Below are 288,358 nucleotides of genomic sequence, written 5' to 3' on the forward strand. Positions count from 1 at the left end.
CACCCACTGCTTTCTGTAACTTGAATTGGAGTTTTTCCATCTTAAAGTGTATGAATTCAAGTGCATATAAACTTCTGCCCTGAAATCCTATCTTAAAATCACATCAGCAATGGTATGCTTTATTTAAAGCTCTGTCACCAGCACTTTGCAAAGCCTCTGCATCCTCCTCCCCCATGTCTACCTCTTCCTCTTCCACTGTTCCCAGTGTGGTCCAGCCCACCCCCCGTCCACCCAGCCTCTTGCTGGTAGAACATGCTTGCAGACTTCTTTCTGTTTCCTGCCATATGGAGGAGCCTCTTCTACCTTGTTCACTGTGTTGCTCCACATCCTGGGGGAATATGCTCTGAAATTGTTTTTCTCCTTCAACCTTTGTACTGCTAAGCTGATGGAATGATTTTTAAACATGTAAATACATACATGAAGATATGTATTCTTTAGCAAATTATAAAAAATATCTGAAGTCCTAGTGTTATTTTACTTGGAGAAAGCTTGAATGAATTACTAACAACATTTAAATGGGGAAGGGGCAGGATTGTTGGGGCCTAGATAATCGTTGTTACAGATTAAGAGGAAATTTGCTCTGATTTACATAAAAGCTCTCAGTGACCTCTGAGAGAGAATTATTAAATAATGCTAAAGAGCAAAACTTATTAAATAATAGGATGGTTTACTAAAGTCGGTTAGCCCTATCTTTCTGTGGGAGCCAAATACCATAGCTACTTATGTGCTTCAAATGTAATATTCATGCTCCCTGAGGGAAAAAGTAAGGAAGCAGTGAAAATTACACAGGCATAGACAGAAACATACAGTATTGGAGGGTAAGTCACAAAATGGAGTGTCGTTTATTAAACAATACTCTTTTAACCCAGTAATGTTGTATTCTGGAGCAAATAAGTATTTTTAAAATGGTGTTTTTGGAGAAGGGTGCTTTCTACTTTTGTATTTCCATACCTCATTGTAAAACATTTACTGTAAAGCAGAATACCAAAACAGAATTTAGATTTAATATAAAATTTGCCAAGTGGTATTTGTGGAAAAATTTAAAGTTATATATTATTCACCATGCCAATGGAGATGAGTCAAATGTCATAAATGTTGGGGAACTTTAAAATTTTATAAATAATACCTCATTTTATTCTAGAAGAATTGCTGGCAGATTTTAATTTTTTTTTTTTTAGTACAAATGCTTAATGAAGATCAAGACAAAGTTTTTGTTAAATGCTTGCTTTATGTGACACCAAGTGCAAAGTGAGAAATTTCATAGAAACTTTTATCTTTAAAAAGTTTATAATTCTTTTGGGCTGGAGAGATGGCTTAGTGGTTAAGCACTTGCCTATGAAGCCTACGGACCCCGGTTTGAGGCTCATTTCCCCAGGACCCATGTTAGCCAGATGCACAAGGGGGCACACACATCTGGAGTTTGTTTGCAGCGGCTGGAGACCCTGGCATGCTCATTCTCTGTCTCTCTCTCAAATAAATAAATAAAAATAAAAATATTTTTTAAAAAACCAAAAAGTTTATAATTCTTTTACAGAGTCTATTATATAAAAATACTAGTTGTAGGCTTTTCAACTTTTTTTGTGTGAACTTTCTGAGTCCAAACCTATTGAGAGCTTTTCAAACTAACATTTTATTTTTGAGGTATGGGAAGAATAAAAAGAGAGATATGGATGCCCTTATATGCAAAAGAATAGCTGTGGAAAAATGCATGCATCATTGCTTTGAGAACAAAAAATAGGATTTCTAAATAAGACTTTTCCTTCTATCTGATATGCATAGACTCTGCACACATGTGCACAATAAGTGACTTAATGAACGAGTTAATTGATGGTGGATTTCAAAACTGTGTTTTATATTAAAGAAACGTTTGGAAGTAGGTTTTCTTCTTCTTTTCTCTCTCTTACTTTTTTCTTTTCTAACATTTGAAAAACTTTGTAAGTTTCAATTGAACATCCAGAGCTAAAAAGCAATTTGGATGAAAAGAAGTCTTAGTTTTTGTTGGGACACTCTCTCTCTGTTTTAAAAACAGCACATTGATAGTAATTAGTTCAAAGGCAAGGGGTACAACTATTTCAAGTTAATATTTCAAGAAGAATTTAAAAACATAGTCAAAATGAGAAGAAGCTGACTTTCTTAAACACCTTAAGTTTTAGTAGTGTACCTAGGAGGAAGCTCCCACGGCTTTCATATGGAAAGCATACATAAGACAATCATACCAGCTTCCATGTGTAGCATAGCATCCACAAGGTCTGCATAGAAAACTTTACCCCAATGTTACATTCCATGCCATAATTTGGTTAATTTTTCTTCATAAACATCTACTAGTAAGAATCAGGCCAATCAATATACACATTTCAGAATGAGAAAATCTCAATTAGAATTTCTAGTTCTTATATTCTGTTTCTCTGAAGAAATTCACAATGGTGAATTTTCAAATAATCTTACAATTATTTGAAGAACATAAAAGTTAGGTTAAAATACCACCAAACATACAAAGAAATACAAAGGGGCATATAAATATCTTTTTAAGCCTAATCAACTAGAAGCAGGATATGTTGCCCATCACAGTAAGAATTTAAAATTACATGTCTTAAAACTGTGAACATTTTCAGAATTTGAGGATAGCTATGCCAATAAATAGCAGTTACTTGATAGCTAGGTGACAATAGGACCAATCATAGTAACCTCTCGTTTTTTATTTTATTGAGTTACAAAAGGCAATTTGACATCCCATCATTCCAAAGGGTTTGAAGAGGCTTTTCCCTCTTCTTGCATGCGTGATGACTCCTAGATGTGTGCAGGGAATCACACCACTGCGCTGTGGCAGCGCAGCCCAAGGCAGTAGCAGCCTTTCCCACTAGGTAGGAAGGCAGCCAGGATACAGGCTGGAGGAAACAACCTGGAAAACCACAATAAGGCTTCTTAGTCCTTTCCTCACAAATTACTTTCTAAAACTAGACCCATAAATGCAGCTGATTACCTAAGACTTTCAAGGACAATCTTTTGTTAAGGATTAACAAAAGAATGACTATTCCAATTCTCTTTAAAATACCAACCTTAAAAAAAAATTAAACTCTCAAGTCGCTTTGGAAAGTGCTTAAATCATCTGGACATAAATATCACTTAGTGTCCTTGTTTTCCAACAAATGGCTTTTTCCATTGTTTCCATTAATTTCACCCATATTCGTTTTTTAAATAACAAGGCCCCTATCCTCATCAGCAAAACACACATATATGATTTAGCATATGAAGCTGGTAATTATATTCTGATTTACGGAAGATTTTTTTTTTCGCTTTTCGTCAGTTTTCAAGAAGTCTTCCCGTGATTTAACTGTAAACAGGAATGGTTTACACCTCAAATTAGAAGCCATTAATTAGCATGACGAAGTCAACTGCAAGATACCCAGATAATTTAAATTATTTAATCGCTAATCACCTTGGTGATTAAACTAAACTGTGGTATATTCTTTCAATAACCTTCGGTAGGTTATCGATCTGTCAGTAATTTACCTCAGATCAGCTAGAGATAAATATTAGCGTCTTTTTTTTCCCCCCTTAGCTTTACACGATCCCTTCTTGTAAACACTCAAAAAAGCTTTAAGGTTCTTTAATTCCAAATCCCTAATGAGTCACCGCTAGCCTTTTTGTAATCAGGGGAAAAAAAAAAAAAAAAAAGGTGAGCCAAAGTACAAATCCGGAGTTCGTCTTGTCCGTTTAACAATACAGAAACATCTTTTTTTTTAAACGTATGCTTCAGGCAGCGGCAGTCATAAAAGAAATATGCATAGGTGGCTTCAGGAAATAACGGGTTTGCAAAACCCAAGTGCTTAACAAAAAAAAAAAAGGCAGCCCGAATCTCTATACGGCAATATACAGCCCTCCAATAAATTACACAACAGTTGCATAGGCTGCAGAAATCGCGCAGGACAAGACTTACAGGGATGCCAATCCGCAGCATTTATAACACATGCACATGGCAAGAGACAGAGAGCAACACTAGCATTGAATAAGCCGGGAGGGCAGCGCCTCGCCACGCCGAGGGCTCCCCAAGCGCGCGTGTGTGTGTGCTGTGCGCGCGTGAGCCCCATCCTCCGGCATCTCCCCTCTTTTGGGGCAGTTTTGCTTCATTTGTTTCCTATTTCTGCTACATAGAAAGTAACTTCCATCTCAGCCGAGCCAGCGCCGCTGAATAGAGCCAGTGCTGCGGCTCTGTGTGCGTCAGATCCCTCCGCGCAGCCCGCGGCCTCCTCCCTCCTCCCCCTCCCCCGTCGGCCTCCACAGAGAAAGCGCCTGCCAGCCAACCCGCCGCCTCGGCTGCGACGTCTTCTCGGCTGGAAATAAAAAAATAAACAAATCTCTGCGGGCCGGGCCGGCCGGGGTGCGGGGGCCCGGGGCTCCCGTTCCCGACGCGCGGCGCGGCGCGGCGCGAGCGGGCGGGCGGGCAGGGCGGGTGCGCGGGCCAGGCCCCGAGCCCGGAGCGGGCGGCGGAGGCGCGGACTCGTTCCTGCGGCGGAGGGATCCGCGGCGGAGGCGGCCGCGGCCGGGGCCCGCTGCCTGAGAGTTGTTGTTTCCTCCTCCTCCTCCTCCGCCTCCGCCGCCGTTGCTTGAATGGTGGAGCCGAGGCTCGGCTCGTGAACGCACACTGACAGCTATAGGGCGGGCGGCGGCACCGTCCCCGCGTCCCCTCGGCGGCCGGGCGACTCGCCCGAGGCCCGCAAGTGACCCGTAAACATGTCTCGTGAGAGGAAAGGCCTCTCGGAGCTGCGATCCGGTAAGTCGGGGGCTGCCGGGGCCGCCGCACCGTGCGGGATCGCCGCGGGCCCCCGCCCCCCGCCGCCGCCGGCCGCTCAGCCCGTGTCTTTCCCCCGTCCCTCTCTCCCGCGCAGAGCTCTACTTCCTCATCGCCCGGTTCCTGGAAGATGGACCCTGTCAGCAAGCGGCTCAGGTACGGCGGCGCGGGCCGGGCCGGCGCTCGCGGCCGGCGGCCCACGGGCGTGGGGGGAGGAGGGCGGCGGCGGCGGGCCGGCGGGGCGGCGGGCCGGGGCGCGGGGCTCAGCTCGCCCCGCTTTGTTGTTGCAGGTGCTGATCCGCGAGGTGGCCGAGAAGGAGGTAAGGGCGGCGCAGGCCCGGCGCGTCCCCCCGCCTCGCGGCCGCCTCGGGGCCGCCGCCGGGGCGCGGGGCTCGGGGCTGGGGGAGGGTCCCCGGCGGGGCGCGGGCGGGCGGCGGGCGGGGGAGGGGAGCGGCCGGGGCCGGGGCCGTGGGGACCGGGCTCACGGGGCGTGCTCTCCCCGCAGCTGCTGCCCCGGCGCACCGACTGGACCGGGAAGGAGCATCCCCGGACCTACCAGAATCTGGTGAGACATTCGCGGCGCACGGCAAAGAAACTTTTCCCCGAGTCGAATAAAAATTGAATTTCCCGCAATTTTTTTTTTTACGGAGACAAAAACTTGGCCCGGGATCGTGCGGGCTCCAAAGGCCACGGGCAGGGTTGGAAGGTCGGAGCGAGGGCTTCGAGGACTGGGGCCGGGGGATGGCGGTACCCCCGGGGGCCGCAGGGGCCGTGGACAATGTATTTGTGATATTTTGTTAATGTGCTAGAAATAAAGATACGTCATGAGTGTTGTGCAGTGCAAGGCCCGAGGAGGAGGGGCCGGCGCGCGCGTCCGTGCGGCCGCGGGGGCGCGCGCGGGGAGCGGGGAGCGCGCCCGCCGGCTCCTCGCTAGCGCTGCCCGCGCGGCTGGCTCGGCTGGGCTCGGCGTTCTCCAGCGCCACACAATAGCTGCTGGCTGACTGCTCCAAGTGGCCTGAGCACCAAACTCGGAGGCGACCCAGCCGCGGCCGAACCTCCGCTACAGTGATTATTTTTTAAGTTCAATTTTTAACCTCTCCTTTTTGATTTCTTTAAATTCAGACCTTGGGTTTTTTATATTTTATTTGGAGGCGTTCAGATGGATGCATGTTAGCAAGCTGCTGCAGTTTTGCATTTACAAAATCATGCATTTGTAGAAGTGTGAAATTGGAAGTTTTAACAGCTATGGTCTAATTTTTATAATTATTGTTCAGTTAAAAACTATTAATGGAGGCCGCTGGGGAGTTTTGATTTTGACCCACATATTGACTGTGGGGTGGAACTTGGCTAATAAATTTTTTTTCCTTTTTTTTTTTTTGAGTTTACATGGAGATATATTTTGCTTATGGCTTGAAAAATAACCTTTTTTTTTTTTTTTGCCTAATTGTGGGTTTTCCAAGAGAATGTTTTAATAGTGTCTGAAGTTGCATTCTGAAAGTGGAACTATTACTACTTTGGCGAATGGCAAGGTAAAGTTGTTTCTGTGAAGTTGTTATTCAAGGAGCTGTAACTTGCCCAGCATTGGCTTGACCTAAACTGATTGAGGTTGTTTGCATGAATATTTATGTTGAGTAGTTGAAGTAGTCATACCAGGACACACCAAGCCTTTGAAATGTGTGCCGGGCACTCCTTTTTTAGACATGTAACTGTGCTTTTGTACTGAACAGTGCTACGTGGTCGGGGCTGAATGCCTAGGAGTTTCATGTAGTTGAGAATAAAGGTTTGTGAGCTGAAGGCGTGTAATAGTGGACATGGCTTGTTGCATTCTGAATGTAGTACGTCTAGCTTTTGTCTTAGGCTTCAATGTAAATTGTTGGTGACCAAGCAGCTGTTACTCAAGCAGTGGTCCTTAGATTTAAAATCTAGTGGAGATTTAGTGTTTTCAGGTAGTGACTTAGGGTAGTTTCTTTGAGTCAGTACTTGGGCCAAAGAGGATGGAATTTGAAGTAAACATTTGACGTTAATTTTAGGTTTTATAACATTTGACAAAAATCTTTGTTTCCATATCTGTATGACTACTTGAGGACACTGTCATCAAGGTTAAACTACTGCATTGTGAGGATGGGATAAGTTTTACAAAACCCATTTTACACATCTCTTAATCCACACATCCATCTAACCCATTGAGGATTACTGTTTTCATGAAGGCTGGTAATGATGTTTGCTGTTTTGTTTTGTTTTCTTCTGAATGAAGCAACTAATGATGCCTAGCAAAATTTTAGGTGTGCCAGCTCCTGTAGAAGTAGCTGTTTTATCTAGATAAAACAGTAGTGCCAATTTAGATTTAGGTTTAATTTGATTGGGAGAGGGAGTCTCATCCTAATAAAAGAATTTATATTCCTAGCCTACTTTCCACATTTAATATGTCTCTGTTAGTGTTATTTGTCAAATCTGCCTGTTTTGCATGAAAATAGTTTTTCAGGCTTCCAGACTGTTTACCTTACCTTACCTTAGCACACATATTCATGTTTGCTTTGCTTTACCATTCAAATTCTTACTAAAACTTGAGTTCTTTGATTCGTTTTCTCTTTTTTATTCATTCACATTAAAGTACCAGGTAGAAGGCACCATTTGAGGTGCTTGCATATCCATCAAATTATATATGTTAACCCACACATCTAGACATAAAGGTTTCTATGCACTTTAGTGTACCTTGAAGTTTTATGCCTAGGTAAGCACATACAAAATCTCAGATATATTTCTCTTAATTTATTCTTGTTACTTAAAAAGTTTTATGTGTTTATCAAATTGAATTTTGAACATTGCTTTTATTAGGCTATTTAAGATGTATTTTCTGTTTATACCTGGAAATGATTTGTTGATGCAGTATGTCAAATTGCCGTTTCTAGAAAATCTCAAGTTAGAGTTGTTTAGGATGGGGATGTGTATTCTTATTTTAATGAGTTTTAAAGTGAGTATTGGTTAGTATCTAGTCAGCTTACAGATAGAATTACAGTGATTGAATTTTGGACAAGAAGAAAATGAAGTTTTAAGGGCAGTTTGAATACTTAAAAGTTAAAAAATAAAATTAGTGCATTTATTTTACTTGTGATTAAAAAAGGAAATGCTTCTGAGAATTCTGCCTTTGATATTAATGTCATGATAAATTACTAACATCTGTGTTAACATTCAAAACATTTAAATAGCGAATGGAATTTGATAGGATATTAAAATTGTTTGAAAAGCAAAAGAATTTTTTTTTCAAATATTCATCAGAATTCTTTTAAATGAAGCCATAGTATTTAGGCAAACTTTTTATAGACTAAGAAAATCTAACTATATTTTGGGATTTAGTATTTTGAGGCAGTGTCTATTTCAGGCTGATTTGAAACCTGCTTTCTAACCCAGATTAGTCTGGAACCACATCTTGCCTTAGTTTCCTAAATGCTGAGATTAAAGCATGAACCGCCGGATTTTAGTTTATTTCTTTATTTGAGCACTTGGCTTATTCTACTTCCTAATTATCCCCTTAGATTACATTTTTTTTTAGGATGTCTTGCTACATGTTGAAATAATGTAATTTTTACTTTTTAAAAGTAATATATTTGCTCAAAATGCTTCCACTTTGTTAGCACCTCTCCCCTCCTCTCCCTTCCCCAATTGAAGAGCTTGGGAGTCAGGAGATATGCACTGGTTCTTCAGTCCTGATAACAGCTTGCAGGTCATCTGGGCAAACCCTAGAATTGCTGTTGCCTTAGTCCTCTCATTTCTAAAAGTGGATTTTAAATTTCTAACTTGAAAACCAGTGAGTTCGAACTTCTAGTTTAACAGCAATGCATTGTTTCTAAGTACTCAACTATATTTCATTTTTTTTTCCCAAAATGTAAATGTTGATTCAGAACAATAAGTCCTTTTCATAGTGTCATTTTGGGGGTGGTAAAACCATTTCTTCATGTAAAGATGAAGATGATTGATATACCAGCCATTGCTGATTACCTTTCCCTTGCTATGTAATAACTGTTTTCTACCATGATTTAGGTATTAGTTTTCATAGATTATTTATAGTCTCAAATTCAGATATCAGTAGAACCCATGATATGCCCTACTGAAGTATGTATTGACATTGGTATGTATACATTTATTCAAAGCATGCTGACTAATGGGAAAATGAAGGTAGAAATCCTAGGAGGGGAGTTTTAGGAAAATAGTATGTTTTTTGAATCAGAATTTGTATTCTATTATTAAGGTGTTTTCTAGACTTCAGTATGAGTCTTCTGGGAGGAGAGAGACATATGAGGAGGCAAATGTGTACCAGTAAAGTTGCTATTTTTTTTTTTTAAGTAAAGTGTTAGTAAAATAGTAAACTTAGCTTGACAACTCAAAAAGTAGGGCTTTATTTAGTATCTTAAAATTATTATAATGGGAAATGTATGTTAGTATGAAGGAAATAGCAATGTATGCTGAGGGGATGAAGGATCCAAAATTACCTTTTTTTACACAATTATTGGGCCTTGCATCATTTTTAATAATTTGAAGCACTTATAAAATTTTTTAAAAATGAAATCAGTCCATGTTAGAGTCCTAATACTTAAATTGCAAAGTGACATGAACACAAAAAGTGAATTGTTTCTTTCCTGACCACATGGCGATTAATAGGATTATTGAGTGGCAGAAAAGTATTGAAAGTATCTCTTTCTCATTGTGTAAGATGGGTTAATTGTCTGCCTTAAGAGGTGTTATGAGTAATAACTAGTGAGACACATAGAATATGTAAGCATTGGGTATGTTGTTATTAGCATTTGCAATGATAGTAAAGGTTGTTCCAAATGGAGCTTTGAGGTGTTGTAGTTGTGTTTAAGGCAAATATTTATATGTGAAAAGTACATATAACTTTGTAAACATACCCACAATTTATTAGAAAGACTACTTTAAAACTTTAGAAATTGCTACTAATACATACTTCATAGACTCAATGATGAAATGACCAAGCCTAAGAAATGAACAAAATTTAGTAAATGTAAAAAATAAATAAATAAATAAATTGCTTAAACATTGTGTGGATAGAAAAGTTGTTTGCTAATTTTGCTATGAATTCTTGTGTAATAACAAACCATAAGAAATGTCTGGGTAGTTGTTCTGAATTAAAGACAAGAGGAGTTTCGTAGTTGTTCTTTGGTTTTGCTTGTAATGATTATTAGGAGCATTGTAATGATTATTGGGCATCTAGGAGTTCATTAAGAGGGACTGGGTGTTAAATTGGCCTCCTGCTAGAAATTAGGAATTTTAAGTCATGGTGGCTTGTGCTCTTTTTGGAAATTGCAAGATATGTTTTGGTTTTTGTTAACCTTTTCCAAAATATTTTCTAAATAGAATTTAATATTTTCTTGTCCTTTTAGATTACTTTTAGATTAAATAAATTCTATCAAGTGGGCTTAAAAAATTTCTCAGTTGGCCTGGAGAGATGGTTTAGCAGTTAAGCACTTGTCTGTGAATTCTAAGGACCCCCATTTGAGGTTCGATTCCCCAGGACCCATGTTAGCCAGATGCACAAGGGGGCGCATGCCTCTGGAGTTCCTTTGCAGTGGCTGGAAGCCCAGGCACACCCATTCTCTCTCTCTGTCACTCTCAAATGAATAAATATAAAATAAAAATATTAAAAAAAAATTCTCAGTGGTTAAAGGCATGTGATTGCGAAGCTTGACTTTCCGGGTTTGATTCGCCAGTGCCCATGTAAAACCAGATGCACAAAGTGTCACATGTACCCAGAGTTTGTTTGCTGAGGCAGTCCCTGGTGCACATATACCCCCGCTCACAATCAATCAATCATCTATCTCAAATAAATAACTTGATAAGATTTAATTTTTTTATCATTCAGAGTTACTTTATAAAACAGGCTACACGTTTTTGTTTTTGTAGATTTAATGTGGAGCCTCTTCACCTGCAGGCATTCTTTTTATTGCCAAATTTTCTGTTGTCTACCATATCCTTCTGGAATTGCAACAGATAAAGTTGAGTCCTACGCAGTTTATTCTATATGGTATCAAATAGGTTGATTAAATTGATTAAATAGGTTTCTCAAATTTTAGGATTTACAGAAAAAAATATCTTTACTATTAATCCACTTGGTTTTAAATAGTAGGCAATACTGAACAGTCATTTAAAGTAATTTTCAGATTTAAGTTTTTTGATTTCAGGAAAATAAGGCATTACTTGAGTACTTGACACATTTTAAAAAACTAGGTAGTAAGGATTTTAAGTTGTTACTATTTTATTGAAGGATAAGAAAGGCTATTAATAGTTAAATTGAAGTTTTTAGGAATAAATTTGAAATATTTGAAGGTTTTCAGTTTTCATTAGTTTGCTTGTGAGAAGCTGTTTTATTGACATGACTATTTTGTGAAAGTCAATAAATTTCATTGGAATATTTTATGAAAAGCTATTTTGAAAAGATAACTGAAAATAAGTTACTTTGAATTGGTAAAAGTCTTGAATATATGAAACTTGAGAATGTAGGGTGCTGAAAAACAAAAAGCAGCTATATTCAACAGATGCATATCAATTTGAGAATATTTGGTCACTATGTCATCAACCCATAGTTATTTACTACAAATGTATGAACTAACATGAACTTGGCCAGGCCAGATAAAGGGAAGATAAGTTTGGAATATTAAAAAAATTGAAGTGGCAACATAGTCTGGTCTATCTTTTCCTTAGATTAAAATTAAATTGTAATGAGATTTATTAGATAAGCTGCTGGTTGTTATTTGGCATTACAAATGAGGCAGTACCAAAAAGTCCATGAATTCTGGACTCCTGCTGTGTTGGCCTCTGGTCTTGGTGACAGGATCTATTTGCTCTCTTGTTTTGGGTGCAAAATAGGTATATAGCATATCGTGCTCAAGGTTAAAATATAAGAATGCAAGAAATTACCACTTTTATTTGTATCAGTTGATTCTGGTTTAGTTTGAGGAAGTACTAAGTTGTAGGCAGCTTGGTGAAACATGCATTATTGAAACTTCACTGACATTGTATGAGTAGTATTAGTTGTCTTGATTGAAAAACTTCACTGATACTGTATATGAAGTAATAGTTATCCTGAGTACAGAAAGCTGAAGCATAACTAAAAATGAAACCGGTTGTTAGTACTATTTGCATTGACATTGTAGGGTAAGCAGTTTAAGGATTTTTCCTTCTTTTGGCTAGTAGACAATAACCTATACCAGATTCATAAATTTGAGTTTTAAATTATATACTTGTTAAAGAGATATAGTCTCTTACTGAGATTCTCTGTTAGTGAACAAACTTCACTTAGCAAATATTACTTGATTTAAAATCCTAGAAATGTATTATTTTAAGGACCTAACTTGTTCTTTATGATTTACAAAAAAAAAAAAAAAAAGCTACTTTACTAGAGTATTCCTACTCTGTATGGAAGTATGGAAGCTTTAATTCTGAATAGAGGATTTTTTTTTTTTTGCTTTATTTCATTCTTGTTTGTTTTTTTTTTTAAATAAGACATCAGGTTGTGATGAATAACATTAGCAGTATTCTGTATTGCATTTTCTTTGACAGGTTGATATTGAGAATTGTATTGAAATACAAACTAAATTATCTAGATGAGTTCTTAATGGTTGGCTAAATTCTTTAAATAAGATTGTCTTTCAAGTTGTATTTCAATTGCTTACTCACAATTAGAAGAAATAACCCTCCAGAGTAATTTGGATACGTGATAAGGTTGTATACTGTTAGGCTTCTAATTATACGGAAGTCATAAACATAGAAAGTTCTCAAATTAGTTAGCTCAAGAGAATTTGGCATGTATGTATATATGTAGGTTTTGCTAAGTTATTTTTTTTTTGCCCACAAGGTAGGGTCTCATTCTAACCCATGTTGACCTGCAACTCACTCCTGTAGCCGCAGGCTGCCCTTGAACTCACAATCCTACCACTGTCTAAGTGCTGGAATTAAAGGTGTGCACCACCACAACTGTTAGGTTTTAGTGACCAAGCTTGTGTGATGATGGGGAAAAACTACTTAGTTCCGAGAAGGAAACAGTAATACAATTTTTTAAAGCACTGTAGAGGTTGGGTTTGGAGGCAGAGATAGGAGTGGCCAGCCTGGGAATTGAGAGTGATTATCAGGTCAGCTTGGACTAGAACAAGACCTTACCCACAGTAGATTTGGAATCAGGAGACTTAGGTTTGGTTAGTTTTTTCTTTTTTCTGATGGTATATCATTCGAAAAATGGACTTGAGTTCTTTACCTATGAGATAGGAAATCCTTAATTTGTTTGCTTATAAAGAACAAAAGTTTTCAGATACACTTGCACGAAATTTATTTTCCTGTGGAGATGTTAGACATCTGATTAGAAAGTGCATACTAGCTTTAAAAGGTGATAGATAAAATTGAACTTGTACATTTTTTTTGTAAATTTGGTCATTTTGAGAATTTTAATAACCAAGATTTTTAGTAATAAATCTTAGAGTAACTTTTTTTAAAATTTGAAATCTCTTATTTAATAGTCATAGAAATAAAAACAGGCTTTTTAGAGTGTAAAATATGATAGAGAACAGTAGTAAATAGCCTTTTGGATTTGACAGAATTTACTGGACCAGTCAGATATTGAAAGCATGTAGATGAAGTGAATAGTGTAGTCAACATAGATTATTTTGGGGGCAAACTTAAGTGAATCTCATTTTCAAAAAGATTCAGTTATATGCTACAGGAACAAATAGCATTTGTAAATCAACACAGGCATACCAAGTAATTAGCATGAATGTATTGATCTTTGAAAAGCTCATTGAAAACATGATTAATAAATACAAAACAGTCATGCAAGTAAGGGATAAAAGTAAAAATGAAACTGCCTGGGGAAACAAAAGAATAATAGGAGGGGCAGGGATGAGAGGAGAGGAGTATGCTCAATATAGAATACATACTTGTATGTAGACTTCTAAAAACCAGAACTTATACCCTTGTTTAGTTAGTTTTCCCCTAACATAGTAAATATAAAGTTTGTAATTGGGAATGTAAATACAATAAGTCAACTCATGTCAAATGCTGTGCTAAGAACATGATGATTTAAATAATAATTTATGATGCCCTTGAGTGGTGGTTACTTGAAATCCTAATCGTAGAAGTGTTTTTTTTCCGTGCTCACTGTAAGCAAGTGCAACCCAGGTTGTTTGAATATGGATAGTTCTTTTTTTGTTTTGTTTTGTTTTGTTTTTCGAGGTAGGGTCTCACTCTAGTCCTGGCTGACCTGGAATTCACTATGTAGTCTCAGGGTGGCCTTGAATTTTCATGGTGATCCTGCTACCTCTGCCTCCAAAGTGCTGGGATTAAAGGTGTGAGTCACAATGCCCAGCAAGGATAGTTCTTAATGATAGTAAGTTTGGTAGCTTCTAGTGTCTTACTCTGCTGGTAACACCTTTTAATACTGTCTTCTGATAATGGCAAAATTTGTTGGCTAGAAAGGATGATTGCTTGTGTGCCACCCTCAAAGAAGCTATGAACTCAAGGATGCAGGGTTGTAAACTAGCCAGCTCAGTTTTATCCCTTTACCCTTTTGTACTGTAAATTCTCAGATAATTGTGTCACTCAAGTTGCAATGACTCTAGAAATATTAGTTATATGTGATCTGAGAAAGGTATGATATAACTGATTTTTGACCTCAGTGGAAAAGAAATACAAAGAGTTGCCTTAGTTTCCCAGAATTCTCTTGTTGCTGATGTTGGAACCTTGATATTCATGTCAGTAAGTAAAGTAAATTGTGCAAGAAACATGTTTCTAAAGGCCTCTGAGCTAAGGATGGTTATTAAAAATTGTGAGGTAAGTTTAGTTATAAATTTCATATTAACTAAATCAAGATTTTAAATTCTTGGTATACAGTGTAATCTCAAGAATGTTGAGAAAAGTAGAACTGTTCACATTGATTTCCTGTAGCCATTTTGGATGAGTATTTAGTATTGTCACTGTGTCATTGTAGCTTTATCTGCTACTTTTATCCTTAGGGTTTTGAAAATTGTTCCCTGTGGCTTGTAAGGATGAGTTGATGAGATGTGCGTTTTGGGAAGAGCATTCTAATTGCAGTACAGAGAGTAGGTTGGGATTATTTGGAAGGCATGAGTATGGGGAAGACAGGAATTAATTGCAAAGATGATTTGACTTGTGTGGGCTGTTAGGGAGTTAACATAGGTTTAAGAATAGAAAGGCAAAAAACTGGGTGATTGGATATTGGTGATGGGGTGGGAGGAAGGAATAAGTAGTTAAGAAATGATTCTTGGATTCTGGCCTTTAAAGTTTGGATAGATAGATAGTGTTGACATTTTACCAGTCTTCAGAATATTTTGTGTGGAGTATTGACATGAGGATACTTGAGTTCACTTTTGCAAGTGCATATTTGAAGCTTTATTAGGATTCCAGGTTTCCTAAGAAAGTTGAATATGCAAGTATGAAAATCCATGCATATTTGGTTGTTGGCATAAGACTTGTCCAAGGAAAGAAAGAATACACAGTGTGAGCAAAAATAAAGTATGGCTTTGGGATTTCACAATGAGGACCTCAAGGAACTTCATTTGAATGGCTAAGGAGAAGAGGATAAGCTTATAAAGAAGAGAAGGAAAGGTTAAAGAGATAAGAGAAAAGCCAGGGGATGCCTCAGAAGTTAAGAGGAAATTGAGAAAGTATTCAACAGCATGAGATAATACCAAAACATTAAGACATGGATTAAAGGATGAATAACTAGGTGAACTTCTTTTTTAAGTTATAGGGTTGAAAGCTATTTTACAGTAGAAATGAGAAAATTGGAGGATTCTGAAATGAGACAGACTTAAACAAAAACATGTCTCAGAAGAAAAAGGGAATATGGTAGCTGGATCATTAAAATTCAGAGGGTTGGATAACAGATCAGGTAGGATTTTTGGCTTTTCCTAAGGTAGAAGCAACATGAGGATGTTTAAATTCAGGAATGAATAGGAATGCACTTAGTATGAAGGTAAGGAGAACTAGTTACTAGTTTTGGATTACTGAGAAGTTAGAATTCAAAGCATAGATAGAGGGATTAGATTTTAGACATTAAGAGGCACACTGTGCTCGGTGTGGTGGCATATGCCTTTTTAATCCCATGCAGAGGTAGGAGAATTGCAGTGAGTTCAAGGCCACCTTGAGACTACTGAGAGAATTTCAGGTCAGTCTGGGCTAGAGTGAGACCCTACCTCGAAAAACAAAGAAACCAAAAAAAAAAAGGTACAATGTTAGTAAGAAACAGGATAGGTACAGGTGTAGCTTTATAAGTTTAATGAAGAGGAAACAGCAGGCTTCATACCCTCACCTCCATCAAGTATGCTATTATAAATTGAGGAGTGTGGACGAGGGCTTAGCAGATTTTATGTTCTGGAAAAAGACAACATAAACGTTGTTAGTCTACACCTTTTGGTGGTAGCATTTCTTGGACTAAGAAAGCATTGACATAGGTGCACCCTGGTGCCACTTACATAAGAGTACTTTTACTGTATATGCACTTATACCTGTTTAGTCTAGGTTATGGTTTGGAGAATGTTCTGTGCCTTTGAAAAATAATCAAAACCATCACAATAAAATTGCATAAATTAAAAGTGTTTTTTTGTTTCCTCTATTTTTTTTTTTTTCTCACAAGGTAGGGTCTTATTCTAACCCAGGGTGACCTGGAACTCACTCTATAGTTCCAGGTTGGCCTCAAATTCACAGCAATCCTCCTACCTCTGCCTCCTGAGTGCTGGGATTAAAGGTGTGAGCCACCACGATCAGCCCCCTTTGCTCTATTTTTATGTACTTGGATAGGTGCTAACAAAATGTTTTGGGTTTTTTTTTGGGGGGGGGAGTAGAGGTCAGTAATATCTGCATTTGCCAAGTTTAATCATTTGTTGAACATATTACTTCATTAGGTATTGTGTAGGCAGAGTTAAAGAAGTTTTAATCGTGTTACACAGGACTTGGACAAATTAGTCAGCAGTTTCAGTATAGTGCCAAAGGTCTTTATGATGGCCCTGATGGGGGGGGAGGGGTAGGACCTATGTGGGTATTTCTTTGTGATGAGGATCAGAGTTCCCACTAGATTCCTACTGATGTTTTCAGTATTGGAAGATATGTAAGACAGTTACTATAGATGCCACAAAATAGCTAAGGGAGATGAAGGGAACCATAAAAAGGAATGTCCTGTGAGGACACAAAGAATGTACAGAAAGAAGAGAATGAGGTGGTGTGCATAGGCCTTGGAAGGAAGGCAGTGAGGAACTGAGTAAGACATGAGGAGAATGAGGTGTGGACATGGCTGGCTTAGAAAACTGCCAGCAGAAAATCAGTTTCTATATTTAAGTTGCGAGAGAAAGAAAGAGTTTAAAAACTGACAGCTTCTCTTCTAACTGGAAAATAAAAATTGATTATAAAAAAATTGGAATATTCTGTCAAAGAAAGCTTTGGTCAAAGTGGATTCCTACTATTTTATTCAAAAGTAGAATTTGATTTTATAATTAATTGAAAAGTACAATTCTATAGTAAGGATTTTTAGGCTTATTACTTAATAGTTATTTTGCCAACAAATGCTAAAACAAGATAATAACAAAACTGAAGTAATGAACTTAATTTTGTTAAAGTAAAACTGCTAAAAGGAATTTTGAGCAGTTTTAGAAGTCACATTAAAATAATCATCATACATAAGTTTACAACTGAAAGGAACTTAATAAATGTTCAAAACCTAAAAATTAACTTTCGGCCAGGCGTGGTGGCGCACACCTTCAGTCCCAGCACTCAAGAAGGCAGAGGTAGGAGGATCACCATGAGTTCAAGGCCACCCTGAGACTACATGGTGAATTCCAGGTCAGCCTGAACTAGAGTGAGACCCTACCTCGAAAAACAAAACAAAAAAAAGTTACTTTCATGTAACATACATGTAAACCAATCTCTTGCTGTTGGAAAATAACACCCATTAGGCTTTACATGGGTGGCTGGGAAATTGAATCTGGGCCAACATGCTTTGCAAGCAAGCACATTTAACCACTGAGCTTTCTCTCCAACACCTAAGCTTTTTCATTTAAATTTCATTTTCCTTTTTATAATAAAATTCTGTTTTCCAAGATTAATTTTTATGTATTTGAGATAGAGGGAGATAGTGAGAATGGGCACACCATGGCCTATAGCCACTGCAAACTCCAGATGCATGTGCCACCATGTGCATCTGGCTTATGTGGGACTTGGAGAATTGATCCTGGGTCCTTAGGCTTTGTAAGCATGTGTCTTGACCTCTAAGCCATCTCTCCAGCCCTAAAATTTTGTTTTTAATTGCCACCCAATAATTCTACATGTTTATGTGTGATATAATACATGCATGTATTGTATGGTTACCAGTTAAGCATATTAGTATACTATAACTTCATGCATTTCTCATGGTAAAAATATTTTGTTATATTTTCTTTTTTTAAAATACTTTTAGTTATTTACAAGGAGTATGGGGAAGAGAACAAGTGAGGGGAAATGGGTGTACCTCCTGGCTTCTACTGCAAATGAATTCCAGGTGTATGTATCAGTGATTCTCCTGTCTCTACCCTCAGAGGACTGGTTACAGGTCTATATGGCCATGCTTAACTTGTTTACATGGATGCTGGGCATTGAATGCAAGCTGTTTCAGGCCCTCATGCTTGTGGGGCAAATGCTCTTTTCCTGTGAGCCATTTCCCCAGCCCTTTAGTAGTTAACTTAAAAAAATATATATGTCTGTTATTCCGCAGCTAAGAGAATAAGGGCTGGGGTTGTAGCTAAATGTTAGAGTGCTTGTATGGCATGCTCAGAGCTCCGAGTTCTAGCTTCAGTCCTGAGGAAGAAAAAATGTGTAACAGATGAACAAAATAGAAGGAAATGATTTAACAAGCACCTATTTCCCCATCAGCCTTGCTTTAGGGAATTGATACAAAGATTTCCATTATTCTTATAATCTCGATTAATATTCAAACTTGGTCTCAAGACCATTTTTCACTAGTAAAAATTAGGTATTTTTGTTAATGTGTATTTATTATAGAAACTTAATAACACATTAGAAAGCTATTAAATACTGCTATGTAATCCTAGTTCATGTTAGTACAAGTAACATTTTTATAACTATTTTCTAAAACAAACTGGTGAGATGAGTAGACTGCTATACAATTTTGTGAATCTAATATCTGATTCATTAGATGACTGTTAAAGAACTTGAATGTCCTTCATTCAATCTGTTTGATATCATGTCATGTGTGGGACCTCTGGCCACTGCCACCATATATACCCATGAGTGAAAAAGATGAATTCTTAGTATTACAGATTTGACCGGCAGAATCTCCAGGTGGTCACAGAGCATGATTCGAAAATGACTCACTGAATTAGGTTCTGCAACGGGAAATATTTTTGTTGTTTAATAAACACAGAAAGATAAAATAACATTTTTGTTCTAAGTTAGTTGCTATTTAGGTCATATGCTTACTAAAAATAAGCAATTCATATCATGACTTAAAATCCTGGCAGAGATTAGTAAGTTTTTTGGAGTTGTCCCTAAAATATTCTATTTTTTTAAATAATACTTTCATTTATTTGCAAGCAGGGAGTGGGGAGAGGAGGGGAAGAGAGGGAGAGAAGAAAGGGGAGAGATAAAGAATATGAGAATGAGAATATTATTGCATATTAACTCCAGGTGCATGTGCCACTCTGTGCATTTGGCTTTCTGGCTTTACTTTGGTACTGGTGAATTGAACCCAGGCTGTCATGTTTGCAAGCAAGCATCTGAACCACTGAACCATCTCCCCAGCCCATGGTCTTTTTATTTTTATAGTTGTATCTTGCTTAAAGCAACAATTAGAATTTTGCCTTTAGTTCTTTCTTTTTTTTTTTTTCTGGAACCTTGCTTTATGTCAAATTCTCAAAACATTTATTTTATAGTTGGGTGATACAAGTTTTGCATAAAATTTTTTGAAGATCAAAATGATAAATTGAAATATATCTTGCTATAAATGTCATACTGGACATTATATAGCAAATATCTGTGTTCATCTTTGACATTATAGGTGAAGTATTACAGACATCTTGCACCAGATCACCTACTGCAAATATGCCATCGACTAGGACCACTTCTTGAGCAAGAAATTCCTCAGAGTGTTCCTGGAGTTCAAACTTTGTTAGGAGCTGGAAGACAGTCTTTGCTGCGCACAAATAAAAGTATGCACACTTCCTAGCATTCTCATATTTCAAGTAGTCTTATTTTTGTCATATTTGTGTATGGATAAAAATATTTCTGTCTGATAGGCTGCAAGCATGTTGTGTGGAAAGGATCTGCCCTGGCTGCATTGCATTGCGGAAGACCACCAGAGTCACCAATTAACTATGGTAGCCCACCCAGCATTGGTGAGTTTGAGTTCACTATGGAGTTGATATCCACTTGGTAAAGAATTCTTAAAAATAAAGAATTTTTATTTACTGGGACATCAGAAAACTTCATATTAATGTACATCAGCACTCAGAGATTGTGGATTATATACATTGTTTCTTATGTAGTCTAATTGGTCTCTTTGTGTTTTACTTTGACAAAAAATATATGTGTGTGTGTATATATATGTATATATAATTTTCATTTGTTTTTCCAAGGTAGTACCTCACTCTGGCCCAGGTTGACCTAGAATTAACTATGTTGTCTCAGGGTGGCCTCGAACTCATGGCTACCTCTGACTCCTGACTGCTGGGATTAAAGTCCTGTGCCACCACATCCAGTGACAAAAACATTTTTTTTACTAAAATTGTATTATTAGGTAGAGCTGGTAGGCATTGTTATCATAGTTCAAATTATCATTTTTCATAAGTAATGTATTTTTCTTTAATAAGCATGGCACATATTTTTGCCTATAAGGTTCCAAAGAAGGAAAAACTTGAGATTAGTCTTCCTAGGTCTACCTTTTCATCCTTGTTACTAACAGACATTGCTTCCTTGGATTCGTGGAGCATACTTCTATACTCAGCATCTTCCAGTATGCTAACACTGTAATAGTAATTTTGTTCAGTGCTGCTTTTGCTCTTCCGCTTAAAGGAATATAAATAGTGATATTTTAGAGATGTTATATTTCATCTATCATGTCAACCTTTGACTTTCAGAGGTCTTTGCGTATAAATTATAGCCTTTTCCCTCACTTTTACTCTGTTGCCTAACTGGGAATGTTATTTTTTTCTTCCATCTAATGAAATCTTATTTCTTCCTTTTCTGGATACTTACTATATGTTTTTGTTAGGGTTTTTTATACTTTTATTTAACCCATTGATTTTCTGTTTCAGTTTTATGTATGTTTTTATATTTCTGTATTTTTTTATTTTTATTTTTTGAGGTAGGTTCTCATTCTAGCCCAGGCTGACCTGGAATTCACTCTGTAGTCTCAGGGTGGCCTCGAACTCACAGCGATCCTCCTGTCTCTGCCTCCTAAGTGGGGGGATGAATTGCGTGCGCCCCTATGCCCGGCTATTTCTGTATCTTTTTAAAATAGTACTTTTAAAAAGCCATGTAATAATCTTTGTGTTTTATGTGAAGCCTAATAGTCCTTTACATACAATTGTTGATATCTTTGTGTTTAAATCTATTATAATTATTATTTTGAAAGTGACCTCTTTTATTCTGATTGCTTCAAGGTTTTTCTCTTCCTCTTTGATTTTTCTGTGGTTTGACTATGATGTCTTATTTTTCTTGTTTTGGCTTTTTTGGTGTTTTGAATCTGTAAGATGTGTTGAAGCTGCAAAATTCTCATTTTTTTTGTTTTTGTTGTTGTTGAATTTATTATTTGCAAGCATAAAGAGAGAGAGGAGAGACAGACAATAGGTATGCCAAGGTCTCTGGCCACTTCAAACAGACTCTAGATGCATATACCATATTGTGCATCTGGCTTTACATGGGTGCTGGGAAATTGAACCCAGGTCGTTAAGCTTTGGTGGCAATTGCATTAACTGCTGAGCTGTCTCGCCCTTTTTTTTTCTTTCCCTCCCTTCTTCCCTCCCTCCCTCCTGTTTTTGGTTTTTCAAGGTAAGGTCTCACTCTGTTCTAGGCTGACCTGGAATTTAGTATGTAGTCTCAGGGTGACCTTGAACTCACAGTCATCTTCCTACCCCCAAGTGCTGGAATAAAAGGCCTGCACCACTGTGCCTGGCTCATTTGATTTTTTTAATGATTGCCATCCTGACTGGAATGAGTTGGAATTTCATAGTTGTTTTATTTTGCATTTCCCTGATGGTCAAGGATGGTGAACATTTTTAGAGTACTGGCCATTTGAGTTCATTTTTTAAGAATTCTCTTATTTAGTTCTCTAGCCCATTTTTTGAGTGGGTTTATTTCCTATTGCTTGTTTCTTTTTTTTTTTTTTTTTTTTGTACATTCTTGATCTTAGGCCTCTGTCAGTGGTATAGCTGGCCAAGATTTTCTCCCATTATGTTGGTAGTCTGTTAGCTCTGTTTGTGGTATGTTTATCTGTACAAAAGCTTTTCAGCTTCATGAAATCCCATTGTTTGAGTGATTTTTTTTTTTCTGATTAATTTTGGTCTGAAGTCTGTTTTGTTAGAATAGTGACACAAGTGGGCTTGCAGGGGGCATTACTAGGGTTCAGTGAATCATCAGGTTTCTTGGCCCCACAACCTTGTGCTATTGCTGTCTTAAACATTGTCTTTTTTTTTTTAAAAAAAAATTATTTATTCACTTGACAGAGAGAGAGAGAGAGAGAATAAGGCATGTCAGGGCCTCCAGCCACTGCAAACGAACTCCAGACACATGCACCCCCTTGTGCATGTGGCTAAAATGGGTCCTGGGGAATCGAACCTGGGTCTCCTTTGGTTTTGCAGGCAAATGCCTTAACTGCTAAGTCATCCCTCCAGCCCTTAAACATTGTCTTAATCCCATCAATTTTTGTTAAATTCATTTCATTTATCTGAAGATTTCCATTGCTAGCATGTATACTGGATTTTGCTCCTCTCCCCCCCCCCCTTTCATTCTTGTCATTGATTATTTTATTCATGTATTTCTTTATTATTTTGTCCTTTAGTTTTCTGAGGTAGGGTCTCACTTTAGCCCAGGAACTCACTCTGTAATCCCAGGCTGGCCTCAAACTCACAATGATCCTCCTACCCCTGCCTCCCCAGTGCTAGTATTAAAGGTGTGCACTACCACATTCAGCTCCCAATCTCTCTCTTTTTATTAAAATTTTTTTCTCTATATTTATTTGTTTGAGAGTGACAGACAGAGAAAGAGGCAGATATAGAAAGAGAATGGGCGCGCCAGGGCCTCCAGCCACTACAAACAAACATTGTAGTCTCAGGATGGCAAGCAAACTCCAGATGTGTGTGCCCCTTATGCATCTGGCTAACGTGGGTCCTTGGGAATCGAGCCTCGAACTAGGGTCCTTAGACTTCACAGGCAAGCGCTTAACCGCTAAGCCATCTCTCCAGCCCTCTCCGTCTCTTTTTAAATTATTTATTTATTTGAGAGAGAAAGAGAGAATGGTCATGCCAGAGCCTGCAGCCACTGCAAACAAACTCCAGATGCATGTACCACTTAGTGCATCTGGCTTTACATGGGTACTGGAGAATGGAACCTGAGTCCTTAGACTTTGCAGGAAAGTGCCTTAACCACCAAGGCATCTCTCCTGTCCCCAGAGTCATTTTAATTAAAGCAGTTTGTACAGACAAGTTGTCAGTGGACCTAGAATGTTAGCTAGATTGTTCAAACAACTTTATTCTTACCCATTTTGGAGTAAAATTCTTAACAGCAAAAAGGGAGAGAATTAAACGAAGTAATAGAATCAAAATCTTCAAATCTATATAGTAAGAAAGGATCATAGCATGTTTTGCCAGTGAAAATGACTGGATTTACAATCTTTTTTTCTTTTTTTTTTATTAGCTTTCCGAGGTAGGGTCTCTCTCTAGCTCAGGCTGACCTAGAGTAGTGGTCTTGATCTCATGGCAACCCTCCTGCCTCTCTGCCTCTGGAATGCTGGGGTTAAAGGTGGGTGCCACTGCACCTTGCTAAAATAAATTTTGATGAAAACTCTTTTATTTTTGGTTTTTCAAGGTAGGGTCTCAGTCTAGCCCAGGCTGACCTGAATTCATGATGTAATCTCAGGATGGCGTCGAATTTACGGTGATCCTCCTACCTCTGCCTCCCAAGTGCTGGGATTAAAGGCCTGCACCACCATGTCCAGCGAAAACACTTTCTATTAAGTAGAAGTAAGTTGCATTTTTCAGTCCGAAGCTGTTGTGGCACCAGCCTTTGCTTCCCGCTCCACAGGCTTCAGGTGCTACTGTACAACTAACTTCCCAGTGCTCGCTAGGCAAGTGGTAGACATGTTTCTTCTGTGGGAAGTCCTTGTGGCTTGATTCTTACCAAGTGTTTAACCACGTTCAGTTTTGCATTTACTGAAGGAATACTCTGTGAATTTGAAGTGTATGTGCTTTTTTAGTCTAAGCATCTTTATTGTATCCTTTTCCCAGTATAGACACCCTTTTGTACATCTTATTCTGGTACCAACATGCAGTTTATGAGGGTGCTAGGGATCTCCACATTTTCATGATCTTCACAAGTAGGTTGAAACACTATATCTGGAATTCTTGATTTGATAAGTTTGTGATAGATCCAATTTGTACCAAGGAGTCTACCTGGGGATGTCTGTACCACTGAGTGCAAAAATCCATGCTATTGGGCTGGAGAGATGGCTTAGAGGGGAAGGCGTGTGTCTGCAAAGCCAAAGGACCTCTGTTCGATTCTCCAGGACCCACATAAGCCAGATGCACAAGGGGGCGCATGCATCTGCAGTTTGTTTGCAGTGGCTGGATGGCTTGATGTGCTCATTCTCTCTCTCTCTCTCTCTGTGCCTCTTTCTGTCTCTCAAATAAGTAAATAAATAAATAAATACATTTTTTAAAAATCCCTGCTATTATATAGTAATTTTCCTCTTTAAAGTCGGTCTCTGCCAAAAGTCTAGCCTAGTCTGAAGTTCTGATTGAGAAAGGCTAAAACAGTGGTGCCTCACTTTTTAAAAAGATAACCTTTCTGCTTTGTTATTTTTCCTCTCCTCTAGTACTTGAGTTAAACAAATAAGACTTTTTTGTTATCACTTCTTTCATGTTTATATCTTTTTGTCTTTCTGTCATATGATCTCTGGGGCATTTCCTATGACCTGGTTTCTAAAATTAACTTGCGATGTTTGCATGGCAGATAATCATAGTCAATTGTTTTTTACCTACTACTATCCTCCTTAAATAGTGACTCCAATGTATAATCTTACTGTAGTACACAGCTATTAAAACAGTAAAGGATTTGACTTCAGGTGTATTTGCACTTAGAAAATTACCTTAAGGAGTTAAGTAGTTTTAATGAAAAAAGGGTAGGTGGAATACTTTAGGAGCTTTCCCATGTGAATAAAAAGCTGCAGAGCTACATATTAAGGTGAATATGTTGTGCATGCCTTTTTAATACAGTGTCAGGCAGCCCTGTAGTTAGACAATGAAAGTGTAAGAATGATTGAAGAGAAATAATATTCCTCTAGCCTTTGCTTTGTGAATAATTATCATGTGCCAGGCACTATTGTTAGGTTTTTCATGTATTTTCTTTTTTAAATGTTAAATGGTCTGTAGGTAGGGTCTCTTATTCTTATTTTAGTAGGAGGAAGGAAATTGAATTCTGGAAAGATTTGGTAATTTGACCCAAGATTACACTAGATGCCAAGTCAGAGTTCAGTCTAGCCTGTGTGCTCCATTATGCTATGCTGTGTCCCCAACTTTTTTTTTTAACAGGAGTTCATTTATTCTGGCTTATCATTTTAGAGGGTAGTGTCTAGCATAGTGGGGAAAGTATGTCAGGAACAGGGAGCCTGTGTCACGTCGTCATAGAGGCAGGGTGGAAGCAGAGCCAACTACACCTTCTAGTAACACTTGCTACTCAGGGAGGTTGACATGAAAGATAACATCTGTAACAGAACCTTTTAGCACAGGTTCTTTTTGGTTTTTCTAGGTAGGGTCTCACTCTAGCCCAGGCTGACATGGAATTCACTGTGGAGTCTCAGAGTGGCCTCGAACTCATGGCGATTCTCCTACCTCTGCCTCCCGAGTGCTGGGATAAAAGGAGAGCACCACCAGGCCCAGTTTAGGCCAGATTCTTTTTTTTTTTTGTTTGTTTTGTTTTGTTTTGTTTTTCGTGGTAGGGTCTCACTCTGGTCCATGTTGACCTGGAATTAACTCTGTCATCTCAGGCTGGCCTTGAACTCATGGCAGTCCTCCTACCTCTGCCTCCTGAGTGCTGGGATTAAAGGCATACACCACCATGCCCGGCTAGGCCAGATTCTTGATGGTTGATTAGATGAGTATTAAATACTGCTGATATGGTTGTAAAGTATATCATATAAAAATGTTCCTTCTCTTAACTCCTTGTCCACTTCTGCCTATTTGGAGATATAATTTATTTTGTATTTGTCTATAATATGCAAATCCTATTTGAATGAATTTATGTAGAGAGAGGAAGACAACAAAGAATAGATTCCAACCTAGAACAGTTTTTAAGGTATTGTCTATATATTCATTTAATGTATGTTTAATTTATGGCAAAGGTTGCAATATACTAAGTAAAGGAAGTCTTTGGCTGATTACTATTTGCATTTTTCTTATATTTTGTCACATTAGCAAATTTAACTTTTATATCTAGAATTTTTATCTTGTGTTTTTACCTCAGTGAATATATGCCTTTATCATCACCTCATACACCTCCGTTGTTTTGCTTCGTGCTTCTGTGGAAGGCTGCTGTTAGGTTCCATAGTTTTAGTATTTCTTAGAAATACTTATGTATAATGAAACAATTTTGCCGGGACAGCCAATTTTTTTACCCATACACCCATTTACATTGTTGAGAATCTCTAAGAAAAATAGTTAGAACCGAGGCAGTGATTTTTTGCGATGTGAGATTTTGCCATATTTCTAATATTTGAACTGTGCTGTGGTTGGTAATTTCACATATATTTAATGAAAATTTTTCCCTAGATTTATTTTTGCTCATATTTCTCACATAGATTATAGGTTACTTTATGTGATTATTAATATATGCATTAACATAATTTCAATATTAACATGTTAAATAATTTACTAAATTACAAAGTTCTGTGGTTTTCCTAGTAGCCATTTTTCTTTCAGAATTCATTTTCTTCTGCTTTTCTAGCCGAAATTTTAGTGTAACCCTTTAAAATTTATGTTTAATCTTTCCTGGCTTACTTAAATTCTTTCTGTTGTTCTTTTTCTCTAAATACTCTGCATATTTCTATTTGACACAGTTTTAGTTTGGTAGATATTCTCCCAGTTGCCTTTTAGAAGACCTCAAATGTCATGTGGTCTCTCTCTCTCTCTCATTTACTCACTCATATGTTCCCCTTATTTCTGTTAAAAATAAAAACAAGGTTAGCTGACATGAAACTTGGCACATTGTATTTGCAGTTTTACTTTCTGGTAATTTTTGCTTTTGTGTTTGCTTTTAAAAATAATGTTCTTTATTCCAAAGTACTATATATACTTTTTTTTACTTTGCTTAATTACCTTTCAAATTACTGTTGAAAAAACAGAGGGTGAACTTAGAAGAATGAGTTTCCATAGGGGGTTGAAATTAGTGCTTTTGCAATTGTTTAAAGTTTCTTTTGTAAATAATGGGACCAAATTCTTTTACATTATGGACATGAGGATTATCTTCTGTGCCATGATGTAGCTGGCAGGCTGTTCAAGCACTACTTAGAAAGCAGTCTCCATTTCTCCTTTCAGTTTGTATCATGGATTTTCCTAGAAATGATTGAGTTTTCATATCTTTGTAAATGAAGCAGTTTATAATTATTTTTTCATAATTAATGTCTCTTGGCTTTTTATTTTCATTTTCTCCCATCCTTTCAATTATGACTTGAACATTTTCCTACTAAAATCTTTGGAAACTAGAAATTCATGATAAGACTAAGTAGAAATTACCATAATAACTTGTTTACCTCCTCAAGGAAGCTACTGGGGAAAATGGTACCCACAAAAGTTCATAAAGGAATTTACTTTTATAATGCATGAGGACAGCCAGTGTAAATATTGATATAAAATACTTTTGAGTTTGCAAAGCATTTAGTCTCACTTGTTTTCATAGCAACTTTATAGGCTATTTCCATTTATCAATGAGGAAACCAATGCTTAGGAAGGAAGTTAAGTTCAATCTTTCTCTCTGGTAACTTCAGTTTAGAGCTGCTGCATTTGGTGTTATATTACATATATAAAGCAACTTTCTGCCTTTTCTGTAAAAGTGTATGTGTTAATACTATGCCAGCTATGTCTGTTTCTGGATTTGTGTATAGCAGTGTTTTAAGTTGTGTCTCAGTATAGGATCTCCAGAAACCAGAAAACGTGATATTCTTTCAGATATTGCCAGATTGATGTGAAAGCAGATACTCAACTCCATGAGAACATTACAGGATCCTGGCAGCAAACTGATAACAGTTTTTCTAAAATGATTTTTTGTTTGTTTGAATCAGGGTCTTACCCCAGGCTGTCAACTCATTTTGTATCTAAAATGACTTCGAACTTCTCTTCTGCCTGTCCTTAGTCCCCAGTTCCGGGATTATATACATGTGCCACCACACCAGATTTATGTGGTCATGGGGACTTAACCCAGGCCTTCATATGAGTTATTCAAGCACTTCAAGCACTTCTCTAGCAACTGAGTTGTATTCCTGGCCTGAAATTTTGCTTTTTGAACTGTTTGACTTCTTTTGCTAAATCAGCTTTTGCTTTCGGTAATTTCCTTTTTATTAGTTCATTGTTGTGCCCAGGGGAGAAAGTTACAATAAATTATTGTGAAGCACACATTCTGTTCTACTTTCTTCTTCAAATCCTTTCACCTTACTGTTCACTGAAATAGTCAAAATGCATCTCCTCCCACCTCTCAGTCTTCTTTCTTGCACTTGCCCTTCTGTGTGGCACTCATATATTACTTGTGTATGTTTTGTGAGTATCTGCAAGCATATGGAGGTAGAGAACAACTTTAAGCATTGGTCCTCACCTTCCATGTTGTTGGACTTGTTGTGTATAGCTCTTTTTGTTCAGCTAGCTGACCATGAGCTCCTGGGCAGTTCTCCTGTGTACACCTACCTCCCTCCTGTTCTAAGTATGCTGAGATTACAAACGCTTGGCATTACAACATCTGCCCCCCCCCACCTCAACATGCATGTGCCCCTTTGTGCATCTGGCTTGGGAAATCGAACTCTGTTCGTTAGGCTCTGCAGATAAGTACTTAAATGGCTGAGCCATCTCTCCAGACCCATAACTTTTATTTTTTATTTATTTGAGAATGACAAAGAGGAAGGGGGGGGAGAGAATGGACACGTCAGAGCCTTCAACCACGCAAACTAACTTCAGATGTGTGCACCCCCTTACACATCTGGCTAATGTGGGTCCTGGGAAATTTAGCCTTGAACCTGGGTCCTTAGGCTTCACAGGCAAGAGCTTAACTGCTAAGCCATCTCTCCAGCCCCCATAACCTTATTTTTAATTTAAAAGAAAAATGAGGACAAAGAGTAGAATGCATGTTTAGCATACATGTGAAGACCTAAGTTTGATCATCAGCATCATTCCCCCCAAAATATGAAAATACAATTTTAAAATAGGATCTTTATTAAGATAACTAAAAAATTTGCCAATACCTAAAACTAAAAGTGCACACCATGGATAAATTTTCTAGTTGAAATTACATTCATTTTAAATCTAGGCATGTATGCAGGGGAAGAGTAAATCCCATTTCTAGCAATTCTTAGAGTAGCTATTTTTTTTAATTACTTACATACTTAGTTCATCATAATTTTTGCTTTATTCTTAGGATCATCATTTCTTCCCACATTAAGTTTCAGTGAATGTTTAGCTTCTCATTTTTAGATATTACTCATCTTTTATGGTATCTGCTACATCTTAAAAATATGGTGATGTTTCAAGGAGGGCATACAACCTAAGTACTAAACATGAATATGTGAAGATTTGGAGAGTAGCACCTCTATATATTATTTATATTAGTACTAGGAAGAGAAAAATCCAGGTTTGTTTGATCCCCAGTTGATTATGATTATTTCCATCTTTTATTCTTCACTACCTTTTGTCATCTTCTTTATTTTTTTTTTCTTAAAAAGCTATGGGGGAGTCGGTGAGGTGATTGCTCAGTGCTAAGGGCATTTGTTCTAGAAGCCTTCCAGCTAGAGTTTGGATCTTCAGCACCTATGTAAAGTCAGATGCAAAGTGGTGTACCAGAATCTCAGTGAGCTGATAGTATTGGAAGGCTGAATCTGGATAATCCTGAATCTTGCATGCCAGTTAGCTTGGCCTTCTCAGCAGCAAAACAAGAGAGACCCTGACTTGTACAAGATCGAAGGAAAGGATCAGCCCCCAAGGTTGTCCTCTGACCTCCATATGCACATAGTAGCACATGTGCACACGCGCGCGCGCGCGCGCGCACACACACACACACACACACACAGTAATAAAAAATAAAATAAACTTTATGGAATTACCTTTCTAATACTGCAGTTGTCTCTTAATTTTACTAAAGTTGGAGCCATTGTTCCTTAGAGTTAGTACTATAGTGATTTATCATAATTTGATCCTGATGGTGCTATGGTGCTGTAGAAAAAAAAAAGTCTATGCTAAAATATTTTCCACATTATTCTTGGCCCCAAAATTAATATACTAAGTCTGTATGTATTAGCTCATCATGGTGAGGAAGGCTCAGCCTGAAATAGCTGCTCCTGTTGGGTCTGCAGTCAGGAAGTAGACAACCATGAGTTCAAGTATTCTTCATCTAGCTTTCTTTAAACCCGCCCAGGATTCTAGCATGTGGAATTGCTGGCCCACAGTAAGGTAACCTAATCATTCTCAAAGGAATACCCAAGAGGTTTGTTTCCTAGGAGATTCCAGGTCCTGTCACATTTACAATATAAATCATCACACTTCTCAGTCCATTGTCAAATTGGCACTGACATTTTCTGCTCATGTACTTTAGTGTACTCAGTTTCTTTTGCTTTCTTTTTTGGTTAAAATACACTTTTATTGCATCTTTGTCCCTAAATCTATTTTTATAAATATTTGGCTTTAAATTAATCTCTGTAGACATTTTAGATTGCTTTTTTAATTTCCTTGAAGTAGACTAATACTTATTTAATTAAAAAGGTGTGTGTCCAATGGAGAAAGTATAGGAAAGTGCTCTAGCCTCAATGGTTATCTTTAGTCTTTTTCCCCCAGAATGTAATCTATATGTTACATGTAGTACTCAAGAATACACTGTAACCCCATTCTACTGGCATTAAACCTTGGTTTCACCTAGGGAACATTACATTTTGTCTTTCAGTTTCCTTATTGGTAAGGAACAGTTCCTTACTAAGGACAGTAGCCCTGTAGCCCTCATCTCAAAAGATAGATGAGGATTAAATACGAATATATGCAAATTTATTTATTGTCTGGCACACAGTAAAACACTTAAGTGAATAATGGCCAGTATTTCCAAATCTGCTACATCTCATACATGTACTTTGACATTTGTCTGTATTGTTAACTACATTTGATAGGTCTTTTAATCTTTTAAATTCTTGAAGTCCTACTTTGAGCCCTTTCTAAGTCCAAGTCATGGTGACTTTCCTCTTTCTTCATAGTCAGTGTTTCAAGATATTTAATGCCTGCCTTTAGCATCAGGACTCTGTTAGGGAATTAGGATTATTTGCATGCTTTATTGTTATTTAACCATTGTTGTCAGTTATTTAACCATTGTTGTCATATATCTTTTTTTTTTTTTTTTTTTTTGGTTTTTCGAGGTAGGGTCACACTTTAGCTCAGGCTGACCTGGAATTCACTATGTAGTCTCAGGGTGGCCTCGAACTCACGGCAATCCTCCTACCTCTGCCTACTGAGTGCTGAGATTAAAGGTGTGTGCTACTACACCCAGCTCATATCTCCTTTTTTAAATTAAAGCACCTTGATTGTCCTTTTAAATAAATAACATTTTCATGTAGTTTTATGCTTTGTGAAATACTTTATACCGCCCTGTATATCTATGTGATAGAAATTCTGAAGTTGCCATTACCCTATAAAGATAACTATTTGTATTTACAGTAGACTTGAAGTCACTGGGAAATTGCTTTTGAGTTGTTTGGTTATGAATACAAGAATATTCATTGGGAAATCTAATTGCTATCTAAAGTTGAACATGGCATACATGAGAAATAACCTTGTAATTTGTTTTTATGTGCTCTCAAGTTTTGATCACTTTTTGTGATTCACTCAAATTTAGTTTTATAGATTTATAAGTTTTACAGTAATAGATTATTAGTTTATATTTAGTAAGTCTTTATTTTGTGGGTAATAAAATGCAACACAGCTCCTCATTATCTAGAATTCAATCATTTGTGTTTTAATTTAGGAACATTTTTTTAAAATTTTTTTTTAAATTTATTTGAGAGTGACAGACACAGAGAGAAGGACAGATAGAGGGACAGAGAGAGAATGGGCGTGCCAGGGCTTCAGGCCTCTGCAAACAAACTCCAGACGCGTGCGCCCCCTTGTGTATCTGGCTAACGTGGGACCTGGGGAACCGAGCCTTGAACCGGGGTCCTTAGGCTTCACAGGAAAGCGTTTAACCGCTAAGCCATCTCTCCAGCCCTTAATTTAGGAACATTTTTGATGTTTGTTAATTATAAATTCTAATTTACTATTTAGCCCCAAAATGCCAGGGAGTTTCCAAAGTGTTTTCCTTAACCAAATCACTAGATTATTCAAAACAGAGTAACTAAATGAATTTACTAAGTATTATTTCAAGTAGCCTTCTAGTGAAATGTCCTCATTGTATTTCTTATCTAAGTACTCTTCTTTCTTATCATGAAAGGGCCCAAGTTGTACTGAGATAACTTCTGAGTTCTCTCATATTCTGCCTTAATCTTATCTCTTCATTTAATCAAGTCACAAAAATTGTTTCTTCAGGTTTGGAAGTATAGTCTTTCCCTTGCATTCATTCAGTGACCACAGGCTGTGTGAATGAGTTGGTAGAAGTCAGTAGTTTTGTGGGCTCCACTTTCAATTGCTAAGAGGGAAGTTTTTCTATAGTAGAATACATGTTATATAGCATGTTAGGTTCTTTTTAAGTACAAACTAGGAATAGAAAACTGTGACCTACATTCTTGTTAATTTATAGTCATTTAAAGTTTTTCCAGAAATCTGGGAAATTATTACTTGTCTCTTACTTGTCTCTTTACTAGATGCTTTACAAAGGGAGAAAAAGTCTATAAATATTTTGTAGGGAGATAGCATTTCTGATTTATTACTTAGCTGCTATCCCCCCACCTGCCCCCCAGGTAGGGTCTTACTCTAGCTCAGGCTGACCTAGGAATTCACTATGTAGTCTCAGGGTGACCTCAAACTCATAGTGATCCTCATAACCTCTGCCTCCGAGTGTTGGGATTAAAGATGTGCCCCACCATGCCCAGCTTACTTGCTGTTTTTTCTCTTGTGTCTTTGTGCTATTTTTAAAATGTAGTTACTAAGGTTATTGTAGATGCTCTTATGGCAGCTACATTTTTTTTATGAGCCTGGTACAAATAATAACTTGTATAGTTTATTTTTTCTAAAATCATCTGTATTGAAAACTTGGTTTCAGCAATGAAAACTGGATAAAAAGATGTCATTTCATGGTGGTGCTGAGATTTCAAGAAAATATTTTTAGGGTCTCGGGAGATGGCTTAGTGATTAAGACACATTTGCTTGCAAAGCCAAAGGATCCCAGTTCGATTCTCCAGGACCTATATAAGACAGATGTACAAGGGGGCACATGCGTCTGAGGTTCGTTTGTAGTGGCTAGAGGCCTTGGTGCACCCATTCTCTCTCTCTCTTTGTCTCTCTCAAACAAAATATATTAAAAATATATTTAAATTTTTTAAAAATAATTGATACATTTTCATATATACTGATTATGAAGAGGAATGCCAAGATAAATGCCAAAGTTTCAATAAAGTTAAAAATTTTTGGTATTAACATAGATTAGCCAGTTACAAATTACAGAAAAGACAAGGATTAGTAAAATGAAAAGCTAGATGTAGTGGTTAGTTATTTGGGTAAGAAAAACATCTTTAGATACCACTTCGTAATGAGAAATGTAAACTATAAGAGTTAATGTCAGTGGGTGTTTGTTTTCTTAGTAAGGAGGAGTCTTCATGTTGAAGCAGAATAGATCAAGAAATGAAAACCACCAGTAGAAGTGATGATGTGATATTTGATTAATTGTGAAATGTTAAAGAACCTTGTAAGTGTAAAGCCAGTGGAAATGTATGCCCAGTAATATTGGAGAAATTGAAGGTGACAAACAGTACCTCAAAACAGAAAGCTTGTTATGCTTAAAGCTTGTTTTAATCCATTGAACTGTATATAGGGAAACTTAAAATGTTGCTTATGAGGAAAACTTTTGCAAAACATATGTAGTGACTACTGTGGGTAGATATTTACGCTTTTAAATTCTTTCATTAGTTTTATTGCCTAAATTGTGTATTATGGCTAGAGAAATTAGTTCTTGAGAAATAACGAGAAGAGGACTAGTAAGAGCTTGTTGGGATATAGTTTGATCCTGGCACATGGAGTAAATATATTTACTTCTGCTCTCATTCACAAATTAAGTCAGTTTATCAGAGTAGTTAAAATGAAGTACTATTTAGAGATATATTGGATCTTTTTACTTACTAGAAAAAGAAATCCTGTTTTTTTTTTCATTTATAAACCTAGTTATTGTTAATACACTAAATATACATTGATCTTAAGAGCTATCCATATCTCTGAAGCTAGTCAAAATACAAAACCAACAAAATATCCTGATATGTATGGAATTAAGTTGTCTGTTACAGAAGGAGTAGGAAATAAGTAAATGTGTCATGTCAAACTGTAAACAACAAAGAGTAATTACATAGCTACACAAACCAAAAGGACTTATTCCGTCTAGAAGGGTATGGGTTGCTGTTTTTAATGGATGGATCAATTGTGTTCTCATTGAAAAAGGTAGCAGAATTTGAGAAAAGATGTAAAAGCGTTAGCATTATAGGCAGAAGGCATTACACATGCCAGTGACCGTAAGTGCCTGTCTGATGTGTTGGAAGAATAGGGGAGATTAGAGTGACTGGACTAGACCAAGGGGGAAAGTATGTGTGATGAAAGAGGTAATGGGAGACAGTTTTGTGTAAGATCATAATAGTTTGATGTCTAAGGTAGTTGGTGTTTATTCTGAATGCAATGAAGAATCTATGGTTTTGAGCAGAGGATTGGTGTTCACTTGCATGGTTAGGATGCATTTGAAATGACCGTATTCACTTCCCAGAGGAGCTGTCATCTTGGCCCTGGAGGACAAGAAAGATTTGCTAATAAAAGAGGAGTTAGTGTTGCTTTGGTAGGCTTTAGGACTTTCCCCTATCACCATACTTACAAAAATTACTGTACTTTTAAACCCAAGGGTAAAACTATAAATAAAGTCATGTAAAGGAACTATACTTTTGTATCCTCTTATGTCTGTTTAACCATGCTTAGTTTAAGAATTGATGTTCTAGTGTAACAAAATTTAAATTCCTGTAATCTGAGACATTTTCCTTTTTACTCAAACAACCATTTAACCTATTATTATCAGGATGTGAATAATTGCTACTTGCCTTTCACCATAAAACTGTAAATTATGATTAAGATTATATTCCTTTTTGTTTAAAAGGCTCTGCATTTGGTTGTGATTAAAACACAAGGCAATTTATCTTCTTCAGTGTAATAGTTTTCTAGGGCAGATAGGTGGTATACTGATGGTATAACAACATATGGATAAATCCTAGATAATTCCCCTCTTTATCTTTGTAAACACTGTCTGTTTGATGTGGTCAGACTTTCCTCAAATTCAGCCTTTTTGATTGTACTAAAATTGAAACATACATAATTTTCTTCTTTATATAAAATTTGAATCACCAACTTATTACCTGGGATCTCTACATATTATTTTCTTAGTATGTCTTAATTTTTAGTGCTGTTGCAAAAGTTTGTGAACTGATTCAAAACAAGATACCTGTTCCTTTCAGATAGTCATAGTACACAGAAATTCATTAGGTAATTGGTAGCTGAACATTAGGAAGGATAGTATGAAATAGTTTTAATATAGTATGTTTCAGTTTTTTCATGTTTCTGAGAAGCAAGAGGTTTTGAGAAAAGGCATTTCTTTCAGTTGACTCCCACATATTCAAGTTTACCACAAAGATTCAGTAACCTTGTGTTAGCATGGAAATTTTCTTATGTGTAAAATATTACCTAAACAATACATTAGTTCTAATTTTAAAAAATAAATTTTATTATTATTATTATTATTGTTATTGGTTTTTTTCAAGGTAGGGTTTCAGTATAGCCCAGGCTGACCTGGAATTAACTATGTAGTTTCATGGTGGTCTTGAACTCACGGCTATTCTCCAACCTCTGGTTCCCGAGTGCTGGGATTAAAGGCATGCACCAACATGGCTGGCCCTAAAAATAAATTTATAACAGATTCATCTAAAATTGTTCTGGCATATATAGTGCTTGATTGTCATTGTGAAATAATAGTTTTAATATTTTGATTATTTCCAACAATTATATTTTCATACCTAAACAGTGTTACATATTTTCTTAAAATTTGACATTTTGAGACTTTTGTAACTTTTGGAGAGGAGGAATAAAAGTATATCTTGACAGTGCATTTGTGTGATATGTCATTAGCTGACAGATAAGTCTGATATGTTATTAGTCTGTGGTATTTGAATAAGATAGAGTTTGCATTTGGTGGACACCTGATAACTGGTTTTGTGTGCACAAAGTAAGTTTGGAACCAGTGTATTAGATGGTAACTATTACCATGTCATTTCTGTGTATTAAGAAAAAGTGTCTGGGGCTAACTTGTGATGACTTACTGAGTCTAAATTATTGTATAACCAACTTAAACCTATATGTGCTAATTCATAGCTGTCAAACCTAGTTGTAGACACACCCAGGTGTTAGAATAGTTTATTGTATAAATTTGTATGGTAACAGACTTAAGAATATAAGATACTTGCTTTAGTAAGAAAATATGTAAGAATAATATAATCTTTATTTGATGTATTGTTGCTTTAGAATCTGTAACTCATCCATTTTCATAACTTCACATAAGTACCCAAGCAAATGTAGGATGAGCTAGACATTTACTGTATGTGAAAAAATACTGAGGGCTGGAGAGATGGCTTAGCAGTTAAGGCTCTTGCCTATGAACCCTAAGGACCCAGGTTCCATTCCCCAGGACCCATGTAAGCCAGATGGTGGCGCTTGCATCTGGAGTTAGTTTGCAGTGGCTAGAGGCCATGGCATGCCCACTCCCTCTATTTAGCTGCTCTTTCTCTCATAAGTAAATAATAGGTTTTTAATTTTTTTTTTCACAATATACCTGAGGTATTTTTTGTTGTTGTTGTTTTTGTTTTTTGAGATAGGATTTCACTGTAACCCAGACTGACCTGGTATTCACTATGTAGTCTCAGGGTGTCCTTGAACTCTTGGTGATCCTCTTGCCTCTGCCTCCAGAGTGCTGGGATTAAAGGTGTGCATCACTATGTCCAGCTTACCTGAAGTATTTGTTTTATCGACTCTATGACATAATTTCTATACTGTAAGCCTGGGTTAAACTGCATGTGTGTATGTGTGTGTAGATAGGTAGGTAGGTAGTGAGAAACTGTAGTACTAACTCCACAATGTAGATAGAGTCTCCATTGGTGAAAATAGCTTTCTGTTAAGATGATAGGGTAATGATAAAGTCTGAGACTAGTCAAAATATGTTTGAGCACCTAGCCCATCTATAAGTTATATGGGAAAATAACTATGGTAGCAGTTTACTTAAAAGAGCATTTTGGGTTGGAGTAAGCATCTGAAGTTTGAAAGCAAATCAGCTTCAGTAGGCTCTTAGAATGGGAATGAATGGATTCTAGAGAAGGAATCCTTACAGGTGTTTGGGAAGATCCTTCGTTTAATTACGTATCTAGTAGTACAAATGGCAGCTTACTTGTCACTCTCGCAAAGATTTTTAAAAATTCTGAGTCATATTTAGGACATTCAAGTATTTGTGGTTGAAAATAAAAGTCATTGGAATCCAAATTTTAGCTGCATTTGGGAGGAAAACTATTTCCTAGAGGACTTTTTAAAGAAGTAATATTTAGACTACTTTTCTTTTTGTGAAGCACCCTGGCCAAAGAGTAAAGAAGTTTGGGGTTAATCCTAGCTTTGTGCCTTGTTTTTTGATTTTGGGTGAAAATGAGAATAGTGAGGATTTATAGTTTTTCTAGTGAAATGTTTTATATTGTCTATTTTGAAAACTAACTAGAAGCCATATATATATTAGAAAGCATCTTTACTAGCATGTGACAAAATATGAAACATTTATTAAAATCTGGTAATTTTAAGAAAATGTTGTTTGTAGGTTACATTTATGTTCCCTCATTTTCTTGGTAGCGGATACTCTGTTTTCAAGGAAGCTGAATGGCAAATACAGACTTGAGCGACTTGTTCCAACTGCAGTTTATCAGCACATGAAGATGCATAAGCGAATTCTTGGACACTTGTCATCGGTGTACTGTGTAACTTTTGATCGAACTGGCAGACGGATATTTACTGTAAGTTGTTTCTAAAGTATTTACTCAGATGGAATTGAAGAAACATTGCTTATAGGAGAACTTGAAGTAACAATTTACTATTTGTTTGAGAGAGAGAAGAGGCAGGTAGAGAGAGAATGGGTGCTCCAGGTCCTCTATCCATATGTGCCACTTTGTGCATCTGGCTTACCTGGGTCCTGGGGAATTGAAAGTGGATCATTTGGTTTTACAGGCAGGCACCTTAACTGCTAAGCCATTTCTCCAGCCCAATTTATTGTTCTTTTAATGGGAAATTTGAAGTCCAGGTATTCCTTTTTTAAAAAAACATACTTTAGCAAGATTTTATCTAAATTTGGATTTATCCAAGTTTATAAGTTTCCCAAAAGACATGAGGGACAGTTAGTTATATTGTAGGATTATATTATGAATAAGTATAGTTCTTAACATTGTATCACATGCTTATTTGCCTTTTATAAAATATTTTGTTATTTTAATTCTAAATCAAAGACATGTTTCAAGTAAATTACTAAGCAAATTGTAGGGAGAATATTAACTACCATTTTACATTTTACATTTTACATTTTTCTGTGGAAAATCAATTGCTATCCTGAGCAATTTCCTTTTAAATAGTGATAGGAAAATAGTAGAAAAATTCTGAGCATATCTTATCTATAACCATAGAAGGTATAATAAATACTATCTTTACTGAATATAACTGTTGAGGCACCTCAAAATAAATTGAAATACACCTCAAGGTAACTTTCTTGCTTAAAGCTGGAAAACTATTCTTCCCTCTTCCTCCTACCCCTGTTAAACAGGATAAAAAGAAATAGCATATAACCTCAAAGGTCTTTTAAAACCCTCAGATATCTTAAAGAATGAGATGCGAAACATCACAAAGTCCTATGTAGTTCATTAGAGAATGCTCAGAATTTTTTCTATGATTTTCCTATCACTTTGGTCAGTAGCCTTGCAAGCCAGTACCTTTAAACTGCTGAGCCATATCCTCAGCCCATATCTCCCATTTTTTTTTTTTTTTTTAATGAAACAAAAGTAAAATTTTCTGACAGGTTGTTTTATCCAAATGAAGATGTTGGCTTATGTTTACAGTTAGCAATTTTCACTTAAATAGTAAATGGATACTTAACCACTTGAATTTCATAAACTAAATGTTTAACTCTATCTAAAACAAATTTGGCATTTATAATGTCTGGAAGGAATCCTTCAAAAGCAGTAATGAACCAAAGTAAGCAGCAAGAAGCACTGTATTGTGTTTGCACTTAATCTTGACTACAACGTTATTTCTTTATCACTGAGATAGTTTCTTCAGTATTTGTGTTAGTAAAGTGCCTTATGAAAATTCTTGTTTAGAAAAATATGAATTGTAAACATCATATTATGTAGGGTTGTCTGATTTGATAGCAATTTGATACCTAATCTGTAGTGTTTTGTTTTTTTTTTTTTTGAAGGGAACCACAATGAAACATTGTGCCTATTGCTGTCTTACAAGTTTAGTAGAATAGTAGATATGATGTTTGAAGAGTGTTTTGAACCAAGGATAAACAAAATACTGCCTGTGGGTCAATCTCTTCCACTACCTGTTTCTGTATTTAAAATTTTAATTGAGGGCTGGAGAGATGGCTTAGCGGTTAAGCGCTTGCCTGTGAAGCCTAAGGACCCCGGTTCAAGGCTCGGTTCCCCAGGTCCCACGTTAGCCAGATGCACAAGGGGGCGCACGCGTCTGGAGTTCGTTTGCAGAGGCTGGAAGCCCTGGCGCGCCCATTCTCTCCCTCTATCTGTCTTTCTCTCTGTGTCTGTCGCTCTCAAATAAATAAATAAATAAACATTAAAAAAAAACTTTAATTGAGATATAGATGTAGTTAGTGGTCACTGTTGAACTACAATGGCAGTTTAGTAGTTTATCACAGAGAATAATGTAACAATGTGATATAATTTTCCATTTGTGCCAAACTCATCTCATTTGTAATTTTCTACTTGTGACGTGTAATTATACAGTCTAAAAGGTTTCGTCACAATATTAAATGCAAAGATTAGAGAGCCTTGACTTTAAAATTTCCTTCTATTTTTATGATTATCATTTCAAGTGGTAGTAGGGTATGTTTATATGCATTATTCATTTTACCTAGTAAAGTGCAATGGATGATGGTTATTTTCTCATTCAACTAATAGCACACTAGATACTGACTAGTTCTCTGAGAATAAGTCTGGAAAACTGATAGGTAGATAAAGCTTTATGATAGTAGATCATGAATGACCAAGAGAGTTAAGTGAGAGAATGCATTATTATTTATTAGAGTAACAATTTGCTAATGGACCAGTCAGCATTTTCTTTCATCTGTCTGTATTTTAAGGCCTTGCAGATTTATTTCCTAAATGCTGATGTAGATTGATTTGAAAGCTTTTGCCAAGGGACTAATGACTCTTTTACATTGGCCCAGCCCAAAATGGTGTGTCAGCAAAGGGCTGCTCTCAGTTACCACTTTGCCACTTCTTAGCAGTCCAACTGTGGGAGATGATCATCTCTTAGTATGACCCACAAGGCACCTGTTGACTAAGAGGAAAAACTGAGGGAGACAAACAGTAGAAACCTCAGTTCATCTTACTAGTAGGAGGAAGGAATGGCATTGTGCTTTCTGTGAAGTGTTGTGTAACATTTGTGCAGCGATAGCATGGCCTGGATCGGGTCATGAAGACACCATTCAATAAGCCATGTTCTGAGCTGTTGTGCGGACTGTATTCTTTATGAACTGCTGAGGACATGGATGGGAAAGTATTCCAGGCTGAAATAGCATGAAGAAACAACAATGAAGTATAATGTGTTTCTGTATGCTGTATGGAGACCTGTGCCAAAAAGGAAGACTATGAATATAATATAAGAATATAATATTATGAATATAATTGATAGAATTTGGGTGGGCCCTTGTAGATTGATGGTAGTGTTATCTGTATTGGTTTGCCTGGTTTTGTAGGAAGTGTACTTATCTTGGAGAAATATATACACTTGGATATTTCGAAGTGATAGAGTATCAGTTCTTTAGCATGCACTTAAATGAGTAAAAATAAAAAATATTTAATTGTGTGTATGCCCATACACCTGTGTGATTATATAAGAAACAGGGAAGAAAGGTGATGGACTAAGTGCAGAAAAAAATCAAAAGTTGATGAATCAGGGTGATGGAGACATACAGATACGTTATAAATCTTGAAACTTCTGTAGGACTGAATATTTAATTTATCTGCTGAGAATTCTGGTTATGGAATAGACTGGGTTTTAGGTGACAGGAGGAATGAGTAGTAAAATAGAGACTACTTAGAAAACAGAAGATTGTTGATTAGGGTTAGCCTACCAAGTGAAGTAGGCTATTTGAATTTGCAGTGTAGCAGAATTAGCATGCTTATTGTCGTAGATGACATTTAGCATATTGACAGTAGGATCAGAGCAAGTGATGGTGGTAAAATTGGTTCGTTGCTGGTCTAGATAGACCTCTGATGAAAACATTCAGTATGTGTTGAGATGATTGACCCTGATTTTTTTTTGGGGGGGGGCTGATTCTGAGGGAAGTGAAACAGAGGTTTGATTAGTAAGCTTGTTCTTGAAAACACTTCAGCTAAGTTTAAATTATTAGCAATTTTTAGTTCTGATTGCCAGCCTAGTGTTTTGTAGCTTAAGTAACAAAGTGAATTTGAATGCATTTATGATGTTTTTGACTTTATTATAATGACAATAGGTAAAATGCCTAACTCTAAGTATATAATAACAGAAAAAATAGAATTTTCTTCATTTACTCTTCTCTATAATAGTGGATTTCTATGAACACTGTGTCTCCTATTTATAGTTAAAATTCACCTAACTTATTTTTATACCAAAGTAGTAATTGTACTTAATTGAAGCTGCCCCTTTTTAGATCTGCATTTTAACTTTAAGGTTATTTGATATCTAAACAAAATTGACCTGTTTGCAAATGTGTGTGATTCTGTGCTTGCTAACATCAACCATTCTTTATACTTTACTTCTATATCTGGTAAAGTATTTTCTTCCTTATTTAACATTTCACATATTTTGCCACCTCTATTCTTCAGTTGCTTTATAACAGCATCTATAATGAACATGAAAATATATTTTACTTATATAGTCACAGTATTTAATGAAAAAGGCATACAAATAGAACCTTATCAAGTTGTTCAGAAATTTAGTTTTTCTTTTCATAAATGACAAATAGTTTCAACAAAACTAGATTTTTAGAAAATAATTATTAAATTTTGTGAACATTGTTTCTGAATCATATTTAAGTGACTTGTGGCCCTGTGTCTTAAGGTTTCATGAGATTGTTGTGTCAGTAGATTTATAGCATTTTTTTCCTTGAGTGAGACAAATCAGAATACCCAGTACTTTACAAAATAGAAAGCCATGTGAGAGTTTTGTGAGATGCCTTCATTCATCAGAGAATAAGAGCCAAATGGATTATTAGACATTACCTACATTTGAAAAATATTTTATTGGCTAGGGGGTGGGGGATTCATGTGGCTTCGTTTGGATACTGGGGAATCTAATCTGGGTAGTTAGGTTTTTTTTTCATGGAAAATGGTAGTATCTATTTTATTTATCTGAATTTTGTCCTTTAAGCATTTTATTTAGTTTAAAATTTTTTGTGTATGTAAATGTATGTGTGCATGCACACATACCACAGTGAACATGTGGAAGTCTGAGAACAACTTTTGGTATGTCCTAGGTTGAAACTGGGTCTCTTGTCGATGCCTCCATGCTATAGGTGTACTGAGATTACAGAAGCCTGCGATAGCTTCCAGCATGGGGTCAGGGCGCCCCAATTCAAGAGCTTAGAGTTCTCTGGAAAGCTGTTTTATCCATTGACACATCTATCTCCTTAGTCCTCAAATTTTATATTTAAAAAAAATATAACTATTTACATAGTGATTCACAAAATTTGGACTTTTTTTAGATGGGAGAAATGAGATACATTGTAAGAGATACAACTGCTGCAAGCTTGATTATTATTACTCATCTCCAGACAATACTTAAACTATTAAAGATTGTAGTAATTTCAGCAGAATAAATAATTCCTTTTAAGGCCTATTTCTTTATTTTTCTTTCTTTTCTAAAAATTCATCTTGAGCACGTGTGTGTAGAGTAAGCATGGTGTATGCACATCTGTAGAAGAGAACTTCAGTCTCCTCTATTTCATTTAGCTGGAGTTACCTTCTCAACCCAGAGCTGTCATTTTTTGGGTCATTGAGCCCCAGCCATTCTGCAGTCTGTTCCCCACGGGACTAGGGTCACAGATGTGTGTGGCCACACCAAGCATTTTATATGGGTGCTAGGAAGTTGAACTCAGGCTGTCTCAGGGCTCTCATGCTTAAGCTGCAAGAGCTTTACCCAGTGAGCTATCTCCTCTGCTCACTGTATTTCTTAAATAAAGTATGTGTGGCCTTTTCAGATGTAGCAGGGGGGAAAAAAAGCAAATTTAGAAGTTAGTAAAACCAGCTTCTTCAGTTTGGGCAAATCTTTATTTTTCTAAAGTTTCACCTTCCCTCACTGTGCCTTTTCACAAATAATATGTACTCTATTGTGTTCCAGGTTAAATAAGTGCTTTTTCTGAATAGTTGTGCTACAGTGCATGTGTGCAGGTCAGAGGATAACCTGAGCTGCTGTTCTGGCTTTCCACCATGTTTGAGGCACCGTCTCTGCTCTTTACTGCTGCATAAGTCAGCCTGCACACTTCTGGGGCTCTTGTGTCTGCATCTTCTCTCTAGCCCTTGGCACACTGACATTACAGATGCTTGCTAAAGTGTTGCCTTTTCTATATGTTCTTGGGATCTAAATTCAGGTACTCACACTTGTACAGTAAGTACTATCTCCAGGCTGTCTTCCCAAAACTCATGTAGATGTTCAGGCCAGGTCACAAGGCAAAAGAAGAGAGAATGTGTATCCAGATGGAGATCACAGGGCAGAAAAGAGAAAGTACCAAAGCAGAGACCAGAAAATTCAGATGAGAAAAACCCATGGTTATCCAGAGTTTAGAGAAATGACACAGGTAGCAGAGTTTAGGAGAGGTACTCATGTGGTAGATCTAGAGTGTGAAGGGAATATACACACGGTAGAATCAGAAATTAGAGGAAAGTTATACATGTGATTAAAGTGAGAAGTTACCCAGATCATCAAGCAGATAGAAGGCAAGAAAAAAAATACCCAAGCTAAGGTAAGTATTCTCTCCTTTCTAGCCGGCTAGCTGGTCCCAGCTCCACTAGGAAGGAGGGACAGACTCAAGTGGATGTTCAGTCCAGGTCATTGAGCAAAAGAAGAGGAGAGAGAGTGAGCCAGTGATAGGGTAGAAGGAAGAAGAGACTGGGCTATATGGATAACCCCCTTTGTATGAATCAGACATCAAGTTAGGGTGTGCCTTGTCAATCAGGCTCAGGTGGTGGAGGCATGATCTCATTGGTTCATGGACTCAGAGAGCTGAAGAAGCAGCAGGAAGCTCCTGCTGGGCCATCTTTGAGAGAGCAATCAGATCCAAGTTTCCCTTTGGCCAAGATGGGCAGAATGGCATCCCTTTGTTCTGTTTGGGCTTTTGTCTCTAACAAACTGCCTGAAAGAAGCTAGCTTTCTCCTATTTCTCCTTCAATATATTGAAATTTGAAAAGAAAAAAAAAAAAAACAACACTAAATTTGGAGTCTTATTTTTAGGGCAAGCTAAAAGGTTCACATTCTATTTTATTGTGCCTTTTTTTTTTTAGTATGTGCTAGTTTGATGATCGCGAACAAGTGATAACATGTTAGGGAGCACTCTTCTATGGGAACTAATACAAGTCTATTTTTTGTGAAAAATAACTATACACTGCTCTTTCATGCTGGCTTGGGATTAAACACTAGCATAATGGAGTTTGATTTAAAAGTTAAGTTCCAAAATAAATTTTCAATTTTATGATTTTTCGAGATAATTACTTTTAACTGCTGTCTCTTGGCAGTCTCATCTACCCCCATTTTTTTCAACTACTATCTATAAGCTGATAACAACCAAGATTTCTATCTCTAGAGTCAGACCTGTGCCTTCAGATCTATTGAGAAAGCAGGAATTAATAGGGCCAGAGTAAAGCATGGTGAGTGAGCTTATCACAGCATTTCTAGCAGCTACCTTAAGAGGTTCAATTCAAGCCCTTTAGCAGACTTTCAAAACCCTCTGATTTTTCCCTTAGGTTAAACCTTCCCAAGCTTAACTTGTTATTTTTACGTTACTTCCACATCCTGTCTGCAACCCCGAGAACTAACTATATGTTAGTGTTTCTATAATCCTGCCACATAAATTTAGCAGGTTTTTCACTGTTGTTCTTTCAGAAATAATCCTTAGTGCTTTCATTTCTAAGCTTTGTTTATGTTCTTAGTTCATTATATTGTTCCCTCTGCTTTGCTGATTCAGAAAATACTGCTCAGGTATTTGTTACATATAATGTATATATATATGTGTGTGTGTTATAATATATATATATATATATATATATAACATATGTATGTGTGTATATGTATATATATATATATAACATATATATGTATATGTATGTATTTGTGTGTGTGTGTGTGTGTATGTGTGTGTGTGTGTGTGTGTGTGTGTGTATATATATATATTTATTGGCTGAGGTTTCCATTACTTGCTGTGTCTTTTGACCTGCTTTAAAATTGCTTTCTCTCCCTTGCTTTTTTGTTTTTACAATTGTTAGAATGCTAAGTAATGGATTTCACTAAGACATTTTCATACATTTGTGTCATCATGCTTTGTTTTGCTTGTCTGCCCTGCCTCTTGCTTTGTGTCTTCACCCCCTTTTGTGCTTCCATGTCACATGTATCCATTTTCCTCTCTTTTCCCCCTTGTAGTTACTTTCTTATTGCTGTGACCACATATCTGACAAGAACAATTTAAGGAAGGGCTTATTTTGCCTTATAGTTCAAAGTTACAGTCCATCATGGTGAGGAAGGCATGGCAGCAGGAGCTTGTGGCTGGTGGTCTTCATATTCAACCCACAGTGAGGAAGCATGCTACTGTCAAATAGCTTTCTCTTTTTTTATATATAATCCAGGACACCAGTCCATGGAATGCTGGCCCCAAAATTAAAGTGGATCTTCCCACCTCAGTTAATCTATTCAAGATAAGCCCTCACACAGGCATGTCCTAATCTAATCTAGTTACTCCCTCATAAGCATGCCCCAAGGTGCCTTTCCTAAGTGACAGTCAATAGAAATTTCATCCACCCAAATCTCTTCCTTCCCTCTCATGATTACTTTTCTACTTAAAATATCTGTGCATACAGATACACAAAATGTAGGTTGCACATATGAGAGGTATAGGCAGTATGTGTCTACTGAGTCTTGTTTATCTCACTTAAAATAATGATTTCTAGGGCTGGAAGGATGGTTTAGAGGTTAAGGTTAAGGTTAAGCCTGCAAAGCTAAAGGACCCAGGCTCAACTCCCCAGGACCCACATTAGCCAGATGCACAAGGGGCATACACGTCTAGAATTCATTTACTGTGTCTGCAGGCCCTGGCACACCCATTTTCTCTCTCTAGGTCAAGTCAATAAAAATAAGAATAAAATAATGATTTCCATTTTCATCTATTATCCTGTAATTGTCATGTTCAGTTTTCTTTATGACTGACTAAAATTCCATTTCCCTTATTCATGTGGTGATGGACATCTAAATTGCTTCCATATCCTAAGTATTGTGATCAACACATTAGTAAACATGTGCAAGTATCTCTATCGTATGTTGACTTAGACTCTTAGGACTATGTACCCATGGGTGGTATAGCTAATTCATATGATAGCTCTGTGTGTGTGTGTGTGTGTGTGTATTTTTTTTGGAAACTATCATATTGATTTCTGTAGTGGCTACATACACAGCTTACTTTCCCACTAGAATGTATTAGGATTCCTTTATTACCCCACACTCTTTCTAGTATGTTTCCATATTTTGTTTTGTTTTTTAACTTACCATAGAGAAAAAAGGAGGGGGAGACAGCAAATGAATGAATATGGGCACACTATGGCTTCTTGGCACTGCAAACAAACTCTAGACGCATGCACCAATTTTTGTGCCTTTGGCTTTACATGGATACTGGGGAATTGAACCTGGATCAGCAGACTTTGCCCGAAAGTGCCTTTAACTGCTGAGCCATCTCCAGCTCCCCTTTTAAAACTTTTTATTGACAACTTCCATAAATACCATGTACCGTGATCATAATCCACTTTGCCATATTTTCTTGATAGTTGTTCTCACTGGAGTGAAGTAAACCTTCAAAAGCTGTTTTACTTTGCATTTTCCCAATGTGTAAGGATGTTGAATTTGTTTTCCAGCACTGGCCATTTGTATTTCTGAGAACTGTCTATGCAATTCAGTAGCTCATTTATTGATTAGTTTGTTCTTTGGTAATTAATTTTTGTACTTATTCTAGGTAATTGATAGTCTAATTTAGTGGCAGAGATTCTTTTCCATTCTGTAGCCTGTCTCTTTCTGGTGATTGCTTCCTTAGTGGAACAGAAGCTTTTTAAGTTTTATATGATCTCATTTGTCAGTTTTTAGGGCTATCTCCTGTGCTGTTAGAACCTTTCAGAAAGTTCTTGCCTGTGTTGGCATCTTTTCCCCAGCAGTCTCAAACTAAGGATTTTGATATGTTTTAAATTGACTTTTTGCAGAGTGAGAAACATGGACCTAGTTTTCCTTCTGCATATATGAAACCACCATCTAGTATTTTCTCTGTTTCTGTATCTTGTCCAGCATGTGGTTCTGAACTTTCAAGGAGTCATTTGCTTTTTCATGTTCCTCATGTTCTGTGTTGTGTTTTCATGTCTGTTGAATTGTATATCTTTTGGTTTTATTTGGGTAGGTTCTTATTAAGCAGCCTACTCTTTTTTTTTTTTTGTCTTCTGACTACTTTTATTCAAAGTTTACCTGTCAATGAACAAAGCAATGCTAATAAGAGCACAGGGTTCCATATTTAAAGTTTACCTGTTAATGAACAAAGCAATGCTAATAAGAGCACAGGGTTCCATCCCAGGAACATGCAGTAGAGTCAGATTAGCCTTGTAACTGGCAGCGTGTCAGGTTGTCTCCTCCTTAGCACCCTGGCTGCTCCACGGCCCCCTCCACACAGCCTGTTCTTCTTTTTTTTTTTTTTAATTTAATTTTTTCTCAATTTTTAAAAGACATTTTCCATGATTATAAAACATATCCCATGGTAATACCCTTCCTCTCCTGCCTTTTCCCTTTGACATTCCATTCTCCATCATATCCCCTTCCCATCTCAATAAGTCCTCACTTTATTTTCATGTCATGATCTTTCCCTCCTCTTATGATGGTCTTGTGTAGGTAATATCAGGCACTATGAGGTCATGGATATCCAGGCCATTTTATGTCTGGAGGGAGCATGTTGTAAGGAGTCTTACCCTTCCTTTGGCTCTTATATTCTTTCTGCCACCTCTTCTGCATTAGACCCTGAGCCTTGGAAGGTGTGATCGAGATGTTAGTCGGTACTGGTACTCTCTCTAGTTGCTCTTTCCAACACCATGACACCTTCTGAGTTATCCCAAGGTCACTGCCCCCTGAAAAGAGAAGATTCTCTACCAAAGTAAGAGGAGCATTAATATAAGGGTATGAATATTAAGAGAAGTGCTTACTGGGAAGTTTGATAAGCATAGTATATACACTTAACCAGACATCAGCAGATGTTATACCCCTAGGGATCATGACTACCCCTGTTTTAAGTTTTCAGTATCAGGGATGTATTCCCTCCCATGGAGCAGCCCCCCAGTCCAATTGGAGGGCAGTTGGTTTCCACCATGACAGATGTGCCACTATTGCACCCATTGGTTCATTTGGGCTGGCTGGCCAATTATAAGGCTTGCAGTGTCCACTGTTGAGTATCTTCACTGGTGGTGTATCTTTCTCCCATGGAACTACATGTAGAATGGCTTCTTCCATCTTTCTGTCAGCCGGTCTACATGGAGGAGGTCATCAGCTCAGTTCCAGCAAGGTTTCTCAGTGGCCTTGCAGCCCAAGTATGTGGAGTCTTCAGCAATAGGGTCTTACGGCCTATTCATGGTGGGAAACCAAGGGCCTCGGCAATGGCCTATAATGTTTTGGGGGCATCATGGACCTCCCTGGCCAACAACTCACTGGAGGTATCCCATCCCTGGCACTGAAAATTTACTAGCAACGATCTATGGCTCCGGAGTGTTCCATTGTCCAAAACTGGAGAATTCCATATGATTTATTTGTATCCTCTTAGATTTTGATTAGCTCTATCCTTTACTCAGTCTCTTCCCCTGACCTCACTTTGGGCCTTTTCGCCCTCATTAATCTATTCTTCTCCTTACATATATACAATAACAACCTATTAAGTACCCTCCTCCCTTCCTTTCTCTTCCCTTTATATCTCTTTTTTAACTTACTGGCCTCTGCTACTGAGTTTTTTCTTTCTCACACAGAAGCCCCATCATCTGTAGGTAGGATCCACATGTGAGAGAGAACATGCGGCACTTGGCTTTCTGGGCCTGGTTAACCTCGCTTAGTATAATCCTTTCCAGATCCATCCATTTTCCTGCAAATTTCATAACTTCATTTTTCTTCACCGCTGAGTAGAACTCCATTGTATAAATGTAAGCAGCCTACTCTTGAAGGTACATTCCTCAGTACTACTCAATTAGGAGAAAATTAATGCAATAGCAACAACATCAAACCAGACATATAATAGAGAAATACACTTAACAGTCAATTAAAATCCACTAATAAGTCACCAGTTGAATGTGGGAGACACATGGTGTATATACCTCTGGCCTCCACTACATGCACACACCACATACATGGTCCTCCCCCCCCCCAAATAGTTAAGTTTGGAAATAGTAAGTGAATGAGATAAAGAAAGGAGGTTAGGAAAGTGAGGTAACAAAGGAAAGGTAAGGCTAAAAATACAAAAATGGGAAAAGATGACAAGGTTAGAAGAATGCCGTAGGGGGAATGAGAAATGAATAAATCAGAAAAAAAGTTCCCATTAATGAAAAGGCTCAAAGACAAAATTAGATAAACATAAGATGAAGAGTGAAAAATACAGGCTTAAAAACTTACTAATAATGGGTGAGAATGGAAACAGTACAAAGTTGAAAAAAAATGAAGAAAAAGGTACTGTCCAGTAATGAAAATGATCTGTTAATAAAATTACATATATCTCTGAAGGACATTAACAAAGTTAAAATCTAGCTGGGTACATGCCTTTAATCCCAGCCCTTGGCAGGCAGAGGTAGGAGGATTGCTGTGACTTTGAGGCCACCCTGAGACTATATAATAAATTCCAACTCAGCCTGGGCTAGAGTGAGACCCTACCTCAAAAAATAAAAACAAAAACGTTAAAATCTGAAAGCGTAGTTTTAAAAAGGAGTGCAGAGTGTTGAAATAGATTCTTTGTGGTCCTCAAAAATTGGATACTGCTGCTGGGCGCAGTGGCACACACCTTTAATCCCAGCACTTGGGAGGCAGAGGTAGGAGGATTACCACGCGTTCGAGGCCACCCTGAGGCTACATAGTGAATTCCAGGTCAGCCTGAGCTAGAGTGAGACCCTACCTCGAGAAAAGCGTTGGAAAAAGAAGAACAAGGCAAACCAAAACTCAGTAGATTGGAAGAAATAATAAAGATTCGGGCAGAAATTAATGAAATAGAAACAAAAAAAAAAAAACAGTCCAAAGAATTAATGAAACAAAGAGTTGGTTCTTTGAAAGGATAAACAAGATTGATAAACCCTTAGCAAATCTGACCAAAAGAGAGAAGAGACACAAATTAATAAAATCAGAGATGAAAAAGGTAACATCACAACAGATACCAGAGAAATTCAAAAAATCATAGGAACTATATACTATAAAAGCATATACTCCACAAAGTATGAAAATCTGAAAGAAATGGATGATTTCCTTGATTTATATGACCTACCTAAATTAAATCAAGGTGAGATTAATCAATTAAATAGACCTATAACAAGCATGGTGATCTGGACAGTTATCAAAAATATCCCAACTAGCCGGGAGTGGTGGCACATGCCTTTAATCCCAGCACTCGGGAGGCAGAGGTAGGAGGATCGCTGAGAGTTCAAGGCCACCCTGAGACTACATAGTGAATTCCAGGTCACCTTGAGCCAGAGTGAGACCCTACCTTGAAAAAACAAACAAAACAAAACAAATCTCCCAACTGAAACAGCCCAGGCCCAGATGGATTCACTGCTGAATTTTACCAGACCTTTAAGGAAGAGCTAACACCATTGCTTCTTAAGCTTTTTAGTGAAATAGAAAAAGAAGGAATTCTACCAAACTCCTTCTATGAATCCAGCATCACCCTGATACCAAAACATGACAAAGATAGAACAAAAACAGAAAATTACAGACCAATCTCCCTCATGAACATAGATGCACAAATTCTCAACAAAATATTGGCAAACAGAATACAAGAATATATCAGAAAGATCATTCACCCTGACCAAGTAGGATTTATCCCAGAGATGCAGGGATGGTTCAATATACACAAATCAATAAATGTAATACATTATATAAATGGATTGAAGGACAAAAATCACATGATCATCTCATTAGATGCAAAGAAAGCATTTGACAAAATCCAACATCCCTTCATAATAAAAGTCTACAGAGGGGCTGGAGAGATGGCTTAGCAGTTAAGCGCTCGCCTGTGAAGCCTAAGGACCCTGGTTCGAGGCTCGGTTCCCCAGGTCCCACGTTAGCCAGATACACAAGGGGGCGCACGTGTCTGGAGTTCGTTTGCAGAGGCTGGAAGCCCTGGCGCGCCCATTCTCTCTATCTCCCTCTATCTGTCTTTCTCTGTGTCTGTTGCTCTCAAATAAATAAATAAAATTAAAAAAAAAAAAAGTCTACAGAAAGCCGGGCATGGTGGCACATGCCTTTAATCCCAGCACTTGGGAGGCAGAAGTAGGAGGATTGCCATGAGTTCAAGGCCACCCTGAGACTCCATAGTGAATTCCAGGTCAGTCTGGGCCAGTGTGAGACCCTACCTCAAAAAAACAAAAAAAAAATTAAATAAATAAATAAATAAATAAATAAATAAATAAATAAATAAATAAATAAAATAAAACTCTACAGAGACTGGGAATAGAAGGAACATATCTCAATATAATAAGGGCTATTTATGACAAGCCTACAGCCAACATACTACTAAATGGGAAAAAACTGGGAGCTTTTTCACTAAAATCAGGAGTAAGACAAGGGTGTCCACTGTCCCCACTTTTATTTAACATAGTTCTGGAAGTGTTAGCCATAGCAATAAGGCAAGAGACATACATAAAAGGGATACAAATTGGAAAGGAAGAGATCAAGTTATCATTATTTGCAGATGACATGATTCTATATATAAAGGACCCTAAAGACTCTACTAGTAAACTGTTAGAGCTGATAAAAACCTACAGGCATGTAGCAGGATACAAAATAAATACACAGAAATTAGTAGCCTTCATATATGCTAATAACAAACACACAGAGGATGAAATCAGAGAATCACTCCCATTCACACAATTGCATCAAAGAAAATAAAGTACCTTGGAATAAACCTAACCAAGGAAGTAAAGGATCTCTGCAGTGAAAACTTTAAAACATTGAAGCAAGAAATTGCAGAAGACACTAGGAAGTAGAAAAACATCCCTTGTTCCTGGGTTGGAAGAATCAGAATTGTAAAATGGCAGCCTTACCAAAAGCAATCTACACATTTAATGCAATTGCTATCAAAATTCCAAAGGCATTCTTCATGGAAGTAGAAAAAACAATCCAAAAATTCATTTGGAATCACAAAAGCCCTCTAATATCTAAAATAATACTGATCAACAAAAGTAAGGCTGGTGGTACCACCATACCTGATTTTAACCTATACTACAGAGCCATAGTAACAAAAACAGCATGGTACTGGCACAAAAACAGACATGTAGATCAATGGAACAGAATAGAGGACCCAGATGTAAGTCCAGGTAACTATAACCACCTGATATTCGATAAAAATGCTAAAAATACTCATTGGAGAAAAGACAGCCTCTTCAGCAAATGGTGTTGGGAAAACTGGATATATATCTCTAGAAGGATGAAAATAGATTCTTCTCTCTCTCTGTGCACAAGAATTAAGTCCAAATGGATTAAAGACCTTAACATCAGACCTGAAACTCTGAAACTGCTAGTGGAAAAAGTAGGGGTAACCATTGAACATATTGGTCTTGGTAAAGACTTTCTGAATACAACCCCAATTGCTCAGGCAATAAAACCACAGATTAATCACTGGGCCCTCATGAAATTACAAAGATTTTGCACTGCAAAGGACAGAGTGAAAAAAGCAAAGAGGCAACCTACAGAATGGGAAAAAGTCTTCACCAGCTATATATCTGATAGAGGATTAATATCTAGGATATACAAAGAACTCAAAAAGTTAAATAATAAGGAGTCAAACAAGCCAATCAAAAATGGGTTATGGAGCTAAATAGAGAGTTCTCAAAGTAAGAAATATGAATGACATATAAGCATCTAAAAAAATGTTCTGCATCACTAGTCATCTGGGAAATGCAGATTAAAACTACATTGAGATTCCATCTCACTCCTGTCAGATTGGCCACCATCATGAAAACAAATGATCATAAATGTTGGCGGGGATGTGGAAAAAGAAGAACCCTTCTACACTGTTGGTGGGAATGCAATCTGGTCCAGTCATTGTGGAAATCAGTGTGGAGGTTCCTAAAACAGCTAAAGATTGATCTACCTAGCTATAGCACTCCTAGGCATATATCCTAAGGACTCATCTCATTTCCTTAGAAGTATGTGCTCAACCATGTTTATTGCTGCTCAATTTATAATAGCTGAAAATGGAACCAGCCTAGATGTCCCTCAACTGATGAGTGGATAATGAAGATATGGCACATTTATACAATGGAGTTCTACTCAACAGTAAAGAAAAATGAAGTTATGAAATTTGAGGAAAATGGATGGATCTGTAAAGGATTATACTCATTGCTTTAAACCAGGCCCAGGAAGCCAAGCGCCACATGTTCTCCCTCATATGTGCATCCTAGCTACAGATGATTGGACTTCTGTGTGAGAAAGAAAAAAGTAGCAGAGGCCAGTATGTTAAATAGGAGATATGAAGGGAAGAGAAAGGAAGGAAGGAGGTTATTTAATAGGTTGATATTGTATATATGTAAGTAGAATGATTGAGATAGGGAGGGGATATGATGGAGAATGGAATTTCAGAGGGGAAAGTGGTAGGGGGCGGGAGGGTATTACCATGGGGTATTTTTTATAATCATGGAAACTGTTAATAAAAATTGAGAAAAAATTTAAAATTGCAAAAAAAAAATTGGATACTGCCAATTATTATATATAGAGATGGGGAACGTCAACTGTTGACTTCCCTTTGGTCTATGCTGATGCTGAGTCTATGCTGGACTAGTGTCTGATGACCACCAGAGTTACCTTCAAGGTAGCTTTGCTTTGCATATCAGTGGTCTCTGCTGGTCATAGGTAGTTTTGTAGTCTGTGGCTGGGCAGGTTCTCTGACCTTCCCAGACTTCTCAGATTGTACCCACCGGTGTTCTAGTGTTTTAGTTGAGGGTAGTTTCCTAAGTGCATTAGGAATTGGGAAGTACCAAGATCAGGCAGAAGACCTACCCTCATGCTTTCCTTAGATCTCTTGAATATTAATGAACCCGATGTAGAGAAAAACAGTTTGAATGATACATACATGACTCCAGAGGTTGATCTATCCACTGTCCAGGTTCTGTGCCATCACATACTCCTGGGTTATTCTCTGAAATTGGCTACCTACATACTTCATTGTTGCCACTTAATGCATTTTGGTTTGTCAGTGTATGCCCTGTGTATGCTCAGTTACCTCCCTTGACCTTTCCTCACTAGGGGTCTGTGGCAGCCAAATTGTAGCTATGCAGCTTGAGGCTGTTTTCAGATCTCAGTCTCCCATGGTAGCTCTTTTCTTTCTTTCTTTGTTTTGTTATGTTTTTCGAGGTAGGGTCACACTCTAGCCCAGACTGACCTGGAATCTATGTGGAGTCTCAGGGTGTCCTTGAACACAGTGATCCCCCTACCTCTGCCTCCTGAGTGCTGGGATTAAAGGCGTGTGCCACCACGCCCAACAGTAGCTCATTTTTGCCATATAGGTTCTCAACATGACACCCAGCTACTGGCTTCTGAATTATATTGAGTGACAAAATGGGATTTCTATCTATCTATGACCTGTCTACATGTGGAATTTTAGTGTCTTATCAAAATTCACAACTGGGTTTGAGTTTGTAAGGGTTATGTGATTGTTTTCATAGTAGGACTGGGGCTTCTTACCTGGGTTACGTACTTTTCTATTGTTTCTTATTGTTAGGACATAATACCCAACCAGAAGCATATGGCAGGAATAGGGTTTATTGGACCTAAAGTTTCAGAGTCCTAGTGTGGCAAATGGAAGCATATCAGCAGGGAGAAAGTAGAGGAACATGAATGGTGGAACCCAGCCCATGGGTTGGAGCCACCCACGTTTGAGTGTATCCTTCATATTTCTGAAAAGAAATGTATCCTATGTTAATATTGTTATTCACTATTTGTAATAGTGCTTTTATTTTACTATCAATTTTCCTTTGACTAAAGACTACAATGTCATGTTATCTTCCACAGTATATAAAACTTGTTTGTAAGGGGCTGAAGATGTAGCTCAGTGGCAGAGCACTTGTCCACCATTCATGATGCCTACATTCAACCTGTAGCTAACATGACAAAAGAAGAACACATTCAGAGTACATTTGTCAATTTTTTTAGGGTTGGGGACAGGGTTTCTTGTAGCTGGCTTCCAACTTGCTAAATAACCTAGGATGACCTTGAACTCCTTCCTCACCCTTGACCGTTCAGGGATTACATGCATATGTCAGTGTCATTATGCCTAGCATATAGTGCTTATATGTTTCTCCCTATTATTTTCCTTCTGCATTCCTTTTTTTTTTTTTAATCTCTCTCTCTCTTTTTTTTTTTGGTTTTCGAGGTAGGGTCTCACTCTAGACCAGGCTGATCTGGAATTCACTGTGGAGTCTCAGGGTGGCCTTGAACGCATGATGATCCTCCCACCTCTGCCTCCCAAATTCTGGGATTAAAGGTATGCATCACCACGCCCAGCTTTAAATCTCATTTATTTATTTGAGAGAGAGAAAGAGACAGAGAGTGGGTACACAAGGGCCTCAAGCCTCTGCAGGTGAACTCCAGGTGCATGTGCCACCTTGTGCTTCTGGCTTACGTGGGTACTGGGGAATCCAACCTGGATCCTCAGCCTTCGCAGGCAGCGCTTTAATTGCTAAGCCATGTCTCCAGCTCTCACTGTATTACTTTTCAGTTCATTGTTTTTCTGCATTTGTATTTCTTACAGTCATTTAAAAGAACCTACATCAGTTTGTTCTGAGATCATCTTTACTTTCAGGTTTCCTTAAAAATTAGTGATCAAAAGTATCAATGCATGAGATAGAAATTGCATAGTGATGCTGAAAAGTTCTGTGTGAAATTCTGTCAGAAGATCTGTGGCATTAAGGGTAAGGATAGGTCATGAAATAGGAGAGTAGAGAGATTTCCCTGAGTTAGCAATCAAAATTTTTTCTCCTGCAAATTGAAGGGAAAAAAGAAAGGTTAATTAGAATAATAAATACGTGAGGGAGAATATGCATTGCTTTTTTATTTTTGCCACTTGTTTAAATAGATTTTATAAAGCAATACTAAATTGATAAGTTCTAAGTAATAAACTCAGGAATATAGTGAGACTTCAGTTAGATTTTAATTTGTGAAAAGATACTATAGGGAGCACAGGTTCCCCTTCTTTCATTAAAGTGTATATTTGATCAAAAAGTTGGAGTCATTTTGGTTAACATGGGAAACATGAAATAACCATGGTAGAGTGCAAAGCAAACTCTTTCCACACTCATGCAAACAAAGTGAATCATATTAGTGTTTTGAAACATAAACATGATTTAACGTTTGTCATGATTTCTTTATGTAAAATTAGAATTACATTTTTGTGATGAATATCGTCAGTCAATGTCCCTTGATATCTGTGGAGCATCATTCCAGAATCTGTGGATATCCAAGTTCTGGATGTTGCTTATATAAAATGATGTATAATTTGTATATAACCTATGTTCATCCTGTATACTTGAAATCATTTCTCCAGTATTTACAATAGTAATTATACTTTATTGTTTATGGAATAATGACAAGAAAAAGTATATAAATGTTGAGTACAGATGCCTATTATTTCTCCAATAGTTTCAGTCTATACTTGGGTTGCTGAACCATAGGTTCGGTGGGCAATTATGCTATATCGCATTAAGTGTTGGATGATACATGAGTGAATTGATTAAGCTTTTGAAATTAAGAGAAATTAAATCAAACAAGCCTTTCAAAGCCTTTTTGCAGGGGGTAGTGGTAAGGTTTTGCTCTAGCCCAGACTGTTCGGGAATTCACTGTGTAGTCTCAGGATGGACTCGAACTCATGGCAAGCCTCCTACTTCTGCCTCCCAAGTGCTGGGATTAAAGTTTTGCACCACCACACCTGGCACCCTTTTAATTATTTAACAAGTATTTATAGGGTTCTTCCCTATGCCAGGTGGTGGAGTAGACCATCTTAATGGAAGTCAGACTCTGCCATGGTTCTTTACTTCCTGTAGATCTTCAGCAATAAAATTCTTATCCTTTTATTTCTCCTAATTATCTCTTCTGCTCTAATAACTCGATTTTACTGCACTGTTATCTTGCTTTTACCACACACTAAATTACTTGCTACTCCATCTAATTCATTTCGAAGCTCAGTCATAACTAGCTTTGTAGTTAATTGGGGAATATTTTACTTAATATACTGAGTTTGACTTAAATCACATAATTGAACAAACTGGTAGGACTGTCTATGATCATTTAACAAGTCTGTATCTCTTGTCAGTATGAAGAAGAAAAATGGTATGAATCATACGCCTTTGTAGGTTTTCTACTGAGTCAGGATTTGTTTTTGTGACTTTAGTTTTTTAAAAATATTTTCATTTATTTACTTGAAAAGAGAGAGGCAGACACAGACAGAGAATGAGTATGGGTGTGCCAGCACCTCCAGCCTCTGCAGACAAACTCCAGATGCATGTACCATTTTGTGCATCTGGCTTTATGTGGGTCTGGGGAACCAAACCTGTGCTATTAGGCTTTGCAAGCAAGTGCCTTTGGCCCTGTTGAGCCATCTCTCTAGCCCATGTTCGGTTTTGTTTGTTTTCTACATTAAGATTTGATCTTATCAATTCAGACATGAAATGTTAGTAAAACTGCATCAAATAAAAATTATGTATTTTTATTGACAATACTGACTAAGTAAGGAGCTTCAGCTGTTATAATTTTAGCTGAAGATTAATGATAATAATGATAATCTTACATATTACACTATCGGCTTTCCAGGAGAAGCTACCCCAAAAGGTGTTTTTTTTGTTTTGTTTTTTACTTTGAGAGAGAGAAAGAGGCAGAGAGAGGGAGAGTCAGGAGGAGAGAGAGAAAGAATGGATGTGCAGGACATCTAGCCACTGCAAATGAACTCCAGACGCATGTGCCACCTTCTGCATCTGCTTTACATGGGTCCTGGCGAATTGAACCTGGGTCCTTTGCCCTTGCAGGCAAGTGCCTAGGCACTAAGCCATCTCCTCAGCCTTCCCCCAAAGTTTTTTTTTTAATAAGAAAATAACATACATAATATTAGTCACCAGTGTATATTACATTTGTTTTGCAATCAAATTTGTTTTATCACTTCAAAAATTCAGAATCTTTCATAAGATGTAGAAGTAATCATAGATTGTTGGGAAGGGTGACCATAGGAAAATGTTGATTATTTAATCCCATTTCTCTTATTTTCTGGTGAGTACGCAGTTCTTTATTAGTGAATGTAATAAAACAAATAGCTTTATGAAGAGGGAAACCACAAAGAAATATATTTACTATTTTAAGTGCTTAAAATAGCACATGATTTCTTTATGTGTGTTACAAACTTGTATTCTTATATGTAAGATTAATTCTCCTAGTATCCATTCTTATTTCAAGGGTTCTGATGACTGTCTTGTGAAAATCTGGGCCACAGACGATGGGAGATTGTTAGCTACTTTAAGAGGACATGCTGCAGAAATATCAGACATGGCTGTCAACTATGAGAATACTATGATAGCAGCTGGAAGTTGTGATAAAATGATCCGTGTTTGGTGCCTTCGAACTTGTGCACCTTTAGCTGTTCTTCAGGGGCACAGTGCATCTATTACATCACTACAGGTAATTACTTGATTCCTTAGTACCACTTTCTTAATTACAATTTAATGTAAGTTTTACTGTGTACGATTTAAAACCAAAAAGTATTTCTGTTCTCTTTATAAATTAGATGGACCCTGGTAGTCGTGATTTGGTTGACATGAGTGTTTTCTGTTATCATTAGTAGTAGTTAGTTTAATGAAAAAATAGATTTTATTATTTGAACTATGTCAGTATCCTTGTTTCAAGACTAGTTCTTTTTTCCTGTGCTTGTTTTTCAGTTCTCACCATTGTGCAGTGGCTCAAAGAGATACCTGTCTTCTACTGGGGCAGATGGCACTATTTGTTTTTGGCTATGGGATGCTGGAACCCTAAAAATAAAGTCAGTTGCTCCTTTATTTCATAAAATACTTGTGTTTGTTTAATGGTTGAAATTATAAAAGAAGGTAGCAAGGGAACAATACTTGCCTTTTTTCTTGAGTAAATTATAGAAATTCTTTTTGGCTTTCCACCGACCCCTTTTCAGTTTTATGCTTTGAAGGAAATTTTCTCATTAACTTGCATTTATTTTTCTCTATCTTTGTTTTGTCTCTAGTTATTTGATGTAAGAATATCTATTTTAATACCATTTGTATTACACAGTTTTGTTTCACCAGCTTGTTTTTGCTCTGAGAAAATATTAGAGTTGCTAGTGCTACTTAGAATACTTTTATTTACATTATTGAGTCTACAAGCATTAAATTTCACTAAGAAAACTGAAGAAAATTATTGAAGTTTCATTAAGTTCTACGTCAGACCCATAATAGCATTTTACATTGGTGCTTTCAGGTTTATTACGATCTTGGTTTTCAATACAAGATAGCAAAACAATTTAATCTTTCTGTTAATGACACTGAGATAAAGAAAGCTTACATGGCTTTCCCCTAGCTAAAAACATTGGTAAGACCAATATTTTAATACTTTGCTCTTTGATCTTATGCTGTATGTGCTATCCTTGCATCTTTTTGAAAAGTTTTTCAGTTAGTCTCACTGTGTAGAGGATTTTGGTTTGAAAATCATTGTGTAGCCCATACTGGATACCTGCCAATTGCTGGATTACAGACGTTATCAACCATGCTTAGTTTACACCATGCCTCTTAAATAAATGTAATAACATGATGGGTGGGGAGGGAGGGAGAGTTGGGAAGATGGCTCAGTAGTTAAAGGCGCTTGCTTGCAAAGCCTGCCAGTCTGGGTTTGATTCCCCAGTACCCATGTAAAGCCAGATGCGCAAAATAGGAAATGCATCTGGACTTCTTTTGCAGTGGCAGGAGGCCCTGATACACCCATACACACTTTCTCTCTGTCAGCCTCTTTCTCTCAAGTAAATAAAAAATATTTTAAAAAAATACAGTAAGGAGCCAGGCTTGGTGGCACACTCCTTTAATCCCAGCACTCAGGAGGCAGAGGTAGGAGGATCACTATGAGTTCAAAATCAGCCTAAGACTAGAGAGTGAATTCTAGGTCAGCCTGAGCTAGAGTAGGACCCTACCTCAAAAGACCAAAAAAAAAAAGAAAGAAAGAAAGATAGTGCTGTATATGTTCTACAGAGAAGCTTTGAATATATGACTAATGCATCTAATAATTTCATGGCATTTACTTGGCCATTTTGCCCACTTTCAGGGTACAAATATTCAAGTTTGAAGGCATTTTAGGAATTTACAAACCATCTACACAGTGGTCCGTAAGATTTAGTGGATTTCACAGTAATTTACGTAAAAGTTGAAATATTTTACTGATGTTGTGGACAGAAATAGTAGTTCTTATTTATCTTTCAGTATTTTCACCTCTATGTGAACCTGTTTGCCTTTAGTTTTTTTTTTTTTCTTAAATTTTTTACAGTTTTTTTAGGGGAGAAAATAGCTATTAGAAATCATCAAATTTGGAAAGAACAGAGTATGTTATACAATTTTTAACTCTCCCCCCCCCCCCCAAGGATCATGTAGCTAAGTACAAAAATATCTTGTTTCTGAACCCCTAAGAAGGTACCTTTGCCATTAATGGGCTCTGTAGAATGTACTGAACAGAATTAAAATACTACTTGTGCTAGGAACTGTTCTAAGTACTGGACATAGGTTAGACTCATTGCATTTGAATCATAGGAACTCTGGGATCATCTTTTTGTAGTTGATTATTTTTCCCTTTAAAAATGTAAAGTCTGTGTAAATTTGTTAGTTCATAGGATTATTTGCATAACCTAAAAATGAGTTCTAACTAAACGGTTGCTTGGCATTTGAACCAAAAATTAACACTTGCAATACGTAAGAATGTATGAAATAGCACATTTAATTGACTCCATAATTTCAGTTTGATTTTGGTAAATTGTTCTTCATATAGATTTCGTCTCAGTAAGGCTTGATATTTTTTAGGGATGCTTTCGTGGACATGTTTCTTTAAGTGGAACCTGTAAATCAAGAAATGTATGGCAATTAAAAGTAATTTACAGGGCTGGAGAGATGGCTTAGCGGTTAAGCACTTGCCTGTGAAGCCTAAGGACCCTGGTTCGAGGCTCGGTTCCCCAGGTCCCACGTTAGCCAGATGCACAAGGGGGTGTACACGTCTGGAGTTTGTTTGCAGAAGCTGGAAGCCCTGGCGCGCCCATTCTCTCTCTCTCCCTCTTTCTGTCTTTCTCTCTTTGTCTGTTGCTCTCAAATAAATAAATAAATAATTTTTTAAAAAAGTAATTTACAAATACCAATTTAAAAAAGTTTGTAAATGTTTGATGATATATTCTATAGTATAAGAAAGACTTACTGTTTAAACTGTGTAATTGATATATCAAATATTAATCTGTATGTTTTTCCTTAAATAATCATAAAACTAAAATCTAATTTTATTTTTCAATATAGTTAAACTATATTGATTAATTAATTAATATCTATGATATATAGTTAATATAAGTAAATTGAATATATAATCCATTTCTATAGCTCACTAGTTTGAATAATAGCATCTTATGCTGAAAATGTTAGTTATTGGTACATATAAGCCTCAGAGATGCAACAAATTGGCTAATGTATTGATGTTTATAGATAACTTACTTATATATTTGCGTGTTGCTAGTTTGCTGTATGAAAACCTGTGTGATTTGATTAGAAGTGAATACAAGTAATACCTAACGTCTGGTATGATGGTGCCTTTAGGATTATTCCACATATAAATGGTCATGTATATCTGGAGGTACTATAAAATTTCACTAGAATTTGAGATCTGATGATTGTGACATAATGATCTTGAATTCATTTTTAACAAGGTAGCCTTGTATTCCTTATTTAATTTCTTCCTTTGATTTTATTTTTTTGTTTTTTCAAGGTAGGGTCTCATTATAGCCCAGGTAACCTGGCTGTGATTATTTTTTTGAAATGGCTTCTTTCTGGTTTTCCTTATTTCTTTAGGATATTTTTAATTGTGTATTTTTTACATTACAGTCCAAGACCTGCAAAATTTACAGAGCGTCCTAGGCCTGGAGTTCAAATGATCTGTTCTTCCTTTAGTGCTGGTAAGATTGTTTAAACCCTTAAGTTTTCACTTGAAAGTTGTATGCTAGAAAGCATCTCCTGAAAAACATGACATTATGGAAAACATTTTCTGTTGTATTAGAAATCATATTCTTATGCATTTGCCATAGATAAAAAGTAAGCAAAAGTGAGAAATTGGTGGCTGAAGGGATGGCTCATTGTCTAAAGCCCTCACCACAAAACTGAGTACCTCAGATTGCATCCCTAGCCCTCACTTAATAGCTCGATGCTCTTGTGACCTTCTGTAATCCCAAGAAGTTTACAGTGAGAAGGGAAGCAGAGACAGAATAATTTCCTAGAAACTTATGAAGGAAGCAGTGGACATCAAAAAACCCTGTCTCAAGCAAGGCGGAAGGCAAGGTTAAATCACAAAGTTGTCCTCTGACTTCCACACAGACACAGTGGCATGTTCATACCTGCAGGAAAACAGGCACATGCATACATACACTCTCAATAAATAAATAAAATTTGAAAAAGAGTGAGAAATTGAATTTGATTTAGTTTGCTGGGATTTAGTTATATGATCATATGATTGACACTTAAAACAAAAAAGACCATACTGCTTTAGTAGGAGAAGAAGCAAATATTTAATTGAGATTAACGAATCAGTTTTACATTGTTGTCTCATTAAGAATAAAATCTTGATTTGGCAGTGCAAGTAAAATATTTATTTGTACATATTTATTTTGCTCTAGATTATTTTCTCTTTAAAAAGTAGCTTTATAACAATGATAATATTCTAATTAAGCTTTAATTTTATTTTGTAAAATGTCAGTCTTAGTTTTCTTATGACATGAGTATTTAAAGTAGTGAATTCCAGGTCAGCCTGAGATAGAGTGAAACCCTATGTCAGAAAGCAAAAAGCATAATGTAAATAGATCCAATATGCAGTGTTTCCAGTACCTGTCTGTCCACCTTTGACTTTAACTTTATTGACTTAATAGTTGAAGATCACATTATTAACTGAGGTAAGGGGTGATAAATTGATGTGAGTCTATTTTTACCAAAATCTTTAAAAAATTGAAAAAAATTTCACTATTGCTGCCATACAGTGTTCCTTTTAGTAATAATAAAGTTATAGGATAGTCATACATTGTAGCAGACAGCCTCAGATTTCTGGGATGAACCTCCAGACCAGACACAGTTATGGAGAAAGGGAATGTGTTTGAAGCTTGCAGATCCAGAGGAAGTTCCATAACGGCAGAAGAAGTTGCCCTCTTTCTCAGGACCAAGCACAGAGATAGAGAAAGGTAGGGTGGGAAGATTGAGAGGAGGAAGCCAAAAGCTAAACAACAAAAAGCAAGCAAGCACACTTCAAGATCTCCAGGCAGATCTCCATTACAAACTTAACATTGATCAAACACGCTGGGCCTGGGCAGCGGAACCCAGCCAGACCTTAATGCCAGTAGCTCAGTTCCAGTAAAGTTCAATGCAGGCTTTCCTTCCCCTTAGAAAGTTCGTAAATTAAGCCTCCAAATGCAATTTTCTCCGCCCTGAGCACTTTCAGCCTCTTGAGAGAATAGTCCATAATACTTGCCTTACTGTTCCATAAGTCATCTTCAGTTGTAAGCACCAACCAAGTTCATGCGTACTCTTCCAAAACAGAAATTCCAAAAGATAAATCCACATGGTCAGATTCATCTCACCCCACTCCTGGTTCCAATTCTGTAGCAGACAGACTCAGGTTGCTGGGTGCTTAGACGAACCGCTAGACCAGACACAGTTATGGAGAAAGGGAATTTATTTGAAGCTTACAGATTCAGGGGATGTTCCATAATGGCAGAAGACATTGGCACTCTTTCACAGAACCAAGTTGCGGGGAGGGGTTCCAAAAGCCATCACCAAAAAGCAAGCAAGCACACTTCAGGAACTCCAGACAGAAATCAAGCACTTTGCATCCCTTTAAACTGAAATTCCACATCCAGCTCCACACCTTAGAGCTGGACCCTAGGACCCACCTGGTGACACTTCAGCCAACCAGGTAGCTGGATATCCAAGAAGCTTTAATAAAACTGAATCTGTTGGAAAACATCTATTCAAAAATGCCAAATATATCTATACTATTCTGAAATATTTTTAAAGATACATTGTTTTTAAGAGTTTGCAGAGTGGATAACTTAGCAAAAGCACAAATATTTCATTACATAAGACATGACAAAGTATTCCTCTCAAGAATTATAATTTTTAATTTTTAATTTATTTTATTTTATTTTTATTTTATTATTTGAGAGCGACAGACACAGAGAGAAAGACAGATAGAGGGAGAGAGACAGAATGGGCGCGCCAGGGCTTCCAGCCTCTGTAAACGAACTCCAGACGCGTGCGCTCCCTTGTGCATCTGGCTAACGCGGGACCTGGGGAACCGAGCCTCGAACCGAGATCCTTAGGCTTCACAGGCAAGCGCTTAACCGCTAAGCCATCTCTCCAGCCCTAATTTTTATTTATATACTTATGTATTTTTGAGGCATGGTCTCACTCTAGCCCAGCTGACCTGGAACTCACTTTGTAATCCCAGGCTGGCCTTGAACTCACAGTAATCTTACTATCTCAGCCTCCCAAGTCTTGGGACTAAAGTGGTATGCCACCTCATCTGGACTAAGATTTAAATTTCATGTACAAACAAGTAACACATCATAGAATGTCTTTGTTGCAGTCAGGTTCACATTGCTGGCAGAAATCATCCAACCAAGAGCAGTTTGTGGAAAAAAAAAAAAAGAGGTTTATTTTGGCTTACAAGCTCCATGATGGTAGGGAAAACAATGACATGAGTTAGAGGGTGCACATCACCCCCTGACCAACATAAGATGGACAATAGAACAGAAGTGTGTGCCAAACACTAGCCAGGGGGAGCTGGCTATAACACTCGTAAGCCCACCCCTCAACAATACACTGCCTCCAGGAGGTATTAATTCCCAAATCTCCATTAGCTAGGAACCTAGCATTCAGAACACCTAAGTTTGTGGGGGACACCTGAATCAAACCACCACATTCCTCCCCTGGCTCCCATAAACTGATAACCATACATGATGTAAAATGCAGTGCATCCATTTAGCTTTAAAGTCCCCATAGTTTTTATCAATTCCAATAATGTTCATACACCCCCTAGTCCAAGATCTTATAACTGAGCCATAGTACAAAAAAAGGAAAACAAAGCATAATGGCACAGAATAATCATTCACACTGCAAAAGATGGCATTGAGCATAGCAAAGAAATATTCAACCAAGACAAGATTTAAACAGGGCAAACATAAAGTCTATCTCCAAGACCAACACCTCTAATCAGTGACAAATCTGCAAGTCTAATAATTCTCACCAGCCACAAGTCTCTGGTGTTCCAATTCTGTCCCTCTAGCTAGGCTACTCATAGTCCTGAAAAACTCCATCAGGGCCAGCAGCTTTCCTTAACAGCCATCTCATGGTCTTGGATCCACTGGGTCTTCACTGCAGTCCACGGTTCATCCTCATGACTCCGTGGGGTCTCCATGCAGGCATCCAGCAAACCTGCTTCACACTGCCCATGGCCATTTCCAAAACTCAAAACCATGTTGCAAACTCAATGACCCTCTCTTTCCTATGTTTCTTATACTCCACAACAGCAGGTAGGGTGCCAGTTTGTTAATCAAGGGGATGGTAATAAAGCAGACTTTGAAAAATTCAGGCCCCTTCAAAAAGAGTCTACATTCTTCCTGTTGCCCCAGTGCAGGTCAGCTGGCCCAATCTCAAAGGTTATAATAGCTCATTTGCAGCTGAATGAGCAGCAATTCACGCCAAGTTTTTTTGTTTTTCTGTGCTGTATCCCTCTGCTCACACCAGTTCATTTCTACACAAAGTACCCTGCACAACTTCTCAGGATTTGGGCATAACAGCAAGCTTCTCTCACAAACTGCTAACTCAGTCCAAGAAGCTCTTTCTCACCCTTATAAGCCAAACTTCATAGTCCATAGTTCTTACTGCATTCAGACCTTTCAACTCTGACCAGAGTAGTCAATCAAGCTATAATACACTAGTGCAAGGTGGCTCTTAGGCCAAGGTTTCAAATTCTTCCACACTCCACTTGAAAATCAGCTCCAAAAGGCCAAAGCCAGACAGTCAGGTGTGTAGCAGCAATCCCACACCTTGGTACCACTTAACTGTTGCAGTCAGGTTCACATTGCTGGCAGAAATCACCCAACCAACAGCAGCTTGTGGGAAAAAGGTTTAATTTGGCTTGCAGGCTCAAGGGTAAAGCTCCATGATGGCAGGGAAAACGAAAACATGAGTAATGAGTAGAGGATGGATATCATCCCCTCACCAACATAAGGTAGACAAAAGGAACAGGAGAGAGTGCCAGTCACTAGCCAGGGGGAGCTGGCTATAACACCCTTAAGCCCTCCCCCAACAATACATTGCCTCCAGGAGGCATTAATTCCCAAATCAGAGCACCTAAGATTATGGGGGACATCTGAATCAAACCACCACAGACTTACAAAATAAAATCTGAGTAAATTTGGGGGAAAGTTGGCTCATTTTATTACAGAATTCATAAAGGCAACATAATTTGAGTTTGATAAGGAATTTGATAGATGGGAAAAGAGACAAGAGAAGAATATCAGCAGAGTAATAGTATCATGTTTTTAAAGTTGTGTTTTACTCATAAATATGTGATCTTATTTTTAATAGGTGGAATGTTTCTGGCCACAGGAAGCACAGACCATATTATTAGAGTTTACTTTTTTGGATCAGGTCAGCCAGAGAAAATATCAGAATTGGAGTTTCATACTGTAAGTATTAGTGCAAGGAATTAAGTGAGTATAATTTAAATGTGTCTAACACTTTATCTTCAACCTCTGCTTTATCTGTTTATATATAGGACAAAGTTGACAGTATCCAGTTTTCCAACACTAGCAACAGGTAAGGTATATTTGTCTAATTCAATTTTAAAGTTATGAAATGAAAATTATTCTATTAGATTTAAAGTTTTATAGATATTAGTTACCTAATATAAAGGTCTTGACTGAGCCATTCTAAGAAATGAAGACATGGGATTTTTTGTTGTTGTTTCCTCCTCCTCTTCCTCCTTCTTTCTTCCTCCTTGTTCCTCCTCCTTCTCAGTTTGTTTTTCCAAGGTAGGATCTTGCTCTAGCCCAAGCTGATCTGGAATTCACTATGTAGTCTCATCTGAGGCTGGCCTTGAACTCATAGTGATCCTCCTATCTCTGCCTCCTGAGTGCTGCGATTAAAGGCGTGCACCACCACACCTGGAAAAAACACGAGTTTATATTTTGTTTGCAATATTGATTTGCATGATTTAAAATTTATTTATTGGAGAGAGAATGAGAAACAGGCAGAGAGAGAGAGAAAGAATGGTTATGCCAGGGCCTCTAGCCACTGCAAAGGAACTCTAGATGCATGTGCTACCTTGTGCACCTGGCTTTTTGTGGGTTTTGGGGAATCAAGCTTGGTTCCTTTGGCTTTGCAGGCAAGTGCCTTAATCACTAAGCTACCTCTCTAGCCCTGTCCATGGTTTTATAATAATAGCCTATTTAAGAAATCTACCCTGTATCTTTCCTGTATATCAAAGTACAGAGAAGAGATATTGATAGAAATTAGAAAAGCATTGTATTGTATTTGAAACAGATTTATAGATAGTAAAAGATGATCTTGTTTTCATGTTTTAAAAGGAACATATCAAGTTCTTCAATATTTAAAGAAATTTTTTTGGAAAATGTTAATTATTTTTAAGATAGATTTGAATCATTTTGAGTGATTTTTAGGACCTACTTGTGAAAATTAAAGTGTGCATATAGATATAATATTTTTTAATTTTTATTTATTTGTTTGATAGCAACAGACAGAAAGAAAGAGGCAGGGAGGAAGAGAGAGAATGGGCATGCCAGGGCTTCCAGCCATTGCAAACAAAGTCCAGACATGTGCACCCCCTTGTGCCTCTGGCTAACGTGGGTCCTGGTGAATCGAGCCTCATATCGGGGTCCTCAGGCTTCACAGGCAAGCGCTTAACTGCTAAGCCATCTCTCTAGTCCCTGAATAGTATTTTAAGATGACATAAACTTTTAGTTCTTAAAGATTTATGGAAATTGAGAGAATTTCTATTGTATTGGAATACTGTGTAAATAAAAATGAATGCTGTCTTTTAAAAACAAAATTCTAGGATTGGTTCATTTTGGTAAGGCTTATGTATTTTTCTTTTGGGTAATTGGACTCCTTTGATAACAGGTTTGTAAGTGGTAGTCGTGATGGAACAGCACGTATTTGGCAGTTTAAGCGAAGAGAATGGAAGAGCATTTTACTGGATATGGCCACTCGTCCAGCAGGGTAAGAGGTGAAATTTGAAATATTTATATCATTTTTTTATATTGTATTGCTAATCCTTATGGTTCTTGCTTACAAAGTTGTATGCCATGTTAAATGATTGCAAAACTTAAGGAGTTACTGATAATGAAAGAGATAATAGTTATAACTTTCATTGTTTTAACAAACCAAAACATATTACAATGTTTCATTTGTCTCATAGGGTTTATTTTTGTTTTGTTTGTATTTTGTAGTTTTTTGATAGTCCCATGTAGTGTAGATTGGCCTTAAATTTATGGCCTTACATTTACTATGTAGCGGAGGATGGCCTTGAACTTTCGATCCTCCTCTCCACCTAAGTGAGGGGATTATAGGTGTGTGCCATCACACTTGTCTGGTTTAATGCTCTGCTGGGGATGGAAGCCTAGGTTTCATGCATGCTGCTAGACAAGCATTCTGCCAAGTGAGCAACATCCTTTACTCTCAAAAGGATGATTTCTTATACCCAATGGCTTTCACCGGCTAATTTTTTTTTTTTTAAAATGAGAGAGAAGGTGGGGAGAAATGGCACACCAGGTCCTCCAGCTGCTGCATTCAAACTCCAGATGGTTGTGCCACCTTGTGCCCATGTGCAACCTTGTGCACTTGTGTCACCTTGTGTGTCTGGCTTACATGGGACCTGGAAAGTCAAACATAGGTCCTTAGACCTCACAGACAAGTGCCTTAACTGCTAAGCCATCTCTCCAGCTCTAAAATGAATTTAATATATCTTGTAGCTGTTGTTTTAGTTTTACTATTTCATTATTTCTCTCTAGTTTTATTTGTGTTAGTTGTTTCAGATGGAAGGAAGGAATAGAGTTGTCAGTAGGGCATGGCAACAAAAATAAAAGGTGGGACGGTATGGCACAGACTTTCTGCATCTACATAGTCTGAGTAGGGCATCTGTTCTAATGACCTCTACTGGTATTGAAGTTCTGCAGAGTGTAGATTTCTTGACTCCATGTAATAACTTTTGCTAAATTTGTGTGAAATCAATCTATTTTTAATTACTATAAAGTTAGTTATCTCTTAATAAGTATAAAATTTAAATTAAAATAATACACCTTTTTAGCTTTGTCTTACTTGAAGAAAGGAGTGTAAACAAATACTCTGTTTTTCAGCCAAAATCTTCAAGGAGTAGAAGACAAAATCACAAAACTGAAAGTAACTATGGTAGCCTGGGACCGACATGATAACACAGTCATAACTGCAGTTAACAACATGACTCTCAAAGTTTGGAATTCTTATACTGGTCAGCTTATTCACATATTAATGGTGAGGAAAAAGACTTTTGGTACTACTGAAGCTGTTTGTAGAAATCTTCAGCAAAAACTGATGTCTTTTAAGTCATCTAAAAACTATTGCTTGTGGGTGCCAGGGAGTAGTTGAACAGGATTGTTGGAGATGCATTATGTTTGTTGTGTAGGCCTCATTCACAGTATTCCCATTTGTCATTAAAGCACTGTTAGTGAAGTTCATTATTTATACATTTGTCCTTTTGAAATTTTTTTTGCCAATTTAATCTTATCACTTAATTTCTAGAAATATTGCTGTGCTGTTTTTTTAATTTTAAGTATTTATAAACCCTTTGTTACTGCAACGATTTCAGGGTCATGAAGATGAGGTGTTTGTTCTTGAGCCACATCCATTCGATCCAAGAGTTCTCTTTTCTGCTGGCCATGACGGAAATGTGATTGTGTGGGATCTAGCAAGAGGAGTCAAAATTCGATCTTATTTCAATATGGTAATTATATCAATTTTTTGTTTTATACCTGTTAAATATTAGGGGATTTTTTGACTAAGGCACTCTGCATATCACAAGTGAAATCCATTTAAAACTTAATGACTTATTTTGTCAATAAATTTCTATCAATAAGGAATTATGTATTCCATATCTTGAGGTACTAAATTTAAAAGCAAATTAATTGTGCATATTGCAGTTCCTATGATGTGATAATTGGTTTAATTTGTTTAGTTTAGCTTTAGTAACAGAATATTGATCAGAAATTCACAGGAATGGCCAGATGTGGTGGCACACGCCTTTAATCCTAGCACTTGGGAGCCAGAGGTAGGAGGATCATTGTAAGTTCAAGGCCACCCTAAGGCTGCATAGTGAATTCTAGGTCAGCCTGGGCTAGAGTGAGGCCCTACCTAACACACACACACACACACACACACACACACACACACACACACAAATGAAGTATAATATAGGTAAGAAAACCTATATGAATAAATTTAAAATAAATACGTTATTATTATATGCCATTAGCACTTTCCAAGGGTAACACAATTTGGTTAAAGTATACCAATTAAAAATTAAAGCCAAGAAATGAGACAGTTACTGCTTTTGATCAAGTTGTAGTGTATTAAATATTTATTTGGGCATACACCCTTTTGTTTCCACATTATGTTTCTCATGATTTTAACATTTGTTTACTTACACATTCAGTGTAACAAGTAGTGCTTCCCCTCCTCTCTAACACTGTAGTGTATGTAGTCATATTAAAAAAAAAATACTCATATATTTGGGACACCATTCAAAAAAAGATACATGTTTCCTACTATTTCAACATATTCAGATTTTCCTAAAACATAAGGGGCAGGGATCTGGCTCCATAGTTGAAGATTCTTTCCTGCAAAACCTGCTGGCCTGGGTTTGATTCCCAGGGCTCACCTAAAGCCAAATGTACAAAGTGTTACATGTTTCTGGAGTTCATTTGCAGCAGCAAGAGGCCCTGGTACCCCCTATACTCATTCATTCATATTCTCTTTCTCACTCTTGTCTTTCTCTTTCTCTCTACTTACAAATAAATAAACACACCTAGAAAATTAGTAAGATAATAGGAGTGTGGTTAGAGGTATTTGCAAGTAGATAATTTCACAGAGCTTATTCTTAGGCTGGGAATTTATCTCAGTGGTAGGATGCTTGTTTAATACAAGTGGAAGACTTGATCCCACAGTGCCATACACATTCTAAAGTCATTTTTGATACTTTAATGGTTTCTGAAAAAAATTACATGAATGTGAACACTGTGCTTGATTATTAGTGAAAATAAAGCTCTTTGTAATAAGCAAGAAGTAAAATGAAATCTTATTGAAATCATTATCTTAGGCTGTCTTTGCAGCTCTGTCATAGTGTACATAAGATAAATAAAAGTAAAATTCTGATTTTTTCTGAAAGTGTTTCTAATTTGGGGTATAGATGTTAATTATGAATGGATTTCCTTTGTGATTATATAGAGTTTTATTTTCAAACAGCAAATTCTTAAATATGCTAGTAGTTTTTTTTTTCTCCTTTTCTGTCTTCATATTTCTCCTTTTTAGAACATCTCGATTGAATAAGGAACTCAATTCCTTAGTTTTATTAACCACTTAAATGACAATGAACTATGCATATGTTAGTGGCTGCACTTAGTAATTTCATATTTCCAGAAAAAATTCTTACAGTTGGTACAGTGTATGAAGGGAAAGTTCCCTCTAATAATTGAATCCTGATTTCACCTTTCAGTTTTAAAGGTGAACTTTCCCTTATCAGGTAAGTTGGTGACACTGATATTGATTCTACAATTTCAGCAGCCCCTTCAGATTGATGCGATTTGTGTGTAGATCATTACAAATTAGTGATGTGATTAGGAGTCAGCCATGACATTAGAGAAGGTGTTACTTAACTACTAAAAGTTATTTTTTGAGCATGGTGTGGTGGCACACCTCTGTAATCCTAGCACTTGGTAGGTGAAGACAGTTCATGGTTATCCTTGGCTACGTAGTGAATTACAGACCAGGCTGGGCTACATGAGACCCTATTTGAAACACTCCCTTTTCCCTAATTTTTTTTTTATTTTGTTAAATTAGAATTTTAGTTGAGGAAATTTTATTGTTCTGACCATATGGATAACAGAAAAATCTCTAAAGACCAATAGAAAAAAAAATCTTTAATAAGTAGAATCTTCAAACTAGGAAACTTGAAAGGATTTCAAAACAAAAGAAATCTTGTATTTAAAAAATGGAAAATTACTAGTTTTAAAATAGACATTACTTTTAATTTTTTGAATGATTTTTAAGAAATTAGAATACTTTCATGAACCTTACTTCATTTGGGGCTCATAAACACCTTGTGTAATTAGGGTAAATTTTATTTCAGATTTTCATAAATGGAGCTATTTTACATTACAAAGATAAATTACTTTGTCTAGGTTTGCCTTGATCACACATCTGCTGTGTTGACACTTGAGCCTTCATCCCATGTTTTTTTGTCCTTGCATACATGTGTGGTATGTATGCATGCTTGTATGTGTGGGTACAGGTGTGTGTGTAGTGTGTACATATGTGTGCTTGTGGAGGCCAGGGGTTGATGACAGGTCTTTTCCTCAATCACTTGCCTTATTTTTTTGAGATAGGATCTCACTGAACCTGGGTCTCACCAATTTGGCAAGCCAGCGAGCTACAGGGATCCAAACTCAGATTCTTATGCTTTTATATATAGCAAGTACTTTACAGACTGAGCCATCTTCTTAGCCCTGCTAATGTGTTCTTATTATTAAATTTACTCATAGCTTACTTTCATTTATACTCAGTGATATGTCTAGGGGACAGAGAATTTTATAGTGGTATTAACTCTTGGGTGGATCTTATGAGTTATTTCATGATTTCTTTTACTTCACCAGTTACTTAAATGCTGTGCTTTCTGTTTTTCCCTCTTCTGTTCATTTTGCTCTTTGTTTCATATATGGGCAGATGATAGACAAAGCACCTAGCATTGCACCTGTGAAAACAAGTGTTGGAGGATAGACTAGAACCTGGTGGTCTCACTGTCAGTGCTCAGGGATGCTCATTTACCATTATTGGGCTTTGGTGTAGCTAATAATCACATGTTTGAGCTAATTAGGTTCCACAGGGCTTTGAAGAGTCTAAATTCTATCTCAATGCAAAGCACTGTTGAATTTAGCGTGTTATGAGCATTAGGTAGGAAGGGCTGTCTGGTCATCCTAATTTGGAGGATTTGGCAATGAATGGCTTTCCAGGACTTTTTTTTAAGAGTAGAAATGCTATAAATTTAGATATTATATTTCAAGGAATTTTACGTTATTAAAGTTCATAAAATGAGTAAGTTCACCATTGGGCAAAAAGCCAAAAAAGTGAGAAAAATGTGACATGTAAACTATCTTTAAATGTATAGATTCTTAAAAATAATAGAGAAAATATAAATATTCTTTAAAAAATAGAAAAAAACTTGTACTTTAGCACTAATTTAACTTGGGAAATAAAAATAAAAGGTTTGAGTTTGAGAATTCAGGTCAAAATACTCACTTAGTTCCTATAATGCTTGAATAAGTTTCTAATTTCAAGATGTTTAAAGTGAATTCTCAACTTGCTAGCAATATTCTTTAGAAAAAATAATGGGATTATTTTATGTAATGTTACTTCTGACTTGATCTCCTCCTTGATGATCTGAATAATAAAGGCATCTGGGAAGCAGGCTCTGGACTTGTTATAATTGCACACAAGTAATAAAATGCTGCAAAAGGATCTAACAGAGGGAAGGAAATTTAATAGACAACATATTCTTTTTACCACTCATCTCTTTTCTCTCCTTTAACTAAATAAAGTTTTCAACTTTCAAGAGCATTGGTTAGAGAGAAATCTTTATTCCTTTCTTTCATCTTCTTCCTTCCTTTCTCTGTTCTTGTCTCCCCTAGTGACTAAGAATGTTACAGAGAACTTTAAGCATTAAGACATCATACCTTAACCAAAAAAAAAACCTTTAAATCCAACTCCTAAGTTGTTTTTAGTTCTTTATAGCCACATCATGTACTTGATTCATATTTCAGCTGAACACTTTCTACATAAAGCTTAAGTAACCAGGGAAATGTTAACACATAGATATTTTATGGAATTATGTAGAATATATTAACAATACTCCAAACTAATTGTTGAAAGCTTACTAGAAAGCCCATGTTTGTTTTTGGCATTGGCATAATGATAGTGTCATCATAGCTCTGTTCTAATGCATTTTTTTAAACTATAAAGCAATTAAACTATAAGTACTAAAAGGCAGGTATTTGAAAAAATAACATGAAAATATATGTTTACTTGGTTGGATTGAAGCTTGTGGCCTTGTGTCATTTCTGTTTACAAGGGAAGCAGGTAGTTTTAGAAGTTGATAAAAGTTTAAGTGTTCCTGAAATCAGTTGCCTTTTGTGGCTCTTGCTTTCTCATTAAATGATCATATTTATGGCTGAGATTTAAATATGAATTAAATTAAGTGGATATTAATTTAAGACATAAAGTGGTACTTTCACATTCCTTAATAGTAAACCATTTTAATACTAGATAGTAAACAAAAGGTTTTTTTGCATAGATTTATAGACCCTATGTCAGTAGATTTTACTCATGTCTCTTGTACTTTCGTTTTGTTTCCTTTCTCTGTAGTCCTAGCTGTTTATTAAATACTCTTTCCATATCTTTCTATATTTGTCATGTTATTCAATGCTGTAGTTTATTGCTTCCTCTCTAGTTGTGATTTTAATTGAAGAATACAGTATGTCTCTTCCTAGAAAGTTCTTTTTTTTACTGGTTTTGATATTATCTTTACTTTTGTTGTTTCATGGGTAATTTCCAAATAACAGTTTTTGTTTCACCGAAGTTTTCCTTATTTTTATAATTGACCTCTTAACTTTTCTTTTACTTAAAGAGTTTTTGAAAAGTGTTCCAGTGTCCACTAATCCAGAACAATATATTTCTCCTTGCAACGTTCCAAACAAACAGAAGCTGCCAATAAACCACTCAGAATTTTTGCATATGCATACTTCTGAAACTAGCATGTTCTCAGTGTGACTTTTATTTTAGTTTTAGATGATTTGAGATGTATGTATCTAGGAAAGAGAAGCTCAAAGTAGATATAGTTTCATATCATACTATGTTCCATGATTCCAAAATTCAAGTCTCTCCCGCCTTACCATCTATTAAAATAATGTCATATATCTGTATTCTCTGTGTTAAAAGAACTCTGAATGCTTTCTAGTCTTGTTGTTTCATTGTCTTTGAGTAAGGAATTATCTTCAGGTTTCTGAGCGTTAATGTCACTTTCAAGTTTCTAAGGTTCTTTAATTCTCTTTATATCTTGATATATCAACAAATACATCCTAAGTTTGTTGCCATAATCTCTCCAGCTAGTTTTACTATATTTTTTACTTGCCAATAACTCATGCAGTAATTCTATGATATAGTCTATTGTCCACTCTCATAAAATGTTTGAGATTTGAGTCATACAAGAAAGTATGTGAAATTACGGAGAATTTAAGCATGCAATTGATGACATTTTGGTTATTAATGCTCACTTTGTTTAGCACAAATTGTGAGCGCCTCAGTGATGAAGACATGGCTGCTTTCAGTAAGTCCACAGTTGAGCTGGGAATTAAACATACTTGAAAAGACATATGGAATAGTTTTAAATGAGAGCAAGACATATTAGGCATGACAAGACAGTTACTATATCTAAAGATGATAAGGACCATTTCAGACTAGGTGGTAAAAGAAATCTTTTTTGAAGAGAATGAGTCAGAACTCTGTGTTGAAAAGTGAATAATAAATACTTGTCAGTAAGAAAGAGAATAGGTATTACAAATAAGAGAAACAAAGTGTTAAGACAAGGTCACAAGCAATTTAGAAAGTTTATTTGGAGTGCACACTGGAAATAAAGGGCATTAAGATTAAAAACATGAACTAAGGTGCATTAACAGTGGCCTCAAATAATCTTGTAAGTCTAAATAGTGAACATTCTGATGATTTTGGTTAAATGTAGCTCCAAAGCTACGACAGCCATAGTTTCTTTGCTAATAGTAGTATTTCAGGTGTGTTATGTGCTAAGTGTTGGGAGAACTACTGTGATCCTTCATAAGTGCATAGTAGAAAGTCTGTGAAGGAAAACAGTTTGTAGCACTTCTTGTTTTCTGAATGATAAAGGCTGTCCTGGCAGTAAGTGACAAGGAGGGAAACATTCAGATTGTTGATCAAGGATGACCTTGGCAACTACAGTACTGTCAGTGGAAACTGAAAAGGCTTAAAAGAGAACTGATTTTTTTTTTTTCAGTTCATTTTTTACCTTTGTTCATTTTAATGGACTACCCTATGTGGAAATAGGCAGGTAGGACTTGGCGATACTGGAGATAATCTGACTAGGCATGCTGTGGAAATAAAGAGAGAAATGTTGAAGTGCTCCAGATAGGATGGTGTTGGTTTCCTTATGGAGACCAAGAGTACAGTGGAGAAGGCTTAGAGCTGAACTTTAAGAAATATTTGTATGTTGGCAAAATAGATAAGAGGTCAAAATCCTTATGAGTCCAAAGAAAAGGCTGGGCATGGTGGCATATATCTTTAATCCCAACACTTGGGAGGCAGAGGTAGGAGAAGCACCATGAATTCAAGGCTACCCTGAGAATACAGAGTGAACCCCAGGTCAGCCTGGGCTAGAAGGAGACTCTTATCTTGAGGAAAAAAAGAAGTCCAAAGAAAGAAAATCAGTTTTGATAACTAATAATGATTTCCTCAGAATGAGAATATGGGTAAACAAATTCTTTTGTATTTAGAGATGAATTATTTGCTTTGGTGATTTTATTTTTAATGAAAATTTATAACTGAATTTTCAAAGTCAATTATATCCATTTTATGCAATAATTTGATTGAGGGTTTTATCACGGAAGGATATATTGCTGCTTTCTTTTTTATATAAATTCATGTTGGTACCACTTCTATTAAATAACTACCGTTACAGGCCGGGTGTGGTGGCACATGCCTTGAATCCCAGCATTCAGCAGCCAGCCATAGGAGGATTTCTATAAATTCAAGGCTAGCCTGGATGTATGAGTGAACTCTACCCCAGCCTGTGCTAAAGTGAGACCCTAACTCAAAAACAAAAGAAAAAATAATCCTTAGTTAATGATACTAATGTTACTATAAATTAAGGAAGTTTAACTATTAAATAAATATTTATTACTTATTTGCAAAGAGAAAATGGGCACACAGCACCGCTTGCCACTGCAAATGAACTCCACATGCATGCGCCACTTTGTGCATGTGGCTTTATGTGAGTAGCTGGCAATTGAAACCAGGCCATTAGGATTTATAAGCATGTGCCATTAACTGCTGAGCCATCTCTTCAGCTTCCAAATCAAATTTTAAACATACATCTTAGTGTCTTTGTTCAGTATGTAGTATATATTCTTTTTTTTTTTTTTCTTTTTCTTTTTTTTTGGTTTTTCGAGGTAGGATCTCTCTCTGGTCCAGGCTGACCTGGAATTCAGTATGGAGTCTCAGGGTGGCCTCGAACTCTTGGCAATCCTCCTACCTCTGCCGGAATTAAAGGCATGCGCCACCACGCCCGGCTGTAGTATATATTCTTAAGAGTAATTTCCCCATGCCCCTGAATTTTTCTAAGAATAATTCTTGTGTAAGTTCCAATTCTTAGCTTTGATGTATGAATCTATCAAAATTATTATAGAAGATGCATAATTTTAAATTTGCAGTATTTTCAAAGTAAAATCCTTCCTTCCTTGTAAATTTTTTTTTTTTCCCCATGAGCAAAGCAATGTAGCCCTGGTTCCAGAATTGAAAAGATTATTTTTAGTGCTTGATGTTAAGGTCTTCAAGAAGTATGTTCTTCTCACACTAGATCTATTTATCTCTGTCTTCCATCATCATGATTGAATTAATGAGCCTTTGTACCTTTAATATGTATTGTAGACGTTTTAATATGCTCCAGGTCAAGGTTTGTCTAGTTCTTTGAAAAAAACCTTCCAGAACACCAGGATTTTATAATGGAATAGGACTTGTAATGTCAATATCAGATTTGCTCATGACTAATAGAGTTCTTTTTGGAGTTCAAACCTCATTCCTCCATTTCCTTGTATTCTTTTGCTTCACAAAATTATGAGTTGTTTGTTCTTTAAATGCCATCATCAACAAAGTTCTTAAAACTTACAAACTTTTGTACTGATTTAATATCTTAAAGTTTTAATTAATTCTCCAAATCCTAAACAAGGTCACAGTATTCATTTGTCTCCAAATCCTAAATAAGGTCATAGTATACTCATTTTTTGTAATTGTTTGTAAAATTTGCCAAATAGAGTTTTCTAATAAAGGAGCCATTTCTTTAGCATGTTTCACCTGCTCATCTTCTTTCAAAATATATATATATAATTCCTCAGAATGCCTTTTTTAAACTTCCTCCTTTTGATATTTCTTTGCCATTCTTGGTAAATAGTATACCGATTATCTTAGCTATTCTTTTGTGTTGTGTAATGTATATGAGTTTTATGTGGTCTAACAGTGTATAGTGTACATTCTTGATTTCATTATGATAGTTCACCTAAAACTTACTGGCTTTGAGAATTTGTCATTCTTAAGCCAGGCATAGTGGTGTACACCTTTAATCCCAGCACTTGGGAGGCAGAGGTAGGAGAGTTGCTGTGAATTTGAGGCCACCCATAGAAACAGTGAATTCCAGGTCAGTCTGGGCTAGAGTAAGACCCTATCTTGAAAACAAAACAACAAAAAATTTTTGTCATTCTTATACTATAACAAGAGTTAAGTGTTAACATAACCCTTATGAATTACTAAATTTTAGGTTGACTTATTTTGTTAGGCAGTACATTTAATTTTATGATACTCTTACCTTTTTCATGGAAATAAGATCCTTTTATAAGTAAAGTTCATTTCTTGTCACACATGTATATTTAAATAGTGCTTTCACTATTATATTTTTCCTTTGAGTTTTTTACTCATAAATCTTTTATAAAAATTTTTTAGTTATTTATTTGAGAGAGTGAAGAAGAATGGGCATGCAAGGGCCTACTGTCACCACAAACAGACTCCAAATCGATCAATGTGCCATTTTGTACATCTAGTTTTTTATGTGGATACTGGAGAATCATATCTAGATCAACAGGCTCTGCAAGCAAGTACCCTCAACCTCTGAGCCATCTCTCCAGCACCCCAAGTATTTTGATTGGTTTTATAAAGATGGAATCCTTTTCAGAGAGAACCTGTGTAACTTTATTTTCTGTTGGCCTTGTTAGTTGTAAAACTCATAAAAATAGCTATAGTACTTTTAATTGTATGTGGAAAGTCAAATATTTTTCTAACAGGCAAATGTGGTGTACGCAAGCACTCAGGATGCAGAAGTAGGAGGATTGCTGTTAGTTTGAAATCATCCTGAGGATACATAGTGAATTCTAGGTCAATATGGGCTGTAGCGATACCCTGCGGGGTAGGCGGGGGAGGGGGAGATAGAAAAAAAGCTACTCACAAATATTTTTCTATATTACATCATTAACTGCTTAGAGAACCTCATGTGAGTTTTATAAATATGGATGTTTATTATCTGAAGAACCATTCATAAAAAATGAACATTTAGCAAGTCCTTTACCACTGAGGTACATCCAAACTTGGTCTTTTAAGCCAAGTTGACATTGGCCTTTAATCCCAACACTTGGGAGGTAGAAGCAAGAAGACCAGGAGTTTATGGTCAATCTGAATTATCTGAGACCTGTTTCAAAACAAAAGACAAAATAAAACCATCTTGATCTTTTCATTAGTAGGTTCTTTTAATGCCTTTAATAATATAATGATAAAATAATCAAAATAATAGAATCTTATAAGATTTAACTCTAATTTTTTTTCATACTAAAGTCACTGTTGAGATACACATTATTGTCACTAAGAAAATTGCAGTGGAATGTATTCTCTAGAACACATCACTATGATTGCTGTATTTCTGTTTGCTTTTTAACACGTTTATAAATTCCAGTCCCTCCAAATAATTCTTTGAAAAAATATTTTTGTTATTTATTTGAGAAAAGAGGCAGAGAGAGAAAGAGAAAAGGGCATGCCAGGGCTTCTACCCACTGCAGACAAACTCCAGACACATGTGCCACCCTGTGCATCTGGCTTAGATGGGTACTGGGGAATCAAACCTGGGTCCTTTGGCTTTGCAAGTAAGCACCTTAACCACTAAGCCATGTCCCCAGCATCTCCCCCCGCCACCAAGTATTCTTTGTAGATAATCTGTCAGTGCAACCATGTTGATAGATAGCATGGGTATATGCTTACGTCACTTGCCTGCCCCTACCTAAAAAGTGATGTAAAGATCAAAATTGCCAAAACATCCCAGAAAGGATGCCACACTCATTGCTTTTGGCATGTCTGAATTGGACCACATTCCAGCTGTAATTTCCTCTATGTTATTATAACTTAAAATTATCCATAATTACAAATTTGGAGACATTTATAAAATAGTTGATTTTTGCTTTATGTCTTCTCTTAGAAATTTTAAGTAAACTGAGAAATACACCATCTAGCATGGCTGAGGCAATTTCTTTAATTTTACATTTTTGATATAAAATTCTTTAAAACATGAAATTGTCTGTGTGGTTATTTATGACAACATGTTTTATATACTAGAAAAATAATTGAACTTTCAAAATATGAACCCTGACATTTCTACTTAGCAGTAATTCAATTTTGGCATATTCTAAAATATATGGCTACTAATTTCTTAGGCTACTTTGGAGTAGTTTTCTTGGTTTTGGATGATTCTAAAGTCAAACTTAGTATCATGGACCTTCCTCTTCTGCCTTCTCATCCTCCAAGTTTCTTTACACCCAAGAAACTGTCTTAATTCCTTAATGATCCATTTCCTTGCTTACATGGTAAGTTTTTTGTTTATTAGACATGAGACATGCTTTCTAGTTTTCTTTAATGTGATGACTCTATTTTATGGAAACTTAGTCTTTTCTGTTATCACATCCAAAACAACATTAATAAGTATTGTTGTATACATTTAGGAAAAGTTAATTGTCTTTTTGAGGCCATCCAATCGGCAGTATGATATTAACTTCTTATGTAAAAATCTTCTTTTTTATAGTAATGTTTTCTCTTTTCACCTAGTTGTTAGGATTCTTGGAAATTGATTCTTCTTCTGTATTTTTAACTCCTGGGTTTGGTGAACTATTCATCCTTATATGAAAATTTTTAACACTAAAAGAAATTACTGCTTCTTTCTTTCCAAGCATTTCCTAGGATATAACTAATTAAGTTCAATTTGTTCTAGATCAGTGGATACCGGAACAGAAAGGAGGTATTTCTTACCTGATAATGTGTGTGTGTTCCGATTCTGCTAATCCAGAAATCCAATCACATTTGTTGAAAATCATCCTTAGTTATTATTTGTTAGGGAGTGAACTCCCTATTTTAGTTGTTTCTGAAATTCAGCCCCTAGCTGTCCTTTAGATAGGGTAGAATTTTTACCTCTTTCAGAACACTGCTCAAGAAGTTTTCAACTGGAACATAGTCTGAAGAAGCACTGAGAGCAAACAATTCAGAGTGGTGATTGGCCACCTCTGTTTGATTGACAGGTTGCAGGGAGAAATCCATTCGTTCTGGATTAATGGAACTGGAAAACAGAAAACAGTTATCAGGTAAAAAAAACCTTTTCTTAACCTTTAAAATTCACCATTTAAAAGATGAGTCTGACCATCAGAGAGTTTATTACCAAACAGTAAGATTTAGTGTCTTGTAAGCAGTGATCTCTGGCTACTTACTTCCGAGAGTTACAAAAAAGGGAAAAAAAAAAAAAGAAAGAAAAAGAAAAAATGCTATCGTTGCTCCATGTTCTTAGCATGAATGAATGGATATAGATGGAATGTATGGTTCAATTATGTTTTAACTCTGGGTTAAAAATGTGAAGCAAAATTCTATGGGTGGGAGAGATCGGTGTTCTTTTATTTCCTGAATTGTGTCTGGTCTGGTCTGTGGATAGAGTTCTTTGTTTTTCAAGGCACTTTTTCTGAATTTTTACAGATTTTATTATTGTACTCATAACCTTCTTTTAATTAGAATGTATAAATCTTTTATCATAAAATTCTATTAAAAGTAGCACCAGTTCTTAATTCGTAAATGGTAGTTGTCTGATTGTTGGTTAAATATGTTTCAGATTGAAGGCCAAGGACATGGTGCAGTATTTGACTGCAAATGCTCTCCTGATGGTCAGCATTTTGCATGTACAGACTCTCATGGACATCTTTTAATCTTTGGTTTTGGGTCCAGCAGCAAGTATGACAAGGTAGAGTATGATAAATACATATCATTTCTCTTATTTTTTTAATCCATGGGTGCTTTAAATTACTGGACTGGGTGAGAAAGAATATTTTTAAGTCAGAAAGCTTTAAATACCATGTTTTAAATAATACGGACACCTAAGGTTTAAAAAGTCAGTTGAAGAGAAGAGCTGTAAAATCTTACTTTTCTGTAATTAAGTAGTCCTTAATATTTAATAGTCATGATACCAGTCTACATTTGAATCCTTAACTTGGGATATGTAAGTTTGGAGTGAGAGACAGTATGTATAAATTGGCCTTTTGAAATTGTGTTGAATTACATAGACAGTACATATTTATATAGCTTACAAATCTCACTTTCATGTGATTCTCAAAAATATATGACCTCCTAATGTTACTGAAGATCCTTTGGATCAGTGACAAAAATTATTATTTTCTTTATGGTGGGGCTTATGGTAGCAAAAATGAATGGGTAATAATTTAATCCATTGTGAGTTAACCAATGAAATTTTTGATTTAATAGTTGTAATGATTTATCTTGATTGTATATTTCAAATATTAGAGAGAAATTATTACTCTTAGGAAATCTTGCCCTATTATTATTTTTTTTTTTTGTTTTTTGTTTTTCGAGGTAAGGTTTCACTGTAAACCAGGCTGACCTGGAATTCACTAATGGAGTCTCAGGGTGGCCTCGAACTCATGGCGATCCCACTACCTCTGCCTCCCAAGTGCTGGGATTAAAGGCGTGCGCCACCACGCCCGGCTTATTTTTTGTTTTTAATAATACATGAAACTGTAGCTCACTTGTACAGCATGCAAGAGACACTGGATTCAGTTAAAAAAATAAAATTAGGTCAATCATGTTGAACATAGGCCTAAAGATTTAAGATAAAACATGATAATGTCTGTGAAAGTAAACGTACCATTGAATGATTTATGCCTGGATTTGAATGTATGTAACTTGTGATACTGGTTTCAAACAAAACCAGAAGCAGCAACTTTTCTTACTGTAAAAATCACTGTATAAAATATCAATATTTGTTTACATTTAATTTAGTGAGAGAATCTTTGTTTCCACCAACCTCTTTCATGCTAGGAACCAAACCCAGGATTTCATGGGTGTACTGTACCCCACTGAGCTTACACCATCAGACCTATTAATTCTTTTAAGTTACAGCTTGATACTATATTAGTAGTAAAATGTTAATTTTCATTAGAAATATTATAAATTTTATCGTGATAAAAGATTTTATTTTTCTGATCTTTCATGGATCTTTCTTTTTACAGATAGCAGACCAGATGTTCTTTCATAGTGATTATCGGCCGCTGATCCGTGATGCCAATAACTTTGTGTTAGATGAGCAGACACAGCAGGCACCTCATCTCATGCCTCCCCCTTTTTTGGTTGATGTTGATGGAAATCCTCATCCATCAAGATATCAGAGATTAGTTCCTGGTCGTGAAAATTGCAGGGAGGAGCAACTCATCCCTCAGATGGGAGTAACTTCTTCAGGTAGGTACTTATTTTTCATAGGAACCAAGTTTTCCTTTTCTTACTAGAATCTTTTAAAAAAATTATTAAATTGTAAAACTTTGGTTTTATTTGAGCAAACAAGAAGTATTGGTATCTCTCAAAATTCTATGACTAATGTGTAAGAATTACAAGATAGGGTTGGAAAGATGGCTTAGCGGTTAAGTGCTTGTTTGTGAAGCCTGTTCGAGGCTCGATTCCCCAGGATCCACATTAGCCAGATGCATGACGAGGGGCTGCAGGCGTCTGGAGTTCATTTGCAGTGGCTGGAAGCCCTGGCATGCCCATTCTCTATCACTGTCTCTCCCTCTTTCTCTCCCTGTTTGTCACTCTCAAATAAATAAATAAATAAATAAATAAAAATAAACCAAAAAAAGCATTACAAGATAGATAAAGAAAATATTAGAGGTTTAAGGCAATAATTTTTTTTTTTTTTTGGTTTTTCGAGGTAGGGTCTCACTCTAGCCCTGGCTGACCTGAAATTCACTATGGAGTCTCAGGGTGGCCTCGAACTCATGGCAGTCGTTCTACCTCTGCCTCCCGAGTGCTGGGATTAAAGGCGTGCGCCACCATGCCCGGCTTAAGGCAATAATTTTGATTCTTGTCAACTTCCAGCAGCAGACTAATTAGCCTCCTCTTTGTATTTTCTTTATTCATTTAGCAACATCTACTGGGACTGTTTTTTGAAGTTCCTGACCTGCCTGTTAAGCTTTGAGTACTTAGTAGGAAATTAAACATAGTCCGTACTGTAATAGATTTGGACAGATTTAATGAACATAATTATTTAAAAAATACATTGTTAAAATTGTGATTTTTAAAAATTATTTATTTATTTGAGAGTAATAGAGAGGCAGATAGAGATAGAGAATGGACACGTCAGGGCCTCCAGCCACTGCAAATGAACTCCAGATGCATGCACCCCCTTGTGCATCTGGCTAACGTGGGTCCTGGGGAATCGAACCTTGTACCAAGGTGCTTAGGCTTCACAGGCAAGTGCTTAACTGCTAAACCATCTCTCCAGCCTGTGATTTTTTTTTTTTAAGGGAATAATAGTATGTGAAAAAAGCTAAAACTAGATTGCCATTGAAGAGTACTTTAAGAAATGAACAAATTTAAAAGTTTGTGAAATGATAGGGCTGAAAAATGTTAAGAGCTGTTTCTGTGAAGTAATGAATTGTGAAAGTCAAATGATTTGAATAAGTGAATGATCAGATGAAACAAGTTGTGTGGATATGCCTCCTCTTGCCTGTATTTGCTAAGCAGCACTGATGTTAAGTGAACAAGCTCTATAAAAATTAAACCAGGAATTAAATTTTGGGATAGAAGATTATGAAGATATTTTAGGGTTTTGATTATAGTACAATGGACATATCTTCAAAGAACTTTTTATATTGTGTGAATAATGATCCTATAAGTCACAGAAATTTTTTGTAATGTATTGGATGTGAAATTGTAGTGAATATGGATATTATCAGTTTAAAAAAAGCTGAGCCAGAGATTATAGACATGCCCACTGGGATGGAGGCTGAACCGAAAGCTAGAGGAATTCCTACACTTTCATTCTTATATACAGATATGAATATTTGTAATATGAGAAACTACTGTGCACATGGAAACTTCATGCACTCAGAATCTGAGCAACTAATACTTGAGAAGCCAAATTAGCTATTTATATGTGAAAATTCTCAGTATTTCCAGACCAAGATGAAGAATGTGTTCAGTCTCATGGAGTTAACTAGCAAAAATCAGTTTTTCTCAGCACTTAAATTATATACCTTAACTGGGATTTCAGATACAGGGAACTAAGGAAATGATTTATGTATTAAAAATGTCATTATATGAATGCTGGATTACAAGTGAACCTTTAGCTATAATTCGTGCTTCTTTTTTCTTTTTCTTTAAGTAAGCATGTTTTTATTAACATACAAGTTTTCATTGATTTTTTAAAAAATAAATTTTGTTTTAATAATGGCTTCTTGAGTCACTAAATTTCAATTTTCTGTTTTATAGAATTCACTGTGTAAATTTTTGCCATTTTAATTTCTCAAGTGCAAAATAGTTAAAAAGCTAGAACAAAAGAAAAATAACTATAAAAACTTCAGCAGCATTGCAAATTTTTTGCAAATTGAGGTTTATGATAAATTTATTTTAGAAAATCCTTTAAAGCCAGATAAATAGGTGTTGGCTATTGTAGTAATAAACAGTTAATGCAGTTTTGTACATTGTTGCCTAAATGTACTACTTCTCTTGCAAACTTGAGTAAACTATAACATTCATAAGCATTGAAACATTACTAGCAGCCAATCAAAAAAGGATGTGTAGTTTGGTCATATCTCTGTCTGATTTTACTCCTTTCTGGCTTTGTGACCACGTACCAGTTATTTCATCTTACTCATTTACAAGTATTTTATGTAAAATACCCTATTCCTAGTAAATGTCATTTTCTTTTCCTTGAACCTTTCTTACTTATTTTTCTAAATATTATTTATTTATTTATTTATTTATTTATTTATTTATTTGAGAGAGAAAGAAAAAGAGGCAAGTAGAGTATAAGCATGCCAGAGTGTTCTGCCAGTGCAAACAAACTCCTGATATATGCGCCACTTTGTGCATCTGGCTTTATGGGCTACTAGAGGACTGAATACAGGCCATCAGGCTTTGTAAGCAAGCGCCCTTAATTGATGAGCTATCTTTCCAGCCCTGAAAGTGTTCTTTTAAGTGAGTTATCAGATTCTTCTTGAATGAAGTCATGATGTAAGAGGAAATCTTTACTTTGCCACTTTCTTTTTCTTTTTAATTTTAAAACTCTCTTTTTATTTATTTATTACATGTTTTTGACAGAGAGTCAGAGAGGGAGAGAGAATAGCATGTCAGGGCCTTCAGCTGCTACAAATGAACTCCAGACATGTACCACCTTGTGCATCTGGCTTACGTGGGATCAAACATGGGTCCCTTAGCTTTGCAGGCAAACACGTTAACCACCAAGCCATCTTCTCTAGCCCTACTTTTGCAGCTTTCTACATATATAACTTTGACCAGTTTTTTTAAACTATAAAATGGAGGCCCCCCCCAAAAAAATATGTAGCTTGGTTACCATGAGGATTATGTGTATCTGAATCATGGTAAACAGTTAATTCTTTACCTAATTGTGCACATATATGAATGTGCTTGAGAAGTAATTATAATTTTCTCAGCATTTTGTATGGTATTACATAGGATTGAACCAAGTTTTAAGCCAGCAAGCAAATCAGGAAATCAGTCCACTCGACAGCATGATTCAAAGACTGCAACAAGAGCAAGACCTGAGGCGTTCTGGTGAAGCAGGTATCAGTAATTCCAGCCGGTTAAATCGAGGTAAGTGAAGATTCACTTTAGTGAAATACTTGAAAATTGGAAACAGTCTAAACCTCCAACAGAAATGATTAAACAATCTTGGTTCACCCATAAAAAAGCATGCTGACAAGATGATCATGTTTTTGATCAATATTGAATGATCTAAAATGTGTTCATAATATAAGGTTGTAAGTTATTATATATTATATATATATGTATATATATGTTATAATACATAATATAATATATATGTATATAATATGTATTATATATATATATATAGTTTTTTTTGAGGCAGGGTCTCACTATAGCCGAGGCTGACTTGAAATTCACTATGTAGTCTCAGGATGGTCCCAAACTCTCAGCGATCCTCCTACCTCTAAATATATATAAATTTTTATATAAGGTTGTAAATGCTTTAATTTTTTTTTTTTTTTTTTGTTATTGTTTTTCGAGGTAGGGTTTTAGTCTAGTCTAGACTGACCTGTAATTCATTCTGTATTCTCAGGGTGGCCTTGAACTCACTGTGATCCTCCTACCTCTGCCTCCCGAGTGCTGGGATTAAAGGCATGTGCCACAATGCCCAGCTAAAATTGTAAATTCTTATAGAAAAAAAATTATTAGATGTTCAATACTTTTTCTTCCCAGTGGTGGGGATGGAAGCCAGGATGCTGTACATGTTAGGCAAGTGGCTTTCCAGAGAGCTTACAGATCAGTTCAGAAAAGTATCTAAAAATAAGTTTATTGAATGAACTGTAAAATTATTGAAAGTTACTTTTTTTTTTTGGTTTTTCGAGGTAGGATCTCACTCTGGTCCAGGCTGACCTGGAACAAATTCTTGTCATCTCAGGGTGGCCTTGAACTCATGGCAATCCTCCTACCTCTGCCTCCCGAGTGCTGGGTTTAAAGGCGTGCGCCACCATGCCTGGCTTGAAAATTACATTTTTAATAAATCACTACTCTTATTTGTTGTGTAGTTAGTGCTACTAGATTAAATTCATGAGCCATAAAAGTCCTTTGGTTTGATTTTTCAATGTTCCTAAAAGACTTAGCAATTTAAAATAGTTATTTTGAGCTTAACACTCTATACTTAGGATTCATTGATTTATTTGTTCATATACTTTTGCTTTTGGTTTGTTCCTAATACAATTGAATTATTCCCCATAATATGGAGCTTCTTGTGGAAGATACATGTTTTGGAGTATAAACTAATACACATGTGTCTCTAAGTAGAACTTGCTATACTGATTTTTTTTTTTTTAATTTAGGCTCTGTAAGTTCCACTTCTGAGGTTCATTCGCCACCAAATGTAGGACTGAGGCGTAGTGGACAGATAGAAGGTGTACGGCAAATGCACAGCAATGCACCAAGAAGTGAGATAGCTACAGAACGGGATCTTGTAGCTTGGAGTCGAAGGGTGGTGGTACCTGAGCTGTCAACTGGTGTAGCCAGGTAAGGGGAATAAGTAATTTTATTTGCCATAGTTGCTTGTGTTCATTCTCAATGGCATTTTTGAAAATGTCCCTTATTTTTTTTAAAGTTATTTGGAAAACTAGTTTATTCATGACTGTTGAAAGGTTCAATTCTTTATATGCTCTTTTTAGAATGATTTATGTAAATGATAGAGAAGGTAGGCTCTGTGTATTAAGATGAAGTCAAAAAGGGGCAAAAATTATATTTAAAAGTGTACATATATGATTTTCAAATGATTTTTAAAGTAATCCTATCTTCATTGTTCATGCTATGAGAGCATTTTGTATTTAGTTCCTTTTAATTCTTCACTCATGAAATTAATACCATTGATGCCCATATGTGCCTAATTAATAATGACTTCTGATAATAGGTAAAAAGTGACAATCAATGTGAATGTGAGTTTCATATTCTAGTTCTGAGGCTGAAGCGTTGGCTCAATGATTAAAAGTGCTTGCCTGAAAAGCCTACCTATCCAAGTTTGATTCCCCATCGTAAAGCTGGATGCAAAGTTACACATGGGTTTGTGATCACACTGTACCTACGACAGTGGGAGACGAAACCAGGAGACTCAAGCTCAGAGGACTACTAGACTAGACTAGCATTCTTTTGCAGTGTCAAGCTTAGGTACCTTGAGGTTGTCTTTATTTTTTAACTTTTCAAAATATTTTATTTATTTATCTGAGAGAGGGAAAGAGGCAGAGAGAGAGAGAAAGGGAGAGAATGGGCATTCCGGGGCCTCCAGCCACTGCAAACAAACTCCAGATGTATGTGCCCCCTTGTGCATCTGGCTTATGTGGGTCCTGAAGAGTCGAACCAGGATCCTTTGGCTTTGTAGGCAGGTACCTTAACCTCTAAGCCATCTCTCCAGCCCTTGATTTATTTTTTAATCTCTTTTAAAGTATGGTCCCTTTTTTTTTTTAATCTTTTAAGAGAGATATAGATGCACCAGGCCTCTTGCCTCTGAAAATGAAGTCAAGATACATGTGCCACTCCATGCACCTGGATTTATGTGTGTCTGAGGAATTCAACCCAGACCAGCAGGGCTTTGCAAGCAAGTGCCTTTAACTGCTTAGCCAACTCTCTAGCCTCGTATTTTTTTAATCATAATGTTCATATAGTTTATGACTTTTAATTGGACAATTCTTAGAATTTGTGTTGTAATTTAGGTTTAAATATATCTAAGATATAAATTTGATAAATGTTGAGGTTTGAAAGGGGGGTAGGTATTTCAATAAACAGCATCCATCTTTTTAACACAATTCTGAACTATTGACAAAAAGAGACAGATATGAATAAAAACAGTACATCAGAATATTGTCTTTTTAGAGTACAGTTCCAATGACTGTGGCTTTGATTTGCCAGATATGCTACCTTATACAAAACCTGTATGCAAGTAGTCATGGTCCATAGTTCTTTTTCTCCCAAGTTTGCTTGTTGAAATGCAGAGTAGTGGCTAGGTAGATGGCTCAGTGGCTTGCATGAAAGTTTAGAACCAGAGTTAAGATCCACAGTACCCAGTAAATCAAATCTGGTGTGGTGGTACTTCCCAGCACTTAGGAGAAAGCATTCCCCAGCCCTAGCAGGCTGGCTAGCTATATTAGTCAAATTGATAAGCACTACTTTTAGCTAAAAGATTCTGCCTTAGTAGATAGAATGATTAAGAAGACAACACATCAACTTCTGGTTTCCACATTCACATGTATACTAACTTTTTCATTCTACAACATAGTATTGACTAATCCACCTCTTCCTAAAGAATGAATGAATGAATGAATGAAAAGGGATATTTGCTAATTCGTTCTCTAGGTTCTTGTATATGGAAAGAAACTTGAAGAGCAAGATTTTTTATCTCCTCACATGCTCTTCTCATATATTTATCTCTTTATTCATAACCATGAGGTTAAGGTGAATAAGCTGTGGTTCACCTTAAAAGTTATTCTTTGAAACTTCCAAGAGTTTTGGTTGCAACACTTAGTACTAGGAATTACCTTGGTAGATAATTTGAGGATTGTCTCTAAATGGCTCTGAAATGAGTCAATCTAGAATTAAAATTAAATATCACCAAATATTACAACACAGGACTTGTATTACATGTAAAGAACTCCTAAAGCTTGTTAGTAAATAAAACAATCCAGCTGGGTATTATACCTGTAATCCCAGTACTGTGAAGGCTGAAACTGGGTGATTAAAAGGTCAGCCTGGGCTATATACGCAAACTGTCTCAGAAGGTGAGGAGGAGGGCAGGGGGACCTAATCACAATGAGAAAAAGACATGAAAAGTTACTCAACATCATTAGCCATTAGAGAAATACACATTACAACCATAGCAAAATATCACTGCCTTCCTTTCAAAATAGCTAACATAATAAACAAGTGAGAGCACTAAACATTAGGAAAGCTAAAAAGAAAATTGGTTAAGTGGATCACTATGCAATTTTCATGGCATTATAAAATGGTCCAAACACTCTGGAAACTTTTTGTGCTTTATCAGAAACCTAAATATGTCTAATAAAATTCAGCAATTGTACCTTGGGAATTTATACTGAACATATACATAAACTCATGTTCACATGAAGCCTTGTTGACAACTAAATAACAGATTTATTTGTGGTAGTCTAAAGCTAGGGAAACAATGCTAAACAAACTGTTACACCCTGCTCTATCATAAAGAATGAAACCTGGGCTGAAGAGATGGCTTAGTGGTTAAGGTGCTTGCCTTTGAAGCCTTAGTACTCAGGTTCGATTCCCCAGTACCCACGTAAGCCAGGTGTACGAGGTGGTGAGTTTATCTGGAGTTTGTTTGTACTGGCTAGAGGCCCTGATTTGTCCATTCTCTCTCTCACATAAATAAAGTAATTTTTTTTTAAAGAATGAAACCAATCAAATAAACTGGATGAATCGTGATGGAATTACAATTAATAAAAGCAATCCTAAAGTTGCATCCAGTTAGAATCCATTTAAGGAGTATTTTTTAAATGAAAGTTACTGCGTTAATAGAATAAATGAGTAGCTACAGAGATTGAGAGGAGGCAGGATTGAAGTGGAGGAAAGAGCTGGGTATGTTAAGAAAAGATCTTTGCTTGTGGTTAAGTATGTAGTGATAGAGAAGGTGACACATGCCAACTTGGTCTGGAGCTAGCATACACAAACAAGTAGCAGTAAACCTGGGGAGTCTGAATTAGGCCTGTGCCTTGAATCCATGTTAGCATCATGTGTTGTATTATGCTGTATTTCTGTAAGATTATACCATTGAGGAAAAGTGGATAGAGAACATAGGAATGTTTCTGAACCATTTCTTCTTTATTTTCTTTTTTTAGTTAAAAAAATTAATATGAAGCTGTCCTTTTCACAAAAGTTAATTCCATTCATTTCCATTCCATGATTCTGAGCATACATTGGGGATTCCTCAGTTAAATAAAATGACGTTAATGTAGTCTATTGTTAAAGTACCACCAGTGTATGGGTGCTGAGAACTTTGCTATAAACTCCCTTCCCATCATGAGACTGATAATCTGCCTACTGTGCTAAGGAGGCACATACCCTTCCCACTAGGAGATCTCTTGAGAAAATTTAAAGCTCAAAGATTAAATTCTCTTGCAGCTGTGAAACATCCAAGTTGAAAGTGGTTAAAGCAAACAATTCACTGTTATTGTGAGGTTGCGTTTCATAAAATTAAAATTCAAAATTAATATTTTTTTGCTTTTGCCTCAGTTTTACTTCAGGTTTTTTCAGTAGTGGAGCCTGACCTGTCTCACTGGGAAGTAGTAGTTCTTACAGAGCTCTACTGATCTTCAGTGCTTAGAAGAATACAGTTTGTTTACCTGTGTGACACACACACGAGACCAAAGCACAGGCCATATACCTTGTTGTCCTCCCAACATTGGCAAAAGTTTCAAATCAACAACAACAACAACAAAAAATCCCAGGCCAGCCATTTAATAGATGTCCTTAGCCTAAAACTTAAGATTTTAAACTCAGAAATCTTTATTACATGCTTTCATTTGGAAAGAAAATATCAGGATTAACATCCTTCCTTGATATCTAACATCCCTTTTAGGGGGAATCAGTTGTTAAATTTTAGATTAACATGTATGGCTTTGGTACTTTCTTAGTAGGCAAGAAGAATGGAGAACTGCAAAGGGAGAGGAAGAAATAAAGACTTACAGGTCAGAAGAGAAAAGGAAACACTTAACCCTTCCGAAAGAAAATAAAGTACTTCCTGTGTCAAAGGTAAAGATTAATTTAATGTTTAACATTTGCTGGGTGATTAGTATTATGACCATTTTAAGACCCAAACCACTTTTAAAGTTAAGTCTGTTAATATTGTAAACAGGATAGTTAATAAAATTAACTATGGTTATCTCTGGATTACTTTTTTTTGCTTTCTTAAACCATATAGTTACATTTCTTGTAGTACACCTTTTCCCAAAATGCTATTTTGAGGAAGAGACAGAGCATGAGTGTGGGTGCACCAGAGCCTCTAGCCATTGCAAACAAACTCCAGACACATGTACCACTTTATGCATCTGTCTTTATGGGGGGTTACTGGGGAATTAAACCTGGGCTGTCATTCTTTGCTCCCATCTACCTAAACAAAAGCTCTTTAGTACTGCATTCGTTGCACACTTTGATACAATGGAGTTTTGTGGTTTTTTTTTTTTTTCCTATAAGTTCCTGTTTTGTGCTTGTCATTGTATACTTTCAAGTCAGCTAATTTTCGTTGTGAAATCAGGTATATTGTCTTTACTGGTCTTTCCCTATTGGCTTCTCTATAGTCTATTGTGGTGTTGTGTTAGCTTTCCTGTGAGGGTGTGAGCACATGTCTTCACCACAGATAGAGCATTAATGGCAGACCAATGTTGCAGTTCCAAACCCAAGTCAAACTTGGTGAGCCATTGAATTTATTAGGGTTATTTGTAGAAGTATGGGTGAGGGCTAGCTGTCTCACTGGAAAGTTCATTGCAGTGTGGGTGATCATGCTTGCAGGCAGCTAGGCTGCTTGGAGAGAGTCTCCCTAGTGCTGGCTATTGCTTATATCCTGAGAAGGAACCTTGTGTATCTTATAAATTTCAGCAGTGTTCTGAGATTTCTGAGGTCTGTTTACTTCTTGAGTTCTCAGAGTGTCCCTCCAGGATGGAGTGTTTCAATTTTGGAGAAAATTGCTATACGACATTTAAATCCAGTGGATTTCAGTGGGTCATGCACTCAATAAAGAAACCTGCCTGGATTATTAATCTCCTGAGTTTTACAGTCACAAGTATACGTTCTTTCCTCTCCTAGCCTTAATCTGAAGTTGAGGAAGACTATGTACAAAAAACTTTTTAAGGTCAATACCATCTGAGCAGTGACAAGGAAAAAAATTTCTGACCAACTTACTGGGAGTTAAACAAATTGGACATGTAATTCTTCCCCTATGGAAGCCTTACCAAGCTTGATATGGTGACCTTATTATTAAGACTGAAGCTTTCATTTTTCTGATCATTCTTGGTTTGTCCACATATCTCAACAAGAGCAGAATCTTCATTTAAGGTTGTAGGATGTAGGGTCTTTCAAAAAAGGAAGGTGCACAGGGCATAAATGCTGCCAGGGTATAAATGTTGTTCAGTGATGTTCCACATTTCCCTCTGGCCATGCAGTCACATGATACCCCAACAAGGCATGTTTTATTTTGGTTTTGAAGACCAGGAGCACAGATGTTAGTTGATAACTAGCTTTCTAGTTGACTTCATCATTCATTAAGACATCTAAAATAACCAAGTATGGAATCTTAGTTGAGACAGGAGAATCCTCTATAAATGCAAGGCCAGTCAGGGCCACAGCATGACCATCTGAAAGAGAAGCTAAAACAAACAAACAAACAGACATTTAGAATGTTGATGTTCTTTGATTTAGAATTTATTTTATGGAAGTATCGTATCAAGTGGTGAACAAACCTTTAGAGAAAGACAACAGAGTAATTTGTAGTGACATGGATTTGAGGAGATTTATGTCAAATGAAAGAAACATAAGAATGAATTCTTAACCATAGATTAGTCCACTTGTGAGGTATGAACCATTTTTCCCCTTCTTATACATATTATACATATTTTCTAAAATTTTACAGAATGGTGAAACTTGAACAACCCCTTTAATCCCCCCAGCTAGGGTTTTGCTGTGGCACAAGCTGGCCTCAAACTCACATAGTGGTCCTCCTACCTTTGCCTCCAGAGTATTGGGATTAAAGGTGTACACCACCACACCAGGCTTGAGTAATCTTTTTAGAGAAGCTCTGTTTAGAGTGAATCTATAATTGTATGTAAACATTCATTTCATTTTTAGTTTAAGAATATATTTTAGGTTCAAGGTTATATTCTGCACGCTCCTTTTTTTTTTTTTTTGAGGAAAGTCCAACAGACTGCCCCCCCACTTTTAATATGAGAGAAACCGAGAGAAAGACAGAATTGGTACACCAGGGCCTTCAACTACTGTACTCGAGCTCCAGACACATACGCCACCTTGTGCACATGTGCGAGTTTGCATCACCTTGTGCATCTGGCTTACATGGGATCTGGAGCATCGATGGGTCCTTAGGCTTCTCAGGCAAGCACCTTAACCGCTAACCCATCTCTCCATCCCCCCATTGATGTTAAGTCCATTGTTTTATTAGGCAATTAAGTTTTTCATTAATCTCAGGTTTCACTATAATATTGAAATATAAGCTCTCTTTAATTTCTACTCAGCACTGAAAGCTTATAAAAAATGATGTCTTGAGCCAGGCATGGTAGCTCATGTCTTTAATTCCAGCACTCGGGAGGCAGAGGTTGGAGATCTCCATGAGTCCGAGGCCACCCTGAGACTATGTAGTGAATTCCAGGTCAGCCTGGGTTAGAGTAAGACCCTACCTCAAAACAAACAAACCAAAAAAAGAAAAAAGAAAAGATGTTTTGTTTTAGATGTTTTTTGTTTTGTTGTTTCTTTTTTCTTTTTTTTTTTTAGCTCTTGCTAAATGATTCCTGTTGGCCTACAACTCAGGCTTTCAAGTGCTGGGATTATAGGCATGTGTGCATGCCTAGCTCTTATTTGTTTCATTTAATGCTTTGAATAATGAACAGCCTCTATTTCATCTTCAAGCTCACTAATGTACATTTCAATTCATGTGGTCGCCCTGCTGGTTTTTTTCGTCTGAATTAGTTTTTTTATTGTATTTATTTATTTAAGAGTGAGTGAATATGGGTGTGCTGGGGCCCCGACACTGCATATGAATTCCAGAGGTATGTGCCACTTTGTGCATCTAATTTTACATGGGTATTGGGGAATCAAATCCAGCCCAGTAGGCTTTCAAGTAAGTACCTTTAGCCACCAAGCCATTTCTCCAGCCTCAAATTTAATATATATATTTTTAAGTACCTGTACTTGATTGTTTTTATACTTACCTAGTTTTTCTATGTCAAGACCCTATACTTCATAGATATGGTACTCTGTTTTTCCATTTTTTTTTGTTTATTTTTATTTATTTATTTGAAAGCGATGGACAGAGTGAGAGAGAAAGACGCAGATAGAGAGAGAATGGGCATGCCAGGGTCTCTGACCACTGCAAACGAACTCCAGATGCGTGCGCCCCTTGTGCATCTGGCTAACGTGGGTCCTGGGGAATCGAGCCTCGAACCGGGGTCCTTAGGCTTCACAGGCAAGCACTTAACCATTAAGCCATCTCTCCAGCCCTGTTTTCCCATTTTTGAAGTTGCTTTATTAACTTTTTTCAGTGCATATTATTCCTTGAGTATGGCTCTGTTGTTACTGTTTGACTTTGTCAATTTGGGGGATTATTTGTTATGTTGTTGTCTGTTGCAAATGGCCTTTTTTAAAAAAAAAAATTAATTGAGAGAGAACGGGTACACTAGGGCCTCTAGTCATTGTGAATCAATTCCAGATGCATGCACCCCTTTGTGTATCTGATTTATGTGGGTTCCAAGAGTCCTTCAGCTTTACAAGCAAGTACCTTAATGGCCATCTCGCTAGCTCTGCTAATGCCTTTCTAAGATTATCTACGCTGAAGAAAAATAGCTAATCACTTGTGTCCCACCTGGAGAGTGACCCCCCCTTCCCCCCAGGTAGAGTTTCACGCTAGCTCTGGGTGGCCTTGAACTCATCCTGGTAATCTCCCTACATTTGTCTCCTGCGTGCTGGGATTAAGGGCGTGTACTACCACACCTGGCTTCCCAGCTGGAAAATTTTACGATCATTTGTTTCTTGTTTGTCTCTGTGTTTTATCATAATTCTCTGATTTAACATGATACAGTGTTTAAATTGGTACCATAATCTACTTCAATGTTAATATAAATTTTTTGTAATTAAAAATACTAACTTTGAAACAAAAATAGCCTATTCTTTAAGCATATTATGAATAAACTTAATTTTGCTTTTTCCAGAATCATGCCCATGAACATTTCCTGGATCTTGGAGAATCCAAAAAACAGCAGGCAAATCAACACAATTATCGTACAAGATCTGCACTGGAAGAAGCTCCTAGGCCCTTGGAAGACATAGAAAATGGCACTAGTTCTTCAGATGTAAGAGTTAGGCATCTTTACGATTTCCTGTATCATTTGTGTGTGTTAGGGCAGTTGTTCAGCCACAGTATGCAACTTACGAGTCTGTCCTCACTGTTTCACCTCATTTGATGCAAGGTTTCTCTAGAGAGCCCTCTAATGCTGTTCTTTAGCTAGGCTCAGTGAGAACTTCTAGAAAATTATAACTCTTTTTATTTTGTTTTATTTTTATTTATTTATTTGAAAGAGAAAGAGAAAATGGGTATGCCAGGGCCTTTAGCCCCTGCAAACGAACTCCAGATGCTTGCACCCCCTTGTGCATCTGGCTAACGTGGGTCCTGGGGAATCGAACCTCGGTCCTTTGGCTTTGTAGGCAAAGTCCTAAACCACTAAGCCATCCCTCCAGCCCTCTTTTTTTGTTGTTGTTTTGTTTGCTTTTTGTTTGTTGAGATAGGGTCTCCCACTAGCCAGGCTAACCTTGAATTCACTATGTAATCTCAGGCTGGCCTTGAACTCCTACCTCTGCTTCCCAAGTGCTGGAATTAAAGGCGTGCGCCACCATGCTCAACATACAAAATCATTTTTAACTCAGTGCAGTACATGGCATATTGTGAATGCTTATGGCCTACATGGGCTTCATCTAAGCCATGTGCTCAAAAATATCAAAAGTACCTGAAATGTTCATCCCATCCGTATACCTCTCTTTCTCCTAAGAGAGGAGAAGTGGCAAAATCTCATGTAGCTACAGAATAGCTCTTCATATATTTCTATTATCTCTCTACCTCCCATCTCACCTTTAGAGTGCTGGGATTACAGAAGCTTGCCACAGCGTCTGGCTTTTTATGTGGGGTCTTGAACTCTAGTACTCAGACCTTAGTGGTGAGCACTTTATCCACTGATCTATCTATGTAGCTCTGTCAATTTTCCATATATGTTTAATATTGACTTTGATTATTTGTATTCATTGATGTAAATGTAACTCAAAGATGGCTTTTTCGGTCTTAAATGCTGTTGATAGTTTTCATTTACTAAATAACCTACTTCCAGGCATGGCATATATTCATAATTACAAATCCACAAAATAAATCTGCATGTACTAATTATTTTTAGTCTCAATTCATCTCATTTTAAATGTAAGTCTTCTGAGGTTCAGAGATGCCTAGAATAAACATCTGTATAACTATTAAATGGTAGATCAGGGATTAAATGCATACTCCTTTTATGTTAAAGCTATGCCTTTAAATTAATATGATGTTCTAGTATAGTGTAAATGGAACAGTAGTAATAGGCATCTGTGAATTTTGGTTAGTTCTTAAGCTCAATATCAACTGATAGCATTCTCACTGTAATTTTTTTCATTTGTAAATATTTCCACAAATACAATCAAATACACAATCAAATTATATTTTTCTCAGGCCATCACAGACCAATTTTATTCAGAACTTAAAGGCATCATCTCTTATGTTCTCATCAGAGATGCATTAACCTTAAATGTTGTCTGAGAGTATTTTAGACACATTTAAAATTAGTTTTCAAACAAGGCACCATGGCAAGTGTCTGCAGTCTCAGCACTTTGTAGTCTGAGGCAGGAAGCACTTGAGTACAGGAATTTGAGGACCTGTCTAAGCAAAATAGCAAAATCCTATCTAATCAGAAAAAAAAAAAGTCAAAAAGTCCCAAGATAGCTGGGTCAAAATGAACCCATCATTTTGACACAACTACAATTAATATAAACCATGACAGGTGAGGTTTTTTTTTTTTTTTTTTTTTTTTTTAGGTTCTGCTTTGTTTTTTTGTTCTGTTTAAGTGAGACTATGTTCAAGTTGGTCTCAAACTCTAAGCTAAATTTATTCCCTTGAATGGTTGGTGCCCATCTAGTGATTGTATGGAATGACACACAAATACCTATGGGCTAAATGCTTGCCTTATAAAAATGTTTTAAGAGACTTATAGTTTTATTATTTAAATGTGAGTTTTGTAACATTTTAAATAGTTTTGAAAGTCACACTAGTCACATGAAAATTTATGACTAAGTTGTTGGTGCTTTGGCACCTTTTTGAGGAATTGAGGTCATGTCTAGAGTTCTCTGAAAACACAACCTACTGGGGATGGAGAGATGGCCTGGTGGGTAAGGGGCTTTCTGAAAAAGGCAAAGGACCCTGGTTCGATTCCACACTACCCAAATGCGCCAGGTGGTGCATGCATCTGGAGTTCGTTTGCAGTGACTAGAGGCCGTGGCACTCCCATTCTCTTTCTCTACCCCTCTCCCTGCTCTTTCTAATAAATAAATAAATAAAATATTAAAATATTTCATACTTCCATATTTTTTAAGTTGAGGAGTAGAAATAATTCAGTTTTTCTTTACCTTTAAGGAAATAAAATGAAATATGAAAATAATCATTTATTTAGATTTCAGATAGGTTTCTAAACTCTTTAGAATAACTAATTAACTCACATTCTTCACTAAAACACTGAAATGGCAAATTTTTCTTCTATAGAATTTAAGTTGTAAATTATTGAATCTCATCCTCTTGAACAATCTCAGTAAATGTAACATTAAACCATTCTTGTGAAAAGTTATTAAGGCTTTCAACTGAAATAATCTTGGGTTCAAATTAATCCTTTTTGTTTATTTTGCTGCCTTGACCAAATTTAACTTTTTTTAAGCTTTACTTTCTTATGTTAAAATAATCTCCTTAATACTAATGATTGTTAAGACAAAATGGGATGATAACCAAAGGAACATAGGAAAGCTCAGTGAATATGAGAGCTATTATTATTGGAACACAAAGTTTATTTAAACAAGTTCCAAAAGAATTTTTAGTCAAAAATTATAGCCTTGTAAAGAAAATACTTTTACCTATTTACTGAGCAAAATAGTGACTATTTTTTTAATCCCCTTTCCATTTGGATAAAGCTTAAAATGGAATGTCCTGTTTTTTTAAGGTAAAGCTATTCTAAGTATAAGTGTGCCCTATATTAAGACTCTGAAAGCATCAACAGAAAATAAGTTAGTTTTAAATAGTCTCCAAACTATTAATTTCAAATGTTGACTATGGAATTTGATGTCATTCTGTTTAATAAATATGTTTTGAGGCTTACAAAAAAAAGGTAGCATGTTGGCATACACTTAAAATTCCAACTCCTGGTAGGTAGATACAAGCGTATCATGAGTTTGTGGCCAGCCTGGGATACAACAGGTCCCTTTTTTGTTGTTGTTCATTTTTATATATATTTATTTGAGAGCAACAGACACAGAGAGAAAGGCAGAGAGAGAGAATGGGCACACCAGGGCCTCTAGCCACTACAAACTAACTCCAGACGTGTGTGCCCCCTTGTGCTAACATGGGTCCTAGGGAATCGAGCCTTGAATCGGGGTCCTTAGGCTTCACAGGTATGAGCTTAACTGCAAAGACATCTCTCAAGCCCAACAGGTCCCTTTATTTTTTTATTTTTTTTAACTAGGGACTGATCATGTAGTTGAATAGTCAAAACCTTACATAACATGTGCAAGACCAGAATTCTGTCCCAACACTGATAAATTGAATGAAAACTGCTAATTTGAAGAACTACTCTGAATCCAAAAATACAGTAATGTCTTCATGAACATTTAATGACGTCTCACTTTTCTGAATAAAAACAGAAAAGTTGTATGCTTGCAGTTAACATGATTTCCAGTATCACAGCATGATCAGTATAATTTATCATTGGATGTTCATTTACTAAATTATGTTTTCCATGTTTTAGGAAGGTGAAGTAGTTGCTGTCAGTGGTGGGACATCTGAAGAAGAAGAAAGAGCTTGGCATAGTGATGGCAGTTCCAGGTAAGTGAAAATGTTCCTACTTTTCCAAATGTTATGTAAAATCTCTAGGTGACGTTTTTGTTTTTTAAATGTGTGTGGGTGTGGTATGCATGAGTTGTGTGCATGTGGGAGCACATGTGTGTGGAGGCTAGAAATTGGTGTTGGGTGTCTTCCTCAGTCATTCTCCACCTTACTTGTTGAAGAGGTTCACTCACTGTACTTAAAGCTCACTGATTAAGCTGTGCTAGCTAGTCAGATCCAAGCCATAGGAATTCTTCCAAGTCTCTTGTTTCCTCAGCACTGGAATTACAGGCACACACCACCATACCTTGCTCTTAAATGAGTGCTGGAGTTCTGACTTCTTATGCTTGAATGGCAAGTTCTAAGCCACTTCCCTAACCCTAAGATTTCCATTTTCTCCATTAGTAACACATTTCAAAATCTTGAATATAAGGTTTTCAAAGATTCATTTGTTTAGCCAAGATTTGGGTTTTTTCTCAGATGTATTTTCTTTAGAGTAAAATTGCAGTTAAACCTGTAAAGTGATGCTTTGAACTTAGTGCCTTGTAAATGTTGTTTTGTATTGCTGGATTATCAACTGGGTACACTACTAATTGATTGTGAGAAACGTTCAGGTATTAAGTTATGAAAGCTTTGAGGTCTCTTAAAATTAACTATTTTATTTGGTAAAATTTAGGAAATACTTTTAATAATAGTCTTGACCAGCAAAGAATACAGTCTCCATTTTTCTGTTCCTGTCTCATTTGACAATGCAAGTGAGAAATCCTTCAACTGCTTAAATTGACATTTCATGTCTTTACAGGGCTGATAGCCTTTGCCGCCCTTGCAAGGTCTTAGTAGCTAATAAGAATATACTCTTTGAGTGGGTGGCAGTTATTATTTGTTCTTATACTATTTTCCTCCTTCAGTGACTCCTAAAATTAAAGTACCAAGAAAAGTATTAGGTTGAGGCTATAAGAATTCTAAAAAGATTCTAGTGTCAGTTCTAAAATCAGGGGTTTTTCTGTTCACATAGTTATTATTGGTGGTAAGTTACTAGTACCTGTTGTAATATCTGTTTTATGTTTTGAAACAGGACAGTGAAGGAAAAAACACACTTTCTTTTGGCTCAGCAGTGAAACTAAGAGTATCTCAAATCATGGAACAGTGTGGGAACTCCTGTATTGAAAATGCAGTGGATACTGTAGCAGTTGTTGACATTTGTTGTAAAGAAATGGGTTCTAGGTTTATATTTATGTTAACATCAGATCTGTAAGGCTTGAATACTCCAGATATTGAAGATGTGGTTGGCAAGAGCCATTTGCAATGGCCATGGCTTGGGATTAATGTAAATAGAATGCTCATGGTTGTCAGGAGAGCATATGACAACATTTTTATTTATGTTTTAAATTTCACAATGAAATTTAAGCATCTTACTTATATGCTTCTCTTTGGGGAAGAATACTGTTAGAGAGTGTTTAGTAAATAACTAAAGATGATTTAGACTGGGACAAGGTAGTGATGGAATTCAACACTAGAAAAATCACTTAGTTGATAATAGCTTACTAATTTTTTTTTTTTCATGAGTCAGATGCAAAACACATAATGGATACAGGGAGAGTCACCTGTTTAGGGCAAATGCCTACTGAATATCTCATTTCTATACTCAGTTATTCCAGTTAATGCAGCTTTTTGTGGGATGTGTTTTAGGGAGCACACACTGGACAAGTGAGTACCTGTCACCTACTAGGCAAGCATTTCTCGTTTATCCTTTGAGTAAGCCATAAACTAAGGCTCAGAGAGGTTCAGTGTCCAAATTCACAAAACTGTATGCAGCAGGTCCACACATGTGTCAGACTGGGAGCACGGGCCTTCCTCAATATTGCCTCCCACAGCCAGAATCTCTCAATGTCCTTTGGACCTCACAATTTTATGAGAAATCTATGTCTCAGTTATGTTTTAAACCAAGTAATGATGTTTGATCATGAGTGACATTTTCTTTCTTCTTTTTTTAAATCTCAATCAGTCTCTCTCTTATTTTGATGTTATGATCTTTTCCTCCTCTTATGATGGTCTTGTGTAGGTAGTGTTAGGCCCTATGAGGTCATGGATATCCAGGCCATTTTATGTCTGGAAGGAGCATGCTGTAAGGAGTCCTACCCTTTCTTTGGCTCTTACATTCTTTCTGCCACCTCTTCCACATTAAACCCTAAGCCTTGGAAGGTGTGATTGAGATGTTACCCAGTACTCCAGTCACTTCTTTCAAGTACTATCACACTCTGAGTTGTCCGAAGGTCATTGCCATCTGAAAAAAGATTCTCTCCCCAAAGTGAGAATAGCGTTAATATAAAGGTATAAGTATTAAGAGAAGTGCTTACCGGGCAGTTTGATAAGCATAGTATATACATTTATCCAGACATCAGCAGATGTTACACCCCTAGGGCTCATGACTACCCCCATTTTAAGTTTTCAGTATCAGGGATGTATTCCCTCCCATGGAGCGGGCCTCCAGTCCAATTGGAGGGCAGTTGGTTTCCATCACTATTGCATGCCACTATTGTACCCGTTGGCTCATTTGGCCTGGCTGGCCAATTATAAGGCTTGCAGTGTCCGCTGTTGAGTATCTTCACTGGTGGTATCTCTTTCTCCCATTGAACTACATGTAGAATGGCTTCTTCCAGCTTTCTGTCAGCTGGTTTACATGGAGGAGGTCATCAGCTCAGTTCCCGCAGGGTTTCTCAGTGGCCTTGCAGCCACTGAGTGGAGTCTTCAGCAATAGGGTCTTTACGGTCTCTTCCTGGTGGGAAACCAAGGGCCTCGGCAATGGCCTATAATGTTTTGGGGGCATCAGGGACCTCTTTGGCCAACAACTCCATGGAGGTGTCCCATCCCTGGCACTGAAAATTTTCTAGCAATGATCTATGGCTCCGGAGTGTTCCATTGTCCAAAACTGGAGGATTCCATATGATTTATTTGTATCCTCTTAGATTTTGATTAGCCCTCCCTCCACCTTTCCTTTACTCAGTCTCTTCCCCTGACCTCACTTTGGGCCTTTTCACCCCTGATAATCTATTCTTCTCCTTACATATATACATTAACAACCTATTAAGTACCCTCCTCCCTTCCTTTCTCTTCCCTTTATATCTCCTTTTTAACTTACTGGCCTCTGCTACTGAGTTTTTTCTATCTCACACAGAACCCCAATCATCTGTAGGTAGGATCCACATGTGAGAGAGAACATGCGGCACTTGGCTTTCTGGGCCTGGTTAACCTCACTTAGTATAATCCTTTCCAGATCCATCCATTTTCCTGCAAATTTCATAACTTCATTTTTCTTTGCCACTGAGTTGCTTACTAATGTTTAAGATGCAAGGTCATACATCACATAAGCTAGTGATTTAAGATTATAGATTTTAACAATTCAAGTTAGATTCCATTAAGGCATTTATATTTACTAAAGTATGTAAAATAAGTAAATAATCTCATATACTATCATTTAAACAGAAAGATAACATCCCATTTTTCTTAATTGTGAAAAGCAATATGTAGCAGTAACCTTGTTGCTGGGATAAAGCATCTAACCAGAAGCAGCCTATGAGAGGAAAGGATTTCATTTCAGGGTTGTGGTTTCAAGGAGAAGTTTCATCATGTTGGAGAAAGTATACAACCAGCTCACATCTTCACACATCAGCATTAGAAAGAGAAAACCACAAGAGCAAGCTATTCTCCAGTGGACTAGACAAGTCAACTGGCTCCAGCAGTATATTTCCTCTAGCAAGGCTGCACCAGCTGGGAACTAGGTAGAAAGTTAAAACCCAAACATTTTACATTAAACCCACCATACTATAATTAAAGTATAGGTTAAAAAAATTTTAACTAAATTTATTATGGTTCTGAGTGTTGATGCCAGGGTCTTGTATGTTAAGCAAATGTTATACCACCAAGCCATACTCATACCCAAAACTACTTTTCTTTATATGCTAAACAAAGTGTATAAGTTTTACCTTTCTACTATGTAGGCACTCCTTAATCCTGCTGGTTCAGTATCTGGCTACCATAAGAACACCAGTTGTGTAACATTGGTTCAGAACTTCCAATTTGTTCTGCCTTTGTGTTAGAGTGGTTGTCTGGCATATGGAAGGCTCTGAGTTCAATCCTTAGTACCAAACAAAAAAACAACAACTAAAAAATTTCAAGCCTCCTTCATAAAAGGAATTCCCTGAGTGTCATTGCTGCTACCTGCTGTATTCTCCACGGTTCTTTGTACTGTACTAGTTCTTGCCATCAGTTCCTTGTTTCTTTTTAAAATTTTTTAAATTTTTATTTATTTGAGAGCAACAGACAGAAAGAGAAAAGGGGATGGGGGGGGGAGAGACAGAATGAGAATGGGCATGCCACTGTGAATAAAATCCAGATGCATGCGCCACCTTGTACATCTGGCTTACATGGGTCCTGGGGACTAGAGCCTCTAACCAGGATACTAAGGCTTCATAGGCAAGCATTTAACTGCTAAGCCATCTCTTGAGCCCAGTTCCTTGTTTCTTGTATTCCAAACAATGTTAGCAAAACATAAAAAAATTCATACTCAATATTCTTTTGAAAATTAACAACAAGCACTAAAGTTTGTGTATGTTTTTTTTTGAGGCAGAGTCTCACTGTAGCCCAAGCTGTTCTGAAACTAATTCTATAGCCTCAGGTTGGTCTCAAACTCACATCAATCCTCTTGTCTTATCTTCCTTAATGCTAGGATTAAAAGTGTGTGCCACCACACCCAGCTCTGAGATTTGTTTTTCTGTGGAAAGCTTTGATTTCTTCTTTTTTTCTTTTAAGGAACTTAAAGCCTAATTTTTTTTTTTTATTAACAACTTCAATGATTGTAAACAATATCCCATGGTAATGTTCTCCCATTCCCCACTTTCCCCTTTGAAACTCCATTCTCTCTATCTTATCCCTTCCTCTTCTCAATCAAGCTCTCTTTTATTTTGATATCATGATCTTTTCCTCCTATTATGATGGTCTCCTGTGTAGGTAGTGTCAGGCACTGTGAGATTATGGATATCCAGGCCATTGTATTGAGTCCTACCCTTCCTTTGGCTCTTACATTCTTTCTGTCACCTCTTCCATATTAAACCCTGAGCCTTGGGAGGTGTGATAGAGATATTGCAGTACAAGGTCTTAAAATAGTAATATCCTATTTTTTTATTTTTAAAATCCCTTTTCTACTTCTAGTGACTACTCCAGTGATTATTCTGACTGGACTGCAGATGCAGGAATTAATTTGCAGCCACCAAAGAAAGTTCCTAAGCATAAAACCAAGAAAGCAGAAAGCAGTTCAGATGAAGAAGAAGAATCTGAAAATCAGAAACAAAAACATATTAAAAAAGAAAGAAAGAAAGCAAGTGAAGAAAAAGATGGACCAACATCGCCAAAGAAAAAAAAGCCCAAAGAAAGAAAACAAAAGGTTGATTTTTAAAACTTTTAAACTTAGTGTTTTTATGAAAAATGACTTAAAGGATACTTTTTTTTTCTTTTTCAGTACGAGGGATTGGGCCCAGCGCCTCACCCATACTAAGCAAGTACTCTACCAATGAGCTATATCCCAAGCCCTCTAAAACTTACATTTTAAAAGTACAATTGATTATAAATATTATTGAGACAAAGTAGCAATGATAGAGAAAACTCAGAATTACACAGTAATGTAGTATATCAAGATATATTTAGTTAACACATTTGCTATGAATATTTACTTGGAAAATTGTCATATTCTAAATGTGGAGAATTTAATCTTAAAACATGACCATATTACTATAGACAGTGAAATGAGATTTAGCCATTCATTGTATGAAGAGAAAAACATAATATTAAAAACAGAGAGCTTTTCTATTAAGTGCCTTTATATTAATCCTAATTGTAAAAATCAACAGAAAGCCTAGGGGAAGCATAACATAATATAAGTGACAACTTGTCATAGTTGAGTCAAGGCAAATAAAAATCAAATATTGGGCAAAACAGATGTGTTGCAACAAATTTTTTTTAGTTTTAATTAATTATAGTGTGTGTGGGCATATTTTTTCAGTGCTTAAGTGAGTAATATTTTGGATAATTTAAGAGAGCAGAGAAAGCAAGAAATAAAAAAATACGGAAATGTCTGTCAATTTTATGATACAAAGAAGGGCTTAAATTTTGCTCTCAAGTACATATAATATGAAGGATGTGCTTTCTGCTCTCTAAAATAGTGTAATAAGAAAGCATGTTTGGGTAAACAAAAACCTACCTTTTTGTGGACTGGGGGGGTTTGAGGTACAGTCTTGCTCTCTAACCCAGGGTATCCTGGAATTAGTCTTAGGCTGGCCTCCAACTCACAGCAATCCTCTTATCTCAGCCTCCCAAGTGCAGGCATTGAAGGCATGTGCAACCACACCTGGCTCTGCTTTTTTTAAACTTGATTACAAGTTACCACTTGTAGAATTAAATGTTAGCTTACCATGGGCCCATATTGTTGAAGAGCATTGAAAAATATGAGTTTAACTGTTGTTTTATGTGTTATTTGCATTACTTTATTTCCTGTTTGTTTTTACATTAAAATTTTCATTAATGTGGACAGACCGGTTAAAAACAATTTTGCCGCCAGGTGTGGTGGCGCATGCCTTTAATCCCAGCAGTTGGGAGGCAGAGGTAGGAGGATCGCCATGAGTTCAAGGCCACCCTGAGACTACAGAGTGAATTCCAGATCAGCCTGGACTAGAGTAAGACCTTTCCTCAAAAACCAAAAAAAAAAAATTGCCATTAATCTGGCTAATTAAGTAAACAGTCTTTTTCATCTTGTTTATTGTGATTTGCTTTTTGTTTTATTCTGTTTTATTTTTTCAAGGTAGAGTCTCACTTTAGCTCAGGCTAAGTCATTTACTACTGCATACATAAAAACATGCTTTATATAACTAATTCAGCTTTAATTAAGCAGGCAGTAAGGCAGATACTAAAAATGCTAATTAAAACAATTTTGGGGCTAGAAAGATGGCTTATCAGTTAAGGCACTTGCCTGCAAAGCCAAAGGACCCAGGTTCAGTTCCCCAGGATCCATGTAAGCCAGATGCACAGGTGGTGTATGTTTCTGGAGTTTGTTTAAAAAAAAAAAAAAAAAAAGAATTCTTCAGAGATGCAATAAACTGTGAAGTGTGCTCAGTCTATAAAATAACGTAATCCATGAAAACAAGTGTAAGGCAAAATACTTAATATAAAACTTACGTGTGGGCTGGAGAGATGGCTTAGAGGTTAAACGCTTGCCTGTGAAGCTGAAGGACCCCGGTTCAAGGCTCGGTTCCCCAGGTCCCACGTTAGCCAGATGCACAAGGGGGCACACGTGTCTGGAGTTCGTTTGCAGAGGCTGGAGGCCCTGGCGCGCCCATTCTGTCTCTCTCCCTCTATCTGTCCTTCTCTCTGTGTCTGTCACTCTCAAATAAAAAAAAATTAAAAAAAAAAAACTTATGTGTGACTAACAAGATGCTTCAATGCCCCAAGATAGTATTAGAAGAAATGCTACATGATCTACAATTATTTTTAATTGCTAAATTAATTTTAGAGATAATAATTCACAAATTAAATGGGACCATCTTGTGTTCAAGTTTCAGATTAGGCTTCCTAGAAGAAAGAAAATTGGAGGTGAGCCTAGAAACATTCCAACAGGTGGAAAGAAATCATGTTAACTGGGGCTGGAGAGATGGCTTAGTGGTTAAATGCTTGCCTGTGAAGCCCAAGGATCCTGGTTCAAGGTTCAATTCCCCAGGACCCACGTTAGCCAGATGCACAAGGGAGTGTATACATCTGGAGTTTGTTTGCAGTGGCTAGAGGCCCTGGTGGGCCCATTCTCTTCCTCCCTCCCTCTTTCTCTCTGTCACTCTCAAATAAATAAATAAAAATAAACAAAAAAAATTTTTTTAAGCAATTATGTTAACTTTACTTCCAAAATAAGAAAATCTAAATCATAAGCTGCTAATTTTGAGAAATGCAGAATAATGGTTAAGTAGTGCTGGGAAGATACCTTAGTTGATGAAGCACTGCTGCACACTTTTGAGGACTGGGGTTCAGACTAAGTTAGAAAGGTCTGACTTTAAGGGCAAGATCCTGCCTCAGTAAACAAAGTGGAGAAGGATTGAGAAAGATGTCAGAGGTCGACCTCTGGCTTCCACATGCATGTGCACTGACTGGGTACACCACACAGTTGCAAAAAAAAAAAAAAAAAAAAGCTAAAATAATTAGTGAAAGAAATATGTTTTAACCAAACATTCTAGGTTCCCAAAGACTTAATGGTGATTGAGATGTGTCTCATAATGATTGCTGGTGATGCCAAAATCTTCATTATAATGTGATTATTCCTGTTTAATCTGTGATTTTCACATCTTTCTACAAAACTTATTAGCTGTCAGTATAAATGTAGATATTTTCCTTATGGGAAGAAATACTTAATAGTTAATAACTATCCTAGAATTGTGATTTTTGTTTTTCAAACTTTCCCTTTCTCTCTTGCCAAAAGAACCTTTTTAAAAAAAATATTTATTTGACAGTGATAGAGAAAGAGACAGGTAAGAGAAAGGGCATACCAGGGCCTTTAGCTACTCCGAATGAACTCAAGATGCATGTGCCATTCTGTACATCTGGTTTTATGTGGGTACTGGGGAATTGAACCCAGGTCCTTGGGCTTTTCAGGCATGTGCCTTAATTCTGAGCCATCTCTCCAGCCTTGAGAGCCTTCTTTAAAAAGATAGTTTTAAAAAGCATATATTTTATTTATTTACTTGAGACAGAGAGAATGGGTATGCCAGGGCCTCTAGACACTGCAAACAAACTCCAGACACAAGCACCCCCTTGTGCGTCTGGTTTACATGGGTCCTAGGGAATCGAACCTGGGTCCTTTCTTTTTGCAGGCAGATGCCTTATCTTTCCAGCCCAAAAAGATATTTTTAATTATTCATTTGTAAAGAGAAGGGGGGTAGGGGATATGGGGACACCAGGACCTCTAGCTGCTGCACAGAAACTCCAGATATACCATCTGGCTTTATGTGGGTTCTGAGGAATGGAGCCAAGATTTGCAGGAGAGCACTTTAACCACTGAGCAATCTCTCTAGCCCAGGAACCTTTTTCAAACAAAAGTTCACTCAGGAACTCAGTATATAAAACTGATAAAAATTAGAACTGTTCCGAATAAACTCCAAAGGGAGTTTGTGGTTGGTGGAAGTTTTGGGGTTGCTTGTGATAAAATACCTGAGATGATCAAAATGAGGAATGATTATTTGGGCTTAATGATTTCATTGTATGATTGATTGGCTGTTGTTTGGGGAAAGTGGTGAGACACAATATCTTGGTATATACCAAATCTCACCTTAATGTGACTGAGAATGAGAAGCCTCTGGAGCTCCAAATACACATCCTCAGGGCATGCCCCAGTGACATGCTTTCCTTCCATTAGGCACAAAGTTTACCATATCCCCATAGCACCAGATTTAAGTCCCAAGACACAGAAAGGCCTGACACATTAAACTGTATATAACTACATAACTCAGTTGCTGCTTGTGAATCATGTCATTGCTTGTCCATCACCTAGATTAATAATGTATCTCAGCTATAGCAAACACAAAACAAAATTATTTCCTAAATTTCCCCTGCAAATCTGTCCTACATGTATTCAGCACTTCACTTTTTAAATCACATACATTACCTTGACGCTGGTGTAAGCAATCAATAGGTTGTATTACTGGAGCTGGCAAATACAAAGTGCTAGTGTAAAGCATCATCTCAGTCCCCAAGAATCTATGTAAAACAAAGCCATATTTGAGCCAGGCGTGGTGGTGCACGCCTTTAATCCCAGCACTTGGGAGGCAGAGGTAGGAGGGTCACCTGGGACTACAGAGTGGATTCTAGGCCAGCATTAGCTACAGTGAGACCCTACCTTGGAAAAACAAAACAAAAAGCCAGATTTGTTCATAATCGTAATCCCAGTGCTAGGAATACAGAGACAAGTAAGTAGATGCCTGGGACTCACTTGTCAGCAAGTATGCATACTTAGTTCCAGGCCATTTAGAGGTGAATACCTGAAGTATGACTCTTGTCTTGGCCTCCATGTGCTGCTCAGACATGTGAATATTCACCCATATGCATACATCATTTTTATTGCACTACTTAGCTTCTGTCTGTCATTTTGCTTCTCCTTTTTCTCTGAGGTCTAACATCTAAAAGAAGAGCCATAGTTCATTAGATACCTGAAAGTAGCCATAGACAATGCATACGCAATTTGTCATTCCTCATTCTGATGTGTTCAGTGATCCCTTTAGAATAAGTCACATCTTATTTCTCTTCTGACTAAGACATTTAGTTAAATCATCTCACATATACAAAGTACCAAAAGCTTTTACTTATCCATTGTTCTTTCAAGTAAGAATACTCCCTGAAGTGTTAAACTGAGAAGAACATGTGTGGTTAATAGAAAGAATAGAAAAATAAATATTGTGAAGCAACTGTAAAACTATCTTCTGGAAGTAGTGTTCTTTAATATCATGGCATTGCTTCTTTCAGCAGATATTAATTAATAGTGGTGACTCTTTTAATAAAAACAGTAAAATTTAAGCTTGGTATGGTGGCACACACCTTTAATCCCAGCACTCAGGAGGCAAAGGTAGGAGGATCACTGACTTTGAGACTCCATAGTGAATTTCAGGTCAGCCTGGACTAGAGTGAAACCCTACCTTGGAAAATAATGATAATAAAATTTAGAAGTCAGTGTGTAAATACAGGATCACAGCACTTTGAATCAGTTACCTACAGTGTTTTACAGATAAATAGCATTAGTTTCACTGTTGTTTTTGGTGCCTTTTCCATGTGTGTAAATAATATCAATAGCACTATGCTCACTTGTTGCTTACAAGTTAACTTAAACTTCCACTCAGAGGCATGGTTTATTGTTAAATCCATGAGAAGTAAAAGTAAGGAACCTAGTTTAACAGTAGTTACTTGGAAAGATACAATTTTTGTTTGTAAGAAATTAAGTGAACTGTGAGTGAATGGCTTCTTTTAAGCATGGCGGCAAACACTTGCAGTCCTGACACTTGGAATGTGGAAGCTAGAGAATCAGAAAATTAAAACCAGCCTTAACCTTATAGCTATTTGGAGGCCAACCTGGCCTATGGAAAATAAACAAACAAAAGGGTTGAGGCTAGTTCACTCATGTAAAGTGCTTATCTTGCAGGTGTGAATGGGGGTGTGTGTTCATTCCCAGTACCCACATACAATACTGGGTGTGGCAATGGGTACCTGTAATTCAAGTACTGAGGAAGAAAATTCCTCTTACCTTGCTGGCCAACTAGTGTAGCCTCCTACTTGGTGACCTCCAATGAGAGACCCTGACTCAAAATAAGGTAGATGAAATTGCTAAAGATGAAACCCAGGGTTCTCTGTCCTCTGCATGCACATACACTCGAGATCATTCTCAGGCTGTCTGTAAGTGTAATGTCCAGTTCATGGAATTAATTCATGTGTCTATCTAGTACTACTTAACTTGCAAAAGAATATTTTACTGACTTCTTACTAACACTGCACTGAGACTAAGATTTAAAAAATCTTAATCATGGGCTGGAGAGAATGCTCAGCAATGAAGGCACTTGCCTGCTAAGTTTAACAACCCAGGTTTGATTCCCCAGTACCCATGTAAAGCCAGATGCACAAAGTGGCACATGCTTCTGGTGTTTGTTGGCAGTGGTTATGGGCCCTTGTGCTCATTTTTTCCCTCCTTGCAAATAAATCAATAAAATATTTTTTTAAATTTTAATCATATTGAAAGGGGGAAGGGATGGCGACTATACAGATTTTTTACTTAGAGGGTTACCGGGTGCTGCCTTAACCTAGTTTACCTGAATGCTACTTCTAGATTTTGGTTTTGCTTTTAGAACTCTATAGGTGATTTGGAAAAGTTATAGAATGGTTGTCAGTGCTGTTGCTTTTAATATTAGAACAAAATTGTTAACCAAAGGCTCGTTTCTTCTATTTTTATGATATTACTTCATTATGTTCCAAACTTTCTCAGAGATTGGCTGTGGGAGAATTAACTGAAAATGGTTTGACATTAGAAGAATGGCTACCTTCAACATGGATTACAGATACTCTTCCTCGAAGATGTCCATTTGTTCCACAGATGGGTGATGAGGTACTTTTAAGCATTTAAATTTTTCTTTCTAAGTAATGGCCTCAAATCTTTTTTATAGCTCTTGAATCATGCCTAGAAGAAAATTAAGGTGGGTTCAAAAGCATACCTAATTCTAGGCACCTGGAGATTGGTAAAGCACTTTGCCTAGAAGTGTAAAAACTATAAATTCTGAGTGAGCAGAAGAGGCAGCCACTTGCAATCATGGTATATAGAAGGCAGAGATGGACTCCTCAGAGCAAGCTGGCTAGTAAGACTAGCTGCATCATGAGCTCTAGATTTAAAGAAGAGTACAATTTACTCAAAGGTGCATTTGCAAGCACGCACAACAGAAACACATGCAAATCAAAGGAAAAAATAACTATTTTAAATATCCATAGATATGTATGAAAAAAGTACAACTAAAGAGCTCAATTTTTAAGACTACTGTAAATACTGTGGTAGGTAATAAACCTCAATATTATAAGGACTAGACTGAGCTATTTTTAATTTTTAAATCTAGCATTTTTTATGAAGGATGTTATTGCTACTTTGTTTTTATAAATAAAATTTTTTTGTTTGATTTAAAAGAAAAATGTTTATCATTTTTTTTGTTTCAAAAAGTGTTTCATTTACCCATATGTATATAATTTTTGTTTCTAAAGTCTGAATCCTTTGAAACTTTTGATCTTTAAACCTTTCCTCATAGGTAAGCCATTGAGCTATATCTCCCTTATTTTGTTTTCAATAAAATGAGATAAGCACAGTAAATTTAATACTGTAATTTCTAAATACCAACATACATACAAACATACGTAAACTACGCACATAACAAATAACAAAGAGCATATGAATATAAACTTACTATGACCCTGAGTTACAAATGGCTTTATTTTCTAGCATAGGTTAATTTATTTTGACTTTAAAAAGGAACAAAAAACTAAATCTTAAATTTCTAAGTATATATTCAAAGATATGTTACTTAAAATTTTTTTAGTTATGATTACATATTTTTTGAGAAACAAAAGTTAAAAAAGTTTTAGAATTTGTAAGATCAAATGTTATTAGATTTTTCTCTGCAATTTAGATATTTTGTATCCTGAAAACATTTAAATTTCAAATTTTATTTGCTTTTCAGGTTTATTATTTTCGGCAAGGGCATGAAGCATATGTTGAAATGGCCCGAAAAAATAAAATTTATAGTATAAATCCCAAGAAACAGCCATGGCATAAAATGGAACTACGGGTATGACATTGACTTATTATTTAACATTTTTTTGGATTAGGGTGAACTTTAAATGGTCAATTGTTATTTTCATTATAAAAACTATCCTTAAGGTGCTTTGTTTAGTCAAAGAAACATAGATTGAATTTATACTCGGATTCAGCTTGTAGATATGAAATTTATTCACAGTAAAAACTAACACAAATGTCTTAAGTTGTAAACTATGTAAATTTGATGAATACTGCTAGGTTTATAAGTAGGTCAAAAATTTAAAGGTCTTTGAATTTATGTTGGGCAACTCTTAAACTTTAAAACTTGGAGTGCAGCCTACAAACTATAAAGCACAGATGTTAAGGATACAGCTCAATGCACTTCACACGTAAGCCCATGTATGAACACCTAGATCAAGATTAAAATCAAGAAATGCTCCCCTTTTTGGTGCTGATAGCACTCCTGCCAACATGGTGAACGTCCCTAAAACTCACCAGACTTTCTGTAAGAAGTGCGGCAAGCACCAGCCCCACAAAGTGACCCAGTACAAGAAGGGAAAGGACTCTCTGTATGCCATGGGAGAGCGGCGTTATGACAGAAAGCAGAGTGGCTACGGTGGGCAGACTAAGCTTATATTCCAGAAAAAGGCTAAAATTGCAAAGAAGATTGTGCTGAGGCTTGAGTGTGCTGAGCCCAGCTGCAGATCTAAGAGAATACTGGCTATTAAGAGATGCAAGCATTTTGAATTGGGAGGAGATAAGAAGAGAAAGGGCCAAGTGATCCAGTTCTAAGCCAATTTTGCTATGAAGGCAATAAAATGTGATTATGTTCACTTGAAAAAAAAAATCATTTCCCAACTGTTGTATTTTTCAAAGGTGATTTCTTATTTTCTATATTTTAGGAACAAGAGCTGATGAAAATAGTTGGCATAAAGTATGAAGTGGGATTGCCTACCCTTTGCTGCCTTAAGCTTGCGTTTCTAGATCCTGACACTGGTAAACTAACTGGTGGATCATTTACCATGAAGTAAGGATTGGTTCTGAGGTGGTAGCTTCATAGCATCGTAGTACTGTAGTATTTTTCAAGATTAAGATAAATTTGAACATGTTTTAGGTATGTGAACTAATCAATTTTGTTTGTATTTATAATTAGATACCATGATATGCCTGACGTTATAGATTTCCTAGTCTTGAGACAACAATTTGATGACGCAAAATATAGGCGGTGGAACATAGGTGGGTAATTTATTCAGAAGTTAAAGGTATTCTGTGTATCTTTTTGACTCCTTATAAATGATTTCATAATTAGAGAAGAATGTTTTCCATTTGTAGGGATGCTAATAGTAATACATTATGTCACATTTTAAAATTCAAAATACTTCAATTGATATTTGAGTTTTAAAACTGTTTTCTCTTGCATTTGGCTAACTACTGTAAGTTTATGTAGAATGTTTCCTTTCATCTGTTTATATACTGAATTAAAGATTTAATGGTATTAATAATAGCGATTCATGCTAAAGGCCAAAAGAAGCCTTAACAAAATGAGTTAAAAGCTGAGCTGGAACTAAAGCTAAACTGAGTTTTTTTAAGTTAATTATCTCTGTTGAATATTTTAAAATCATAAAATGTTTCTAAGCTTTTTAAGATATTGTATGTGCAAATGGACGTACTATCCATTAAGCTATTACACGCCTCTTCTTGAGTGTATTGTGATGTTTCTATGACACATCAGTCCATCTTTTCCAGTGCCATTGGAAAAAAATGGTGTGATTTTTTCTTGTTTGATTTTGGTAAACTTGGTTTAAAAAGTGGAGTTGGGGGGGGTGGGGGTCCTGGAGAAGATGGCTTAGTGGTTAAGGTACTTGCCTGCAAAGCCTAAGGATGCTTGTTTGATTCTCCAGGACCCACATAAGCCAGATGTACAAGGTGGTACATTCGTTTGGAGTTTGTTGGCAGTGTCTAGAGGTTCTGGTGTGCGCGCCTCTCTCCCTCCCTCCCTCCCTCCCTCTCTTTCTCTCTCTCTCTCTCTGTCTTCCCTTCTCTCCCCCCTTCTTTCAAATAAATAAATAAATATCTTTTTTAAAAAAGTGAAGTGGGGGCTGGAGAGATGTCTTAGTGGTTAGGCGTGCAAAGCCAAAGGATCCAAGTTTCAATTCCCCAGGCCCCACGTAAGCCAGATGCACAAGGTAGCACATGCTTCTGGGGTTTCTTTGCAGTGGCTGGATGCCCTGGTGTACCCATTCTCTCTCAAATAAAAATAAATTAAATTTTCAAAAGTGGAGTGGGAGAGACAATATAATATAGTAGTACATGTATAAAAATTCCATAATGAAACCAATTACTTTGTATGCTAATTGAAAAATTAATTTTACTTAAAAAATACAACAGAGAGGCAGCAGTAAAACAGAAATGTGTAATCTCTTTGGTATACAGAAGTCCAGAAAAATAAAAGCCTAAAGAAATTTCTAGGAAGTAACAAATCCAGATGAAATTGTATAAAAGGGAAGTCATTATGGGGAAAAAGCAGTGGAAGTAAAATTTTCAAGAACAAAAGTTGATGTTGTAGAAAATTATATTAGAATATTAATACAGCCAGTATTTCTAAGAGAATGAATTGATTTAACCACAGATTTATAGAAAATCAAACATTAAAGCTAAAGCAGTAACTTGAATAAAATTAAAACTTTGCAAACATGGGTTACATGTAGCACACATAACCTTTTATATACAGTTGCGTACAAGAGAGAATGATACTTTTTGGTTTTTCAAGGTAGGGTCTCATTCTAGCCAAGGCTGACCTGGAATTCGCTATGTAGTCTCACAGCAGTCCTACCTCTGCCTCCTGAGTGCTGGGATTAAAGGCATGCATCACCACGCCAGGCTGAGAGTGATACTTTTAACAGTTGATTAGTGAATTAGATATTTCCATCAGAACTTTTTTTCATTTAAATCTTGTAATTTTTATCTACCACATCTGCCAGGGCCCAGGAGAAATTGCAGAGTAAACAACATCATGAATAATGCTCTTACTGCTAGCCTGGCAACCTGCTAGCCGCAGGGTGATGGTGACAGACACAAAGATTAATCAAAACCTATGAAATCAGAAATCCAGAAACTACAAAGAACTCAGCACTAAATCAGACTGCCAACAGACCTGCCATGGCTCAGGAAACATTCTGGAAAAGGGGTAGAAAGTTTATAAGAGCCACAGAGTGGGTAGGAATACCCTGAGGTATGTTTCCTTGCTACACCACAGGGACTGACTGAGGCCTTCATGACCCCACAGTGATTACCTTAACCTCACTGAGGAGGGCCTCCATGGTAATGGGAGTTGGGATGAGGGGATAATAGTATATAACCTACTAATATATGTTTGTGCATATATATATGATTTAAAAAATAAAATTATCAAAAAGAAAAAAATACTAAAGAAAAGATTAATATTCTAATTGGTCTCTTACATCTGAACTAAAATGTATTCATCTATAATCTTCTGTCTAAAATCACATTAATGGTCATTTTTACTTTGGCCTTTAGAAATGTTTACAGTTTACAGTGGTGTTCATTATGGCTAGATGTATATTATCCTGTTCTTTGTATTTAGCATTATCTCACTGGTACTGGGTACTGTCATAAGAAATAGGTATGGTAAAATCGTGGGTATGTTAAGGTTGTGGTGATGTTGAAGAATGCTGTTTAAGTCATAAAATAGTTTCTAAGTTTATTGTTAATACGCATCTAAGAAATAATAAGAAACTTAATCTAGTAATACATCATTTTTTCATAGTTACATTGCCTGCTAGCATGCTTGACCGAGCTTGAATCCATCTGTATGTCCAGTCAAAATCAAATTTGCAAAATATTTTCCACTAACTTAATCCTGATTTCCAATTTTCTTTAGCCTTATTTTTTTCTTACTTTTTTAAACATTTGTGCTATTTTATGTATGTCTACCTAAATTTTTAAATCATTTTTTGGTAAGGCAAAAATACATACTTTTTTCTTTATAGGTTTGAAAATACAACTGATTCTGATCAGTTTATAACTTGATCCATTATTCCTTCATTATATATTTTTTAAATGAAAAGGTAGCCGAGCGTGGTGGTGCATGCCTTTAATCCCAGCACTCGGGAGACAGAGGTAGGAGGATTGCCAAGAGTTCAAGGCTACTCTGTGACTACATAGTGAATTCTAGGTCAGCCTGAACTAGAGTGAGACCCTTCCTTGAGAAAAAAAAAGGTACTTTAGATCAGTCTTGATCAGGTGTGTTCAGGGTAGTATAGCCATAGCTGAAAAATTCTTGAATAGAGGGCATTGCTCAAAAACTGTTCTTATGTAGACATCACCATTTCATATTGTCAATAAAGAAAAGAAAAGCAAAGCTCAGACGTAACTAGTTAATATATTTAGTCACACAGGTAGTTTGTTTGAATCCACATCTTTCAGTCTTGCCTATACTAACCAGGAGAAAATTGGTCTTAGTACTATGAATGAAAGACACAGAAGTAAAACTCTACCCAAATTTTTTGTAGATGAGATGATTCATATTTAAAAACATGCTGGGGCTGGAGGGATGGCTTAGCAGTTAAAGCCTAAGGACCTAGTTTGATTCACCAGTAACCATAAATCAGTTGCACAAGGTGACACATGCGTCTGGTGTTTATTTGCAGCAGCTGAAGGCCCTGGTGTACCCTCCCCCTCTCCCTCCCTCCTTCTCTCTCTCTCTCTTTCTCTACCCCTCTTTCTCTCTTCCTCCTCTCAAAAATGAATTTTAAAACTTAAAGAAAAAAAAAAACAGGCCGTAGTATTTGTAGCTTATTAGATAGTCTTTGTGAAAAGCAGTTTAATATGAGAGCAGATGAATGCAACTAGAAAGGAAATAGCATACTCTTTTTTTTTTGTTTGTTTTTTTTAAGGTAGGGTCTCATTCTGGCCCAGGCTGATCTGGAATTCACTATGTAATCTCAGGGTGGCCTTGAACTCACAGCGATCCACCTACCTCTGCCTCCCAAGTGCTGGGATTAAAGGCATGCACCACCACACCTGGCTATATCCATTTTTTAAAATTCTCTCTTTCTTGTTAAAATACCAATAGCAGAGAGAGAGAGAGAGAAAACAACAAATCTGTGTAAAAAGAGTATGCTAAGCCAGGTGTGGTGGCACACGCCTTTAATCCCAGCACTTGGGAGGCAGAGGAAGGTGGATCGCCGTGAGTTGGAGGCCAACCTGAGACTACATAGTGAGTTCCAGGTCAGCCTGGACTAGAGTGAGACCCTACCTCGACAAAAAAAAAGAAAGAAGGGAGAGAGGGAGGGAGGGAGGGAGGGAGGGAGGGAGGGAGGAGGAGGAAGGAAGGAAGGAAGGAAGGAAGGAAGGAAGGAAGGAAGGAAGGAAGGAAGGAAGGAAGGAAGGAAGGAAGGAAGGAAGGAGAGAGAGAGAGAAAGAGAGAGATAGCAACCTAGAGATGAAACAGGGCAAGCTAGACTTCTTGTGTTTTTGTTTTAAGGCTGCTATCTTGACTATTGCTTGGGGAAAATTGCATATAGAAAGTAAATTAAAAGCAGGTTATAAATATTTGTTGGGCAAAAAAAAGATGCCTGAAGCATTTATATTTTAAAGAGAAGTTTAAATATAGTCCTAATGATGAATTAAAATTGCTGAAAGCAATGCTCATGTCAAAAGTAAGTTTCTCATAACTGATGAAATTTAAGAAGAGGTTTATGACATTAAGTCACACTTCAAATTTGCTCAGTAAGTACCCTCAGTGTTGGTGATTTGACTTTCTTATTTTTAGTATACGTGTGTTCACTTTTTATTTTGTGAAATCATAATTTAGTTACCTTAGAGTTATAATTTAGGAAAAGATATTAACAGAAGCAACAATACATCTCGAAGTAATTAAATGGCTTTTGTTCTTATCCAGGTGACCGCTTCAGGTCAGTCATAGATGATGCCTGGTGGTTTGGAACAATTGAAAGTCAGGAACCTCTTCAACCTGAATACCCTGATAGCTTGTTCCAGTGTTATAATGTTTGGTAAGAAAATATTGATTCTATTTTCTATTGAGCAAGGCTTCCTTTGCATTTTTCCCTTTTATTAATGAAAAGAAAATATTTCTTTGATTAATTTTTGTAAAGAGTGCAGTATAATACTTAATTTTCTTCATGTAAGATTCTTCCTTTCTTAAAGCTGGGACAATGGAGATACAGAAAAGATGAGTCCTTGGGATATGGAACTTATACCTAATAATGGTAAGTACAGAGTATCCTCTCTGACTTGTACCCATGGTGTCAGCTTCTTATTTCTTAAATAAGGACAGTAATTTGCTGCCACAGGCACTCAGGAGGCAGTAACACAAGGGTTGTTGAGAACTCAAGGCAAGCTTGGTCTGATTAGTAAGTTATAGGTTAGATAGGGCTACAGAATGAGACTACCCTGTCTCAAAAACAAAACAAAGGGGGCTGGAGAGATGGCTTAGCAGTTAAGTGCTTGCCTGTGAAGCCTAAGGACCCCAATTAGAGGCTCAATTCCCCAAGACCCACGTAAGCCAGATGCACAAGGTGGCATATGAATCTGTAGTTCATTTGCAGTGGCTGGAGGCCCTGGCATGCCTATTCTCTCTCAAAAAAAAAAAAAAAAAAATCCTCATGATATACTTACTTGCCACCACATATGATCCTAAACCTCAAACAGAAAATATTCATTCAGCAAATATTGAAAACCTATGTGTTGGCCATAAGATTAGAGGAGACTCAGCAGGGAAGTTGATAAACATAGTCCTTGCCCACTGGTTTATCAGATTGAAGTTAATTTACTACAATGAAATATTGAAGTGGCTTGTTATTGTTCATCCTTAAAATGAGATTTTTGTGGATAAACACATTTTGTAGCTGCATCAGGATATTTAAAAGTATAATATACTAGCTAAGAGATGAGGTTTTGCATCCAGCCTAGATTCTTGTGCTTGCAGTGCCATTTTCTGTGTAATCTAGGCATATTCCTAAAAGTCTGAAAATCCATTTCTTAGAACTTGGTCTTTAGTTAACTGAACAAATACCCTTATAGGACTACTTTGAGAATTAAGTAAAAATCCTAACATAGATCCTGAAACATGTGAAAGCTCAATAGAAAGAGGTAGTTATAATTATTAACAGTAATAATCATCATCTTGCTATGGGATTGGATATTTAGCCCCAGGCAATGAGTATGACATCTACCTTTTCCTGAAAGGAAAAAGAGGATGTTACTATAGCATGGAGATTACATTTTCTATTTCATTACCCATTTTTGTTTAAAATTTTTTAAATGTGACACAATTGTATATGCCAAGAATTAAAATGATAGGACAGATTATAAATGATTATTTAGAGTAGAATCTTTTTTATTTATTTATTTATTTATTTATTTTGGTCTTTCAAGGTAGGGTCTCGCTCTGGCCCAGACTGACCTGAAATTCACTATGAAGTCTCAGGGTGGCCTCGAACTCCCAGCAATCCCCATACCTCTGCCTTCAGAGTGCTGGGATTAAAGGTGTGTGCCACCACGCCTGGTTTAAAAAGTTTCATGTTTAGCCAGGCATGGTGGCGCACGCCTTTAATCCCAGCACTTGGGAGGCAGAGGTAGGAGGATTGCCGTGAATTTGAGGCCACCCTGAGACTCCATAGTGAATTCCAGGTCAGCTTGGGCCAGAGTGGGACCCTACCTCGAAAGACCAAAAAAGGAATATTTTTAAACATAAAATCTTATTTTTAATATTGCAGAAGTAATCATTTATGAATGGGATTATCGAGTAATTAAAGTATTCTATAAAGTGATGAAAACTGAAACTATGGGAGAAGGTTAACCCAGTTTGGACAAGCTTAAAAATGAGAAAATGGGGCTGGAGAGATGGCTTAGCAGTTAAGCACTTGCCTGTGAAGCCTAAGGACCCCGGTTCGAGGCTCGGTTCCCCAGGTCCCACGTTAGCCAGATGCACAAGGGGGCGCACGCTTTTGGAGTTCGTTTGCAGAGGCTGGAAGCCCTGGCGCGCCCATTCTCTCTCTCTCCCTCTATCTGTCTTTCTCTCTGTGTCTGTCGCTCTCAAATAAATAAATAAAAAATGACCAAAAAAAATTAAAAAAAAATGAGAAAATGGTTATGTTGGCAGAGTGAGTTCATGTAAAATTTTCCAGCTCACTATTAGAGAGCAGTTTATAAATGCAGAGCACTTTCATAACTGTGTAGCCTATTTCATGGCTCCTCCTCAAGTTTGGATTTAAAGTCACACTGGACTTGTGTCTTAACTGGACTAATATGAGAAAAATAAGAATAGCATTGTAGTACCTTAGATATTCAAAATGAGGCATTAGTGTTATTAAATAACTGTTTATTTTCTCTTTAAGTATATCTGTGCTTATGGCATTGGGCAGGGTTGTTTTTGTTCTCTTCATACCTCATCAGCTAGTACTTTAACTCACTGAGAGTATTGTTTTTAAAAGTTTTTTTTAATGGTTTTTATTGGTCTTTAAGAAACATTTTACTTTATGAAAATAAAGAACTCGGGCTGGAGAGATGGCTTATTGGTTAAGTGCTTGCCTGTGAAGCCTAAGGACCCCGGTTCAAGGCTCGATTCCCCAGGACCCACGTTAGCCAGATGCTCAAGGGAGCACATGCATCTGGAGTTCGTTTGCAGTGGCTGGAGGCCCTGGTGCGCCCATTCTCTCTCTCTCTCTCTCTCTGTCTGTTACTCTCAAATAAATAAAATAAACAAAATTTTTTAAAAAGAAAACAACTCATTTAACAAGTAATTATAAAATTATATTTTGGGCTGGAGAGATGGCTTAGTGGTTAAGGCACTTGCCTGCAAAGCCAAAGGACCTCGGTTCAGTTCCCCAGGACCCACATAAAGCCAGATGCGCAAGGTGGTGCATGAGTCTGGAGCTTATTTGCAGTAGCTAGAGGACCTGGTGTGCCTATATTCTCTCTTTCTCTCTCTCCCTCCCCCTTTCTCTCAAATAAATAAAAACAAAATATTTTTTAAAAATTATACTTTAAAGCCGGGGGTGGTGGTGCACGCCTTTAATCCCAGCATTCGGGAGGCAGAGGTAGAAGGATCACCATGAGTTCAAGGCCACCCTGAGACTACATAGTGAATTCCAGGTCACCCTGGGCTAGAGTGATACCCTACCTCGAAAAACCAAAAAAAAAAAAAAAAAAAATTTATACTTTAATTTGGTGATGTCAGTTCTTTCTAAAAATTGTGATGGTTATCTCAGATGTCAGCTTGACAGGATTTAGGATCTCCATGGCAACAAAACTCTACGTATGTGGAGGATTTTCTAGATTTGTTTCATTGAAGTAAAAAGATACATCCTTCATGTGGAAGATGTCACTTCTATGGCCTAGAGTCCTGGAATGCATAAAAAAGAAAACTAGCCAAATAGATTCATAGACATAATGTAACCAATCTTGCTTCATGCTCATGTTCACATGCCTTTACCATGATGGACTTGTAACTTCAAACTGAACTGAACTGAAATAAGCCGTTTTATGGTAGGTTTTATCAAGGTATTTTGTCAAAACAATGACTAATGCCTACTATAGGAAATTGGTTTCAGGAAATTGTTGTGTTAAACTTGATCATGTAGTTCATAAACCTTTGGAGCTGGTTTGAGGGAGAAATATGCAAGCATTTGGAATTTAGGACTGCAAAACCTTTTAATTAGTACGAACATAGCTTAATTAGCCATTGTGGTGGGAATTTGGACTATGCAAATGTGGAGAGAAATGTGGGCAATGAAGGCCTGGTTCATAAAATTTCAGAGGTGAGTAAAGGCTATCAGAAACTTGGTGAGGAGCCATTCCTGTGATATACTGCCTAGGAATTTGGCTGCATTCCACCCATGTTCTGAGAAATTAAATAAGGCCAAATTCAAAAGTAATGGACCAATTGGCAGAGGAAATTTCAAGACACAGCAGCAGTGAGGTGCTGGCATGGCTACTGAATGCTCTTATTCCAACCAAATGTGACAGAAAGTAACAAATGGAGAAGAAGATATGAAAAAATGTGTAGTATAACAAAGAAAGGAATGTGAGCAAGTTTAAAGTTTCTCACAAGAACCATGCTGAGAAAGCATTTATAATTATTAAGGAGAAATCTTGTGCTCTACATTAGGATAATACAAAAGATGCCCTGGGGACAAGACTTTTTACACTGAAGGCTGAAACTTGAGGGAATACAAATTCTCAGCAAAGAATGCTGCATCAGGGGTCCGTGTTCAAAAACATTTGCCTAGGAAAATGTTTTTGTTTCACCAACCCGGCACAGACATGACAATACCTGTGGTCCTAGTGTCCACACTACATCCCAAGCTAGCAGCAGAACTTGACAGCATTGTCCATGTGGTATTGGTTTGGGAGGCATGATTAATTTAAGATTGAGAGTCACAGAGTGTTTCCACCATTCCAGATTGCTGCTGAGGCCAGGCAGAATGTGACAGGTCAGAATTTCTGCAGTGAGCCCCTAAGTGGGCCCTCCATAAAGCTGTGAAGATGAATCTTAAGTTGCAGGGGAGACCCCAGGATTTTGGAGATGTCAGAGTCATTAGATACCTTGCTAAGGAAAACTGCAGGCAGGCTTGGAGTGGCACTTCCCCAGATCTGTCTGGGTGGACCTACCCCAGTCATTTTTGAGGCCTGGATCATTTGTCTTGCTTTTTTGCTCACAATGACTTCATTCCTCCTCTTTTGGATTAAAAATGTTTATACTGCCATTGTATGCTAGAAATACATATCTTGTCTTTTGATGTTAAAGGTATTCACAAGTAAAACTGCCTGATTCTCAGAAGAGACTACAGTTCCATTTTAGAACAGAGTTTGAACTTCTAATGATCATGGGGATGTTTGAAATTAGACAGAATGTGGGAACAAAGAGTGGAAAGTTAGGACTTAAAGCTGATATGTTTGTATGTCAGATTGGCAAGGAAAAGACGCGTGTTGTCAACTTGATAGATTTTAGGATCACCATCAAAACCAAAGATTTGAACAAACATGTGAATGATTTTCTAAAGTAGGTTAAATTAAGGTAAAAAGATACATTCTTAATGTGGGTGGTGGCATTTTCATGGGCTGGAATCCTGGACTGCTTAAAAAAAAGAGAGAGAGAGAAATTTCCGACTACCAGGATTCATCTCTCTCTACTTTATGATTGTGGACACAATGTGACCAGCTCTATTTATTTCATGCTTCTGCCACCATGCCTTCCCTGGCATCATGGACTATAACTTCAGACCACAAGCTGAAATAGTTCTTTCCTTAAATTTTTTTTTGTTTTGGGTCAGGGTGTTTTATAACAAGAAAAGTAATTAACTAAATGCTGATTAGCAAATTTTTATTTTTTGTTTTTTTCAAGGCAGGGTCTCACTCTAGCCCAAATTGACCTGGAATTTACTATGTAGTCTCAGGGTGGCCTCAAACTCACAACAATCCTCCCATCTTTGCCTCCCAAGTGCTAGGATTAAAGGTGTATGCTGACACGCCCAGCTCGCTAAATGTTTTCTTGATGTGCTTTTCACTTTTGGGTGGGTGTGTTTGTGGTGTATGTTCATGAGTGTGAATAAGTGTACATGCCACTGTACATGTGTGATGGTCAGAGGACAACTTATGGTTGCTGTTTGCCTTCCAACTCACGTGGAGGCTGTATCTGCACGGAGGCCCTGAGAGGCCCCTTTCATTCTTTGTTCACAGTGCTGTTTATGAGTTTTGGTTTCTGTCTCTGTCCTCTATCTTGGCATCAGTGTGTTGGGATTACAGAAGCCCTATATAGATTGTCACCTTTACATGTGGCCTGGAGCTCTGTACTCAGATACTTGGGTTTTAGCAGCAATGGCTTTATCCACAGAGCCTTCTCCCCAGCCCTGATATGATTTACTATTTGTATTTCAGCTGTATTTCCAGAAGAACTAGGTACCAGTGTTCCTTTAACTGATGTTGAATGCAGATCATTAATCTATAAACCTCTTGATGGAGAATGGGGTACCAATCCCAGGGATGAAGAATGTGAAAGGATTGTTGGAGGAATAAACCAGTTGATGACACTAGGTAAATAATAATGCTTCACTACAGGAAATGTTGACAGAAAGCAAACTAAACAAATAATACTGTGGATCACTTAGCAATTTTCCACAATCTCTTATCAGTATATTTTAAACATTTTTAATTGAAATTTTTGTTTGAAAGCAGACCTTCCACTGGATTTTTAATATGTAAGTTAGATGAGGTTAGGTGAATTTCAGAGTACGGGCCTTCCATAAATGCCAAAAATATCTGAAAAATCTAGTTTCTCCACTGCTCAGTTTGCAAATCCTTGATATCTTCAAGCAAACATATTGTAAATTGGAGAAAGAAAAAGTATTGAAAGCTAAATATTAAGTATAGCTATGCTGATGACCCCAGCTTTCTTTTTCATACATAGCAGAATCTTTGTAAGGGGAGAAAACAGGCAGTATCAACTGATTTGCCTAATTAATAAAGAAAACAATTCTGTCAGAACTGACTTATTTGAACTCAGCATCCACAGTGGTTAGCAGTAAGGAATCAACTTCAAAGAATAGAGAAATTGTTATGAGTAAGAACTGAAGGTAAAGGACACATGTTGATGGATTTTTCAAATCTGAAGGAGCTTTTTCCCCTTTGTGGTGGGGACCAAACTGAGAACTGTATACACGATAGGCAAGTCTTGATCAGTGGGTTATATTCCCAGCCCTAAATGGCAAAACTTTATATATGCTGTCTTATGGTTTTTTTTTTTATCTATATTAAGTTGGAAATAGTTTAAAAAGTGATGAGTGATCTCAACTGTGTTCTAGCTTTTTTGCTCTCTCTGCTGTGCATCGAAGGTCTAGATCAACTTGCGTTGTCAGAGAATGTAGCAATGAGATAGATGACAAGTTTTGCAAAAGGTCAAAGATAACGCTTTAATGCAATTTGTTGCATTTAAAAAGGACAATGACAGACTAGTGTTTACTTATAATGGGATCTTTCATTATTTTAAACATACAAAAATAAATTTATAAACTTATTTATTTTAGATATTGCTTCAGCATTTGTGGCCCCTGTGGATCTACAAGCTTATCCCATGTATTGCACTGTAGTGGCATATCCTACGGATCTAAGTACAATTAAACAAAGACTGGAAAACAGGTTTTACAGGTTAGAACCCAAACAAACCATTTACTGATCTTCAATAACAGTGTTTGTCAATTTTATGTGTGCATAGATGGACGTGTGAATCACATAGGGATAGAATTAAAATGTAGTATCTGGGGCTAGAGAGATGCCTCAGCAGATAAGGAACTTGTGGGCAAACTCTAAGGACTCAGGTTTGATTTCCCAGTTCACACATAATGCTGGATGCACAAAGTGACACATGTGTCCATAGTTCCTCTGCTGGCACGCCCATACTCATTTTCCCCCTCCATTCTTTTTTTCCTCTCAAATAAATTAATAAAATATATTTTTCAAATGTAGGATTTGATTCAGCAGGTTTGAATTAAGGCCTGATATATCAAGCCAAACTTTAAATCTCTCTTAGATAATATATTTCAGTCTTTGTGGGTTTTGCTTTAAATATCAACAATTGAATAATTTATTATTTTTGTTTATATCCACCATATGAATGCTTATGAAAATGCAACTGAAAAATATTCAGGAGATTTTTTTTAATAGAGTTTTAGCTTAAGCTGGACAATTTTAGGTAATTTGTATCTTCTGGGATTAGTTTCACTTACCATTGAGTTCTTATTTTTACAGGCTTTGTAAGCAATTTGTGTAAGATATTTTGTCAAAAATACCCTTACATTTATAATTTTCACATAGTAAAATCTTTGTTTTTGTTTGTTTTTGTTTTTTGTTTTCCAGGCTGACCTGGAACTCACTATGTAGTCTCGGTAGCCTCAAACTCATGGCGATCCACCTAACTCTGCCTCCCAAGTGCTGGCATTAAAGGCCTGTGCCACCACGCCTGGTACAAAATCATAGTTTTAGTTTTCATTTTTTGTGTTTGTTTCCTACCAGGACAACATGTTAACTATGTACAATATTGCATTGAAACTTCTTTTCCATTCTTCTAACTCAAAGAAATTTGATTGTATTTTTCTATGTAAAATGTGGCTTTTGCTCTTTGTTGCATTTGTACATGTAACACTGGAAAACATTTAGATCTTACTAGTATTTGGTTCTGGAAAAGTCTAGTATGAGAACCTATCCTCTACCCTTTCCATTAGATGCCACCAGTAGGAACTACTAGTTGTGAAAATCAAAAATGTATGCAGATTTTGCCAAAAATCTTCAGGGCCATAACACCCCTGGCTGGGAGCCACTGGAATAAAGAAAAATGAGATTGATTTTGGTTTTAAGTTGTTGTTATTGTATCATTGATAACTTTTCAAAAGGATAATTGTGAGGAATGAATGTATAGTTCTCTTAGACTATCTGCCTTCAAAGCATACTTTGTTGTTTTCATATAAAATGCTTGAAGTTAAAAATAATAGATGGAGTTAACAGTATTGGTAGTCCCTAAATTGCTAAAGATTAGGATTTATGCCTAGGACTTCAGAGACAGAAGATGAAAGAGAGACATGTTCCTATACACTAATGGGTGAACTATAGCTAGAAAAATGAGGTGTTGCTCTCTCCTACAGTTGTGAATAAACATACTCATAGAAACACTGCTAAAACCTGTTAATTGCCATCATGTATTTCATTTCATGATATGTTATAGCATAAATAAGTTTCTTTGGCATTAACCTTGCTTTGTAGACAGTCTAAGGGAAAAAGAGAAGCTGAATATATATAGGAAATCATCTGTTATTCAACCTTGTAATAATACTTCTAGATCTCAGCTATATTCTTAATACAGTGATATAATTTCTTCCTAAAATAGTGTGATGTTATACTATTTTAAGCTTTTTTTACCTCCTGCAATTTGTGCTTTTCTTCTCTGATACTATTCATTTTCTGAGTACACCACCACTATCAGTTTTGCATACTTGTATTTGATGACTTACTTTACATAATTCCTGCAGTGCACTGAAGAAGTCTGTGATTCTATTAGAATGAGAATTGTGAAATGCACAGAAATTCCTCTGCATACTTAATTTACATATTTTTCTTCCACATTATTGTATCTGTTCATAATATCATCTTCTTTGTTATGCCACAATTACCTTATGCTCTTTTAAGTCATTTTTTATTTTTTCTTTGTTTTCGAAACAAATTATCTTTTGTAGCATTATCAAATATTCAGAAAGTAATTCTCAATTTCTTAAAATAACTCCTCATGTTTTTGTATCTCATAAGCAAGCTGTTCGTTACCTTTTGATTGTCCTGTGATTTGACTGCTTGTGGTATAAACATTTATTGTTTCCTTTTATGTACAGAAGTCAGGGAGTTAGTAATATCACACATGTAGAAACATATAAAACAGAAACTTGTTCCTCTTCTGTCACTTCTATTCCCCTACTAAATAGCAGCATTACTGATAGCATGGTTATATCTATCTTCTTCTATATATTTTCTGTGTAAATACATATTACTTTGACTTTTACTCCTAATTTAAATAGGGGGGTTTGCTCTTTTAGAAATAACTCAAGACATGAGCAATACAATTGGTTTAAAATTGTAAATAAAAATTAGAATGTCTTGTGTGCTTGTTTTCTTAAATATAATAAGGTTAAGATTTTTAATACTTTTTTTTTAAGGCGACTTTCTTCACTAATGTGGGAAGTTCGATATATAGAGCATAATACACGAACATTTAATGAACCAGGAAGCCCAATTGTGAAATCTGCTAAATTTGTGACTGACCTTCTTCTACATTTTATAAAGTAAGTTAATACTCATGCTAGTGTAATAGTTAATTTTGAAATGTAAAATACAGTCCTTTTTACATGTATATTGTCAATGTAAATGTAGTTCATTTGCTAGGTTATAAAATACAGCATTATAGATGTTTTAGTTTAAGTAAAAGGCAGATTCTTTTCTCAATCCAATTATTGAACATTAACAATAATAGTAAATATTGATTTAACATGTAATGTTTTCTTCTTCCATTAGCTCTTTTAAGGCAAACATAATCTTGTGTGAAAGATCATTATCTGATGGCTAAGGCTTTGGGAGATTAACTTATGTGATAACACAGTAATAAATGCCTGCCATTTGATTTGAGAAGTTTTCATTATAACATTGTATTGACATATAGAGGTTCTGATATACCAGCTAGGTAGTAACTTTTTAAAAAATGTATTTATTTATTTCATTTGCGAGTGAAAGAGAGATGGGCACAACCTGGGCCTCTGGCCACTGCAAATGAACTCCAGGTGCATGCACCACCTTGTGCATCTGGCTTATGTGGAAACTGGGGAATTAAACCTGGGTCCTTAGGCTTCACAAGCAATTGCTTTAACTACTAAGCCATCTCTCCAGTCCCAAGGTAATAACTTTTAATGTTAAGATTCTTCCTTATCCCAGCTACTTGGTATGCTAAGACAAGAGGATTGGAAATTGCCTAAACAATGTAAGAAAGACCTTGTGTTTGGGGGGGGGGGGATTTTTTTTCTGCAAAATCAAGTTTATTGTTTCATGGAATAGAGTAATAACTCCCACTTAAAGAAACACCATTTCTCCCTTATCTCTTGGATTTTATATAGTTGTAGAATGAATTGAACCTGCTAATAAATTGAAGCCAGAGGCATGTGTCATACATTTTAGTGCAAAATATTACTTTGATTTCATAACACTATTTATGTATACTTTTTTTTCCAATTAAAAAGGGGGTAGAATGTATTTTAAAGGCTTCCTACCTTTAATTTTTAAATGATAAATCAAATACTCATTAAAAAAAAAATCTGAGTATAGAGATCTCTCAGTAAAGTGCTTGCCATGCAAGCATGAGGGTCTGAGTTCAATCCCTATAATCCACATAAAAGTCATATATACACATATACAACACATCAGCTTCTTTCTCCTTTCTATGCATACTCTTAGGATCTGCTTTCCAGTATATCAGTGGTGGTTCTTGCTAAAGGGTGCACATAATTACAGTCTGAGGTTATACTAAATAAAATAAGTCAGAAAAAAGTTACTGTGGGGCACTATGCAAGGAGAACCTAGCACAGAGACAAGCAGCCTGTTACATCCTCTATACAGTTTGGGGCTTTTACTGCTATGAGTTTGCTTTTCTTCAGGAAGTTTGCTAATCATACTATTAGTTGGGCTCAAATGAATATGTCTGTACAACTTCAACCAATCAATTCTCTAGAATTTTATTTTAAAAAATCTTATAATGAAATAGAAGAAAGGTTTTTCCCATTTGGATTAATATATGAAAATCACTTTAAAATAGTTATTTTGGGGGCTGGGGTACAATTCTTGCCTAGTATGTGCAATAGGTTCAGACTGGAGTTTGATTTCAGTGGCAGAGGCCCTGGTACACCAATTCTCTCTGTCTAAAATTTTAAAAAAAGAATTTTTTTTTAAGTAAGTTGGTAAAGTAGACAATGTATGGCTGGAAGTCATAGGAACACAACACTATACATAAACGAAGTGGGATCAGATCATGGAGGGCCTCAAGTACCAACCTAAGGAACTAGGCTTTAAAATAGGAGCTTCGAGAACAAAAGGGATGATAAAAATATTTTAATATTAAAATAATAGATGTTACATCATGTCTTAAAATACCTGTTTGAATATAGTGTCTTAATACTTTTATAGAGAAGAATCCAAAAGCATAAATAGCAGACTGTTGACCAAGTAAGAGGGGACAAGGTCTTACTCAATAATGAAAGGAGAAATACAGTGAGAGTAGAATTCATAGCGTACTTTACCACTGATTAAGTCTTACAGAGGAAGCAAGTGATAGCATAGTAAAAATCTAAGATTCCCGTTATTATAAGAGTGGCATGCTATTTCTTCAAACGAAATAGGTGGGGGAATTAGGTTTGGATATGGAGTTTCAGATGATGGTTTTAAGAGAAAATAGCAAAAGACAAAACTTTATAGAACCACATACATCTGGAAAATAAATTAAAGCAAGGAGGAATTCAAAGACAGGAGGTATGTAAGTTTGATCTGGAAGACTGAGCAATTAATGAAGTCATCCCAGGCATAAGTAGTGATCTGGGAGCAAAGAATTGAGAGTTCTAAAAAAGTTGGGTGTGCTGCACACGCCTTTAATCCCAGTACTTGGGAGGCAAGGTAGGAGGATCACCGTTAGTTTGAGGCCACCCTGAGACTACATAGTGAATTCTAGGTCAGCCTGAGCTAGAGCAAGATCCCGACCTCAACAAACCAAACCAAAACAATAACAACAACAAAAAAGAATTGAGAGTTCTGTGAATAAAATAATCCACAATGAAAGAGGAGACAAATCTAATGTGTGTTCATGAGTACTGTAGTCAGCAAAGGGAGAGGTGTGTATGGTTAGGTTTTATCTTAAAATTTAGTTTTAGGAGATTTTTTTAAAATAAAAATTCATATCTATAATTAATAACATTTTCTTTTTATTATTTAGGGATCAGACTTGTTATAACATAATTCCACTTTATAATTCAATGAAGAAGAAAGTTTTGTCTGACTCTGAGGTACATTTTACTATATTTAATACATTGCTGTTATGTAATATATAAAACTTGCATATAGTTTTCAGATAAAAGCTATTATGAAAATTAGTTTTTGGCAGGGGAGATTGTAATAAATCAATTAGGTAGAGAGAGTAATTTTCAAGTAAGCTGTTGAGTATAATGAAATCTAGAAATGTCTTACAAATCTAATACATTGTTGCTTCCAAAGGAAGAAGAGAAAGATGCTGATGTTCCAGGAACTTCTACCAGAAAAAGGAAGGTAATACTGTTTTATTTTGGATAGCCTTTGTTTATTACAGAAGTGCTTTTTATGAGAAAAATGTATTAAAAACTTGTTTCTTATTAGCAGTCTCAAGGACAATTTAAGTATTACTTTTAAATAAGCTCTAATTATAAAATGCATATTTCTTAGAATTAAGTGACTGTTTTATTTGAATTGCTAGATTATATAGGTTGGGCATCTCTAAAACTTAGAATACTCCAAAAATTTAAATAACAACAAAACCTCCAAATCTGAAATGCTTATGGTCTTGAGCATTTTTGGTAAGAGATACAGCATGCATCTAATTAACTATTAAATTCACAAATTATACTGTGTAAGAGGAGCTTGTTGATGGACTTTATGTCTTTATTTCAGGATCATCAACCCAGAAGAAGGCTACGTAATAGAGCTCAGTCTTATGATATTCAAGCTTGGAAGAAACAATGCCAAGAATTACTAAATCTCATATTTCAGTGTGAGGATTCTGAGCCTTTCCGTCAGCCAGTAGATCTTCTTGAATACCCAGTAAGTATTTCTAAAAATACTTGGCTTGTTTGTTGTATATGCACTATAGCATGCATGTTAAAGTCAGTGCACAGCTTTCATTTTTCACCTCATTTTGAAGCAGGGTTTTTTTTCACTGTTATTACCTCTCCAGTTTGTGAGTTTTTAGAGCTTCTCCTGTCTCTCTGTCCCCCCTCCCTTCTTGTTTTAGGCCCACTGGGACTAACAGAAGCCCATCATAGCTTCTATCTTTTTTAAATGGGATCTGAATATCCAAACTCAGGTACTCAGAGTTGCCCAGCAAGCACCTTAATCCACTGAACCATCTTCCTGGGCCTGAAAATATTTTCTTTTCCATGTTTGATTGCTGCCTTTCCTTCATGCAGTTGTAGGTTATTTAAATAATTTTTATTACAGTAGTTGATTTCTTCATTAGTTCATACATGTTCCAATACCCATTTGAATCTTTAGAAGTGTGATACAATGGAAAGAGCTCAAAAATATGCATCCAAAGAACTGGGTTGTGTTTCAAGATTTGCTCTTAACCAGTTATATGACTTTGAGCAAGTGTTGGTTTTCCCATCTGAAGTGTTTTGCTTTTTGTTGTTGTTGTTTGTTTGGTTTGGTTTGATTTGGTTTTTCGAGGTAGGGTCTCACTCTAGCCCAGGCTGACCTGGGATTCAGTGTTCAGAGTGGCCTCGAGCTCATGGTGATCCTCCTACCTCTGCCTCTCGTGTACTGGGATTAAAGGCATGCACCACCACGCGTGGCTGTGAAGATTATTTTTACTAATTCTTCTCCACACTAAGTTCAACAATTTAGCTATTGTCTAGTAAACTAGAATAAATGATACCTATTTCTTGTAGTAATATGGAGATGAAATGAGAATACATAAAAATTGCATTGAAATGCTGAAAGGTTCATTACGCACAAATGTCAGATAGCATTATTACATATATTTAGGTTATGCCAATGTATGATCTGTAGGGAATAATGGCAAAAAACAAATTGAGTAAATATGATCTATATATTCACTGTTGCCGGCATAGAAATCTAAATTTAGATTAAAGTGTTGTTGTTTTTTATTCCTTTTTCCTGTTATAAAGATTGATGATTTAAGCTGGGCGTTGGTGGTGCAAGCCTTTAATCCCAGCACTCGGGAGGCAGTGGTAGGAGGATTGCTGAGAGTTCGAGGCCACCCTGAGTATACAGAATGAATTCCAGGTCAGCCTGGCCTAGAGTGAGACCCTACCTCAAAAAACCAAAATAAAAAAAAAAAGATTGATGATTTAGATGTGATACCACCTAACTTTATTATCTGCTTTTTACATAGTTATTCTTATTTGCAATGATAAAGTAGACAAATGTCAGTAAACATAAATTATTGTAATAATTTTTTTTTTCTCTTTTTGGTTTTTTGAGGTAGGGTCTCACTATGTAGTTTCAGGGTGGCTGGTGATCCTCCTACCTCTGCCTCCTGAGTGCTGGGATTAAAAGTGTGCACCACCACCACGCCTGGCTGGAAACAGATTCTTAACGTGTAAGAGAAATACTTATTTTTAGCAATGGGGTAAATTGGGTTTGTTGGAACCTCATAATTCCCCACCAAATTAGAAGAACTAAGCTAATGTTTGTTATATAGTGCTCTAATTTCCAGAAAATAGATTTCCCTTTGTTTCTTGCAAGTTCTCTGTAGTTTTTTAGGATAGGGGACTGGAGAGATAGCTTAGCTATTAAGGCGTTTGCCTGCAAAGCCAAAGGATCCTGGTTTGATTCTCCAGGACTCACGTAAGCCAGATGCACAAAGGAGCATATGCATCTGGAGTTCATTTTCAGTGGCTGGAAGACCTGGTACACCCATTCTCTCTCTCTTTCTCTCCCCCCTCCCTCTTTCTCTCTCAAATAAATAAGTAAAATATATTTAAAAAAATAAAAGTATAAGATAAGTCCTTCCACAGAGAATCTCTCCAGTTTGTTGTGTCCAAAATCTCTCCCTTAAGCTTACGTTGTGTGTATATATACATATTTATACTATACCTGTAGTTTAGAAGTTGATCATGGAGAAAAACTAAAACCTAGTATCTGCTGAAGATGACCAACTCTCCACCCTAAGATAGATATTTGTGTGTGTGTGTGTGTGTGTGTGTGTGTGTGTGTGTGTGTGTGTAATATACCATTTATGAGACAGTGGAATCAACAACTGGAAACATTAGCATCCCTCTTTCCCAAAACAAGAGATAATGCTTATTCTGAAATATTACACTTTAGCAACAAAAGAGACATTCTTTTTAAGATGTCTGTATATGTACAACTAAGAAAAAATAATGGTGCCAGTTACATTTTTGGTGTATAACTTTGTTTCAAGGCATAAGTGAAGTTGCAATCATAAGGAAAGGAAGCTCTTAGGAGGATAAGGCATACATACTCAAACAAAAACCATCTAAGAATTTTGGAAATGAAATGTACAGTCATTGAAATTAAATTCATCAACCAGGTTTACGAATTAGATCTGCAGAGATTTACCTACTGTATAGTGTAATTCTCAGTATATGTAAGAGTATGTATTCAAAAGACCTAGAGAACCAGTTGAACAAAGACAAGTTATAAAACAGTTTGTACCAAAACAAGTTATAAATGGTATAGGTAAATAAAAATAACAAAATTTAAAACTTGGTCAAGTAACACACAGGATTAGAAAAATACGAAATACAAAAATAAATAAATAAATAAATAAAAACACAGAACAGACAGGAAAAAAGTAAAACTTGGAATATATTATATTTTCAACCATAATGAAATCAAAGTAAAAATCATTAGCAGGAGTATCTTTTAGCATTTGAACACCACTTTATTGTTTTGCTTTTTGAGACAATGTAGCCCAGGCTGAGATGGAACTCCTAGTCCTCTTGCCACCACCACCTCCTAAATAACTGGGATTATAGACATTTATCACCATATCAGGTTTAATGACACTCCTCTGAGTAGTTCCATGAATCATACAAGTCCCCTATAATTTTTTTAAATGGCATTTAACTCAGTGAGAATTAATACTAATAAGGTTTGTGTGCTGCACTAACAGCCGTATAAGATGATTTATACCTAAGTATATACTAAACAGTGTATCAGAAGTCTCATCAATTATATAAGCTTACTCTTTAGCCATTCAACAAAAGAAGAGTAGAGTCAAAAGGCAGGAAGAATATAAAAGGCTGAAATCAATGCTGTTCATTTTGTACTGCTAAAATACATCATGTTGTGATGCTTTTGTAATCCTCTGCTATGTCATATCATTCTCTGATACTGTCCCCCTTCACTTGTGTGGTCTGTTACCTGTGCTGTTACCTTGTCTTATGTACAGTTGACCTGGGCAGTTCCTGTGGAAAGAAGTGCAAAGACTCTGTTATAACAGCTTACATTCATTATTTTGACTACTGAAAGCATCCAGTTTTGGAGCTGTGAAAGTTTGAAGTTACTGTAACTTAGCCTTCACATATACTTGAATTGCTTTCATTTCCTCATTGTTTAGTTTGTGTTTCAGTGACTCCACACCCTTTAGAATTACAGCTCCTTTAAAGTTTTTGAAGAATTTTGTTTCTTTTTTTTTTTTCTCCCCCTCCCCACCCCCTGAAGTAGGGTCTCAATCAAGCCCAGACTGACCTGGTACTCACTCTGTAGTCCCAAGCTGGCTTCAAATTCATAGAGCCATCCTCCTACCTCCACTTCCCAAGTGCTGGAATTAAAGACATGTGCCACCACATCCAGCTTTGTTATGTTTCTTTACAAGAGTGATTATTAATGGGTCTAGGACTTACATTTATCGTTTTAAAAAAATCTTTTGACTTCTGTGCTGACAAGCAATATTTTGTGGTAGTACTAATGCCACCTCTTTCCTTTTCTCCTAGGACTACAGAGACATCATTGACACTCCAATGGATTTTGCTACTGTTAGAGAAACTTTAGAGGCTGGAAATTATGAGTCACCAATGGAGCTATGTAAAGATGTCAGACTTATTTTTAGTAATTCCAAAGCATATACACCAAGCAAAAGATCAAGGGTATATAATTGTTTTCTTTTGCTAAAAGTATATTAAATGACTAAATGTTCTCATTTAAAACAAACAAATTAAGCTGTTTTATGTTAATAATGTCTTATTTCTCTGTTACTTTTGTGAATCATTGCTGATGTCATTCTTTGTATTTTGCTTGTGCGTATGTCTTATGGTGCCCCACATTCTTGTCTGTGACAAGGGTCATTCAAGAACTATTGATGTCCCATTCTCTCACTCTTACACCTCGTGTTTTGAGCCAGAGTCTATTTTACTGATTCCAGGGCTTACTGTGTTCCAACAGTTATCAGGTCTCTGCTCCCCTGAAGGATTATGGTTCACAACTATGTCCAGCTGTTTTACATGGCATCTATAGATTTTAACTCTTGCAGATTCAGGCCCTATGGTTTTACAGAAAGTGCCTTAACTCTCTCCAGCCCTATTGATGTCATTCTTTGGTGTTTAGGAAAGAATATTTTATTTTTTTGATATGATATGACTATTTATTATACCTTGTTTTGCTATATATCATAACTGTCTGGCTTAATTTTTTGTTTGCATATTAACAGTTTGAGTATATTAGAGTTCACAATGATAAGTCTTATCCCTACCTGAATCCAGATAATGTTAAAAATCTTAAAGTTGCCAGGTGTGGTAGCACATGCCTTTAATCCCAGCCCTCAGAAGGCAGAGGTAGGAGGATCATCTTGAGTTCAAGGCCACCCTGAGACTCCACAGAGAATTCCAGCTCAGCCTGGGCCAGAGTGAGACCCTACCTCAAAAAAAAAAAAAAAAAAAAAATCTCAAAATTAATCCAAAAAGAAAAAACTCGGGCTGGAGGGATGGCTTAGTGGTTAAAGTGCTTGCCTGTGAAGCCTAAGAACCCATGTTTGATCCTGCAAGGTCCCATGTATGTCAGATACACAACATAATGCAAGCACACAAGATTGCACATGCACACAAGGTGGTGCACACATCTGGAGTTTGATTACAATGGCTGGAGGCCCTGGCACACCAAGTCTCTCCCTCTCTCACTCTCTTTGACTCTCATGCTCTGGTGTTTAAAAAAAAAAAGGTTAATCTGTTGGGCTTGCTTCAAAAAAAATGTCAAAGTTCAGAAAATTTCTACTATTAACTCAAATATAAATGTAATTTTTTTTTTTTGTCAGAAGAGGCAGAGAAAATGATTATAAAATCTGTTAAAAATACAACAAGGAGGGGCCATTGGGAGGGGGTAGGTCATGGATGAGCCCAAACAATGGTACCAAACTGCCTGTATTTGCTGAAAAGAAAACTAATAAATTTTTAAAAAATACAAAATAATTAGTAGAAAAGTATTTGAATTATAATACTAAATGGACATGCTTTTTCAATGATTTTGTGGGGTTCTCTTTTCTTCATAGATTTATAGCATGAGTTTGCGGCTGTCTGCTTTCTTTGAAGAACACATTAGTTCAGTTTTATCAGATTATAAGTCTGCTCTTCGTTTTCATAAGAGAAATACCATAACCAAAAGGAGGAAGAAAAGAAACAGAAGCAGCTCTATTTCAAGCAGTGCTGCATCAAGGTATTTAGTTTCTTTAGATGGCATTAACTGATGTGTAACTTTGTCTTCACATTAACAGAACGTGGTGTTTTTTAATACTTCCTTTACTATTCCCTATGTTGCAGAATGATATATTTGACATGCAACTTCCTATGGTGTGGAGGATTTTTAATCTTTTAAACTAAAGCTTTACTAGTGTAAGTGCTTAAATTCAAACTGCTAAATCTATACAGTAAAACAGCATTTCTAGGCTAGTGATGGCATCATGCTTTCTGTCATATAACTATAGCATTACAATGGTCCTTCACTAAATCTCCACTTTTCAGAGGCTCACAACCATATGAAATCCACTACAAATCTCATATTTTTAACATATTTCATAATAGAACAAAAAATGAATCCAGCATTACCATAAAACTGTTATAAGAGGGTCTAAATGACATGATCTTACTCACAGCCCTGAAAGGAAGAAAAGGCCCTTAAAACTAAATCAGCTGGAATCTGAAGCCTCCACCTCTCCACTTCCTGCACCTGCTCGGGCTGCACTGCCAAGGCCCCGTGCTGCACAGATGAATGGTAAAATAGAAGCCAGTTCTGTGGTTCGAACCAGAAGCAATCGTGTGGCTATAGATCCAGTTATCACTGAGCAACCATCTACATCATCGGCCACAAAGACTTTTATTTCAAAAGCTGATACATCTACAATGCCAGGAAAAACAAGTAAGGCTTAAAAGTTTCTGAATTGAAGTATGATTTTTTTTTTTTTAAGCTTGTATTTTTCCATGAGTTTCACTAATTTCTAGAAGCTGCTGTGGTTTTTCCTCTTCAAAAAAAGAAAAAAGTCTTTAATAGAAAAAGAAAAACTGAAATTTAGGAGAATCTTTGTAGAATTTAAAAAAAAAAAAACAGGTTGGTACAAACTGCCTGATTTTGCATCCTAGTACTTGGAGTTGCGAAGACTTGTCTTCGTAATGTTGAAATGTGAAGAAAACATTTAGATGGCCTGCACCTGTCAAGATTTATTGTTGCGTTTTGTTGGGAAATAGATTCCTTCCCTTCTAGCTCATTGGCATGTCTAGGCAAATTGGTGATCTCTAGGTTCATTGAGAAACCCAGTATTACAGAACAAGGTAGAGTCGATCTCTGGCCTCCACATGCATGCACCCATATTCATGTGCTCTTGCATGTACATATATTCATTCACATATGTGAACACATTCATACATATACACACATACCTACAAAAAGAAAGAAAATAAATTCCTGGATTTGGGATGTGGAGTGCTTGGCTAGCGTGCATACGGCCCTGGGTTCCATTCCCAGCACTATAGAAAAATATTTCTAAGGATCATTTAAACATAAGCTCTTGGCTTATTGAAACAGGTAAGATAAGAAACAAAATCCCAGAACTTTTGCCTATTTGGGGCTCAACAAATCTGTTTTCCGTCTTGTGTTTCAGTACTAGATAATTCCGTGAAACATTCCAAGGTCCTGAATACTCTTTCAAGTCCTAGTCCGTCCATATTTAATCCCAGCACTCGGAATAATTCAACAAAAGAAAACATGGAAAAGGAAAAGCCAGTCAAACGTAAAATGAAGTCATCCATACTCTCAAAGGCACCTACTCTTTCAAAGACATCTGCCATCATTGATCAAGGTAAAATACACTTAGAGGGTGTAGGAGACTGAGACAGGAGGATTCCATGGCCATGGTCATGCTGGGGATACATAGTAAGACTCTGCCTCAAAATAAAAAATTCTTGTAATCCTTTCAAATACGGTAGATTCTTCTTACAAATATTGTTGCTGTAGTTGGACTTAGTTCCACTTTTGAGTTACCCATTTAAAAGTTACACAGTTAGCATAAGGCATGTTAAAACAGTATGAGTTGCAAAGTATGTCTTAGACATTGCTTCTCTAATGTTCTTCCTGGAAACCTTAATCAGAATTTCTTGGCTAAAACATCCAAAGTAAGTGCATTATCTTAGCCTTCTCTTCAACATCCAAGGCTCTTCGAGTCCTTAAGGATTTTTGTTTGGTTTGTCTAAAGAACATCTCTTAAATCCACGTTCACCAGTCTGTCTTCCACATTGTAGGCAAAGGAGTCTTTCAGATCACTTCTCAGTGCATATAGTACATGCGTGCACATAGAATTATAGTCTTATCTTGCTCAAATCAAATATGGAATCAGCCTGTCCCTCCCTCCCTCCCTTCCCTCTCTCACCTGTTAAGACTTCTTTATATGGCTCTTGCCTAACATTCCCAGTCTCCTTCCCTTCTCTCTCCCTTTTAAGCTCGTGTCTTCTTAAACCACTTAAAATCTTTGACTTTTTGTTGAAAAGTCTTCTTCTGGTTATCTGTTACCTTTCAGATCTTGAAATATCTCCAAGAATCCTCTGTTCATACTTCTGGAAAACCTTCTTCATTACCTTATATTGTACTTATACTTCGGCAAAAAACAAAATACCATTTTTGCATGCCTTTAATCCTATAACAGTCTGAGCTCCTTTGTTTAGTTAGCTTTGGATCACTTGTTTAATAAATAATATATATTATATGTATATGTATATAATATATAAAATAAGTGTTTAATAAATAAGCAGCCAGTTGTGGTGGCTCACTCCTTTAATCCCAGCACTCAAGAGGCAGAGGTAGGAGGATCACTTATGAGTTCAAGGCCAGCCTGAGACTACAGAGTGACTTCCAGGTCAGCCTTGGCTAGAGCAAGACTCTACCTCAAAAACAAATAAATAAATAAGCAAATGACTTTGATCATGAATGGTTTACATTTTAAAATCTTTCCTTTCTGGATCAAATTTAGAATTATTAGTAGTATGTTGGTCTTGTTTCTATCAGTCCTGAATCTTAGAGAAATCAAGTGCATGTAGTGAACTGGTTTTAACTTTATAATAAGGGTGATTCCACTACACAAACTGACTTATAACTTAAAAAAATTTTACATGTATGTGTGAGTACATAAGTGTCAGGGTTTCTTGCTGCAACTGAAATGTTCATCTGGCTTTCTGTGGGTAGCTGGGGAATTGAACTTGGAATAACAAGTTTTACAAGCATCTTTAACCATTGAGTCTTTAACCATTGAACCATCTTCCTAGCCCCTTGATAAATAAATTTTGAGTATCACAGATATTCTGATGTTGCATATATTTAGCTTATTAAGGGTAGGCTTTATAAATATTGGCAGCTAAATTAACTCTTTGACTAAGGATCAGGTCTCTCTGATGGAAATAGAATAAATATCTGAAATTTTCTAGTTGACAAATTTTATAAAAACAGGTGAAATTTAATGTTTATCTCTAATATGTCCAAAATACTGCCATTTTAACATGTGATCAGTAATGTACAATATAAATGATTCAATATTTAAATTAATTTGAATTAAAATTCCATTTTCTTTTTTTAATATTTATTTGCAAGAGAGAAAGATGCACATAGAGAGTGGCACAACCAGGGCCTCTGGCCACTGCAAATGAACTCCAGATTCATGCACCACCTGGTGCATCTGGCTTACGTGGGTACTGGGGAATCAAATCTAGGTCCTTAGGGTTTGCAGGCAAGCACCTTAACCACTAAGCCATCTCTCCAGCCCCCAGATTCCATTTTCTGTTTGCATAGCTGTTGTTTAGTTGCTCCATAGCCACTTGGTTAGCTAGTGTCATCACCATACTGATCCAGAAGGCAGCTTTTGGGCTGGAGAGATGGCTTAGTGGTTAAGGCACTTGCCTGTGACGCCTAAGGGCCTATGTTCTATTCTCCAGATCCCATCTTAGCCAGACACACAAAAGTGAGGCAAGCGCGAGGTTGCACCTGCCCACTGGGTGGTGCAAGCATCTGAAATTCGATTGCAGTACCTCGCCCCCCCCAAAAAAAAAAATAACAGATTTTTTTTTTTTTTTTTTTGGTTTTTCGAGGTAGGGTCTCACTCTGGTCCAGGCTAACCTGGAATTAACTCTGTAGTCTCAGGGTGGCCTTGAACTCACGGCGATCCTCCTACCTCTGCCTCCCGAGTGCTGGGATTAAAGGCGTGCACCACCACGCCCGGCTTAAAGACTTTTTAAAAATTTAATTAGAAAAGAATTTTAGAAGATGGCCTTTTAAGAAAGGTTAATTTTTAACCCAAATATATGTAATTTATTTAGGAACATATATATGCCTTTGAAAAGTGACAAAACCTACAATAATTTATGTATGCATATTCACATAAAACTTTCATTTTCAAGGGGTTATTAGAATTCAGAGTAGCATTCCTGTAGTGGTATATGGACTGAATGTTTAGAGTCATTGTCACTGGTCTTAATATAAGACGTAATAATAGATAATAATAAAAGGCTAATAATACTCTGATAGTGAAAATAAAGAAATTTTTGCCTTCTCCCTTTACTACTTGCTGTGACTTGCAGTGAATCTTTGCCCATTTTTTTTTCTTACAAAATAACAGTTTAAACTCATGACTAAAAAAGAAATCATTCTCTTTAAAAGCAATTTCCATGTCTTCTTAAAAACATTCTGTTGTAGTCTGGGAGATGGCTCAGAATTTACAGTGCTTGCCACACAAGTGTGAGTAGCAAAGTTCAGATCCCCAGAGCCAACATAAATCCATACTATAATCGTAGTATGCCTAAGGGTAGAAGAGCAATGACAGGAGAATCCTCTGGAAACATGCAGGCTGGTCAGCCTGCCAAACACAGAAGTAAATGAATAAAAGACTCTGCCTCAAAGTTAAGAGCAAGAACTAACACTCAAAGTTGTCCCCTGAGACCTCTACATGCATGTGCCCATACCCACACACATGCATGTCAGATACACACACCTGAAAAAACTACATTGGAAACCACTCACCACATATAAACAACAACCAGAACTTTGAGGAGGAAAATGGATTACTGGCAGTATGTATATGGTATCTCCTTCACCTGAAAAATCCATAAGATTTTTTTTTTTTTTCATTTTCTCCTTGGTCTTTATGTACTTAAAATTTGATCTCTAGCACTTTTTTCTTCTATTTTTGTGAAGCATAATGGTCTTGTCATGGATTTTGGAACACTGGAATTGGAGCCATAATATTGGTGCACATGGTTGTTTAATGTAAAATCTGTATTGTACTATAATTCCATTTGTCGTTCAATTAAAAAAGACATAAATATGACTTCAATGGAAGAAGGAGTTCAGTAGAATGAGTTTGGGGGATGGGGGACAAGAGCGAGTAACAGCAGCAAAAGGACTAAGACTTGGGCTGGGGAGAAAGCTCAGATGATAAAAATGGTTGCTATGCAAGCATGAGTATGTGTTTGGATCTCCAGATCCCACGTAAGAGCCAGAAGCTTTGTCCAGGCTTCTGCAATTCCAGTAAACCTATGGTTAGGTGGGAGGCACAGACAGGAGAATTTCCCATAAACTTGAAGACCATCTAGTCTAGTGACTGGAGCAGTGTGCAAGAGATTCTGCCTTAATACAAGGTGAGAGGATTGAACTGACACACAAAAGTTATCCTGTAATCTTCACCCATGTGTTGTGGCACCCATACCTACCCAGAAAGAACTAGAACTATTTAAAGGGCATGTAAAGAAACTGCCGTTCAATAGTTTCTTTTAATTTTTAATTTTATTATTTTATTTGAGAGAGAGAATGGGCACACTAGGGCCTTCAGCCACTGCAAGTGAACTCCAGACATATGCGCCAACTGTGCATCTGGCTTACTTGGGTCCTGGGGAATTAAACCTGGGTCCTTGGGCTTTGCGGGCAAGTGCCTTAACCACTAAGCCCTCTCTCCACCCCATAATTGTTGTTTCCTAATCCTCATTAGTCTTGAGGACATAGTTAGCTACTTTGGGTGATGTGTTCCTAAAAACCTTCAGAGGATTAAGAGAGAAGATTTTTTGTGCATCAGGGAATATAAGGAGATATTTAGACACCAAACTCCTCTCTAATATCTTGGAAGTTAATATGGTCACATCCAAAGGAGATGAATAAAAGCTAGAGTTTATTCTAGTCTTTATTTTCTCACCCCTCCTTTCATTGGTCAATTTATTAAAAGGAAGAAATAGTTGAATGTGCGTATTAATATTAAGCTCTGTACAAATACACATAATCATTAAATGTTTCAAACAAAGCTCTTATATATTAGGATATGACAAAAGCAAATTTGGGATTTCTGACCTAGTTTTGGCTAGCATCAGTTACAGCATTAACGGGCCCTTTATTTGACTTTAAACTTTACTTTCCTTGTGAAATTATTGCTGTGTTCATTAAAGTGCTTGCCACACAGAAGTATAAGAACCTGCATTCAGATCCCCAGCACCCATGCATACAAAAGCCAATTGTGGAGGCAAGGGCCTGTGACTTCAGTGTGGGAGACCGGATTCCTAGGGCATAAAACTACCTGATTAGTCTGGCTGAATTGGTAATAGTCTCCAACTGTTAACCTTTTGTCAATTCTTTTTTTCCTTCTCATTTTAGTAAAAAGTAAATTTTGATTGTTGTTACACAACTGTATATGTCAAGTGTGCTGTTGTTCCCTTTCAGGTGATTGTAAAAACAGTGTTCTTATCCCAGGAACCATCCAAGTAAATGGCCATGGAGGGCAGCCATCAAAACTTGTGAAGAGAGGACCTGGAAGGAAACCCAAGGTAGAAGTTACTACCACTACTAGTGAAGTTGTACATAAGAAAAGGGGCAGAAAGCCCAAAAAACTACAATATGCAAAGTCAGAAAACTCAGAACAAAATAACTTACATCCCATCAGAAGTGATGTGGTTCCTACTTCCACATGCAGTTTTCTTTCTGAAACTAATGTTGCTCAGGAGGATTTGTTACACAAAAAGAGTCGTGGAGGCAGAAAACCTAAAAGGAAGATGCAAACACAAAAATTAGATTCAGACCTCATAGTTCCTGCAAACGTTAAAATGTTAAGAAGAAGTAACCGGAAAAAAATAGATGATCCTACAATAGATGAGGAGGAGGAGCTTGAGGAACTGAAGGGCTCCGAACCTCACATGAGAACTAGAAACCAAGGTCGGAGGACAGCTTTCTACAATGAGGATGACTCAGAAGAGGAGCAAAGGCAACTGTTGTTTGAAGACACCTCATTGACTTTTGGAACTTCTAGTCGAGGACGAGTCCGAAAGTTGACTGAAAAAGCAAAAGCTAACTTAATTGGTTGGTAACTGAACCAAAATATTTTACTTAAAAGTATACTAAGCAGGTACAGTTAAGGAGTCAGTAGAACTAAGGCTTCTGCTTCCTTGCTGCTATGATGGATTAGGGAACATTACTGTTTGACTTGGAGAAGAAAAAGTTAGAAGACACTTCTTTGAATGAAAAATAAAATACATACATACATATATATATATATATATATATACACATACATACACACACACACACTCTCATATATATTTTAAATGTTTGCTATTTATTGCCCTTAGATTATACATTTCCACATTCATTTCGTTTACTGTTTGAAAAAGAAATTGAGGACCTATAATAAATTCCTGGCTTATTTATGGAAGAGACAGTTATGCTACACTCCTATGAAGCATAGTATTCTAGTGATAGAACATTTCATGTTAAAATGAGTTATTTTTGACTAAGCAAGGTACACACCCCTAGAAAGACAAGTTACAGAGTAGCAGGAAGTTAAGAATGTGTCTCCTCAAAAGGTTGTTATCAAGTTCCCACCATATGATGTACTAAAAGGTGTACATTTATAGAACATTCGAGTGGATCTAGAGAAAGCTTTTGTTTTATTCCATTCTGCCAAATGTAAGAGAAAATGTATTGCTGAAAACAAAACATATCCACATTGGAAAATATGTGACTGTCTAATTTTTCAGACCTTGATTCTTACATCAATCACTCAATCTCTGTTTATTGTGCCAAAGACTGAGGATCAGTGCAGTGGAAAACCTGTTTTTGACTGTCAGGACAGCATATACTTTTCAATATTGGAAAGGCTGTATATTCTAAAGAGCACGTTATTAAAGACTTATGCTGAGATATATCTTTTTTGGTACTAATAATAGGAAATAATGCACTGGTGGGTCCTTTGACAGAGATATCTTAGAGAAAATGTTTAAGTGGTTAAAGGATTCAAGGAAAATACAGGAAAAAAGTATGGGATTTGATGTTTACTTGATCTGGATTATTAATGTCATTTCTAAACTATATATCTGATAGGCTAAAATGACCTACAATAATTGTCTGTGTGTGTATGTATATATATTGATAAATGGGTATAATTGAATATATATACAAACACATACATACTATTACCCAGGTATAAATTCTTTTTTCAGGATTTTTTAGATAGTGGTAGAATAAAAATAATTTTAAGATGCCATACTTTATAGTTTAATTTTAAGGGAAAGACTGGTTATTTTCAATTATTAAAGGTTAAAGTAGGCCAAATCACTTTTTATGCAATCATATTTTATACAATGGTCTCATTGCACATTGTTTTTTTCTGCACTTTTTACGGTTTCCTTATCATGCTAGTATGTCAAGATACACCCTAAAAAGAAATTCCATTTAATGATTGTGCCTTGTATTCTATTATTTTTTGCATCATTAGTAAAGTTCTGTATTGTAAATGATAACTATGACTTAGGAGAATGTATTATTATATGTACTGCTATGGAAAGGAAAGCAGTTATTTATTTGTTTATGGTACATTAGTTATACCTTGAAAACCAACATAAATGCCATTTCTATTGTTTAAAAATTAGTGTCCATTTTTTTTAAAGTTTAAAGAATGTAGTATTTTCTGAGGACTAAAATGGTACAAAAATGTAACCAAAATTTTCAGATACTACATTTTTAAAAAGGAATATTAGGGCAGATATGTATCCATATGATCCTAATGAATAGTCTTCAGTTGAACCTTAGCAAAATATGTAATTACATCATATAATTATTCTTTACTTATTTCTGATAAGGATGTTAATTCATTTAACTGTCTTAGAGGAGAATAAAAAGAGATACATTTGGGCTTTTTTGATTGATTGTCACTACACTTGTACAGAAATCCTCATGTGAGGGTAAGTAAACATTTTCCAGACCTTGACTAGATTGCTGTGATTTTACAGTTGAAAATAATTTCAAAATTTTCAGGTGTTTTGTACATTTATTTTTTTCTAACAAATATATTGAACTATATAATTAAAATTCAGTAGTTAAACTCTTCAGAATGCAGAAATGGATGGCTTGGTTGTATAGAAAAATGAGTCAATTCCATTATTAAAAAGATAATGTGTATGTTTGAAATTTAAGTCATTAAATTAATTAGTTGCTTTTGAAGGCAATCTATTTGAAGTATGTAATTTCCTGATGTTATCTGCATTGTATTAGAAATATAATAGACTAAAATTCATTTTTGTAAAATCTGTGTATAGTATTAAGGTGTATTCAGAAAAAGGAAGAGTGTGGGATCTTAGTGTGATATACCTCTAGAATGGTGTACAGATTAGTTCCAACTCTTAAGCAGTGAAGTGAGTGTTCACTATCTTTCATACAGCAAGTAAATGTATTGGTTCTGTTTTACAGTTACTGTGTGTGTATGACCATATTTGAGCATTCTCAAACACTGGTGAAACTAAATGACTTGGGTCAGATTATTTGTAACTAAAACACTTTTTAAAATGTATTAGGATCAGATAATAGATTTTATATTTTTATAATTTAGCTTCTTTATGTTGCAAAAGTTGAACTGAAAAATTCAAGTTATTACCACATTTTTCTTTGGCTTTACAATATCCTCTTTAAGAAAATAACATCATGTGCTTTCTAAAAGCCAGAAGGAAATGTTGCCACTTGGGTTAGGTAAGCAATAAAAAAAACCCTCAAGTTTATTGAAAGTTTCATTAAACTTGTTACATGCATAGAGTTGTACAAATCAATTTACAAGGTGGGCATAGTAATGCCAGCACTTGGGAGGTGGAGACAAGAAGGTCCTTTGCTACAAAGCAAAGTCAAGGCTAGTTTAGGCTACATATATAAGACCTTGTCTCAAAAAACAAGTATCAACCTACATATTTGTAGTACTCAACCAGAATATTCTCTCTATCCCAATGTTCTCCATCCCTCAGATACTCAAAATTTTAAATTTTAAAGATTTAATCAAAATATAATCTGTCGACCACAATAAATCTGTAACTTTATAAATTTTTTTATCTTTGCCATTTACTCCTCCAGCATGAGCCTGTCTTCTGCATATGATTATGAATTGGCTGTTGGTTGGCCTTGTTTCCCTTGTTTCATTGCACTGCTTCACTGCAAATGTAGAGACAAATGCGTTAATTAGAACGTTTGTGAGTTTGAGTCACTTCTGAGACATGAACTTGACTGAATTCGGTTTCACTTAGAAATGCATTGCACAGTGAACAGAGAAAATATTCTCATGCCCCATACATGTGAACAGCCATACTGTCCTTAGCTACAGCAGACTAGATTAACCTACATATAGCAAGTGTATTAAAATGCATGTACATGTTATAAAATAGTTCCAGTTTGCAATGTTTAATTCTGACATTCCATTTTATACATACATAGCAATCTATATATTTCTCAAATGTAAACTAGAAGAAGTAACTTTGATTTTCAGTTTTCCAACTTGAGAAAAAAAAATCATCTTTAATGTTTTTGTTACCTGAAGTTTATTTTTGAATAAATTGAAAGGGCCAAGATACTTCAGTGATTAAAGGGCTATTATAAATGTTCACGTATGTAGGAGGTGTGTATTTTAAAAGTGGTGACGGGGAATAACTTTTCTTCAGTGCATTTTTTCTGTTGATTTAGAAGATATGTCTAATATAGTAGGTTGACTAAGGTCAGAACTTACCTTCTGATTGGAAAAACAATACACCTTTTGTTACTTGCATCATTGCATTTCCCCTTAGTTCCTCTAATTTCCAAGTTACTTGAGTTAAAAGTAATACTACATTTACTAAGAAACTGTTTTTGTTCCTGAATTACTTAGCAAAGTACTCCAAATGAAAAGTGATTTTGAACTATGTACAGTACCCAGAAAGAGGTAGAACTGAGTCAGTAAGACCGTAAGTACCACTTTGAGTGCTCTAGAGATAAGCCTTGTATACACTACAGTAAAACAGTGAGTATAATATCTGAACTATAAATATATATTTTTAGTTTCAATAGCTGTTTTGAAATACTTTTTAATGCAGATAAAATTATCAGGAAATTAATCTTATATGGCACAAACCAAATACATACTAGTGCGTGGGTGAGTTTCTACATCCAAGGAGCTAAGCAAATAGGTTCAAGATGATATATAGTACATGTGCATATGAGGCAGCTGCACACACATGCTGATTACTTTGAAGAGAGTGTGTGTAGATTTATTACGATGATAGACAATAAGATGAGATAAAATATGTTACATTTTTGGACCATATTAAACTGTAAGAAGACAGGGGTCTTACAAGATCTTTTAGAAAACATAAATCCTGTCATGGGATACTTAGACGTGTGGAACACAGCTCAGTTTTTAAAAAGTAACTGACCTAGAGGGTTGAAGGTGAAACTGACACATTTTCAAATGAAAATTATGTTTATTTTGTACAGAAAATGTTAAACACAAGCAAATCTGTTGTATGTAATAAGTAACAGAGTTTTAAAAAGAATAATTATTTAGCTTTCTTGATGTTTTTGTTTTATTCCTTCTGGACTTGGATTATCATATTGTAACAGCAGTCTCACACCACGGTAGCAGTGCCCTTTCTTGTACATATTGACTTTTCTTTACTGTTAACGTGGACACTTTCTATGTTAGTTTTGATGCATAATTCTTTGAATCCTTTTATACAAACTAGAATGTATGTGTAAGAATTCCTGTCCTTGCAATGTAGTAACTATAAACTTATTTTTAAATAAATAGAAAACTTGTTTTTCTAAGCTATTTTGTAGAGCCTCTTGATTTCTCAGTCTACATAAAACAATACATAATTTCAGTAAGCAGTTTTTCCAACATGATTGTCTGATAGAAGCCATTATGTAAATACTGGTTCATTAGAGGTTCCAATGACCTATGTGTGAAATGTTAAAAAAAGATTTTGAGTACCTAATGCAATTCCAAAAGGATGGAAGTTTAAAAATAAAGACTCCTTTGCCTTTTCGTGTGTCTAAAATAATTTGTTGATCCTGAGATAGATACATTATATTACCAATACAGTATTGCAACAGTAACAACATTATTCCTTTGAGGATATAGTGTTGTTGCTGTCATATACTTTATAGATGTTCCCTTTAAGAGACCAGATGTGGGGGAGAGGGAGGGCATTGCCATGGGATATTGTTTACAATCATGGAAGTTGTTAATTAAAAAAGAGAGAGAGAGACCAGATGTGGCTGCTTTAAAGGGATCCGAAAACACCTCTCCCTCTGCAGCTTCTCTCTCACCTCAAGTGTAAGAGCAGAGACTACTGACAGGGAACCCTGCTATGACTTTTAGAATACGTGGGCCCAAGGCAGGGCAGGAAAGTAAAACCAGCACCCCTGCTATCTTGGACCCAAGACCACTTGAATTTTGGTCTTATCTAGTACATTCCTGACTTCTAGCAGGTAGCAAGCCAAGTCACACTTGCCTAGTAGTATAAGCATTATGTTAATTTAGAGCCCCTCCCACATACCTAGAAACACATCAAAGCAATGAATTCCTTCCTTCAGCGGGCCACAGAGACTTCTACCTGTTGATCCTGTGCTTCTGGTGGCCAGTGTTACTGAAGGTAGTTTACTGATAAATTCATCTATGCCTCTATACAAGGAATTTTTTTCTAGTATTAAAAAGTTTCAAAGTGGATGGGCTACTTTTCCTTTATATCAGCAGAATCTTACCTTGTCCCTCTTCAGTCTCATTGGTGGCATTACAGACACACACGATCTGGTTAGATGTGAGAATGAATCTTACCACCAAAGTTTTCCAGAAAAAAACAAAAAACAAACAAAAACACCATCAAAACAAATCTTCTTTTGAAGGCTGTCCCAGAAAATTTATGGTGGGAGGAAATGGGAGAAGTCAGATGTGTCCAGTTGTCCACTGAACATCCTGCGTCTTACACATTCAAGCAGGGTGATTATGATTCTTGGCTGGCCTGTCACTGAGTGATGGAGAGGATTAGAAACAGCAAACAAAAACTTCCTGTATTGCACATTTGGTGAAAGCTTTGCTTAAATTCTCTGGACAGAGCAGTGGATGTTAGCCCTGATCACACAGTGGGGTTATATGCAGAGCAATTTTGAAAAAAAATACTAGGCAGTATTCTATGGTCCTTGGATCCTGGCCATGTGTTGGAGTCAGTTTCCAGTTGCTGTCAGAAAACACCCAACCAAGAGCAGATTGTGGGAGGAAAATCGGTTTATTTTAGCTTACAAACTGGAGAAGAAGCTCAATGATGGCAGAGGGAAACAATGGCATGAGCAGGGAGGGTGGACATCCACTCCTGCCCAACATTAGGTGGACAATAACAGCAGGAGAGTATGCCAAACATTGACAAGGAGAAGCTGGTTATAACTCATCAACACTCTCCTAGGAGGATCCAATTCCCAACTTGCTGCCAGCTAAGGACCTAGCATTCAGAATCCATAAATTTATGGGGGACACCTGAATTAAACCACCATACCATGTAAAATCAGACAAATCCACGTATGTCAGGCATGATGACATTTCTGTGGACAGACCACATACCTAGGGGTGGTCCCACACAGCCTTAGATGTGTACCAGGCTGTAACACCTAGGTTTGCAGACACATACTTTATGCACATTTGTCTAAGGAGGCATTTCTCAGAAAAAAATCCCTGTATGTAGGTAGCACTGGCCTTAAATCCTCTTGGGAGAGCAAGGGAAGCTAGTTTTAATTTTTCCTAACATCAGCCTGCCATTATGTGGAATACAGGACATGCAGGTTCTCACGGAGTGGGGTAGGTAGGTCACCAGGAAGAGATGTTTGCTCTCCGTGCAAACACAAGGTCATCTAACTTCACTGAGGCGGCCAATCCAAAGTGCTGAAATTTTAAACTTAGATGCCAGGAAGTTGGCCAGACAAGCTAGGGAGGAGCTGGGGGATGAGGAACATCCAGACAGGCTCATGTGTTCAATCTTCTGGGAGCCCGTGGGAAAGGAGACTGAGGAGGAAAAGCTGAATCCCAAGAAGCTGCTGGCCATGGGGAGCCACCAAAATGTGTCAAGCCAGGTTTATTTGCTGGCTTACTTAGATTCCTGGTGACCTAGTTTTGGCATGGAATCGGCTCTACTGTGTAGTGAATGTGGAGAGAAGCAAGATGCGCTGCTGCTGGCAGCAGAAGGTGAGTGAGGGATGTGGAAGACCCAGTGCCCCTCCGTCCAGGACACCAGCGAACAAAGGATGGGCATGCCAAGAAGGTACTGCGGGAGGGATGCTCGGGTTTTCACAAAGGGTGGGGCGTCAGAAAGTTGCTGAAGATAAGGTATGGTATCAAGTGAAGGTTAGTAGACGCCCCCTACTTTTCCACACCAGGACCAATTCCTCTTCTACCAGACTGGGCCTCCTCCTCTAGCAGACCCTGCCTCCTCCTTACCAGACCCGCCTCCTTTTCTACCAGACACCCTCCCCACTCCCCACCCTGCACCCCCGCCACCTCCTCTACCAGACTCCACCTCCCCATACCACACCCCACTTCCTCCCCTACCAGACCCCACTTCTTCCACATGCCAGACCTGCCTTCTCCCCTACCAGACCCCGCCTCCTCCTCCTCACCTCCTCCCCACCTCCTTCCCTACCAGACCCGCCTCCTTTTCTACCAGACCCCGCCTCCTCCCCTACCAGACTCCACCTCCTCCCCTACCAGACCCGCCTCCTCCTCTACCAGACCCCACCTCCTCCCCTACCAGACTCCACCTCCTCCCTCTGCATCTTCTGCACAGGTGAATCAGGTGCAGGTAGGCAGAGGGTGCTAGCCACCTCCCTGAAAAAGGAACGGGCAGCACATGTGACTTTTAGTTTCATTTGATTTTTCTTCATCTGCTCTTGGTACTACTGTCTACTCAATGTCTTCAGGTGTTTTGTAAGTTGTTACAACCTAGGTCTGTCTTTGTATATGATTCTTCATATGGGACCTATTGATTCTATGATAAATCAACTTTTCTGTTGTTTTCTCATCAAACTAATATGTTCCAGTTTTCTTGAGTGCTTCCTTTTGCTTTGTAGCAATTCTTTTTTTTAAGTGTGACATTTCATTTTATTCCTTTTTTATTTTTATTTTTATTAGATATGGACATAGTATGTAAACAACACATGTTGGTACCATCCTTTTCCTCCTCCCTGCCCCTTTTCTGTAGAGGCCTTCCTCCTTGGGGATGCAAGTCAACCCCATGGGGATTGTGGGTCATGCATTATGAGGGCAGCAGTCAGTTATTTGGGAGACTCAGTGTCTCTCTCTCTTTTAGGAAGTTTCAGTTACAGATTGTGGCTCAGAGAGAACCAGATGCGTCCTCGCCCTGCTGCAAGGACTGATAGAGCCTGATCTACAGCGCCCCCTGCTGTCCAAAATCTAGCACAATACCTAAATAAATGGTCCAGGTAGCTGGCCCAAACCCTTCAAATCTACTGCAGACTTCCTGTCCCTAGTCTCTTTTGGCCAACTCTAGGTGTGCATGCATCTCCTTGGCTTTTGCCATTTGCTGCTTGGGTGCACATGAGTCTGGTCTCTACTGGTGGGAGAACATAGCACTGTTTCTTGATGTGAACTTTTTGGCTTACCTCTGTTTTTTTTTAAATTTTTTAATTTTTTTAGTTTTAGAGGTAGGGTCTCACTCTAGCCCTGGATGACCTAGATTTCACTATGTAGTCTCAGGATGGCCTCCAACTTATGGCAATCCTCCTACCTCTGCCTCCCAAGTGCTGCAATTAAAGGCGTGCACCAACACGCCCGGCGCCTGTTTTATAGTTTGGTGTAATCTCTCACTTTGATTGCTTGCATGATTTTCCTCTGGGCTCCAAATCTACCACTTGGGTACTTTCCTTTACACTCCAGATCTACCACGTGGGTGCTCTCACCGATTCTAGACTTGCCACCTGGGTAATTTCTTTAATCTCCAGCCAACCATTTCATTACTCTTCCTTACTCATTTCTTCTCTGAGTCTCTTGGCCTCTGCTTTGATATCTGCCATCTCATTTTTCCTTGTGGCTCTGATTTCTTAATACAGGCACTTAAAGCTATAAATTTCCCTATGAGGACTGCCTTCATTGTGTCCCAATGGTTTTGGTATGTTGTGTTCTTATTAGCATTTGATTCTATGAATTTTTTGATTTCCTCCTTGATTTCTTCATTGACCCATTCATCATTTAGTAGTGTATTGTTTAGATTTTTTTTGTATGTGTATGCTCTATAGCTTTTCTTGGTATTGATTTATAGTTTGATCCCATTGGGATCATATATAGTGCAAAGAATTATTTCAATTTTCCTGTATTTGTTGAGATTTGCTTTGTGTCCTAATATATGGCCTATTTTAGAGAATGTTGCATGTGCTGCTCAAAATAATGTATATTCTATAGTATTTTGATGAAATGTCTGGTAGATATAGGTTAGATCCATTTGTTCTATGACCTCATTTAACCCAGATTCATCTCTATTTTTTTTTGCCAGGATGTCCTGTCGATTGATGAGAGTGAGGTGTTGAAGTCACCCACTGCGACTGTGTTTGGTGTAATCTGTGATCTTAGTTCTAACAGTGTTTGTTTGATGAAATTGGGAGCCCCCATGCTAGGTGCATATATGATTTAGGATTGTAATGTCCTCCTGTTGGAGTGTTCCTTTAATCAATATAAAGTAACTTTCCTTATCTTTCCTAACTAATGTTGGCCTTTCAGATATTAGGATAGCAAGCCCTACTTTTTTTCTGGCCTCATTTGTTTACAACACCATTTTCCAATCTTTCCCCCTAAGATAGTATCCATCCTTTGTATAAAGATGAGTTTCTTATAGGCAACAAAATGAAGGGACCTGTTTTTTAACCCAGTCTGAAAACCTGTGTCTTTTGGTTGGCGCATTGAGGCCATTGATTTTAAGAGTTATTATTGTAAGGTGTGTATTTATCTTTGCCATGTTTCTTGTTTTGTAGTTCTTCTGGTTTTGCCTTTGCTCGATTTTATTAACTAGTATTTTTATATGGTTTGTTTTTTCCAGGTTCTTTATATGTGTGATTTTCTGTCTCTTTAGCATGGAGGATCCTTTTGAATATTTTCTCTAGAGCTGATTTTTGTCTTCAAATATTCCTTTAGCCTGCTTTTGTTGTGGAATGTCCTTATTTCTCTGTTTGAATGGATAGCCTTGCAGGATATATTAACCTTGGCTGATGGTTGTCTTTCTCAACTTGGAATATATCATTCCAAGCCCTTCTGGCTATTAAAGTTTGTGTTGAGTAATCTGCTGTTATTCTGAATGGCTTGTTTTTGTATGTGACTTGATTTTTCTCTCTAACTGCTTTCAATGTATTTTCTTTGGTTTGTGTGTTTGGTAGTTTAATTATAATATGGCAAGGAGAGATTTTTTCCAGGTTTTGTCTGGTGTTCTAATGGCTTCCTATATCTGTATCAGGTTTGATTCAGGTAAGCTCCATAAACTTAGGTGTTTTGAATTCTAGGTTTCCAGCTGATGGAGACTTGGGAATTAGTGCCTGCTGGAGTAAGTGTGTTGTTGGGGGTGGTCTTATGGGTGTTATAGCCAGTGTCCCCATGCCAGTGTTCGATGTACTCTTCTATTGCTATTGTTGGTGAGGAGTTGATGTCTACCCTCTGTTCATACCCTTGTTTTGTCCTGCAATTGTGGAGTTTCCCCTTGAGACTGTAAGCCAGAATAAACATTTTTTTCCCCACAAGTTGCTCTTGGTTGGACGATTTCTGACAGCAATGCAAACCTGATTGCAACAGTAATGTTGGTAACAGGAGTGGGGTCATTTGTTGCTAGAGATCTGACTGTATGGCTTTGGCCTTTTGGAGCTGATTTTCAAAAGGAAAGTGGAAGGATTTGAAACCTTGGCCTGAGAGACGTCTTGCAGTGCTATAAGTACAGCTTGATGGATTATTTTGGTCAGAGTTGAAAGACATGAATGCAATAAGAACAATGGACTGTGATGTTTTATGATGGTGAGAAAAAAGCTTTTCCTGGACTGGGATAGAAGCAGTTTGTGTGAGAGGTTTGCTGTTATGCCCATGTCCTGAGAAGTTGTGCAGGGTTGCATTGTGTAGAAATGGACTGGTATGAGCAGAGGGATATGGCACAGCAAAAATAAAATCTTTGGGTCTAAACTGCTGCCCATTCACCTGCAATTGTTTGAGAGATTACAACCATTAAGGTTGGGCTAGCTGACCTGCACTGGGTCAACATGAAGATTATAGACTCTTTTGAAGGAGTCTGAGTGTTCAAGGAGTGTCCTGTTATTCCAAGTATGCTTTATTCCCCACTGGAATAACAAATTGGCACTCTACATGGTATTAGGGAATATAAGAAATGCAGGAAGGAGCCGGGCGTGGTGGTGCACGCCTTTAATCCCAGCACTCGGGAGGCAAAGGTACGAGGATTGCCATGAGTTTGAGGACACCCTGAGATGACAGAGTTAATTCCAGGTCAGCCTGGACCAGAGTGAGACCCTACCTTGAAAAACCAAAAAAAAAAAAAAAGCAGGAAGGAGAGAGTCATTGATTTGCAACCCAGTTTTGTGTTTTGGAAATGACCATGGCCAGTGTGTAGCTGGTCTGCTGGATGCCTGCATGGAAACCCTTTTGAGCCATGAGAATGAACTGTGGCTTGCAGTGGAGACCCAATGAAGATGCCAGGACCATGAGATAGCTGCTAAGGAGAGTTGCCAGACCCAGATGATATTTTCCAATACTGTGTGAGTAGCCTAGCTGGAAGAATGGAATTGGAACTCTAGAGACTTGCTGCTGGTTAGAATTATCAGACTTAGAGACTTGTTAGTGACTATAGTTGTTGGACTTGGAGCTACAGAGATTGATGTTTGCCCTGCTTAAATCTTGTATTGGTTGAATATTTCTTTTCTACGCCCAATGGCATCTTTTCAAGTGTGAATGTATATTCTGTGCCATTCTGGGTTTTGGATTTTTTTGGGGGGGGGTATTATGGCTTAGTTGACAGACTTTGAATTACAGGGGATGTTTGAACATAATTAGGATTGATAAAAACTATACTCTTAAAGTCATACTGAATGCACTGCATTTTATATCATGGATGATTATCAGTTTATGGGGAGCCAGGGTCAGAATGTTGTGGTTTGATTTAAGTGTCCCCAATAAACTTAGGTGTTCTGAATGCTAGATTCCCAGCTGATGGAGATTGGGAAACTAATGCCTCCTGAAGGCAGTGTATTGTTGGGGGTGGTCTTATAGGTGTTATAGCCAGTTTCCCCATGACAGTGTTTGACACACTCTCCTGTTGCTGTTGTCCACTTGATGTTAGTGAGGGGCTGGTGTCCACCCTCTGTTCATATTGTCACTTTTCCTGCCACCATGGAGCTTCCCCTCTAGTCTGTAAGCCAAAACAAACCTTTTTTCCCCGCATGCTGCTCTTGGTTGGATGATTTCTGCCAACAATGACAACCTGACTGCAACAATTTGCACTGGCATGTCTTTCCAAAATAGAGGGGAGGGCTGGAGAGATGGCTTAGCAGTTAAGCGCTTGCCTGTGAAGCCTAAGGACCCCGGTTCGAGGCTCGGTTCCCCAGGTCCCACGTTAGCCAGATGCACAAGGGGGTGCACGCGTCTGGAGTTCGTTTGCAGGGGCTGGAAGCCGTGGCGCGCCCATTCTCTCTCTCTCCCTCTATCTGTCTTTCTCTCTGTGTCTGTCGCTCTCAAATAAATAAAAATTTTGAAAAAAAAAATAGAGGGGAGTTTTCTTCTGTGATTTTGTTGAAAATGCCTACTATGCCTTTGGAGTGAAATTATTCACCTTCTACTATACCTTGGATTCTTAGGTTTGATCTTTTCATAATGTCCTGAATATCTTGAAATTCCCATTCATACCTTCCAATTAAGTTTATGTTTCTTCTTGTTGGGCTATATTAGATCTGCCACCTGGTCTTCTACTTTAGATATTTTGTTCTCTCCTTCATCCATTCTACTGATAAGATTTTCTACAGAGATTTCTACTTGACCTACTGTATTTTTCATTGCTAGTATTTCTGAATGGTTTTTCTTTATCATTTCTATTTCCTTATTCATGATTTGTATTGATCTCATTATTTCATTACATTGGTTACCTGTGTCTTTGATTACTTTGATTTACTCTTTGATTTCTTTGAGAATATATATAATCATTATTTTGAAATCTTTCTCAGGTATTTCCTCTAAATCAGTCTCACTGGAGTTCATTTCTAATGGATTTATAATTTTGGTGGATTTATATTGTCTTAATTTTTTTGGTGTCTCTTGTATTATAATGTAGAGATTTTTGCATCTTGGAATAATTTAATGCTTGGGTTTTCTAATTATCTGCAGTATTTTTATTGTTGTTGTTTTATGAGGTAGGCTTTCACTCTACCTCAGGCTGACCTGGAATTTACTATGTCATCTCAGGGTGGCCTCAAACTCATGGTGATCCTCCTGACTCTGCCTCCCAAGTGCTGGGATTAAAGGCGTATGCCACCACACCCGGCTTATCTGTAGTATTATTAGATGTATCAATAAATCTGACATTAAAAGAAAAAAATCTGACATTATATACCTTCCAGGTAGGAGCTTAAGGTGCTAGGTGTGGCTCTTATGTCTCTCAGTGTAACCACAAAAGTGACCCTAGGTGTTGGGTTTGTCTGGTATGAGAGTATTCTAGTAGGCTGGGTGGAACAAAATATAGGCAAATTCTAAAATTTAACTAAACATTCAATGAAATACATTCAATGAAAACCAGCACAGAATATTTATGCAAGAGTAGGTATTAAAACAAACATATCCTTTAACAAAGTCAAAGTCCCTAAGGATGTGTGTTGCCTCACACGCTTAATCCTGTCAACTGGGAGGCTAAGATTTTTGGTCTGTAGTGGGTTTTGAGGTCAGCTTGTGACCAAGTGAGACCCTGCCCCAACAAACAACAGAAGAGACAAAGACCCTATAAATTGGAAGCAACAAATGACAAGCTCAAAATAAGAATTGAAAATCTGAGCATCCATCATATTTAACATATAATTTACCCTAGCATGGAAAGTCTAATTAGCATTTCTGATGCAAGCCTGTATACCAGGCTGTTTTGGTGTATACTGACCTGATGTAATGCCAGTTCCCTTTTAAGATGGCTTTGGCTTTAGTTATGCTGTGTGCCTTCTTGGGTCCCTCTCTGCTGTACTGTGGGCTCAGGTAGGCTGGCTGGGTGTGGTGGTCTGATTCAAGTCTCCCCCATAAACTTAGGATTCTGAATGCTAGTGTCCCTCGCTGATGGAAATTGGAAATTAAAGCCTCCTGGAAGAAGTATATTGTTGGGGGTGTATCTTATGGGTATTATAGCCAATGTCTCCTTGCCAGTGTTTGGCACACTTCCATGGCCACATAAGGTGGGCAGTAGCAACAGGAGAGTGTGCTAAACACTGGCTTGGGGAAAATGGCTATAACACCCATAAGCCTGCTCCCAACAATACACTCCCTCCAGGAGGCATTAATTTCCATATCTCCATCAGCTGGGAACCTAGCATTCAGAACACCTAAGTTTATGGGGGACACCTGAATCAAACCACCACAGGCATTATAGCCAGTTTCCCCTTGCCAGTGATTGACACAATCTCCTGTGGCTATTGTCCACCTTATGTTGGCCATGGGGTGATGTCCACCCTCTGCTCATGCCACTGTTTTCTCTGCCATCATGAAGCTTCCCCTTTGAGCCTGTAAGCCAAAATAAGCTTCTTTTTTCCCCCAACAAGCTGCGCTTGGTCAGGTGGTTTCTGCCAGCAATACAAACTGACTGCAACACTGGGTCAGTGGGTCACTGCTCTGATAGCCTGTGCCGGGTGCTGTGTACATGAGTTCCCTTCCCCAAGTCTCTTTTGGTTGCTAGTGCTTGTACTGGCAGTGGGGGGAGAGGAGGCTGTGGATGGTGGCTGAAGGTCTGCAGGTCCTCTTGATCCTTTTCCTCATGAGCCACTCTGCTGGTCCCTGCCATCTTCCCCTTCAAGTTTCTTGAGGTTGCAAGGAGGCTGGTGTGAGTGGAAAATCCCCTCACCTGGTTTTTTGTGTGGCTCAGGCCAAGCCTGATGATTGCAACCATGGGTTCCTGGTACCACTGCTGCTGGAGCTGCTTCTGCGGTCTCCAGATGATTTGGATCTCTCCTACTTCTTTGCTGTGGTTGATAATTTCTTACACACCTTCACTTTTTAGTAGAAGAGTGTATTTTGCTGTTTGTGTGTGTGTGTGTGCTTTTTCTCCCCTAGGCTGCTTTTCCTATACCACCACCTTAAGTGAAAGTACCTCACTTGACTTTTTGAACTTGGGCAAGTTTTTGGCCTCTCAATCAATTTCTTCTCTCTTACTTTCCAGGTCAGAGGTTCTCTCCTCCACAGGAGTAGCTCTGTTGGTGAAGGATTCTAGAGAGGTTTTTTTATAATTTCTATTTGACTTTTGTTTTCTGTTATTTTGCATCATGTCCCTCTCTCTCCCTCTGTCTCTTTTTTTGGTTTTTGGAGGTAGGGTGTCACTCTGGCTCAGGCTGCCCTGGAATTCATTATGTAGTCTCAGGGTGGCCTTGAACTCTTGGTGATCCTCCTACCTCCGCCTCCCAAGTTCTGGGGTTAAAGGAGTGTATCACCATGCCTGGCAAGTAGCCATCTATTTTTTGAGGTATGATTTCAATTCAAGTTTTGACTTTCTTGATGCTTCTTGCAATTCATTCTCGCATTTGATCACGTCTTCATTAAGCCTAATCAACTGGTTGTTGAGATCTTCCATTTCTTGACTCACCTTCAATTTATTCATATCTCTTTGGAGGGGTCTAGCATTTTCTGTGATCAAGTTAAGCTTACTGTCAAAAGCTGAATGCTCTAGGATACAATTCTATTCAATTTCATTGATATGATTATTTGTTCTTTGATGGTTTGCTCCTAGTTTAGCAAATTTTTCTTTCTTTCTTTGTTTTGTTTTTTCAAGGTAGGGTCTCAGTCTAGTCCAGGCTGACCTGGAATTCATTATGTAGTCTCAGGGTTGCCTCGAACTCATGGTGACCCACCTACCTCTGCATCCCTAATGCTGGGATTAAAGGCGTATACCACCATGCCTGGCTTTTCAGTGATTTTTTTTGACCACAGTCTCTTTGGTGTTGTGTTTCCATTTTGGGAATGAATTTCTGTTGATTTCTATGTGATTTCATTGGAGGATTCCATTGTAGGACTAGGTATCCTTGGAGATCTTTCAGTTTTCTTTCATTGGCTTTTTTGCATTTTTGTCTACCTATTTTAGGAAGACTATATTATTGAGGAGGAAGCAAGCTTTTGTCCTTTGGCCCATGCAACCTCTGACTCAAGTGAACAGGGTTGTTGGTACCCAGTGGCCAGTCATGATACTAGAGCAAAAGACCTGATTCCACAGCTCACCCAGGGACCAGACCTCCCCAAGCAAGGCACAATGGGACCTACCAGGACCAGAGGACTGGGAGGTACCAGGGAACAGGGATCTGGCCTACTCACTCTGTGTCATGCCCTCCTGCACATAACTGGCCCAGGGAACCTGGACCAGTGAACTGGGAGGAGATGGGAAACTGGGCTCTGGTGTACTCACTCCACACTTCCATGCCTGCTCCTGCTTTGGAACAATTCTTGAGCTAGATTCTGAGATTTGTGTCTCTTGAATATTCTCCAATTTCCTGGCTGTGATGGGCAAACAGATCTTCTATCATGTTTTTATACAGGAGAAAGCTATTACCTTCCTCCTGACTCCCCTGTCCTCGCCCCATCGTTCTTCCCCGAGCAGGCTCTCACCCTCTCTTAGTGGAGACAACACTGTCCCTTGAATACCTGTGGTCCCATCTTTGCTATCACTCAGTTGAATTTTGCACATCTTTTGACTTCCTCACCACCATCACTAATGACCAACCTGATTTTCATTCTTTTCTTTCTAACCCATCCTATGTTCTTGTCAGAAATATAGTATCATAAAAAGTTGTTTTTTATAAAACATATTGTGAGAAATATGTACTAAGAGAAATAACACCAAACATCATGATATTCAAATTTCCAGATATCTCCTGCTGTATGTACACAAACACATACACACACACACACACACAGTTTAGTTTGTTTTGGTCAGGGCACAAATAAACTCCACAGTGTATCAGGCTATTGTGTTGCTTTAATCCATCTCTATTTGACTTTCCTCTTAGCCCATGTATCACTGGAGTAAATGATTGTTTTTTTTTTAATTATTATTAGCATTTTCCATGATTATAAAAAAAATCCCATGGTAATTCCCTCCCCCCCCCACACACTTTCCCCTTTGAAATTCCATTCTCCATCATATTACCTCCCCATCACAATCATTGTACTTACATATATACAATATCAACCTATTAAGTACCCTCCTCCCTTCCTTTCTCTTCCATTTATGTCTCCTTTTTAACTTATTGGCCTCTGCTACTAAGTATTTTCATCTTCACGCAGAAGCCCAATCATCTGTACCTAGTATCCACATATGAGAGAGAACATGTGGCGCTTGGCTTTCTGGGCCTGGGTTACCTCACTAAGTATAATCCTTTCCAGGTCCATCCATTTTTCTGCAAATTTCATAACTTCATTTTTCTTTACTGCTGAGTAGAACTCCATTGTATAAATGTGCCACATCTTCATTATCCACTCATCAGTTGAGGGACATTTAGGCTGGTTCCATTTCCCAGCTATTATAAATTGAGCAGCAATAAACATGGTTGAGCACGTACTTCTAAGGAAATGAGATGAGTCCTTAGGATATATGTCTAGGAGTGCTATAGCTGGGTCATATGGTAAATCAATCTTTAGCTGTTTTAGGAACCTCCACACAGATTTCCACAATGGCTGGACCAGATTGCATTCCCACCAGCAGTGTAGAAGGGTTCCTCTTTTTCCACATCCCCGCCAACATTTATGATCATTTGTTTTCATGATGGTGGCCAATCTGACAGGAGTAATATGGAATCTCAATGTAGTTTTAATCTGCATTTCCTTGATGGCTAGTGATATAGAACATTTTTTAGATGTTTATATGCCATTTGTATCTTCCTTTGAGAATGTTCTATTTAGCTCCATAGCCCATTTTTTGATTGGCTTGTTTGATTCCTTATTATTTAACTTTTTGAGTTCTTTGTATATCCTCGATATTAATCCTCTATCAGATATATAGCTAGCGAAGATTTTTTTCCCATTCTGTAGGTTGCCTCTTTGCTTTTTTCACTGTGTCCTTTGCAGAGCAAAATCTTTGTAATTTCATGAGGTCCCAGTGATTAATCTGTGGTTTTATTGCCTGAGCAATTAGGGTTGTATTCAGAAAGTCTTTGCCAAAACCAACATGTTGAAGGGTTTCCCCTACTTTTTCCTCTAGCAGTTTCAGATTTTCAGGTCTGATGTTAAGGTCTTTAATCCATTTGGACTTAATTCTTGTGCATGGAGAGAGAGAAGAATCTATTTTCATCCTTCTAGAGATATATATCCAGTTTTCCCAACACCATTTGCTGAAGAGGCTGTCTTTTCTCCAATGAGTATTTTGGGCATTTTTATCGAATATCAGGCTGTAGCTACTTGGGCTTACATCTGGGTCCTCTATTCTGTTCCACTGATCTACATGTCTGTTTTTGTGCCAGTACCATGCTGTTTTTGTTACTATGGCTCTGTAGTATAGGTTAAAATCAGAGATGGTGATACTACCAGCCTTATTTTTGTTGGTCAGTATTATTTTAGATATTCGAGGTTTTTTGTGATCCCAAATGAATTTTTGGATTGTTTTTTCTATTTCCATGAAGAATGCTTTTGGAATTTTGATAGGGATTGCATTAAATGTGTAGATTGCTTTTGGTAAGATTGCCATTTTCACAATATTGATTCTTCCAATCCAGGAACAGGGGATGTTTCTCCACGTTCTAGCATCTTCTACAATTTCTTGCTTGAGTGTTTTAAAGTTCTCATTGTAGAGATTCTTTACTTCCTTGGTTAGGTTTATTCCAAGGTATTATATTTTTTTTTGATACAATTGTGAATGGGAGTGATTCTCTGATTTCATCCTCTGTGTGTTTGTTGTTAGCATATATGAAGGCTACTTATTTCTGTGTGTTTATTTTGTATCCTGCTACATGGCTATAGGTTTTGATCAGCTGTAACAGTTTGCTAGTAGAGTTTTTAGGGTACCTTATGTACAGAATCATGTCATCTGCAAATCATGATAACTTGATCTCTTCCTTTCCAATTTGTATCCCTTTTATGTGTGTCTCTTGCCTTATTGCTATGGCTAAGACTTCCAGAACTATATTAAATAAAAGTGGGGACAGTGGACACCCTTGTCTTGTTCCTGATTTTTGTGGAAAAGCTTCCAGGTTTTCCCCATTTAGTAATATGTTGGCTGTAGGCTTGTCATAAATAGCTTTTATTATATTGAGATATGTTCCTTCTATTCCCAGTCTCTGTAGGACTTTTATCATGAAGGGATGTTGGATTTTGTCAAATGCTTTCTCTGCATCTAATGAGATGATCATGTGATTTTTGTCCTTCAACCCATTTATGTAATGTATTACATTTATAGATTTGTGTATATTGAACCATCCCTGCATCTCTGGGATAAAGCCTACTTGGTCAGGGTGAATGATCTTTTTGATATACTCTTGTATTCTGTTTGCCAATATTTTGTTGTGTTCTCATTATCATTTGAATCTATAAATTTTTTGATTTCCTTCTTGATTTCTTCATTGACCCATTCATCATTTAGTAGTGTATTGTTTAGTTTCCATGATTTTGTATATGCTCTAAGGCCTTTCTTGCTACTGATTTGTAGTTTAATTCCATTGTGGTCAGATAGAATGCAAGGAATTATTTCAATTTTCCTGAATTTGTTAAGATTTGCTTTGTGTCCTAATATATGGTCTATTTTAGAGAATGATCCATGTGCTGCTGAAAAGAATGTATATTCTGCAGCCTTTGGATGAAATGTCCTGTATATATCTGTTAGGTCCATTCCTTCTATGACATCATTTAGTCCAGATGCCTCTCTGTTTATTTTTTCCTGGGATGACCTGTCAATTGATGAGAGTGGGGTGTTAAAGTCACCCACTACCACTGTGTTTGCTATTATCTGTGACCTTAGTTCTAGTAGTGTTTGTTTGATGAATTTGGGAGCCCCCATGTTAGGTGCATATATGTTTAGGATTGTAATGTCCTCCTGTTGGAGTGTGCCCTTAATCAATATGAAGTGACCTTCCTTGTCTTTCTTGACTAACATTGGACTAAAGTCTACCTTGTCAGATGTTAGGATAGCAACCCCTGCTTGTTTTCTAGGCCCGTTTGCTTGAAACACTGTCTTCCAACCTTTCACCCTAAGATAATGTCTATCCTTTGTAGAAAGGTGAGTTTCTTGGAGACAACAAATTGTAGGATCCTGCTTTTTAACCCAGTCTGGAAACCTATGTCTTTTCGTTGGGGCATTGAGGCCGTTGATATTAAGAGATATTATTGAAAGGTGTGTATTTATGTTTGCCATATTTTTGTGTGTGTGGTTCCGGTTCTACCTGTGCTCTCTTCAGTTAGCTAGTATTTGAGTATAGCTTGTTTTTTCTAGGTTCCTTATATGTGTGCTTTTCCTTTTCTTCAGCATGGAGGATTCTATCAAGTATTTTCTGTAGAGCTGGTTTTGTTTTCAAATACTCCTTTAACCTGCTTTTGTCATGGAATGTCCTTATTTCTCCGTCTATTTGAATGGATAATTTTGCAGGATAAAGTAACCTTGGTTGACAGTTTTTATCTTTCAGAACTTGGAATATATCACTCCAAGCCCTTCTGGCTTTAAAAGTTTGTGGTGAATAATCTGCTGTAATCCTGATGGGCTTGCTTTTGTAGGTAACTTGATTTTTCTCTCTAACTGCTTTCAATATTTTTTCTTTGGTGTGTGCATTTGGAAGTTTGATTATAATATAGCAAGGAGAGGTTCTTTCCAGGTTTTGTCTGGCTGGGGTTCTAAAGGCTTCCAGTATCTGTATTGGCACCTCTTTCCCAATTTGGGGGAAATTTTCTTCTATGATTTTTTTGAAGATGCCTACTATGCCTTTGGAGTGGAATTCTTCTCCTTCTACTCTGCCCTGAATTCTTATATTGGATCTTTTCATAGTGTCCTGAATATCTTGAAATTCCCACTCATACTTTTCTATAAGTTTGTCTTTCTCTTTGTTGGCCTGTATTAGATCTGCCACCTGGTCTTCTAGCTTAGATATTCTGTCCTCTCCTTCATCCATTCTACTGGTGAGATTTTCTACAGAGTTTTTTTATTTCGTTAACTGTGTTCTTCATTGCTAGTAATTCTGACTGGTTTTTCTTTATTATTTCTATTTCCTTATTTATGTCTTGTATTGCCTTCTTTATTTCATGAAATTGGTGTCCTGCATCTTCTTTGATTCCTTTTTAAGTTCCTCTTTGACTCCTTTGATTTGTTCTCTGACTTCTTTGAACATATTTACAATCATTCTTTTGAGATCTTTCTCAGGCATTTCCTCTAAGTCGTTCTCACTGGAGGTCATTTCTGATGCGTTAATACTTTTAGGTGGATATATATCCTCTTGCTTTTTAGTGTTTCTTGTGTTATAATGTACATATTTTTGCATCTTGGATTAAGTTAATGCTTGGATTTTCTAGCTAGCTGGGTATTCTTAGCTGTATCAATTGATTTGATGTTATATATTTTCAGGGTAGGAGCTTAAGGTGTTAGGTCTGGCTCTTAAGACTCTCAGAGTGTCTACAAAGGTGCTCCTAGGTGCTCCCTGCTATGGGAGTATTCAAGTAGGCTGAGTGGAATAAAATACAGGTAGATTCTAAAAGTTAACTAAACACTGTACCCATTCAATCAAAAACAGCCCCAAGAATGTATGCCAGAGTAGTTATTATAACAACCAGATCCTCTATCAACATAGAGGTTAAGATTTCTGGTCTGTTGAGGGATTCAAGTCAGCTTGTCACCAAGTGAGACTCTTCCCTGGTGCAATCCCAGTTACCTTGGATGATTTTGGTCTCAGTCAAGTTGCTGCCTGGATTGTCGGGCTTCTGTTCTGATTTCTGGAGCTGGGCACTGGCTTTTCCTGCAGGGCAAACCGAGCCTGGCAACTGTGGCCCTGCAGATCAGCACCCCCGCTGTTGGAACTGCTGCTGCTAAAGGTGCCTCTGCTTGGTCTGTCAGCAGCTGAATCTATGTTGCTGGGCCCACCGCTGCTGCTGCTGGTGCTGTAGCTGCCACTTCTGGAGCCACTGCTGCTGCTGAAGCTGCTGCTGCCACTGAAGCTGCTGCTGCTGGGTCAGCCGCTGCTGCCGCTCCTGGGTCTGCTGCTGCTGGGGCTGCTGTTACCGGTGCTGAAGGTGCTGATGTTGCTCCCAGATTATGTTCCTGCTTGGGTCCCGCTGTCGGCCCAAGTTGGCGTGGCCGGGTCCCGGGATGCTGCTCTATCGCTGGAGCTGGGCTCAGGCGGTGGGGGAGGGGAGGGAGCCGCAGCTGCTCTGAATCTCTCACTGTTCCACGTGTTCTGCTACCTCGTGGTCTGCTCCTCCATTGCTCACTGCTGCTCTCCCTTCATGTTTTCTGAGTTGCAGAGAGTCCCGGTGTGAGTGGAAGCTCCTGCACCTGGCTTTTCCTGTGGCTCAAGCTGAGCCTGGCGGCTGCTTTTGCCAGCCTGTGTGGGTTCTGGATGGTCTGTATCTCTCCTACTTCTCTGCTGCCGCTTCAATTTCCTATACACCTCACTTTTTAGTAAAAGTGTGTATTTTGCTGAGTTTTTTTTTTTTTTTTTGTCTTTTTTCCCCCTAGGCTGTTTTGGCGTGGTACCTATGCTGCCATCTTAACCGGAAGTCGTAAATGATTGTTTTTCACATCCATCTATGAGGGACCCACTGATTTAGAGTTGTATTTGGCTTTAAGTTTCTTTTTGCTCTCCCTCTTTGTGCATGTGGATGTGTGGTGATGTGTATACATGTGTGCAGGTGGGCATGCATGTATATGTGTGTGCATATAGGCATGAAGGGTCAACATTGAGTCACTTGATCTCCACCTTATTTTTTGAGACAGTCCTCATTGAATATGAAGTTTACTGATTTAGCGTGAGTAGTTACTCAGAAAGCCTTAGGTACCCACTAGCCTTTGCTTTTCTAGTGCTGTGCACCCATCCTCAGGTCCTCATGCTTTCAGGGTAAGCACTGTATCCACTGAGTGGTTGAGCCATTTCCTCAACCCCGAGAAGCCCAGTCTTGCTGCAAAAGAGTATACAGTCCACGCTGGTAAGTTTATCTGTGCTTTCCTTGAGAAAGCTCCCCCATGTACCCTAGGAAACACAAGGCCATGCACATAGGTATCCATAGTGGATTTTCCAAGAGATGTGAGGCTAAAATCCTGTAAACAGTGCTAACCTCGAGGCCATCCAGTTACTTGCTTGCTTTTCCTTAAAACCCACAGCTCTCCTCTCAGCATGTACTTTTTCTTGTGTTGTCGATATTTTCTCTACAGTCTTCACACTGGCTTTTTGTGCTACCACTTCTTAGTGTTTCTATCAGTGTTCTAAGGCCAGACACTGGCTGACCACAGCAAGAACATCATAGAAGAGAGTTGAATTCTTTCATCCCTTCAGTACTATTGGACATGAAGACACCCATGTGCTGCCGGGCGAGAAAGTGACAGGTAGATAGATGACTCACCATCTTCCACCTCATACTGTTGGTGATAAGTGGGCTGAGGGGTGTTTAAAACACTTAGTATGAAGCAGGGCATGGTGGCACACGCTTTATTCTCAGCACTTGGGAGGATTGCCATGAGTTTGAGGCCAGAATAAGACTACATAGTGAATTCCAGGTCAGCCTGAGCTAGAGTGAGACCCTAGCTTAAAAAACAAAAACAAAACAAAACACAAAACAACAACAAAACCAAATAAAACACTTATTACAGCTCTGGGTATAGCCCACTGCTTCAGCACTCATCTAAGCATGTGGGGGATCCTGGGTTGGACCTCTAGCATCCCTGTCTCTAAAGTGCACACTGATTTTTTTCTTAATCCCTACTATATGCCTAAACCCAGGTCTGTGGAAGATGAACATACTGCGATGATTGATATTGTAGGGGTTTACTGAACCCTGAGTGACCCATGCTGTACAGCTACAGGGAACAACTCAACTCCACAGAAAGGTCCAGTGTAATCAGAGGGTCTCCATTTTTATCATGTGGATAGAACACATGTGCACATGGAATCAATGGCCATCGTGTGACTTCTAGACTTTTATTATCATTAACACAGGAACTAAGGATAAGTGGTTCTCAGGAGTTCAACCAAAGCTTCTGCCATGTGTGATAATACATACTTGCTTCCCAGCACATGGGAAGCTGTGGCAGAATTGTGAATTCCAGACAAACCCTGGCTGCACAGCAAGTTCCAAGCCACCCTGGACTAGAGTGAGATCCTTTCATGCTCTCTCTAAAACACACACACACACACACACACACACACACACACACACACACACACACACACATATACTTCTATTCCTAATGAGAGAAGTTTTGTTGTATGCTAAGCCTTGTCCTTAATGTATTTGTGACAAATATCAAGCAAACTTTTGATACATGAATCAGGTGATACACATTATGTTACTGGAAAGGAACCTAATTGGCCTAGTGACATTTTATTACTATGTATAATGCTAATTAGTTTTCAGTCCAATACCAAAAAAACTTAGTAGCCCATTCAATTAGATAGTAGCAATAGAAAAAATTGTGTATTTTAAATGTATTTCTAGAGGAATTTGCACATAAAAGTTAGTAAATGTGTTTTTATGTTTTTTCCTTATAACTACACCGATACATGTAGGAGTCCTGTCACTGTGGTCTGTAGAGGGCCACCTTTGCTCTCCCTGTGTTCAGTTCAAAGCACTGTCAGCTCAGCATTTCTTCTTGGGGAATGATGATGGTTCCACTCAGACTTCCAGCAACAAAAGCTTTGCTATAGTATAATTCTCTCTCACTCCTTTCATCCTTGATAAAAGAGCTTCCATCTTTTACAGGTGATGCTTATCCATTACTTAAGATACTATTTGGGGGTCTGGGGAGATGGCTCAGCAGTTAAGGTGCTTGTTGCAAAGTCTGACATCCTGGATTCAACTCCCCAGGACCCACATAAGCCAGATGCACAAAGTGGCACATGCTTCTGGAGTCTGTTTGCAGTGGCTGGAGGCCCTGGCACGACCATATTCCTCCCTGTCTCTGTCTCTCTCCATGTGTCTCGGAGTGTCTGTATCTCACTGCTTGCAAATAAACAAAACTTTTTTTTTTGAAGTAGGGTCTCAATCTAGCTCAGGCTGACCTGGATCTCATTCTGTAGTCTCAGGGTAGCCTTGAACTCCCTGTGATCCTCCTACCTCTGCTTCTCAAGTGCTGGGATTAAAGGCATGCGCCACCATGCCTGGCTTCACACAAAACTTTTTTTTTTAAGATGCTATTTTGGAATTTCAGGAGTAGAAAATAATGTGATTATTCAATATAGTGGCTTTTGACAAATGAAAGCTATGAAGTGACTTGGGCATATCTTACTATTTGTGTTAAAAAGTGAAGACCTGACATAGAATACTTAAAACACTGATATAATTCATATGTCAACTTTAAAAAATAAACAAAGAATCCAATGGCAGCTTGTCGTCTTTTTACAGAGAAAGTTCTATATTAAAATCACGCTTATTTTTGCCTTTTCTATTGGGGTATGGGTAGGAAAAATGACTTGATCAGTTATGACATTACATCTACATATTACAATCAGTACAATTTTGTCAAACAATATTTTGATGATTTGCATATGGAAAATTATAATTAGCCTAAGAATAAACAGGAACATATCAAATATTTTAGAAACTCGTTTGGGACTGGAGAATGGCTCAGTGGTTAAGGTGCTTGCTTGTAAAACCCAAAGGCCTAGGTTAAATTCTCAAGTACTCACATTCAGCCAGATGCGTGTATCTGAAGTTCCTTTGCAATGGCAGGAGGCCCTGGCACTTGTACACTTTCTTTCTCTCTCCCTCTTCCTTCCTCCTTCTCTCTCTCTAGTAAATAAATATTTATTTTTTTTTTAAGTAAAAACTAGTTTGACATGGCTGGGAAGATGGCTCAGCAGTTTAAAGCACTTGCTTGCAAAGTCTGCCAACCTGGGGTTCAATTCCCCAGACAGTGTAAGGCTGGACAGGTAGCCATTTGCAGTGACAAAAGACCTTGGACCACTCTCTCCATATATGCACAAAAGTAAACATCTAAAAATACAAATAAATGGAAAATTAGTTTTGAGCATTTATATGCTTAAGCCAAATGATGTTAAAGAAAAACTAGGCCACTTAGTAACTTTAGAGGATAAAATATAATTTCTGATTGCTTCTCTGCCTTTTGGCTAAGATTAAGGGTAGTATCTATTCTTATTAATTTAATAGTTTCTGAGACTATTTACTCATTAGCTATCTATTAAGGAAAAATGAAAAAAGGGCTGGAGAGATGGCTCAACGGTTAAGCGTTTGCCTGTAAAGCCTAAAGACCCCAGTTCGAGGCTTGATTCCCCAGGACCCACGTTAGCCAGATGCACAAGGGGACACACACATCTGGAGTTTGTTTGCAGTGGCTGGAAGCCCTGGCGCACCCATTCTCTCTCTCTCTCCCTCTTTCTCTGTCTGTCACTCTCAAATAAATAAATAATAAACAGGGCTGGAGAGATGACTTAGCGGTTAAGTGCTTGCCTGTGAAGCCTAAGGACCCCGTTCGAGGCTCGGTTCCCCAGCTCCCAAGTTAGCCAGATGCACAAGGGGGCGCACACGTCTGGAGTTCGTTTGCAGAGGCTGGAAGCCCTGGCGCGCCCATTCTCTCTCTCCCCCTCTATCTGCCTTTCTCTCTGTGTCTGTCCTCTCAAATTAAAAAAATATAAATAAATAAAAATTAAAATTAAAAAATAAATAAATAATAAACAAAAAAATTTAAAAAAGAAAAATGAAAAAAGTGGATGAAAAGGCAGACACAGTGGCACATGACTAAAATCCCAACACTTGGGAGATGTAGACAGGATGACCAGGAGTTCTAGGTCACCCTTGAGTAAAAGTGCATTCAAATTCAGCTTAGGGTACAAGATCTGACAATAGTAGCCACAAAATGAAGATGAGGACAATGGACCAGAGCTGTCTCTTCCTTGTACATTTTCTTCCCCTACAATATGCTTCTGCAGTTGAAAAAAAAAAAAAAACCAGGTTATTCAGAAAAGAGTATTCAACATTCTACATACCTGAAATAGTTTATTCCAACACACACATATTGCTCTGTGTAGTACAACTACTTAATCTTTGGGAGGAAGAAATCACTGAGTTGTTACCAATATTTAAAGAAAGTTATTGTGTTCCAGGGCTAAAGTAGAGAATATAGACAGCTTTTTGGTCTCCATAAATCCAAATACTATTAAGACTTCATAATTTCACACACACACACACACACACACATACACATATATATTTGGTTTTTTGAGTCAGGTTTCACTGTTTCTCAGGCTGACCTGGATTTCACCATGTAGTCTCAGGGTGGCCTCGAACTCACAGTGATCCTCCTACCACTTCCTCCCGAGTGCTGGGATTAAAGGCATGCGCCACCACACCATGCTAGTTTCACTTATAATTTCTTGAACTATTGTGATATCAATATATGATACTAAAATATTACGAAATGCATTTAATTGATGAACGTTGGGATAGGACTTTTACCAAGTACTTGTTTTACTATCAGAATGGACCAATTTTGTCCACATCAGAAGAAAGCTCCAAAGTGCTCCAGAGGTAAATCACTGACCCACAAACATATTTCACCATGTAAAAACAATTATCTTAAAATGATTTTCCAAACAATACTATTCAACTTATATTCTTTTTAAATATAAAAGGTTAGAAAAGTATACTTGATGAGGAAACTAAATTGTCTGTAAGGAATACAATTATAACAAAAATTACAGAAAATCATAGACAGATTGAATGATTACATTCTTAGGATGAAATCATCTATAATTGTGACATGGCATTCCAAGGACAACTGAAACTGTATTGGTCATGATACTGTATGTCTGTTTATGTGTTTAGTACTCATATTTCATGGGAAAAGTCTATTTTCTCTTTTACACAAACTCCACATGCTTGTATAAATTACTTGAATTTGGGCTGGAGGGATGGCTTAGAGGTTAAGGCATTTGCCTACAAAGCCAAAGGACCCAGGTTTGATTCCCCAGGACCCATGTTAGCCAGATGCACAAGGGTGTGCAAGCATCTGGAGTTTGTTAGCAGTGGCTGGAAGCCCTGGTGCACCCATTCTGTTTCTCTGTCAAATAAATAAATAAATAAAATATATAATTACCTGAATTTATCAGAGATGACAGCTATAGCATTTGATATATTATTTTATATGCCGTTTTACGTTCTTATTTTTTAAAATTTTGTTTTTATTTATTTATTTGAGAGTGACAGACAGAGAGAAAGAGGCAGAGAGACTGGGAGAGAGAGAGAGAGAGAGAATGGGTGTACCAGGGCCTCTAGCCACTGATGAACAGATGCATGAGCCACCTTGTACATCTGGCTTATATGGGTCTGGGGGGTGCTTAACCGCTAAGCCATCTCTCCCAGCCCATACATTTATTTTATTTATTAGGGAGAGAGGGGGGGAGGGAGAGAAAGAGGGAGGGAGGGAGGAAGGGAGAGAGGGAGAGGGAGAGAGAGGGAGAGAGAGAGAGAAAAAATAGTCATGCCAGGGCCTCCAGCCACTGCAAACAAACTCCAGACACATGCACCACCTTGTGTATCTGGCTTATGTGGTTACTGGAGAATAGAACCTGGATCCTTAGGCTTTTCAGGCTAGCACCTTAACCACTAAGCCTTCTCTCCAGCCCTTATATACCACTTTTAAAAAGGTTTTATTTCATAGACACAGTCCACTATTTTTTTTTTTTTTATTTTTGAGACAAGGTCTCTCATTGGCCTGGAGTTCACCAATTAGGATAGACTGGCTAGCCACCAAGCCCCAGGGATCCTCCTATTTTTTAACAATTTTTTTTTGGTTTAGTTTTATTTATTTATGTGATAGGGACAGACAGACAGAGGGAGAAAGAGGCGGGGGGGGGGGGCAATAGGCACATCAGGGTCTCCAGTCACTTCAAACAAACTCCAGATGCCTGCGCCACCTTGTGCATCTGGCTTATGTGGGTACTGGGGAATCGAGCCTTGAACCAGGATCCTTAGGCTTCACTTCTAAGCCATTTCTCCAGCCCAGATCCTCCTGTTTTTACCTGACCAGTGCTAAGATTACAAGTGCATCCCATGCTTGAATTTTTTTTTTTTTTTCCAAGGTAGGATATCATGCTAGCTCCAGCTGACCTAGAATTCACTATGTGGTCTCAGGGTGGCTTTGAACTCACGGAAATCCTCCTACCTCTGTCTCCCAAGTGCTGGGATTAAAGGCATGCACCATGCCTGGAATAAAAAACATTTTTTTGTTTATTTTTATTTATTTGAGAACAACAAAGAGAGAAAGAAACAGATAGAGAATGGGCATGCCAGGACCTCCAGCCACTGCAAATGAACTCCAGATGCATGTGCCACCTTGAGCATTTGGCTTACGTGGGTCCTGTGAAATCTAGCCTCCAATTGAGGTCCTTAGGTTTCACAGGCAAGTGCTTAATCGCTAAGCCATCTCTCCAGCCCCCTTGCCTGTTTTTTTTTTTTTTTAATTTATTTTTAAGCAGAGAGTGGGGAAGAGAGCCTCTTGCCACCAAAAACAAACTCCAGATGTATGCACTACTTAGTGCATCTGGCTTTATGTGTGCACTTGGGGAAAATGAATCCAGGTCATCAGGCTTAGCAAGCAAAAACCTTTAATTGCTGAGCCATCTCCCTAGTCCAAAGGATATTTATATCATGTAAACGCACTTTCACGTTTTGCCTTTGCATCCTAATTTGATCTGCATATACCTTTCTAAAATACATTTGAATTAATATATGAAATGCATCGTATAGATAAATTTTTTGTACAAAAATGAAGATTAGTAAAGCTCTTTTCTGAACATCTATAAGATTTACCAGTCTTCTAGTATTCTACCTAATATTTATAAATTACACATTAGTCCTACACAAACATTTTAGGCCAGGTAACCATGAGGAGAAATAATTACTTTCTACTTAAAAAGAGGAAGAAGCTAGAGGTCTGGTGCACATTTGTATTCCCAGCCACTTGGGAAGCTGAGAATGGAAGATTACTTGAACCCAAGAGCTCTGGGCTAGCTGGGGTGACAGGGTGAGATTTTTTTTTTTTTAAAGAAGAATCTCTCTTTTTAAATCCTAGGTGTCAGTAGTAATAGAAAGATGCTAAATTTTTAAGATTTCTCCCCTTTTTTTCTAAAAGAAATGACAAACCTAAGTTTAAAAAATGCCTTTCTTTTGTTTTGATAGCTTTGTATACCTAGACATCTTAATATATTCATTAATATAATGGTTATATAACTTTGCAGGTAATAGCATGCTCTATGAATTTAAAAGCATTAATACCATTTGAGAAGAAAAATACTGGTCCTAATACCTGAAATAAAGATATCACCGACCCAAAACACAGAATGGTTTAAAGGATCCTGCATATGTAAGGTTTATGCAAAGTCCCTTTCAAACTTTGGAAATAAAGTAATTGACCTTTGATTCTTTCATGTCAGTTTCTCTCTCTCTCTCTCTCTCTCTCTTTTTCCTGAGAAAGCTAGTCAGCAAGAACTTAGCATAGAAAGTATGGCCTGACCTCCGTCTAGACTTCTGGAAGTGACATTGCAGGACCCATCCCACCATGATACTGTCTTTCAAGCAGTTTAGCATCCCCTCAGGTGCCAGCTATCTGCTCATGTCTTGAATACCACAGGCAGAGGCAGTCACTGGGTGGCTGCATGCATGCTGCTGGCATTTCCACCCCTCTTCTGACCTGGCCTCAGAGCCATTAGTACTGTTTTCAGCACCATCATGAAGCAGCGTGGCAAACCTGTAGTTAATAATGGCCAGTGAGGTGAAGATAAAACATTTCTATAGTAGTGGGTTTAATATTGAGGTAAGCGGTGCTCTACTTCTTATTCAAGGTAAATAGTTAATAATGCATATTTTAAATTAATGCAGTTTTACAGGTAATATTTTGAGAACCTAACATCTCTACATATTGCAACCAATACAGTCATTCTTCAAATATATGCTGACCTTTGCAGTTAACAAATAAATTGTTTAAAGGTCCCAGCTTCATAGTACACTGATTTTGTTGCAGTTCATGTAAATCAGTATCATTGAATCTTTGTCATTTTAGGAATGGCTGTAATGAAGATGAAGAAATCTGTGATTTGTAAATATTGTTATTTGATATATTAAAATAATTTTGTATTTTATTTGGCTGAATTAATTATTCTTTGTTCCTTCTCCATTTCAAATGCAGTACCTTGAACTTTTCATGACTAATTTAGCATAAAAAAAGAACACTTTTGATGTTGTTGCAACTTTGGACTAGAAGGGATTTATGTGAGTTTTTGCAGTCATTCATTTAAGATGAAAATGAAATGCATATATGACTGATTCAACAGAAAGAAAGTGTAGCTGCTTTGGATGAGCTACTCATTCATTACTGCTATCAAGTATAAATGTGATTTTCTGAAATAATCTTATTAATTAAAATTAAAGTAAATTTAATTAAAATTAAATTTAATTCCAATGGAAACAGATTCAACTGAAGCATCTGAATATGAAAAGCACTGCCAACTGAGTTTGTTAGATGCCATCTTAGAGTCAAAACTTCAAAAGTCCGCCATCTTGGCTCCCGTGCAGGCCTGCTGGGAACAGGATTTCTAAAAGGCATAGATATGTCGGAAAGACTCTGGTGCAAGGCCATTTTTGCTGGCCTTAAGAGGGGTCTCTGGAACTAAAGAGAGCACACGGCACTTCTTAAAATTGAAGGTGTTTATGCCCGACATGAAACTGAATTCTACCTGGGCAAGAGATGTGCTTATGTGTACAAAGCAAAAAACAATACAGTGACTCCTGGTGGCAATCCTAATAAAACAAGAGTCATCTGGGGAAAGGTAACTCGAGCCCATGGAAACAGTGGCATGGTACGAGCCAAATTCCGAAGCAACCTTCCTGCCAAGACCATTGGACACAGAATACGTGTGATGCTGTACCCTTAAAGGATTTAAGAAAAGTCAATAAATAAAAGTGTATTTGTGCTTAAAAAAAAAACTTCAAAAGTGAGCTGGAGAGATAGCTCAGTGGTTAAGGCACTTGCCTACAAAACCTAACAATCTGGGTTCAAGTCCCTCATACCCACATAAAGCCAGATGCACAGTGGCACATGCATCTGGAGTTCATTTACAGCAGCTGGAGGCCCCGGCACACCCATTATCTTGGTCTCTCTTCTCTCTGTTTGCAAATATATGAATAAAATTAAAATTTCTTTAGAAAAACTTCAGAAGCAACTTCCTCTGGGCAGTGGGTTATGCCCTACCTGCTGGTGAGTCACAGAAGCTCGTCATCCTTGGTGGTACTGGGGGTGAAGGACAAAGCCTCACACTTACTGCTAAGGTAATGTGCTTGAAATGGACAGAAACTCCAGAACACTTGAGACTGATTTGCACAACAGACAGGTTGTGGCACGGCTATAGGCTATCTTTTTGGACATCCTGTGGATGGAACCCAGGGCCTCAGACATGTAGGCAAACACTACCACTGGACTATGCTCCCAGCTACAGCATGTTTTGAAAAAGCTAAGCTTCAGAGAATAACAACACGCTAACTAAAGATTAAAATGCGCAAACACAACTACACAACTTAAATGTATGACATCCAAATCAACCCCATGTATTTCCCTTCCCCACGTCTATGTATACTAGCATTCAGGTAAACTGATACAGATGGTCCCTTTTGTTTAAAAACAAAGTAGAATGTTTGACAGCTAGCTTTCCCACTCCTTTTATTAGCCAGACACTGGAAAAAATGTCACAATATAGACCTTCTCTTGGACACTTCATAGTCATGTGGAAGGACAGTAATAACTCATATGTAGTTAATGTGATGAGTAAAAACCTCAAGTATATGAAGCCTTGGAACTATCTGCCTATTTAAAAAATATTTTATTTATTTATTTGTCCCAGAAAGAGGGAGAGAGAGAAAGAGAGAGAGAGAGAGAGAGAGAGAGAGAGAGAGAGAGAGAGAGAGAATGGGCACGCCAGGGCCTCCAGCCCCTGCAAACAAACTCCAGACGCATGTGCCTCCTTGTGCATCTGTCTAATGTGGGTCCTGGGGAATGGAACCTGGGTCCTTTGGCTTTGCCAAGGCAAGCACCTTTACTGCTAAGCCATCCCTTCAGCCCATTATCTGCCTATTTTTGACTATACAAAGTTGTTTATCAAGGAAAGATAATAGAATATTTCTAAAAGACACATCTAGTTTGAAAGATATATGACATTTGGAAGATGCCTTTAACTCAGATATCATAAACTTGTTTTAAAATCATTCCAGATTAGGTTAGCCTTCCTTAACCCTGCACTGTTATTATAGAATTAGTTCACAATCAAAAGCTACAGCCAGTATCTGTTCATGGTACAAAACTAGTAATCATCTACAGGTGACATGGCTGTTTGGGAGTTGGGTTTTGTTTGTTGGTTGGGATATTGAAGATATATTCCAGAACAGTGGTGGAACCAGAAATATCCTTTAAATGCATACTTACTATTCTTATAAAATAGCACAAATATTCCTTCTTGGTAGACTTCGATGATCTTTTTTAGCCATTGTCATTGTCAGTTTCATAAATGCAAACTAAATGTCTGTTTTATTCGGGGGGGGGGGATTCTTTGTTTCTTCTTCTGGTGCTGAGGATTGAACCCAGGGCCTTGTGTATAGGTAAGCACTGTACCTACCACCAAATTATGTCCTCAGTCCCTTGCTTTTTTTTTTTTGTTTGTTTTTTTGTTTTTCGAGGTAGGGTCTCACCCTAGTCCAAGCTGAACTGGAATTCACTATGGAGTCTCAGTGTGGCCTCAAACTCACAGCAATCCTCCTACCTCTGCCTCCCAAGTGATGGGATTAAAGGCGTGCGCCACCATGCCCAGCTACCCTTGCTATTTTTAATGAAACTAATTACACAGTGTGCATTCTGGTATGAAAAAGACATCTGGGGGCTGGAGAAATGACTTAGCAGTTAAGGCATTTGCCTGTGAAGCCACAGGACCCAGGTTTGATTCTCCCCAGGACTCACATATGCCAGACACATAAGGGGCACATACATCTGGAGTTCGTTTACAGTGGCTAGAGGCCCTGGTGTGCCGATTCTCTCCTCTCCCTCTCTCTCCTATTTCTTTCTCTGCTTGCAAATAAATAAAATAAACAATAATCATTAAAAAAGATTGTCTTTAAAAAGACATCTGCTTTCCATTAAATTTGTAATTTCTATTTTTATTATGTATGTTAACTCTATTTTGGTTTCATAATTCATTATTTCTTTATGCTCCTTACTATCACATACTTGTCTGAAAGTCTTAGAGAAATGGGATTTCTTTTTCTTACATTCTTGAGGACACAATAAACATTATGGGATATAAAGTATAACTTCTTGAATTACCAACTATTTTTCCAGGTCTTACTGACTTAAATTGAACTCAAGTTGACTGTCAAGTAAGAATACTCATTAAAAAAAAAAGTAGTCCTGGAGAGATGGCTTAGCACTTGAGCCACTTGCCTGTGAAGCCTAAGGACCCAAGTTCTACTCTCCAGAAACCACTTTAGCCAGCACAAAGATGAGGTAAGTGCAAGGCTGCACAAGCCCACTAGGTGGCACAAGTGTCTGGAGTTCGATTACAGTGGCTGAAGCCCTGGAAGGCCAGTTCTTTCTTTCTCTAAAATAAAATAATTTTTTTAAAGTAAAATAATTTTTTAAAAGTAAACTGCTGCCAGGCATGGTGGCACATGCCTTGAATCTCAGCACTTGGGAGGCAGAGGTAGGTAGATCGCTGTGAGTTTGAGGCCACCCTGAGACTACATAGTGAGTTCCAGGTCAGCCTGGACTAGAGTGAGACCCTACCTTGAAAAACCAAGTAAGAAAATAAAAATAAAAAATAGGGCTGGAGAGATGGCTTAGCAGTTAAGCGCTTGCCTATGAAGCCTAAGGACCCCAGTTTGAGGGTCGATTCCCCAGGACCCATGTTAGCCAGATTCACAAGGGGGCACATGCGTCTGGATTTCCTTTGCAGTAGCTGGAGGCCCTAGTGCACCCATTCTCTGGCTTGTGTGCATGCTCGAGCGTTCTCTCTCTCTCTCTCTCTCTCTCTCCCTCTTTCTCTGTTGCTCTCAAATAAATAAAAATAAAAGACAAAAAATAAAAAAATAAATACTACTACAGAAAAACAGCTATTTTTCAGTTGTAAGCGAGTGGGTTCTTAAGTTTCATCAATTATATACAGTTTCTGTTTCAATAAGGACCTTAGGAGGCAGTTACAAATATCCTAATTAAAAAAAAAAAAAACAAAACTTGGGGCTGGAGAGATGGCTCAGCAGTTAAGATGCTTGCAGGCAAAGCCTAAGGACCCAGGTTTGATTCCTCAGTACTACCATAAGACAAATGCACAAGGTGGTGCATGCATCTAGAGTTCACTTGCTGTGGTTAGAGGCCTTGGTGTGCCCAGTCTCTCTAGCTGCCTTTTTCTCTGACCCTTAAATAAATAAATCCTATTTTTTTTAAAACTCTGTTGTCTTTCAGAAAATATCAATTATAATGTTTTGCTTTGTGGAAAGATTTAAAAAAATATGTATTTAAGATTAGCTCATGTAGTGCTGGAATGCATTACAGGAGCTACTGGGGGAAAGTGGCCAACATCTGCCTGAGCAACTCAAAGTCTAGGTGACTCAGAAGCAAACAACCTGACAGCTGGGCGTGGTGGTGCATGCCTTTAATCCCAGCACTTGGGAGGCAGGGGTAGGAGGATGACCATGAGTTCGAGGCCTCCCTGAGACTACATAGTTAATTCCAGGTCAGCTTGGGCCAGAGTGAGACCCTACCTCAGAAAAACAAAAAACAACAACAACAACAAAAAAAACAACCTGACATGTTGCTCATACAAGTGCAGTACTGGCACACAGCCATGGTGGGAAACCACCTGCTCTTGGATTGGCTAACTGATCCACTCAGTGGAGAGGAAACCATATTTGGAACTGGGAAATAAGTCTGAATCATATCCAGATAACGATTTTGCTCTCCATTGTCAAGGTCCCACGAATCTTGGGCTATAAGAGGGTTTACAGCCTTTAAATTCTCTCTAAATTCATAATGGTCATTACATTTATCTCTGTTAGAGATTCTGCTTCTCTTTTTCAGATAGGAGTGGTACCTGAGGACATAAACCACCCAGTGCATTTCACCCCCGCCCCAGCTGAAACCACAGAGGAAATGGGGAAATGAGCAAGAGTGCTGCTTTCTTGGTGAACCTGGTATCAGACAAGGGTAAAAGAGGTAGACACTGAGGACACTCGACACCTACCAAAGCACAGATCCAGGGGTTCCTAACAGCCCGTCACTGAAGTAGACTTAAAATTCACCCAACATGGCTTCTCAGGGAATTTTGCAGAAGAGGGGGCAGAAAGACTGTTAGAACCACAAGTTGGGACATTATGCACAGAGACATTGCCTCTCTCCCATTTCTGACTGTTGCCCCCACAACCCCCATGGAGTCATCCTCAACAAGGAGGGCCTCTTCAGAAAAGTGGCAGGGATGAGAGAAATGATGGTACTAACATGTGTTGTTTACACACTAAGTATGCGTACATCTAATAAAATTTAATTTAAATATATATATTTAAGAGACAGAGAGAGGGAGATAGATAGAAAGAATAGCTGGAGATGCTGGTCTGCATCTTAACAATATATGAGAGACAGTTGTGCATGAATCTTACATTCCTACACTTCTTGTCAGGTATAGCAAGAATGTAAGACACTTTACTGGGTCCATTTCTCAACACTGAGTTTGCAGCAAACATGTTTGAGGCAAAGCCTCTTTCCAGGACAAAGAGAACATTTGTCTCCATTCATGACAAAAACTAGGGAATCTTCACAGTTCAGTAGTGTTCAGCCATGGCAGACACTGAATGTCTGTGTGGCCACATTGTGTTGCCCCACGGAAATGAGGACCAGGGAAACCAATGAAAATATGCCTCCACTGTGCTCGCTGCTGCTGCTTTGCTTGGGCTCAGCAGTTTGTCTTCCACCGCATCCATGGAACAGCCACAGCACCCAGCGCACATGCCCAGAGTCGTGCACAGGTTCCCATCATCACTTGTACAGAAGTGGTGAGTTTGATGTGATACAAGAATTCTTTATCATATCTAAAATTTTTATCTCACAATTTAAAACATTTGTTGAAGACTAGTTTTTATATAAAACTTGGTTACATGTACAAACAGTTGAAAAAGACTAAAACTCCTTAAGAGAACAATGAAATAAAAGTCTCAATAGTTCCTTATGGTAAAAATGTTATACCTGAACTTGTATGACTTGTTAGTATATAAAAAGTATATATAAAACATATTTATTTCCCAAGAGTATTTCTCAGAGTAAGTTTGAGAAACCAGAAAGTACATATAAGTACTTTATGAGACTGTATTCAAAGAGTGACAGATTATATGTGTTCAGAACAAAAAGAAATAATAAAAAAAGCACACTGACAAAATACAAATGTAAGATGCCAGCTACATGTCAGAGCCGCTTCTTTCTCTTCTCTTTTCCCTTTACCTCAAAAGTTACAAATACTCTTGAGGTAGCATGTATTGTTGCCCTCTTGATTTTCTGTGGAACGGTCAATGAACTTGAGAGTCTGGGTGACTGATGGTCATCCATTGGGCCTTCCCATTCCTTTGTTTCTTCTTCTTTGATTAGTAAGGGTCTTCCTAGGGTTTGGCCAACAAGGCTACAGACTTCTTGAGCTTTGCGCCACGCATTCTCAACAGCAACAAGACAGGCTTGCCGGCTAAGGGATTGAAAGCAGAGACTATTAGTATGACATTCAACGAACTGAAGCACAAGCACGAATGTTCTGCTTAGCATTAATAATGTAAAGATGTGCTTACACTTACCGAAGATTCTCAACAGAACCTGGAGTGTGATAGAACTCAGGTGGACTGATGACCACAGAACTATCTAGCTTTTCAACAAGAAAGTTACAAATATTTTGCATTTTTCCAAATTCAGTAAATGTAATGCAGACCTGTAAGTGAAAAGACACTTGATGTTATTTCATGTCTTAAGTGTTACTTCAAAATTTTCTCTAAATCTGATTAAAAGAAGTAAAGTCAAATTATCCATTTTTATTGTAACAAATAACAGATATATATATATATATCTGATACTTAAAATTACATTGTTTTGTTGTTAACAATCTTTGATTATATATTTTGAATGTATCTAATCTAATTTCAAACTTTTTTTTTTTTTTCATTACCAACTTTATTTACAATTGCAGTGGAACAAAAAACACTCACAAGTTTCTGGAGAAAATTCCTGGTATTCAAACTGTGGTTATTTTTCATCCTTGAAAATAAGCAGCTTTCTACTAGAATTTGCTTAGCAACAGTTCTGATGAAAATTTAAAAAAATAGAACGCTCTCCTCAAGCAAATAAAATGTTACATAAGTGAAATAACTTTTCAGTTGCATCACATGGGTAGAAAGAAGACTTAAAAAAACAAATTTATGGGTGGACTTCAATGAAAGCTTCCATATAGTTCCACATTAACTTAGAATACATTACAATAAACAGAGCAAATGCAATTAAACACTTATATTATTTTAAATAATATTTAAGAACGTAAAAAAACAATAAAATACCCTCTTCAAAACACCACTAAAGAGTCAAATGAGATCATTATCAGCAGTATTTACTTTGGAAATTCAACATCTTAAAAGCACAAGGGGAGGGAAAATAAACCCAAGAGCTTAAGAAAAATATTTCTGAGGCTGATACTGATAATTTCAAACTATTTTATCATTTTTTTCAGGTTTGTCTGTCTAAATCCTTACCCTGATAACTTTTTAATGATTCCTTAGCTAATTTATGTCATTAGACTTCTGATTGGAAGCAATGGTGTCTTCCTTCACTGATACCACTGAGGTGTCTCCAGCCAGCAGTTTAAAAAAAAAATTATTTGCAAGGGGAATGGAGAGGGAGAGAGAGGAGAGGGAGAGAGAGAGCAGAGGGAGAGAAAGAGGAGAGGAGAGGAGAAGGCAGGAGAGGAGAGGAGAGAAGAGAGGAGAGGAGAGAAGAGAGAAGAGAGAGAAGAGAAGTGATGCGAAACAAAACAGACACAGAGAGAATGGGCATGCCAGGACCTCCAGTCACTGCAAACAAACTCCAGATACATGTGTCCCTTGTGCATCTGGCTTACGTGGGTCCTGGAGAATTAAACCTAGGTCCTTTGGCTTCACAAGCAAATGCCTTAACTGCTAAGTCATCTCTCCAGTCCTGTTTTTATGCAGAATTGAATCTACTGTCCCATGTCATCTGCCTTTAAATCTGTGGAAGCAGTCTCACATTCAGCTATACTCTAAAATTGGAGTTTCTTCAGGCAAGATGGCACAAGTCTTTAATCCAAAGGTCTAACTCCAAAGGTAAGAGGATCACTGTGAGTTTGAGGCCAACCTGGGGTTACAGAGTGAGTTCCAAGTCAGTCTGGGCTAGAGTGAGACTCTACCTTGAAAACAAACAACCCAAAACAGCAGCAACAATAACAAAAACCCCCAAATTATAGTCTCTTCAACTTATGGAAGACTAAGTGTTTTCTTCTAAACAGCCGTATGCAAACAACAGCAAGGGAGTAAAGATTCAATTCATCACCGTAAGTTGCAAAAGACTGGGAATCTCCAAGCATGCAAAGTCCCCAAAGTGAACTGGTCTCTACTTTAAAAAAAAAAAAAATTATTTGAGAGAGAGAGAGAGAGAAAGAGAAAGGCAGACATTGAGACAGAGAGAGAGAAAGAAAATGGGCATTCTAGGGCCTTCATCTCCTGCAAATGAACTTCAGATGCATGCCCCACCTTCTGAATCTGGTTTACATGGGTCCTGGGGAATTGAACCAGGGTCCTTTGGCTTTGCAGACAAGCATCTTAACCACTAAGCCACCCCTCCAGCCCTGTTTTTTTTTTTTTAAAGATTTTTTAATTTATTTATTAGAGACAGACAGAAGGAGAGAGTGAGTGAGAATGGGCTTGCCAGGGCCTCTAGCCACTGTAAATCAACTCCAGATGCATGTGCCACCATGTGCATCTGGCTTACGTGGGACCTGGAGACTGGAACCAGAGTCCTTAGGCTTCACAGGCATGCACCTTAACCACTAAGCCATCTGCTAGCCCTGTTTTTTTTGTTTTTGAGGTAGGGTCTCATTATACCCCAGGCTGACTTGAAATTCACTATGTAGTCTCAGGGTGGCCTTGAACTCATGGTTATCCTCCTACCTCTGCCTCCCAAGCACTAGGATTAAAGGCATGCACCACCATGCCCAGCTCTACTTTTGATCTACCAGTCTTCTCTCCAAGACCAGTCTCTTAAATAACCACCCATTTTACTCCCATTTAATCATTATTACTTTTTTCTTAATCTCTCATCAATTTTCATATTTGTTATTCTCAGACAATTTGAGGAGTTACCAGTGATCTCCATCTTCCCTCATGGTTTCTATTTGCTCTTCTACACTGCCTACATTTCACTCCTGCCAACTGCTCCCTTCCATATTCTTGCTTCTTTGGCTCTAAGACATCATTTTCATGGTAGTCCCTTGACCAGTCTTTGGTTCTATAGCTCACATATGCTCCTCGTGCTCGGTATTTCTGGGCATGCAATATTTGTACTCTTGTTATCCTTGTGGGCATCTTCTACTATCACAGCTTAAACGCCTTGCTGTGGAGACTTGCAAGCACACACAAAAGTAGAGTTGGTAATATAAAGAAACCCAGGCATCTACTACTTGTCTGCAGAAAATAAAAATCACCTCATGATTCTTTGGAGTAAAATTCTATTACTAATGAGCTCTGTAAACACAAAAACAAAAACACGTTTGTTCCCTTATGCCCCAAATCCCCTCAGATAACTTTCCTACCAGCTCTTCCCACAACTACCAAACCATAGGCAACCATTGCTCTGTTCTTGAGTGCCATATTTGTCTTCTTCAGAATGTCACATAAATGGAAACATACACTATATTGCTTTTGGAGACTCACTCTCCCTCAGAGTAATGCACATGCAATCCCTAATTGTCTACTTTATGTTGCTTACCTATTGCATGGATATAACCAGTTTGGTTGAAAACATTTGTTTCCAGTTTGAGGATATTATGAATAAGTGTGCTTTTTCAAAGTAGTTGTAGATCTTTCACATTTCCAAATGTATATTATACTATTTGCCAATTTACATTTTAAGATGTAGGTGGGATTTGGATTAAGAACGTAATGAGTCTATATATAAATCATCTTCAAGAGAATAATAATATCAAGTTTTCCAAATTGTGAAAGACAAATTCCTCCATTTATTTATACCTTTCATTCTCTGAGAAATGTTACTCTTTAGTATATTTTATCAGATTTACCCCTAGAAATTTTTTATTAGCTTTTTTTGTAGGTTTTATGAGATTTTTCTAAGTAGATTGTTACATTGCTCTTGAATAGACATTTTTACCTCTTCTTTCTCAACTAGAGTGCTCTAAATGTTTTACATCTTTTTTTAAAAACTTTTATCTAGATCATTATCACCATTATTATATTGGACCTGATTGCACTGGCCAGAACTTCAAGTACAATCATGTAAGAGTTGTCATCCCATCATTGTCTGGAACCTGAATAAACCAGCACCACACTATTGCTTAAGATATTTTCTACTTCTAGAGACAAAGATTCTCTCACTAAGACAGCTCAGTGGCTAGAGTGCTTGCTGTGCAAGAGTGAGTATCTGAGTTCAGATCCCCAGAACCCATATAAAGCTGGACACCATAGCGCTAGTGCCTGTAATCACAGCATGCCCATAGCACGAAAAGAGGCAGAGATAGGAGAATCCCACGGAAGCTCATAGGCCAGTGAACAATAAGAGACCCTGCACTGAACAGGTGGAAGGTGAGGACCGACATCCAAAGTTGTCCTCTGATCTGCACATGCATGATGGGGCATGTTCCCTGAACTCACACACATGAACCACATACTCCTCAAAAAGAAGTATCCACTTGAATGTCATTCTTGGTGGAAGCTGAGCTAAGCACCCCATCCCCCAGATGTTGGGAGTCAGAAACAGGCAGAAGTCTTGCTGCAACTAGAACATGCTCTGCTATTATAAAACCTGGGTAATCAAACCCTTACAGATAAAGTAAAATATACAGCAGTTGTAGGATCTAAATGTTGCCAAGAATAAAGTATTATGAAATAGTTGCCTTCTTTTTAATTGGGGTATAGGTTAAGTGTTTTTGATTTTAAATAATGCCGTAGCACAGTGAACTTGTGTAAAAAAGTGGCTCAATCCTTCTTTTATAGCTTTGTTCATTTAATTTTTAAAAAGTTTTATTTAGTTGCATGAGAGTGTACATGTATACATAGACACCCAGATGCACATACCACTTTGTGTAAGGCTGTATATGGATGCTGGGGAAATTGAATCCAAGTCAGTAAACTTCACAAGCTTGAACTGCTGAGCCATCTCCCCAGCCCCATTATTTAACTATACTTTTTCAAGATATGAAATGCTTCACAAATTTGTGTGTCATCCTTGCACAGGGGCCATGCTAATCTTCTCTGTATCGCTTCAGCTTTAGTATATGTGCTACTGAAGTGAGCACCCATCATTTAATTTTTATTAAAGAGAAATTTCTGTCCTGCAATGATTCCTGCTAACTAGAAAATAAGCTTATTATAGCTTATTTGGGAAGCATTTAACTGTTATTTTCCAGTTGCTATTTTTATTTAATAAAAAAATTTATTGAGCCAGGCATGGTGGTGCACACCTTTAATCACAGCACTTGGGAGGCAGAGGTAGGAGGACCACCGTGAGTTCAAGGCCATTCTGAGAGTACATGGTGAATTCCAGATCAGCCTGAGCTCGAGTGAGACTCTTCCTTGATAAACACAAAAACAAAACAAAACAAAACAAAAATTATCAAGTAAATCTTATTAAATATATTATAATAGTTAACCAGATACATAAATCAGAATGGCTTTGAGAAAATGAATCTTCTATCAGTGCTACAAGAAGCACTTTTCTGGTAGATTTCAGCAATAAGTCCATAGTCATGCTATTTCTAGAACATACCTCAGCTTCCATGTGATAAGCATTTTCCACTCTTCTAAAATCTTTTGTCACTGCTACATTTTCTGCCTGAAAGAGAATTACTAACATCACCAAACAATTTAGCTATTAAATGCAGTATTTCTACACATAAATTAGAAGCCCAACCTTAAAATCAGAAAGACAAAACATGCAAAAAGAACTGCCTTCTGGATGCTTCAAAACTTTCTTAAAATTGCCATCAAATAAATCCAGACCTAGAAATGTTTACTTAAAAATAATCATAATTGTCACTCCATTTAAAGTTGTGCAAGTGTTTGTAAATAAAGTATGCACTTAGGGTACATAAGGCATTTTTAGTTATAGAAGTATGTGAAGAGCTTAAAATGTTTAATTTATAAATAAGGTAACAACTTTACAAAGCACATACTAAACAATTTTCTGAGCTGTTAACTTCCACTTTTATAAAATCAGGTTAATATTATGTACTGCATAACACTGTTGTGAGGATTTACTAAGAAGTAGTACATAAAGGATGTGAATAGAGAAGGCACAAGGCAGAAGCAGAGACTATACTATAATGATATATTGCTAAAACACTGTCCTTGAGCCAGCTTGTTTTTAAAATAGTAGCATTAATGTTTATTGATGCTTTTGGTAAATACAGAGTATATAATTCTGATGAAAAAGTTAAATTTATTAATTTCTAAAAAAGTTTTTAATATATGTATGCATGCATACATGTTTGTGCATGTTTGTGTGTGTGTGTCTGCATGTGTATGTAGGCATAAGTAGAGACCAGAGGGCAAACTTGGGTGTCATCCTTTAGATATGCTGTCCACCTCTGAGACAGGGTCTCTCATTGGCCTGGAGTTCAGCAATTAGGTTTACTGTCCATCAAACCCATGTTTCCTATAATCCCCAGCACTGGAATTATAAGCATACTGCCACATCTGGCATTTTTACGTGGGTTTTGGGACTTAAACTTAGGTCTTCATGCTGCTAGGTAAGCACTTTACTGACTGAGCTCTCTTCCTAGTCTCTATGTTTCTCACCCCACAAAAGCTTATAACTATAGTAAAATAAACTCCTTTTTGATATTTAAATTTTTGAAATATTTTAAAAATAAAATTTTAAAAATTAAATATTTATTTAGGGAGAGAGAGGGAGTGGGAGGGGAGGGGGAGAGAGACAGAGAGATAGAGAATAGGGTACACTAGGGTCTCTTGCCACTGCAAACAAACTCCAGATGCACGTGCCACTTTGTGCATCTGGTTTACATGGGTACTGGGGAATTGAATCAAGGTTATCATCAGGCTTTGTAAGAAAGTACCTTTAGGGATAAAGGGTTGTCTTAGCAGTTAAGATGCTTGCCTGCAAGGCCAAAGGACCCAGGTTCAATTCCCCAGGACCCATGTAGGCCAGATGCACAGAGTGGCACACGCATCTGGAGTTTGTTTGCAGTGGCTGAAGGGCCTGATATGCCCATTTTCTCTTTCTGCCTCTCTTGCTTTCTTTCTCTCTCAAATAGATAAAATTAAAAATAAAGTACCTTTAACTGCCAAATCATCCCTCTTTAGCTACTGATACCATTTTGGCCAAGCAAAATACACTTTTGTTTCTTTCAAAACACATGGTAAACAAAGATATAGTGGTTATTATGCCAAATAGTAACTTAACTGTATTTTATCTGGTGACTTAGAATAGTAGCTGTAAGCTAATATTTAAGATAGAGACTAATTACAAGTAGTTTATATTTTGAAGAATATTCTCAAAAGCTTTGAGTATAACAGCTCTAATTCTGTCACTCCCATAAAAACATGAATACTTAAAAATATACAGGTAATACCTGTTTACTATAGAAAACCAAGAATACAGATAAGGATAAAATAGTACTGTAGACATAACTTTCTTTTATGGTAAGGTGTGACTCTAGCACAAGCTGATTTGGAACTCACTCTGTAGTTCCAGGCTGGCCTAGAACTCACAGCAATCTTCCTACCTCTGCCTTCTGAAGCTTATGCCATGACACCCAGCTTAATCAGACTTTTTTCACTTAACAACTCTTGTAACATTTAATGCTCTTTTAAGGCATGGGAATCTATTTTTGCTCCATTTGTACATGCTTTTCCACCTTCATGTAATATGTATGATTTCTGACTAAAAACTACTACAGACATAATTTTAGCAAAGTTAGCTGGAAAGAAAAAAAATCACATTTTTTTGGTATGTATGTGTATAGAGTAAGTATATGCATTTGTGTGCACTCTGCATGCATGAGTAGAGGTCAGAGGAGAATGTTGGGTGTCCTCCCTCTTATTGTTCATCTGTGTATTTCCTTAAGACAAGGTCTCTTACTCAACCTGAAGCTGCTACCACTCAGGGAGCCCAAGGGATTTTCCAGTCTCCACCTTCTACAGATTGGGGTTACAGATGTGTGTGTCCATGCCCAGAATGTTTTCATACTTTATTTATTTATTTATTTGAGAGAGAGAGAGAAAGAGAAAGAAGGGGGCATATAGAGAAAGAGAATAGGCATTCCAGGGTCTCTAGCCACTCAAACAAACTCTAGACATGTGCCCCACCTTATGCATCTGGCTTTACATGGGTACTAGAGAATTGAACTTGGGTCCTTTGGCTTTGCCTGCAGGTACCTTAGGTGCTAAAACATCTCTCCAACCCTATACTCAGCTTTTTAAGTGGATACTGCGGAGTAAATTTCATGGCCTTCAACCCAAGAGCCCTCATGTTTAAGTAGCAAGTGCTCTTAACTGCTGAACCATCTCCCCAGTCTCAATAGTCTTATTTGATTTCATGCAAAAGTACATCAAACACTTTCTTTAAGGTTCCTTTTGGCAGTTGAGCTTCCTGTTGTCAACCTTATCCTGCCTAAATCCAGCTTCTTTCTATTTTTTAGGGCTATTACTACATGTCAGTGTCAGTTCATCAGTTCAAATTCATTTAACCACATTATAACTTGAAAGCATTTTGTTTACTTTTTATGTATAAGAAAGCAACCACAGGTGCAGAAATTAATATTTTCATATTACAAAGTTTGTCTTCTTTCCCTTAGTGTACTGTTCTCAAGACCTATTTACATTCTGGATTATATCAGCATGTCATGCCTTGTCTTACTGCTGCCTAATCATGTGCCAATATACCACATCTTGTTTAAAAAAAAGAAAAAGAAAAAGTAATGTCCTACTATTGTTAATAATTTAAGTAAATATCTTACTACAAACTCTATTAATATATAAACATATCTATGTACAGACTTTTCATTAACATATTCTAATGTATAATTCTAAACTTTTAACAAAATAAAACTTTTATTTTGAAATTGTGTTGAATTTACCAAAAAATTGCCAAGAAAGAGAGACTCCCCAAACACCTGCTTAAGACTTGTGATATTGTCATCTTAAGTTAACATAAGAGATCTACTGGAACTGGAAAGCTATCACTGACCAGGAACGAAGCTCCAAACTTGATTTGAGTAGCTTTTACACCATCATCTCTTTTACTATTCCAGGATCAAATCCATGACCCTATGTTGCACTCATTCATCATGCATCTTAGGGTCTTCTGGTCTGTGAGGGTTTCTGTCTTTCCTTATTTCCATGACCTTCAAAGTTTGGGGTATTAATGTTTTCCCATGATTAGACTGAGGTTATGTTTCAGGAGAGTACCACCGAGATGAAGGGACTTTTTTCTCACAGTGTATCAGGGTTACATGCCATCCACTTGACATTCCTTACACCTTGGTCACATGGTTAAGGTAGTGTTTGCCAGGTTCCTTCACTGTAAATTACTGTTTTTTTTTTCTTTTCATCTTTATTACCGAGTGTATGTAGCCCACAATTAAAGAACCAAAAATAAACAAAAAACATGTATTTTCTTTTTGCTCAAATTGTTGTGTCTTTGGTCCTTGGAATTTCTTTGAGGTTTGCTCCTATATCCCTTTGGCATATTTCCATCTTTTTTTTTTTTTTTTTTTTTGAGGCAGGTTCTCATTCTAGGAACTCACCAGGCTGGGCTTGAATTCACAATTCACAGTGATCCTCTTAATCTTCACATGCTGGAGTTAAAGGTATGAACCACCATACTTTACACTATACTTTTTCAGCACTTCTTACTTGTACAGTGAGTCAAACTGGTAATAGTTTCTCTGCTTCAACCTTAGAATCAGCCATTTCTCCGAGGAGGTTGGTACTTTTGAGATTGAAATTCAGAACTAACATCTGGTTGCTGAGCATGCTTGCTACTGCCTGAGTGTCATTCCTTCCAGATCCTCTCAGTGGAAGAGCTAGGTAAAATATACTAATTCCCATACACTATTATGCTTTGAATGTGAAATGTCCCTATAGGTTCATGTGTTTCAATCCTTGGTCTCCAGCTGGTGGTGCTGTTTTGGGAGGTTGTGAAACCTTTAGGACATGGTACTTATATGGCCTACTTAGGGCTGAAGGGGTAGGGCTGTATCAAGGTCTTTGCTTCCTGGTCCATGGAGATGTAAGGAATATGATGCTGCTACTGCCATGAGCTTTGCCATACCTTTCTTGCAGAAAGGATTGAACCTTTTCAAAGAGCCAATATAAATCCTAAAAATAATGTGTATGTGCATGCACAAACTCACATACACATACATCCATGGTTATTTCTGTATCTTTCCACAAACACTGAAGGAAGCTGAACAAAAGCTCCACCTCACTCCTCCAGCAGTGAGAATCCTGGCTTCCACCATGCTCCCGACTCATGCACATGCTAATACCAGTGGACATGCAGTGGTTTCAGGATGGGCCACTAGTGCCACTTGGGAAAACAGGCTTACTAATCGAGTACAGGACTGATGTCTTTTTCATATACCCCCTTCATTTCTGGTTAAAACAGTATTTTCCCTTTAATCCCAGCACTCAGAAGACAGAGGTAGGAGGATCATTGTGAGTTCAAGGCCAGCCTGAGCCTACATAGTGAATTTCAGGTCAGCCTGGGCTACAGGGAAACCCTATCTTGAAAAACCAAAAAACAAAACAAAACATTGTGTCATTCATGTATAATAAAACTGGGTTCATTTGTCATGTCCTAAACTCTGTCCTGGGATTGATCCCTGACAGCCTGCTTGATACCTTTTCCCAGTTTTCAGATATTAATGTTCACTCTCATTTACAGCTCTATGGTTTTGTTTGTGCAGGTACGGATACATGTCTGTGTGGCTGTGCAAACATGTAAGCACATGCATGTGGAACAACCTCTAAAGTGGTTCCTCAGGTGCTGCCTACCTTTTCTGGGACAGAATCTCACTGGCCTGGAGCTCACAAACTGGCCAGACTAGCAAGTCAATGGCCCCAGGGTTATACCTGTCTCCCTGTGCTGGGATTATAAATGCACACCATGCACCTGGCTTCTAGAGATTGAATTCAGATATACATGCCTGTAATGCAATCACTCTGTCTTAAGCCAGCTCTAGTGGTTGTGATAAATCCAGTTTTGTATTTAGCACTCCTGTGCTAATGAAGAAGAGTTCTTTACCTCACAGTCCTCTGTGCATCCCTTTAGTCAGCCATGCTGCCAACCATTCATCTCAGTTGTCTCAATAGTTTTTGCTATTTTTTGGAATGTCACAAGAATGGAATAATGAAATATAGTCCTTTTGGGTCTGACCTTTTCTTTTACTTAGAAATATGCATATAGTATTCTGAGAATCAATTTTCATAGCTTTTATTGCTGAGCAATATTCTTTTGTATAGATAACCAGTTTGTCCACTCCCCTGTTGAAACACCTTTTGGTGGCATATAATTCTAGCAATTATGAGAATGGCTTCTATAAATATTTATGTGCAGATTTTTTTTTTCAAATTTTGGTTTTTTGAGGTAGGGTCTCACTAGCCTAGGCTGACCTGGCATTTACTATGGAGTCTCAGGGTGGCCTCGAACTCACGGCGATCCTCCAACCTCTGCCTCCCAAGTGTTGAAATTAAGGTGTGCACCACCATGCCTAGCTTATGTGCAAATTTTTATGTGAAAATAAGTATTCAATTCACAATTACCTGAGGGTGCTGGTTTCTGTGAGTTTACATTTAACTTTATAAGAAACTGTGAGGCATCTTTCAAAGCAGATGTATATTTTGCAATGACACCCAGCAACAATTGAGAATTATTATTACTCTGCACTTCACAAGCATTTTGAATCCACTCTTGATACTCGACTTAACCATTGTGGTTTGAATTTCCATTTCCTTAATCATAAGTAACAGGGAACATGTCTTTACTCATTTGTCATCTGTACACACTCTTTGCTGAAGTGTTTGTGTATGTGTGGTGTTTGTTCAGTGTATGCATGTGTGAGTACAGATGCCCATGCTCTGTGTGTACTTATGCAGATGTCAGATGTCCTCTATTGCTCTTACACTGTTCCCAGAGATGGAGTCTCTCAATGTACCGGGAACTGCTATTTTTATAGTCAGACTGGTTGGTTAGTGAGCCCCAACTATTCTTTTTTCTCTGTCCTGTGGATATCAAACTAACTAGATGGAATAAGGCTCATCTTTGCACAGGCTGTGCCTGGGGACATAGGAAACTATAAGCCTTAGGTGGAGCTTCTTGAAGATGGAAAACTCACAGCTTTTCTAAAGATTTCCTGATGAAATACACCTAAACAAACTTGTGATCTAGTTTGATGCAAACTTGTGATCTGTCTTATGCTCTGACTCCACATAGCTTTCACTGCCTGAATCTGAATAAAAGCTTTGAGTACAGTCAGTGGGAGGGGGGCATTAGAGTACACCCCCCCCAACCCTCCATTAAATTATATTTTGCCTGTGGTGTGTTCATTTTGCATTTATCCAAACAACATTGGATGGTGTAAACATGTCCCCCTCAGGAGTGGGGTTACAGGCATGTGTGGCAATCCAACTTTTGAAGTGGGTGCTAGGAATCAAACTCAGGTGTTGAGCTTTTGCATTAAGTGCTCTTACCAGATGTGTCATCTTCCCAGCCCTTTTTGTGTATTCTGTATGGAACTCTTTGCCAAACTGTTGATTAAGTTTGTAAATTCCTGACACAAGCCCTTATCAGATATATAATTTACAAATGTTTTCTCCCAGTCTGCGAATTGTCTTCTTATTGTCTTAATGTATTATTAGTGATTAGAATTTTTTAAAAATATTTTATTTATTTGTTTGAGAGAGAGAGAGAGAGAGAGAGAGAGAGAAAGAGGCGGATAGAAAGAAAAAGAGAATTGGCACGCCATGACCTCTAGCCACTGCATAAGAACTCCAGACACATGCGACCCCCTTGTGCACCTAGCTTTGGTAGGTCCTGGAGAAGAGAACCGGGGTCCTTAGGTTTTGCAGGCAAACGTCTTAACCACTAAGCCATTTCCCCAGCCCAATTACAACTTTTTGATAAGACAAATATCTTTTTGTTTGGTGCACAGTGTGCTTTTGGTAATATATCTAAAAATTCATCTTCAAACCCAAGGTCACATAAATTTTCTCTTTTACTTTCTTTTAAAAGTTTAATGTTTAGTGCTATGAAGACAGTCTTGTACATAGCCTTTTGATCCTAATTAGCTGTTGGAGAATGGGGCTTGGGATTAGAACACTTTCAAACCAAAAGGTCAAATATCCTTATAGTTTACACTGGACAATTCCTTGCAAGGGAATTTCCTTTCCCTGGTCTGACTCAGTAACTACTCCTCTGTTCTGCTTCAGTATGTCACATGGAACCTGGCCAACCCTACAGCCATCACTGACCCAAGCAGGGAGGAAAGAAGCATGTGTAGCAGCAAAGAGATGCACACAGGGCACTTGCAGGCAAATGACTGACATATTTTGGCAGCATGCAGATGAGGGAGGTATATCTATATTATCTTCTACATCCCATTACCAAAACATAAATCACTCACTGAGAATCAAATAGTATCATACTATAGTAGTCAGGGCATGGTAACTAAACTCTGTTGTGGGCATGCTATCTGTCGATAATCCTCTGGTTCTGAGAGTTCTCACATGTAAGCCAGCAACTGAAATACTGACTTTACAGAGTAGGAATCTTAGACAGCATTTGTACAAGGGTGGCAAGAAAAAGTAGTTCTCTTAATTATCAAGGTTACTCACATACTTCAGCAGAGCACTGTTATGGTCAGAATCTAAAGTATTCCCATACAGGCTCATGTTCTAAACACTTGTGGTGCTATTCTGAAAGCTGTAGAGCCTTTAGATGAAGGGGTCTGGCTGGCAAAAGTAGGTCATTAGAGGTGAACCTTTGAAGGTTATAACCTGATCCTGGTCCAGGCCCGGCCATGAGAGTCAAAATACATCCTTCCTCCCTCAGGTTGCTTCTGTCATAGCAATGAGAAAAGTAAAAATTTAATGGTAAACATGTATGCATACAAGGTCACCTTCCATTTTCTGTCTCCAGTTCCCCCCCCCCCCCCCGCCCCCGGAGTCTTAGCTAGTAATTCCCTTTACATTTTCCACTGTCTTTTATGTCTTAAACCACACTGAACTGGTTACAGTGCTGTGAACATATATGCTGTCTACACACATTCTAACACACAGCTGGAATGTTTGACATAAGTGTCTCTTCCTTCAAGAAATGATTCTGAGGGCTGGTGACACGGCTTTGTGGTTAAGGCCCTTGCCTGCAAAACCTAGAAATCTAAGTTGAATTCCCCAGTCCCCACATAAGGCAGATGCACAAGGTGTTGCATAAATCTGGAGTTTGTTTGCAGTAGCTAGAAGCCCTGGCACACTCATTCTTTCCCCTTCTCTTTCTATCTGCCTCTTTCTCTTTCAAATAAATAAATAAATTTTTAAAAATTAAAAAAGGAACCTTTCTGGAACTCCTCAAGTAAGATTTTTATTATATCAAGTATCACTTCTTTATTGTATCAAGTATTTTCATCATGAGATTTACTATATAACCTATTCTGATCATGAGACTCTTTCAGCAGAAGGTCCAAATTTTACTCATTCTACATGCTTGGCAAAATGCCTGATAATAATATATACTACAGTTATTACAGTATATGTTTATTGAAAAACAAGATATTTTTTGAGGTAGGGTCTCATTCTAGCCCAGGCTGACCTGGAATTTCCTGTGTAGTCTCAGGGTGGCCTTGAACTCACAGCAATACTCCTACCTCTGTCTCCCGAGTGCTGGGATTAAAGGCATGCGTCACCACGCCCGGCACAAAATAAGATTTTAATAGTCTGAATGGGAAATACAAAGCAGAAAACAAAATAAGGATTAACTATAAATTGTTTGTGCCCCGTCCCCCAATTTCCCATCTTGAAAACTAATTACCAGTGTAATGATATCAGATGGTCTTTGAGAAATGTCAGATGATGAGGGTGGACCCTCATGAACGGAATTAAGTTCCTTATAAATAGAGCCCCCATTGACCTGCTTGGTCCTCTTTACCATGTGAGGATGCAGGGAGAGGGCGCCATCTATGTACAGGAAATGCATCCTCACCAGAACACATCACCTCTGTGTCTTAGATTTTTCAAGCCTCCAGGATTATGAAGACTAAATTTCTGCTGTTCACAAGCTACTCAGTTTACTGTATGTCATTATAGCAGCTCCTAAACTAAGCAATATGTTAAGTGCCTTTTGAAAATGAACAGTATTAGAAAATGCTTAATAAATACTTTCTGGTTAAATAAAATATTGTTCACAACTTCAAAACAGTTTTCCATTAAGACAGTGCTAAACATGATGCTTATACCTTCATCCAAGCTCATAAACCTATGATCTTCTCATTAATAAAGCTAATGGCTTATACATTTACTTTTTCTCTTTTTTTCCTTTGATTCATTAAATCATTTATTTATTTACTTGAGAGAGTGAGAGAGAAAGAGGCAAAGAGAGAATGGGTGCACCAGAGCCTCCAGCCACTGGCAAACTCAACGCATGCCTCACCTTGTGCATCTGGCTTATGTGGGTCCTAGGGACTGGAACTGAGGTCCTTTGGCTTTGCAGGCAAACGCCTTAATCGTTAAGCCATCTCTCCAGCCCTCATTAAATCCTTTTTGATTGTATGCATTCTGTGATATGGATAGCCCACCTCATGAATGCACGAGGACAAATGGCTTTTATTCTGAAGTTGGTAGAATATGGAGGAAAGGCAGATAAATCATACACAGTGATGAGTTTTATTATTAGTAAGGAGTAGAAATACAGTATGTTAAGGATTAGTGTTAAAAAAGAATGCCAAGAAAGTAAGTTTTGCCTGGTTAAAAATAAAACAGAAGTCAGCTAGACCAAGAGGGGAGAGAAATGAGAGGAAATGAAGAGAAAGAATGAGGGTCTATCTATTAAGAAAGTATTTAGATTATGAGAGGGTCTTTAAGTATTTATAAAACTTTACAACCAAATATTCTAAGCTTTGAAATGAATAAAAGACTTTGTGATGAGCCACAATTCATCTTGAAAGGCAGTAAAAATGATTTTATATTAGCTGCTGAACCAATTACCTACATGACTGCTTTCCTCCATTAGTAGATACTTTGGAGATACTGTCCTTCCTATGTCTTCCTTGAATACTAAATCTTAATGTAATTACTGCAAATTGGACTTAGCACATTATTTTATTTTACATATTAGAAGTTCGAGAAACATGAGCTCAATTTACATTTTATGTGAATAACTTTTGAACCAGTTATGTTATTCAAATATGGCTGCAGCACTGGCAACGGGTTGAAGAGATTTCTAAATATTAAACCCATTTTATTCATTGTTTTACAATTACCATTTAAAATTTTCTAAATTGTATGATCACTGGAGAAAATTTTTTCCAAATGATTTTTTCAATAATTCTTAAGCTTGTAAATCCAATAAAAATATTTTTTCTTTTTTAAAATAAAGACTTGCTTTCGGGAGGTATGATTTGTAGCAATACACTGGAAGCAAGAATATCTACCTGCACTTTTGCCAATTAGTGGTACTCTGAATAAATCACCATCCTGGCTTCAGGATTCTACTTTGTAAAATGAAGCCAGAATGGTGGTCTATGTATTCTAATTTTCTTTTAATGGAGTTATCTGAAGCTGGGTGGAGTTGGAAGCAAGCTAGCTTGTGATTTTAGGAACTTCAGTTCAAATACTGTTCTGTTAAAGTTCAGAGCAGTGTGTGATCTCTTTATGTTAGCTGTGCTTAACAGCTACCCAATGGATTGAATAAAGCTGTTTTCATCCTTTCTCAGGCAAGATCTATTTACTGATGTCTCATGTACTTTCTTAAGGCAAGATCTATTTACTGATGTCTCATGTACTAGTAGTAAGCTGAAGCACTTGTAACATCTACGGCATACTGACTTTTCTATAATGCAAGCTCAAACTAAGAGTTGAAAAAAATTTCGGGAAGATGTAACTTTTGTAAACTGAAAATGGAAGCTAGCCCCCACCCAGGTTAGTTTGCAAGTATACTGAAAAGGCTTTGATGGAAAGCTTTGATCGGGGCCCCACAGTATCCTTAGACCAGCATTTGCAAGTAACATTTCAAATCTAACATTTCCCCATTTCAAGTTTACAAAACAAAACCACTGTAGCAAGTGTCATCACAAAAACTACCCAATTTGCATTGGTTTTGCATGGCAGCATTCGCCTAGAGGTCCGGCCCAAGACGGGCTCAAACATGGGCTGAACCCCGATGCGCCCGTCTCGGGCCTGGGGACCGTGGGCTCACCTGCAGGCCGTGCTGCTGCAGGCTCTGCGTGATGTAGTCCAGGCGGCGGCTGACGCTCTTCTTGGCCTCGGCCGCCGCCTCCTTGGTGCTGCTCACCCGCACGGCCACCAGCGCCCGGTCGGGAGCCGCCGCCACCTCGGCCGCGCCGCTCACGTGCACCTCGCGGCTCACGGCCTGCGCCTGCGCGGGCGGCGGGTAGGGCGCCGCGTCTCCCACACACGCCGGCTTGTTTTCCCGTCCCCCGTCAGCCCACGGAACCAGATCCACGAATACCCGCGACCGCGGGGCCGGCTGCAGCGACATAGCGGCGGCAGCCGGGTTCCCATAGCGACGGCGGCACAGGCCGGCGCATGCGCCTACGCGGCCTGCCAGCGGCGGCGCGAAGGATGCCGGGAGCTGCGCGGAGCGAGCTCGGGAGGGACGCGGCCCGGCGGGGAGACGTCCCGCCTTCTCCGCTCCCGCTCCTCGGCCTTCACCCCGCGCCCTGTCACCAGGGGAGGGCCCAGCTCAAGTGGGGACGCTCACGTGACGGCCCTAGTTCGAGATTACCTGGTTTTACTGGATTTTACGTTGCTTCCTTTTTTTTCTTTTCTTTTAGGCTCTTACTGCTTTTACAGTTTAACCCCTTTCTTTTTTCTTTCCATATTCCCTTCCTCCATCTCTTTTCTTTTGCTGGTTAGTCCAGACAACTACTTTTTGCCCATGTCATATCACGCAGTTTGTGTTAGCTCGAATCTCAGTTTTTCAAGAGGTTAGTATTTTTTATAGTTGCTGTGTGTTTATATACGGTGCCAATGTATGCAGAGAGTTTGGCATATGGAAAGCAGAGGAAATTGGTGCCGGCTACATTGCAAATTTTTATAGTATCAAAGCCTTTGTATCTTCAACACGAAACATGAGATACAGAGATGCCCAGAGGTGAAGCAAAGAAGATTTATTGAGAAAAAGGAAAAAAAGCTGGGGGAAAGAAAGAAAGGAAGGAAGGAAAAAGGGAGGGAGGGAGGGAAGAAGGAAGGAAGGTAGAAAGAAAGGAAGAAAGACCCTCCTCATGCTTAGTATAGCCAGTATCCAAAGACTAGAAAACAGACAAGCAAAGTTACACTATGTGCGGCTTTCAGCTTGGCTGAAGTGCCGGGGTAGTTTATCTCCTTGTATCTCCCTACATTCTGAAAAAGAACAGATTCTTCTGTGGAGAGTGAAGTCAGCATAGTTTAAAAGGGATAAGCATTATTAATTTAGGGAGAATTTGTTGTCACACCCAGTTTTGTATGCGGGTGTTGGCCAATCGAATTTGAGTGGTCCCAGGCGTGAAGTTCTTTGGCCTCCTAAGTCATCTCCATGGACCCAAACTAATGAAAAACCCTTAGGCTGGTTCTGGCCTTGAACATGGGAAAAAGAGAATCAAGTGTCACTGAAGTGTCAGTGGTGAGAAGCCAGACAGTTCCACACTACCACCCTCAGCCACCTAAGGAGTCCCCCTTAATCTTTTAGAGACCTCAACTCTCAGGCAGTCCCCAGGATTTGTGTCTTCAGTGCAGAGAAGAATTTTAGAACTAGCTAGTATGGAGCAATTAGAGTTTATTAAAGATATTTTAATACAGATTTTAAGAATGAGTGTTAAAAGAAAGGCACTCAAAAGTAAGACACATCCTAGAACATGGTGTGGGCTTCTCTAAGAGGGTCACAATTTAAATGTTTTAGCATATATACCATTTGGTGGCTCTCAAGTAATGTCTCAAAAAGTTGCTCAGAGAGCTGGAGAGATAGCTCAGTATTTAAAGGGTGCAAAGCCTGACTGCTTGGGTTTGATTCCTCAGTAACTACATAAAGCCAGATGCATAAAGTGGCACATATATCTGGAGTTCATTCCTTTGTGGTGGAAAGAGGTCTAGGTGTACACCTTTCTCTCCCCCTCTCCTCCCCTCTCTCTCCCTCTTGCCTTGCAATTAAGTAAATTAAAAAAAAATTATTTTTAAAGTTGCTAAGAGCTGGGCGTGATGGCACTCACTTTTAATCCCAGTACTTGGATGGTCACTGTGAATTTGAGGCAGCCTAGACTAGAATGAGACCTCGAAAAACAAACAAAACCAAAACACCACCATCAACAAAAAACAAAAACAAATCAAAAGTTGCTAAAAACCTTTAGATACCTTGAGTGGGACTACAATCTGATAAGATAAAGCTAAGAGCCACATGTGTTTTCAAAGGAGTTTCTGGTGAGTGTGCTAGAAAACTGTAGGTTTACAACTGGGAAGGGAGAAAGGCCTTAAGCAAATATTAATTTTCTGGAATTCTTAATTTTCATTGGTGAATCTTCAATCGGAATCTAGGGTGAGGAGTTTTCCTTCTCTTGTCCCCATAATTTTCTCTCTCTGTATTTTCTCAAAAGCACCAATATGGGTAATAGTAGGTATGTTTTGTTTGGCTCTTACACTTTTTTCATGATAGAGCCTCTAAAACAATCCTCAAGTTCCCCTCTTCAAAGGCTTCCAATTATGTTAGAATCTATATTTACTCAAAATTTTGTAGTTGGACTGAGTGCAGTTTGCATTGTGAGATGGTCATTGTCTATGGGGCAAAGGGCAGAATGTTTAGGTTTGAATGTATATCCCCCATAGCTTCAGGGATTTTTGATTAAGGTTAAGCTTCCTACTTAAATTTCTAGTGGACAGAACTCTGTGAGATGAGGTGTGTTACTGAGGGCAGATCTCAATCCAGCCGTAGGGTATGTAGAGAGCCAGTTTGAGCTCTGGTTGGTATTTGTGCTTGCTCGTGTTAGCTTTTGTCTCGCTGCTGTGGATGTATGAAAGCAAGCCATGATGGACCTTCTGATAGATTCTGTGAACCTGAAATAGACCCTTTCTCCTATAAGCTGCTTCTGGTGAGGTGTTTGTCTCAGCAACACAAAGGTAACGTTAACAGGTACCATGAAGAAAGACAAAATCCATTTTGAACCCATGTTTTTTGAATTTTCCTTAGGCCAAGTTTTAGTCCAGTCCAGGCTCTTAAAAATATTCTTGTAGTTTTATTATAAATTCCTGTTTTTGAATAAGAAGCTAGATTAAATTTCATGCTATCTTGACTAGTAAGAATAAACAGTGGAGGAGAATTCAAAGCTGTATACCCTTCAGCCTTGAGGATTCGTAAGTTCCACACAAGGCAGGTCTATAAGTGCTCAGCTAGATGACAGAGTAAGGCATATGGGAGTGACTGGATGGAGTATGCCAATGTTTGTGAGGTTTTATAATGAGGTTTTATTTTGTTAAATTGGATTCCAAACTTTCAGAAATGAAGTGAGACAATATCCTACCTTACCTCATAAATACCCAAATATACTCTAGCTCTTCATGACCATTCTTACTTCCAGGCTTGTTTCTTGCTTTCATAGATTGCAAACATTTATCTTTTGGTACCTTAAATAATGATAGGACGGTGGGCACAAGGTGTACAGCACAGATTATGGGGACTTTGATTCCCTATCCATGCAGAGTTGAGTCAAATCTTCACTTTTACAGTTACAACTCTTTCTAGAGAGAGTACTCTTCAGCTCCTCTCTTTTCTTTGGGGGGAAATGAAATGAGCCAGTTTTCCTGCCTTGTCATCTCATCAGACAAGATGCCCTGTCTTTTGTTGCTAGATTCAATACCTCCTGATTCCTGGATGACCCCAAAGGACATTTCTATTTTTAGATAACTTTGGGTTAACATATTTTCTCCTTTGTTCATTTCCTTCTCATTTCATTTAACATCACTGTCTTTTCTAGCATTTGGCTTTTTTTTTTTTTTTTGCTTTTTCACATGTTTAGGCTGCATAATGTAATAGCATTTTAATTGTTTATACGAAAGACTGAATGCCTCAATGAGGGAAGAAGTAGTATTTTATAGATTCTACTGTAGTAGTAGTAACAATCATTGATTGAAATTAAATCTTAGTTGATTTACACTGTACCCAAGAGAGTAAGAAATGTCTGACAGTTTGCAAGTTTAAGCTCTTAATTGAGGAAAGACTGCTTTGTGATTTTCTTGAAAGCAGTGAATGAGGGATCTCTTTGTCTATAGTCATTTTGACCTCCAAAACTTAAATTCATAATTCTAATAGGGTACTGATGGTGCTTATTTATTCTCTTGTTTTTACAAAGATTATTTTACAATTGTGTATTGCAACATTTGGGGAAATTGTAACAAATAAGAGAGTACTATTTACACAATGTTTTTCTCTGGTCACAAATACGATATATATATTAAAAGATGTTAAGCATGCTTAAGACAAATGAAATTTGTTTATGGCTAGATAGCCAACCACTGGGAACCTAACAGGGGATTGAGAGGTACATATTAAATAAATTAGTAAAACCACCAAGGAGTAAAGATTATACATGTATGAAAAGTTGATGAAGTTGGAGCTTCTCACTGGAGTCCATAATTTTGGTCTTCATAGGATTCTGATTCAGTTCCTAGTTCCAGCTTTGGTTTCTTTCCACTGAATGGCTCTCTAGCTTCTCTTAGAAGATCTCACTAGTCTTTGGCCAAAAGATAGGCTACACCCATCAAAATCTCTCTCAATTAATAATAGCTATCCCCCTTAACTGCTGATCTTACTCTCTGTTGGATAATCTGATTTTCTTTTTCAGAAGGCAGCAATAATGAAGGACAACCAACTTCTACCAACAAGACAGGAAATGATACCTGACACCCTATCAGGAGATGAACCACTCCTCACATATCAGGACCCAGGTGAAACCAAAAAGGAACTGGTAAGATAAACAATAAAGCTGCTTCTACTGCAAGCCTAATAACCTGTGCCAGGGTGATGGAGAGAGACACTGAGGATACTCAAAATGTACCAAAGCAGAAATCCAAAAGGTACTGAGGGCACAACACTAAAATAGACTGAAAACACATCTACCACAGCTCAGGGAATTTTGTGGGAGAGGGGCCAGAAAGACTGTAAGAACCACAGGGTAGGAGGAAATATGCAGAGTCATTGTGCACCCACCACAATGACTTAGTGCTGCTCTCATAACTTATAACCCATGGTGAACACCAGATATCCCACTGAAGAGGACCCTCAGTGGAATGGGGGCAGGGAGGAGGAAAGTGATGGTACCAATACATGATGTGTCCATACAAAGTATATTCTTAATTAAAAAAAAACCTAATCAAGTAAATATTATAGGAAGGAAAACATAGAATTTGGAGGTTTGAAGATACCTAGGTTCCTTTTGCAAGTGTACAAAATAGACCGCAGACAGTTTTGCAAGTCCTGTGCCCCAGGTTCCTCCAGGGAGTCTAAAACTTACTCTTTCCATCCTGTCATGTTGCATCCCAGGGCTCAGTGATCATTTGTGTTACCTGCAGCATTTGTCCTGTTGCTGGCAAAGCTAATGCCAAACAAATACACACAACTCTGTTTCACTTATAGCCTTTCTTGACTTCTATAATTGTCCTTGTCTAATTTATTTCTCTCTGATCACTTTTGTGTCTATTTCACTGACTTCTCAGCTTGCTATTTCTGAATTTATAGCTCCTTTCACTTGTATCTGTCTATCATCTATCTATCTATCTATCTATCTATCTATCTATCTATCTATCTTTCTAATATAATCTTTTATTTTATTTTTTTTATTTATTTGAGAGCGACAGACACAGAGAGAAGGACAGAGAGAGGGAGAGAGAGAATGGGCGCGCCAGGGCTTCCAGCCTCTGCAAACGAACTCCAGACGCGTGCGCCCCCTTGTGCATCTGGCTAACGTGGGACCTGGGGAACCGAGCCTCGAACCGGGGTCCTTAGGCTTCACAGGCAAGCGCTTAACCGCTAAGCCATCTCTCCAGCCCTATCTTTCTAATATAATCTTAATGGAATAGAATATTGTAAGCCAGTGGTAGTAGATTTCCTCTTCAGGAGCTGTCTACATCTACAAAAATGTTCCAGTACAGCTTCTCTGAGTTTGGGAGGTGAAGCCTTGAGGAATATGCCAGAAATCAACTGCAGTACAATAAGAGAACCAGTTATGTATGAGAAAAGGAACTGAGATGTGGTAGGAGGCATTCCAAGAAGAATGACAAGGGAGGGCAGAGTTCTTTAAAAAGCCATGCAACATAAACAGAAGAGCACCCAGTATGATAATACATGTCCACAGGATTCAAAGCAATGCCATTTCCAACAGGGGCTTAGCTCAAACACACATAGGATGAGCCTCTGACTGACAGGTCAGACAACTGGATTCATTAGATGTTTAAGTAGATATTTGGAGGCATACACCCCAGTGCTTGAGCTGTGGTGGTGTTGACTTCCTTGTGTACTTAGCATAGTGGAATGCTATAGTCCTGCCCTGCCTTTGAACCTGAGGTAGCCTTGGCTTTGAGGGTTGTCTTTGAGGAGGTTTTTTCTCTCCCCCTAAATTTAGGGTTTGGAGAGATGGCTTAGCTGTTAAGGTGCTTGCCTACAAAGCCTAAGGACCAAGGTTTTATTCCCCAGTTCCAGAACCCATGTAAGCCAGATGCACAAGGTTGGCACATGTGTCTGGAGGTTGTTTGCAGTGATTGGAGACCTTGGTGTACCCATTCACTCTCTCTGTCTACCTATCTATCTGCTTTGTTCTTTCAAATAAATAAATTAATTAATTAAAATATTTATTGATTGCTGGGCATGGTGGCACATGCTTTTAATCCTAGCACTTGGGAGGCTGAAGTAGGAGGATTTCTGTGAGTTTGAGGCCAGCCTGAGACTACATAGTGAATTCCAGGTCAACCTGGGCTACAGCAGGATCCTACCTTGAAAAACCAAAAGCACTAATTTAGTTTTTACACATCTGTGCATGCATAGTCCAAGGCTTCTTGCCACCACACACAAATACTGTATGCTTGTGCCACTTTCTGTGGCTTATGTTGGTGGCTTGGGAATTAAACATGTGGTTGTCAGGGTTTGCAAGTATGTGTCTTTATCCACCAAGCCACGTTCTCAGCCTTTCTGAGGAAGTTTTGATGGAAGAAAACTTACCTCATAGACTATGAACCTAGTGGCATGGAAATGCCACTCTCCTAGTGAAGAATAAGTACCTGAGAGAGGAAGAGGTTTAACTTCATCCCATGAGAGGATTAATGCATATAATCTTTTTATTTTTTCCTTGTGGAAATCATCTTGACTATATTAAGTTTAGAAAATGTCATATATTGTGAGAAGAGTACAAGATGGTCCCAGTGAGGGTTACAATTAGATAATACTTTGAGGATGAAAATTATTCTCTCAGAAATATGCTCATGAATGCAGTAGAGTCAGGAATCCTGATTAACAAGGTATAGATGTAAATGAAATGTTCCTGGCACATGATGAATATCCAAATAGGAAAAACATAGTGATGAGCATCCTTGAATTTCTCCCCTCTCCTTACCCTTGTTATCCTTGCAGATAGCTTCCTATATCTGCCTCCAGTTGGACTTTCCTTCCTGAACCAATTGTGTAATTCAGTAGCCACTAAGAGCTCATTTTGCCAATACTTTAGATTCGAAGATGCTCTTCCTTATAAATTCAGATTTGAAATACATAAACTTGCAGGAGCTATTCCAATTCTTTTCACTTATCCTTGTGATTCTGATTTCATTTATAGCCAAATTAGTCTAATGGTTTTCACTTATACCTAGCAATTTCATCTGTATTGCACAACCAACTCAGTCATCTGCCTATGAAGGACTGGCTCATGTGCTGTTCTCGCCAGTGCCATTACTTTTTGTTTGTTCATAAATAGCAGGCAATGCAATGCTCATATCAGAGCAATGTGATTCAGCTAACATAAAATTGTTGCATGCAATATCAAGTTTAAGGTTTATAATAGTCCTTAATGATGGTAAACTAAACATGAGAAAAGCCCTTCCTGGTGATTCAAAAGAAACTTTGAGACCTTGGTATGTCTTGGGATCACCATTGCAAATAACAATTGATATTTACTAGGACTTGAAAAGTACTCCTATTATCAAGTGCTCTAGATGGTTTTGGTTTTTGGATAAATAAGAGATTATTTTATTCTTTAAAACACAAATGTTCTTTGGTTTTCTCATACTAGTCCTCCCAGACTGTAGTTATTTATGGAATATCTGGGCCTACTCAGCATTTTGGCAATTGAACTACCTACCTCAGTGACTCTTTGTATTTGTTAAAGGTTGATCTCAGGACACACAAACAAGTGCATGGGGAGGTCAGAGGTGAATGCTGGGTATCTTCCTCAATTACTCGCCATCCGGAGACAGAGTCTCACTGAACCCAGAGCTCACTGATTCAGCTATTCTGCTTAGCCAGCTTGGCCCAGGTATCTGCCTGTCTTTGCTTCCTGAGCGCAGGGTTTATAGGGACATACCACTATGCCCAACATTTACATGAGCACTGGGTATCTGAATACAGGTCTTAGGCTTGTGGAGCATCTGAGCCACCTTCCCAGATACAGGTATACAATTTAATGTGGCAAAATTAAAATTCTGTGGTACGTGGTAGTTTTCCCATCATAGCTCTTTTGTAATGACAAGTGAGGATAAACTTCAGTCATTTCTGGCCATTTGCTGAACACGCCTGCTAAGTATTTCTATCAAAATGGTGACAAGGCCTGTGAATTCTGCAGTGCTTTCTGGTAAAAGCATGAGTTTAGGATCACACAGAATGCACATACATACCTACATACAGGAATGTGGATTTCTTCATGTGTGAACTTGAAGACTTAATGTTGCTGATATTGAGGTTTCTCACCTGTAAGCTAGAAATAATACCTACATGCAAAGCCTGTTGCCATTCACTGGTATCCATGTTGTTCTTTACTTCCTGGTGTAGGTCAACTGTATTTTCAGCCTGTCTTGTAGACCAATGTATCCATTGCTGAATTTTTATAATGTAATGTGGGTGAAAATAAAGTCTACCACTTCCTGGTTTGACCCACAAAAATGTTACATGTACTCTTATCTCTTGTCTTCTCCATGTGGTGGGAAAGGACTCCAGAGACTTATCAAGGGCTGTAAGACAGAAGAGGTCAGTAATCAGAGCCTGCTGCTATTCTTGCCACTCCATCCAATGCAAACAAAACAAACATAACATTTATTTGGTGAAACCACTGAATCTTGTGAGATGTTTGATTCACTACTTACCCTCCTTTAGTAAATATATTTCCTAGGATTGTTCAGAAGCCACACATCTTTATAAAGTGTCTGATGTAAATTAGGCATTCAGTAAATGGCTGTTATTGCCACCCTCATCCTTTACAAGTACAAACATGTATGCTTTAGACACTGTAGGGAGTAAGGATTCTCCCAGTGGCCACATTCCACCAGATCTGATTGAGCAGGACTGACCTTTCACTGCTATGGCAATTAGTCTTCTCAGACTCTTGGTTTACATATAGATACTTAATTTATTTGGTGATAGATTTTGAGGTCACATATTTAGTCCTTTGCTGGCTGGATAATTTCATCCGTTGTCATTATAACATATGATGTCTTTCACTTAGATTGAATCTTATGCCTGAAATTGCATATTATTCAGTTTTTATGAAAGAGAGCCTAGACTAGTGCTGATCAATAGATCATAATATGAGGTGCAGGCACAATTTAAACTTTTATACTGGTCACATTTAAAAAGGTAAATAAAATACCAGATAAGATGAATTTTAATATTATTTAACCTATTATACCTAAAATGTCAATGTAACAAAGCACTTGTGGGTTATTTTGTGCTGCCAACTTAGAAATTAGTGTTGGACTAGCCTAATTTTAAGTTCTCTGTACTAACACTTGTATAGTAGTTATTGTTTTAGGCAGCTCAGTAATAGACAAATCAGAAAAATGTTGTTTTTGCAAAAAAGAAACCTCAAAATTATGTCCCACATTTTCTTTGTATGTACAGGATAGAACTGTTTTTTCTTGTTCTGGGAGAATAGAAATGGAAGGGCAAAAACACATGAGCAGGTCTCAGATATGTGCATTTCCCACCCCTAGAACTTCCTCCCCAGGTTCTTTGCCTTCTGTGGTGCTTTGCATGTGGAAGGTCCATGATGGGGACGGTCAGTTTTCACTTAATAATATTCTTCGTATTCATTAATTTATAGTAAAAATGTAACTCATAAAGGAAACTTGACATCTACTGTACATCTTGTAAGAAAAGCCATGAGCCTCACACCTAAGAAACAATAAAGCTTATTTTTCTTAAGGAAGATATAATTACTGTTGCTCATTGTGATAGTTAAGGTGTTGCCAACTTGATCTGTTTAGTAATCCACAGAAATCCCTTTTGGGTAGATCCTTGAGGTTGCTTCTAGGAAGGATTAACTGAAGGAGGAAGTCCTTCCCCCAGAGTGAGCCCTTCCCCCAGAGCAGGTGGCCCCTCTCAGTGGGGGACTTCATATAAGGAAGCTTTGGGTGAAAAGAGCCTCTTCCTTCTTCCCACTTGGCTGCCAGAGCTGTTTGATGCCTTCCAAACGTGGATTGAAGACCAGTACGGACTGAAGACCAGCATCAACTGAAGACCCACGTGAATAGAAACCCAGTGGCTCCTCAGGAAGCCTCCAGTCCTTCCATGCCATCTGAAGTGCCAGATTGGGACTGTTGAGGCATCTGGCTATGTGGGCTGAGGAGCTACCAGGTTCCTTGATTCTTGGGCCTACAACTGCTATTGGACTACTATAAGCTAATCCAATGAATTCCCTTTTTAAAATAATTCATTCTAGCAGTTTTGTTCCTCTAGAGAACCCTGACTAATACACTCATGATTTTCAAAGGAAAGTTATTTTCTTTGTATCCAGTGCAAACTTTAGAAACCCATTATTGTTTACTGTAATGTACATCCATCTCTCTTTAAATTAAATATGGACACCAGTCACTTTCTGGTATATGAAATACAAAACAGACTTTAGTTCAAAGACATTGCATTTCTCATTGTAAACAACATTTTAATGGTATGGTTACTTTAAAGATGTCAGTCACTCCTGGAAGGAAAAATAATATATCAGAAGATAGAAAGAAAATGGATTATTCAAGATATGATATCATGAAAAGAAAATAGTGTCTTTGATATTCAAAGTACCCAAAGAGAATTTAACACATTGTCCTAAAGAAACTACAGATGCATTTGATGCCCAGAAAAGATAGAATTTAAAGGAAAATATTACTATGTGCTCCTTTTCCACAATAGGAAAGATATCAAATGTATTAGACAAACTAGCGGAAGTTTGATTGGAAAGTAGCATATATGAATCTGAGGAGATGAAAAATTATACAGCTAAGTACACAAAGATTGTTAAATGATTATGGAAAGATTATGTCATATTTAAAGTAATTACATATTAAACTACAGGCAGGTTGGTCCTTTTTACTAGGATCATCAGCTTAAAATCTGTTCAAAAGGGAAAAATTTCATAGAACCACCATGTATGTATGTATATATATGAATTATATATGTATGTGTGTGTATATATGTATATATATACACACACACACACATATATAATTCCTCCTCCAAAACCATTGAAAAGGTTAGTGGTGAGTTCCCTATTTTGCCATTGACTGTATTTTTCATTCTCATACTGTGATGGTGTTTATTTGGTCCCACAGTTTGGATTAGATCCCACTCTTGAAAAAATAGTTTTTTTTCCCCCCTAACTAGGTCTGTAACTCACTAGAGTCTATTTGAATTTTTTTCCCCAATTTTGTACTCTTCTTCATGTCTTTTTAGAACAAACATTAAAACTGGATATATACTTGTGTTCATAACAAATTTAGTGTTTATAAGCACAAAAAGCAAAAACAAAAAAAATCTAAATCTAAATAACTGTAGTGGCCTGGACCATTTGCTTCTTTATCAGGAAGGATATCAGGATGAGAGACGGGTAGGCGATTACTGGTCACTGCTACATTCTTGATCACTTGGGAGAGAAATCTATGTGGAACCTTGGGAGATCATTTGCTTTAGGCTCATGTTTTTTAATGTGTCCAAAAAAATCAGGTTTGGATGGGGCTGGGTGATAAGATGCATATTCAAGCTAGGCTCCAGATCTTCATCAGTTTTACTGCAAGTGCGACCCAGGAATCTATCCTTTACAAAGCTTCCAGGTGGGTTTATTTGGACACTGAAGTAATAATTGAGAAATATAAAGTGATGACTCCCAGGGAAGTGGTGTGAGTAAATTAGGACTGTATCATGCATTCCTTTTTATTTTTAAATGAATACCTTCTATGGTAGTTTGAAAAAAATGGCCCCCAATATATTCAGGATTTTATTAAAGTTTGAAATTTAGATCTGCAACCACCTGGCTGGAAGAGGTATACCTGTGAGTGGATCCTAGGGTCTAGTCCTAAGGCATGGGGGTGGATTTGGAATTCCAGCCTCAAGATATGCAAAGTGCCTGAGCTTTGCCTGTAGTTCCAAAGAGTGCTTGCTTGCATGTGCTGCCTGGTGTGTCTTTTGGTGGTGGCTTTTTCTCTTTCTGCTTGGACCTGTGAAAGCAGGCTAGCATCTTCTGCTATTGTGGAACTTCCCCTGGATCTGTAAGCTTCAAATAAATTTTCTTCCTCCTCTAACTTGTGCCTGGTTTAGAAGTTCATCTAAGCTATTTGAAGCTGTATACTACACCTTGAAAACTGAAAACTTCCAGAATACCTAAATCCATTTGTCATTTCTTCACTCACCTCTGCTGATGCAAAACATAGGCCTCACTTCAAAAAGAATAAGAGTTGCTTCTGAGTCAAATGAATGAACATGGTTGGGAAACATGGACTCAGGTTGCTCTGAATGACATGTCCCAATATGGAAGCAGTTACACAAACTTATAGCCACAGAATAAAATAAGGTCATGCATCAAGGAATTTACCAAATACATTGGTGTGGACATTGGGGTCTCCTTACAGAGTAGAGAAAGCAATGAGAAGCTTATTGATTTTTAAAGAGAAGACCTGACATGAACTATTTGTTAATACTCATTGCTTTTTGCCACAACTCTTCTCAGCTACCTCATTTATTTTTTCAGCAAGGTTTACATAATAATGCCTTTTCATGATCATGATATCTCCCCTGCCAGTTATGTACACTAATGCATTTTCTTAGCAATTTTAGATAAAAAATTTCAAACATCTGAAGTTGGACTTTTTGTCTATTCTGTTATGACCAATTGGAAAAAATATTTTTTTTATTATATTGTCTACAGATTTTCTGAGCTACTCTAGTATCATAGGACAGATTATTATTCTGAATGTGTGTATAGTATGTGTGTGTATGCAGTATGTACACTTATGTGTGTCCCATGAGCATGAATGTGGAAGCCAGAAGAGGACATTGGGTGTTCTCTATTGTTCTATCATGAGACAGTTTCTCGCTGAGCCTGGAGATCACTGTGTCTTGGTTAGACTGGCTGGCTAGGGAGCCCCAGTAATCCATTTGTCTCTGCTCTCCTCAGTGCTGGGTTACAGAAGTATGCTGCCATGCCCAGATTTTTATGTGGTTTCTGGAGATTGAACTCAGGTTCTCATGCTTGCCCAGAGGTGCCCCTATCCACTGGCCTATCTCCTCAGTCCCCCATCTCTAATTTTTGTTATATTTAAATTTTTTTTATTTCTTCATTGACAGTTCTCATATATGTACATAATATATTATAATCATATTTCCCTTTCATTATCTTCTTTTGTCCCCTTCTCCAATGTTCCTTCCACTGAACCCCTTCTTTCCAACTAGTCCCTCTCCTGTTTTGATGTCTTTTTTTGATTTAAATATTCTTTGACTTAAATATTCATTGAAAATTTTAATACATGAACATACTACAACTTGACAATATTCCCCTCTCATTCCTTTTTTTGTCCCCTCTCCCTACACCTATTCCATTGAGCACATTCTCTTTCTGAGTCATCATTCTGTTTGATGTCTTATTATTTTTTTCTTCATACATTTTCTATGTCAATATGTTGATGGGCACAATATTTTTCAGGTCTTATGTGAGTAGTAACTACCAGTGTGAATTCATGAATGCACTGGTGAGTTCATGTTCAGAGGACAGTGTCCAAAAATTCTTACTATCCTCAGATTCTTGCATCCTTTCCACCCCCTCTTCCACAATGTTCCCTGATCTTTGGAGGGTGTGATCAAGATGTCTCATTTAGTGTTGGGCTCTCAATAGCCTTTATTCCCAGTACTTTGGTGAGTTTTGAGACTCCTCAGTATCTACCACCATCTCCCTAGAGAAGCTTCTGGGGCTAAAAGGGAGAGCAGCACTAATGTTATTTCTGTCACCTCTTCTGCAGTGTTCCCTAAGACCTGGTGGTGTTATGGAGATGTCTTCTCCAGTATTAGGCCCTACCTTGATGAGTCTTGGGTCTTACTGGTATTCACTGTTATCTGTCAATAGCATCTTCTCAAATCAAAACTGAGAACACCTCAGACATATTAGCATAAACATAACCATTTAGAGGGCAATATGGTGGGCAACATGTTATCTATTTAGCCAAAGAACAGTAGCTTCTTCCCTATGGCCTAAAACCTTCTAAGCCATAGGAATTTTGAACCAGTTATCAGTGTCAGGAATAGATTCTCACCCATGGAGAGGGTTTCAAATCCAATTAGAGAGCAGTGATTTACCCCCATAACTGAAACTGCCAGGCTTGCCAGTTGTGTGGGTTGCAGAATCTACTGCAAGTCAAAACTGTTGATGACCTGCCTCTCCTTGAAGCTTGCATAGCATTTTCCAGTACTATGTCAGCTAGCCAGCAGAGAGTGGACTTCGACTTCAATTCAAGTTTGATTTCTTAGTGTCCTTCAACTGTAGCATGTGATATCTTCAGCAATGTGGTCTTAATCTAGTTCTGGTGGCTGTCCATAAGCCTTGGCAATATCCAGAATTGGGGGAACTCATGGGCCTCCCTTGACCAATAACTCACTGAGGTGGTGACTCATGCCTGGCACTGGGGTTTACCTATAACTACTTGTGTCTCTAGGCATACATATCACTCTCCACTACAGCAGAATACTTTTGTCCAAACTCTTTCTCTCTTCTTAACAAACACATTTTTAGGCTGGAGAGATTGCTTAGTGGTTAAGGGACTTGCTTACAAAGTCTAAGGAACCAGGATCAACTCCCCAGAACCCATGTAAGCCAAATGCACATGGTGGTACATGGGTCTAGAGTTCATTTACACTAGTTAGAGGCCATGGCACACACACTGTCTCTCATAAGTAAATAGATAAATAAAAATAAAATATTTTAAAAGTTTAAAAAATACATTTAATTTAATTTAGAAGTAGACTTCTATATGACTTTTTCATAACGTCTTTAGTTTTGTATATCCCTCCCTCCCTCCTCTCCCTTCTCCATTTTCCCAACCCCTACTTAGACCTTTCTACCCCCTGTATGTGTTCTGTCCCCCAGTTATCTGTCTACTAGTCCCTCCCATATTTCCTCCCCATTTCTCCTCCCTCCTGACCTCATTCTAGCTTCCTGTTCTCTACAGTTTCTTGACTCATTTTTGATTGTGTTGTTTGACTTTTTTTTTTTTTTTTTTTTTGAGGTCACTCTAGTCCAGGCTGATCTGGAATTCACTATGTAGTCTCAAGGTGGCCTTGAACTCACAGCAATAACTCTGCCTTTTGTGTGCTGGGATTAAAGATGAGCACCACCATGCTCAGCTGTTTGACTTCTTATTAATTAGTTTTTTGGGTTCTTTGCATATTCTAGATATTAATCCTCTGCCTGATACATAGCTAGTGAAGATTTTCTCCCATTCTGTATGTTTTCTATTGACTTGGTTGATTGTTTCCTTAGCTGTACAATAGATTTTTAGTTTTAAGAGATCTTATTTATTGATTAGTAGCCTGATTCCCTGACCTACTATAATCTTATTCAGAAAGTCCTTCTCTATGCCTGTATCTTGAAGTGTTCTCTCTACATGTTGCACTAGCCATTTCTTGATTTCACATCTTATGTTGAGATATTTGATTTATTTGGAGTTGATTTTTGTGTATGGTGAAAGATTCATTCTTCCACATGTGGATATCAGATCTACATATCAACATTATTTTTGAAATTGCTGTCTTTTCTCCAACATGTGTTTTTGGTCTTTTTGCCAAAAATTAGGAGGCTGCAGCTAAATGAACTTATGCCTGAATCTTATATTCTGTTCCATCAATTTGTTTGTTTTGGAGTCAATATTATGCTGTTTTTATTATTATGGTTCTGTAGTATAATTTGAAATCAGGTATGGTAAATCTCTAGAAATATTCTTTTTGACATGGACATTTTTGGGTATATTGTGATTTCATATGAATTTTGCATTTTTTTTTCTATTCTATAAACAGTGATACTGGAATTTTGATTAGAATTGCAATGGATTTATATATGCTTTTAGGAGGATGACAATTTTCATAATATTCTTTCAATCCACAAGCATGGTTAAGAATGTTCTGAAATATTTAATTTTTGACAATATTTTACTTTATATATTTGGGAGTGAAAGAAAGAGGCAAATAGATAGTGTTAGGGATATATATGTATGGAGAGAGTGTCGGGGGAGAGGGACAGAAAGAGAGAGGAAGGAGAGAATGGGTCTTCTAAGGCCTCCAGACACTGCAAATGAACTGTAGATGCATGTGTCACATTGTGTATCTGTCTTACATGGATACTGGTGAATCAAACCTGGGTCCTTAGGCTTCACCACCAAGTGCCTTAACCACTAAGCAATCTCTTCAGCCCCTGAAATATTTATTTTTATGTGGCTACTGTGACTGGTACTATTTCTCTGATTTGTTTTTCAGTATTTTTGTCATTGGTATAGAAGAAGACTTCTAATTGTGTGTTTGATTTGTATACTGCCACTTTGTTGATGGTGTTCAATCAGCTCTGAGTTTTCTGGTAGAATATTTAGGCTCTCTTAAATACAGAATATATCATCTGCAAATAAGGATAGTTTGACTTTTTTCCTTTCTTAACTGCATCCTTCTTTTTTTTTTTCTCCCCCTGTCTTATTCCACTAGATAAAAGTTCAAGCACTCAAACACTTAAAGAGCAATGGGGAGAGTGGACACTTCTGTCTTATCCCAGATATTAGTGCAAATGCTCCAAGTTTTTCTCCATTTAGTATGACATTGGTTTTAGGTTTGCCATATATACCCTTTATTATGTTGAGAAATTATCTCTCCATCCTTATTCTCTTCAAAGTTGTTTTTTTTTTTTTTTTTTTTTTTTTTTTTTTGAGGTAGGATTTCACTAAGCCCTGGCTGATCTGGAATTCACTTTGTAGTCTCAAGGTAGCCTTGAACTCATGGCAATTCTCCCTTCTTTTTATTTATTCATTGAGAGATAGAGAGAGAGAGAAAAGAGAGGAAGAGAGAATGGGTATGCCAGAGCCTTCTATCACTGCAAGCAAACTCTAGACACATGCACTACTTTGTTCATCTGGGAATTAAACCCATGCTGTCATGGTTTACAAGCACATTTAACTGCTAAGCCATCTCTTCAGCCCCTCTCCAAAGTTTTTTTTTTTTTTTTTTATCAAGAAATGATGTTGTATTTTGTTGAGGTTCTTTTCAGCATATATTGAGATGATCATGTGATTTCTATCCATAAGTGTACTTCTGTGATGTATTACATTTATTGATTTCCATATGTGAACCATGTTTATATCTCTGGAATAAAACCTACTTGACTGAGGTGGATGATATTTTTAATATGTTCTTGAATGTGTTTGGCATAAATTCTATTGATAATTTTGTGCCTCTGTTCATAAGAGATATTGGACTCTTGTTTTTGTCTGTGTGCTATGATGTCTGGTTTTGCCATTCGTGTAATGCTGGCTTCACAGAAAGAGTTAGGGAGCATTCCTTCTTTTCTATTTTATGAAATAGTGAGAAGCGGTTGTTTCAGATCTTGTATAAATATGAGAGATTTCTTCAGCGAGCCAATTGGAACCTGGAAATGTTTTAGTTGGGAGTTGTTTTTTTTTTATTGACAGCTTCTGTACTTACAGACAATATTCCCCTTTACAACTTCACTCTTCATTATATCTCCTTCCTCTCTTGTTTAGTCTGTCTTTTGTTTTGATGTCATCCTCTTTTCCTCCTGTTATGTGGGTTTTGTGAAAGTATTGCTAGGCACTGCGAGATCATGGTTATCAAGGCCAATTTCTGTCTGGACAGTTGCATTGTAAGAAGTCATACCTGTAGTAGACAGCTTCAGGTTCACTGAGATGAACTTCCAAGCACCACACAGTTATGGAAGAAGAGATATTGATTGAAGCTTACAGATTCAGGGGAAGTTCCATAATTGTAGAAGAAGCTGCCCCCTCCCCCTACTTAAAGGACCAAACAGAGAGAGAGAGAGAGAGAGAGAGAGAGAGATGCCACAAGCCCAAAAACCAAAAGCCACAAGCCAAAACCACAAAGTGCACTTCAGGAACTCCAGCTAGGCTCACTTTGCATATCTTTAGATTGGAATTTCAAACCCACCAGCACATCTTAAGGTCAGTGACACCTTCCCCAGCCAGGTGGCTGTAGATCCAAACTATAAACTAATAAAGCACTGAATGTATTGGGGGCCATCTATTCAAATTACCACATTCTTCCCCTGGTCTCCAATAGATTCAAAACCATCACACATTGTAAATTGTATTCAGTCCAATTTCAAAGGTCCCCTCGGTCTTCACCAACTTAAGATAGTTCCAAAGTACCTAGTTTCCTCTGAGATTTCAGATTTTCTCTTAGCTGTTGGTCCTGTAAAATCAAACAAGTTATATACATTCAACACATAGAGGCAGAGAATAAACATTTTAAACTGGTATCAGGCATAGGAAAGAGAGATTAGAACAATGCAATCTCAACCACCATCAAGCAAACATCAGACTTCTACATTTCAAGTCCAGTGTCTGGCAGTCTCTGTATCTTCTTTCTCCATTAATGCATAATTTGTTTTTGTTTATTCTTTTTATTTATTTATTTGAGAGTGATAGAGAAAGAGGCAGGTAGAGAGAGAGAGAGAGAGAGAGAGAGAATGGGCACGCCAGGGCCTCCAGCCACTGCAGACGAACTCCAGATGCGTGTGCCCCCTTATTCATCTGGCTAACGTGGGTCCTGGGGAGTTGAGCCTTGAACCGGGGTCCTTAGGCTTCACAGGCAAGCTCTTAACCGCTAAGCCATCTCTCCAGCCCTACTGCATAATTTTTTATTGACAACTTCCATAATTATAGACAATAAACCATGATAACTCCTTCCCCTTCCCCACTTTCCCCTCCACAACTCTACACTCCATCATATTCTCTCCCTTTTCCCATTAGTCTCTCTTTTATTTTGATGGCATCATCTTTTCCTCTTATTATAAGGGTCTTGTGAATGTATTTCTAGGAACTGTGAGGTCTGGGCAGTTGCATTGTTAAGGAGTTGTACCCTTCTTTTGGCTTTTACATTCTTTTTTTTAAAAATCTTATTTTTTTTCTCAATTTTTTAATACATTTTCCATGATTATAAAAAATATCCCATGGTAATACTCCCCCCCCCTTTTCCCCTTTGAAATTCCATTCTCCATCATATCCCCTCCCCATCTCAATCAGTCTCTCTTTTATTTTGATGTCATGATCTTTTCCTCCTCTATGATGGTCTTGTGTAGGTCGTGTCAGGCACTATGAGGTCATGGATATCTCAGCCATTTTATGTCTGGAGGGAGCATGTTGTAAGGAGTCCTACCCTTCCTTTGGCTCTTACATTCTTTCTGCCACCTCTTCCACATTAGACCCTGAGCCTTGGAAGGTGTGATCAAGATGTTACTTGGTACTCTAGTCACTTCTTTCCAGCACCATGATACCTCTGAGTCGTCCCAAGGACACTGCCATCTGAAAAGAGAAGATTCTCTACCCAAAGTGAGAGTAGCATTAATATAAGGGTATGGATATTAAGAGAAGTGCTTACTGGGCAGTTTGATAAACATAGTATATACACTTATCCAGACATCAGCAGATGTTATACCCCTAGGGCTCATGACAACTTCTGTTTCAAGTTTTCAGTATCAGGGATGTATTCCCTCCCTTGGAGTGGGCCTCCAGTCCAATTGGAGGGCAGTTGGTTTCCACCATGACAGATGAGCCACTATTGCACCCATTGGCTCATTTGGCCTAGCTGGCCAATTATAAGGCTGCAGTGTCCACTGCTGAGTATCTTCACTGGTGGTATCTCTTTCTCCCATTGAACTGCATGTAGAATGGCTTTTTCCAGATTTCTGTCAGTTGGTCTACATGGAGGAGGTTATCAGCTCAGTTCCAGCAGGATTCCTCAGTGGTCTTGCAGCCCAAGTATGTGGAGTCTTCAGAAATATCTTACATTGTTTATGCTACCTCTTCCACAATGGACCCTGAGCCTTGCAGACTGTGAGAGAGATGTTTCAGTGCTGGACACTCTTCCACCACTTTTCAGTACTGTGTTGCCTTTTGGGTCATCCCTGTGGTCACTGCCATATGAAAAGAGAAGCTTCTCTAGCCAAAAGTGAGAGTAGTGTTAATAAATGAATATGAACATTATATATATAAACATGTAGTGTTTAGAGGGCAGTTTGGTGAGCATAATATATGCATTTAGCTAGACAATAGCAGGTTTTACAACCCTAAGGCTATTGACTCCTCCCCCACCACTATAGGCTTAAAATTTTTTTTTAATTAAATTTTTTTTTTTAGCTATAGGCTTTTGATTAGGTATTCAGTACCAGGCATGTATTGCCTCCCATAGAGCAGGCCTCTAGTCCAATAAGAGAGCTGTTGGTTTCCCCCAGCACAGACATACTAATATTGCACCCATTCAGTCATTTAGCCTGTCTGGTGAAACTTGAGGCTTCCAGTGTTTAATGTTTGCACTGCTGCTGGCTTTTGTCTCCCATAGGGGTGCATGCAGTGCTACTTTTTTTTTCCAGCTTTCAGTCAGCTGAGTAAAACTCCATTGTATAAATGTGCCACATATTCTTTATTCACTCATCATTTGAGGGACATCTAGGCTGGTTCCATTTCCTAGCTATTATGAATAGACCAGCAGTAAGCATAGTTGAACAAGTATTCCTGAGGTAGTGAGAAGAGTCCTTAGGATATATGCCTATGATTGGTATAAATGTGTCATATGATAAATCTATTTTTAGCTGTCTCAGGAACCTCCACACTGACTTTTACAATGGCTGGACCAGATTGCATTCCTACCAGTAGTGTAGAAGGGTTCCTCTTTTTCTGCATCCTTGCCAGCATTTATGGTCATTTGTTTTCATGGTGGCAGCCATTCTGACAGGAGTGAGAAGGTATCTCAATGTAGTTTTAATTGCATTTCCCTGATGACTAGGGATGTAGAACATTTTAGAAAGATGTTCATATGCCATCTGATTTCTTATTTTGGGAACTCTCTATTTAGTTTCATAGTCCATTTTTCATTTGCATTGTTTGATTTCTTATTGTTTTATTTTTTGAGTTCTTTGTATATTTTGGATATTAATCCTCTTTCAGATATATAGCTGGAAAAGATTTTCTCCCATTCTTTAGGTTGCAGTTTTGCTCTATTCAGTGTACTTTGCTGTACAAAAGCTTTGTAATTTTATGAGGTCCCAATGGTTGATCTGTGGTTTTATTTCCTGAACAACTGGGGTTATATTCAGAGAGTCTTTGCCAAGACACATATGTTGAAGGCTTCCCCTACTTATTCCTCTAGCAGTTTCGGAGTTTTAGGTCAGATATTAAGGGCCCTGATCCATTTGGACTTGATTCTTATGCAAGGAGGAAGACAAGGATCTATTTTCATTCTTCTACATATAAATAATACAGTTTCCCCAGTACCGCTTGTTGAAGAGACTGTATTTTCTCCAGTGAATATTTTTGGCATTTTTGTCAAAATCCAGATGGCTGTAGCTGCCTGGATTAACATCTTGGTCCTCTATTCTGTTCCACTGATCCACAAGTCTGCCTTTGTGCCAGTACCATGCTGTTTTTGTTATTGTGGCTTTGTAATGTAGCTTAAAATTGGGTATGGTGATACCACCAGCCTTGTTTTTGTTGCTCAAAATTGGTTTGGGTATTAGAGGTTTTTTTGTGCTTCCAAATGGATTTTAGGATTGTTTTTCTATTTCTGTGAAGAATGCCTTTGGTATTTTAATGGGGACTGCCTTAAATGTGTAGATTGCTTTTCATAAAATTGACATTTTCACAATATTGATTCTTCCAATCCAAGAACACGGGATGTCTTCATTTCCCAGTGTCTTCTGCAATTTCTTGCTTGATTTTTTTAAAGTTTGCATTGTAGAGATCCTTCACTTTCTTGGTTAGGTTTATTCCAAGGTACTTTATTTATTTATAATTTTTACTTTTTTGTTTGTTCTCATTTATATTTGAGAGTGACAGACAGACAGAGAGAGAAAGAGGCAGATAGATAGAGAGAAGAATGGGTACACTAGGGCCTCTAACCACTGAAAATTAACTCCCGATGCATGCGCCCCCCTGTGCATCTGGCTTACATGGGTCCTGGAGAATCAAGCCTTGAACCAGGGTCCTAGGCTTCACAGGCAAGTCCTTAACTGCTAAGCAATCTCTCTAGTTCTTATTTACTTATATATTGTTGAGGCAATTGTGAATGGGAGAGATTCCTGATTTCATCCTCCACATATTTGTTGTTAGTATATAAGAAAGCTACTGAATTCTGTGTGTTTATTTTGTATCCTGCTGTGTTGCTAAAAGTGCTTATCAGCTCTAACAGTTTGCTGGTAGAGTCTTTAGGGTCCTTTATGTATACAAACATATCATCTGCAAATAAGGATAATTTTATCTCTTCCTTTCCTATTTGTATCCTGTTTCTGAGTGTGTCTTGCCTTATTACTATATCTAAGACTTCCATTATTATATTAAATAAAAGTGGGGAGAATGGACACCCTTGTTATATTTCTGAATTTATTGGAAAGGTTTTTGTTTTTCCCCATTTAGTATTAGTATGTTGGCTGCAGGATTGTCATAAATAGCTTTTATTATGTTGAGATATGTGCCTACTATTCCTAGTTTCTGTAGATTTTTACCATGAAGATATGTTGGATTTTGCTGAGTGCCTTTTCTGCATCTATTGAGATGATCCTGTGAGGTTTGTCCTTCAGTCTATTTATATAGTGTGTTACATTTATTGACTTGTGTATGTTGAACCATCACTGCACCTCTGGGATAAAGCCTATTTGGTCAGGGTGAATGATGTTTCTGATATATTCTTATATTTTGCTTTGCCAATATTTTTTTTTAAGATTTTATTTTCATTTATTTATTTAATAGAGAGAGAGAGAGAGAGAGAGAGAGAGAGAGAGAGAGAGAGAGAGAGGGGAGAGAGGGAGAATGGGCACACCAGGGCCTCTATGAACTCCAGATATATGTGCCATCATGTGCATCTGGCTTACATGGGACCTGGAGAATTGAACCTGGGTCCTTAGGCTTCATAAGCGTGTGCCTTAACCGCTAAGCCATCTCTCCAGCCCCACTGCTTTGCCAATATTTTATTCATAACTTCTTCATCTATGCTCATGAGGGAGATGGGTGTGTAATTTTATTATATTTTGTTGTGCCTTTTTCTGGTTTTGGTATCAGAGTGATGCTGTCTTGGTAGAAGGAGTTTGGTAGTATTCCTTCCTTTTCTATTTTATGGAAAAGTTTGAGAAACATTAGTGTTAGTTCTTTCATGAAAGTCTGGTAAAATTTACCAGTGAATCCACCTGGGTTTGTACATTTTTTTAGTTGGGAGATTTCTTTATAACTGCTCTGGATCTCTGTACTTATGATAGGTCTATTTAAATGGTTCATCTAATCTTGATTTAATTTTGGAAGGTCAGACACGTCTAGGAAATCATCTATTTCTTTCAGATTTTCTAATTTAATAGAGTATATGTTCTTGAAGTATGTCCTTATGATTTTCTGAATTTCTTTAGTATCTATTGTAATGGTGCCTTTTACATCTCTAATTTTATTAATTTGTGTCTCTTCTCTCTTTGTTTTGGTCATATTTGCTATGAGTTTATCAATCTTGTTTACCCTTTCAAAGAACTAACTCTGTTTTATTGATTCTTTAGATATTTTTTTGGTTTCAATTTTGTTAATTTCTGCCCTAATGTTTGTTATGTCTTCCTGCCTATTGATTTTAGGTTTGCCTTATTATTCTTTCTCCAAGGCCTTAGGGTACAGCATTAAGTTTTTTACTTGCCAGGTTTCTAATTTCTTAATGTAGGCACTTAAAGCTATAAATTTTCCTCTTACTATTGCCTGAATTGTGTCCCAAAAGTTTTGGTATGTTGTGTTCTCATTATCATTTGAGTCTATGATTTTTTTATTTCCTGTTTGATTTCTTCATAACCCAGTCATCATTCAGTAGTATACTATTTCATCTCCATGATTTTGTATACGCTCTGTAGGTTTTCTTGTTGCTGATTTGTGATAAGATCGAGTACAAGGAATTATTTCATTTTTCCTTTAGCTTTTAAAATTTGCTCTCTGTCCTAATGTATGGTCTATTTTAGAGAATGTTCCATATGCTGCTGACAAAATTATGTATTCTCTAGCATTTGGATGGAATGTTCTGTAGGTATATGTTAGGTCCATTTGTTCTATGACATCATTTAATCCAGATGTCTATCTGTTTATTTTTTGCCAGGATGATTTGTCAATATATGAAAGTGGGGTATTAACCGCACCCACTACAATTGTGCTTTGGGTTATCTGTGACCTTAAGTCTAATAGTGTTTGTTTGGTTAAATTGAGAGCACCCATATTTGGTGCATGTATGTTTAGAATTGTAATGTCTTCCTGTTGAATTTTTCCTTTAATCAGTATAAAGTGAACTTCTTTATCTTTCCTCACTAGTGTTGGATTGAAGTCTGTCCTTTCAGATATTAGGATAGCAACACCTGCTTATTTCCTAGGCTCATTTGCTTGCTTGCAATATTATTTTTCATCCTTTCACTCTAAGATAGTGTCTGTCTTTTATGGAGAGATGAGTTTCTTGGAGGCAACAACAAAAGGATTCTTCCTTTGGATCCAATCTGCAAGCCTGTGTCTTTTGGTTGGGGCATTGAGGCCATTGATATTAAGATTTATTAGTGAAAGCTGTACATTTGTACTTGGCCTTCTTGTTTTGTAGTGCTTCCTTTTTTCCTTTTACTCTCTTGTCTTAAGTGTTTTTTGAGCATGATTTTATTTTTCCTTGTTTCCTCATATGTGTGCTTTCTGTTCTCTTCAGCATGGATCCCTTCAAACATTTTATGTAGAGCTGGCTTAGTTGTCATATATTCCTTTAGTCTGTTTTTGTTGCAGAATATCCTTTTTCTCTGTAACTGCTTTCAATATATTTTCTTTGGTTTGTATGTTTGGTAGTTTAATTATAATATGGCAAGAGGTTCTTTCCAGGTTTTGTTGGTTTGGTGTTCAAAAGGCTTCCTATATCTTCATTGGTATCTCTTTCCTAATTTGGGGGAATTTTCTTCTATGATTTTGTTGAAAATACATACTATGCCTTTAGAATGAAATTCTTCTCCTTCAACTATACCCTGAATTATTATGTTTGAACTTTTCACAATGTCCTGAACATCTTAAATTTCTCATTCATCCCTTCCTATTAGCTTGTCTTTCTTTTCTGGACTGTATTAGATTTGTCAGATGGTCTTCTACTTTAGATATTCTGTTTTCTCCTTCATCCATTCTATTAGTGAGACTTTCTACAGAGTTTTTTATTTGAGTTACTGCTTTTTTCATTGCTAGTATTTTTGACTAGGTTTTCTTTATTTTTTCTACTTCCTTATTTATGTCTTGTATTGACCTCATCATTTCATTAAATTGGTGTCCTGTGTCTTCTGTGATTCCTTTGATTTCCTTGAGCATAGTTATAATCATTCTTTTGAAATCTTTCTCAGGAATTTTCTCTGAATCAATCTCACTGTAGGTAATTTCTGATGGGTTATCATTTTTGGTGGAATTATATTGTCTTGATTTTTCGTGTTTCTTATATTATAACATAGAGATGTTTGCATCTTGGATTACGTTGACACTTGGTTTTTCTAATTATATTCAGTATTCTTAGATGTAGCAATCTATCTGGTATCATATATCTTCAGGGTAGGAGCTTAAGGTGCTAGGTGTGGCTGTTAGAAGACTCTCAGAGTAGCCACAAAAGTGACCCTAGATGTTGGGTTTGGCCGATATGTGACTACTTTAGTAGGCTGAGTGGAACAATTATAGGTCAATTCTAGAACTTAGCTGTATAACATACACATTCAGTGAAAACTAAAAGAGTATTTATGCAAGAGTAGGTATTAAAACAAGATATCCTCTAACAAAGTCAAAGTCCTGAAGGATATGTGTTGTCCCATACCCTTAATCCTGTCAATTGGTAGGCTGATATTTCTGGTCTGTAGTGGATTCCAATGTCAGCTTGTGTCCAAGTGAGACCCTGCCCCAATAAATGATAGAAGAGGAGACAAAGGCACTATAAATCAGGAAACAAGAAAAGACAATCCCCAAATATAGCTTATTTAGAATGGCAAATCCATCCATCCATCCTTCATATTTGACATAATTTATCCTGACATGGAAGATGCAATTAGCACTTCTGATGCAAGCCTATACACCAGGCTTTTTTGGTGAGTACTGACCTGGTATAAGCCCAGTTATCTTTTGGGGTGGCTTTGGTCTCAACTATGCTATGTGCTCACTTGGTTCCCACTTGGCTGTGTAGTGGGCTCAGGTTGGCTGGCTGTGTCAGTGAGTCACTGATCCAATCAGTGCTGGGTACTGTGTAGATGAGTTCCCTTTCCCAGGTCTTTGGTGCTTGCTGGTACTTGCAATAGTGGTGGGGGGAGGGGAGGCTGTAGATGGTGGCTGAAGTTGCTCTGTTGGTCTCTGCAATCCTCTTCCTCAATAGCTGCTTAATGGTCCCTGCTGTTCTCATTTTTAGGTTTCTTGAGCTTGTGAGGAGGCTGGTGTTAGTGGAAAATCCCCTGACCTGGCTTTTCCTGCTCCTCAGGAAGAGCCTAGTGACTATGGCTCCATGGACCTGGTGCCACCACTTCTGGAGCCATTTCTGCCTGATTCTGTGGTCTCTAGATGCTTTGTATCTATGCTACTTCTCTGCTGTGCTTGATAATTTCTTATACACCTTCACTTTTTAGTAGAAGAATGTATTTTACTGTCACTTTCCCCACCCCAGGCTGCTTTGGTATGGTATCTATGCTACCATCTCAACTGGAAGTCAATTGTTGGGAGATTTTTAATGACTGTTTCAGTCTTGTTACTTGTTATACCTCTATTTAATTTTTAAATTTTCTTTAAGTTTAACTTTTGTAGAGCCTATATGTTAAGAAATCCATTCATTTATTATAAATTTTCTAGTTTGGTCAGATACAGCTCTTTGAAGTATGTCTTTATGATTCTCTCAATTTCATTGGTATCTCTTATAATATCTTCCTTTTCATCTTTAATCTTACTGATTAGTGTCTTCTTTCTCTCTCTCTTGGTGAATTTAGGTAAGCATCTGTCAATCTTGTTTATCTGTTCAAAAAATAAACACTAGTTTTTGGTCCTTTCAATTGTTTTCTTACTTTCCATTACATTGATTTTTGCTCCGATCTTGATTATTTCTTCCCATCTGGTACTTTTGGATTTGGTTTGTTCTTGTTTTTCCAAAGCCTTTGGGGGGATCATTAAATTCTTTATTTAGGATCTCTCTAGTTTTGAAATGTAAATATTTCAGCTATGATTTTCCCCTTTAAGACTACCTTCATTGTTTTCCATAGGATTTGGTGTGTTGTCTTTTCATTTTCATTCAATAGGATAGTTTTGATTTTCATCTTGATTTCTTCAACAACTCATTTATTGTTCAATAGTGTGTTTTTATAACCTCTTGATGTTTGTGTAATTTCTGTTGTTTCTCTTTTTAATTTATAGCTTCATTGAACAGTAGTATGATATAATACAAAGAGCTGTTTCAATTTTCTTAAATTTCTTGAGATTTGCTTTGTGTTCTAACATGTGGTCTATTTTAAAGAAAGTTCCATGGGCTGCTAAAAATATGTGTATTCAGTGGTGTTGGGATGGCATATTATGTAAATGTCTGTTAGGTCCATTTGCTCTATAGTATCATTTAACTCCCTTTTTCTGTTTATTTCAGGTTAGATGACCTGTCTATTGGTGGTAGTTGGGTACTGAAGTCACTCACTATTATGTTGAGATTTATCTCTGAACTTTTATCTAGTAGCTTTTGTTTTATAAAATTTTGTGCACATGTGTTTAGTGTGTATGAATGGCCTCTAGTGAATTATTCCCTTGATCAATAAAACGTGGTTTTCTTTATGTTTTCTGATTACTTCTGATTTGAAATCTATTTTGTCAGGTATTAGTACAGATTCACCTGCTTGTTTCCTATTTCTACTTGCTTGGAATATGTTTTTTTTTCATCCTTTTACCCTAAAGTGGTGTCTGTCTTTGAAAGTGAAGTGATCTTGTAGATAGCAAAAGGATGGATTCTGTTTTCTGCTCCAGCCTGTTAGTCTGTGTCTTTTGATTCATAGGTTGAGCCATTAATAGTCAGTTATTGTTGAAAGGTGCTAACTGATTCCTGTGACGTAGATGATTTTGTTTGGTTTTCTATTTCTTAGTCTTCTTTTGCTTAACAGTTTTTCTCACTTTGATTATTATTTTGTTCCTCCAGTAGGCTCTTGGATATTGTGGTAGTTTGAATATGATAATGCTTGCTGGTGATGCTGGCTGTTGGTGATACTTCTCTGTTTGCATCTATGAAATGGAGCCAGTTTCTTCTGACAGTGATGGAACTTCCCTTGGTTTTTATAAGCCTGAAATAAATTCCTTCCTTCCATAAACTCCCAAAATTCCTTCCTCAGCAACCTTGAGCTGACAACAACAGTTAATCTGGCTGCTGCACACCTGGTGTTGATTTTGGAAGCAAGAAAAACATAGGGAAGTGGGTCATGAAATGCACATGCTTCCAGAGCCACTCCTGTGATGCAGCATGTGAAGCAGTGTGATGTCCTTTCATTAATGGACACAAAAACCATCATATGGTGCTGTGAAGATGGACCATGTTTTGTAAGGGAGACCTGAAGTTCTTTTGGATATACTAGGACTATGCATTTAGTGCCTGACTATGTCATGGACAATTTATTTTCTGGTCTTGTCTATTTGGTATTTTGTATGCCTCTTATACCTGGATAAGCTTCTCTTTTCCTAGATTTTGGAAATTTTCTTCTGTAATTTTTTTGAAACTATTTCTTATGTCATTGACTTAAAGTTTTTCACTTTCTTGTGTGCCCATAATTCAAACACTTGGTCTTTTCAAGGTATCTCATAATGTTCTGCTCATAGTCTTTTATTTTTTTTTAACTTGTCACTGATTTTGGCATCCTAATCTATTTCCTCTACCTTGTCCTCAAGTCCTGATATTCTTTCTGTCCTCCACATTTTTTTTTTCCAGTTGGTGAGCCTTTCCAAAAAGCTATTTATTTGGGCTATTGCATTTTTCATTTATGTTTGGTTTTTTTCTTCGTATTTCTTTCTTTTTATTGTGTTCTAATTTCTTATCTTGGTTTGACTTTCTCATTTCATTTAGTTGATTTTGTTCTCATGCAGTTCACTCAGGCATTTGTTAATGTCCTCTTTGAATTCAATCTGGAGTCTACTGAGTTCACTCAGTGATTGTTTGAGCTCTTTTGACTTTCATCATGTTTATTCATGTTCTCTTCAAGCTTATTGTGAATATTTAGCATAATAATGTTTTAACATTTTTGGCCTGCAATTTTTTTCTAAGTAGCTATCAAGGGAGACCTCTAAAATGGGGGCAGGCATTCATGGTGGGGATATGCTACCTTGGCTCTTGGATTGGGATTTGCCTATCCAGAGATAATCTGTTTGACTTGTCCAGAATTATTGGGCTATAGTGGCAGGTCCACTAGGCAACCAGAGAGATCTGGGGGTGGGTTTGAGTAAAGGAACAGAAGCTCATCAAGAGGGGCACAAGGTGGTGGTGGTGGAGGGACTAAGAATTCTCATATATTGCCCACTGCACTGCAGCAGGGTTGGGGTGGGATGCCTGACCTGGAGCTCACTCCCTACAGTGGCAGCAATGTCTCTACTGGCTGCTTTAGGGGGTATGTGGCAGGATTTTTTTTTGGGGGGGGTTCTGTAGGAGCTCACTCACCCATAGGTGGCTGCTGGAGTAGGTGCTCACACTGACAATGTAGTGGTATGATTTGGGGGTGAAAGTTTCAGCCTTGGAGCTCACTCACCCATAGGTGACTATTGAACTGGGCACTCACTCAAACACATGGTGGTGGGATTTTGGACTGGGGAATTTGCCCACAGGGATCTCAGTCACCCACCCATAGGCAGCTGCTTGACTGGTTGCTCACACAGATTCATGGCAGTGAGGTTTAGGGGTCCTTATTACCAAATTCTTATGAAACTAAATTCTTCCAATGGTATTTAAAATTAATTTTAAAAATGTTCCCCTAAATTCACATTTTAATTTTAATGAAGTAGAAAAGACTTAAGATTTAAGTATAAAAGTTATACTACTGGAAACAATTGCTTTCCCAATTTATTAAAAAAAAATAAAATCTCTCTCCAGGAGTCATTTGTGTATCAAGATGAAAAAGCATAATATTCTTTCTTAACATTTAGTATAATGTTAAGATAATTTAGGATAATTTATCATGTCATTGTCCACAAAAATTTTCAGCATTGATTTGTTTATGTATGGAAAGAGAAACTTCATCCTATTGTCTGGAAAGCTGTTAAGCTTTCATTTTTAAGCAGTAGTTCCCAACATTGTATGCTGTTTTGTAAGTTTTTCCCTTTAAACATTATAGTCTTTCAAATGATTGTAGAAGATTTTGTTTAGAAATTTGTTTTTCCACAGTATTTGTTCTAGGTTGTATTATTTTCCCAAGCATTCATTGCCTTCCTCATAGGAGGATTAAATGTCCCATATCCAGGGTTGATTATGTGCTTTTCTTTGACTTATGTGAGTATAAGTGACTTACATACTCTCTAAGTAGAAACTTGATTTTCTGCCAATAATTCCCCATTGCTTGTTTCCCTTGGATACAAGTATGATGTCTCACAGATGGATAGGCTCTTTCTGAAGCATGACTCCTGGAATGAACAAAATGAATGAGTCAGAGTGACAGTCAGCAGTCAACATGGGACAAGGTTTGGGGGTGATTTTTACCATAGCAGAACTTAAGAAAAAGCTGACTTCTCAAACTCTATTGTGAAAGAGGGAGAGAGCGAATGAGAAAGAAAGAGAGAGAGAGAGAGACAGACAGACAGACAGACAGACAGAGAGATAGAGACAGAGGGAGAAAGACACAGAGAGGGATTAGTTAGTTATATACTCATGTAACTCAATTCTACTCTATTAGCCTCCATTTTAGCCTGTAATTGCTTGGGTCCAATTGAAGTTTTTTGTTTTCAAGGATTTGAACTAAGAGACATAAATTGTACTAAAGTGTGGGCTGGAGTTGGCTATTAGGAGAAAGCAGAAGGTAGAAAAAACATGAAGAAGCTGATATATGTATCAAAAATTAGTTAACATTTATTGAGAGCTTACTTAAAGCAAATTATTGCTCCAATCACATTTCACATGTGTATAATCCCTTCTTTTCACATTCATTTTATAAACAATGCCATAGTGAGACATAATTGCAGTGAATGTGGAGAAAGCTTTGTTACTACTCACTCAGGATAAACACAAGCCTAGTGGAATTTCACCTAGTACCCATGGCATAATTTTTTGTTTGATCTTGACACATGGTTTTGATCTCTAACCCTGGTGGGCCTGGTACTCGCTATGTAGCCCACGCTGACCTGAATTTATGTCAGTCTTCCTGCTCAGTCCCTAGAGTGCTGAGATGAAAGGAATGAGCTACCATGCCCAGTCAATCCTATGATATTCTAAAATCACTGCTTTAATGATTGGTATTTTCTTATGTCAAATTTATTCATCAATTTGTTTTGCAGTGCTGAGGATTTTTAACAATGTTTTATTATTTCATTGTGATGCCTTGCTAGTTGATTTGGCACACCCCTATTCTGCCTCTTAGGTAATGTGTCACTGCTTATGAGGAGGTGATATTATTTCACTTTATAAGAAAATGAATAGGACCTGTGTAATAGGAGGAAAAATAATGACATCAAAATAGGAGAGATGGCTGGGCTGGAGAGATGGCTGAGCGGCTAAGTGCTTGCCTGTGAAGCCTAAGGACCGGAGATCGAGGCTCGATTCCCCAGGATCCACGTTAGCCAGTGTCTGGCGTTCATTTGTAGTGGCTGGAGGCCCGGGCGCTCCTATTCTTCCTCTCCCTCTCTGTGTCTGCCTCTTTCTCTCTCTGTCTGTTGCTCTCAAATAAATAAATAATTTTAAAAAATAGGAGAGAGACTAGTGGAAAGAAGGGATTCAATGTCCGGTGGGTTTGGGAGGAGGAAGAGGGTGATAGTGGAAGGGGATTATGATCATGCTTTATTGTCTATATTTCTGGAAGTTGTCAATAAAATGTTTTTTAAACAAGATAATAAATGAAGCATCGTTCTGGCCTTTACATCTAAGAAGAGCAGGAGGAGTTGGCGTCCGCGGGAAGATGCTGCTCTTTGGTGTAAATTGCAATCACTTAGGGATTGTTTCTCAGGCTCAAGTTAGAAGTGAGAGTTCAGATAAGTTAGGCCACCACTGCTTCTCAGAAGGGGAGAATGGATTTATCAGGAGTGAAACAGAAGAGCTTGCTAGGAGTCAGAAAATGATAAAAAGTCCAGCACTAGGGCTCCTTCTCCTACCAAACGTTAAGGACCACTCTGATGAGAAGTCCAAGGATCACTCTAAAGATAAGAAAGAGGGCCACCAAGGAGTCAAGCGAGAAGGACCGTGGCAGGGATAAGGCTCATAAGAGGCGCAATGCTTCTAGTGGAAGCCCCAGCACCGGGTCTCGGTCTGGCTCCACCTCCAGCTCAGGCTCCAGCACCAGCACTGTCTCCAGAGGTGGCTCCAGCTCGTCCCCCGCCTCCAGCTGCTCAGGAAGCTCCAGCACATCCCGCAGCTCCAGTTCCAGCAGCTCCTCTGGCTCCCCCAGCCCTTCTTGTCGCAGGCATGACAACCAGCGCCGTTCTTGCTCTAAATCCAAACCACCCAAAAGAGATGAAAAAGAGAGGAAAAGGCGAAGTCGGTCCCCTAAACCCACCAAAGTGTACATAGGGAGGCTTACCAGGAATGTGACAAAGCATCACATCAGATATTTCTACGTGTGGGAAAATTAAAATGATTGACATGCCCGTAGAAAGCATGGATCCTCATCTGTCCAACGGCTATGAATATGTGGAACTTGAGAATCCAGATGAAGCCGAGAAGGCGTTGAAACACATGCATGTAGGACAAATTGATGGCCAGGAGATTACTGCTACTGCTGTGTTGGTGCCCTGGCCTAGGACACCCCCTCGGCGATTCAGCCCTCCCAGGAGAATGCTGCCACCTCCTCCTATGTGGCGCAGGTCTCCACCTTCGATGAGAAGGTCCTGCTCCCCCAGGTGCAGGTCCCCTGTGCGCAGGCGGTCCCACTCTCCTGGCGGCTGCTGCCTCAGGAGCTGATCCAGCTCCAAATCCTCTCCATAAACAGGGCCATCGACCCTCACTCCCATAACTTATGTCCTACCCATCTCAGTTTGTCCCTTCTCTGGCCAAAGGTGGATCAGTAGGGAAGGATTCCTCATCTGTGAGGCTCTAAAGGCAGCCATTCAGACCTCTTTTTCTGTGGGTAGATTCTGGCTGCAGAAGTGCTTTTGATTCAGGACTGTGCCCATAAAGGTGACCTATAGTTCACTGGCTAGAAAGTTCTCCCATTCTGATCCCTGAGTCTGTTCAATGGCAGAGCCAAGCAAGCCTCCATAGGATAGCAGTCTTTCCACACTGACCGGGTCAAGCCCTTGCTAAGCACCATCTGCGGGAAAGGGACCAAGCGCTGTTCTGTTAGGCCTGCTTCTGCCCCTGCTGAGTTTTCTTTAACCTCTAGGGTTAAACCTTGGAAGGTCCCATAAATGGTTCTGTCTTTCCATGTCCTCACGCACACACCCCTGCCCTGTGTCTCCCTTTCCCTTGAAATTGGTGAGCCAGCGCCACAAGATATATTATTCCGCCCCCATTCCACCTGCCATTCATGATGGCCTTGCAGGTTACTTTGGCAACATGTACTTTGCTTTTTCTTTCATTGTACAGTCAGTACTATAAATTTGAGTTTTGTAACTTTGTAGCGTTTTAGATGAGGTTGTGTTTGTACTTCGTGTAAAGAAACTGTTGAATAAACGTAGGATTGGAATGCACAAAAAAGATAATAAATGAGATATTCAAAAGGTTAAACAATTTGGCTATGGTCATATAAGTAATGCTCCTCACTATTAGATGTAATGTATATCAAAACTAGTATGGTACTTAGTCATAAGAAGAAAAAGAAAAGTTCTTGAGAGACATCAAGAAGAATGTTTGCTCCTGAGTTTTTAGTTTCTAGCTGCCATGCACCCTGGCTCTATTCAAGATTCCCTTATATGTACACTAGAGTGCAAGAAATGAAAGGAAAGTCAAGAAAAATGCTGTCTAACTACCATTAGTGTTACTCTCTGGTAGATATACCCTGAAGGAATACTGATTATTTCTTAGCATTTACATAGGATTTACTGAAATGACTTGTTCAGGCTTTGCAAAATACCTCTATGTCAATAGGTTGTTGGCATGAGCCTAGGTAGCTAAGCCAAGGTGGATTGACTGACAGTTATGCAGAATATGTAAGAATTTGGCAACTTGTTGTATCTTTCTTCTCCTTAAAACAAGTCCCGTTATCTGTATTTCCTTAATACCTGAAGTAAAACGTCATGGATGGACTGACAGTTTCCCAAACATCTGTGTATTTCTTTTTTTAAAAAAATTTTAAATTAATTAATTAATTTTTTAATATTTTTGGTTCATTTTTATTTATTTGAGAGTGACAGAGAGAGAGAGAGAGAGAGAGAGAGAGAGAGGCAGATATATATAGAGAGAGAATGGGTGTGCCAGGGCCTCCAACCTCTGCAAACAAACTCCAGATGTGTGTGCCCCCTTGTGCATCTGGCTAACGTGGGTCCTGGGGAATTGAGCCTCAAACCTGGGTCCTTAGGCTTCACAGGCAAGCGCTTAACCGCTAAGCCATGTCTCCAGCCTGTAAATTTTTTTTAATTATTTTATTAATTCAGCAAATACAGTCAGTTTGGTACCATTATTAGGCTCATCCATGACTGACCCCTTCCCTTTGGCCCCTCCTTGTTAAGGTATATGGGTCATGCATTGTGGAGTTAGCTCACAGTTATGGGAAGGATAAATGTCTCTGCATATCATGACCCAACATGTGGCTCTGACATTCTTTCTGCTCCCTCTTCCGCAAAATTTCCCTGAGCCATGTTAGGTTCATTTTTGGTCTGCTTCAGTGATAAGGTGTTGGGGGCCTCTGGGTCTCTAGCTCTCTGATTTGGTAGGACTTGATTTTTCTCTGTGTTGATCTCCTTCACCCTTGTGCTGCTACCTGGTTTGCCAGGAAAAGCAGCACCCTTGCTTGTTTCGACAATTTATCTTAGTTTCAGCTGGGGCCCCTTTGAGGTATGATAGGGTGGTTCTCTCCTTAGGATCTACATCTATCTGAAAAAGAGAAGCAGATTTTTCAATGGACAGTAAGTTAGCAACAGGACAAATGAGATAACCCTTACTTAAAAATTTTTTTTTTGTTTTTTATTTATTTATTTGAGAGTGACAGAGACAGAGGCAGATAGATAGAGAATGGGGACACCAGGGCCTCTAGCCACTGCAAAGGAACACCAGATGTGTGTGCCCCTTGTGCATCTGGCTAACGTGGGTCCTGGGGAATCGAGCCTCGAACCGGGATCCTTAGGCTTGACAGGCAAGCACTTAATCGCTAAGCCATCTCTCCAGCTCAACTCTTACTTTTTTTAAATAGAGATTTTAATAGGTGTAGGCCCTCTTGTAGCCCACAATTGATGGTAGCTTGATAATGGAGAGCTGGCTTATGTTTGGATATGGTCCTGACTTGTTTCCCAGCTCCAGCTATGGGTCCCATACCACTGAGGGGATCAGTTAGCCAAATCAAGAGCAGTTGGTTCCCCACCATGGCTGTGGGCCACTATTGCACTTGTGTGGGCATTACAACAGGTTATTGGCTGCTAAGTAGGTTAGACCATGAGTTGCTTGGAGAGATATTGGTCATTTTCCCCCAGTTGCCCATGTTGCACCTTCTGGCACTAGACGCACTGATTGCCTGGGGACTGACTCTCTTTCAGGTTCCAGCCATGCCATTCCATTTTACCTGTCAGACCACATAAGGTGTCTTCAGCAATAGAGTCTTATCCACTTTTGGTGGGTCATTAAGTACTTGGGCAGAAATTTGTCTTTCTTTTAGGAAACCTTGTAGGTCTCTCTGATTAAAAGCTTATTTTGGATGATAGTCCCATGCTGGTACTGGGAGTTATAGGTCAGTGCCCATTGAGAAAAGGAAGAAAAAGTTAAATAATATACAAGAGTTAGAGAGACGGGGGGGGGGGGGGGGTTCAGAGCGGAGGAAGGAGGAGGGAGGGAGGGAAGCTGTAGACGATTAAAGTTTGTCTTCATCATACCCTCTCCAGTGTCTTGTGGTTCAGGTGTTCCCTCTAAGGGCTTGGTGAAGGTTCAGCCATTTGGCCTGCCTTTTAAGAAGTAGAAATTGTTTTGTTCATTTTTATTTATTTATTTGAGAGTGACAGACAGAGAGAGAAAGGCAGATAGACAGATAGAGAGAGAATGGGCGAACCAGGGCCTACAGCCACTGCAAATGAACTCCAGATGCTTGCGCCCCCTTGTGCAACTGGTGAACTGGGTCCTGGGGAATTGAGCCTTGAACTGGGATCCTTAGGCTTCACAGGAAAGTGCTTAACTGCCAAGCCATCTCTCCAGCCCCTAGGAAGTAGAATTTTATGGTACCATTGCCATTTGGGTCTAGATTTGTGTTTCCCTCCATTGCCCTTCCCTCCCTTTCCACCCATCCTATTGTCTAGTCCATGAGAGGCTTGCTGGGTATGTAAGGCATCTTGGGTAGATTCAGGTTAGGTGCTGTAGATGAGTGAGACTATGTGGCAATTATTTTTCTGTGATTGGGTAAGTTCACTGAGAATGATCTGTTCCAGGTTCAACCATTTTTCCTCGAATTTCATTGTCATTTTTTCTTACTGCTGTATAGAATTCCATTGTGTAGATATATCACATCTTAGTTATCCATTCTTCTATTGATGGACATCTGGGTTGATTCCAGCTCTTAGCTATTACAAATTGAGCAGCTACAAACATGGTTGAGCAAATCTCTCTGGTCTTTGGTTTGAAGATTTTGGGGTAGATGCCCAGTAAGGGAATAACTGGGTCTGTTGGTATCTCTATAGTCCGTTTTTTCAGGAGTCTCCATATTGCTTTCCAAAGTGGTTGTACCGTCTTATATTCCTACCAACAGTGGATGAGTGTTCCTACTTCTCCACATCCTCACCAGCATTTATTTTAATTTGACTTTTTGATGTTTTTTTTTTATCATTATTGGGGTAATCTCATAGTTGTTTTAATTTTCATTTCTCTGATGATTAGAGATGATGAACATTTTCTTAAGTGTGTGTTTGCCATTTGTATTTCTTCCTCTGTGAACTGCCTGTTCAGCTCTTTGCCCCATTTTGTGAGTGGGGTGTTTGACTTTTTACTGTTTAGATTTTTGAGTTCTTGGTATATTCTAGAGATTAGGTTCTGTCAGTTGGATAACCTGCAAATATTTTCTCCCATTCTGTGGGTAATCTATTGGTTTTGCTTACTATATGCTTACCTGTAAAGAAACTCTTCAGCTTCATGTGATCACATTGGTTGAGTGACTGTTTAAGATTGTGAGCTCCTGGGGTTTTGTTCAGGAAGTTGTTTTCCATTCCTATATCATGGAAAGTACTTTCTAAATTTTCTTCCAGTACTAGTCAAGTTTCTGGTCTTATATTGAGGTCTTTGATCCACTTGGACTTGAGTGTAGTGCATGGTGAAATGTGTGGATCAAGTTTCAGTTTCCTGCATATGGTTATCCAGTTTGTCCAGCACCATTTGTTGAAGATGTTGTCTTTTTTCCAGACTATATTGTTAGGGCCTTTGTCAAATATCAAGTAGCTATAGTTGTTTGACCCAACGTGGGTCTTTAAGTCTATTCCATTTGTCTATACTCCTGTTTTTATACCAGTACCATGCTGTTTTTATTACTATGGCTTTGTAATATATCTTTAGATCAGGTATGGTATTTCTTTTGCTGAGGATATGTATGGATATGTGAGGCCTTCTGCCTTTCCATATGAAATTTTAGATAATTTTTTCTATCTCTGTGTAGAACACTGTAGGGATTTTAATTGAAATTGCATTAAATCTGTATATTGCCTTTGGTAGTATTGTCATCTTCACAATGTTATTTCTGCCTATCCAGGAGCATGGGAGGTCTTTCCATTTTCTCAAGTCCTCCTCAGTTTCTTTTTTGAATGTTTTTGTTGTATAGATCTTTCACTTCCTTATCTAACGTTATTCCAAGGTATTTTATTATTTTTGTTGCTATTGAAAATGGGACCATGTCCCTTATTTCTTTCTCTGTATCTTTGTCATTTGCATATAGAAAGGCTACTGATTTTTGTGCATTGATTTTGTATCCTGCTACTTTGCAATAGGAGTTAATCACCTACAGGAGTTTTGGGATGGAGTCTCTTGGGTCTCTTACATATACAATCATGTCATCAGTGAATAGAGCTAACTTAAGTTTTTCCTTTCCAAATTGTATCCCTTTTATTTCCTTCTCCTGTCTTATTGCTTGGGCTAGGACTTCCAGTACTATATTGAAAAGCAGAGGTGAGAATGGACAACCCTATCTTGTTCCTGATCTTAATGGGAATTCCTCCAGTCTCTCTCCATTAAGTATTATTTGGGTCTTAGGAGCTTTGTATATGGCCTTTATTATGTTAAGATATGAACCAACCATGCCAATTCTCTCCAACATTTTGATCATGAAGTGATGTTGTATCTTGTCAAAGGCCTTTTCTGCATCTATCAAAATGATCATGTGGTTTTTATGCTTAACCTTGTTTTGTGGTGTATTACATTGACAGATTTCTGTATGTTGAACCACCCCTGTGTTCCTGGGATGAATCCCACTTGGTCAAGGTGGATAAGGCTTTTGATGCATTGTTAGATTCGGTTAGTGAAGATTTTGTTCAGGATCTTGCATCTAAGTTCATCAGGGAAATGAGCTGGTAGTTTTCTTTTCTTGTGGCATCTCTGCCTGGTTTTGGAAATAGGGTGATACTAGCTTCATAAAAGGAATTGGGTATCTTTCCCTGTTCTCCAATTGTGTGGCACAGTTTGAGGAAGATTGTTTTGAGCTTCTCCATGAAGGTTTGATAGAATTCAGCTAAGAAGACATCTGGTCCTGGACTCTTCTTTTTGGGGTGGTTTTTTTTTTTTTTTTTTTTTTTTTTTAATTGGCTTTTCAATCTCCATGAGTGATAGGTTCATTGAGGAGATTAATCTGCTCTAAGTTTTGCTTTGATAGATGGTATGCATCCAGGAATTTATCCATCTCCTCCACATTATCCAGTTTTTTGGAGTAGAGGTTTTGAAATAAATCCTGATGATTCTCCCAATTTCACTTATGTCTATTGTGATCTCTCCTTTTTCATTTTGAATTTTGTTAATTTGAAGCTTCTCTTTGTTTTGCTTGATCAAATTAGCCAGGGGTTTGTCAATCTTGTTTATTTTGTCAAAGAACCAGCTCTTTGTTTTGTCAATTGCCTTAATTGTTTCCTTGGTTTCCAATTCATTAATTTTGGCTCTGATTTTAATTATTTCTTTTCTTCTGGAGCTCTTTGGGTTGGATTTTTCTTGCTTTTCCAGTGCCTTTAGTGGTTGGTGTAGCAGACAGCTTCAGGTTCACTGAGATGAACTTTCAGACCAGAAATAGTTATGGAGGAAGGGATATTTATTGAATCCTACAGATGCAGGGGAAGTTCCATAAAGGGCAGAAGAAGCTGGTCTGCCTTCACAGGACCAAGAAGAGTGAGAGGGAGAGAGAGAGAGAGAAGTACAAGCCTAAAGGTCAAAAGCCACAGCACACTTTAGGAACTCCAGCCAGACACACTTTGCATATCTTTAGACTGAAATCTGAAACCTACCACCACGCTTTAAGAGCCACCCAGTGACATTGCCTCCAGCCAGGTGACTGAAGATACAATCTACAAACAAATAAAACAACTAAATATATTGGGGACCATCTATTCAAACCACCACATTCCACGCCTGGCCCCCAATAAATTTATAACCATCACACATTGTAAATTGTACTCAGTTAAATTTCAAAGGACCCCACAATTTTGACCAATTTAATATATTAAGGCCTGTAAACTCAAACAAGTTAAACAGTTCTAACATATAAAGGCACAAAGTAAACATTTTCAACTGGTATAAGGCATAGCAAGGAGAGACTAAAACAATGCAAACTCAACCACCATCAAACAAACATCAAACTGCTGCAGTTCAAGTCCAACATAACCAGAGACTGACAGTCTCCATACTTTCCAATTCCACCCCTCCAGCTGGGCAGAGTAGCCAGGGAACACTTCCATCCCAGGGTAGCAGTGTACTCTATGGTAGCCCTTGCTTAGTCCTGGTATATTCAAAATATCTTGAGGTCTTCATGCAAACCACAGCCCATCTTCCAAAGGATCTTTCATCCTATCAGGGCATCATGCCCTGCATCATGCTGCATCTCAGCAGCAGCTCCTGGAAGCATGTGCAATTCATGACAACTCCTTGCATTTTTCATGCTTCTGAAACCAATACCAGGTGTGCAGGATACAGACATATTAATGCACAGACAAAATAAATCATAACCTTGAAAAGCAGGTTCCTTCTCCAGTCAACTCTTTCCAAAAGTGTTTGTATTTCTATGATAGTCTTTCCTCAGGCATCCTTTCCATGGTAAAGCAATTGGACAACCTTCCTTTAAGATTGCTAATGTGTTTGATAATAGCAGCTTTAGTAATCTAAAGCCAGTGTCTGTGCCAGTAAATTTAACTTGTATAAAGATTTCCAGCTTAAAATCTTAAATCTCTCAGCCCAATATCTCTAGCCATGCACATCGGTCCATTACAAATTTAACCTTGATCAAACTCTCTGGGCCTGGGCAGCAGGATGCAGCCATCCCTTATGCCAGTAGCCTAGTTCCAACAAAGTCCTCTGCAGTCTTTCCTTCCCCTTAGAAAGTTCATAAACAAAGCCTCGAAGTTCAATGCTGTCTGCACTTAGCATTCTCAGACTCTCATCATAATTGTCCATAAAACTTGGCTTACCACTCCAGAAGACATCTTCAGTTATAATCACAAAGTCCATGCTTATTCCTCCAAAACAAAGATTTCAAAAGATCAATATCCACATGGTCAGGTTCATCTCAGTCCACTCCTTGGTACCAAGTTCTGTAGCAGACAGCTTCATTGAGATGAACTTTCAGACCAGGGACAGTTATGGAGGGAGGGATATTTATTGAAGCCTACAGATCCAGGGGAAGTTCCATAAATGGCAGAAGAAGCTGGCCTGCCTTCACAGGACCAAGCAGAGAAAGAGAGAAGTACAAGCCCATAGGTCAAAAGCCACAGCACACTTCAGGAACTCTAGGTACACTTTGCATATCTTTAGATTGAAATCTGAAACCCACCATCACACTTTAAGAGCCACCCAGTGACATTGCCTCCAGCCAGGTGACTGCAGATGCAATCTACAAACAAATAAACAACTGAAATAATGGGGGCCATCTAGTCAAACCACCACAGTGGGTTAGGTTATTGACTTGTGATCTCTCAGTCTTTAAAAAAAATTTTTTTTGTTTATTTTATTTATTTATTTGAGAGCAACAGACAGAGAGAAAGAGGCAGAGAGAGAGAGAATGGGCACGCCAGGGCTTCCAGCCACTGCAAACAAACTCCAGACGCATGCACCCACTTGTGCATCTGGCTAATGTGGGTCCTGGGGAATTGAGCCTTGAACTGGGGTCCTTAGGCTTCACAGGCAAGTGCTTAACTGCTAAGCCATCTCTCCACCCCCCTCTTTGTCCTTTTAATGAAGACATTAAATGCTCTGAATTTTCCCCTGAGGATCACCTTCATTGTGTACCATAACTTTTGGTATGATGTGTTCTCTTTGTCATTCAATCCTAGAAATTTTGAAATTTCATTTTTTATTTCATCCACTATCCATTTATTGCTTAAAAGTGTGCTGTTCAGTTGCCAGGTGCTATTGGGATTCTTGGTGGGTCTTTTGTTGTTGATTTCTAACAATATAGCATTGTGATCTGATATCATTCAGGGAATTATGTCAACCTTCCTAAATATGTGGAGGCAGTCTTTGTGACCCAGTAAATGGTCTATACTAGAGAATGTTTCATGGTGTGCTGAGAAGAATATGTAGTCTATGGATTTGGGATGGAAAGTTCTTTAGATGTCTGTTAGGTCTAAGTGATCTATGGTTTTTTTGAGCTCTCTTACTTCCCTGTTGAGTTTCTGTTTGGATGATCTGTCTATTACTGATAATGGTGTATTGAAGTCCCCAGCTATGATGGTGTTGGTGGTTATTTCTGTTTTATTGTCAAGTAGGTTTTGTTTTATGAACTGTGGTGCCCCTGTGTTTGGTGCATACAGTTTTATGACTGTAATATCCTCTTGAGGGATCATTCCCTTGATAAGTAGGAAGTGGCTTTCATTGTCTTTTTTGGATATTTTTAGTTTGAAGTCTATTTTATCTGATATTAATATAGCTATGCCTGCTTGTTTCTTATTCCCATTTGCTTGGAATATTGTTTTCCACCCTTTAACCCTGAGGAGGTGTCTGTCTTTAGTGGTGAGGTAGGTTTCTTGAAGACAACAGATTGAGGGGTCTAAGTTTTTGATCCATCCTGTTAGCTTGTGTCTCTTGATGGGTGTATTAAGGCCATTACTATTTAGGGTAATGACTGTGAGATTTGATTTGATCCCTGCCATATTTTGATGGTATATGTGGGTTGGTGTTTTCATGGACTTTGAAGTTTTTGTGCCTACTCTGAGTTTGGTTATTGTGATCTGCTTCTTGTAGGCATTTGAGTTTGATTATTTGTTTCTTCTCTGTGGAGAATTTCCTGAAATACTCTCTGTAGGTTTGGTTTTGTGTTCACATAATTGTAAAGCTGAGTTTTGTCATGGAAAGTTTTTCTTTCACCATCTATTATGAGGGATACTTTTGCTGGGTAGAGTAGTTTGGGTTGGAAGCCATAGGTTCTTAGACGTTGCAGTGTTTCATTCCAGGCCCTTCTAGCTTTCAGGGTTTCCATTGACAAGTCTGGAGTAATTCTGAAGGGATTACCTTTGAAAGTGGTGTGCTGTTTTTCCCTAGCTGCTTTTAGGATTTTCTCTTTGGTGTCAATGTTTAGAGTCTTAATGACAATATGTCTTGGAGAATTTCTCCTTTGGTCCAGTCTGTTTGGCAATCTGTTGTCTTCTTGTATCTTTTTAAAATTATTTATTTATTTATTTTTTCTTTTCACAATTTTTTTAAATGTATATATATTTAAATTATTTATTTATTTATTTATTTATTTGAGAGTGACAGACACAGAGAGAAAGACAGATAGAGGGAGAGAGAGAGAATGGGCGCGCCAGGGCTTCCAGCCTCTGCAAATGAACTCCAGATGCGTGCACCCCCTTGTGCATCTGGCTAACATGGGACCTGGGGAACCGAGCCTCGAACCGGGGTCCTTAGGCTTCACAGGCAAGCGCTTAACTGCTAAGCCATCTCTCCAGCCCTACAATTTTTATTAACATTTTTGATGATTATAAAAAATATCCCATGGTAATACCCTCCCTCCCCTGCTGCACTTTCATCTTTGAAATTCCATTCTCCATCATATTACCTGCCCATCTCAATCTTTGTACTTACATATATACAATACCAACCTATTAAGTACCCTACTCCCTTCCTTTCTCTTCCCTTTATATCTCCTTTTTAACTTACTGGCCTCTGCTACTAAGTATTTTCCTTTTCATGCAGAAGCTCAATCATCTGTAGCTAGGATCCACATATGAGGGAGAACATGTGGTGCTTGGCTTTCTGGGCCTGGGTTACCTCACTTTGTATAATCCTTTCCAGATCTATCCATTTTTCTGCAAATTTTATAACTTCATTTTTCTTTACCACTGAGTAGAACTCCACTGTATAAATGTGCTACATCTTCATTATCCACTCATCAGTTGAGGGACATCTAGGCTGGTTTCATTTCCCAGCTATTATAAATTGAGCAGCAATAAACATGGTTGAGCATGTACTTCTAAGGAAATGAGATGAGTCCTTAGGATATATGCCTAGGAGTGCTATAACTGGGTCATATGATAGATCAATCTTTAGCTGTTTTAGGAACCTCCACACTGATTTCCGCAATGGCTGGACCAGATTGCATTCCCACCAGCAGTGTAGAAGGGTTCCTCTTTTTCTACATCCCTGTCAGCATTCATGATCATTTGTTTTCATGATGGTAGCCAATCTGGTAGGAGTGAGATAGAATGTCAATGTAGTTTTAATCTGCATTTCCCTGATGACTAGTGACATAGAACATTTTTTTAGATGCTTATATGCCATTCATATTTCTTTCATTGAGAATGCTATATTTAGCTCCATAACCCATTTTTTTGATTGGCTTGTTTGATTCCTTATTATTTAAGTTTTTGGGTTCTTTGTATATCCTAGATATTAATCCTCTATCAGATATATAGCTGGCGAAGACTTTTTCCCATTCTGTAGGTTGCCTCTTTGCTTTTTTCACTGTGTCCTTTGCAGGGCAAAATCTTTGTAATTTCATGAGGTCCCAGTGGTTAATCTGTGGTTTTATTGCCTGAGTAATTGGGGTTGTATTCAGAAAGTCTTTGCCAAGACCAATATGTTGAAGGGTTTCCCCTACTTTTTCCGTTAGCAGTTTCAGGGTTTTTGGTCTGATGTTAAGGTCTTTAATCCATTTGGACTTAATTCTTGTGCATGGAGAGAGAGAAGAATCTATTTTCATCCTTCTAGAGATATATATCCAGTTTTCCCAACACCATTTGCTGAAGAGGCTGTCTTTTCTCCAATGAGTATTTTGGGCATTTTTATCGAATATCAGGCTGTAGCTACTTGGGCTTACATCTGGGTCCTCTATTCTGTTCCACTGATCTACCTGTCTGTTTTTATGCCAGTACCATGCTGTTTTTGTTACTATGGCTCTGTAGTATAGGTTAAAATCAGAGATGGTGATACTACCAGCCTTATTTTTGTTGGTCAGTATTATTTTAGATATTCGAGGTTTTTTGTGATCCCAAATGAATTTTTGGATTGTTTTTTCTATTTCCATGAAGAATGCTTTTGGAATTTTGATAGGGATTGCATTAAATGTGTAGATTGCTTTTGGTAAGATTGCCATTTTCTCAATATTTATTCTTCCAATCCAGGAACAAGTGGTGTTTCTCCACTTTCTAGTGTCTTCTACAATTTCTTGCTTGAGTGTTTTAAAGTTCTCATTGTGGAGATTCTTTACTTCCTTGGTTAGGTTTATTCCAAGGTACCTTATTTATTTATTTATTTATTTAATGCAATTATGAATGGGAGTGATTCTCTGATTTCATCCTCTGTGTGTTTGTTGTTAGCATATGTGAAGGCTACTGATTTCTGTGTATTTATTTTGTATCCTGCTATGTGGCTGTAGATTTTTTTTTTTTAAATTTTATTTATTTATTTGAGAGCGACAGACACAGAGAGAAAGACAGGTAGAGGGAGAGAGAGAGAATGGGCGCGCCAGGGCTTCCAGCCTCTGCAAACGAACTCCAGACGCGTGCGCCCCCTTGTGTATCTGGCTAACGTGGGACCTGGGGAACCGAGCCTCGAACCGGGGTCCTTAGGCTTCACAGGCAAGCGCTTAACCGCTACACCATCTCTCCAGCCCTGGCTGTAGATTTTTATCAGCTCTAACAGTTTGCTGGTAGAGTCTTTAAGGTCCTTTATATATAGAATCATGTCATCTGCAAATAATGATAACTTGATCTCTTACTTTCCAATTTGTATCCCTTTTATGTGTGTCTCTTGCCTTATTCCTATGGCTAAGATTTCCAAAACTATATTAAATGAAAGTGGAGACAGTGGACACCCTTGTCTTGTTCCTGATTTTAGTGGAAAAGCTTCCAGTTTTTCCCCATTTCGTAATATGTTGGCTGTAGGCTTGTCATGAATAGCTTTTATTATATTGTGATATGTTCCTTCTATTCCCAGTCTCTGTAGTACTTTTATCATGAAGGGATGTTGGATTTTGTCAAACAGTTTCTCTGCGACTAATGAGATGATTATGTGATTTTTGTCCTTCAACCCATTTATATAGTGTTTTATAGATTTATAGATTTGCCTATATTGAACCATCCCTGCATCTCTGGGATAAAGCCTACTTGGTCAGGGTAAATAATCTTTTTGTTATATTCTTGTATTCTGTTTGCCAATACTGTGTTGAGAATTTTTGCATCTATGTTCATGAGGGAGATTTTTCTGTAATTTTCTTTTTTTGTTCTATCTTTGCCTGGTTTTGGTATCAGGGTGTCATCGAAGGAGTTTGGTAGAATTCCTTCTTTTTCTATTTCCTGGAAAAGCTTAAGAAGCACTGGTGTTAGATCTTCCTTGAAGGTCTGGAAAAATTCACAGTGAATCCATTTGGGCCTGGCCTTTTTTTAGTTGGGAGATTATTGATAACTGTTCAGATCTCCATGTTTGTTATAGGTCTATTTAAGTGATTAATCTCATTTTGATTTAAGTTAGGTAGGTCATATAAATTAAAGAAATCATCTATTTCTTTCAGATTTTCATATTTTGTGGAGTATATGCTTTTATAGTATGTCCCTATGTTTTTTTGAATTTCTCTGGAATCTGTTGTGATGTTACCTTGTTCATCTCTGATTTTATTAATTTGTGTCTCTTCTCTCTTTCTTTTGGTCAGATTTGCTAAGGGTTTATCAATCTTGTTTATCCTTTCAAAGAACCGACTCTTTGTTTCATTAATTCTTTGGATTTTTTTTTTTTTTTTAGTTTGTTTGTATTTCATTAATTTCTGCCCTAATCTTTATTAGTTCTTCCCATCTACTGATTTTTGGTTTGCCTTGTTCTTCTTTTTCCAAGGCTTTAAGTTGAAGCATTAGGTCATTTATTTGTGACCTTTCTAATTTCTTAATATAGGCACTTAAGGCTATAAATTTACCACTTATAACTGCCTTTATTGTGTCCCAGAGATTTTGGTATGTTGAATTCTCATTATTATTTGAGTCTATAAATTTTTTGATTTCCTCTTTGATTTCTTCCTTGACCCACTTATCATTTAGTAGTGTACTGTTTAGTTTCCATGATTTTGTGTATGCTCTATAGCCTTTCTTGCTATTTATTTGTAGTTTAATTCCATTGTGGTCAGATAGAATGCAAGGAATTATTTCAATTTTCCTGAATATGTTAAGATTTGCTTTGTGTCCTAATATATGGTCTATTTTAGAGACTATTCCATGTGCTGCTGAAAAGAATGTATATTCTGCAGCCTTTGGATGGAATGTCCTGTATATATCTGTTAGGTCCATTCCTTCTATGACATCATTTAGTCCTGATGCCTCTCTGTTAATTTTTTCTGGGATGACCTGACAATTGATGGGAGCGGTTTGTTAACGTCACCCACCACCACTGTGTTTGGTGTTATCTGTGACCTTAGTTCTAGTAGTGTTTGTTTGATGAATTTGGGAGCCCCCATGTTAGGTGCATATATGTTTAGGATTGTAATGTCCTCCTGTTGGAGTGTGCCCTTAATCAATATAAAGTGACCTTCCTTATCTTTCTTCACTAACATTGGACTGAAGTCTACCTTGTCAGATATTATGATAACAACCCCTGCTTTCTTTCTAGGCCTATTTGCTTGAAACACCGTTTTCCAAACTTTCACCCTAAGATAATGTCTATCCTTTGTAGAAAGGTGAGTGTCTTGGAGACAACAAAATGTAGGATCCTGCTTTTTAACCCAGTTTGCATTTGGTTGGGGCATTGAGGCCATTGATATTAAGAGATATTATTGAAAGGTGTGTGTTTATGTTTGTCATTTTTTTTAATGGTTCCAGTTTTACCTTTGCTCTTTGTGTTAACTAGTATTTGAGTATTCCTTGTTTTTTCCATGTTCCTTATATGTCTTCTTTTCCATTTCTTCAGCATGGAGGATTCTTGTATGTATTTTGTGTAGAGCTGGTTTTGTCTTCAAATACTCCTTTAACCTGCTTTTGTCATGGAATGTCCTTATTTCTCCATCTATTTGAATGGATAGATTTGCAGGATAAAGTAACCTTGGTTGACAGTTGTTATCTTTCAGAATTTGGAATACATCACTCCAAGCCCTTCTGGCTTTTAAAGTTTGTGTTGAATAATCTGCTGTAATCTGATGGGCTTGCCTTTGTAGGTAACTTGATTTTTCTCTCTAACTGCTTTCAATATTTTTTCTTTGGTTTGTGTGTTTGGTAGCTTGATTATAATATGGCGAGGAGAGGTTCTTTCTCTGTTTTGTCTGGCTGGGGTTCTAAAGGCTTCCTGTATCTGCATTGCCACCTCTTTCCCAATTTGGAGGAAGTTTTCTTCTATGATTTTCTTGTCGATGCCTACTATGCCTTTGGAGTGGAATTCTTCTCCTTTACTATGCCCTGAATTCTTATATTTGATCTTTTCATAGTGTCCCGAATATCTTGATGTTCCCAGTCATACTTTTGTATGTGTTTGTCTTTCTCTTTGTTGGACTGTATTAGATCTGCCACATGGTCTTCTAGCTTACATATTCCGTCCTCTCCTTCATCCATTCTACTGGGGAGATTTTCTGTAGAGTTTTTTATTTCATTAACTGTGTTCTTCATTGCTAGTAATTCTGACTGGTTTTTCTTTATTATTTCTATTTCCTTATTTATGTCTTGTATTGCCTTATTTATTTCATTAAATTGGTGTCCTGTGTCTTCTTTGATTTCCTCTTTGATTCCTTTGATTTGTTCTTTGACTTCTTTGAACATATTTACAATCATTCTTTTGAAATCTTTCTCAGGCATTTCATCTAACTCGTTCTCACTGGAGGTCATTTCTGATGCATTAATACTTTTAGGGGGATTTGTATTGTCTTGCTTTTTAGTGTTTCTTGTGTAATAATGTATATATTTTTGCATCTTGGATTAAGTTAATGCTTGGATTTTCTAGTTAGCTTTGTATTTTTAGCTGTATCAATTGATCTGATGTTATATATCTTTAGGGTAGGAGCTTAAGTTGTTAGGTGTGGCTCTTAAGGCTCTCAGAGTATCTGCAATGGTTGTCCTAGGGGTTGAGTTTCCCTGCTATAGGAGTATTCAAGTAGGCTAAGTGGAATAAAATACAGGTAGATTTTAAAATTTAACTAAACACTGTACACATTCAATCGAAAACAGCACCGAATATTTCTGCAAGAGTAGTTATTATAACAACCAGATCCTCTATCAACAAAGAGGTTAAGATTTCTGGTTTGTTGAGGGATCCAAGTCAGCTTGTGATCAAGTGAGACCCTTCCCTGGTGCAATCCCAGTTACTTTTTTGGATGATTTTGGCTTCAGTCAAGTTGCTGGCTGGGTCATGGGGCTGCTGTTCTGTTTTCTGGAGCTGGGCACAGGCTTTTCCTGCAGGGAAAACCAAGCCTGTCAACTGTGGCCCTGCAGATTGGCACCCCCACTGCAGGAACTGCTACTGCTGCTGCTGAAGCTGCTGCTGCTGGATCTGTTGCCACTGCTGCTGAAGCTGCTACTTGTGGATCCACCGCTACTGTTGCCGCTGCTGTAGCTACCACTGCTGGATCCACCACTGCTGCCTCTGAAGGTGACACTGCTCGAGCTGCTGCTGCTGGATCTGCCTCTGCTGGGGGCACTGTTGCTGGTGCCGGAGCTGCTCATGTTTCTGCCGGACTGTGCTCCTGCTTGGGTCCTGCTGTCAGCTCAAGTTGTCATGCCTAGGTCCTGTGACTGCTGCTCTGTTCGCTGGAGCTGGGCATAGGCGGTGGGGGAGGGGAGGAAACCAATGCTTCTCTAGTTCTCTCGCTGTTCCATGTGTTCTTCTACTTTGTGATCTGCTCCTCCATTTTTCACTGCCACTCTCTGTTCACATTTCTTGAATTGCAGAGAGCTCCAGTGTGAGTGGAGCTCCCCTCACCTGGCTTTTCCTGTGGCTTGAGCTAAGCCTGGCGGCTTTTGTGGCCGCTGCCGCTGCCATGGTCGGCGGAGCTGCTGGGGCTGCTTTTGCCAGCCTGTGCAGGCTCTGGATGGTCTGGATCTCTTCTACTTCTCCACTGCCATTTCAATTTCTTATAGACCTTACTTTTTAGTAAAAGTGCGTATTTTGCTGAGTTTTTTGTCCCCCCCCCCCCCCAGGCTGCTTTGGCATGGTACGTATGCCACCATCTTAACCGGAAGTCTTCTTGTATCTTGATGGGCCTTTCTTTTAAGAGACTGGGGAAGTTTTCTTTAATTGTTTTGTTAAATAAGTTCTCTATGCCTTTGGTCTGAATTTCTTCTCCTTGTGGTATTCCAATGATCCCTATATAAGGACATTTAAGTGTATCCCATAATTCCCTCATATTCTGTTCACAGAAACTGCTGAACTTACTGAAATTTTTGAACTCTTGAACTGTTTCTTCCATCTTGTCTTCCAGATCAGAGTTTCTATCCTCCACATGGCTGACTCTATTCTTGAGAGCTTCTAGAGAGTTTTGGACTTGTTCAATTAGGTTTGCATTTTCTACTATCTTTCTATGTATGATTTCCATCCCTTTGTCAAGCTTCCTTTTCACATCATTTTCTGATTTTCTTGATGATACTTGGAATTCATCTTTGCATTTCTTTATGTCTTCATTTAGCATGGCCAGCTGATTTTTGAGGTCTTCTTTTTTTTTTTTAACTCTCCCTCAAATCTCTTAACTGTCTTTGAACTCCTTCCATTTTCTTTTTCTTTTTCTTTTTTTAATAGGATGAAAAGGTTTATTTCATTCGGTGTACAGATCCAGAGAGAAGTTCCATGAATGGCAGAAGAATCTGGCCTCCTTTCACAGGCCCAAGCAGAGAGAAACTTACACCAGTCAGTAGTATCACAAGCAAGCAAAAAGAGACAGCAAACAGTAGGGACCCAGTCAGAGTTTATCCTTCTTTTTGTAACCTTTACACTCAATCAGATCCAGCAATACCTGAACACACCTTAGGGCTGGACCCTAGGATCCAGCTCAAGTGACACCTCTTCTAGCCAGGCAGCTAGAAACCCAAGTTTTAATAAACACTTGAGTCGATTGGTGGGACATACCTCCAACCTACCACCTTCTGACTCCCCAACCCCAAATAGACTCAGGACCATATCATATTGCAAATTGTATTTAGTACAACTTCAAAGGTCTCCATAATAGTTACCAATTAATAGATTGCTCCAAAATCTCAAGTCTCATTTGAGATTCAAGACTGTCTCTTAAGAGTCCTATAAAATAAAAGTAGTTACATACTTTCAACAAATAACACAGAGTAAATTTTTCCATTCCTACAAGGAGAGACTTTACCAATATAAAATCAGGAACCATTAGACAAATATCTGTAGTTCAAGTCCATGATCAATAACCAGGGATGAGTCATTACATTATTAGTTCAGCTCTAGCTGAGCTGAGTAGCCAAAGAAATCTTCCATCCCAAGCCAACAGTGCTGCATAGTAGCTCTTGCACAGTCCTAGTATGTAAGCCAAACATCTTTGGGTCTCCATTGCAAACCACAGTGCATCTTCCAGTGGCCTTGCTGTCTCCATTCAAGAACTTCATGTCCTGCCTCAGATGCCACATCTCAGCAACAGCTCCTGGAACTGTGTGTACTTCATGGCCCACTCCAGGTATTTTTTTTCATGCTTCTGAAACCAATACCAGGTGTGCAGGACACAGCTGTGTTGTTAATCCAGGGATGAAATAAATTGTGACCTTGAATAGCAGGCATCTTTCTTTGAGTCATCTCCTTTCAAGAGTTAGCATTGCTACCTCTCAGTTTTTCTGTTTTGAATCACCTCCAGCATTCTTCCAATTGTTTTAATTAGCTGGGTCATCTTCCTCAAGATTGCTAATGTGTTTGACAATAGCAGCTTCAGTAGCATCAAGCAAGTCTCTGTGACTGTAATTTTAAATTTGAATTTCTCCAATTTTAAATCATTTATCTCTCAGTTCTGTATCTTTCATCAAGTACTTCAGTCCATTACCTTTATAAATCCAACCTTGATCAAAAACTCTCTGGGCATGTGGAGCAGAATGCTGGCAGCCCTTATGCCAGTAGCCCAGTCCAGCATGGTACTCTGCAGGGTCTACTTCCTTTAGTAAGTTCATAGGCAAGGCCTCCAAATACAATTCTCTCTTCATTTAGCACTTTCAAACTCCCACCAGAATAACCAACAAAAGTTGGCTTATCCATCTGGAAGCAATCTGCAGTACAATTACCAAGTACTGTCCCATTCTTCCAGCACACAAATTGCAAAAGAACAAAATCCACATTGTCAAGAATTATCTCAGCAAAGACCCCACTTTTCAGTACCAAGTTTTGTGTCTCAGTTTCACATTGCTGGGATGAACATCCAAAGCAGACAGTTTATAGGAGGGAGGCTGGAAAGCCAAGTTTTAGTGAAGCACCTGAGTCTGTTGGGGGACATGCAAATTACCACAACTTACATGGAAATCTGTTCTTCCAGACCTTAATTTAGTAGACAGTATAAGATGAACTCATGGAAAAAAAAAAAACTTCTTTCTGAGATTCCTTTTGCGTACCTAAGCAATGGGTGATAAGTTCTCTCTTACTGATAGAAAACATAATACAAGAAAAGGAATGTTACTTTGGATTTAGAATTAACATTGAATCTGCCTCTGATTTTGCTACTCATAGAAAATCAGAGTTCAATTCTCCATTATCCATTTAAAGCCTGGTGCACAATGTGGTGCAAGCATCTTGTAGTCCATTTGTAGTGGCTGGAAGCCCTGACATTCTCTGTTCTCTCTCTGTCCTGAGCCTAGTCAGCTGTGAAGGCATTCCCAATCATTGTTAATCTGGAGTACTGCTTGGTTCTAAGAACCTAGTTCTTTCTGCTGGAGAAATGGCTCAGAAGTGAAGGCAATTGCCTGAAAAGCCTATTGTCCTAAGTTCCATAGTTTGATTCCCCAGTAGTCATGTAAAGTTAGATGCACCAAGTGGTGCATGCATCCAGGGTCCATTTGTAGCAGCTAGAGGTCCTGGCATGCTCATTCCATCTCTCTTCTATCTGTCTCTCCATTTTCTTATCTATTAGGTCTAGTCTAGTGATGGCAGCATCCACATGATTATCAGTCCTTTGTTGCTTTTCTGCAAGTTCTAGCAGTAGGTTGGTCAGGGTTACATTGCTCATAGCTTCATTTTGGTGTTCTGATCCTAATGAGACTTCTATGTTTTGATTAGAGATGTTCATTGTAGGACTAGGTGAGTTAACTGGATTTTCTTGCATTTGATTTTTCATGTTATTTCTTTTGCACTGTGTTCTGCCCATCACAGTGTATGGGCAAGTAGGTGGGTGGATCAGCCTGGGCTCAAGCACAATGAGAATCTGAGGCAGCCTGAGGCAGTTTCCAAGCAGCCTGGGCTTTGGCTCTTACTTGCCAAAGCCACCTGATCTACTGCCCAGCTGGGGCACCACAGTTGCCTGAGCTCTTACACAGCAATGTGCCACAGCTGCCTGCACTCATGCTAGGAGGGACACTGAGGCACCAAGCACTGAAGCTGCCCAAACTCTGGTGGGGGAACACTGGGACATGGAAGCGGTCTGTGCTCCCCTGCAATAGGACATTGGCAGACAGTCAGCATGGCAGACAGGTAGGGGATGACACCTGAGCTGGCACAAGCGACAGACACAGTCCACGTTTGCGTGGTAGTTGCTGTGGGCCTGCTCTACTGCAGCTGCTGGAGCAGTAAGTGAGCGAGTGGGTGGAACAGTCTAAGCTTCTACATGCAGGGATCCATCGGCCCAGTGGCACCATGGATGTGGTGGCTACTTGTGGGGTGGTGTGTCTACCTGCCAGCGAGGGAATCAGCGATTCCCTGTTTTTCCCCCTCTATGCCTCCCACTGGCAATCTATTATTGCTGTCCCCTAAAAGACCCAGTGAATCCTTAATGTCTTGCCTTTCTTTCCCTGGGATCTGTGGCACAGCTAGGCAGTCACCATCTTGGCTGGAAGTCCATCTGTGTATTTCTGAGCCAAACATGCACTACTAAGTGTCTTTATTTTTGAATCAGACTGCTCTGAATACCATCACTTGCTAACCATAGTACCTTGGGTAACTTGAGTGGAGGGAAGCAGGGGTGAGAGAATAAAATGTGTAAACTCCTGGCAAAGGCTGAATGACTCATAAATGTTGTCTGATTTGTTATTTCTTGTCTACTTATAGTCTTTAATGTGTTTACAGACTGATTATCCTTTGAAATAATAGGCCTGCAGGGAACTTCCCTCATAATTACATAGCAGGGACTAAACAAAATCATTCAGTCCATCAAAATGGATTAAGCTTTTAAGGTGATTTTAATTTCTGTCTTCATAGGGGGCTGGTATAATGGAAGAGGTTTCCAAGCCATGCGTTCCCTGAAGATCCTTCGGTTGTCACTCACATTGGTGAACGTTGTTCAGTTTCCCCTTAGTGTTGTCAATTAGCTGGCTGGGGATAACCTTTTACTCACCCACAGAGAATTATGGGTAAACAGTGAGAAGCTTTCTAAGTGCTTGTTTTTGGAAGTTTTTACTTCCCTTGGAGCTGGCAGCAAATAAGGCAGTTCTAGGTAGGTGGAACAGCAGCAGGGGCAACCCCTAATTTTTCAGCCCTACTACAGCCTTGTTAAGACCTTCAGACCTATAATTATTTCAGCTTCATATAGGCCTAGGAGCTCAGGACTTCCCAGCTCTTGGTAGCAGCTGGCGTTTCAGCTTCTAGGCAGGCTAAGTTATTGTAATTCCTTAGCCCATTCACAGCAGTCAGTTTTATAGCTCTTACATAGGGCCAGGAACTTAGGATTCCTTATGCCTTAACACTAGTCTGTGTTACAGCTCTTGGCTTGAGGTCTGAGATCCTGGTAGTTCTTTGGGACTCTGCTGGGTCAGTTTCTCTTTTTCTGGTTCCTTATAGCCTTTGTCCTTTTCAGCCTAAGCTCCCTACTCTCTTTTGCCATCCTCGCTGTGTTTGCACTTTATGCCCTTGGCTGCAGTTATCCAGCTGTTACTTCTTTAGCTGCCAAGCAGTCCAAAGCCTTGCTGCTTTCACAGCTTGGCCTGCTGACCACTCAGCTGTCACTGCCACTGTGGTTCCCTCCTTTGTATACCAGTTCAGCCTACACCACTGAAAATAGGCATGAAAACAACCCTGGAGAGAAACCTGGGCCTAATGTTGCCATCATGGGAAAGGTAGCCCAAGGATGCATGTCAGTGAGCTTGAGCATTCCGTTCATACAGTCTGAGAGGAGTGATTCGAGCAACCAGAACCATGCCTCTTAGCATCAGTCACAAGCATTGAGGCTTGCATTTTGTGTGGATCACTGGCTTGCCTGTCACAGCACTCCCTCTACTAGGCTGCCTGGGGAAGTGCTTCCCCTCTGGCATGGGTAGAAATGACTTCTGAGCCATCAAGAATTCACTGTGGTTTGTGATAGCACAATGTTTGGTGCGAACTGCTAATGCAAGTTCTTGCTGAGGCAGTGTCTTTAGGAGCCAGGGTGATCAGCAGTAGTGTCTATATCTTTGCTCAAGATGGCTGTGGAGATTCCTGGACAACTGGTGCTGGCACAAGTATAGTCCAGCTTGCTTTTGATTATGTTTTTGTCCAAGGCAGTGAGGACAGCAAAGGAGAGCCCAACAGTTTGGGTAGCCACTAGAGAGTAAAATAACCCCATTAGCCAACTTAAAAAATTTTATTTTTTTAATTATTTGAGAGACAGAGGCAGAGAGAGAGAGAGAGAGAGAGAGAGAGAGAGAGAGAGAGAGAGAGAGAGAGGGAGAAATAAATAAATAAATAAATAAAGAAAGAAAGAAAGAAAGAAAGAAAGAAAGAAAGGATGTGACAGAGCCTCTAGCCTCTACAAACGCCAGACACATGCACCACCATGTGCATCTGGCTTTACACGGGTACTGGGGAAATCAAACCCATATCCTTAGGCTTAGCAGGCAAATGCCTTAACCACTGAGTCATCTCTCCAGCCTCTCCTCATTTTTTAAACTAGAGGAAAATGAAATGAGTAGGAGTACTTACTTAAGAACTTATCATTAACACGAAGAGAATTTTTAAAAAAATTTTTAAATTTTATTTATTTATTTATTTGAGCATGACAGACCCAGAGAGAAAGACAGATAGAGGAAGAGAGAGAGAAATGGGCGCACCAGGGCTTCCAGCCTTTGCAAACGAACTCCAGACGCGTGCACCCCCTTGTGCATCTGGCTAATGTGGGACCTGGGGAACCGAGCCTCGAACCGGGGTCCTTAGGCTTCACAGGCAAGCGCTTAACTGCTAAGCCATCTCTTCAGCCCACGAAGAGAAATTTTTGAAGACATTTTTTTGGTGTGTGTAGTGGTGTGTGATGTGTATGCATTATAGTACATGTGTTTGCAGATGCATTTACCCAATGAGCACACGTATGGAGGCCAGCCAACATCAGATATCCCCCTCTTTTCACTCACTGGCCTGTTTCCTTGAGATGGATTTTCTCACTGAACAGCATGTTGATGGGCCCAATATTGTATAGGTATTGACAGTCACTGTGAGGTCATGAATGCAATAGCCAGCACTTGCCAGAGTACAACATTCCAAAGCAATCCTCCCCAGGGCTCTCACGTTCTTTCCACCACCTGTTTCATAATGTGCCTTGTGCCTTGGCAAGTGTGACAGATATCTAATGCTGAGAGTTCAATATAATTTTTTTGTCAGCACTTTGATGAGTTTGAGTCAGCCCATTAGTCAGTACCATCTGTGAAAAGAAGCTTCTCTGATAAAAAATGAGAACAGCCCTCATATAAGGGCATAAACATGAGCATTTAGAGGTCAATTTGATGGGCACAACATATCCATTTAGCCAAACAACAATAGTAGCTTTGCCCTAGTGACTATGCCCTTTCAAGATATAATCTTTTGACTAGGTTTTCAGCACCAGGAATGAATTGTCTCCTGTGGAGCAGTTCTCAAATCCAGTCAGAGGGCAGTTGGTTTCCCCATAACAGTTGTGGTGATTTGAATGGATGTCACCCAATAGATTCAGGAGTTTTTTAAAGCTTGTAATTTAGATCTCCAGTCACCTGGCTAGAGGAGGTATCACTGAGGGTGGATCCTAGTGTCCAGCCCTAAGGTTTACTTGGGGAATTCCAGTCTAAAGATATGCAAAGTGCCTGAGTTCTGCCTAGGTTCCTTAAGAGTGCTTGTGTGTGTTGGGTGGTAGATTTCTCTCTCTGCATGAGCCTGTGAAAGTGGGCCAGCTTCTTCGGCCATTATGGTACTTCCCCTTTATCTGTGAGCTTCAGTAAATCCCTTCCTCCCTTAACTGTGCCTGGTTTGGAGGTTCATCCCAACAACCTGAGGCTGTCTGCTACAACAGTCATGCCACTATTGCACTAGGGGGCACATCTTGCCCATAGTGCTGGTTATATAGTTCTCAGGATTCAGTGTTGGTTAATTCTTAAACAGATTTTTAAAAAACAATACTGCTGAAGTTTATGTGTTTTGCTGAATTCTGATGAATAAGTCTGAGGGTCTAAGTATATAAAGTGATATTAATACTCATATCTTTTATGAAGGGCCAGGAATTGTGATAGATTCTTTTTATATGTTAGATCTTTTAATTATTATGAGACCATATGAAAATATCCTTATTAAAAATGAGAAAACTAAGGCCACTGGAGGTTAAATGACATGTCCTTTATTATATACTTATATGGGACCTGAGTGAAAGTCTCTCATATTTAAGTTTTTTCCCCTGTAAATTACAACTTTGTTCTTCAAAAACAAACAAATAAAAAAACCACCAGTAAGACAATAAAATACAAACAAATGAGAGAATTATTTTCAAATCCAGAAACTTAAATATGTCTAGTTTCCTATATTATCATTTATTTATTATGTAGTTATTTTTTAGCTTGCAGGATACACTGCTTGTTTATGCTGTTGGTAATCTTTGTCCCCCAGAAGCTCACAGAACTTTCCATCACTGTGAGAGCTAGCCCAATTCCAACATGATCTCTTGTGTAACAAGACCATACCCTGTGGTGTCTTCAGCAATAGGGTATTACTATTTAGATCTTGTGAGCAACCATGTACTCTAGCAATTGCTTATATTATTTGGCAGGGTGGGGTGTCTCATGTGTCTCCCTGACCAACAGCTTATGGTAGGGCATAACTGAATTTGACTGAGATTTAACAGCAGTGGCCTGTTTCTTCATGCCTACAGGGTGCTGATGCCTAAACTATCCTACCTAGTCTCCTTTATTAAAATAATTACATATTTTAATTAGCTAACCAAGAGGAAGTTTTCTTTGGTATTAATTCATGTCATCTTTAATTTTGAGTATCTCTTCTCCTCATTTCTTTCCCATTCCCTTTCCCTAATAGCTTCCCATCCCCTATAATTTGCCCCTTCACTTGCCTATTAAGTATATCCTACTATCATCTCTCCCTGTTTCCTTTCTCTCCAAGTTTCATTCTATTTTCCTTACCAATACTATTAATGCTTACTACAACTTACAAACAAATTAATCTATTCCGTGAAAGGATCTGCACATGACAGAGAATGTGCAGCATTTGTCTTTCTGAGCCTGTGAAGACTTGCTTAGTATGATTGTTTTCAAGTCCATTGATTTTCTTACAAGTTTCAGTATTTTATTTTTCCTGATTGCTAGGTAGAATTCCAATGCATATATGTACCACATCTTCATTATCCATTTATCAGTTGATGAGCATGTAGGTTGATACCATTTCCTAGCTATTGTGAATAGATTAGCAACAAACATGGCTTAGAAAGTACCTCTATAATAAAGGCTAGAATCTTTAGGGGGTATACCAAGCAGTAGTTTACCTGGATAAAGTGTTAGATGTATTTTTACATATTTGAGGAGCATCCATACTGATTTCCATAGTGGCTTCTCAAGTTTGCACTTCCACCAACAGTGGATAAAAGTTCCTCTTTCCCAATGCTATTGTCAGCATTTGTTGTCATTTGACTTTTTGATGATAGCCATTATCACTAGAGTGAAATGTAATTTCAAAGTAATTTTATTGCATTTTTTTCTTATGGCTAAATATGTTGAACATCTTTTGAGATGTTTATTGACCACTTGTATTTCTTCCTTTGAAAACTCTTTGCTCAGTTTTCTGCCCTATTTTTTTGAGTGGACTTTTTTTATTGCTTAGTTTTTTGAGTTTTTTTTTTTTAATATTCTAAATATTTAAGCCTCTGTCAGATGTATATCTGGCAAAGATTTTCTCCCATTCTGTAGGTTGTCTATTGACTCTATTGCTTAACTGTATAAGAGCTTTTAAATTTCATGATATTTTAATATTTAATATTTAATTTCATGATATTCCAATGTTTGTCTAATTCCTTGGGCTATTGAGGTCTTACTCAGAAAATCTTTCCCTATACCTATATCTTGGAATGTCCTTCCTACTTTTTCTTCTAGTAGTAATTTTAGAGTTTCAGTTCTTAGATACTTGTTCCATTTGGAATTGATTTTTTGTGAGGGTGACAGAAGAGTCTACAATCATTCTTCCATATGTGGTTCACCCAGCTTCTCCAGCACCATTTGTTGAAAATGTTGTTTGTGATAGTTTGAATGTATGTCCCCCATAGATTCAGGTGTTTCAATAAAGCTTGGAACTTGTATCTTCAGCTGCCTGACTGGAGGAGGTGCAAGTAGGGGTGGAACTTGGAGTCAGGCCCTAAGGTGTCACTGGAGGTGGATCTAAATTCTAGCCCAACTGTGTAAGAGAGCAGTATAAGCTCTGGGGTTCTGCTTGCTACAGTTCCCTGAGGTTTGATGCCCATCTGTGCTTGTTGCTTTTGGTGTTTGCTGACTGGTGATGGTTTTCTTTCTGCTTGGATATGTGGAAGCAGCTTCTTTTACCACCCATGGAACTTTACCCTGGATCTGTAAGCTTGAAATAAACCCTTTCTTCCCATAAACTGTGCCTAGTTTGGGTGTTTATTCTAGCAACATGGAGCTGACTACAACACTATCTTTTCTCCAGTGTGCATTTTTTGGCCTCTTTGTCAAAGATCAGGTAGCTATAATTACTAGAATTTATAATTAGATTTTCTATTTCCTTCTGTTTATCTTTTTTTCCCCCCACTATCATGCTGCTTTTATTACTATGGCTTTGTAGTATATTTTGAAATTGAGTATGTTGATACCACAAGTAGTATTCTTGCTTAGAACATTGTGGCTATCCTTTGTGCTTCCATATGAATTTTGAGACATTTTTCTATTTCTGTAAAAAATGGTGCCAGAACCTTGATTGGAATTGCATTGAGTTTGTATATTGCTTTTGTCAGGGTAGCCATTTTTGTGATATTAATCCTTTCAATTCATAAACATGGTAGGTATTTCCATCATTTCATATCTTCCTCAATTTCTTAATGTTTTAATGTTTTCATTGTAGAGGTCTTTCACTTCCTGGTATAGGGGCATTCCAAAAATATTTAATTTTTTTGTGGCTAAGTAAGTGGGACTGCTTCTCTGATTTCTTTCTTTGTACACTGTCATTGGTATATAGGGAGGCTACTGATATTTGTTTGTTGGTTTTCAAGAGATAGTTTTTTTTCTTTTTTCTTTTTTTGGTTTTTCAAGGTAGGGTTTCATTCTAGCCCAGGCTGACCCAGAATTCACTATGTACTCTCAGGGTGGCCTTGAACTCACCATGATCCTCCTACCTCTTCCTCCCGAGTGCTGTGATTAAAGGCGTGCACCACCATGCCCGGCTTCAAGAGATATTTTTATTTATTTATATGAGAGAGAGAAATAGGAAGACAAGCAAGTGTGTGTGTGTATATGTGTGTGTGTGTGTGTGTGTGTGTGTGTGTGTGTGTGTGTGTTTGTGAGATATGGTGGTTTGATTCACCCATAAATGTAGGTGTTCTGAATGCCAGGTTCCCAGCTGATGGAGATTTGAGAATTAATGCCTCCTGGAGGAAGAATATTGGCAGGGGCAGGCTTATGTGTATTATAGCCAGTTTTCCCTTGCCAGTGTTTGGCACACTCTCCTGTTGCTGTTGTCCACCTGATGTTGGCGAAGTGGTGATATCCAACCTCTGCTCATGCCATCATCTCTCCCTGCCATTATGGAGCCTCCCCTCAAGCTTATATGCCAAAATAAACCTTTTTCCCCCACAAGCTTCTGTTGGTTAGGTGTTTTCTTCCAGCAATGTGAATATGATTGCAATGGTAAAGTTGGTACCAGGAGTGGGATCATTGCTGCTTGAAAACTAAATGTATGGCTTTGGCCTTTTGGAGCTGATTTTTAAGAGGAATGTGGAAGGATTTGAAATCTTGGCCTAAGAGACACCTTGCAGTGCTATAAGTACATCTTGATGCACTATTCTCATCAGAGTTGAAAGACCCAAATGCAGTAAGAACTAAGGAGATCTGTGAAGTTTGGCATGTGAGGGTGAGAAAGAACTTTGCCTGGACTGGGCTAGAAGCAGTTTGTGTTTGAAGCTTGCTGTTATGCCCATGTCCTGAAAATTTGTGAAGGGTTGCATTGTGTAGAAATGGACTGGTATGTGTAGAGAGATATGCCATAGAAAAAAATGAAATCTTTGAGCTGAAACTGCTGCCTGTTCAGCTGCAATTGTATGAGAGATTACAACCATTGAGATTGGGCCAGCTAACCTGTTTTGGGACAACAAAAAGAATGCAGAGACTTTTAAAGAGACTTAAATGCTGAAGGAGTGTCCTGTTCTTCAAAGTCTGCTTTATTATCCCCTGGATTAACAAATTGGCACCTGACCTGGTATTGCAGAATATAAGAAATACAGGAAAGTGAGGGTCATGTAATTTTCAACATGGGCTTGTGTTTTGGAAATGGCCTGGGCCATGTGAAGTAGGCTTGCTGGATGCCTACAGGGAGACAGGATGGAGCTGTGAGAATGAACTGTGGGTTTCAGTAGAGACCCATTGGCGATGCTGGTACCATGAGATAGCTGCTAAAGAGAGCTGCCAGCTTGATGAAATTTTCCAGGACTGTGAGTAGCCTAGCTGAAGGGGTGGAATTGGAACTCCAGAGACTTGTCAGTGGTTTTAATTATCGGACTTGGAGACTTGTTATTGACAAGAATTGTTGTACTTGTTGCTACAGAGTTTGATGTTTGTCCTGTTTAAATCTTCTATTGGTTGAATATTTCTTTGCTATTCTGTGGTGGTTTGAGTCAGGTGTCCCCCATGTACTTAGGTGTTCTGGATTAGGTTCTGCAGCTTATGGCAATTGGAAATTAAAGCCTTCTGGAGGCAGTGTATTGTTGGAGGCAGGCTTATGGGTGTTATAGCCAGTTTCCCCTTGCCAGTGTTTGGCATAATCTCATGTTCTTGTTATCAACCTTATGTAGGCCAGGGGGTAATGTCCACCCTCTGCTCATGCCATCATTTACCTCTGCCATTGTGGAGCTTCCCTTTGAGTCTGTAAGCCAAAATGAACCTCTTTTTCCCACAAGCTGCTCTTGGTTGGGTGATTTCTGCCAGCAGGGTGAAACTGACTGCAACAGTAAAGTGCTACTGATCAGTAAGATTGCTGCTAGATACTTGACTGTGTGGCTTTGGCCTTTTGGAGCTGATTTTTAAGAGGAATGTGGAAGGATATGAAACCTTGGCCTAAGAGTTGCCTTGCAGTGTTGTAAGTACAGCTTGATGGACTATTCTGGTCAGAGTTGAAAGACCTGAATGCAGTAAGAACTATGGACTGTGAGTTTTGGCTTATGAGGTGAGAAAGAGCTTTGCTTGGACTGGGCTAGCAGTTTGTGTGAGAAGCTTGCTCTTATGCCTGTGTCCTGAGAAGTTGTGCAGGTTTGCATTGCGTAGAAGTGGACTGGTGTGAGGAGAGGGATATGGCAGAGAAAAAAATTGAAAATCTCTGAGCCTAAACTACTGCCCGTTCACCTGAAAATTGTTTGAAAGATTACAAGCATTGAGATTGGGCCAGCTGACCTGCACTGGGACAACAGGAAGAACATAGACTATTTTGAAGGGACCTGAGAGCTCAAGGAGTGTCCTGTTCTTCAAAGGTTGCTTTACTCCTCACTGGATTAACAAATTGGCACCCAACCTGGTATTGTGGAGAATAACAAATGCAGGAGGAGTTTGCAACAGGGTCTTGTGTTTTGGAAATAGCCATGAGCAGTGTGAAGCAGGTTTGCTTGATGCCTTCATAGAGACCCCATGAGGCCATGAGGATAAACTGTGGATTGCAGTGGAGATGCCAACACCAGAGAAGGCTGCTAAGGAGAGCTGCCAGCCCTGGATGAAGTTTTCCAGTACTTTGAGTAGCTTAGCTGGAGGGGTGGAATTGGAATGCCAGAGACTTGTTGCTGGTTAGAATTATCAGACTTGGAGATTTTTCACTGGCTAGAGTTGTTGGACTTGAAGTTATAGAGCTTGATGTCTGCCCTGCTTGTTTTAAATCTTGTATTGGCTGAGTATTTCTTTGCTATGCTCAGTGCCATATTTTGCAGTGTGAATGTTCATTCTGTACCATTATGGGTTTTGGAGGGATTTTTTTTTTTTTTTTTTGGTATTATGGTTCAGTTAAAAGACCTTGGACTATGGGGATATAAGAACATCATTGGAATTGATATAAACTATGGGGACTTTTAAAGTTGGACTGAATGCATTGCATTTTACATCATAGATGGTTATCAGTTTATGAGGGCCAAGGTAGAATGTGGTCGTTTGATTCTGGTGTTCCCCATAAACTTATGTGTTCTGAGTGCTAGGTTCCCAGCTGATGGAGATTTGGGAATTAATGCCTGTTGGGGGCAGAGTATTGTTGGAGGCAGGCTTGTGTGTATTATGGCCAGTTTCCACTTGCTAGTATTTGCTAACCCTCCTGTTGCTGTTGTCCACCTGATGTTGGTGAGGTGATGTCCAACCTCTGCTCATACCATTGTTTTCCCCAGCCATCATAGAGCTTCCCCTTAAGTCTGTAAGCCAAAATAAACCTTTTTCCCCACAAACTGCTCTTGTTCAGGTGGTTTCTGTTAGCAATATGAAACTGACTGCAACACATAGGTACTGGGGAATCAATCCCAGGTGTCAGGCTTTGCGAGCAAGTGCCTTTAACCACCAAGCAACCTCTCCAGCCCCTTGTTTGTTGGTTTCATATCCTCCTACTTTCCTGAGTTTATCACCTCTAGGAGTTTTGTTTTTTGTGGAGTCTTTCAGGTCACTTATGTGTAGAATCATACACTTTGAAAAGAGGGTTAGTTTGACTTTTTCCTATCTAATTTGAGTCTGTTTTATTTTGTTAACTTGTCTTATTGCTCATGTTAAGACATCAAGTACTATGTTAAATAGCAGTAGGGAGAGTGGGCATCTGTCATGTTCCAGACCTTATTGGGAATGTTTCGAGTTTTTCCAAAATTTAGTAGGATATAGGCCTTAGCTATGTTATATATAAAACCCTTATTATGTTGAGATATGATTCTTCCATTCCTAGTCTTTCAGTGTTTTAATCATGAAGAGGTATTGTATTTTGTTGAAGGCCTTTTCTGCATGTATTGAAATAATCATGGGATTTCTGTCCTTTAATTGGTTTATGTGATGTATCACACTTATCAATTTCCATTGTTTGAACCATCCCTGCATCACTGGGATGGAACTTACTTGATTGAGGTGGATGATATTTTTTATGTGTTCTTGGATTAGCCTTAATATTTGATATATCTTTGAGCACAATATTTAAAATTCAAAGTGGATACTTTCAGTAATAAACTTATTTTTAAAAAGCAAAGAAACCGTGGAATTTTAGAATTGCACTCCATACATCTTTTGTATGACTCTTCTATGAGAGTGTAATTATCATGTTCACTTGTTGTGATGTGGAGGGATCTTTTGAAGGAACAATTTCATTCTGGATTTTACTTCTTATTACTAAGAACTTTATGAGCACTCTTGAAATGCTTGGCCTGATCAAAGTTGACAAGTATGTATTTTCCTTCATCAAGCAAAAGCTTATTAATACTGCAAAGGTTTCAGACCATAAGGTTGCCATTACTCAAATATTCTCTCCAATTCAGACTGACAGAGCTGCTATTCTATCAACTGCTTGGAAGCAGAGCATGCCCAACTGCATTACCACAAAAGAACATAACACAGAAAATGATACATTGGCATATCAAAAAGCAAGGAAATTTAAAAAAATTATAATTTATTTATTTATTTATTTGAAAGAGAGAAAGAGGCAGAGAGAGAGAGAGAATATGGACATGCCAGGACCTCCAGCCACTGCAAATGAACTTTAGATGCATATGCCATCTTATGCATCTGGTTTGCATGGGTACTGGGAATCAAACCTGGGTCCTAGGCTTGCCAGGCAAGTGCCTTAACCACTAAGCCATCTCTCCAACCCAAGTATCCTTTTTGTAATCAAATTATTTATAAAGTTAAGATTTGCTGAGGGCCCACTATGTGTACAACGCTGATATTACTACCCTCAGAGTTTCTCTAATAATATCTCTATACTTAAGAGCTTCATTCTGGTTTTCTTGATAGATGTATAGACAAGCTTAAATATGAAAATAACTATTAAAATTACTTGATATAATGTTCCTCAAACAGTTTTATATTTTTACATGCACAAAGGCAGAGGAGTGTCTTATTTTCTTTGAGTGGGGTTCAATGCATGTGCTGTATCTCAGTCCTTATGTAACAAACACTTGCAACAGGTGCTTCTCCACATACTGTCTTGTTTCATTGTCTCAACAGTCCTCAGGTCCCCTTCCTGTTATTATTCAGTATTACAGTTGTGGAAACTGAGCCATGGAGAGCTGAGTTGGAGTGTACAAAGTCAATCAGAAGCACAATCAGCATTCATATCTAATCTGCTGATCCCAAAGCTCATATCAATTAACTGTCTTACACCTACAGCTATTTGCCTAAAGAGGGTTTTATATTTTTCACCCTATAAACTCTAAGTCTAAAGTTCCTCTGTGTTTTATACTAGGGACATGGAAGCATAAATAATCATAGTGTGAATGTAAATATCAGTATTAATATTTATAGTTGTCAATAGTTACATAAATGGTAGGGAAAATTACAATGATAGAATTGCTAATGTGAGTTACATATTAATAATAAAATAGCTAATATCAATAGCTCTTACTATATGATAGGCAATGTAGCAGTGGTTTGTGTTCACTTATATATCATAAATTTCAAACATAACAGAAGTTAGATGGAGGTGCTCTGAGTTCTACTTGTTAAAGAACATGGTGGGCTGGAGAGATGGCTTAGTAGTTAGGGTGCTTGCCTGTAAAGCATAAAGATCCAGGTTTGATCCTCCAGTATCCACATAAGCCAGATACACAAGGTGGAGCATGCATCTGGAGTCATTTGCAGTGGTTAGAGGCCCTGGTGTGACCATTCTCTCTCTCTGTATCAACTACACTTTTAAATAAATAAGTAATTTTTTTTAAAAGACAAGAGCATGCTGATACTGTTAAACATGTAGGTGCTTATGAAAGAATTTTCAGTTTGTATTTTGATTCTCCAAGTTTAGCTTTTGTATTAATGAAATAACACTCCAGACAGCAGAATAGCAAAGTTGCTTCCACATTTGATGCTCTTTTAACAACACAATCTGAAAAACTATAGTGAATATAGAAGATATGCTGAATCCATCAGGAATCCAGTGTCCTTTCATGCTGCATGGTTCTCACAGCCCTTGGAGAGTGAGAGCACCAGGAAGAAAGTTTTGCCTTATTTTTTTTTTCAATATCTTATCAATCAGATACTGATTAGTTCTTGGTGCCTGAGCTACTCTAAATTGTTTTATATTCTGGTTGTAAAAACCGTCATACTTGTGGTGTACCACTCTTTTCAGCTGTCTCTTGGTTTGGAACACAGCTCTCTGCTTTGGCTATTTTCAATCTAAATAATATTATTTGCTTGATATCATCTATTGTTATGCTTTTAAATTATTTCTCTGTGTCAGAAAGGCATGGTGGGTTAAGAGCAAAGAGCATGGGCTCACTTAATAAGGGTTCCTATTTAGACAGCTTTAGATGGTTTGGCGCTTAAAAATGTTTTTATGTATTTAAGAGAGAGAGAGAACATATAAGCATGCCAGGTCATACTGCCACTGCAAATGAACTCTAGACACATGTACCACTTTTTCATCTGGATTTATGTGGGTTCTGGGGATTTGAATCAGAGTTATCAGACTTTGCATGGAAATGGCATTACCCACTGATCCATCTCTTTAGCCTTTTAAAGAGAATCCCAGGAAGAGTCCTAGAAGATTCCAACTTCAGTGAAAGTTGTAAGCCACTGATTTTCCACCTGTGCCTCCCCCTTTTCCTTTTCCTTACTATTCCTTCCTTCCTTCCTTTTCTTCCTGCCTTCCTTTCCTTCCTTCCTTCCTTCCTTCCTTCCTTCCTTCCTTCCTTCCTTCCTTCCTTCCTTCCTTCCTTCCTTCCTTCCTTCCTTCCTTCCTTCCTTCCTTCCTTTCTTTCTTTCTTTCTTTCTTTCTTTCTTTCTTTCTCTTTTTCCCCCAAGGTAAGGTTTTGCTCTGCTCAGGCTGATGTGAAATTCACTATGTAGCTTCAGGGTGGCCTCAAACTCATGGCAATCCTCCTACCTCTGCCTCCTGAGTGCTGAGATAAAAGGCATGTGCCACCATGCCCGGCCCTACTCCTTTCTTCACCTTCTTCCTCAACCTCTCCCTCTCTTCCCCCTCTTCTTCATTCTCCTGCTTCTCTTCCATTTTCCCCTTCTCTTCTTCCTCCTTCTTTGCCTGTCCCTCCTCCTCCTTTTTAAAAATATTTTTATTTATTTATTCATTTATTTGAAACAAAGAGAAAGAGGCAGATAGATAGAGTGAGAATGGGTGCATCAGGGCCTTCAGCCATTGCAAATGAACTCCAGATTGGATATGAACTTATGAATATAGAAAGGTGACTTGGCAACATTCTGACTGATAATTATTTGTAACTCAACGTTACCACTTCACCCTGGCCCCAGATCTTTCAGAATTCTTCCCTTGTAATAGCCTTTTCTTGGCCGATGTCCTCATTGGTCTATTATAGTAATTTCTGTGAAAATATCTTAGATACCCTCAGGGCCAGAGAGAAACATTCACTGTGTTTGTATGCCCTCTGCCCTCTAATCCTTATCTATCTAAAACTCAGTTGGCTTTATATTGATTTGTTCTTGTAAATGACTCTGGGTCCTTTCCCCTTTTATTTATTTTCTCTGAATGATATGCATGATCATTTTAGGTCACAGGAGGAAAGGAACCAGTCAAATCTTGTGTTCCACATATTGTTGCTGTTTTATTTATTTATTTTTTTTGAGACAGGCTCTCACTGTGTAGCTGAGGTTAGCCTGGAACTTGCTGTGTATCCCAGATTGACCTAAACTATGAATTTTCTTTTCTCAGGCTCCAAGTATTGTGATTATTGGCCTGTACCACCATGCCTGGCTTCTTCAACATGTTTACTTGTTTCCCTTACCTAAATTCCAGTACCTCATATGGGTTATGATTCTGGTTCTTATTTATTTTAATATATTTTTATTTATTTATTAGGGAGAAGAAGAGAGAGAGAGAGCGAGAGAGAGAGAGAGAATGGGTGTACCAGGACCTCCTGATGCTACAAACAAATTCTGTAGACACCACTTTGTGCTCATGGCTTTACATGGGTTTGGGGGAATTGAACTTGGGACATCAGGCCTTCTAAACAAGTACCCTTAACCACCAAGCCATCTCTCCTGTCCTGGTTCTTATTTATTAAAGGTGAGAGGGTCTGGCAAAGACCAAGTTTTGAAAAAGATCAATAACTCTTGTTATATGGATTTTTATATAAAATATGTTGAATAAAAAGTATTTCAGGGGCTGGGGAGATTGCTCAATTGCTAACAGTACTTGCTGTATACCTTAAGAATCTGTGTTCAATCCCCAGCCCCATGTAAAAAGCTGGACATGGCTATGCATGCCTGAAACCCTACCACTGAAAGGGTCAGAGGCAGGAGGAAAGCTGGGCTCCTTGGTCAGCCAGCTTTGGCCTCCACAGGGCACATGCATCTGAATACAATACAATACACCACACACACACCACATATTACATACCAAAATGAATAAATAAACAAATAAAAATTTTAAAAAGTTTTACTAAAATCTCTCCAAATGCTAAAGTGGAGATTCCTTTTTCTTCCTTTTCCTCAAAGTTGGGTTTAAGATTTATTTATAATCAGCAATGTTTATTATTTTAAAATGTATTTGGTTCAGTTTTAAATCTGCCCATTTTAATTATCATATTCTCTGTGCTTTGGGTTATGAAGCTATCCTTTTGGAAGGTCCTGTGATGGGTGCCAGTTGTGGTATGCCACAGCCCCCATTCTAGGCTGTTCCATCAGGCTCCCCACTAAGGTTCCCAGGTGAGTTGTAAGAGAAGTGGAGCTCCACAGCAGAAAGCAGGGTAGGCTGTGGGCTCTGTTTCTTACGGAAGAGGCTGATTTGGCCCAGGCACACTGCCCATATATGTATCATGTTCATGCATTAGTGGGCATATTCACCTCCCCCCCCCACTGACCCATCCTAGTGTTCAAGTCAGTGCCTACTCTTGCCTGGGCATTTATATCTGGCATCTTTACTGCTGCCACTGAGATATATTCATTTCTTCTTACTTGCCATTCTTCTCTAGTGCTTTTGTAATTTGATTCACAGTGTCTGATAGACTGAATATTCATTTGCTGGCCTAACTCAGCTGCCCTTACAGCTGGAAATGGTGACACAGTTCTTACTGGTAATACAAGCAGATAGAAGCATCTGGTGTTTTCTGTGGCCACATTTCCCAATCTTGACACTAACTTAATACATGGAACTATAACAAGTATTTTGTGACTGTGTAGGGACACACATGAACAGAGTCAATGTATGTGGCTGGGGAAATGGCTTAGTGTATAAGCGTGAGTACCAGAGTGCAGAGCTCACATAAAAGCCAGAAGCTATGGCTGGTGTGTATATTCCCAGACGTGCCTGTAGGAGAGAACTGAAGTAGAGAAAGGAGAATCCACCAGAAATTCTGGCGCCATCTCACCAGCCAAAAGCAGTGAAGAACATTGTGAGACCCAGTTTCAAAGAGGTGGAAGGCAGTGATGGATAACTTTCAGTTGTCCTCTGACCTTCATATGTATTCTATGACATATACACCCCCCTCTCTCTCTTTCTGTGTCTCTCTCTCTCTCACACACATGGTAGGATGGAAAACTAGAAAAATCATTATGAACTACTGATGTTGAAAACTAAAAACAAAGGTAGAGACAAAGTCATTTAAAAAAACTAAAACTATTTTTTTTTATTTATGAGAGAGAGAGAGAGAGAGGAGAGGATGGGTGCACCAGGGCTTCCAGCCCTGCAATCAAACTCCAGAGGTATGCACCACCATGTGCATCTGGTTTACATGGGTCCTGGGGCATTGAACCTGGGTCCTTTGGCTTTGCAGGCAAGTCCTTTAACATTAAGCCATCTCTCCAGCCCAAGGTCTTATTTCTGTAAGATATGGATAGTGGGTTCTTTTACTGCCTTTTAAAAAAAATCTTTAATCTGCTTTTTTAAAAAAAATTAGTTTTCTATTCTGCAAGTGCAGGCAGTTTGGTACCATTATTAGGCTCATCCGTGACCTACCCCCTCCCCATTGGCCCCTCCTTGTTGAGGTATATGGGTCGTGCATTGTGGAGTTAGCACACAGTTATTGTTATAATAAATGTCTCTGTATATCATGACCCAACATGTGGCTCTGACATTCTTTCCAGCCCCCTCTTCTGCAAAATTTCCCTGAGCCATGTTGGGTTCAGTTTTGATCTGCTTCAGTGATGAGGTGTTGGGGGCCTCTGAGGCTATGGCTCTCTGATTTGGTAGGAGTTGATTTTTCTCCTTGCCCCTTGTGCTGGTATCTGGTTCATCAGGAAAACAGCACCCTTGCTTGTTTCACCAATTTTCCTTAGTTTCAGCCGGGGCCCTTTACTGGATAACCACATGCAGGAAACTGAAACTTGATCCACACATTTCACCATGCACTACACTCAAATCCAAATGGATCAAAGACCTCAATATAAGACCAGAAACTCAAATACTACTGGAAGAAAATTTAGGAAGTACTTTCCATGATATAGGAATGGAAAAAGACTTCCTGAACAAAACCCCAGTAGCTCACAATCTTAAACAGTCACTCAACCAACGGGCTCATATGAAGCTGAAGAGTTTCTTTACAGACAAGCATACAATAAACAAAGCCAATAGATTACCCACAGAATGGGAGAAAATATTTGCGGGTTATTCAACTGATAGAGGCCTAATCTCTAGAATCTACAAAGAACTCAAAAATCTAAACAGTAACAAGTCAAACACCCCACTCACAAAATGAGGCAAAGAGCTGAACAGGCAGTTCACAGAGGAAGAAATACTGTCTTTTTTTGTAGATGAATATATTCGTAATTCATACTTATCTCTTTGAGCTGGGATGTTTGTGTTCATAATAAATAAAAGGAAGGGAACTCTGGGTTGACAGCTTTCCAGGTTGCATTAGGTTACTGGAATTGTAATTGATTAAAGACATGTATTAACCAGAATTATTAGAATTTATGGAAAAGGTAACACAAATTCAGCCTTGTATTTCCATTGTGATTTTAAAATAAAATATTTACATATAATTATATTTGGCACACTAAAATTCTGCTTATAAGCTTGATGGCTTTGTGACTTAGTATCAGGAAGGATTTCTGTAAGAAAGTTTGATGACAATATTTGCTATAAAGAATAGAGGTACTTTTCTGATTTATTATAAATTATAAATTTTAGATTTTGTATTATACACCTGAATAAAATGCAGTTCTATACAACACTTTACATTATAAGAAACTGTATGTAAAATAGGGTATGTATGATCAGAGTAGAAAGTTGAAGACATAATTGGGAAGGAATTAAAATTAAATTTCACAGTTTTTAGAATCCTACTGTAAACCAAGTGGGAAGTAGAACAATAGATATTTTATTTTATTTATTTATTTATTTTTGTTTTTTAAAGGCATGGTCTCACTGTAGCCCAGGCTGACCTGGAATTCACTATGTAGCCTCATGGTGGCCTTGAATTCATGGCGTTCCTCCTACCTCTGCCTCCCAAGTGCTGGGATTAAAGGCAGTCACCATCATGTCTAGCTAGATATTTAATTTTTATGTGAGAAATGTGGATTTGATATACAATTTACAGAAATTACTCTTGGCTTTTCAAGTATTTTCCTCCTTTTGTGTTGTGCAGTGACAAGACATTACATAAGATGGCAGTAGGAGATTACAAATGTTTCCTCTCAGTGTGATACTTTCCAAGGACTAGGCCTATGCAGTGTAATAAACACCATTGCATAATACCTATTTAGATTGCTAGATGTCTTGATATTATTTTCATTGACTATATATTCCTCTTTTTGATCGAATAAAGAAAGATGCTAATTTTGAGTTCAAATACATTTTCAAGCAATATTCATAATGCTATATTTCAGTTTCCCCTTTTCTGCTTATCTAAACACCAAAACCTTATGTGTTTTTCTGGGGTCATGATTTAATAAAGTAAGTCAAGGTTTCTTAGGATATATTTAAAAGTATCTTATTGCTTACTGTAAGCTCCATTAAAGTGATCTATTTCTAGGAGTTAACTACACCAGTATTATTTTTTCTCATGGATTATTAGAGCAGAATTTTGTTTTTCTAAGAGAATGTAACTATTTTATTTTGTTATATGTTTGTCTATTTTGTCTTTGTTATTTTATTTTATTATTTTGTTGGACTCAACCTCAATGTTTTGTAATGTTGTAATAATTTTAAAGCTTGGAAAATTAAGGGGAAATGAGCTCAATGTTCCAAGATATATGTATGTTGTATGTAGAGGGAAGAGAATGGTAATCTGCTCTGAGTTCTTCATTGTTTCCAAAATGGTAGATAAATGCTTTGCACCTCTCACCACTGGAAGCCTGGACATCAACACAAGCCATTAATAATGACTTTACACTGCATATAGTCATATACTGTACTATAATGAATTGAAAAACTGGAAAGCAACTTCTAATGTTAAATTTACACTTTTTCCTGAAACAACTTCTATATTCTTTAACACCAGTCCACAAGCACCAGAATGTGGAAAAGTCTGCACATCTGTCAGCTAGCTAGACCAGTAAATAAAACATTGGATTTGTCTATGTAGAATGTAGATAGAGCCTTTAAAATATTTATTTTTATTAATTTATATATGAGAGAGAGAATGCCACCATGTGCATTTCTGGCTTATGTGGGTTCTGGGGAACTGAACCTAGGTCCTTAGGCTTTACAAACAAACTCCTTACCTGCTAAGCCATCGCTGCAGCCCATAAAGTTTTGATAAACATTTTTTGTTGTCCACAAACTAATGAATAAATTAGCACTGGAGAAGCACTTCCCAGATAACAGAGGTGATCTTCAACTACCACTCTTCGTATACAAAGGAAACACACTTCACTCCTCCCATTATCAACTCTCTGGAATCCTAACTGAAATGACATTTAAAAAAATTATTTAAACATTGAGGATTTGGAATTTTTTCTGTTCTCTAGGGATGAAGTAAAAGGAATAGGTTTGTCTTGCAATATCATACAGTTTTAGACTACCTAGATGTTTATCTCATTATACAAATATAAAGTCACAAGCATGCCACAGACTTGTCACATGATTGACTTGATAGTTACAAATGGAAATACCTTAGAAAATATTAACCAGCAAGTGCTATAAATTATAATTTAATAGGAGTAACATTTTATGTTTATTTATTTTTCACAATTTATAGCTTATAAGTAAACAATTTAAATTTTAATATGGAGTTTACTACTTTTACTCAATATTCCTGTGCAGTTATTTATTATAAGTGCATATATTAAGATTTTTGATTTTTGGTTTTCCTAGTCTCTTAATTTTTCTTTTAAACATTTCATAATGTTTTAAGAATAATTTTTTAAAAATATTATTTATTTATTTATTTGCAAGCAGAGGGAGACATAGAGAAGTGAGACGGACAGTGAGAATGGGCATGCCATGGCCTCTAGCTGTCACAAACGAGCTTCAGATGTATGTGCCTCTTTGTACATATGGCTTTATGTGGGTGCTGAAGAATGAAACCCAGGTCATTAGGCTTTGTAGGCAAGTGCCTTAACCAGTGAGGAATATCTGCAGCCCCAAGAATTAATTAATTAATTAATTAATTAATTAATTAATTAATTAATTTATTTTTGTTTTTTTGAGGTAGGGTCTCACTCTAGCTCAGGCTGACCTGGATTTCACTATGTCATTTCAGGATGGCCTCAAACTCATGGCAATCCTCCTACCTCTGCCTCCTGAGTTCTGTGATTAAAGGTGTGTGCCACCATGCCTGGCTCCCAGAATTTATTTTTAATTTAACAATATTGTATTAATTCTACCAGATTTTACTGAAGATTAGACATGAAATATTTTTGGAAGGTTAAGTTTTAAAAATTCTACTTTTTAAAAGAATTTGCATTCTTTCTACTTGTGGGCCTACCTTCATTGTTTTTATATTAAGACCTCCTTTTGGGGGCTAGAGAGATGGCTCAATTGGTAAGAATACCTGTGTAAGTATGAGGGCCTGATTTGCCCACCCTGAGCTTGATTCTTTATGACCCATATAAACTGCTGGGTGTGGCCATGCATGTCTGTACCCCCATCTTGTAGGGGAACAGAGACTGGTGAATCATTGGGGATTGATGGTCAGCCAGCTGACTGAAAACTATATCTCTGGATTCAGTGAGAGACTTGGTCTCAAGAAAACATGGGGATGAGCAATAGGGAAGGACATCTAATGTTCTCTTTTGGCCTCCACATGGGTATGCACAGGACATGTGTGCATTTGCACACACATATATATTCATCATACATACATACAATACATCACACATACTACACACACACAACAAAAGACCTCTTTTTGCATGTGTGTGTGTGTGATATGCATGCATGCTTATATATTTGTGTGTAGGTGCATGTGTGTGACGGTGCATATGCACATAGAGATATGTGTATGTGGAGGCCTGAGTTGATGTCAGACATCTCATAGAGTAATAAGTCCTGATGTGTATGGGAAGAAATAGTCTGGAAATGTGCCTGATCATTAGATATTTTCAAGGCTGGGAGATGGCTTGGTGAATAAAATGCTTGTTCCTCAAGCCTGAGTACTGAGTACCCAAATTCAATCCTCTCCAAGACCTTATGTAAAAGGTCAGAAGTAGTTATGGGTTTCTGTAATCTCAGCATGCTGCTGGTGAGTTGGAAGGGTGAGACAGGAGATTTCCCCCCAGAAGCTTACAGAACAGAACAGCAGAGTGAGAACCATAGAGAGAAACAGTGCCTTTGAGGTGGGTTCCAACTCAAAGTTGTCATCTGACCTCTTTAAAAAAATTACTTACTTATCAAGAGAGAGAGACAGAGAGAGAGAGAGCTCCAGCCACTGCAAATAAATTCCAGATGCTTGTGCCCCCTTGTGCATCTGGCTTACATGAGTACTGGGGAATTGAATCTGAGTTCTTAGCCTTCACAGGCAAATGCCTTAACTGCTGAGCCATCTCTCCAGCCCTGCTCTGGCCTCTTTACATATGCCATGGTATGTGCATGCCTGTACTTGCACATGCATGGGTGCACGCGTGCGCGCGCACACACACACACACACACACACACACACACACACACACACACCAAATAAAGAAGCTGTTCTGGGGCTGGAGAGATGGCTTAGCGGTTAAGCGCTTGCCTGTGAAGCCTAAGGACCCCGGTTCGAGGCTCGGTTTCCCAGGTCCCACGTTAGCCAGATGCACAAGGGGGCGCACGCGTCTGGAGTTTGTTTGCAGAGGCTGGAAGCCCTGGCGCGCCTATTCTCTCTCTCTCCTTCTACCTGTCTTTCTCTCTGTGTCTGTCACTCTCAAATAAATAAATAAATAAATAAAATTAAAAAAAAAAAGAAGCTGTTCTGACATTTGATGTTGATAATGATAACCACATTAGTGAAGAGGATGAGCAATGCCTGTGACATTTTTGAATACCTGAAATCAATTTCAGTATTTGAATAATTTGTCCTATTTTACAAAGAACAAAGTGAATTTCTATTTTATAGAGAAGAAAACTGAGATTAAGATGGTTAAATAACTTTTTCAAGGTCACATACACGGGGAGTCTAGTGGAAGGGCAAAGTCTGAGTGTAGGAAATCAGTTTCCAGAGACTGATTTTCTTGTTATACAGATAATCAGGAATTTTGCCTAGAGAATGTTCAGGGAAAATGTGAGACGTTAAGTAATTGATATTTTAAAATATTTTCAATGTTTATTGAAATTTTTGCTGCTATACTTTTTCTTTGAAAAATGAACAAGTAAGTAGAAGCAATCTTGTATATAAATCTGCCTGTATAAAACATCTTGTGGGTGAAGCCCAACACCATTCTCCTTAAAAGGTTTGTTTACAGTGAGGAATTTGCTACCTGAGAAAAAATAGTTCCATCTAGAGGCAATGAACTAAAATGCAGTTATGTGGTGCAGAGACCCTAGTCTCTGGCTCAGATGAAGATGGCCAGTCTCAAAGTGAGTAATGGCTTTTTACAAGGAACTTCAGATAAGCAAAAGGTACTTCTTGAACATTAAAAATAACACAAATTATACTCAGTTCTCTCTATTCAATAAAGAAAACCAATTAAATCATGACACCAGCTCTGTGACCTTGAGCAAAGGACTTAATTTCACTAAATCTTAGCTCCTTAGTCTGACAATAGTATGATGGTTAAATGAGTTAATGAAAGTAAGTGCACTCAGGGCAGTGTTACCTACTGTGGGGGTTTGATTCAGATGGCCCCCAGAAACTTAGGTGTTCTGAATTCTAGGTTCTTAGCTTAGGGAGATTTGGGAATTAATGCCTCCTGGAGGGAGTGTATTGTTGAGGGCAGGCTTATGGGTGTTATAGCCAGTTTCCCCATGCTCTTGTTTGGCACATTCTCCTGTTGCTGTTGTCCACCTTATGTTGGCCTGGAAAGATGTCCACCCTCTGCTCATGCCATTTTTTTTTCCTGCCATCATGGAGCTTCCCCCTCAAGTCTGTAAGCCAAAATAAACCTCTTTTTTTTTTTTTTTCCACACAAGCTACTGTAATTGAACTGTCACGTGCACCCCCTTGTGTGCATGTGTGACATTGCATGCTGTGTCACCTTCCATTTGGCTTACTTGGGACCTGGAGAGTCTAACATGAGTCCCTAGGCTTCTTGGCTTACCTTAAGTTGTAAGCCATCTCTCCAGCCCTCAGCCATGTTTGTATTAGTTGTTGATACCAAATGCTCAGGGGGTCTCTGCCTTGCCAGTCAGAAGATGCTGAAGGAACAGCATAGTTTTAGTGCCCAACTCAGTGTGAGTGAAGCACTGATATCAGACAGTTTCAGCAAATTCATTATGCTTTCATCTTTCCAGTCTCAAGAAAGAACAATTTCTCATACAACTCTGAAAAATCAGAAAACCACTTTGATGAGGTTTGAAACTGACTCAGTCATTGCTATCAACCCCAAACATGTGTGAAATGATTAATGTGGCAGTTCTGCAGAGTTTGCCTGGGACGTGAGTAACACTTGGAGGCCCCATCTGAAAAGGGCAGTGATAAATTGGTGGTTTGGCAAAATGGCACAGTGGGTTCTGAATGCTAAATCCCTATTTACATCCAGAGGTGTGGAAAATTCCTCAGGTCTTGGTACTGGGAGAAATTGGGATTTCTTCTGCTTCCTTAATTTCCATATGAGGGACCCAAGTTAGCAGGAACATAGGGAGTCATCGGTAGTGTAGTAAGTCATAGAATCCTCACTTGTGGCCCCAGTTCTTTTAAAAGAAGTTTTCATTTTATTATTATTATTATTTATTATTATTATTTTTTTAACTTGGCTTCCAATAACTTGCTGTACTGATATGCTACTTCACTGAGGTTACTAACAGGTTTTACCAAAGGGAAGAAAAAAAAAATGTAGCTATTGTCTGCAAATAGGGCTAACTTAACTTCTTCCTTTCTAATTTGTATCCATCTTATTTCTGTCTCCTGTATTATTGCTTGAGCTAGGAGTTCCAGTACTATATTGAAGAGCAGAGGTGAGAATGGACACCCCTGTCTTGTTCCTGATCTCAATGGGAATTCCTCTAGTCTCTCTCCATTAAGTATTATTTAGGCTTTAGGAGCTTTATATATAGCCTTTATTATGTTGAGATATAAACAATCCATGCCAGTTCTTGCAAATGTTTTGATCATGAAGTGATGTTGTATTTTGTCAAAGGGTTTTTCTGCATCTATCGAAATGATAAGTGGTTTTGTGTGTAAGCTTATTTATGTGGTGTATTACATTGACAGATAACCATATGTTGAGCTAACTGTGCATTCCTGGGATGAAGCCTACTTGATCATGGCAGATAATGCTTTTGATGTGTTGTTGGATTCGGTTTGCAAGGATTTTGTTCAGGATATTTGAGTCTAAGTTCATCAGGGAAATAGGCATATAGTCTCCTTGTGGCATCTCTGCCTGGTTTTGGTTTTAGGGTTATACTAGCTTCTTAGAAGGAGTTGGGGAGCTTTCCTTGTTCTCTGATTGTGTGGCACAGTTTGTGAAAAATTGGTTTCAGTTCTTCCATGAAGATTTGATTTGAATTCAGCTGAGAAGCCATCTGGTCCTGGACTCTTCTTTATGGGGAGGTTTTTGATTACCTTTTCAATCTTTTCTTTTTTTTTTTTTTTTAGTCATTATAAGAATCATGGTGGATTTATTTTAGAGGATTTATTTTAGAAGAACAACTTAAATTGAACACATGTGGGCACAGTAGATAACTTGACATGAAAAGTAGTTGTCAGAATTGGCATCAGAAAAATAGTAACTTGTCTGACACGTAATAGCTAGAAGATATTATTCTGTATGATCATGTAAGTGTTACAAATCCCGAGAATGTTATTGGTTAAACAAATTAGACACTACCTTAGAACTAAAATCCACTTGGAAACAATTCTTTAAAAAAATGCATCTGAGGTACAATTCGCCTGTACATGAAACATGAAGTTAAACGTGAGGTTTCTACATTTTACAGAGAACTTAAATCTATCAAACGACTGTGGTTCAATGGTTCTTGACATGCCTATCAGTCAGGCTCAAGAACGCACTGCTCCACGACCTGGCGCAGGCTGGGGTTCTCCATGGCGGCCGCCACTTGCTCCTTGTCATTGATCTGCTTGTTGACTGCAAAATGTCCTCTTCTGCTGAGTGGGTTCCTTTGGAAATGTAAATTTCCAACTTGTGTTTAAATGGCAAACATCGTTGAAGTTTCACTCTTAAGTATAGCCCAAGAAGAGTTGCCAAAGAGCAATGAGGTACTGTTGGTGTGAACCACAGGAGCCTGCTCAGCGTCCAGGAGAGCAGCCCAGACACCCGCTCCATCCTCACGCTCTGCCATCCCTGGTGACTGTCCCAACCAAGCCACCGTCTCTCCGCAGCCGGTTTTAGGATTTATCATTTTCCTGGTCTTCAAATAGGCCAAAACATGTGTAAGATTCAGGACAGCAGAGAATAGGCTGACCACACAGGGCAGCACAGAGGACCTAGGGAAAGGAACTACCACCTTTTCAATCTTTAGGAGATTAATCTGCTCTGAGTTTAGCTTTGGTAGGTGGTACGTGTCCAGGAATTCAACCATTTCATCCATATTATCCAGTTTTGTGGAGTAGAGGTTTTTGAAATAAATCATGATGATTCTCCCAATTTCACTTATATCTGTTGTGATCTCTCCTTTACCATTTCTAATTTTGTTAATTTGAAGAATCTCTTCTTTTTGCTTGATCAAATTGGCCAGGGGTTTGTCAATATTATTTATTTTTTCAAAGTACCAGCTCTTTGTTTCATCAGTTTTCTTAAGTTCCAATTCATTAATTTCTGCTCTGATCTTAATTATTTCTTTCCATCTGGAGCTTTTTGGGTTGGATTCTTCTTGCTTTTCCAGTGCCTTTAGGTGGATGGTGAGGTTACTAATTTGGGATCTCTGTGTCTTTGTTATAAAGACATTTAGTGTTATGAATTTTCCCCTGAGGACCACCTTCATTGTCTCCCATAAGTTTTGGTATGATATGTTCTCATTGTCATTCATTTTTAGAAATTTTGCAATTTCATTTTTTTATTTCACCCACTAGCCATTATTGTTTAAAAATGTGTTGTTAAGTTTCCAGGAACCAATGGGATTCTTGATGCATCTTTTGTTGTTAATTTCAAGCAATACAGCATTGTGATCCGATATCATGCAGGAAATTATGTTGCTCTTCCTAAATATATGGAGGCAGGCTGTGTTACCTGGTATATGATCTATTTTAGAGAAGGTTCCATGGGTTGCTGAGAAGAATGTGTAGTCTGTGGATTTGGGGTAGAATGTTCTGTAGATGTCTGTTAGGTCTAATTGTTCTATGGTTTTGTTGAGCTCTCTCACTTCCCTGTTGAGTTTCTGTTTGGATGATCTATCTATTGCTGATAGCAGAGTATTGAAGTCCCCAACTATGATGGTGTTGGTCATTATTTCTGCTTTGTTGTCAAGTAGGTTTTGTTTATGAATTGTGGTACCCCTGTGTTTGGGGGCAAAAAGATTTATTATTGTGATATCCTCTTGTTGGATTGTTCCCTTGTTAAGTGGGAAATAGCCTTGTCTTTTTTGATTATTTTTTGTTTGAAGTCTTTTTTATCCAACATTATTATTATTATTTTATTATGTATTTGAGAGCGACAGACACAGAGAGAAAGACAGATAGAGGGAGAGAGAGAGAATGGGCGTGCCAGGGCTTCCAGCCTCTGCAAACGAACTCCAGATGCTTGCGCCCCCTTGTGCATCTGGCTAACGTGGGACCTGGGGAGCCGAGCCTCGAACCGGGGTCCTTAGGCTTCATAGGCAAGTGCTTAACCGCTAAGCCATCCAACATTATTATAGCTATGCCTGCTTGTTTCTTATTCCCATTTGCTTGGGATATCATTTTCCACCCTTTCACCCTGGGGAGGTGTCTGTCTTTATTGGTAAGGTGGTTTTCTTGAAGACAACAGATTGAGATCCACTGATCCACTTTGTTAGCTTATGTCTCTTGATGAGTGAATTGAGGCCATTCATATTTAGGATAATGACTGTGAGGTTTGATTTAATCCCTGCCATATTATGGTGGTTTATGTGGTTGGGTGTTTTCTTGGACTTTGTAGTTTTTTTTGTGCCTTCTCTGAGTTAGGTTATTGTGATCTCCTTCTTGTAGGTACTTGACGTTGATTATTTGATTCTTCTCTATGGAGAATTTCCTGAAATACTCTCTGTAGGTTTGGCTTTGTGTTCATATAATTGTAAAGCTGAGTTTTATCATGGAAATTTTTTTTTTTTTTTTTTCACCAACTACTATGAGGGATACTTTTGCGGGGTAGAGTAGTTTGGGTTGGAAGCCATAGGTTCTTAGAATTTGCAATGTTCCATTGCAGGCCCTTCTGGCTTTCAGGGTTTCCATTGAGAAGTCTGAAGTAATTCTGACGGGGTTACCTTTAAATGTAATGTATTGTTTTTCCTATATACTTTTAGGATGTTCTCTTTGGTATTGATGTTTAGAGTCTTAATAACAAAATGTTTTGGAGAATTTTTCTTTTGTTCCAGTCTGTTTGGCATACTGTTAGCTTCTTATAACTTGATGGGCCTTTCTTTTGAGAGAGTGGGAAAATTTTCTTTGAGAATTTTGTTGAATAACTTCTCCATGTCTTTGGTCTGAATTTCTTCCCCTTGTGGTATTCCCATGATCTGAATGTTGGGACACTTAAGGGTATCCCACAGTTCCCTCATGTTCTGTTCACAAAAAATTTTGAACTTATTGAAACTTTTGGACTCGTGAACTGTCTCTTTTGTTTTGTCTTCCAGTTCTGAATTTCTATCCTCCACATGGCTGACTGTATTCTTGAGAGCTGCTATAGAGTTTTGGGATTATTCAATTTAGTTTGCATTTTATACTATTTTTATGCATAGTTTTGATCTCTCTGTCAAGTTCCCTTTTCACATCATTTTCTGATTTTCTTGATGCTTCTTGGAATTCATCCTTGCATTTCTTTGTCTTCATTGAGTTTAGCCAGCTGGTTATTGAGGTCCTTTTTTTTTTTTCATTCTTCTTCAGATCATTTAGCTATCTTTGGACCCCTTCCAGGTTCTTATCTCTTACGTCTGTTCTAGGGAGGATAGCATTCATATGATTACTGGCCCTTTGTTGCTTTTCTGCAAGTTCTGCTATTTGTTTGGTCAGGGTTGCATAGTTTATATCTTCATTTTGGGGTTCTGATTCCAATGTCTCTTCTTTGTTTTGATTAAAGACATCCATTTGAGATTGGGTGATCTTATCGTATTTACTTGCATTTGATTTTTCATGTTATTCCTTTTGTGCTGTGGTCTGCCCATCACAGTGTAGGAGCCTTATTTAACTTAAGAGGAAGCTATAGTCTACCCTTGAAGTGTGTTCAGTAGTTATTCCTTTATATGTTTGCTTCCTTTAGTTTTCTGGTGGTAATTGGGTCTGCCTGCTCAGAGAGAAGGAGCCCATGAGGCTCTGGTGGGGGGATGGAGGACCTGATGTAGAGGCTTGTTGTTCCATCACTTGGGGTATGGGAGTGTGTGGTCAGGTGGCCCAAAGTGGACAGGGGAATGGGGGGCCGTGGCCAGTGGAATGGCGTTCCCAAGCCTGGAGGCACTTGTGGAGCTACTCTGGTCTGCCTTGGCTTGTGCACAGGGGTGGGGTGGGTGGTGGCAAGTGGGCTAGCATTTCCAAGCCTGCAAGCACCAGGGGAGATAATCTGGCCTGCCTGAGTCTGCACAAGGGGTGGGGGTGAGTTCCAGTGCCTGGAGACACAGGTGGAGCCACACTGGCCTGCCTGGGTTTCCACATGGGGATTGGGGGGGGGGCAGCAGTGAGTGGGAAGGTGGTCCCAAGCCTGGAGGCATGGGTGGAGCTATGCTGGCCCTCTGGCTTGTATCTGTGGACTGGATGGGGGAGATAGCCGATTGGGATGACCTTGGAACATGAGGAGGTGAGTGGGATGGCATTAGTGTGAGTGGGATGCCATTGGCACCTCATAATGAGGTAATTGGGATGGTGTTGGTGTGCAGTGGCAAGTGGGATGGCATTCACTTGGGGTGGGGAGAGTGGGATGGTGTTTGGGCGGGCTAGGGATAGTGGGATGGCATTTGTGTGGGGTGGGGAGGGCGTTCATCTGCATGCAGCACTGCAGGTGGAGCTATGCTTTCCTGGGTCCCCTTGCCTGCAGTTAGTGCAGGAGGGACCTGTGACTGGGACTATAGCTAGGACAGCTGCTTGAGAGGATTGGGGGATGTATGAACTACCCAGAAGCATGGGAATCAGCTGATTCACCTTTTTTTTGCCCCTCCACACCTTCCCACTAGAGGTCTATTAGAGTCTGCTCCCCCCAAAAGACCCAATGAACCCTTCATGTGTTACTTTTCCTTCCCTGGGAAGTGCTATGTAGTTAGGTTGACACCATCCTGACCAGAAGTCCTTAAAATTTTTTTTTTTTAAATGTATTTATCTACTCATTTTGGTGTTTGTGTGTACTATGTGGTGTATGTGTATCTTATGGTGAGTGTGTGTTTTGTATGCAAATGCATGCACCTTGTGGAGGCCCAAACTGTCTGACCAGGGAGCCCCAGTAGTCATCCTGTTTCTGGCCCCCTGAGGGCTGGGGTTATAGGAATGTCCAGCCATGCCTGGATTTTTATGTGGGTGATGGTGACGTGAAGCAGGGAACTCAGGTCCTCATGATTGTGCAGCAACACCCTTAACCATTGAGAGATCTCCCCAAACACCCTCATTTTCATTCTGACTTGCATTCTGATCTCACCTGTTTCCACTCAAGCTCTCAGTTGCTTACACTGGGCTGCTTGCACACCCCTGTCCAGGCTACACTCTTTCAGATCACTGTGTCTTGATCCGTATTCCCTGCTTCATATTTCTCTTTATTTGTATCACACAGGTGGAGTTTCCCTCTACAAGTCTTCACTCAGCTTCTTTTGGGGTCACATCTTCCCACATTCCACTCAACTTCTCATCTCAGACATCATGCTCAATGGCCCATGTATTATCCCTTGGGAGCATGTGTGCCCTTGAAGTCAGTATTGGAATGCATGGCCACTTTTGGCTCCTGAGGCTTGAGTCACATATATCCTGTCCACATTTGACCATTGGTAACCTTCAGTTATCTGAACCGTTCTGCCTGCTGATGTTTGATAATTTGGGAAGGCTAATGGCCTCTGTGTGTCTCCCATGGTCAACTTTTGGTGCTCAATGAACCAATCTAAGCATGAGCATAAGGAACATTCAATGCAGTGACACTATTGGGAATCCTAATGTCAGTATTTTCTCAGCCAAGTGTAACTGATGTCTAGCTTAGTTATGCTATTATTTTGCATATTTATTTATTTACTTATTTGCCTATTCCAGGAGAGCATTTATTTGGAGTTACTACCTATGTATTATCAGTAGTGGTAGTAGAGCAACTGGTAAAATCGATAGATCCTGAGTGTTATTTAACTAGGTTATTTATCTCAGATACCTTATTTTTGCTCTTTTGCAGTTTTGGGAAGTAAGTGGTAAACTTACATGTAAAATTATGAAAACATTTTGCCATATATTAAATAAAATGAATAAATGATTACCACTTTGTTTATCTGTGTGTATATGATATAGGTGTGT

The 288,358-nt window shown here is 38.0% G+C and overlaps 3 protein-coding genes, 1 non-coding gene and 3 pseudogenes across 5 annotated transcripts; 5 read left to right on the forward strand and 2 right to left on the reverse strand.

Annotated features, from left to right (window-relative positions):
• Positions 1–4,515: 4,515 nt before the first annotated feature.
• On the forward strand, positions 4,516–152,816 carry LOC101599483 (pleckstrin homology domain interacting protein). Of its 2 annotated transcripts, none has more exons than XM_045160004.1 (40): positions 4,516–4,771; positions 4,887–4,945; positions 5,080–5,109; positions 5,295–5,354; positions 19,854–20,004; positions 20,092–20,190; positions 38,353–38,513; positions 59,668–59,889; positions 60,147–60,247; positions 63,333–63,403; positions 68,082–68,182; positions 68,272–68,312; positions 69,636–69,734; positions 70,871–71,024; positions 71,359–71,493; positions 83,740–83,868; positions 85,151–85,376; positions 88,611–88,748; positions 89,996–90,179; positions 94,316–94,430; positions 98,609–98,749; positions 102,476–102,552; positions 107,761–107,992; positions 114,602–114,721; positions 115,836–115,943; positions 116,815–116,939; positions 117,066–117,148; positions 121,836–121,947; positions 122,102–122,163; positions 127,835–127,990; positions 128,980–129,100; positions 131,650–131,775; positions 134,460–134,529; positions 134,738–134,788; positions 135,167–135,316; positions 139,198–139,350; positions 140,745–140,908; positions 141,345–141,607; positions 142,347–142,544; positions 147,428–152,816. In XM_045160004.1, exons 1-40 carry the CDS (start codon positions 4,732–4,734, stop codon positions 148,066–148,068), a joined length of 5,469 nt encoding a protein of 1,822 aa, XP_045015939.1. In that variant the 5' UTR covers positions 4,516–4,731; the 3' UTR covers positions 148,069–152,816. The 2 variants fall into 2 exon arrangements, with proteins under 2 accessions (XP_045015939.1, XP_045015938.1); XM_045160003.1 differs by having other exon boundaries at positions 4,517–4,771; positions 94,313–94,430.
• LOC105944150 (60S ribosomal protein L36a-like) lies at positions 116,384–116,718 on the forward strand. The gene has a single exon (XM_012949202.2). It carries the CDS (start codon positions 116,384–116,386, stop codon positions 116,702–116,704), a length of 321 nt encoding a protein of 106 aa, XP_012804656.1. The 3' UTR covers positions 116,705–116,718.
• Positions 152,817–174,482: 21,666 nt separating the features above from the next.
• On the forward strand, positions 174,483–174,617 carry LOC123464338 (annotated as a pseudogene).
• A 5,381-nt stretch (positions 174,618–179,998) lies between these two features.
• LOC101599766 lies at positions 179,999–180,331 on the forward strand (annotated as a pseudogene).
• Positions 180,332–184,941: 4,610 nt separating this feature from the next.
• Positions 184,942–203,444, reverse strand: Irak1bp1 (interleukin 1 receptor associated kinase 1 binding protein 1). The gene is made up of 4 exons (XM_004660477.3): positions 203,122–203,444; positions 191,458–191,523; positions 186,255–186,385; positions 184,942–186,148 (listed from the first exon to the last, which is right to left on the reverse strand). Exons 1-4 carry the CDS (start codon positions 203,422–203,424, stop codon positions 185,878–185,880), a joined length of 771 nt encoding a protein of 256 aa, XP_004660534.2. The 5' UTR covers positions 203,425–203,444; the 3' UTR covers positions 184,942–185,877.
• LOC123464182 lies at positions 190,881–190,987 on the reverse strand. Its single transcript, XR_006639422.1, has one exon. It is a non-coding gene; the product is annotated as a U6 spliceosomal RNA (small nuclear RNA).
• A 32,406-nt stretch (positions 203,445–235,850) lies between the features above and the next one.
• Positions 235,851–236,739, forward strand: LOC101617813 (annotated as a pseudogene).
• The last annotated feature ends 51,619 nt before the right edge of the window (positions 236,740–288,358 follow it).

The sequence above is a fragment of the Jaculus jaculus genome, chromosome 10 (genome assembly GCF_020740685.1).
Source record: "Jaculus jaculus isolate mJacJac1 chromosome 10, mJacJac1.mat.Y.cur, whole genome shotgun sequence".
NCBI lineage: Eukaryota > Metazoa > Chordata > Mammalia > Rodentia > Dipodidae > Jaculus > Jaculus jaculus.

Bases quoted from the DNA above. Each gene is read 5' to 3' on its own strand.
- Irak1bp1 (XM_004660477.3), bottom strand. From the start codon at position 203,424: ATGTCGCTGCAGCCGGCCCCGCGGTCGCGGGTATTCGTGGATCTGGTT. The intron at 191,524-203,121 runs GTGAGCCCACGG...ATTCTCTTTCAG, and splicing joins TGCAGCAGCACGGCCTGCAG to GCAGAAAATGTAGCAGTGAC. The intron at 186,149-186,254 runs GTAAGTGTAAGC...TCAATCCCTTAG, and splicing joins GGTTCTGTTGAGAATCTTCG to CCGGCAAGCCTGTCTTGTTG.
- LOC105944150 (XM_012949202.2), top strand. From the start codon at position 116,384: ATGGTGAACGTCCCTAAAACTCACCAGACTTTCTGTAAGAAGTGCGGC.
- LOC101599483 (XM_045160003.1), top strand. From the start codon at position 4,732: ATGTCTCGTGAGAGGAAAGGCCTCTCGGAGCTGCGATCCG. The intron at 122,164-127,834 runs GTAAGTACAGAG...TTTGTATTTCAG, and splicing joins GGAACTTATACCTAATAATG to CTGTATTTCCAGAAGAACTA. The intron at 127,991-128,979 runs GTAAATAATAAT...TATTTATTTTAG, and splicing joins AAACCAGTTGATGACACTAG to ATATTGCTTCAGCATTTGTG.